Source organism: Pelodiscus sinensis, chromosome 4 (genome assembly GCF_049634645.1).
Source record: "Pelodiscus sinensis isolate JC-2024 chromosome 4, ASM4963464v1, whole genome shotgun sequence".
NCBI classification, from domain to species: Eukaryota; Metazoa; Chordata; order Testudines; family Trionychidae; genus Pelodiscus; species Pelodiscus sinensis.
In genome coordinates, this window is record NC_134714.1 from 35,848,432 (window position 1) to 36,102,712 (window position 254,281).

General features: G+C 39.6%; 1 protein-coding gene across 15 annotated transcripts; it reads right to left on the minus strand.

Annotated features, from left to right (window-relative positions):
- Nucleotides 1–74,094: 74,094 nt before the first annotated feature.
- FLRT2 (fibronectin leucine rich transmembrane protein 2) lies at nt 74,095–222,546 on the minus strand. Of its 15 annotated transcripts, XM_006112034.4 has the most exons (5): nt 217,993–218,815; nt 204,672–204,795; nt 202,330–202,442; nt 189,355–189,456; nt 151,003–155,674 (listed from the first exon to the last, which is right to left on the minus strand). In XM_006112034.4, exon 5 carries the CDS (start codon nt 155,248–155,250, stop codon nt 153,265–153,267), a length of 1,986 nt encoding a protein of 661 aa, XP_006112096.1. In that variant the 5' UTR covers nt 155,251–155,674; nt 189,355–189,456; nt 202,330–202,442; nt 204,672–204,795; nt 217,993–218,815; the 3' UTR covers nt 151,003–153,264. The 15 variants fall into 15 exon arrangements, 14 of the variants coding, with proteins under 14 accessions (XP_006112096.1, XP_006112098.1, XP_006112100.1 ...); XM_006112036.4 differs by lacking the exon at nt 204,672–204,795; XM_006112038.4 differs by lacking the exon at nt 202,330–202,442.
- Between the last annotated feature and the right edge of the window lie 31,735 nt (nt 222,547–254,281).

A 254,281-nucleotide genomic window follows, 5' to 3' on the forward strand; every position in this document is an offset into this window, starting at 1 on the left:
AGAAACTTAGCCACCTATTCCAAGAAGTTTTCAATGATTATTTAAAAAAGACAACCAAACATAAAGAGAAAACCCACAGCAACTTCCATCTTACATAGCTAAAACCAATTAGAGTTTATAGCAAGGTAATTTATGTAGGTGGAGCTGACATATCTTATATCGCATTTCTGTGCTGTCGACACAGCGGGAGGATGATGGCAGCAAACACTCCCATTGGTTTCCCTTACTCCACATGAGGAGGAGTACTGGAGCCGATGGGAGTTCAATCTAGCGGGTCTTGGAACAGCCTTCCAAGGGAAGTAGTGGGGGCAAAAGACCTATCTGGCTTCAAGATTAAGCTAGATGGCTGTGTCTACACTGGGCCACTTATTCCGGAAAATCAGCTGCTTTACCGGAATAAGCTGCAAGCTGTCTACACTGGCCCTTGAATTTCCGGAAAAGCAACGACGCTCTACTGTACAAAATCAGCTGCTATTCCAGAAAAGCTACGCTGCTCCCGCTCGGGCATAAGTCCTTATTCCGGAACACTGTTCCAGAAAAGGGCCAGTGTAGACAGCCCAGTAGTCTTTTCCAGCAAAAAGCCCCGATCACGAAAATGACGATCGGGGCTCTTTTCCGGAAAAGCGCGTCTACATTGCTGACAGATGCTTTTCCGGAAAAGGGCTTTTCCGGAAAAGCAGCCTGCCAATGTAGGCGCTCTTTTTCCGGAAATACTTATAACGAAAACTATTCTGTTTTAAGCATTTCTGGAAATTCATGCCAGTGTAGACACAGCCAATAAGTTTATGAAGGGGATGGTTTGATGAGATAACATGATCTTGGCAACTAAGTAACCTTTCACTATCGGTGGTAAATAGGCCAACTGTGGGATGATAGGAGTTACTATAGAGAACTTTTTCCTGGGTGTCTGGCTGGTGAGTCTTGCCCACATGCTCAGGGTTCAGCTGATTGCCATATTTGGAGTTGGGTAGGAATTTTCCTCCAGGGTAGATTGGCTGAGGCCCTGGAGCTTTTTTGCCTTCCTCTGTAGCAGCATGGGGCACAGATCACTTGCTGAAGGATTCTCTCCATCTTGGGGTCTTTAAACCATCATTTGAGGAGATATAGGTAAGAGGATTATTCCAGGATTGGGTGGGTGAGATTCTGTGGCCTGCATTGTACAGGTGGTCAGACTAGATGATCATAATGGTCCCTTCTGACCTTAACGTCTGAGTCTATGAGTCTGAGTCTATACTAGACCCACTAAATCAAACTCTGGAAGATTGACTGTGACAGCATCAATCTTCTGCATAGTGTAGATGGGCTCTCAGAGACTTACATGCAGTCACTGCAGATCTTGAGGATAGTGTATCATGCTCTGGATGCTGTACAAACCTCGTTGAAATGGATTTAAGACATAGGCTAAAGTAGCTTTCACTGCAGCAGTCTAATCTTATTAAAACAAGGCATTAATCATTGCAGTGATGTCTGTAAGTGAAAGTAAAGGTCAAAATTAGAGCTGCTCAGTTTTTTTCCAGGGAAATATTTTACATCAGTAAATATCCTTTTATTCAAAATTGACATTTTTTCACCCAATATTTTAATCTTTTTTCAATTTTCCTGTGTCCCCATATGCCCTACACTTTTCTCTCTTCCCCCATTTCCAGTGGCAACGTGGGAAAAAGAAAAAAGAGAAAGACGGAGGGAAAATGAGTTGAGGAGAGGTAAAGGAGAAAAATAGAGTAAAAATAAAGAAAAAGTTAACACCAAACACCAAAAGAAAATTAAAACCAAAATGTTTTTAACAAAATGTTATGCAAAAACTTTTAAATTACTGCAAGATCATTTCTTTTAAAAATATTTAGCATAAGACTGACTTTGAAATTTTCAAACATTTCCATGATTTTCTTTTCGAGTTTTCAAGCAATGCAGATGAAGATAAAAAGCCATCCTAATTGTTGCTGAGACTTAATGATGTATAAAGAAATGATGTTCTTCTAGCTCTGCCGGGCAACCAAATAATGACCTCCAGGGCCGTTTTCAGCAGGAATAATTAACATTCATCTAACAATTAATCCTCACCCCTAACAACATGGGAGCTCCACTAGTGCAAATCCAACGAGCTTTTCAGACCAAAAGGGATGCATAAGAATTTTTTTTAAATCAATATAGATATCCTTGCTGTCCTTGTCATGATTATAGGACCAACTACATCTTACCCCTTCCTGGTCTTTAATGGTACCCTCACATATCTTAGGCCTTATATTTTTACCTATCCTGGGGTGGAATTCTACAATTCTCACACTCCTAGAATGAGTCCTCAGCTTACTCTTATCCTGCACATAAACTATTTTTATCCTTCAGGTATTACTGAGCTTGGGTACCTCTGGTTCTTCCCTCCAGGAGCCTGTGACCAATAGTGTACCAACAGCAGCCTTCTTAAACCAAGGTGTAGTATGTTTTTAACAGTAAGAAGAAAGCATTTAGAGAAAAAGGATGCTTTTTCCTTTAACTCTCTATATGTATGTCTGTTTTAATTATAGCATTGTCACCACTGCTGGTAATCTTCTCTACTTCTCCAGTCATCTCCAGTAGAAAGCCTTGTGTCTCAGTCTGGTTCCCCAGAACAATTTCCTTCTTTATTGAAAGAGTGTTCCTGCCAAACTTCTGAGTGGGTTTGCTCATCTACCTTTTCCTGTCCTGTCTTAGATTTTTGCTAAGAAGTGGCTAATTTGGAGGCATTTTTTTCCCTTCCTGCTTCTTTTTTTTTTTCAATAGCTCCCAGTAAACTAAATCAACATATTTATGCAACAAACATCTCAGTTATCCATCACAATCCATTTCTCCCCATCCTCCTCCTGAGACTAGCCTCAAATGATAAGTGGACATATCCCCAATGCCATGGAATTCTCACCTACTGTTTTAATTCATGAGGCCTAACTCTATTCTCCATGACACCTGTGCTTTTATGGGTTTGTGTGGATGCCCTTGAGAAGAGAATCAGGGCCGTTATTTTTCATGAATGTAATCTATTAACACTTACAGGGCTAAATTCTTCTTTCATGTGCACCCTGTGAACTGCTCTGCTGGCAATGGAGTCCAAGAGTGTATAAGTCAGGGCAGAATTTAATGTTCACATTATACTGATGAACATTCCACATATGCATAACTGATCTGATCAACCTCATGTAAGCTCTTATTGGATTTAGAACAGAGCCGTGGAAACTCAGAGACCCACATCTACTAAGGAATTTAAGGCCGTGTCATTCACATTTAAGGACTGGCCCTTGTTTTAGTGCAAGTTCTGTGTGTGCTCCGCAGCTGCATGATTGAGCCTGTACTAAACAAACTGCCTGGAAGTAGAACTGCTTGGATCTGTGAGCTGTGATGATAACCATTTTGCCAACTTGTTTAATAAGTACCAAAGCATTAATATTTATTTTGTAGTAATATTAATCATGCTAATTCATTCTTATTCATTGCTCTTCTTTCAACTGAATCACTATAGTCTTTGCAATCCAACAAAATTAGAAATCATAGTACTGACCACCTATTTTATATTTTAAATGTGCAGATTATCTATATCTCTAGACAGCTGTAAATTATATAAAAAGCGTATAATTTGTATACTTTTTTTAAAAAGTGAAAATTGTGTGAAATGTACCATGGTTTTCAATTGCTTTCAATTATCATTAAACCTTTTTGAGAGCAATTTGCATAATGTTTCATAAACATGTAGGCAGATTAACCTTTTTTTAGTTAATTTATTCATTAGCAGTAAAAATTCAAAGCACCTCTTATGAGAAAATAATGTCTCGCTGTTAAATTACATGGAAACAAAGCAATCGGGGCACACTTGCCTAAGTTTGCCCTGTGTCAGAGTACAAAATAGTCGAGTGAATAAACTGCTGTCTGTTAGCAGAGTGTTGATTAAATTGTCTGTTTGTGAACAATTAGCAGAATTACGTGAAGATTAGATGAAGTATTAATTAGAGCAGGTACCTTCAAACATAGCAGGAGGGAGGAAATTCAAAAGGCCATGTGTGGACAGAAGGTTTTAGTCTTCGTTGCTGTGTGCCCTGTGTAGTAATTCACATCTGTGCAACATGAGTACAGAGTGTAAAAACTCTACCACTGATGAGAGCAAAAGACCTGATTTGGCAGCATCTCACATCCTCTTTGTGCTCACATTGCACTGATGTAAGAACCACATAGGGCAGAAAAGCAGATCTAGAGGCTTATTCTCTTTCATTTTAAGTCTGAATCAAAGGTGTGTGAGGTAGAATATCTTTTATTGGATCAACTTCTGTTGGTGAGAGAGAGACAAGCTTTTGAACTTGAACTGTCAATGGATTATTTAACTTTTTATGTCATGAACAATATGTGATAGTGTAACTTGAAGTTTGAAATCTGTGTACTATGATCCTTTACACAGATACCATATTAAAAGCAAGGATCTCAAAGCATTTCACAATTTTTAATGAATTAAACCTCCTCCCTGTGAAATAAGAAAAAATACATTTTAAGATTTTGAGACACAGACAAGTTTAGTGACTAGTGAAAGACTGCACAAAATTTTGTGACAGAAGCAAGGTCAAAGCCCAAGTAGTAGATCCTCAGTTAAGGTAAATTGTTATGACGCCAATGACTTTAATGGATAATTTGAGCAATCAAATAAATTGACAATTTACACCAGCAGTGGTTCCTTATATCTCCTTATTTAAAAAAAACCCCATCCAGTCTGCCCACACACTATTGCCACCACTGCTTAGAGTATACCCAGTCTCCCAGTGCAAACCTGTATATACCAATGTATAATCATGATGTAGCAAGGTGCTGTGATGTTAAGAGTTCTAGAGCCCACATTCAAAATTGTCACTTACAGGATGTTCACGTTAAGATTTTGATTCATGCTCAGATTTTTAAAAAGATTTTATGGTTGGGAGAAATGAACTGATAAAGCTTTCAAGGGAAAGGGAGTTTAGTTCCATAAGACCACAATGGCAAAGGCACATCTGCTTGCTTATCTGGGGTGCACTGATGAATAGGGTGGGATGAGAGTATAGAAACCAGTCATGCATGGACGAGAAGAAGGAAAGCTCAACTGTATGTTAACAATTATTATTCATCATAGTCTTCTGTCATGTGCTTCTAATAGAAAATGATTGCCTTCTTTGGTACAAGTACTAAGATGTTTCAAATCACTGTGATCTGCTGAAAATAGCTCAGGAAAATGAATAAGGTGTTTACTTACTTTTAAACCAGGTTAAATATTTAAATATGATTTTGTAGCTTTTAATTAAGTGTGGATGAATGATCCGGTCATAAATTTTAAAAAAAGCTGGAGAGCAGAGATAAATGTCTGCACTATCAGATTGCACAGAGATTGGAAGGCACTAAATCAATCTGTGAATTTGATTTGAAGGAATGAATGTGGCTTTACTTTGGTTTTGCTTCTAGTGCATTATCAACCATTTAATTTTTATTTTAGTTTCAGGTTCACATAAGCAAAAAATGAAGTGCAAGCCAAATGTTTGCCTCTGTTTGGGGATGAGTTTTGTTATGGAATTCTGACACTGCTCTAATAGGTGTGATGTGCATATCTGGAAAAGACATTTTAATCAATATTCCTTACAAATATCTCTAATCTTTTCTATTGTGTCCTGGGTGATTTTGCACCTCACATCGTGCTTTTCAGTGCAGAATTTACGATTATCTTATTGAAAGGCATGTTAAGCCATCATTTGCTTGCAGTGGGCCCATTTTATGTTTGTTTGGTATAAAAGTGGCCAAATTTGGAATGAAAATTTTATGTTGCATGGCCATTTTTTAAAAATTTTCTTCCTAGTGCATCACATTTTCTCTGTTTTAGACCCTATTCCTTTTATGAGCTGAGAGTGAGCTGACCTCTGTATTCCACATAGCCCCATGTAGGAATCCACATGGACTCAGAAGCCTGGTCATGGTCAGTGGGACTCCTCAAGAGTTCAAGCACTACATTCTTTGCAGGATCTCAGCCTGGCTGAATTTAGCCACATTAGAAACCACAAGTAGTCCCACATTAAGTCAACTTTCTAAAACTCAGCTCACAATACCAAGCCCATTCTGCTAATTTTAAGGTCTGTTAAAGTTGATTTTTGTACTCCTGCTTGTCAAGAGGAGTAATGGTAAATTCAACCTTGCATAATCAATTTTAGGATAATGCAGACTCAGCTCCAAGAAAGTCGATGTTCTTTTACTCTGGGAAGTGTTCCACAGTGTTCCAATGTGAGGCTGTGTCTAGACTACATGCCTCTGTCGTCAGAGGCATGTATATTAGACACATAGGCAAAGGCAAATGAAGCTGCGATTGAAATAATCGTGGCTTCATTTAAATTTACATGGCTGCTGCGCTGAGCCGACAAACAGCTGATCAGCTGTTTGTCCGTTCAGAGCGCTAGTCTGGACGCTCCCCTGCCGACATCAAAGCCCTTTGTCGGCAGCCCCATTATTCCTCGTGGATGAGGTTTACTGGGGCTGCCGACAAAGGGCTTTGATGTCGGCAGGGGAGCGTCCAGACTAGCGCGCTGAGCGGACAAACAGCTGATCAGCTGTTTGTCGGCTCAGCGCGGCAGCCATGTAAATTTAAATGAAGAAAAACTGATATCTATGTCAAGATTGCTCAGGGCATTGTGAAAAAAGGATAAGTCAAGGACACCCAGCAGTGCTTTGTGGAAATAAACGAGATGAAGCAGGTGTACTAGAAAAAAAAAGAAGGCAAACAGATGTTTTGGGTCAGTACTGCAAACATATTGCTTCTATGAGCAGCTGCATGGGATTCTAGTGGAGTCATAGAATCATAGAATACTAGAACTGGAAGGGACCTTGAGAGATCATCAAATTCAGACCCATGCCCTCAAAGCAGGACCAAGCTCCATCTAGGTCATCCCCAATAGATGTCTATCCAACCAAACAATTTATTCCAGTGTTTAACCACCCTGACAGTTAAGAAGGTTTTCCCTAATGTCCATCCTAACCCTCCCTTGCTGCAATTTAAACCCATTGCTTCTTGTTCTATCATCAGAAGCCAAGGAGAACAATTTTTCTCTCTCTTCCTTGTAATACCCTTTTAGATACTTGAAAACCTTTATCACATAGCCTCTCACTCTTCCCTTTTCTAAACTAAACAAGCCCAATTCTTTTAGTCTTCCCTCATAGGTCATGTTTTCTAGACCTTTAATCATTTTTGTTGCTCTTCTCTGAACCTTTTCCAATTTCTCCACCTCTTTCTTGAAATGTGGTGCCCAGGACTAGACACAATACTCCAGTTGAGGCCTACCCAATATGTATGCATACTGCAGAGGAGTAGGTAGATACATACTGCAGAGGAATAGGCACATTCCAGAAGGGAGGAGGATAATGAGCACTGAAGTAAGTGACCATCTTGTCCAAGAAGGTGTCAGACAGGCAAATACCATAGCAGGTTTAGATGTATGAATACATGGCACATCCAGAACTAATTGTCTCTTATCACTGTCTGACAAAGGTGGTGCCGATGTCAGTGAAGGACATTTCAGAGACTAACTAACAGCATCAGTTAACTTACTTAATAGATTGGCTATCAGTATTTGAAATGTGTTGTTATGCAAATCTAGATTGTTCATAATTAATATTGTTATGTTCGGCTGTGGGATGAAGATGTGAGGAGATTGTGCCTTGACAAAGTTCTGGCAAGAGCCAACTGGAGCCAGTTGTTATTCTATGCATGGCTGATCAGTTATAAGTCGGACACTGAAAGCAGCAGATCTTGGGCAGACTCCTTGGCTCTGAGCAATGACTGAATATTACAATACCCATGAATTTACTAAGCCACAGATGCTAAGCAAGTCTCTGATTGTCATTCCCTACATATATTGCTGTGTGATGATGGAAACTTCTACTGATTTCCTAGTCCTTTTCTTTTATCTTGACTTTTTGTTTTGTTTTATTCTTTCCTCAACCTCAGAAATTCCATCATTTGCAAGTAATATGTGTGGAATGCTAAGCTAACCAGACAAGTTATGGCAAGATTTGTAGCAGGATGCAAGTATGGACTGACATGATTAGTCATTAGATTAGTTCCTCTGAACTCTGATTACCTATCAAGGTGCAGATGATAATTGACTTGTACATCATTATCAAGGATAACATGTATTAAAGGTATGTGAAATATTAGCAAGGGTGAATATTTGAAAATTGATGTTTTCAGTTTCCCCTTTGAACTGAAATCAGACCTTGTTTCAATTATTAACAACTGTGTTTAGGATCCAACATTATGATAATCCCTGTCGAACAAAAATGTTGAGGCAATTAGTATCTTAGATCACTAATAATCTGAGGCCATGTCTACACAATGGGATTAGGTCAACTATAATAGGGTTGATTTTTTAGCACTTGATTTTGTAAAGTCAAAGGTGCATGTATGTAGTGTGCACACAAGTTTGATGTAGTGCATCCCCAGTAGATTGGCTACTATTGACTTTGACAGTGATACACTGTGGGTAGTTATTCCATGGTTCCTGCTGTCGCTTTGCATTCTGGGTCAGGCTCCCAGTGCCTGGGACAAAAACAGTGCAGTGGGTGGTTCTAGTAAGCCTCCAAAGCTGCACTTATCTCCCCCATCTTCCCCTTGCTTGAAAGCCATGGCACACAACCTTTTTGTGCCCTTTTTTCCCTGGTTATCCACTGTGACAGCTTTGGCCTTGCTTTGGGAGTCCTGTGCTTCTAGGTAGATAGTATTTTCCTCAGAGGATCACTGTGGCCCTCCATGTAGTGTCTTGCCCTTTATTGGAGGCAAGGGTCACTGCCTACTGAGCCATCCTCATCATAGGCCAGTCAAAACAGGTATGGGGTAAACTCCTCTTTAGTTCCAAACTCCCGCGTCAGGGTGAGCTCCAGAACAGTGCAGGGAGAGTTCGGGAGAATCTGGATCTGCTCTCTACTCTGGGTTCCAGCCTAAGGACCTAATGGCAGTGGCAGCAGGTAGTAATTCCTCCACCATCAGAGCTGCAGCTTTTCCTTGAGCCTCTTCCCCAATCAGTTCCTCTCAATAGCTTTCTCCTGGTACCTGAACAGCTCCTTCTGCTTTTCCTCAGCACACCTCTTCCTTCCCAATCCTTGGCCTGTCAGCCCTCCCCGAAGGGAAGCCTTTTAAACTAGTTCTAGAAGGTTCATAACAGGTCTGCAGGTGTTCTGATTAGCCTGATGCTTCTGGCAAGCTCTTAATTGGTACCAGACTCTTCCTGATTGTGTTGCTGCAATCCCTACCCTGGTTACTCAGAGAACAGAAAACTTTCTCTTCCCAAAGGAGCCTGCTGGAGAGAGGGAGAGCCCGGCATGGGAACTGGGCAGGGGCTCACATGATCACCATGGCTGTGTCTACATTGGCACACTTTTCCGTAAAAGGGATGCTAATGAGATCAGTCAGAATTGCAAATGCCGCGGGGGATTTAAATATCCCCCGTGGCATTTGCATGAACATGGCTGCCGCTTTTTTCTTGCTCAGGGTTTTGCTGGAGAAAAGTACCAGTCTAGACGGGATCTTGCAGAAAATAAACCCTTTTCCGGAAGATCCCTTATTCCTACTTTCAATGAGCACTAGACTGGCGCTTTTCTCCAGCAAAACCCTGGACCAGAAAAAAGCGGCAGCCATGTTCGTGCAAATGCCACGGGGCATATTTAAATCCCCCGTGGCATTTGCAATTCCGACTGGTCTCATTAGCATCCCTTTTACGGAAAAGGGTGCCAATGTAGACACAGCCCATGTGTTTGGCACTCCCCATTTGCCTGGAGAATACAAGTTTCCTTTTTCACAGGAGCCTGCTGAAGGAAACTGGCCATGGTGGCATGGGTTCATGCAGTCAGCAAACCATGCTTTGTTGGGGTTGAGCAAATGGAGATATACCGCCTCAGTGGTACCAATTACATTGCTTCTTCTGTTTCATTCTGGTTGTCATGCATGATATCAGTCTTCTCCGAATCACATAGAATGATAGGAGCAGATGCTGACTGAATGTGGCCAGAAACCTGGACCATATGCTTCAATGCTTTGTGCTCCAATGATGCCAGATCACTTACTGCAGGCTTGATGTGGAAAGTATCCTACCATGGAGGACAGACAGAGGCAGGCCTCTCCAGAAACCTTGTGAGAGGGATGAAAGAGTACCTTTTATGAGAGCTTTTCCCCACTCCATCTCCAGACACATTAAAAAACCGTTTCAGGGAGCCTTCGCTGTGTAGGCAGAGTGGCCAACACAGATAGGACTCAATTGCTTTACCCCACTTGTAGTGTGATTAAAAATGTGAAGTCACTAGAAATGCTCTTCCCACCATCAGGGTCTGGGAGCAATACATCCTGGGGATTGGCTCCAAAGTTAAAAAAAAGGTCCTGGCTGGCAGTGAGATTGGATGTTCCCCTTGCCTGCTAACCATTCTCCACCTCCTCCTCTTCTTCATCAGCTATGTCCTCCCCATTTTTGCCCAAGGATGTCTGAAAAGTCTATTGGGAGGTATCACAGACTCCTGTGGAATACTGGTCAGGGTCCATAAAAAGGGAAATAAGAAAAACCCAGGAAATTACAGATCAGTCAGTTTAACTTCTGTGACATGGAAGATAATGGAACAAGTAATTAAGGAATTTATCTGCAAACAGCTGGAAGACAATAAGGTGATAGGTAACAGCAAGCATGGATTTGTAAAGAACAAATGATATCACACCAATCTGATAGCTTTCTTGGATAGGATATCAAACCTTGTGGATAAGGGAGAAGCAGTGGATGTGGTATACTTAGACTTTAGTAGGGCATTTGACACAGTCTTACATCACCTTCTTATCAATAAATGAAGGGGCTATTGTGAGGTGGGTGTATAACTGGCTGGATAACCATTCTCAGAGAGTAGTTATTAACGGTTCACAATCATGGCGGAAGGGCATAACAAGTGGGATTCTGCAGGGGTCTGTTTTGAGACCAGTTCTATTTGATATTTTCATGAACGATTTATATGATGGAACAAAGAGCATGATTGTTAAGTTTACAGATGATACCAAGCTGGGAGGGGTTGCAAGTACTTTGGAGGGTAGGGTCAACATTCAAAATTATCTGGACAAACTAGAGATATGGTCTGAGGTAAGCAGGATAAAGTTTAATAAGGACAACTTCGAAGTACTCCACTTAGAAAGGAACAATCAGTTTCACACATACAGAATGGGAAGTGACTATGTAGAAAGGAGTACTGCAGAAAGGGATTTAGGGGTGGTAGTGGACCACAAGCTAAATATGAGTCAACAGTGTTGCAAAAAAACCCAAACATGATTCTGGGATGCATTAACAGGAGTTGTGTGACCAAGACACAAGAAGTCATTCTTCCTGTGACCAATCCTGTTCAACTTATTCATAAATGATCTGGAGAAAGGGGTAAGCAGTGAGGTGGTAAAGTTTGCGTATGATACTAAACTGTTTAAGATAGTCAAGACAGAAGCAAACTGTGAAGAACTTCAAAAAGATCTCACCAAACTGAGTGATTGGGCAACAAATGGTAAATGAAATTTAATGTGGATAAGTGTAAAGTAATGCACATTGGAAAAAATAACCCCAACTATACGTACAGTATGATGGGGGCTAATTTGGCTACGACAAATCAGGAAAGAGATGTTGGAGGTATCGTGGATAGTTCTCAGAAAACTTCTACATAGTGTGCAGTGGCAGTCAAAACGGCAAATAAGATGTTAGGAATTATTAAGAAGGGATAGAAAATAAGACACGGAATATCTTACTGCCCCAGTATAAAACTATGGTACGCCCATACTGTGAATACCGTGTACAGATGTGGTCTCCTCGTCTCCAAAAAGATATTTTGGCCTTAGAAAGGGTTCAGAAAAGGGCATCTAAAATGATTAGGGGTTTGGAATGGGTCCCATATGAAGAGAGGTTAAAGCGACTGGGGCTTTTCAGTTTAGAAAAGAGGAGAGTTAGGGGGGATATGAGAGAGGTATATAAAATCATGAGTAGTGTGGGGAGAGTGAATAAAGAAAAGGTGTTTATTAGTCCCCATAATAGAAGAACTAGAGGACACCAAATGAAATTAATCGGTAGCAGGTTTAAAACTAATAAAAGAAAGTTCTGCTTCATACAGCGTGTAATCAACCTGTGGAACTCCTTGCCAGAGGAGGCTGTGAAGGCTAGGACTGTAACAGAGTTTAAAGAGAAGCTAGATAATTTCATGGAGGTTAGGTCCACAAAAGGTTATTATCCAGGGGATAGAAATGGTGTCCCTGGCCTCTGTTTGTCAGAGGCTGGAGAAGGATCGCAGGAGACAAATCACTTGATCATTGTCTTTGGTCCACCCCCTCTGGGTGGACCGGCTACTGGGCTAGATGAACCTTTGGTCTGACCCAGTACAGCCGTTCTTATGTTCTTATGTTCTTCCACTCAACTCTGAACTGATTAGTAGTAGTAACTGCCTGAGACCCCACTGCTGATTGTGACCATTTTTCTTATAGAGACACCACTTCATTTTAATGATGCAGTGGCAGCTTCTGGGGCCTCAAACATATTGTTGTTTTTTGTTTGTTTGTTTCTTTGTTTGTTGTGCCATATTAGTCTCTTTATATGTCTGGCAGTTGCCAGCAGGTGAGCCAACAGACTCACTGGGCCCATGGGCTAGGTGGAGGTGGACTAGCTCTGTGCTCCTAGAAGGGACAGCATCATAGGGGTGCGCAGGGTGTGTGCTGGGTGTGCCCAGGCACACCCTAATGTCTCAAATAAAAGTGGCTTTGCGTTTTAATTTAATCGCATGATATGCTCTTTTACGTAAAGTTTAGTTGTTAATTAAAAAAACAATAAGTTTACTTAAGTTTTAGTTTCTTTAGTTTGTTTGATGAATAAAAATAATGTCCTTTATGATTGAGTTATTCAATAAATGTTCGCCTTAAAAAAGATTCCTTGGGTGCACACCCTAATGAAATGTGCTGCGCACGCCTATGGACAGCATCTCAGGCAGAAGGGGTAGGGGACAGGGCAGATGGACCTCAGTCTGCTTGGAACCCACCTCCTGCTCAGCACAGTCCAGAGTGATCTGCCAGGGGCTTTGCAGCATGCCACACAACCCTCTGGTGGTGATTTAAAGGGCCCAGGACACAGTAGTGGCGGCAGTAGCTGGAGCCCCAGGCTACTTTGAATCACTGGGCCCCAGTAAAGTTATCTCCTTTGCCCCCACCTCATCAGCAGGTCTGGTTGCCAGTGATTCCGATATCAGTTTCTACTAGTGCAGACATTCTTGGTTTTAAGTTTTGGCATTACGGGCTGGGAGTATGCTGTTCCAGCCACTGTGAGCCAATAGCCTTAATTAGTTTCTGAGAAGTAGCTCATGGAATCATAGTCTACATTTTGTTAGAGGCTGGACAGGGTTTTTTTTATTACTATTATAATTAGATTGATGTATATAATGTGTACTCTAGCCTTTGCTCCTCTGCACTTTTGTCAAATACTTTAGAAAGTGCCTGCAATGATCAAATCTCTTCCAGGTTTGTATTCAATTTGAAAATCATACAATTGGAACTGAAAAAATCATTTCTATATCCTTGGGAGAGTATCTGTCAGGCCCCTTTTGGCAATGTCAATAAGTGGTTTATGATCTCATAAATAAAGACATGAAACTTTCACTCTCATGGAGCAAGGCCAACATTTCCTTTTCCATTGTAGCACACTGAAGTTCAGATTGTGTTAGTACTCATGACACACAAGCTACTGGTTTCCTGTTCTGACCATACTGTTCTAAATGTACTGCACCAATGCACTCCTGCAAAGTATTTGTGGACAACTTAGACTTGTGCTTACTATCATAGCACCTTTGAACTTCAGGTTACTTTAATTAACTCCTTCAGTTGTTCAACTCTTTATTAAGGTTCACAATCCATGTCCTTTGGACATTTTTATAGATTAACGTTCTCACTGTGCAGGATCATGCCCTAATTTCTCTACTTAATTCACCATTCCAAGCAAATATGAGCTATGCAAGTTGCATATCCTATTTTGATGCTATTTCAAAATAGCTTATTTCATCATTTAGTGCTGTCTATACAGTGCCAAATTTCTAAATAAAGCACTATTCCGAAATGTCCCTTATTCCTTGTAGAATGAGGTTTACAGGGATGTCAGAATAGTGAGCTCAAAATAATGGGCTTGCTGTTAAGACAAGGGATAGCTATTTTGAGATACTCTGGTATCCCAAAATAGCATTGCAGTGTAGACATACCGTAAGAGACTAAACCCATGTCTACACTATGAGGAAGAGCGACGATATTGCAGTCAATCTTCCAGAGTTTGATATCGCAGGTCTAGTGAAAACCCACTAATTCAAACTGAGAGGTCAACCTTGTTGGTGCTGGTACTCCTCCTCCTCACAAGGAGTACCAGAACTGATGGGAGGGTTCGCTCCCATCGACCTCTCACCGTGTGGACGGGGTGATTTAAAATGCATCAATTCTAGCTACGTAATTAATATTGCTGGAATTGTGTATCTTAAGTTTACCTTTCCCTTTACTATAGACATGCCCTAACATATTTACTAGGTCATAAGCTTTCCTGGATAAAATCCACTTCATCAGGTGAATTGGAATGGAAGTTACAAAGGCAAGGGTATACATAAGAACAACAAAAGAAATAAGTGACTTGTGTTAATAAGGCTAATCAAGTCAGCGTGGATGTGGCTCATTTACCTCAGTTGATGTGGAAATATGACTGTAAAGAGAGGGGGAATTGCCTTTCTAGTGTGTTAATGAATTAAGATCCTTATTTAGTCCTACATTGAAAGTGTTGAATTTGCAAATGAATTCCAGTTCAGCTGTCTCCTTTTGTAATCAGGTTTTGAGATTCTTTTGTAGAAGGATAGCTAATTTCAAATTCTGAGTTACACCTGCTTAACTTCTATTGCTATGGATTTTCTTTCAGTGCTAATGCAACTATATCTGGCAACAAACTGGCTTGTGCATCTCTGCTCAATTTTTAATTAATAAAATGTCCCTTTTGCTTTCAGCTTGATAGTCTTTCCATCTTGCCCACAGTTTCTGTGAACAATTCTTCTGAGCAAGTTGGGCTGACAAAACCTTTTTGTCCACACTGTGCACACCCTGTTGGTGCTTTCAGTGTTATGTATTCTGTTGCAGCTCTTTCCACGTGCTGAGCATTTTCTTGGCTTATGTGGTTTGCCACAGTATGTGCAGGTCCATGGGTTATTTGTCGTCAACTTGGACTGCCACATTTCTTGCTCTTTTCTTTTAGTATTTTGGATTCTCTATCATATTCACACTGTCAGAACTTTCTTAGGCTGCCATCTAGACTGGTAACTTCCTTCGCTTGGCAAATTCTAATTGCTTTGTCAAGGGTTAATTCTGGGTTTTTCAGGAGTTGCTCTCCGAATACTCTGGCTCAGATCCCTGTCATGATCCAGTTTTGTTTGTCAGGTTAATCACATAGAGACAGAGGCAAATAGACACCACCAGCAACAACAACTTTATTGTACAAAGAGATGTGTACTGTCTCCAGCACTGTGTAAAAATGTGCTGCAGTATTCATCACACAGTACCATCTAGTGATCAAACATTATATTGCAATTTAAACTTTCCATCTCATCTCCCCTTTTATTGTTTAAACAATTTTAACACTATCAAACTATTTTTAAAGCTAACTTTAAGTCTCAACAGACATCCATATGTTATTCATTGCTAAATTGTACTGTTCTTAAATTATACTGCCAGAACAGGTAACTGATGACTGGCAGTCTTTTATTTGCTATGACTATGTCTGGATGGTCTGAAATAGGCAGGCCATCTTCTCCTAGGTCTGCATTTGTAATTTGTGGCATTTTTCTCATTATTGTTTTAGTTTTTTGAATGAGTTGAAAATGTCAACAATTTCTAATAAACATACCACTATCTGTCTCAGAAGCAGGCAATGCATTCTTTTTCTTTACAACAGCAGGAGTTCTTCATACATTGCCTTCATCCAGTTTGACACAAACATGGTCACCAGGTCCCATATTAGGCAATTCTCTAGTAGAGTGACATCAGTTATGAAAATTCTCATAAGCTGTCTTATTTTTATTTTTATTTTAGAGGAGGGGAATTGGAATACTCTGCAATCTGGGCACTTAGAGGTTAGATTATTTTCTAAGTGAGAACAGTAGTCCTGAGTTGCCTTCCCAGCAGGAGCTAGGCTGGGCTATAGCCAGTAGCTATCAATCGTGTTGACTGAAAATCAGAAGAGCAAGAAATGGATATTCCAGCTTCAATAGTCTCTTGGTTATTAGTACAGCCCCCCCAGCCTCTCCATTTGCCTGTGGGATATACAAGCTGCTAATGATGTGTACAGCATCCTATTTTGCTTGGAATGACAAATTCAGCTGTGGTGAAATGTGGTCCATTTTCTGTCAATAGGTTAAAATAACACATTATAACTAGGTAATGATATCCTCTGAATTCACATAAATCTGTTGCTAGCCTCTATCGGGGTCTGCTGGGTAGATGTGTTGTCATTAGAAGCTCTTTACACAGTCTTGGTCTATTAGTTCTGCAATGTGTGAATGAAGATACTTTATTCTTCATGTCATTGCTGATTCCAGGCTGCAACAATTACTGATTGGCCTGTTTACAGCATTTAGTTAGGCCTTAATATTCTTTATGGATGAGGGCTAGAATTTCTCCTCTCAGATCATTTGCAATGACAATGCTATCACCTTTAATCATTAGTAATCATTAGAGTATAGGATTTATTTAATTGGCTGCATATGGGAAAATAGTATCTTACCACAGCCATAATGTTCTTTACCTACCTGGGCCTTCCTGCTTGAATGTAATTAAAAACACCTTGAGGTCACTTATCTGTAAAGATTGTTCCTGTACCACGTATAGTTTCCTTCCTGATGCCACTCTGCAAGCTTCCACAGTAATCACATAAGCCTGTAGTGTACGGGTTTTTGAGTGTACTACTGGTCTATATTCAGCAACTGGGGTAAATCATAGTAGCCTAATCAAAAGATGCTGGCAAACTCTTGCACAAATTCAAGCAGCCAGTGTAGACAGCTGGCAAGTTTTTTCACAAAAGCAGCTGATTTTGTGGAAAAACTGGCCAGTCTAGACACAGCTTTTGTGTGTATCATGCTGCTGGCTCAGGAATTTTCTCATTATGCCATTCTTTGCAACTCAGTCTCTATTTTATGAAGTAACAGGATAGAAATTCTGTGGGACATATGTACCCTATAAGGTTCAGCATTGTCTCCCAAGATTGGTGATGTTGGACATTTTAAAGGAGATCCAGTAGAAACAAATAGTCTATCACCTTTGTGGCAAGGTCCTTGCCTAAGCCACTTGCCTTGGGACCACTTCTTGGGTCACAAACCAACCAGAGACACTTTCTGTTGTGGTCACCCATGCCTTTTATTGTCAGTGCCAATTTCCCACTACAGAATTCTATTTACAGAGCTTTGGTTTCCTAGTAGCAAACTCAGCCAGCCTCTCCTTCAGGTTTGGGAACCATACCAGACTCCCCTACCTGGGGAACCACACCCTGGCTCCTTCCTTTCACTTCCCTTCTGGCTGTTTTATCTATCCCTCTGGCTAATGAGGCTCACAGCTGCTTCCATTAGCCCTTCAGGCTTGGGCTTGCTCAGATGGCTGCAATTGACCTTTTAGCCAGGCTATAGGGGCAGAGCTCCAGCTTAGCCAGCAGTCTGTCAAACCTTTTTGTACCTTTCTTGCTAGACCCTTAATGGCAAACATGCTGCATCTAAGGAAATGCAGCCCTCTAATGACATACATGCAAATATTAAAGCTTTTGTCTTTGTATGTTGTTTCTGTTGAAAATTGTCCAGTGTAGTTCAAAATGCCTCTTGAGCTATATAGGATTATATCTGCTAGTTTAAGCTCTGAGTGGTATTGAGGGTAATTATAGTTGCCTTCTGATATGTCTGCACTCAAATCTATATTTAAATTAATAGTCTTTCCACAAATATTCCGCCTCTATGCCCTTATGAATGACTGTTCCCATGAAAAATGTCTCTTCACATACTGCCATTGTGTAACAAAATATTTGTTTGTTTGTTGGTTGGTTGGTTGCTTTGTGCATTTAAGTGGGCAATCACCTCTTGGAATGTGGTCTTTCCCCTATCTTCAGCATCTAGCCTAAAAAGTGTTGTACTCCACAGTTACCACATCACCTTTGAGGATCTATGATGATTGCTTTTTGAAGCTGTCCTATATTTCCAGTTGTGATTCTGTTTATAAGTCATTTCCTCTAGCTTTCATTCTGGCAGACACTGGTCTCAATTTTGATTTTTAATCATCTCTGATTTCTTGTTGTGAGTATTGCTGTGTGAAGGATTAAATTGCTCTTCTTTTGTGGTTTTTCTAGCCATCCCTTGTCTAAAGTGACAATCACTACTCTGTGTCTAATGTGCTCTTCCGTTTTGTCTGCAAAAATCACAATTTTCTGCCATGCCATACAAGCCTCTTATTAAAGATTCCACAGTCTCTTAGGTTTTTTGACATGCTGGTTTCAAACATACTCATAAACCACATTAAACTGAGGTATAACTGCTCATGTAACTTTAGTCAGCACCACAGAGTAGCTACTTTTGTGGCTTTCCCATCTCTTGTGGCAAAGGATTTAAAGATATATGGTCAGCTTTCCTACTCATGGCATAGACTAGGGAACTAACCTTCACCTCACAACATTCCTTGTGAAGTGTAGTTGTGATGTACAAACATACATACAGTTCCTTCCAACCAGGCCAGTCTTATGATCTGTTGAAACTGATGGTCGCTGGGTTGTAAAACTTTTGGGGAAATTTGCTATTTCTATTGGGGTTTTTTCTGAACATTATGTCTGGTTAGTTGCCCAGTCCATGTTTACATTGGGAAACTATTTCACATTTTTTTCCACATTTCCTTGTTTTCCACATTTCCAGAGAGTTTCAGCTCTGGTAGGCTACTTAACTGCACCATTCTTCCAATCACGTTTTTTTATTATTTGTTTTACTACTAGTATCATGTGATCATCAATGACTACTCACAGCCAAATGAATCTGACAGAGGTCTGTGTCATTCAGGCTATGTCTACACTAGGAAATTATTTCAAATTTACTGCAGGGAAGCATTAGTAGAAATTAGTCTGAGGTAGGCTTTGTTAATGTGGATGTGCTACCTTGGACTTAGAGCCCCAGAAAGCGCTCTTGGGAACTGCGGGAGGCCTCCCAGTTTGACTAAGCAGCACCAGCCAATAAGTTTGAATTAGCAGTTTTGAAGCATACACCGTTACATTATTTCAGACTTAAAAGTTCAGAGTTAGTATTATTTCTCATGAAAAGCAGGACTAGACAGTTTGAATTCCACAGCCACTTATTCTGGAATAGCAGGCTTGACAGGGCCCATCTACCCAGCAGGACTAAATTTGAAATACGCTATGCAACTTGAGCTACGTCAATTGCGTAGCTTAAGCTGAAATAGCTTATTTCAGCTTTTTGGTGCTCTCTACATAGCAGAAGATCCAAGTTAGTGCACTCTTCCTCTGACTTCCCTTACTCCTTGTAAAATGAGGGTTACAGAAGTGAGAGTAAGAAGTCCTCCAGCTCAACATTATTTCGACATTATGTAATAATCAAATTTTAACTGTGAGTCGGGGTAGGGAGGAGGGAGTTTCGCACTAAAGTCCTAGTGTAGACCAGGCTTCAGTGTCTGATCTTTAACTGATCAGCCTTGTATAAAATGAACCTCTGCACTGCAATACAACTAGTTCCAACTAGTTGGCTTTTGACAGATCCTCTTGCAAGAAAAGTTCCCCACAGATATATAAATCTGTCATGCTTAAACATTTGTTCTTCTGTACAAGTCTCTGAACTTTTCTTTTCTTTTTTCTTTTCTTTTCTTCACCAGTAGATTCACAGATTGAGAAATTGTGAGGCCAGAAGGAACAATTTTGATAATCTAGACTGGCCTCCTAAGTAGCACAGACTCTTCTCTGAATTTTCTCATATTTATCAATATCCTTCTTGAATTGTAGGCACCAGAATTGTACACGGTATTCCAAAAGCAATCATAGCATGTCAAATACAGAGGTAAAATAACCTCTCTACCCTATTTATGTGTTTTAAGATTGCATTCACATCTATGTATCTGGAAGGAGTTGTCATACAGTCCCTATAGTTTGAATGTCTGTGATATTCAGCTTATCCCCCCTATTGGGGGAGGTACTTCACAGCAGTATTCTGAAGAAATCCAACCAAACTCTGTTGTAATCTGCAGTGTTTGGAACCATTGTTATACATTTCTGTAGTATATTTTTATAAAGACTGCTCCAGGAAACATTGTTTGAAGTACAAGAACCAACTCTTGAAGCTAATAAAATATTGAGGCCTGCAGCAGACAGAGTCTGTCCCATACTTGATGACAAGATTCTGATTAAACATTATCAACAAAACACCCTGTGAAATGGGGGTCAGGGATACAAACTGAAAACAAAGGTTTAACCATTTCTAGACTATTAAAAGGGTTAATGAAATGTCAAGAAGGGAAATAATTACTCTAGAATAACCTGACAAATCTTCTGAATGTAAAGAGATTGTCCTGAACAATTGGGTACCCACCTTGCCAGGAAACTCTCCTCTTACTGTCTCCTGTTGAAATAGCTTCCATTAGTCAACTTCCATTAAAGATAAATTGTAGGAAATTAGACGTTTCAAGGGTCACAGGCTCATTTCCTTGTGATAGAAAGTACAGTGTGAAGTGTTTACATTTAATGTAAATCAGTGTCTATTTAACTCAAGAGTATTTTATAAGCATTCCAATGCATTTGTTTATTTCTACTCAGGGTTCCAATTACAAACTCCTCCCATTCCTGCAGAAAAGCACAGATGGGAATGTTGTCTTGGGCAGGAAATAGCAGGGGGAACCAGAGGCCTCATTACAAACTATGTTAAACATGATCAAAGTACAAGAAAAATGATGGCTTTCTGAAAGCACCGTACTGGGACTCAGGAGATGTAAATTCATTTCCCAACTGCAACAAAGACTCCTTGTGTGACTTTGTTCAAATAACTTCCCCTCTCTGTGCTTTATGTCTAACATGGAGGGTAAACAACATCCACTATCTCCCACCCATTATTTGTCTTTTCTGTTCAGACTGTAATTTTTTAGAGGTAGGAACTGCTTTACTGGGTGAATTTACAGTGCCTGCCACAACAAGACACTTATTTCGGCTGAGGCCTCTAGGTGCTACTATAATTACAAATAAATAATAAAACGATAGATTTCTTGTACTTCTGGAATCAGTTATCTGGGAAAAAGAATTACACCACTGAGGTCCGTGGTTCTACAATAGGTAGAAGACTACTGTCAGAAGAGCAAAATACAACTCTGCTTCAAAAGAGAGGAGGGAGGAGGGAAGAAAGGAGGGGTAAAATTTAGAGCTACCTATATAATACCAAAAGTTATTTACAACTACAATAATAAATAAAATAAGCCAGGGTTTTTTTGGAAAGCCATATTCTATTTTTATTTTCCATTATTTAGACCAATGAAGGTTATTTGTGTGAACATTGGAAAATCCACAAAGTTTAATGAATGTTATCGTAAATGATTATTCCAACTCAAACTGTATGCCATAATGTATCATTTGCTGATTTGAGCTCTGAAATTTTTACTTAATTGCATATTGAGAGGATATATTTTGGTCTTGGATTTCAAAATATGTCTTAAGGCATAGTCTAGAGTATATGGTGTATCATCGATACAGTGACTATACAACATTTACCATTTGCTTTTTGTATTAAGAGTGCCTAGGGTTTTGTTGTTGTTGTTGTTTTGACTAATTGATTCCATAAACAGGGGTTTGTTTATTTCATATTTTGAAATAACTCTGAGCAAATTCACCTCTCAGGATTTCTAAAGTCATTTACCAGCTCATATAACAACATATGTCAACACGAAAACTGATTTATTCTAAGGACTTGATTAGCTTCATACTCTATCCATCCTGTGGATACTACTTCTACTAACATACACCTATCCTGTTTATTTTAAGCTGAATAAACAAAATATTAAGAAATATATAAAGGACCCATTAATTTAAATTGTTAAATCAATTTAAAACTCAAATCAGACAATCTTCTACATTAAATGAAAGTTATTTGGCATAGTGCACAGCAGGTGAGGCCCAATTCACTCCACATTCCACTATCAATATCAGGGAAGTCAAATTTAGCATATGAGACATCGCACAACCACTGAAAAATAAATGCATGAAAAATAAATACTAAATTCTCTGTAAAGAAGAGTGGTTAATGTCATTCTTTTGACAGAGGTATAGTTGCATTACTATTGATAGGCCAAATTATGAATGCCTTCTAAACTGTGAATCAGTCTTTAGTCTTGTGTCTATACAAATGTGGGTTGGCAGCTTGTGAAAAATTGAACTTGACTCCCTTATTTCTTATTCTGCATTAAGGGGAAATATATCTATATTTTTCACACTAGCAGAAATGTCAGAAATGTCCAAAGACTCACCTTTCAGCATGAAAGCACTCAGAAACATAGAAGAAAAAATCTTGCACAGCATCAATGAAATATTCACAGCTCAATGAGGAACCAAATGGGAATGGTATTTTGCAAGTAGTTCTCAAAACAGTATGGGGGAGCATGCCCTACGTGATGACAAAGAGAATCAATAACATGCCAGTTTCTTGTTACATTTGAGGGCTGGACAGCATATGCCACTTCCTGTGAAATGTTTTATTTTGTGGGATGGGATGGGATGGACCAGAGGTTTCTTCCTTGTGCAGTGCTTCAGTTGCAGCACATCACCAGTGTCACTTTGCATCAGAGACACACAATATAGTTTTGCCTTTGCTTTGACTCCCAGCTTTAACTGACTAAAGTAGGAATTTGTCACATCGATGCTATGTATGCTACCTTCTTAGGCCCCCAGCACCAATGATCCAGAATTGATGGGACATCCTGCACTTTTATAATATACTTGCCTCTTTTGTGGTATGATGAATTTGGGCCTTTTCTAATGAGACCGAGCCAGATCCTCATCTCATATATATTGGCGTGACTCCATGTGCCAACATCATATCCCTCGCCGCACTGCAATGCAGGGCTGCTCTGCACATGCCCCTCCTTGCCCAAGGCAGTTGTTGCTCTACTTGCTGCAGCCAAAGCAAGCAGTTCCATGGCTCCAAGGCCAGGTGCTCACCCCTGCCGGCTCCAGCCCTGGGGAAGCTGATAACCCCCCTCTATACTCTCAGCTGGTACCAGTTCTAGACCTAGGGAAGCTAGAGGCAGCTGCCTGGCTGCTCCTGGGGCAGGACTCAACCCCACATCCTGGAGGCTGAAGCCTTATTCATTAGGCCACTAGAGGACCCAGCCCCGACTTCTCAAGTCTTCCAATGTATTCTCAAATGTTCTCTGTGACAGATGGCATGATGTACATCTCTCCTTTTGTAATAGTATAGATTGCTCTGATTTATGCTAGCTGAGGCTCTAGCCCATCATGTTTTATTTTGGCACACAAATAATACGCGAACTACCATTATTCATATCACTGAGGTAGGATAATATACTCTGTTGACTCAAGTTAGCAGATAGTGGAATCATGGAGGGAATTCTGCATTCTGCACCTGATCTTTATATTAGCCACATTTATATCTCCAGCATCAGCAACTGAACTAGTGTTTGATTGCACATTGGCTATAGACGAAGAAGGGTGGATGTTGAACACCCCGGAACATACATATTCAAGCACTTGTGACAGACAGAACAACCATGAACAGATTTTCCCATGCTGGAAACTACAGCTGTATGACTCTAAAGGACAAAACACTTTGAATTACTGAGAGTAGTGCCAAAGGATATTACGCTGGCTGCATGCCTGGTATGAAGTGTTTCCAGAGGATGCATATTCAAGGAGTTTTCCTGAAGGGAACGGCAAAGTCAGTTGGACAGTCTGGGTGGATCTTATATTTCAAGTAGAAATGATCTCCCAGGTTGTGTGAAATGAAGTTCTGAAAGACTTGGTTGCTCCTCCCAAAGAGGGAAAGCCAGATTCAATCATAGATGAAGACTGAGGCATAGTCTGTCTGATTCTCCAGGGAGAGGATGTAAACAAGAGAAACACATTGCATGGATTTATAATGTGTTTTCAATTCTGCTTCTGTTCTCACTGCAAAAGTTAGTTTAAATACAACAGTGTTCATTGAACAGTATAAATTATCAAATAGGATAATGGCAGTGGAGTGGAGGAAAGACAGTGAGAGGTGGCATCTCTGTTTTACTCATGATTCCTCCATGTTATAGAGAGATTCGGGAAATACCCCTAATGCTGGTAAATTTAAATAATAAAAATTAGAGTTAATTTGGTACTAGGATAAACTTAATTCCTTTCTCTCCCTTTTTCAATAAGATCTGCCACGCTCCATTGTACAGCTGGCTATCAGAGAACCCAGGAGAATGCTGCTCTAAGACTCTAAGGGATGCAAAACTCATTTACCTAAAGCTTCCGTTTCGAGCTAATTCAGAATTTTCTTTTCATACTGCTTTGTAGCTGAAGATTTTATACAGACATTAAAGAGTCACTGAGTCCTCATGGAAAACTTTGAAACACTTTAAGTCAATTCTGCTAATTAGATGTATGAGAGAGAGAGAGAATGAGAGAGGGAGAAATGCTAAAAAAGAATTCAGATGGAAAAATGCTGATTTATCACAGTCAAAATGTTCCACTGGACCATGTCAATTTTGACATTTTCTTTAGAAAACAATATTTATAATATAAAATCTTTTATGTCAAAATCAAAACAAAATTTGATTTGATTTTATAAAAATGAAGCATTTCATTGGATCTGAAACATGACCTTCCCCCCTCAAAAATTCATTCTGTGGGAAATTTCAAAATGTCTCTTTTTCCAGTCAAACAAAATTCAAAATCATACACTTTCCCACAAAATGAAAATTCCACTTTCTGACCAACACACTGTCTCTCTACAATGCTGTCATAGAAACACTATCTTTGTGACATGTAGTATACTAGATCCTGCTGCTTATTTTTAATTTTAAGTCACTAGAACCCTTTCCACAGTAGTTAATCATCTCATCTGACATCACAAGAAGAGGATTACATGACCGATTCTTCATTCTGACTGAGCTGCTCTTTGGTGCAAGAATTGGGGCTGGAGTCAAAGTTGTCTTTAACACCTCTTTGTGCTTTATATATGCTAGTCTCATTAGGCAGAACAGCCTCTAGTGGCCATTCCACAGCTGAGAATATCTGGAGTGCAATTTCTTCAGCCACACTCTTCCCTTCAGTGCCACCCCTGCAGATTCCTTACTCTAAAGGGAAGTGGGATGGAGCATTATGTTGGCTCTCCCAGGGGCTATTTTTGCTGGATTTTTGTCTCCTTTCATACCACTGGTGTGTCATAAGAAAAATGCTAAATTAGTGGAGGGAAAAAACAGCAGCAGGTCAGGTTTATTGCTATTTAATGAAGACTTTGCTTTCATGCAAATATATTCCCTATGACTAGAAAACAAGGGAAGAGAAATACAGAACACATAAGATATATGAGCATTCTTGTATTAATATAGAATATTTATCAAAGTTTCTGTCAATGCATATTTCAAAACTAATGCAGGAAGTTTAAGTCCTATCAGAGAGCACAATAGGGTTTGTCTTTTTTGAGAGACAAACACAGTCCTACATGCCTATCTCATTAAGCAATAGGGCAGGAACCAGGATAACATGAAGATTAATTAAACATTAGATAAATACAGGTGTGTAATTAACACAACTCTGTCGCTAATTAAGAACCAGCCATCATGTGATACCCTGCTCAACAGAGGATATGAAAACTCAGCTCTCAAGCCAGGCTGTTGGTGGCAGTGCAGGTCAGGGAGGAATTGGTACTGCAAAGATTAATAGAGAAAGAGAAAGAATTGGTTAATAGGGAAGGCCCTGTAACTGACCTGAGTTCAATTTCTGGCTAGGTCACAGACTTCCCCTTTAGGCAAATCATGTAGGGACAGATATTTAAAGGAATTTAGATGCCTAAAGATGCAAGTAGGTTCCCAACTGATATTTCCCAGAGCTGGAGTAAGGTACCTCAACATTTTTTTTAAAATTCTGCTGCCAAAAGCGTGGACATTGCACTATAAGTGATGAAAAACCTAAATTACATAACATTGGACTTATTTAGAGATCATGTTGCCTTCCCAATGCATTGCTCTTAAGTTGATAATAAATGTAACAATTTCAAACCTTAATATATTGTTCCTACTCTGATGTGTGAAGAGAGGAAGAAGACCTATACCCTCCATACCCCATGTCAGTCTAAATACCCACAAATGTAAACTAAGCCTGCTCTGTCTCATGTTTGAACTCACACCCCATTTCCATCCACACACAAATCAGCCTCACTTAGGTCAGCAGGCAGCTTGGACCCAGCTCCAAGAAATTGCTAGGGAAGTAGGTGAGACCCCAAGTCTCACAATCATTCTGTACTGTGGATATAGAGTACAGACTCAGATCAAAAGGTCCATATACTACAGTATGGATACATTAGAAGTACTGAGAGACCCAGGTTTGGCAACTATAATTTTACCCAGTTTTTTTTGAGGTAGTGGGAAAAGGTCAGAGTTTGGGGTCTCTCCATGTTTTTGTAATGTGTGTTGTCTTGGGGTTTCAGTCACTGAAATATATACATTATTGACAGTTATTATGCATTACTGACAGTTATTTGATAACATTTTTTATAAATTTATGGTTTGCTTTTCAACATTTAAAATCTGAAGTTCAAGGTGTATTACTTAGTTGTGATTAGTTACATAAGTCACATGATATTTCTTTTCTGAGTATAATTTTTTAAATCGAGTTTTATTTCACCAGAACTCTAAGGGTATGTCTAGACTACATGGCTCTGTCGATGGAGCCATGTAGATGAATTTACTAGACATAGGAAAATGAAGCGGTGATTTAAATAATCACCGCTTCATTTTCATCAAAATGGCCACTGCACTGTGCCAATCAGCTATTTGGCGGCACAGCGCGGTAGTCTGGATGCACCGCAGTCAACAAGGGAAGCCTTTGTTGACCACTCCGGTAAATTTCATTTCACGAGTCATAATGGAGCGGTCGACAAAGGCTTCCCTTGTCGACCATGGTGTGTCCAGACTACTGCGCTGTGCTGCCAAACAGCTGATTGACACAGTGTGGTGGCCATTTTGATGAAAATGAAGTGGCGATTATTTAAATCACCGCTTCATTTTCCTATGTCTAGTAAATTCATCTACATGGCTCCGTCGACAGAGCCATGTAGTCTAGACATACCCTTAGAGTCCTGGTGGAATAAAACTCAATTTTAAAAATTATACTCAGAAAAGAAATATCGTTATTTAAATCGCCACTTCATTTTCCTATGTCTAGTAAACTCATCTACATGGCTCCATTGACGGAGTCTAGACATACCCTAAGTGAGGCTCCTCCCCTGCTGGGTTCACTACACCTGCTCAGTATCTCTGGGGGAATCAGTTTTGCCACTAGTCCAGGGCCCAGACCTATGGTTGGGTTGAGCCAATAGTAAACAAACCAAGCCCTCCCACAGGACAGGTGAAAATAGTCCAGGGGATCAGGCCTATGATGAGGGCCAAGCCAATAGTTAATACATAGAGCCCTACTGTAGGGAAGGTGACAATAGTTCAGGGTCTTAAGCATATAGTTGGGCCAAGGCAACCATCTTTAGGCCCAGGCCCCGGTTCAGGGTAGGGCTACAAACAAACAACTGGGTCTCCTAGCTCTGGTGGAGAGCCAACAATCACAAGTACTTGAATTAGAATTGCAGAGGGAGGGAGAGACGTCCACCCGTGTCTTGGGTGGTGGGGGGAAGCAGGCCTACCAGTGCCACTGTGTCCTAGTCCAGGGTTCTAACAGTGCCAGATTTGTCTGCCACTGGATCAGCGGGAATCCTACCACAGCATGCTGACTCAGTCATGGGTTGTTATTCAGCCAGACTAGGGTCCGCCTGTTCCTGGGCTACTTCCAAACCAAGGGCGGAATTTTGAGAGGGGGGGGGCAGTAGCCATATTCTCTGGGATGCAGCTTACTTCACATCCCATTCTCAGACACTCAGGGAGTGAAGGGGAAAGCACTTACATTCCGTGCATGCCTCTCAGACCTGGCTGGTGAAGGGAGATCAGCAGCAGGTATGAAAGGCATGCATAGAATGCAAATAATTTCCCCTTCCCCTCCCTTAGCATCTGGAGAACAGGATGAAAAGCAAGCTGTGTCCCAAGAGCGCATGGCTGCTGCCCTCTCTACCCTCCAGAAATTCCACCCTGGTTCCAGACTCCTCCTTTGAGCATACCTGACTCCACTGAAGGTCCTCTGGAGGATTAGGGACAGGAATCTGTGACAGGGTCAAAAGTTCCTTTAGATCAAAGTCCATCTGTTGGCCTGGCAGTCCTGGCCAATCCTCAGCCTTTGCTAACTCCTTAGCCATCTTCCAGCTCGGGAGTGCGGGGCAGGCATCTGGCTCCTCTGGTGTCTGGGGCCTGAAGGGGCTCCTGAGATGGTCTTTTATAGCTCTAGCCCCACCTCTTGACTTCTGGGCAGGTGATGGGATGGGGCCATCTCCACCCACCAAAGCTCTAGGAGGGGCTCCTCCCCATCCAGGTCACTGGGTGATCACTCCATCTCACTACATAGGTTCATGGTATGAATTTGGTGGATAGTGATTTTAAAGTTTACTCCAGAAAAAAAAGAGCATTCACTGACAATGTTTCAGCCAATAACATTTTATTTAGTACATGTTTTGGGGAAACAAATTAATATTCCCCCAGTCTGGGGGGACACAACACTTACTTAGGACCTACATAACTTCATGTTCTACGACATGCAGACATCTCTTAGCTAGAATGCTGCAGTTGTTGAACACTGTTCAGGAAAACCATGCTGAGTACTGTTTAGATCAGGAAGTGAAGGTGAAGAATATATCCACATGAATTTAGCTAGGCTGACTGTTATAATTTTGGAGAAAACATGTCTAAGCAGTACAATAGAGCAGTTCTGCCTAAAAGGGCCCTGGAAAGGTGAACAATGGCTGAAATTATCTCTCTGGTTTCCCAAGAGCTATGAGGTAAACTTTGCAAAGACACTTACACCGCAAAATAATGAAACATAATAGTATAATCAATCAAATGATCAAATTATTTAGAACATTCCCTGCTTCCATGCTTGCTTTAAAATCCTCATACAGTCCTGTGCAGGTTGATTTGACTATAAGAAGACTTATCAAAGAGACAAGGAAAGTGAGGTAATATTTTTATTGAACCAAGTTGGCAGAATTCAATTTTCATATTTTATAGGTTAAGTAGGTAATATTGATGTTAATTTTTAAGGCTTTTTAATTTTTCTAATCAATTAATTTTTTTATGGTTGAATACAATTATGGGTGGAGGGAAAAGATCAGATAATAATTATTTAATGACAGTAGACCCTGAGATTCAAAGAGTTAACGCTTTATTAATGCTTATAATAAACTTCATCTGCACCTCCAGCTCTGCTAACTTCCAGGTCAGCGCTTTTAGCACTGGTAAATACATTCTTCATATGGCATCCATTACAACATGTTTTACACACATTTAAGGTGAGATTCCACTAAGTTTTTAAGCAGCATTTTTCATAATAAGTCTAGCTTTAAATTTAAATTATTATCAATAGAAACATTTTTGTCAGTTTGTTTGTGTGTGGTGAAATTGATGTTTATACATATTTATCAATACAAATCCAATTATTCCAAACCTAAATATAATTGTCTGGAACTGTTTAAAGACAGGATGATAAGTTTACGGTGGCACTACAATATGCAAGAGGAATAATGATAAATTTGGTCTTCTAAGATGTGATTGAAACCCAAAAGTCATTGTATTGTTTTGTCTTTCTTACCGGTTTTCTTTGTTTTACAGATGACAGAGGTATATGTCACATGTTTCTTATATATCATATGATTTCAGTCATATGGTGCAAGAACAAGCAAGCAGAGTCCTTGTTATAATTACACTTTTTCTCCTTTTGTTTCATTGGCCCAGAAATTTAGTCCAAATTTTGTCTTGTCTGCACTGTATTTTGGAATGACTATTTTTTTTTACAATAAAAATGATGGACATGTAACCAATAGCAAGTGGTTGTTTGCTAAATAATTAATTGAATTTCCTGGGGAAAGTAGATGTGCAATAATTTAATAAGGTCTATGATAAAAGTAAGCCTATCTTTTTGTTTGTTATTATTTTGTCTAGAATTGTAATCACCAGTATCAGAGAAGCAGATCAGAGTAAGCTAAATCACTAGAGTCCTGGCACCTGAGTACTGGGGATGGTTATAGACCAGATTAGCAGCAAGAAGGTATATTTATTATTTGTGTAAGTGAAAATGCTGTAGATGATAGTGGGATAACATTCAGAGCTTGACTGCTTTGTACAAAATAACTATGTTAGACATGATTCCTTCTCAACAGATATTTCCAAAATAGTAATTTAGACAGGATACAGCAGATGGTAATTGAATTTGCTTAATAATTAAACATTAATAGACCTAACTCAGCTCTAAAACAGAGAGCATGAGAGAGAAAAAGAGCACCAGTCTGCTCATTTCTTCTCAAACCAAACACATCCCTCCTTACACTTCCCATTGAAAAGTTTTCTCATAGACTTAAAGGCCAGAAGGGACCATTATGATCATCTAGTCTGACCCCCTGCACAATGCAGGCCACAGAATCTCACCCACGCACTCCTGGAATAATCCTCTCACCTATATCTCAGATATTGAAGCCTTCAAATAGTTTAAAGACCCCAAGATGCAGAGAATCCTCCAGCTGTGATCTGTGCCCCAGGCTACAGAGGAAGGCAAAAAAGCTCCAGGGCCTCTGCCAATCTACCTTGAGGAAAATTCCTTCCCGACCCCAAATATGGCGATCTGCTGAACCCTGAGCATGTGGGCAAGACTCACCAGTCAGACACCCAGGAAAAGTTCTCTATAGTAACTCCTATCATCTCTCCATTGTCCTATTTACCACTGCTAATGAAAGGTCAATTAGATACCAAGATCATGTTATCTCAACAAACCATCCCCTTCATAAACCCATCTAGCTTAATCTTGAAGCTAGGTCCCCACTACTTCCCTTGGAAGGCTGATCCAGAACTTTACTCCTTTAGTGGTTAGGAACCTTTATCTAATTTCAAGTCTAAACTTCCTACTAGCCATCTTATATCCATTTGTTCTTGTGTCCACATTGGTATTAAGCTTAAATAATTCCTCTCCCTCCCTGGTATTTATCCCTCTAATATATTTAAAGAGAGCAATCATGTCTCCCCTCAGCCTTCTTTTGGTTAAGGTAAACAAGCCAACCTCCTTGAGTCTCCTTTCATAAGACAGGTTTTCCATTACTCAGATCATCCTAGTGGCCCTTCTTTGTACCTGTTCCAGTTTGAATTCATCCTTCTTAAACATGGGAGACCAGAACTGCACACAGTATTCCAAATGAAGTCTCACCAATGCCTTGTATAACGGCACTAACACCTACTTATCCCTACAGGAAATACCTTGCCTAATGCATCCCAAGACTGTATTAGCCTTTTTTACAGCCATGTCACAATGGTGGCTCATGGTCATCCTATAATCAACCAGGACTCCGAGGTCCTTCTCCTCCTCCGTTACTTCCAACTGATGTGTCCCAGCTTATAACTAAAATTCTTGTTATTAATTCCTAAATGCATAACCTTATACTTCTTACTATTAAATTTCATCCTATTGCTATCACTCTAATTTACAAGGTAATCCAGATCTTCCTGTATGATATCCCGATCCTTTTCTGAATTGGCAATACCTCCCAACTTTGTGTCATCCACAAATTTTATCAGGACACTCCCACTTTTGGTTCCAAGGTCAGCAATAAAAAGATTAAATAAAATTGGCCCCAAAACTGATCCCTGAGGAACTCCACTAGTAACCTTTCTCCAGCCTGACAGTTCACCTTTCAGTATGACCCGCTGTAGTCTTCCCTTTAACCAATTGCTTATCCACCTCTCAATTTTTATATTGATCCCCATCTTTTCCAATTTAACCAATAATTCCCCATGTGGTACTGTATCAAATGCCTTACTAAAATCGACGTAGATTAGATTCACTGCATTTCCTTTATCTAAAAAATCTGTTACTTTCTCAAAAAACGAGATCAGGTTGGTTTGGCCTAATCTACCTTTTGTAAAACCATGTTGTAATTTGTTCCCATTGTCATTAACCTCAATGTCCCTAACTACTTTCTCCTTCAACATTTTTTCCAAGATCTTGCATACTACAGATATCAAACTAACAGGCCTATAGTTACCCGGGTCACTTTTTCCCCCTTTCTTAAAAATAGGATCTATATTAGCAATTCTCCAGTTAAATGGTATAACCTCTGAGTTTAGAGATTTATTAAAAAATTTTGCTAATGGACTTGCAATTTCATGTGCCAGTTCCTTTAATATTCTTGGATGAAGATTATCTGGGCCCCACGATTTACTACCATTAAGCTGTTCAAGTTTGGCTTTTACCTTGGATATGGTAATATCTACTTCCATATCCTTATGGGATTGTTATGTTACCCTTATCCCTAAGCTCTCCATTAGCCTCATTAAAGACTGAAGCAAAGTATTTGTTTAGATATTGGGCCATTCCTAGATTATCCTTAACCTCCACTCCATCCTCAGTGATTAGTGGTCCTACTTCTTATTTTTTTGTTTTTTTCCTATTTATATGGCTATAAAACCTTTTACTATTGGTTTTAATTCCCTTTGCAAGGTCCAACTCTACATGACTTTTAGCCTTTCTCACTTTGTCCCTACATGCTCTAACCTCAATAAGGTAGCTTTGTTTCCTGGTCCCTCCCATCTTCCACTCCTTATATGCTTTCTGCTTTTTTTTAATCACCTCTCTGAGATGCTTGTTCATCCAGCGTGGTCTAAAACACCTGCCTATAAATTTTTTCCCCTTTCTTGGGATACAGGCTTCTGATATTTTCTGCAATTGTAACTTAAAATAATCCCAGGCCTCCTCCGCCTTTAGAGCCATACATTCTTTAGTCCAATCCACTTCCCTAACTAATTTCCTTAATTTATTAAAGTTAGCCCTTTTGAAATAAAAACCCTAGTCTCAGATTTATTTTTGTTTATCCTTCCATTTAATTTGAACTGAATTAGCTCATGATTGCTTGAGCCAAGGTTGTCCCTTACAACCATTTCATCTATGAGGTCCTCACTACTCACCAAAACCAAATCTAAAATGGCATCCCCCCTCGTTGGTTCAGCAACTACTTGATGAAGGAATTCATCAGCTATCACGTCTAGGAAAAACTGAGCCCTTTTATTATTACTAGCATTTCTTCTCCAGTCTATATCTGGAAAGTTGAAGTCTCCCATGATTACGCAGTTTCCATGAATATTTACTTCATTAAAAACATTTAAGAGGTCTCTATCCATATCCAAATTAGAACCTGGTCTATAACACACCCCAAGCACATCCCCAATGTGATTTTTGCCCATACAGACTCTGTCTTCTCCATTCCATTACTTTTTATTTCTTTACAATCTACCTAATCTTTGATATACAATGCTACTCCACCACCTTTACCCTTATTTCTGTCTTTCCTAAACAGCACAAACCCTTCAATACCTGTACTCCAGTCATTCCTTGTATTCCACCATTTTTCTGTTATTCCTATAATATCTGATTTCACTTCCTGGACCAATAGCTCTAGTTTCTCCATTGTTACCTAGGCTCCTTGCATTGGTGTACAAACATCTTAATTTTTGCTGTTTGGCCTCACTCACATTCTTTACCCAATTTGGCATGGACGTTGTACCTCCAATATGACCTATTAGACTCGTATCCACTCTACCCTTCCTCATGTCCATTCTCCTACCCCCAGCTATATACTTTCTTACTTCATTTTCGTCCCTCTCAATGCTAAAATCCGGTGTAGAGATTACCTGGACATCTCCCAACCGTCTCCCCCAAATTCCTAGTTTAATGCTCTCTTAATCAGTTGTGCCAGCTTCCATCCTAGAAGTCTGTTTCCCTCCCTACTTAGGTGAAGTACATCCCGAGAGAACAGTCCTCTGTCCATGAATGCCTCCCAGTGGCCATACATTCCAAAGCCCTCCTTATAGCACCACTGCTTGAGCCATTTATTGAGCATCATAATCCTGTCACATCTTAGTTGCCCTTCTCTAGGAACAGGCAGAATCCCACTAAAGATCACCTGAGCCTCGATTTCCTTAAGCGTCTTCCCCAGCTTGGCATAGTCTCCATTGATTCGTTTCAGCGAGAATCTAGCCTTATCATTTGTTCCTACATGAAGGATGATCAATGGATTCTTTCCCACTGCCTTTACGATCCTCTTCAACCTCAGTTCCACATCCTGTATCTTAGCACCTGGCAGACAGCACAACCTTCTATTCTCTGGATCAGCTCTGGTTAAAGGCCTATCTATTCTTCTCAATAAGGAGTCCCCAGTCACGTAGACCTGCCTTTTCCTGGCAATAGTGTGATTCTCTGGTCTATCTCTTGCTTCCTCTGGCTAAAAGTCCTTTCCATTCCTGTTTTCCCTTGTAATCCTCTTCAACCCATCCTGTATCCTCCTGTTGCTCATTATTGGTGTTGTCTCCATTGACTCTTCCCCTTTATCTGTGGGACTAGCCACTCTTCTCTTCTTCCTTACCCTTCCATCTTTATTGTCCACCTGCTGTACCTCTTCTTCATTCTCCAACTCCTCATATCTGTTCTTGACCTCTATTTCTCCTTCACTGACCCATCTTTTCCTCTGCTTGGTTCTCTTAGTCACAGGCTTCCACTGTCCATTTTCTTCACCCAGTAGTCCCCCCTCCGAGGCCCTTGATCCTGCTTCCATCTGCATATCTAAGCTTTCCCCTTCAGCCACGTCATGCCATTGCTCCATCATCTGCTCAACCCCCCTTTTAAACTCGACCAGAGTTTTCACCTGCATCTCCTATCCTCGGATCATTTCTTCCATCAGCTCTATCAGGCGGCTCTTCATGCAAACAAAACTCCTTTCAGGTACCCCCTCCAGAATCATGTACATCCCGCAGCTGCCACATCCAATCATCCTCCTTGTGTTCTCTTCTACTTGGGCCATGGTCACTACTGCCTCTGTGTTTTATCTGCTTTCTCACCAAAATCCTAGTAGTCCAGGGAACACAAAAACAAAACAACCCCCCCCCCCCCCACGGCAAAAACAAATCCGAAACAAGTCCCAATATCCAAACTCCCTTTACAAACTCCCACTCAAACTCCCCTGTTTTCAGCTCTGTTTGCTAGCTCTTGTGCCGCTGCAGCTATCTGGCAAATATCTAAAGGCAAAATTACCATATACCCTTCCTCTACACACAGGGAAACAAAAGGACTCAGGATTCCCTTTACTACCCTATTTGGGCCATGAATCTAACAGGATTCAGCATGATGAGGTGAGCATCATAGGGTGCTCTCTTGTGATTGCAATGTGAGCAGGAAGAGGCAAGAGTGGGAGGAGACTTGGTTTTGTTCCTCCCTCTCAACATGTTCAAAATATTCTTCCAAAATTACAGTGCTGTCTACACAGCATTTCTGTTATTTCAAAATAAATTCGAAATAACCAACGGCTTATTCTGACTTCTTCATTCCACAAGGAATAACGCTTATTCTGAAATAGCTATTTCAGAATAGCAGTAGTGTGGATGCTCCACTGATGCTATTTCAAAATAGATCCTCCCCAGGGTCATTCAAAGTAATTACTCCCCAGTGCCTGCTGGAGCTCTAAATCGAGGTAGCACAACCACATTAGGGAAGCCTGCCTCGGACTAATTTTGAGGCTTCCATGTAGTGTAAATATGCTATTATGAAATGAACTATTTTGGAGTATTTCTTTCAGAATAGCTTATATTGAAATAAGCAGGCAGTTTAGATGTACCCTTTGGCCGTGTCTAGACTGGCATGATTTTGCGCAAATACTTTTAACGGAAAAGCTTTTCCATTAAAAGTATTTGTGCAAGAGAGTGTCTATACTGGCATGTGTCTTTGCGCAAAAGATTTGCTTTTGCGCAAAAGCATCAGTGCCAGTGTAGATGCTCTCTTGCGCAAGAAAGCTCCGATGGCCATTTTAGCCATTGGGCTTTCTTGTGCAAGAAATTAACTTGGCTGTCTACACTGTCCCTCTTGTGCAAAAATACTTGCACAAGAGGGCTTATCCCTGAGAAGGAGCGTCAGAGTATTTGCGCAAGAACCACTGATTTTGTACAGTACAAAGTCAGTGTTCTTGTGCAAATACTCACGGCCTGTATAGACAGGCGGCAAGATTTTGTGCAAAAGCAGTTGCTTTTGCGCAAAATCTTGCCAGTCTGGATGCACCCTAAGAGAATCACAGTCTGGTGTCTCATGGGGCAGCACAACATGCTCTACCCATACTAAAGTTATAATTCAGGTCTAAATTAGCTGCAGTTCAAAAAGAGACCCAACCTACAAAATGAAGATCCAAAATAGGATTCTTTGTGCTTCTACAGAATGATCTAAAAGCCAACTGTCTCTCAACTAATGCTGTAGAGCAGACTTATCAGTTTGCTGTAGAGCACTTATCAGTGGTCTCAGTGCCTCTGGGTTACACGTGGTCTGAGGGTCTTCAGATGTTTTTGGTTTGGCTCATTACAAAAAAAGAGTCTAGCTGACAAGTTCTGTGACAGTCTAGACTCATCTTTTAAACACTCACAAAGTGCAGAAGTTTTAGCTCAGGTTCATTTCTGATTTCAACATAAGAATAACTGCAGAGCCTGATAAAATTTGATGAACATTAATGAATGGTAAATGGAATTTTCGTTTTGTTCTAATTTAAAGATGTTTGGTATGAAAGTGTCATGAGGCTCCAGAGGTATGTACATTTAGATTTGTCTCACATAAGGAACCCCAAATATCTGCATGCTAATTTAATATAATTGGGTCTTCAAAATGGGTTTGAAAAGCTGGCAAGAAGAGTTGGTGCATGGGAACACTTCAGAAAGATATTCCTCAGGCCTAGGAAACTTGGGGACATGTTCAATTTTTTTCTCCTACTTTCAAAAAAGGCTACTCTACTTGGCTATGCACCTAAATCCCAGATTTGAAAAAGGCAGTATCTGATGTAAAAGTCCTTCTGCAATGAATACTCACAAGTATGTAAAAAAACGCTTATTCGTGTACAATTATCCATGTTCTCATAAATATAATCCGATCATGCTACAAACCAGATTTAGCAGATATGTTTTCAAATACATGATTGGCAGCTGCAGTGCTTAAACTGGCCATGCTGCTCATATCCATTCCATATGGTAGGGTCCCATAACTTTTGGAATTAGAAGTACAATAAGGCTTTCTATATCTGTTTTACTGTGGAAAAGCCTGAATCAATATTTATATTGAGCATTGTTCTTCGAACATTATTTCTAAAGCTCAGCACTCTCTGTATACATACATTTGACCAACTGTATCTCTGGTAAAAAATATTTTTCAGCCCTCGAAGGGAAGTGAGTCATTAGCTGTAATGTGCACTGCTTACCTTTGTCAGAAACAATTTAAACAATTTTTAAATGTCCGCTAGTGAGTGAAATGAGGAGTAACGGTAATTCAGACTAGGAAGCCTAGTCCGAACTACCTAGTCCGTGCCGCGTGTAGCCGTGTGGCACGGAGTCCGCACTAGCGGACATTTAAAAATGGTGGCGCCCGGCTTTATGCAAATGAAGCCTGGGAAATTCAAATCCCAGGCTTCATTTGCAACTCCGGTTGCCTACATTACCATCCTAGTTCGAACTAGGGTGGTAGTGTAGACATACCCCTTGTTATGGCCATCCTATACTGACTGTCCTTTTGGTAAGTAGTTGTAAAGAATGGGTACCAAATACCTCAAGCATAGACCACATCTGCCATGATTTATAAAAATATAATCCTCTGTCATATGGCAAGTGATGGGTCCATTAACATAACAAATCACTCTTCGAGTTAATAAATGCTCCCTTTAATGTATTTCCTTCCAGCTCACATCTATGCACAGTTAAAGACCACAGAAAGACACTCAGTGATTAAGCAATTCCTTGGCAGACTTCACCTCAGTCAATTGACAGGCAGATGGTGAATCAAATCATTTTAAGGGGACACTGTCAAAATTGTTAAGACCTAAAATTGACTTACTTTGACAATTCATCCTTCTGGTCTGCCTTATTATCTGGGGACCTTTCCTCGAGATCTTTTACTATCTGATTGTTATAAACACAATTTAAGCTATGTGGATTTATTTTAAAATAGTAGAGCAACATACAATGAACTCCCCATGAGCCAAATAGTGTTCATTCCTATCAGAATATTCATGTTTTAGTATGCTAATATAAGGTGTCTCTTTTTCTACTCAGTTATGGGAGGAATGATGAAAAATATTATAGATGACAGCATTTTAGGATATTTTAGATGATAATGGTAAAGGGACATTGGAAATGCCCAAGGGAAGCCAAACCATGTAGGTAAGATTTAGTGCCAAAGTAGGTTAACTTTCAAATTTACCATTCATTAGAGTATTCCATTAAGGGCATGTGTTAATTACTTTTAAATATATTTTCAGCTAATGTAAATCAAGAAAGATCCATTGATTTCAATAGTGCTATAATGATTTATGTTACCTGAGTGTCTAGGCTAGGACTGTCAGATTGAAATTTCACAAGCTGAAAGTCAGTTCAGATCAGATGGCACTTCCACTTGCTACAAGTACTTGGCATAGGATTTCTCAGTTAACTATAGTAAGGAGGCTGTTCAGCTGTAGTATGAATAGATTACTGCTCAGGATAGACACTAGTCTTGCTCAGCTAAGGTTCTGTTCCACTTTGGAAAAGTCCTGAATCCCCTTGTGCATCATGAAATCTATAATAATGATTATATTTAACAATCCTGAGAAGAGAGAAGATTTTTCCTTATTTCCAATTTTATGGGACAATAGCAATTTCTTGCTCTATATTCACAAAAATTCTGCAATCTTAAGGAATGTTCCAATTTGCAATTAGAAGAGCTTGCTTTGATTTCTGAGCTGAGTTGGTTGAAAATATTCTACTGAAACTTTTTTGTTGGACAATTCAATTTTTTTTTTTGTAGATGAAAAACTTCACCAAAAGTTCCCGCTTAGGCTATGTCTACACTGCAGGGATACCAGCAATATACCAGAAAAACCCCACCATGTCCAGGGAATGTGTTCGTTCTTCCACTTTTTTTCATGGAAGAGCAAACGTATTCTTTCAGGGAGCCCTGTATTCCTCATTTAGAGGAATAAAGGCTCCTCTAAAAGCCTCTTCTGAAAAAAAAAAAAGCGGAAAAAGCTATGCAAAATGTGGAGTGCATTTGTGTAGCTTTTTACGCAAAAATGTTGTAGTCTAGATATAACTTACTTAGAAAATAGTTTGCTGTTTTTCATCAGAAATGTAGGGAAAATGTAATTTTCAGCCAATTTTTTGTTTGTTTTATTTTTTGTTTTAGGGAGTTATCCCCTGATTTTTGACAGTTTTTCAATAAAATGTCAATATTTTCTAACCAGGTTTTTCCCTCGCTCTGCAGTAGACTTCCTCCTAGACAAATTATTTAATCTCTTATTACTTCAGCTTGCCACTTGTGAAATGGGATAACAATAGTTTCTTCACTCCCTGTCTAGCTTGTCTGTTTAAAGTATAAGCTCTTCAGGGGGGAAAAAATCGTTGCTATGTGTATGTGTACTTCCTTAGCACAATGGGTCCCTCACCTTAGTAGAGGCCTCTAGACACTTCTACTGCAAACAAAAAATAAGAAGAAAGATTTCCTAGTCTAATGGGAAAATGTTACAGCTCTTACTTATTCAGTACTCCTGTACTTAAAGTTTTGATGGAAGATTTGTAGATTGAAAATATATATATATTTATTGAGTAATTCTACTTGGAAGTTACAAAATACATATGTGGCTCACAGGTGGGAAGAGAAGAGACCAAAAAGTGTTATTTGATAGCTATCAGAATCTTCAGTCTTTAAAATAGTAAAATTTCCCTTCAGGTACTTGTGAATTCACTTTACTAATAAGTTCATTTTACTTTTCCCAGTCAAAGAACTGTGAAGCAATACATCTGTGTCTGCTGTTTATGCAGATATAGAAGAAGAGTAGAATAAATGGACAAGATATTTTAGCTTGAATATTAATCTGTCACGTTAATGGTTCCACATTGTGTGCCCTAATAGAGAAGGTCATGCTTTAATATATCACCTTGAATTAATTCTTTTTTTCTCCATCAGCCATTCCTTGGTGTAATATTTGAAGGTAACATTGTCATAGCCCACCATAGATGTCAATAGAAAAAACTAGTCCATCTGTATAGTTTCTTCAAACCCTGTGATTCCTTAGACAATTGTAGTGGTTAAGTATGGGTTTTTTTTTTCATAAAACCTGTTTCTTCATCTGCATACTTTAATTTGAATCTGCTGCATTTTCCCATTAGCTATTAATTCGTACCTGCAGCTTTCTTCTTTTTTTCTTCAGGTCAATAGAAATTTACAGATACTGTACTTTTGGTGGAAAAATAATATTTAGTGTTCAGATAGCTCAGAATGTAGATGCATGACTTCTATTTGCTGTGTAGCAATTACCACTTTATTGTAAGAATAGACATTGAAGAAACATTGCTAGGGAAATATCAACTACCTATCAGTCTATAGAAACCTATGAGATATATATACCAACATAGGCCTAAGCCAAAGCCCAGTGAAATCATTGATCATCACTCTATTAATATCAAGGACTTTGGACTAAACAGACACTGCACGCAAGCCACCATGGGAAATCAGACCTTGACTCACCACTAAATAAAAGGGACAACTGTCAGGGAATAAAAGGGCATTTGTGAATGCAAAATTATACAAGTGTGCAAAATCTTCATGGTGGAGTCAGCACCTTTGATTTCTAAAATATTCTGAACATTTACACTATTACACAATTTACAAATTATAGAAGTGCAACTACATTGCATATGCTATTACCACAGTTGCACCTGCAGTCATAATAAAAGAGCATATGTAATTCCCTGGCTGAATATATATGATTGTGTCTCCCATTAGTGACTGGTCCACCACAAAGACTAAAAAGATAGTTTATTAGATGATGAGCTTTTGTGGGGCAGACTGAAAGCTCATCACCTAGCAGCTATCTTGTTAGTCGTTAAAGTGCTACATATTTTTTCCCTTTTGTTTTATCAAGATCAGATTAACATGGCTACCTCTCTATTACTGGTCCACATAGGTGACTGAGTTTAAGAACCTGCTACTTAGCCTTAGCTAATGGAGTGATGACTTTAAATGGCAGTTCATTTTGGATCAGAACATATTTGGTTTAATCTCCAGAAATAGTCATGATGTTTGTATTTATGTAGCCACAGAATGATTATACATTCAAATTACCTGTTGGATTTGTAAATGTGTTTATGCAGTTGCCATGATTCTGTACACAATCATGGTAACTGTACACACATTAGGGTCACAGTTGTGTATGAAGTTTTGCATATGAAAGCACTCCTGCATTTTTTCTGTAAAATTTGACCCATAGCTACATTTAATTATTATCCTGTTCTTCTTCCTAAAATGCTTTACAAAGTTTTCTACAAAAATGTCTGCAAAGGATAAAGATCTACAGAAATCTACTAAAAATAGGATGTGAGAATGAATATGTAACATACTGTCTAGTTAGAAGGAAGATGTATTTTATCCACATTCAGTGGATGTGACTAAAAGATTCCATTGCAAAGCACCTCTAGCTGAGGATACCCAGTTCTGAAGGATGTGTAGCACTTTAACACTAGGTGAATGTATAGAAAATTTGCTGTAAATTTTGTGAACCCTTTGAACAGAAGCAGGAGGTTGTAAATATCCACACATGCTCATGCACACAGAAAGCAGTTCACTAATAGTGTCTGCATACTCAGAAATCCTCTGAAATAATTATATTTAATTTGACATATTTAGCTTACTTTTCAATATTATTTGCATAAAACCCTTATACAAAAGGGAAGGTTTTTTTTCCTTGCAGTTAGACTTTTTGCCAAGTAGTAATAAGTTTACTCAACACACGTGCAGTGGGAACATTTCCTCACCCACCACTGAAATGCAGCCGTTTCTGGGGTTTAGTTTGTCAGCTATCTTAACAGCAGGCAGCAAAATTATTCAACAATTTCAAGCAAGAAGTCAAGATGAATATCATTGGTGTGTTAGAAGAATCTACACTAAATACAATCTAGTAGTATCTAGTTGAAACTGAAAGGAAACTTTCAAGAAGTGGAATGCACAAAATCAAAATGGAGTTTGACAAATATCTAGAACTATCCTCTGTTAAGAGGATTCACCACAGGGTCATTTTTAAACTAGAAATTAAACTGCTATTGATTAGTGAAATTTCAGAGTCATATTTTTTTTAGAATTGAAATCCTGAAGTAGTTGCTGAAACAAATCTTGTGGGGTTGACTCTTCTGTGCCTGCCAATGGTGAGAATAATATAGAAACACTTGAAATAACACATTTTTCATTTGATAGAATATCTGCTTTCCCATGGATGGCAGTGAATATCTGCTTTTTTGGGGATACCAGCATCTGAAAATCTTACTTATATGTGCCTAACAGTTAGTTTTCTTATTCTTACACTCCATTTTTCTATCTCTGTTCTACAAAGCAGCCTTAACACCATGCTTAAAGTTGGCATAGGGTGTACAGCCAATGAGCAAAATGTTAAACTGTGGATAAAACTAAATTTGCTAAGGGAGGACAAAGTCAAAAAGCAAATCAATAAAAAAAGAAAGGCATTGATATCACATTAAAAGTCAGTCAGTGTATCACAACACACACAACAAATTGTTATTCCTGAAATTGAAGAAAAAACTCTCAGAGGGTCCTGTCCCACAATGAAATTACTAAAATACTAAGTGGTAAATATTTAAATTCTATTAATTGACAAATAAGAAACCCATGGATATTTGATTGGAAGAGAGGATGGTGTAATATTCATATCTATCTATCTATCTATCTATCTATCTATCTATCTATCTATCTATCTATCTATCTATCTATCTATCTATTTTTGCATTACAAGGTAAGCCAGCTAGCCAGACTGTTGACCTGAAAGTGAAATATAATGATGAAAACCAACAAAAACATAATTACAACAATTGGCCTCTGAACTTGGCCAGTGCTGAACCAGAGAATTTGCAGGACCACATGTTGTCAATACCAACAACATTACCAATACTTTCACTCCTTACTGAGTTGTGATAAGACATTTAGGGGTAAATTAGAGCTAAATAACAGCACAGAACACTGAGAGCCAGGACTTCATGGGATTGCGGGAAACTTGGCCATACCCATTATAAATGAACATCTGTCTAACTAGGCGGACATCTGACCACAGCTGTTGCCAGGCAAGGCCCGTGAACATGATCCCTGGTCTCCCTCCCCGCACCCCCCTCCAGGAATGGGACAGTGATGGCACTTACATGGTGTAGCCTCCCCAGATAACCTTGGTGACTCCACTGCTGGGACAGCTCAGGGGTCCAGCCGGCATGGCACTCTCCGTGGCGGCTCCTCCTCTGCACCCTGGTCAGGGCCCTCCGGTCTCAGATCACTGCCCCCTGGGATGACACAGACCATCCCGCCCCCCATGATGCGATCCAGGGCGTCGAAGTAGGGGCAGGTGTTTTCCCCTGCTGAGGAGCTGCCCTGAGTGGCCCTGGCGTACTCCTGCCGCAGCTCCTTGATCTTCATGTGCATCTGTTCTTGTGTGCGCATGTGGCCTTTGGTGGCCATGGTGCCAGCTATGTGTCCATAGACGGCAGAATTCCTCCATCTAGTGCGGAGATCATGGACATTGGAGGCCTCCCCCCAAACCTCAATGAGGTCCATGATCTCTGCACTAGTCCAGGAGGGCACCCATCATCTCCAGCCCCTGGCTGGCTCCTGGGAGCTAGGGGACTGGGTGGGGGACAGCTGGCTGGCACTGGCTGCCCAGCTCATTCTCTGGCCCCTGGGTGAGGGGTAGCGACTGCTGGCAGGCCTGGCTCTGGCATACAGTGTGGCCAGAGTCTACCCCTTTAAGGGCTCCAGGCCTGGGGGAGAGGAGAAGTGTTCCTGGTTTGGCCCAGAGTGGCCACCAGGGGAAACTGGGAAGGGCTGGAGGCCCCCTATTTCAGAATAAGTGTCAACACAGTACTTATTTCAAATGAGCTATTTCGAATTTGGCATTATTCCTCATAGAATGAGGTTTACCAAATTCAAAATAAGTACCCCACTATTTTGATTTTATTTCAAAATAGCGGTTTGCCTGTGTAGATGCTATTAAAGTTAATTCGAAATAACGGCTGTTATTTTGAATTAACTTTGATGTGTAGACATACCATAAGGCTACGTCTACACTGGCCCCTTCTTCGGAAGGGTCATGCTAATTTTGAAAGTGGGAATAGGGAAATCCGCGGGGGATATTTAAATCCCCTGCGGGATTTAAATAAACATGGCCGCCGCTTTTTTTCCGGCTTTGGGAAAAGCCGGAAAAAAGCATCTAGACTGGCCCGATCCTCCGGAATAAAGCCCTATTCCGGAGGATCTCTTATTCCTACTTCAAAGTGATGGCAGTGAATATCTGCTTTTTTGGGGATACCAGCATCTGAAAATCTTACTTATATGTGCCTAACAGTTAGTTTTCTTATTCTTACACTCCATTTTTCTATCTCTGTTCTGCTTAAAGTTGGCATGGGGTGTACAGCCTATGAGCAAAATGTTAAACTGTGGATAAAACTAAATTTGCTAAGGGAGGACAAAGTCAAAAAGCAAATCAATAAAAAAAGAAAGGCATTGATATCACATTAAAAGTCAGTCAGTGTATCACAACACACACAACAAATTGTTATTCCTGAAATTGAAGAAAAAACTCTCAGAGGGTCCTGTCCCACAATGAAATTACTAAAATACTAAGTGGTAAATATTTAAATTCTATTAATTGACAAATAAGAAACCCAAAGTAGGAATAAGAGATCCTCCGGAATAGGGCTTTATTCCGGAGGATCGGGCCAGTCTAGACGCTTTTTTCCGGCTTTTCCCAAAGCCGGAAAAAAAGCGGCGGCCATGTTTATTTAAATCCCGTGGGGGATATTTAAATCTCCCGTGGATTTCCCTATTCCCACTTTCAAAATTAGCATGCCCCTTCCGAAGAAGGGGCCAGTGTAGACGTAGCCTAACAGACTAACTCAGCTATCCCTGGAAGCTCACTGACTTAGGATATTATTGAGAACAAAAACATTTTCAAAAAGAGATTGGGGGGGGGGAGTCATTTTTAAAAGCATATACAATGGTTTAGGAACCTTGATTTCATTTTCTAAAATGATTTGGGCACTTAGTAGCCATTTAGTGAGATATAGGCTCCAAAAGGTCAGATCTGGAACATAACTCCCATTAAAATCAGGACCTTCTATAATCTGGGTTTAAGTGCCTAAATCACATCTGAATAGGAGGCTGAGGAACCCATATCACTTCAGGTGCTTCTGAAATGTTTATCTTACAACTTTATAATGCAGATCCACCTTCAGCTATACTATTTACAAATGATCTGACGTCATAATTCAGTCTTTTACTATCTATACTACAGATAAGATTGAAGCAGACACAGTCTAGGGTTCAAATTAGAGGATCTAGTGAAGACACGTTAATTCGAATTGAGAGGGCCCTCCCATTGATGCCGATAGTTCTGCTTCTATGAGGAATAAGGAAAGTTGAAGGGAGAATGTGCTCTCTTTGACTTCCCACACTGTGGTTGTTGCCAGAATTTGAATTAAGATTCTTCGAGTTAAGCTATGCAATTAAAGTAGCTGAAGCTATGTATCTTAATTCGAACTTATCCCCTTGTGTAGATCAGGGGTAATAAAATGAATAGGATTTGTAGTTAAACTAAGTAGCATAACAATAATACCATTCATTTGTATAGCATCCTTCATATAACAGAAATAAACAGGAGGTATTGAACTGTGGAAAAAAAATAGCAGCGAAATATTAGGTAGGAAGTGCCATATGCTAAATAAACAGGTTGGGCCTAATTCATCTTAGGTGAAAATTTGTTTATTTCACTGACCTTATACCAGGAATTAACTGGATTCCATGAGCTCAAACAAGAAACAAAATCTTCAGAGGGAAGGTATCATTAAAAATGAAGCAGGAGTGAAATCTGTGCCTAAGCATTTATAGAAATGATTTAGGGTATGTCTACACTACCACCCTAGTTAGAACTAGGGTGATTAATGTAGGCAACCGGAGTTGCAAATGAAGCCCGGGATTTGAATTTAGGGAGTAACGGTAGTTCGGAATAGGAGGCCTAATCCGAACTACCTAGTTCGTGCTGCGTGTAGCCGCGGGCACGGAGTCCGAACTAGCAGACATTTAAAAATGGCGGCGCCCGGCAATATGCAAATGAAGTCCGGGAAATTCAAATCCCGGGCTTCATTTGCAACTCCGGTTGCCTACATTAACCACCCTAGTTCGAACTAGGGTGGTAGTGTAGTCATAACCTTATAGTCTTAAAAGCAGAATTATATAAGTTCACTGACAAAATCAAGCACTCTTCTAGCTGTGGTGATCTGTGAGGGTATGGTACATTTTGCAATCTTCAGAGGTTGTCTGAAATTTTCCCCATTGTATTATTAATTATTATTATTATTGTAGTACCTAGTGGACACAGACAAAATTAATACTCCATGTAGCAGGCAATGAACAAACAGTCCCTCACTCACTGAGGCTACATCTAGACTACAAGCCTCTTTCAAAAGAGGTTTTAGAAAATTAGAGTTTAGTTGGCCATTGCAATAAATATCCTGAACAAAGTTAAACTTACCTGGTTTATTTCAAAAAAGCTTCTTTCAAAAGAGATCGTCTAGACAGCAACCAGTATTTTTGAAAAAGCACTGTTTGTGTTCAATAATGCCTTTTTTTTTGAAAGAGCGCTTTCAAAAAAAGGCATTATTCCTCGTAAAATGAGGTTTTCTGTGGTCGAAAAAACTCCCGCGTTCTTTCAATTTAATTTTGAAAGAACGTGGCAGCAGTCTAGACTCAGGTGAAGTTTTTTTGAAAAAAGGCCACTTTTTTTTTAAACCCCTGGGCTACGTCTAGACTGGCATGATTTTCCGCAAATGCTTTTAATGGAAAAAGTTTCTGTTAAAAGCGTTTGCAGAAAAGAGCATAAAGATTGGCACAGACGCTTTTCCGCAAAAGCGCTTTTGCTCAAAAGCATCCGTGGCCAATCTAGACGCACTTTTGCGCAAAAAGAGCCCCGATCGCCATTTTTGCGATTGGGGCTTTTTGCACAAAACAAATCTGAGCTGTCTACACTAGCCCTTTTGCACAAAAGGAATTTTGCCCGAACGGGAGCAGCATAGTATTTCTGCAAGAAGCACTTATTTCTTACATGAGATCGTCAGGTTTCTTGAGGTGATTCAATTGGCCAGTGTAGACAGCTGGCAAGTTTTTCCGCAAAAGCAGCTGCTTTTGTGGAAAAACTTGCCAGTCTAGACACAGCCCTGTAGTCTAGAAAGAGACAAGGTCCAAGGTCCAGTAAGGGTAGTACCCAGTGCCACTGCAATGGGGTTTAGTATTTTCACAGGCTTTTCCACATGGCTTCCACCTGCTTTTGTTTTTGAAACCGCTAGTGTTGAACAAAACTAGCATTTCTAAGCAAAACTAAGCTGAAACCAACCTTAAGCCAAAAAAAAAAAAACCCCGCAAAATGAAACCACAAGGCTACGTCTACACTGGCCCCTTTTCCGGAAGGGGCATGTTAATTTCAGCTATCGTAGTAAGGAAATCCGCGGGGGATTTAAATATCCCCCGCGGCATTTAAATAAAAATGTCCGCCGCTTTTTTCCAACTTTTAGAAAAGCCGGAAAAGAGCATCTACACTGGCCCCGATCCTCCGGAAAAAGCGCCCTTTTCCGGAGACTCTTAACCCTACTTTGAAGTAGGAATAAGAGCCTCTGGAAAAGGGCGCTTTTTCCGGAGGATCGGGGCCAGTGTAGACGCTCTTTTCCGGCTTTTCTAAAAGCCGGAAAAAAGCGGCGGACATTTTTATTTAAATGCCGCGGGGGATATTTAAATCCCCCGCGGATTTCCCTACTACGATAGCTGAAATTAACATGCCCCTTCCGGAAAAGGGGCCAGTGTAGACGAGCCCCAACTGATTTCAGCTGAAAAGCCTACATATTTCCAGCTGTCCTAAAAGTCTTGTGAATGCAGCAAACCTTTGACAAAGACAGTCTGTAGTTGAAAAGAAACCAGGTAAGTTTCACTTTGTTCAGGATTTTTATTGCAATGGCCAACTAAACTCTAATTTTCAGTATATTGAACATCCGAGGGGTTAAACCATAACATTCATAGTTTTAATCATGAAAAACCTTGAGACCTTTTTCAAAAGGTTGACCTAGCTAGTGTTGCTGTTGCTATGGATAACAGTGGGAGGCAGGCTGATTTTAATCTATGTGAAAACAAAAATTTTGCATTCTGGGAAGCAGTACATTTGTGAGTCTCCCAGGTAAACTCTGAAAGCCAAGAAGTAAGAGCATTGATCACAGCTAACAATAAGGATAATTGTGTGTATAACTCCATGCATAGTGCACTGAGGATTTATGTTTAACACCGGAGCAGTTGCTGGCCAAATTCACCTCACTTTCATATTAACCTTTCATTACTGTCTGGGTACTAAACTGGGGCCTAGAAACCTTGAGAATTAATATCCTTTTCAAATCTCCCTTTCCTCAGAAAAACCACTTTCACGGTCAGGATTCAGACGAGGCCAAGGAACATAGAGAGCTCTGGTAGAATTGCAAGGTGATCTCTTTATAGACAGAGTAGAAACTTCAAGATTTCTGATGTTCATTTTTTTAGCAGTCTTAGACACAGAGGATTGTAAATTCCTAATAATAGAAATAATAGAAATGTAGGACTTGGAAGGGACCTTAATACGTCTTCTACTACAGCCCTCTGAATGGCAGGAGGACAAAATATACTATTCCTAGTATTTTGTCTAACTTGTTCTAAAAAACTGTTGGTGAAAGAGATTTAACAGTTCCCTATATAATTTTTAGCAGTGCTTACCTACCCTTACACTTAGAAAGTATTTCTTCATGTTTAACCTACATCTCTCTTGCTGCAGTTTAAATCCATTGCTTCTTCTCCTATCCGCAATTAAGGAGCATTATTTAGCCCTTACCTTTTACATACTTGATGGCTGTTCTGATATCCTCTATTAGCCTTTTCTTCTCTAGACTAAACGGTTTTTTCAATCTTTCTTCCTGGGTCAAGTTTTCTCGACTTTTAATCCTTTTTTGTCACTCTCTTCTGGAATTTCTACAGTTTATCCACATTTTTCCTGAGCTGTGAGGTTTAGAATTTGATTCAGTACTCCAACTGATGCTCGGTGCTGAGCAGAATGGAATAATCACTTCTCATGTTTTGTTTACAACATTGCTGTATTCCAGAATGATGCTTGGGGTTATTTGCCACAGTATTAAATTGTTGACTCGTATTTACTTTGTGATCCACTGTAACTCACACTTACTTTTCTGTAATATTCCTTCCGAGGCAGTCATTTACCATTTTGTATTTGTGCAATTGATTGTTCCTTCTTAAGTTAGTACAGGTTGAACCTCTGTAATCAGGAACTCCCTGGTCTGGTAACATCTGTTGTCCAGCAGGAACACTGATGTTCCAGGACCAGAGAGCCCCAGTGGGGGGCTGGCAGCTGGGTTCCCCACTGGTGCGCTGTATTTGGGTGCACAGGCGCAACCCAGCAGGGCTGCCTGCAGGGCCAGGAACCCAATGCATGGTAGCAAGGCTTCCTGGTGGGACCAGGAGCTCTGTGCACTACAGCGGGACTGCCCGGAGGGTGAGGGGAGGCAGGAACCCAGCACTCAGGAAGCTGGGCTGGAGCTTGGCTGCCCTGCATAGCAGGGAAGGAGTTAGGGGAGCAGCAGGACAGCGAAGCCCGTGGAAAGGGGGAATCGGCCAGGAGGCCAGGGGCTAATCCAGGGTTGTGGGGAGCTGGCAGAAGGGGAACCAGAAATGACCTCCCCTGATCTGGCAAAATCCCTCACTTGGACCAGTCAGGTCCCAAGGTTTCTTGGCCACGGAGGTCCAACCTATAGTTTACATTTGCCTTTTTTGAATTTTATCTTATCTATTTCAGACCATTTCTCCAGTTTGCCAATGTCATTTTAAATTCTAAGTGTGTCCTCCACAGCTTTTGCAACATCTCACAGACTGTATCATCCATTATCTTTATAAGTATCCTCACTGTGCCATTTTCAAAATCATTTAGGAAGATACTGAATAGAAGCAGACCCAGGATGGATCTCTGTGGGACACTACTTGATATGTCCTTCCTGCTTAACTGTGAACCTTTAATAGCTATTCTCTTAATACACTTTTCCAACCAACTGTGCCCTCACTTTACATTAGGTTAATCTAGACTATATTTCCCTGGTTTTTTTATGAGACAATCATGTGAGGTAGTATCAAGATCTTAATTAAAGAAGAGACATATCACATCTAGTGTTCCCTCATCCACAAAACTTGCTACCCACCCTGTCAAAGGAGGATATTTAGGTTGGTTTGACATAATTTGGTCTTGACAAATCAATGTTCATTGTTACTTATTATCAGCAATCCTAGTTTTCCATGCTAAAGAAATCCAAATTCTCCATTTCAAGTACCATAGAAATCAACATATTTTTTGTGTTTAAAAATGAAACACTGAACTGATATAAGTTGAACACAATGTGTGAATTATCCAAAGTCTATCATCAATGCAAAAACAAAGAGGAATCCTGTGACACCTTAAAGGCAAAGAGGCTTCCTTTCCACCTCCATAGGGTACACCCCACATCTATATAGCCCATGTGCACAGGAATCTTCATAGTAGGAAAAGGACTCCAAGCTCCAGATATAATCAACCTCCATAAGTACAGAACTCAGTGAATATGGCAACAATGTCTTTGTGAATGTCCTTGGGAACATTCCTAGAAAAATTGGCCTTAGTGATATTAGTGACCATTTATATTACTTTAGAACAAATTTTGTCACTAACCTCGGTGCATTCCAACAGGATTGTAGGAGAAGGCAAGGCATATCCTCATATCCTCAGATCTCTGTGTAGGCACAGAACAAGGGAGAGGAAAACCTCTGCTGCGATGATACTCCCCCTTGCATGTAAATGTGTATGACTGGCAAAATAGAGTTGAGGAATGGGTGGAACTTTAGCTCTAGGTCTTCAATACCCAACCATAGTTTATCTGGCATGGAGGGGAAAATATATAAGAACATAAGAATAGTCATACTGGGTCAGACCAAAGGTCCATCTAACCAGTAGCCTGTCCTCCAATAGTGATCAATGCCAGGTGCCACAGAGGGAATGAACAGAACAGGTAATCATCAGTTGATCCCTCCCCTGTCTCCCATTCACAGCGTCTGATAAACAGAGGTAAGGGACACTTTTCCTCCTCATCCTGGCCTATCTGCCAGGAATTTTTCTAGCTCTTTTTTGAACCCTGTTGAAGTTTTGGTCTTCACAACATCCTCTGGCAAGGAGTTCCACAAGCTGACCACGAACTGTGTGAAGAAAAACTTCCTTTTGTTTGTTTTAAACTTGCTACCTATTAATTTTATTTGGTGATCCCTAGTTCTTATGCTATGAGAACAAGTAAGTAACTTTTCCTGATTCACTTTTTCCATACCAGACATGTTTTATAGACCTTTATCATATCCCACTTAGTTTCCTTTTTCTAAGATGAAATGTCCCAGTCCTATTAATCTCTCCTCATTTGGCAGCTGTTCCAAACCCCTAATCATTTTAGGTGCCCTTTTCTGAACCTTTTCCAATGCAATATATCTTTTCTGAGATGAGGTGACCACATCTGTATGCAGGATTCAAGATGTGTACCTTGGATTTATATAGAGGCATTAAGATATGCGCTGTCTTATGCTCTATACCTTTAAAAATTATTCCTAATATTATACTTGTTTTTGTTTGGGTTTTTGTTTTTTGGGGTTTTTTTGACTGCTGCTGCACATTGAGTGGATGTTTTCTGGGAACTATCCACAATTCTTTCAAAATCTCTCTCTGGATTGGTAACAGCTAATTTAGTTCCCATCATTTTGTAAGGATATGGGAACTAAGTTGGGATTATATTTTCCAATGTGCAGTACTTTGCATTCATCAACATTAAAATTCATTTGTCATTTTTGCCCAGTCACCTAGTTTTGTGAGATCCTTTTACAGCTCTTCACAGTCTGCTTTGGACTTCACTTGAGCAGTTTAGTATCATTTGCACATTTTGCTACCTCACCATTTACTCCTTTCTCCAGATCATTTATGAATACGTTGAATAGGATTGGTCCTAGTTATGGACCCCTGCAGGACACCACTAGTTACCTCACCCCATTCTAAAAACCAGTATCAGCTCATTTCCCTCTTGCAATAATGGCAAATTGCCTCCCTGGTCTAATCTTTGGGCAGAGTGGCTGGGTGTGGCCCTTTATTATGAGCTAAAACAAATTTCTCAAGATAGCCCTTTTTCAGGCACATTCATATGGCAGTGTTTTGTATTCACAAGAAAATTTACAGAAAGGAAAAACATCACTGACTGTAATGCAAATAAATATCCAAGACAATGTCTTCATGGAAGGAGTCCTGCAAAAAGCTCCTGTTAATATTTTGCACTGTCGAATTGTCAAACAATTAAAACTGTCAGTATGTAATGTATGTGGAGACTCTTCTTGACTGGACTATCCCAGCAGCGAACATAAATGATACTATGTGATTTCAGAAATCAATGATAGGGCACGAAGAGTGAAGCTAACCAGTTTGCAAACAAATTTAATGTCCTTTTATATACAAGAGGTAAGATTAAATTGCCTAATGTTCTCTTCTGGCCTTTAATTCTCTGAAATCTCCGAAAATGATTTAAAAGGGGCTTGTACATTGTATTCTGATGAGCTCTATTGCTCACTTTGTCATGTTATTGTGAATGATGTATTTCTGAAAGCACTAACTTCTGGAGTCATGTGAGTATATGAGACTCTCAGCTTTCATTAAAAAAAGTTTCTACACCTTGTGGTTGCAAAGAACATGAAAGCATGACACAAGTGCACCCTAAAGGCTCAGAAGTCAGAAGGCAAATAACAAGAATCTCTCTCTATATATCTTAAACATTTTAAGTTGATTTTGGTGGGCCAGACTTATGATTTTTGAAAGTTGTTGGTTGATAACACTGAGGCTGTGTCTAGACTCACAAGTTTTTCCACAAAAGCAGCTGCTTTTGCGGAAAAACTTGCCAGCTGTCTACACTGGCTGTTTGATTTTGCACAAAAGCACTGACGTTCTGCTGTCCGAAATCGGTGTTTCTTGCGCAAATGCTTTGACGTTCCCATTCTGGCAAAAGCCCTTTTTCAGAAATGTTTTTGCACAAGAGGGCCAGTGTAGACAGCTAAAAACTGTTTTGTGCAAGAAAGCCCCGATGACGAAAATGGCGATCAGGGCTTTCTTGTGCAAAACCGCGTCTAGATTGGCACGGACGCTTTTCCACAAAAAGTGCTTTCGCGGTAAAGCGTCCATGCCAATATAGACGCTCTTTTCCGCAAATGCTTTTAACGGAAAAACTTTTCCGTTAAAAGCATTTGCGGAAAAACATGCCAGTCTAAATGTAGCCTGAATGTTTAGTAAAAAAAATCAGTAAAAATCGGGATATATTCAATTACAATTTACAAAGAGAATAAAAGACAAAACATAAAGAATTTGCAACAAAGCAGTCAAACAATTCTAATGATGTGTACTAATTTGCATCATGTCCACTTACTTAATTGCACCCAATGTCATCCTAAAATCAAATTATTTTATTGTGCCTCTTTCATGGTTTTTGAGTGGTGAGTTATTTTATTGCCAAAAAATATAGTTTATTTATTGCTAGACTGACAGTCCAAAACACTAGTTTTATATTCATTCAGAAGCCAGAGGACAGGTTTTCTCATGCAGCCCTTCAATGTACCTTGTTTAGGGTAGGGTCCATCTCTTGTGTAATTAAGTCTCCATGCTACATTCAATCCTTGATTCCTCATATGAGTCTGCTGCTAAGAATGGCACTTAGTGTCAATTATAATGCTGTGTGTTGTGACTTGGATGCAGTCCCTTTGGGAACTGAACTTCAATCAACACATTACACATAGACAATTGAGCTGAGCAGATTAGATGGTAGTGAAATTTTATCCATGAAGCATGACTTTAGCTAGGGCTGAACTGTTGACTCAGATGTGAATGGCTCTATATTTCCACTGCAAGTATTCTAGCTAGTTTAAATCATACTTTTTTTTTTGAAGGGTGGTGTTTTTATACACAAGTGGTGTTTTTCTAGCCATTGTAGTTCTATTAATCTAACAAGGCAAACAGAGCGTGTTCTGGGATCAAACAGGCAAACAAACTACAAAGATTTAAAAGGTCATAAATTTTAAAATATATTCCATCTTGGTTTCATCCAAAATATTTTTATTCCAATCACTTTATCTATGCACATTTTTGCATGATCTGTTGCAGAATTATCACTGGATTCTGTTCGTTAGCCAGAATTGCATTTTAGATACCACATAAGCCATACATTAGCCATACATACTGAAAAAATGAGGAACAAGAGGGGGTTTTTTCGTGCAAAAAGAAGCTGTCTACACAGCTCCTTTTTACGCAAAAGCTTCTTGCACAAAAACGTTCCCTAATTAATTATGCAAATGAAGTGTGGACATATTCCATGCCATGCTTTATTTGCATAACCTTTTCTGGAAGAAGGCTACAGTGTAGCCATAGCCCAAGTGTGTGAGTCTACAATTGATCCCATTCTCCTGATGCCTGCCCCTTTGCACACAGTGCTGCTGTCCCAGCTATAGTGATAACTTTGGAGCACACCACCAGCTCCTGGTCTTCCTCTGGGTAAAGGCTGGGAAGAAGGGATAACCCAGGTATGTGTTCTTTGTCTTGTGGCAGGATCAGTTTTCCCTCCTTTCCAGCTTGGTTTTCCTGGTCTCTGAGAAAGCCAGGGAAACTATTGGTTTCCAACAATCATCAGTGTATCCTTTTTTTTCTGTGCCATCACTCTAGCCCAAACTGTGAGCTAGAGATGAAAAGAGTTCAGTCTTCAGCGGCTACTACTGGATTGTACCACAGCTTCACATCAAGGTGTCCTAGCTCTGACCCATTTTTTGAACAGTGAGTAAGAAACATGCTCTTTATTCATGACTGGATATACATGTAAGCAGGGGATGAATCAATGCTTCCATTACAGCCAGCTGGAATGGGAAAGGAATCCTGGGTGTGGTTATGTCCACTCTGTTGCCTAAACCTGGTAGGTATTCAACTGTTGTTATGTAAGTATAGTTCACACTGGAATAGGAAAGAAATCCTGTATGTGAGTATGTAAATACAGTTCACTCAGTTGTTTAGGCCTGCTAGATATTCAGTTGTTACAATGGTGTTTTGCCTACTGTAACCAATTTGGCAGTGGTGGGGTCACAAATGACGTTAACCCTAAATGCAGGAATTGTAAAATATGACGACCAATGCTTGCAATTACTGGGAATGCAGAAAAGCAGACTGTGTTTAACTCAGTTCAAAGGAGAGACACTGCCATTGTATAGATTCTTGGTTGGACAAAGCTTTCTCTTCCAAACTCTGTGAAATCAAATGGGGAGGGGTGGCAGAGCTCTGAACCAGCAGACTACATGCCCTCCAGGTGTGAGCTGTAAGACTGGTTCAACCTGTTCCCATACCTTCTAAGGATAAAATTAAAACAGACTCCATAAGGAGTCTCTTTTATTATTTTAAAGTATTATTCCAGTGGATGCTGGAATCTATTGGCTGGACTGTGCAGAAATCACTGAGAAGCTGAAATCACAGAGAGCTGAAATCATTAGGATTGGCCCAGAGCCAAATCCATCACAAAGCCAACAGCACTAGTGGCTTGCAAGGTGGCCAGTGGGAGTAGTGGCAAGCAGCTGCAAGGAGCAGCACATAGATGGCATTGCATTGCCACATGCTCAATGAAGGGAGATGTTATGATGATGTACCTATGGACTCTGGGTCTGCACTGACTGGACAAAGCCATGAGTAGGGTGTTTGAAGTAGAGGGAAAACACACTATATGAATTGAGGGTTGAACTATTGATCTTTAAGCAAAAGACTCTGCCCTGCAGATTCTGGGGATGGTATCTTGCTTACGGGTTTTCTTTTTATGTTATGGGTTTTCGTTGTTTATACGTGTTCCTGTAGGATGATGCTAGATTACTGATATTAAAAGTTTCTTCTCTACACTCAAACTCTGTGCTTGCGAGTGGGGAAGCATTGCTTCACAGAGGCACCCAGAGGTGTTGGGTGAATTTCCCAGATTACTGGGTGGGGGCCTGAGACAGTTCTGTGTTGGATGGATGAAAAGGAACCCTTAGATATTGAACCTGGCCCTGGCTGCTGCCAGTGCTACCTGGCAGAAGGGTTACATATATATTCATATGAAGAAGAGCCACCCTCCAAATATTGTTGTGAATAAATTATTCTTTTGTGTCCATTTTTATAAATATAGAATTTGAACAAATGCTCTTTTGTAGTGCTCATGTAACCTACACACCTTCTCAGTGTGTTGTGCTGTCCCATCCAGTGGCACCGAGACCATTTACAGAGAGAATAACAAATCTGCTCTATAGCCTTAGCTGAGAGCCAGCTGGCTTTTAGCTCATACACTAAACTGCAGAGGTCCCAGGTTCAGTTCCACCTGTCAGTGTTGCACTCAGCCAGCTCTAGACGCAACTCAGGACTGACTTAATTAAAACACTTTTACAACACTTTTAAAGTAACCTTTTTTAAAACTAAATTACTTTAACTGAGAACTTGTAAGGCCTAAATCTGCTCTCAGTTACATTTTGTAGGACAACTCACATTTTTGTGAAAGTGAGAAATGTGTACACATGTCCAATTTTGTCTAGAGATTCCCTTCTGTACTCTGCCTAAAAACATGTGCAAACAAACTAACAGCATTTTTCCTAAATGCTCGCTATCTCTAACCAAATAAAAATCTAAGATAATATTTGCAATTTTTAATAAAAAAAAAACATAAAAGCAAGTGCATAAAATTGTTTAATAGGAAAATCCCTGTGGCTTTTTTATCTGAACTTGCTGGGAGAGGTTTGTAGTGGTATGTTATGTTTAATGGACATTTGAGAATAAGGTTGTTTTAATGGCATGTTTAGCAGCTGTTGAAAGAGTTGAGAGAGACATGCAAGGAAAGTGTTGTGTGCAGCAACTTGTGTCAATCCTGACCAGTCTTCTAGTTAGTTTAAGAGAGGAAATGTTTGTTTCTGGCTCTGAGGAGGGAGAGCCAGACATACTGGTACCTCTGAGAAAGGAGGTTGCAAGTAGCTGAGATTTGTGCAACAGATACTGGCATATCGAGTGTCTGATATAGAGATGAGGTTTTTCAGTTTCAAGGAAGCACCCCATAAATAAAAGGAAAGCAAAGGGGAGAGCACCCTATTGTACTTTTAGAGATTCTAATATTGTTACCAGTGACCTGTGGTGAGCACAGGAAACACAAAGCAGTGTCTAGCCCAGATGGAGAAGAAATATTAAATTCTTCACATTAAGAGTGTGGTGTGGAATACATTAAGTTCCTCTTGAGGAAACTGTCTTAAGTATATTCATGTAACAGAGACTGAAAACATTAATGTTTTATTCCTGGATTCTAGTTCACCTCTGGTTTGGTTTGGTTTGTTTCCCCCTCCTCTAAAAGAAAGATAGAATCATAGGAGAATTTTGTCCACAGTCAGTTGCTCTTTCTTTCTTACACATACACAGCACTAAGGAGCTGGGAACTCTACCAATGGAAATATCCAAGAACTCCTTTAGCTGAAAATAGAAGTAGGCCCCTTATCAAACTCTCTTTGAATAGCCATAAGTCAGAAATGTTGCTCACACATTTGTAAACATGACAACATACTACAGCACAATTCATAGCCAAGGGGCTAAAAGCAGGTGTGAGAAAATGCTGGAAGCGATAGGATCAGTAATAATAAAAACTGTCATGAGGAAATGGCTGACAGACCACTGTGCTCTAGACAACATACAGAAGTGGAGTTTGTATAGTAGTTCCTTACCTTTCATTTAGCAGATGCGCTCTCCTTAGCTTCCAAGGGGAATAAGATCAAGTCTGTCAAGAAACTACAGTCTTCCCCCAGTGCAGGGAGCTAGTGGGAAGTCATGGAGAGGAAGAAGGTTTCTGTATAGAATGGCAATGTATTTTATGCTGTTTTCCCACTGGTTGATATGGAACCACAAAACCTTTCTCTGCATCTAAATGGATTCTATGGAATGGTGTGTGAAGTGTGTTGGCACAGCTTTATTTTTCATACATCTCCAGTCAGCTGCACCTCTGGCGTAAGAAAAGGTATCAAAACCCTTTCCAAGGCAATATCTTGCTCAGTGTCATTCTTAAAAGCAGAGCAAGGATTTGAAACTGGCCTCAAAGAGGGTCTTAAGCCAATGTCTTAATCATCAGGATCTCTCTGGTTGGCACAAATAATACTTAATGATTTATACAAAAGGGAAAAAAATCCAGAAGTGACTGAAAAATACAGCGAGACTGACACAACCCTAGGCTCTTTGTAGGCACTATAAAAATCACCTCTTAACCTTATATAAAATTAGTTTTTTAATATCTCAACATTACGCATATTTCCAGAGGTTGAATTATTTCTAATCCTTCTCTTTATCGTCTCCCATCCAACACATGCCCTATGATGGCAAAAATCAAGAGCAAGATGGATTTGTGTACCCAGTTTGTCTGGTCATTGTTTTCAGAGAGAGACAGAGTAAAACAAGTAACTTAGGTCAATAATGTACACACTAAAGGGGAAGGTTGACATTAGATACACAACTTCAGCTATGTTAATTAGATAATTGGAGTCGATGTATCTTAAATTGTGTTTTCACCCATTCCACACCGTAAGGGAGTTGACAGGAGCAAATGTTCCCGTCGACTTCATTTACTCCTCATGAGAAGCAGGACTACCAGCATTGATAAATGCGAATTAGTGGGTCTTCACTAGACCTGATAATTGAACCCCAGAAGATTGACTGCAGCAACATTGATCTTTCACATAGTGTTGACATGGCTTCAGTGTCCTAACAACATCACTTCCAGATTACTGACTAGGGTTGGGGCACAAGCAGAATAAAAACTGACTCTGGGGCGGTCAGGGTTCTGAGAGTTTAAACGGTGTCTGTGAACTCTAATGTAAGCTCTTTGGGGCAGTGCCCATCTTTTTTACTGTTTTTGTATAACACCAGGTGTTATTCTTTGACAGGTTTTCCTAGGCACATTATGAACGATTATTATTAATTTTACAGGGAAAACATTGTTATCCGGCATTCATGGGAAATAGGAGTTACCAATTGATTGAAGGTATTGGATAAAAAAGCTTATTGCTGACCCCGTCCCTTACCAGCAGATCCAGCTTCCAGAACCTTGAGCCAGACTTAGGAGGAAGGAGGCACCAGCTGATGACATCAGCTGGCAATGCCAGCTGTCAGAAGCCTTGTAACTGCCAGTTATACAGGTGGGAGTCAGGTGTGCATACTTGATGATGCCGTGGTATTATGACTGGGTGCAATGCTGGTTAACAAAGCTTTTCGGTTAACGGAGTGCCGGATAACAAAGCTTTCACTGTAATTAAAAAATATAGACTTTAATAAAGCTCACTATGGCTACATCTACACTGGCATGAATTTCCGAAAATGCTTTTAATGGAAAAGTTTTCCGTTAAAAGCATTTTCGGAAAAGCGCATCTAGATTGGCAGGATGCTTTTCCGCAAAAGCACTTTTTGCGGAAAAGCGTCCGTGGCCAATCTAGACATGGTTTTCCACAAAAAAGCCCCGATCGCCTTTTTCACAATCGGGGCTTTTTTGCAGAAAACAGTACTATGCTGTCTACACTGGCCCTTTTGCGCAAAAGTCTTTCGGAAAAAGACTTTTGCCCAAACGGGAGCAGCATATTTTTTCCGGAAAAGCACTGATGATTTTACATGAGATCGTCAGTGCTTTTCCAGTGTAGACAGCTTACAAGTTTTTCCAGAATAGCAGATGATTTTCCGGAAAAAATTGCCAGTCTAGACACAGCCTATATGTATTGCTTCTTCCCAATAAAGTGGATGATTGGGGGGGGTATAGAACATAAGGAAAAAATCAACATTTAAGGAAAAAAACATCTTTCAACTGAGTTTATTTTGGTGACTAATCAGATATGGTATGATTTTTGTAAGCAACAATGTGGCAATTATACACCACAAGGAAATGTAATGCCTTGGATGGATACAGAGGGTTATGTAATGCTTTTGTGCCTCAGTAGGAGATATAAGAATAGATGCATGGCTGTTAGAACAGAGTTAGGGAAAGCTACTCCCTTTTGCTGATTTTATTGAATTACATTTTTTATTAATTGAATGTTCTTTAAGTACTTTAAAAGGGACACTGTCAAACACTTGTGTACAATATTTATATGCTTATGCTTTACATTGTTGGTAATGGGCTTTTAAATACCTTCTGTCCTTCCCAATTTTGCCCCATTTCATTAAAAAAATATTGCTAAGTTTTCCTTCTGCAATGGATCCTCATGGAGCACAAGCCAACATGGCTTATTTAAATTTCACCAACTTCTTTGCTTACACATCAGAGGCATTAGTGATACTCCTTTGAATTACTGATGACACAATTTACAGTGGGCCAAACAATGGCCCATCCAGTGAGCCTGCATAAGGAATTAAGGACTGTAACTCCAAATACTCATCCGATAGGTAGCACTGTAAGGAGAGGAAGAGCTCCCATAGGGACTGCTCTGTTTCCTCTGGTTCATGCTGTGTAAGGACTGGGCATAAAGGCTCTGCCATACTCATGCCCCCAGAGAGCTGCACTAATGTACCAGGGAAACTTGGAAAGAGGATTTCAGATTCTAGGAGGGAAAATTTTGGAGGCGGCATCAGAAATCTGTGAGCAAGTAGCAAGAATATTAGCTTCAGTTGCAGTTTTAGAAATATGGAGTCCTTGTGTTATTATCCTCCACATATTACATGAATCAATTTGCTGCTACAGCAGTGCAGCTGTGCTCCTAAATGGAGCTTCTAACTAAGCCATACCACACCTGACTCTTCTCAGTATTAAAATAGTGCCTAATATACTAGGACTGGGTTTCCACTGTATTAAGTTCTACACCGATAGTATTCCCTTCCTTGAGAAGCTAAGAGTCTAATTTAGGATAATGTACAACAGTGAGAAAATCTGTAACAAATCCAGGCCATTCAAGATTTTATTTTTGTCCCCAAACCGCACATTACAGCTGCTGTCAGCTTCCTGAAAGCAACTGGGATAAACTCCAGAGCCTGCGGCTCCTAAACCACAGTCCCAACAGCTTGAGCTAATATTGGAGAATCATTATTATCGGTTATACATATAGAACGTATGACACATAGCTGAACAGTTCTGATTCCCTTTAGCAGGAGGCAGCAGAACATATATATATTTACTCATTCATTACAATATACTTGGATTTAATGAATTAGGCATGATTTTAATATATATTAAACACTAAATATATTGCTTACTCAAGAAGAGAGCTTGAGATCAGAAATTATTACTTAGCATTGAATTGTGGTAAAAGTTCCTGCCCCTCATCTTTTCAGCTCCAACTCAAGAATGATCCAAGAGCTTTTAAGGACAAAGAATCATTTTGTTCTACTTTCTCAATTAATGAAAGCTGGAAATCAGCAGACGGGAGAGGAGAGGTTATACCCCAGATCATGTAAGTTTTGACAGCCATGTCACTGGGATAATAAACAACAGTTAATGCTGCCTGATTTTATGAATGGCCCAAAATGTTTCCCACTGCCTGTTTTTGCCATTTCACATACTTTTCTACTTAAAGCACAAGTCAAAATGGACAGGGGGCTAATTAGATTCCCATATTAACTATTGATCTTTTACAAGGAAATCAAATCATTTGTCATGTGTTGAACTTGGAAGGATTATCTTTATTCTTTAAACCCGAGTGCTCCGGTTTGAAACTGCAGTCACTTGTGAATGTAGAGGTTATGTGTTGTAGGGAGGTGAGGTCATTATTTAGATCACTAAAAGTTTAAGTGGGAGGTAACAAAAGGGATTTCTGCCATTCTCTCTTTCTGTCACATGTTTATTCTTTTCAGCTCTTGTCCATTAGAATGAACCTGCACTAGCCTACTGGCTTACACTAGACATTATGTTATTACTTTTATAATCACTTGAATTTGTAAAGTAACTTCTAACTTGTAAGAGTGATGCTATAATTCCTTTTGTTTTTTTCTTTTAATGAACATTGAGTTTTACTTGCAGTAGCATTTTTGGAAAGCAAAATTCAGAGCATCTATATGTATTCAGTGATATTGATGGTAGAAATGCATTAGTACTCAGCCATGTGCATTTGTGCAAACACTACCTTCCTCTCTAATTTCTTCTCTTAGTTGTGTCTGAGGGACCATTCTTCAAATCTTGTGGTCTCTGTACAGTATGAATTCTCATGCTCCAATCCAGCAGTGTCTATTATAACTGGCACCGCATGTTCCTAATGTATTAGCACAAGCCCTTAAATCCAATACACAAATATGTTTGTCATGGGAGTGGATTCTGGGTAAAATTGGGAGGATCCAGCCTTGGAAGCTTTTTACTCATGACACTTAATAAAATCTAGTTCTGTGTTTTGAGACACCCCAGGAAGATGTTGTAGAAATGTAGAAGAGAAGAAAATGAAGCAAGTAATTGGAAACCTTGTTTTGTCTTTTCTGGGAACCAGTCGCTGTTGGTTCTCAAGGAAGCTGAAGATAAATGCCTAGATTTCTGGTGAAGCTGCAGCATGCATGCCCAGAGGCAGGAAGATCAGTACCTAGATAATTTATACTGAAACAGGACGTTGGAATAGTGAGTCTGAAATAAAAGGCTTGCTGTGAAGATGGGGGATAGCTGTTTTGGGATACTCTTGTATCGAGGGGTATGTCTACACTGCAAAGCTGTTTTGGGATACAGTGTAGACATACCCCTAGTTCCTTATTTCCCCACGTGTAAAATGGTAATAATAGCATTTTACTTTCTTAGCATCTTTTTTGAGGGTGAATATGCTAAAGATTCTGAGATGCCCAGTTTTTGCACTAAAAGGGGGTATTTAAGTACCTTACAAAGAGATTTCAATACTGGACAGAATCTGAACTTCTCAAATATTTAGCAAATTGAGATTCTCCTTTAGTTTTAATGTCTGGGGAGTAATGTTCATAAATCAGACTTCTATCTATGCCCAAAAGTCCTGAAACTCTAGTGAGCAGAATGATCAAATTGTGACTTCCTAGATGGAAGCCACTCATGTTACAATATTTAATTACTCTATCTCACTAGAGTATTGTTCAGTTTATGAATATTTGTGAAATACTTTAAAATCCTTAGAAAAAAATGTCTACATTTTCAAAGCTGTGAAGGAGAAATCAGTTGTAATGCAATAATAGTATATCAGAGACATGTGTCAAAATCATAGGGCATACTTTTAAAATCCATGGCAGGGATTTTAAAATTGTGACCCTCCAACGCTACCCACCAAAATCGGCTATACTCAGTTTATGACCTGAAAGACTAGGACTATAAATTCCATAGTTCTAAGCCCTAAAGTACACTGATTTGTTCTCTTTTTCCCTCTGCTTCCTTGACCCTATTTCCTCTAATCTTATTATCCTAACAACCACATTAAGTACATCTTTAGTAATGAAAAATAGCTAAGAGCAAGATTATGACCCATCTTTATAGCAGGACATAGGAAACAGATGTAAAACATCTTCTTTTGCAGGCGGGGTGACCAACTTTCATAACTGAATTGTGAGTCTTGTAACATTTGCTGTTTTTCACAAAGGACCAGTTTCTGGAATCAAGTGATTACATGCACATCTCAGCTTTCTTTTTTTAAAAAAGTTTCTCCCCAAGATTGTGGAGAAAAGTTTGAGAATGTGAAAAGTAAAAAGCTCCAACCCAGAAAGAGAAACATTGATTTATAATATCTCAGAATGGTTGATGCCAATCTCATGATTCTGCAGCAGCTGACTCTTGGTTTTTGTAAGTCTGGAGTTAGCAATATTATTCAGGTTGCAGTGAGATGGAGAGCCTCTCTAGGATTACTACTCCCTACCAGAAAGAAGAAGGGAATGGGTGAAATCTTGGCTCATTTCCCACAACATGTGGGCTAACAAAGCTGAGATGGTGAAGTAAGGCACAAATTTACCTTTGCTGAAATGCACCTGTGGCAGCAAAGCAACATGCTGCCCTGTTAGAATAATCCAGCGCTAAAATCCTCTACCAGGTGGGTTCATTTGGCCTTGATTTAGAGCAACCTACTCTAATCAGTAGACATATGGAGCCTCAAAGAGTTTTGCTGAGCACATGCATGCATGAGAGCCTTAATGAAACAAGAAGGTAGGAATGAAGGCTAATTCAGAAACCTGTACATTTATTGAAAGCAAACTGATTTTTATTTAAAAGGAAAATGATTATATTTAAACAATTACATATTTGTCTACTTAATAATGACCAGAGTTGAAGGCTAAAGATGCTTTTTGAAGTTCAATTGATAAATTGTCTCCAGACTCTGGAAAATGATCATAATACAGCTGGCTGGCTGTATATTTAAATTCAATTTAAGACAGTAAGAAAATTGTAGCCATCTGCAGACTTCTGCATCTTGTTTTGTTTGTATGTGTGTGTGCATGTGTACACACTCCCTAAGCTAAGAGCCTGAAAAGATGAATGTCCTACTGCAGGTTTATATGATATGAGAACAATTCAGACTCTGAGCAGTACAAACTCAAGTGCTGATCCCTGGTATGTTACCCACACATTGTCAAGATATAAGATCTGTCCCCAGTGCAGACTGATTATTATGCTATCCTTACATTCATCTGCATGGAATATATTAGACTGCCATGAGATTCATTGGTTAGATTGTGTCAAGAAGGTTTTGAGATTTTTTTTAAAAAGGCTATGTTTCTGTTTATATTATCAGGTCTTTTTTTCTTAAATGAAAACAGCATGTATTGAAAGCCTGTACTGTACTTCAAATATGCTTTGGCTGGTACAAGTTAATGCAGCTGCTGAGAACTGCCTAGCACTATACACATGGGCATTGTCATGGGTTTTTAAATTCATTTTGTGGTGAGGTCTCTTTCTCTTCTGAACAATGCAATCACTGTCTGTTGCTGCACAATGAAATATATGGTCAGTTTTTCACCTTTCAGGACACATTTTTGTCTTCCTTGTTCAAAGTGAAAATGTACTCCTCGGGTAAAATTGGAAAGCACATAACATCAGGAATAATTTAGGGACCATAATTCACTACCCACCAGTTTAGTCTCCAGTAGGCAACAGCTGCCTCAGTATAGATGATCTGTAGGCCATGTCTGGGCTGTGAGACAAGTTGCACAAAGCAGGAAATGCAACAGTGAATTTGTATGGTAAAATTAAGTAGGTGGCTTGTGTTGGGGGAATTGTGTCTGCAGACAGTCTCTCTCTAAAGAAACAATCTGCCTTTTCCTGCCTATGCCTTCTGGTAGTCACACAATATTGTAAAGGCAGTGCTTTTTTTTTTTTTCCTTGAATGCATTTTATACAGAAAGCAGCAACCCTGTACCTCAGAAATTACTCAGAAAGGTTCAGGCAGGAACAATCTTTACTGTGTAACGTAACAGTTTCCTAAAAGAACATCACAACTAAGAGCAGTTTCTTGATCTACCTACCTATATATTGATTAGGGACCGCTAGAAACACTACCTCCAAAAGCTCAATTTGGTAACGTCTCATAATACTATCACAGATATCTCTATCACATCAGAATATCTGAGAGACAAATCTTTAGTCTCAATCACAGAAATGGCTATTATAATAGCAGCAATACTTTGCACCAGCCTACATACCTTCTTTTCCCTAATAATTCCCATTGTGACTACCAGGAATGGATGATCTCATGCTAGTCAATCCTTTATCTTCCTATCTGCCAAAAAATGAAGCAAAATCTTTTTGCATGTCAGGGATTTTTGCATTAGGATCTCAGATTACTCAGCTAATTGTCATGCTGTAGAAGAATCATGCAGAATTCCAACCCTCCCTACTCTGCCACAAAATCCTAGCCTCAAAGCTAATACTTCTTATACAAAAATATTACCAAATCTCTCAAAAATCACCCAAGAGAAAAACCCAACAGCATGAGAAGGAAACATTTTTTAAAGTGTTGTAGCACCAAATGGATTTGTAGGAACCTCTCTCTCCTTTTCTCCCCATGGGTGCATCTAGACAGTGGGGCTATTTTGGGATACTTCTGGTATTCTGAAAAAAAGTGGTTTTTTTGCATCTTGATAGCACACCTGTTATTTCAAAATAGCTTTCAAAATATCAGGCGCACTGTTCTGATGTCCCAGTAAACCTTGTTCCACAAGGATAAAGAACATTTTGGGACAGCACTCTATTTCAAAATTTGGAGCTATGTAAACGCCAAAGCTATAAGCTATTTCGAAAGACATTTGAAATAAGTTATGCAATTCACACCCCATGAATAATCAACAAGATTTCATTAGACAGCTTCTGCATCACAGTATAAACCACTGCTACTTGCCCTACAAATGAAATTATATTCTCTGGGAGCAATAGTAATCCTAGTAAACCAGACAAGACTATTGTGACAGCATGATGTACATTCTAATACTGAGAATTACACAAAGCTGTTACTTGGTAGTTAGAATGGTCACCTTTAAAAGTATAGTGACTGTGTTGGTACATAATATGGTGACTAGGTCTCAAGAGAACCCATAATATTTCCTAGTATGGTATTTTCTAAGCAACATCTGAAGCAATTGTACCTTGAATGAATAAAGTAACAATGGAAAATTCTTAAATTCCTTTGAATGTGAATTTAATCCGATTTCTGACCTAGCATACACTTACTCTCTTCAATTATTACCTGAAAATCTAGCTCCCCCATGTCCTTTCCTTTTACACCTTAAGCATCCACGATGGGTCTGATTCAGCTCTCATTGAAGTCAATTGGACGACTCCCAATGAGTGACCTAAAATGTGTTGGAATAATTTCCATGAATGGAATGTTAAAATCAGTTTTTATAACCTATTTAGAAAAGATCAAAAGGGGAGGGTGAAGTAGCACTCTGTATAAAAGATGAAATTGCCTAATAATTGGAAGAAAATGATGTTGAATGCTTATGGATCGATTTCCTAACAGTTGGGAATCTCTGACATATTGGCCAGATTTAGTTTACTGGAGTTAGCACTGGCAAGTTGCCAGGTACTTTGTGTACCTGTTTCTGGCTAATAGGAGCTATAAGAAATAGCATAGATCAGACCACCACTTCCCACAGCTCCCCTTGGCAAGGAACAATGAACCATGGTCACTAAGAGCTGCAAGTGCTTGTGCCTGTGAACATGCAGGTAAACAAAAATTATGGTGGGCCACCAGTGTCTAACCTTGATGAATCATGTGTGGCCCACAAGATGGAAGTTCCCCCACCCTATCCTAACAGTTTAGAAGTTTGAGGTATTAATGAGAATCTGCAGACTACTAAATCACACTTGGGAACAGGATTACCAGCTACTTATGCCCTTATCTATAATGAGTAGGTACAAAAGCTCTTTCATAATGGGTGGTTTTGGTTTGAGTGATATATGTTGGAGGCCTCAGGCTGCCAACATTAAAATCTCCTTGGAATTTCTAAATATTAAAAATGAGAGTTTCCTAACTCAAAAGAAGTGTTGACCTGCCACTGATCCACTATTTTATTTTCTCAGCTTTGGAGGAATCCCTTTTATATGCCAGGCCCCCAATGGACTACAATCATCCTTCAGAGCAGGCCCACCAATGGGGGTGAGCAGGAAAAGGGGAAACTACCCTGGGGCCTGGAAATTCAAAATCACCTTTAAATCATAGTTTGTTCAACAGATTAACGTGGCTACCTCTGAAACATGCCTTATAAAAATAGACTCAAAGAGCTTCATCTTTTGACAGTGATGGTAACTAACGATTAGGACAATTTACCAAAGGCTGTGGTGGATTCTCCATCACTGACAATTTTTAAATTAAGAGTGGATGTTTTTGAAAAGGCCTGTTCTTTGAATTATTTTGGGGGAAGTTGTATGGTCTGTGTTAAATTAAAGAGGTCAGATTAGCTTATCAGCATGGTCCTTTCTGGGGTGTGAATCTATAGTTAAGTGGCACAGGATCAAGCTTTATATTAGGAAATTTGTCCATGATTGACAACAGATGTCAGCCACGGGTTAATCCCTTGTGGCTACACTTAAGAAACAAACCAAAAAAGCAATTTAGCACTTAATAACTGACTCTTTCTTTCTATCCCTGCAATTGTATAAGATATTGTATATAAATCTATAAATACATTTATTACAAGGTTCAGAGTTTCTTTTAATGAATGATGAAGTCTAAATAAATGCTTACCTAAAACCTACCTGGGAAAAATGTCGTCTTGCTGAATATTTGAAATTTTACATTCACATAGTAAACCTTTAGACATCCAGGGCAAAATAATATATCATTAAAAAAACAGAACAAAAAATAAACTAACCTTATATATCATTTATGATCTGACTTATCTAAGAATATGCCTGTTAAATAAATTTAGAACATGAACAACAGTGTATGCCAAGGCTCTACATATGGTCAAACTTTAAACAAATACTTACTAGAATAATAACCCTCAAAGGAGTTAAATATCCTGACTATAGATTTTTTTTTTCTTTACCCAAACCACTAAAGTTCATATCTCTTCCCTTTTCCCCCACCTCAGGGCATGTTTTTTGCTAATGGATTTAACACCACCATTTGATTTAAGTTCCTGGTGTCTGCTCCAATCAGAGCACAAATCACTACACAAGGAAACACATGAAGGTTCTTCTCTTTCATTCTGGGGTGCTCAAGGAGACAAAGTGTTATTTCTTTGCCTTTGAAAGGCCATGTTTAGAGATGGGCAAAAACGCAGCCAAAGTGAAGAGTAAGACTAAACTTTGGTGAGTCTTGAAACCTTCTCCTGGAGAGCGAAGCCCAGAACCAGTGAGACAAAGCAAAAACCATCACAGACCACAGAAACACATATTAGCTCTCCTCTGTGCCCTGTTTATGTAAAACTTGGATATTATGTAATTAATTCATTTATGGCATTTGAGAACTTTTTTTAATCCACTTCCTTTGGCCTTTACTTTTAATCTGCAATAGACTCAATTACCAGAAGGGGCCTGAATTATCCCCTTTTAAGTGGTATTTTTCTCAGGGGCATCTCCTGCTTTCTTTGTCTCTGTTGCCTTTTAGTGGAGTCTCCCCTTATGAATGGGGAACTGAGCACTTTGCATACCTCATCTAGCAACCAACTTTATGGAAAAGCAATCAAAGTTCCCCAACCTCGTAAGTTTCACCTTCACACTCCCATCTCTTCCTGTCATGACAAGCATTTAGATTTATAACCATGAGTTAGGCATGCATGCTGGAACAGTCCATCTGCTCTGTTAACCTGTAGAAGTATTGCTAATTGGTGGTACTCGACATAAAACACAAATAAGGTGCCTAATTGTGTTAAAATTAATAGTCCATTCGGGGATTTTTTTTCCCTGATTACAACTGTTGGTCATTTTATGACCTAAAGAATGAGGACTGATTAATAATCCACATCCTTTTTGTAGCTGATGCATCTGAAGATGCTTATCCTGTTCATATGTGTTTAATTATACTTTAAATATATTTGACTCAATAATTTCCTTTGTCTGAGAGTTCCATGATTTTATGGGTTTTTGTTTTATGCAAGTCCTTTTACTTTAAATGTGATGCTTTTATTTTTAATTTTTTAAGCACACCTTCATTTTTTTTTAATTATAAGGAATAATAAATAAAAACACCACTGTATATGATTGAATTAATTACATATTCAGTATGATTGAATTAATTACATATTCAGTAAAATTAAAACTATTCACAAGGTCCATTTGTTTATATTCTTTGATTTCTGAAATACTTCCTGTGTTCTCTCTACTGTTCTGAGCTGTGTGTGTGTGGAGGGTGGGGGACCTTATTCTCTTCTGCTCTGGTTCATTAGAATGGACCTGCCCTAAATTATTGGTCTACACAAGCCATTATTCTACTGTTTTAATAGTCACTCATATTTTTAAAGTAATTTGCAACAATGATGCTCTAATTCCTTTCATTTTCACTTTTAATGAACATTGAGTTTTACTTGTAGTAACATTTCTGGAAAGCAAATTTCAGATTATTCATATAAGTATTGTACAAGTATTCATCAGCAATAAATACTGATAGTAGAAATGTTTTAGTACTCAGCCTGTGACAGAAACAATACCATATGACTTATCTGACCAATCACAATTAACCAAAACAAAAGAGTGCTATCAGTGATTATGGGGAATACATTATTTTAATATCAAAAATATTTGAATACTGAATATATTAAAGAAAATTTTGTGGTAGTCCTGGCTACCAAAAAAACTTGGCAAAATCCACAGAATAAATATTTGCATATTATTCATTCAATTCTGGTATCTATCTGATATTCTAAATACAGTTGGTGTTTTTAGTGATTTCTGGCTTGAATTTCAAATTTAAATTATAAATGTGCATAATTTCCAATGCCAAGGAGCCTACTTATTTTTATATATCAAAACTGCATCCGAAGTTATCTTGACATATGATTTCTAAGTAGATATATATTTACAAAGGTACGTTTTATTCAAAGAAAGTCCTGCTGTTTTCATTGTACAATATATGACAGATAATATTAATCAAGGGAATGCAGAAGAAAATAGCATCTGAATTTGTTACCTTTCATTAGCTCTCTACGCATTTGAAAGAATTTTAATTGCGTTAAAAATATATCTTATATTAATGACTGTTTTGCAAACATATAATCAGGATTTCTATTTATTATTGAAGTCTGAAGTAAGCAAGTCATGTTTTGATTAGACAGAACCAGCTAGAGATCTTGCCACATGTTCCCCATTCATCCAAACAGAGGATTAATTTGCATGTTATAGAGAAGCTTCTAAAATTTTCTTTAGACAGTGCCAAAACTGGTCATTTCTATTTAATAAAACACTTCATTTTCTCATAATAATGCTTAGCACTGACAATGGAGTCAAAATGTTCCAAGTGATGTTCCCCTCAAAAAAAGTAGGTAGCTAAAAATTTAACCTCATTTGAGGGGAAAACTGAGAAAGTGATTTGCCAAAGGTCATGCACCGAATCAGTAGCATAGTTTGTATTAGGATTCAGGGTCCCGATTCCATTCTCATTTCTTCAGACCATGCTGTATTTCTGGAATAATAATACCTTAACTTCAAAAGTGTTTTATAGACGTAAATATAGATGTGTAGCTGTAAAGAGGAATTTTACTGGGGTATAAGGGACTGACAACAAACTATTAAGCGTTTACTGCTATGTCACTAGCTTAAGTCTGGCCCAGACTGATAGACAGTGAAAGTCATTATCATCCAAGGGATTTTCGACAGTCTGTTGAAAATGAGGTTATGATCTCACTATAGTTCCTTGTTTTACAAATTAGGTGAAACCTTGTTACAGGTTGAGTTGAAACATCATTCAGGCTAATGTGTGAATGCACCTTTTTCTTAAGTAGTTGTGAGAAACTCTCCACACCTAAAAGACCTAAAAGAGTCTGCCCAGAAACTAGTACAGTAAACTTCCGATAATACGGCACCTTTAGGACCCAGGGGGTGCCAGATTATCAGATATGCCGGACTATCAGAAGGGGGGGCTATGAGGGGTCTGAAAGTCTATTTCTTGAAAGTAGGAATAAGAGATCCTCCGGAAAAGGGCTTTATTCTGGAGGATCACGCCAGTCTAGAAGCATTTTTCCGGCTTTTCCCCAAGCCGGAAAAAAAGCAGCGGACATGTTTATTTAAATCCACGGGGGATATTTAAATCCCCCGCGGATTTCCCTATTCTGATTTACCTGCTTTGCATGACTTTTCCGGAATTTGGGGCCAGTGTAGACGTAGCCCATGGGTTTAACAAACTATAAATATTGAAGCCCCTTGTTACAGTTAGACATGGTCCTTTCTGGTCAAGGCTGAGGTATGGTCATGTTGGTGCTGAAATGGTAGTACTACAGCTGATGATAATCGACATACTCTGTGGGAAAAAACATGAATTCTGATTTTTCTGAGCTGTAAACAACACAGTAGTTTTCACATTCATTCAGTTCAGATAAAGACAAATAATTCTTAGACAGACATACCACTGTTTTACCATCTCCATAGTTGTGAGTAGTGTTGGCTTTTTTTTTTCAAATCCCTGACATGGGATTTACCCATGTGTGTCCATGGAGAAGTAAAGAGACAAGAAGTGACGATGTCCACTACTCTTATATTCTCTCTCCCATGATTTTTTCTAATTGTAGACATTTCTGTAAAACAATTGTGATCATCTATGCTCTCTTGCTTGATACAACTGAGCCATATTTCATGCATCTTAACACTATGGCTACGTCTAGACTGCAGTGCTGTTCCAGCATACTCGTGGTATCCCAGAAAAGCAATGCTGCGTCTAAGGAATGCATCCGCTTTCTGAAAAAAAATTCGGAAAAGTGGACACATTCTTTCACCATCCCTGTAAACCTTGTTTTCTGAGGAAAAAGGGATGGCTCGAAAGAGGAGGTTTTTCCGAAATTTGTCACTTCAATTTTCCAAATTTTGGAAAAGCCTCTTTCAAAAGAAAAGTGGAAAAAGATACACAAATTGTGGTTTGCAATTTGCGTACAGTTTTTCATACTTTGCGTTGTAGTCTAGACATAGCCTTTGTTACAAATTTGTTTATCATTCTGAATTAGTCAGCTAGTTTGAAAACAAATCAGAGCCGTCATTTTGCTCATAAACTACTAATTTGAATATTCTCTGTTGGTAATTTACTATTTATGAGTGGTCACCTCTGGCATGTTTTGTCTGCCTTCTGATTGAATGACTTTCAAATACACATAAAGCTGGAAACTCTGTTGGATGAGCACTTTAAGAATAAATACGTGTGCAAATATTTTGTATGCATGAGGACGTATATCTTTGCAAATTTATTCTGGTTACTTTTCTTTTCTATTAGCATTTTTTTCACACACAATTTTGCTGGGACAAAAATTGGTTAAAAGGAAAAGTAAAGAGATTGTAAATAGCAGAAGATAATCCAACTTTTATTCAAAGAAAGATTTGTGGTTTATTTAATTCAGCATTTGCTCACATCTAGATTTAACCTACTTTCAGATTACAGCTTTTTAAGTGATTATTCTCTTTATTATAAAAGAGACACTTTTTAAATGTTGTCTATTGATTTCCCCTCCTTTGTAATTAGATGTAGTGATTGAAATATCTTTTATATTGCACTGCAGCTTTCTTTTAATTAGGGTTGAAATCTGAATCTAGATAACCACGAAATTGCAAACAGCAATGAAAATAAGAGTGGAAAGAAAATGTTTAATATCAATATCCCTATGGACCAAAGTAAAAGAGTCACTTTAAACAGATTGGTATCTTTCCATATGCTTATATAGGAAAGAAATTAGATTAAAGATGTACATGTGAGCAATGGCTATATATTCATGGTTTACAGACAGGCAGTGAACCCTTCATAAAAAGGTTCTCCCTTCCCTGCTGCTCAGCCTTGTCTTCAGGGAGTAGATCATTTGCTTCGATTACTTCTTCCTGTTTTTACAGAAAGTTCAAATGCCAGAGGATATTGCTCAGCTCAGAGAAGATGGTAGAAGTCACACTGATGTGTAAGGTATTGGTCATGGAGATGGCATTGTTTTGGAAACATTATGCTTTTATATGAGTCATTCTCACACACACGCAATTCATTTTCATCTATCAGCGTTCCTCGTTTTTTAACCTAAAGGTCAAAGACATTGCTTTTTGTTTGTGTTACAAAAGAATTTCTCCTCTCCTCTCCTCTACTTATTTAATAAATAACATAATAATTGGGGATGGTGGGGGTGGAGATTGCAATTATAAGTCTTGCAGCAACAACATCAACAAAAGAACAGACACATGAAAATCTTGATGGCTGAAGAACTGGAAGGCCCAGGAGCTTGGGAATAGAGTGTGAAGACTTATTCATTAGTTTGCAGCTTTGAATCAAATTGGCTAATGCATAAACAGTCTTTATTACTAATTAGCACTCTTGTTAGCAAGAGTGCTACTAGGAATGCAAATATCACATGACTATAGAGGATGAATTTTCTTCTCAAAGCCACAGGTGATCTCTGTGAGAGTTGATGGGACAGACTAAAGGCAATTTACATTGTCACTGTGTGCTTTGTTCAGTAGCTAGAAGGCTGGGGCTGTAAATCCCATTTCTTTTCACCAACACTTCAAACTGTTAGAGTCCTTTAATAGAACACCATGAAAAATAAGAACAAGACAATGTAAAGAGGCATAATTTCCAAAATGCTTCCAAAAACTTTAAAGTGACAGGAGGTATGATAGTACCTTGTATTGGACCAGCTTTCTGTTGGTGAGAAAGTCAAACTTTGTTCTCCTCGGTGCTTTTCTTCAGGTCTGGGAAAGATACTCAGAAGGTCATGGCTAAATACAAATGAAAAAGATAGTTTAGATGGAGTAGTTAGTAGGTATTCTAAGGCACTATTCAAAATGAAATACCCTATTAACATCATCAGACACTCTTGATATTACTTCATGCACTTTGTCTCTCTAATATCTTGGGACAGAAGTGGCTACAACAACAGTACATCACTGCCTACACCAAGAATATTGTAATCAGCAGTGTCTAAAAACAGGGTTATTTGTTTTGAATAATTAATTAGTCTTCTTTCTAAATGGAACTGTATCAATTTACATATCTAGCTAATCTAATGTATTTTAAAGGCATCTATCTTTTTGGTGTCTAAGCTCCAAGCAAAATGAGGAAAGATAAGAGTCCATATGTAATTTAAATCCTTGTTTTCTTAAGCAATTAAATCTGTGAGGGTAAAGTAAGAGCAAGGACTAAAAATACATGAGTTATCAGGTTAGTAACCTCCCATCTCCCACTGCTCCCATAAAAAAGAGTTGTGAGTCAACTATTTAATAACTGAACATATTAACCCAAAATAACTGTCTGGCATTGGACCAACTATTGTCTCATCAAGCATTAATGCAAATATCTTTTAAAACCAAAAGTCAAGAGGAGATTAAAAGAAAGCAGTATGTAATGAAAACACGTCTGCTTAACCACAGTGTCAGATCTCTTTGCCACTCCAGGGTACTTCTCCCCTCTTATACTCTGTCAGCCAGAGGGCATGGGAAAGTCCTATCAGAGCGGGGGCCAAGAAGGCTATTTGGACCAGGCCTCAGGATGCAAAGGGGCCTCAAATTTTGACATTTTTCTACCAAGTCATTTCCATTTATTATACACCCTTCAGTTATAACAGAGACAACAAAAGATGCTATATATATATACACACACCTGCAAAAAATTATTTAAATCATTGTGGGACCTCGGGCCTTCACCAATTTTTTAGTCACATCCACGTTTTCATCTGTGTGACTGGCGATTGGAGTAGCTTCTGTGCTTAGTGATTCTACATTATAAAATGTTGCTTACAGTTTTTGCAAAGTTTAGAGGTTTTAAAAGTCGTCTTTAATTCTGTTACTATAAAGTGATTTTGCTTGGTCTGAGGGTGAGTTTAACTTTTAAATTAGATGTTTATCTCTGCATAGGAGATTTTTGTATTCCTCTTTATTCTTATATATCTTCGTATACAATAACCATATCAGGCTCACCTATAAGTAACCTCTTCATCTAGTTTTAGATTCACCTTTAATGGCTTTTTTTGTGATATAAACTTTTAATTTTAGTTTTTTAATAAACTTTATATCTAACCTGGCAATTACCCCATGTTAATATTCATAACAACACACCGGTTATTAGAGGAATTCAATAACGGAAACATGTTAGCAGATGAAATTTCAAGACTTTGAAATAAGGCTATAAGGACCATAAGAAACAACACTCTCACACTGTTGTTATATAATATTCATTGTGAGGTATATACAAATAAAATGTTGTATTACCAATAGCCTTTAATGAATTAATTCATTTGTGTTACTGTGTTTTAAAAGAACCCCTTTATAAAAATGAAACAATGATTTGAAAGTGGTGCAAGTAAGAGACAGTGAAAGCAATAGAGTGAAGCAGCAGTTAAGATTTTAAAGCCCACATCATTTCTCTTAGAAAAGACACCTCAGCCACAAGATGGAAACCATAGTGATAGTGACACTTCTAGTTCTGATGATGAAAACTTTGTACCCACAAATGACATTTCAATGTCATTGCCTCAAAATGAGGTCATTAATCAAGACTAAGAAATGCCAACAGTAGAGAGAGATGCAGAATCTCTGCTCGATTTAGAGACTGTGCAGGCAGAAAATGAGAACCTTGGAAATGCTGCACAGCAAGAACAAGAACTTATGATTAGCACAGGACACAGTGTAACAACAGTGGCATCAGAACCTGACACTGGACTTCTTGATAAGAACAATATTACTCAAATGCAGTCATTTCTCAAAGTTAGCTGTTTTCAGATTCCATGCTTTTCTCATTGGTCTGCTGACAAAAACTCTTCAAATGAAGAGAGCTACTAGAGCATGGAAAAGCAGGCTCTGTACTGTGTATCCTGTTTCATTTTTAACAGTAATACTTCAAATGCATCAGTACTGTCTGATCCATTTGGCTGAAGCATCAGCAGACGTTGGAGGAAGTTGAAAGATCGAATACCTCCACATGAAACTTCAGTATCGCATAAAGATAACCATGTTACATGGAAATCAGCTAGTAGAGCAGCAGTAGCTGACAGTTCAACTGAAAACCTACTCTTGAGTGAAATAAACACAGAAACTGATAACTGGGGGAAAAAGTCCTTCAGTGCATATTGAATGTCATTTTTAAATTTCTGAATGGGGATTGGCTTTATTTGCTTCCAGACAACATATCAGTGACCCTACAAACAGAAACTTTCTTGGCATACTTGAGCTTCTTAGCAAGTATGACCGACTTTTATCTGGTGATGTTAAGCATGTTTGTAAATCGTAAGAGGGAAGAAAACACATGCAAGTCCATTATTTGTCTACCCAGAATACAAAACAAGTTTATTGAGCTGTGTGGGACATATGTGCAAAGAACAATTCTTGAAGAGATACGAGATGCAAAGTACTTTTCAATTATTATTGATGCAACTCCAGACTGTTCTTAGAAAGAACAGATGACCTTGGTTGTTTGAAATGTTAAAATTGCACGAAGTTCAAAGATTTCAATTGAAGAATGACTCATTTTGTTTGATAATTTCACTAAAAAAACTTGAAAAGAAATTGCCACTAGTGTATTAGACATTCTAGAAGTCTTCAAATTAAATCTTCAAATCTGCATTGGCCAAGCCTATGACAATGGATCCAATATGGCTGGGAACTGCAACGGAATATAAGCAGTCCTTCCTGAGCAAAGTCCAAACTGTATTTACTCCAGTTGTAGCAACCACACACTAAATCTTGTCAGTACTGATGGTGCTGAATCATGCAAGGAAGCAATCACATACTTTGGAAAAATCAAGCAATTGTATAACCTCTTCAGTAGCAGTCCTAGAAAATGAGAAATTCTGAAGCAGCATCTGCCTGTTTCCATTCACGGCATGTCGACAAGATGGACAGCATGAATTGATGGCATTAAACCAGTTGCACAGCATCTGGACTCTGTGAGAGGCTTTAAGTGAGCTTGAATCTCTTACTCTCAAATCAGAGGCTCACACTGAGCTTAAGTCAATTCAGAAGTATACATCCAAATTTGAATGCATTTTAATGTCATCCATTTGGCTGAAGCTGCTAAAAATGATCCACAAAATTAATCTTGTAATTGAAGCACACAGTGCTACATTAATTGTTGAGAGGGAAAACATTGAATGACTTCTTAAAAATATTCAAAAGATTTGTGATCAATGGGATGCAATCCTTTCTGAGTCCAAATCAGTAGCCCAGGGTATTGATATTTCGTCTGCCTAACATTACAAACTAATTCAGAAAGGTACTATCATGTCAATTTTTGTTATTAATGACTACATCAAATCTTGTCTTACACGTTGATTTGAGTCACTGTGACAAATTTGTACTCTTTTTAGATTCCTTTGGTAGTTCAGAGAACTAAGTGATGAAGGTCTATATTCAGCAGCTAAACAGTTTCAACAAAAGTACAACAATGACATTTCAAGAGATCTCTATGATGAAATTGTCTTCCTGAAACCTATACATTCCACCAACTTTACATTGGACTGCAAGCCAAAATAATTGCTTCAAGAAATATTTGATCTCGGCCTGTCACAAAGATCACAATTATATTAAGCATTTTTGTCAGTCTCCCTACATCAGTGGCTTCAGGTGAATACACATTAATTACGTTAAAACAAGTAAAGAACTATCGTGGTTCTATAATGGGACAAAAACATTTGAATAGGCTTGCAGTGCTTAACATTAACAGTATTGTTGCATGTAAATTAGATTTTTCTTCAATAATAAACAAATTTGCAAACAACAAAGCCAGAAAAGCATTCCTAAAATGAAGGGTTTTGCTCGCAGTGGAAACTCACAATTAAAGTTACATTTTTAATATACATACTATTGTCATCATGTCCTTATTTATTTTATAATAAATGTGAAGCATTCATTTTCATATTTCTTTTGGTTTTACTATAACCCTATTGTTGAGCAGTTAGATACATTGAGGGCTCGGGGCTGGGGTTGGGCTGAGGTCTGTAAACTCTAAGTGGCCCAGGCCTCTATCATTCTCTGAGAGGGCCTGGGCATGGGCTTTGTTCTGAAGATGGTGCTGCTAAGGCACACACGAGGCTGAGTATACCTGGATAGAGATTGTTCTTTGACCAGCTATTTTGTGATTTTAGTGAGATTTTGAGAACTTAAGATCTTTCCCCCAGTTTTCAGTATTTCAATGACCATTAAAATGACTTTTATCATGATCTCACATTCATCCTGTTTAATGTTAAATTTCATGACAACAGGTTGTGAGATTCCAGTCCCATCAGATCCAAATCCTAATCCTGATTCAGCCTCAAACTGAAATTCTTTACTTAGCCTAAATGTCAGCTGTATCTGAACAACACTTCCACATCCCATCAGAATTTAAAATGTCACCACAAATATAACCAGGAAAACAAAACAGAGGAAGATGATGATGTGGTAGATCCAGCAAGCATTTACAACCCTCCTTCCCAATCTCCCCCCCCCCCCCAAAAAAAAACAAAACCCTTGCCTACTAGGGTATCGGAATACAGCAGAAAGGGATCTAGGGGTCATAGTGGACCACAAGCTAAATATGAGTCAACAGTATGACACTTTTGCAAAAAAAGCAAGCATGATTCTGGAATTCATAAGCAGGAGTGTTATAAACAAGACATGAGAAATCATTCTTCTGCTCTACTGTGCACTGATTAGGCCACAGTTGGAATATTGTGTTCAGTTCTGCACACCACATTTCAAGAAAGATGTGGAGAAATTGGAGAAGGTCCAGAGAAGAACAACAAAAATGAAGAGAGGTCGAGAAAACTTGTCTTTGAGGGAAGACTGAAAGATTTGTGCTTGTTTAGTTTAGAAAAGAGAAGACTGAGAGAGGCAAGGTGGATTCTGGAGTGGCATCGGGGTTAGGACATCGGCCTGGGGACACCAGGATTGGAGGTCTGATCCCTACCCACCCAGGGAGCATCATCATAGCCAGCACCAGCTACCCCATTAGGAAGGCTGGCTAAAGGACAGCCTGAAGGTTGGGAGGTGAATCGCTGTTTTCAAGTATCTAACAAAGTGTTACAAGGAGGAGGGTGAAAAATTCTCCTTGGCTACTGATGACAGGAGAAGAAGCAATGGGCATAAAGTGCAGTAAGGAGGTTTGAGTTGGACATTAGGAAAAACTTCCTAGCTGTCAGGGTGGTTAAACACTGCAACAAATTGTCTAGGGTAGAATTGTAGAATCTCTATCATTGGAGATATTTAAGAGTAGGTTGGGTAGACCTCTATCAGGCATGATCTAGATGATGGTTGGTACTGCCGTGAGGGCAGGGTACTGGACTTGATGACTTCTCAAGGTCCCTTCCAGTTCTAGTATTCTATGATTCTGTGAATGCCTTAAATGAAAATGGTACTACATTCGGACATGCATTCACATCTTCTATGGTCCTAAGTATCAAACCCATAAGAACAATGAAAGTAACATGAATGTGATAAAACATAGATGAGTACCAACGTGAATTTGGAACAAATGCTAACACTTGGGAACATAGAGAGAGGCATTTAAATACAGAATGCACTGTCTAACTATGGGTCCGTGATTCTGAAAATCTCAATTTTCAGTCTTTCTAAAGAACAAATGTTGAGGCTTGATGGATTAGTTATGAAAGTGCCAGACTTCAGCAATCCTTTTCCTGAGTTTAGAACTTGTACCTTCTAAATTCCGGATGCAGAGACTGGAATCTGATATATACAGAACAAAGAATGCTAGATTGGTATACTTTGCAAACTGGCATAACTAGCTAAAAATCCATTAGCGGAAACATGTTGTTTCATTTACATGGGAAATAGTGTTCTTCAATCTTTCCCCCCTCCCACCTTAGATTGGCACCAAATTAAAACCATGAATGAATCACAAAAGAAATTACCCTTGGTAGCTAGTAAGTAGTATTTATAGTTAGGTGTTTTTTTTTTTCTATAGTTGTAAATGTGCAGTGTGTTCTAATGTACTGGTAGTGATGAATTTCCCTGACGGATACATACTTGGTCAGTTTGGATCGGGGAAATAAGCTCCTTTGGATCGAGGTTTGTGTGGAGTTGTAATAGTATGTGTGCATTGACCCCAAGTTGAAAAAATGTTTCATTTCAATAGTTTGAAGTGGAAACTGATAAGTCTCTGCTGTTTTCATAGCTCAAGCAGTGCAGCCATGAGAAGGTTTTTGTTTTAAAGTAACTCAGGAGAGGCCCTGTTGCTTTGCAGGGGATAAGATCTAGAGTAAAAAAGAAAATATGGAGCTTTATCGCATATAGCATTTTTCACAAAAAGTGCTTCCCAAAATGCTTGACAAGGTTAAATAAGATAAATTCATGTCCAGATCTAGGCCAAGTTTTACACCAACTTCTCCCAGCATTCAAACCAAAATTAAGGGACCTTATGTGGTAAATTAATCACTAGGGCGGGTTGCAGAAGAACAAGAAACTACAACTGTTCCTTCACCCCAAAAGTAGTCAGTGGGGGCCATTAAAGGCATGACCAAGGAAATGTAGGGTAATTCTGATATAGCAGTTCACACCTTTTGAATGAAATAATAACAGATCAAGTGGCATTAAAATGCATAAATAAAGGAGGCAAGATACATTTTCAAACAAGATTTGAAAAGAGGTTACAGCTGTAGTATTTGGTAAAGTACCCAGAAGCCAGGTGGACAGGGACTAAGTCAAGAACCCTCAAGCATTCAGGTCAGTATGAGTTTGCTCAGGTTTTTGAAAATATCCAGTTCCCCTTTTGCTGATAGAAAAGTGTAGCCTATTTATCTTCATAGTGACTCTTACATATTTTTCCTGTTTATTAAGCATCTGCACCAAGAATATCACTTTTATTAGAAGATTTATTGCTCATAATAATTGCATAAAGGTTCCTCTTTGAATGCTAAATATACATGATTTGCAATTCAAACTATACCACTGGCTAATTAGCTGATTGGATGACTTAAACTTCATAAAGAAGTCTGGGAACAAAACAAGGCATGGAAGAAGAACCTTCAAGATGTAAAAACAATGAAGAGTCCTGTGGCACCCTATAGACTAACAGATTTATTGGAGCTTACGCTTTCGTGGGCAAAGACCCACTTCATCAGATGCATGTACTGGAAATTGCAGAGGCAGGTAAAAATATGCAGGCATAAGAGAAGAGTACCAAGTAAGAGTAAGGCTAGAGATAACGAGGTCAATTCAGTCAGGGAGGTTGAGGCCCACTTCTAGCAGCTGATGTGGAGGTGTGAACACCAAGAGAGGAGAAACTGCTTTTGTAGTTGGCTAGCCATTCGCAGTCTTTGTTTAATCCTAAAATGATGGTATCAAATTTGCAGATGAACTGTAGCTCAGCAGTTTCTCTTTGAAGTCTGTTCTTGAAGTTTTTTTGTTGCAGGATGGCTACCTTTAAATCTGCTACTGTGCGTCCAGGGTTATTGAAATGTTCTCCTACAGGTTTTTGTATATAACCATTCCTGATATCTGATTTGTGTCCATTTATTCTTTGACATAGGGACTGTCCAGTTTGGCCGATGTATATAGCAGAGGGGCATTGCCGGCACATGATGGCATATATTACATTGGTAGATGTGCAGGTGAATGAACCCGTGATGGTGTGGCTGATCTGGTTAGGTCCTGTGATGGTGTCACTGGTGTACATATGTGGGCAGAGTTTCCAGGGATTGGTTCCTGTTTTAGAGCTACTGTGGTGAGGTGTATAGTTGCTGGTGAGAATTTGCTTCAGGTTGGCGGGTTGTCTGTGAGCAAGGACTGGCCTGCCTCCCAGCGTCTGTGAAAGTGAGGGATCATTGTCCAGGATAGGTGGTAGATCACTGATGATGCATTACAGAGATTTTAGCTGAGGATTGTAGGTGATGGCCATAGTGTTCTATTGGTTTCTTTCTGTTGGACTAACACGACTACACCTCTGATATTCAAGATGTATAGTTCTACCTAGACAGATAAAGGTTAGGATAGAGAACTGAAATGAAGAATAATATGTACTTTGATGACTATACCCTTTGTACTATCTGCATGCCATTATAAAATGTCCCCTGAGAAATTGTGAGTGAGCATGAACGCAGGCGTTAGTTGAAAGTATTATAAGACATGCATGATAATCTTGCCTAGCCTAGCCTACTCACCTAATTAAATCCTGGTTTCTACGCTGACAATTTAATCTTCAAGCAGTAGCACAGTTTGATATTTTCTCTTTTATTGAGATTTTGAATGCTGAAACTCTCATCTCATAGGGAAGCTAGATTTCATGGTGGTGGGTGCCAAAAAAATGCTGCTATTAGTTGTGCAACACTTTATTTTAATAAAAGTTAAATCAAGGCTAATTTTGTTTCAGTGAGCCCAGGATGCCAAATGCTGTTGGCACATTGAGCTCCAAAAGACCTTTCATTTTAGATTTCTTCCACACACAGCAGTTGGTGGTGATACAATCTCCAGGATCAGACCTCTGTTTGAAACCTCGCTTTGATCTTTGGAGTTTAAAGAGAGGCAAGATGGCATATTAGACAAATCCCAGATTGCACAAACCTTGTGTCAGTGTTCCTCTGAGTTAAAATAGTTAGGGAGTGACAGGATGCCTTGGGCGATTAATAGCAGGACGTGAAGTCTTTCACCTCTAGCATACTAAATCAAATTCTGCCTAGCTTGGTACTAGATAATCAAATGTATTTATTATCTGATGGCAGTTTGGTGGCCTGTGTAAAATGAATTGGTAACTCCAATTTATTTCCTAAAGGTGTGGGACCATGTAAATAAAATAGCATCATCAGTTCAAACTCTTTACTATCAGTTCATGAGAAGAGGCTGTGTACAAATGAGGATTAGAACTGAAATATCCCTGTTGTCCATAGAATGTTACCTTCCAATCAAGTTTTTATGGGTGGGGATGTTTGAAACATTTTGTTAGTCTATAAAGTGCTACCAGACCATTTTTTTTCTGTACAGACTTACTTGGCTCCCCCCTGAAGCTACATTATTAGTTCAGCAGTTATTCTGTGGATAAAAGTAGTATTTCACTTTGGGCTGTCAATTCAGCACATTTCAGGAACTATGGATGCTGTCTTTCCTTCTACATTTCTTGGTGCTTAGCATGCACAGGAAAAAAAATGCTGGGACGTTTTTTGTTCATATGCCTCCTTTTTAAAATCTTCTGATACTTCTGACAAAGTATTAGAAAGTCACACACAGTACTTCGTATGATCACTCTTGGTTAGAATTTGACTCCTATCGGTCTTATCTTTCATACTCAGGGTATTAGAGATGGGACCCAAAAACCCCTCTTGGTTCTGAACAACTTTGTATTCTGGGAAAGTTCAAATTTAAATGTGTGTTTTGTGGCCAGACTTTATTTCTTAAATAAGCTGATTCAAACTACATCTGAACACCATGAAACCTGGGGAAAATCTGTTTTTTACAGAATAGGTTGGTCCACTTCATAAAATTACAAGTCAAATTCAGCAGAGTTACCATGTGGATAAATGGAACAGCTTTATACCCTCAAAAACAGCACACTGTGTGCCAGTATTATGGGGGGAAATTGTGAGTATTCTTGCTAATCTGAATATAAACTTTGGTTCAATCATTTTCATAATCTTTTTCCCAATAATGTTTTTAATGATCAAGCTTCAGCAATGCAAATGGTTAACAGAACTAAATTTTTAGTCCGAATGCTCAAACACTCACCCAAAAATGAATTTTGAGATGAACAGTAACATATTTTTAATTTATGCTGCCTTGGTTTCTTCTGTAAATCAATCGATCCAAGAATAGAGTTTGGAAATCTGAAATATGGAAATTCTTAGTGGACTTTCTTCTGTCTCCAGTTATAGAGGAAAAACTATTACAGAGAAAAAAATCCTGAATAATTTTGAATAATTAATAAATTAGAGAATTTCTGTTTGCAAGTGAGGGCAGAAAGTCATTGAGTCAATTGTCTGTTGAATTATTTGCTGACATTATTTGTTGAATTGTTTTATTGAGAAAGAGGATAGTAGACAAGACACAGGCTTTAATTTATTCAAATCTTTTCAATGTGAAATGAGTTCTTTGCATTGTGAGCAAAAACTCTGCTGTACATCTTCTCCTAAGGACAACATTTCTAGCAGTACAAGCAAACTCCTGCTACTGTAGTGCTGTATGCTTCACGGGTACCAACACAAATCCTGTTGTGAAGCAGTGTACCTCTGGCCCACAGGCACGGTTGCAATCTAATGAAGCATCATGACTTCTGCCTAATTGTGGTCCCACCACCTCTTGGTACTTTTAAACAAGACATTTCCATTATATTCAGAATTTTGCTCTGAATTCTTCAAAGGGATAAGAGCAAGACAATTTTTCATTTAAAAAAGTAATGCTAATTGCTGAATTTTTACAGTGACCAACATAAAAAAGGAAGAAGCTATTTGCATATATAGATAAGTCACTATTTAATATTTATGTTGTGAAGGATTTCCATAAAATTAGAACTAAAATAATTATAACTCAAAATGCCAGTTTTGCAGCATTTTACTTCAAGTTCAGTGGAGTTATTTTTGATTTACTTTGGTGCAGGAGAGAAAAGAATAAGCCCACACTCTTACCTCATCAAACAATGTCATGTTGTTCTTGCGATGGATTGACATTTTTGATGTTCATTCAGTGTCATGTGTCCTGGCATAAGCTTAGGGTTGCCAGCTTTTATCATTTTACTATGAAACGCACAATACTTGGTATTTTTCTTAAAAGCCTCAGCTTCTTGATTCATTTGGTTAGTTTGGAATAGCAGCTTACTATTTTTCATGATAATTTCTAGTCCTGAGAGTGGAAGAGAAAGTTTGATAATGAGAACTGGCAGAACAATAAAGGCTCAAGAAATATATTATATTAGCTATACATCACATGATGTTTTAGAATTAGCTTGGTTACTTGCAGGAACCAATCCTTAAGCTGCATATTGTGTCTGTGCATTCTCCACACTCAACCAATGCTTTCTCTCACCTCTAGATTCCAAATGTGTCTTGTCCATTGTTAATAAATGATTTTCTGGGTATTCTTATCTTAGCAGGCTCAGGCATTCTGTCTTTTTAGCCTACTGACCTATTTAATTGTCTTATTTAGTACAAATATTCTGTTTTCAGTCTAATGATCTCTTTACCTCCCTAATTCTGTTCTTCAAGACATGAGACCTCCCTCTATGTGTTAATTACTCATATCAAGCCAGGTCTTAGTTACAAAGAGTTTTAGGACAGAGCTGCTTGTCCCCAACTAGAAGACAGAAACCAGCTCCTGGAAGGAAAAAGAGTTACATGTGAGTTTTCTTCAAACTTCTCTTTTAGCTCCAGAAAAATTCCATTTCACGCTAAACCTATTAGAAATATTTTCAAGAGCCAGGGGAGTCCCAATTCCTCTTTACAACTTTAAAAAGACTGAAGTTTAGCTATGTTTGCTAATTCCATTCACAAGTATGGATCTTTAAAAACAGGTTTTTTTGGTTTTTCAGGCACTTTTAGCAGTAAATTATTTAAGCACCCTTCTGATGGTCAATACATTAAAAATGTTTTTGTCAGACCCCCAAACGTCTGAGAGCAATCAAATATTTAAATTAATTAATTAAATACTCCAGAATCCATGTTTAAAATAGTATCTAGTTTTTAGAAAATATTTAAAATCCCTCAGAAATTTGGATTTGATCAAGGCCTTTTGTTTGCTGAAGCTTTCAGACTTTTGTCCAAAACAAAACATTAGGGCTCAGTACCACAAGAAGCAAGCTTTCCATATGGTCCTTGATCTTTTGCCAGATCTGCACACTCAGATTTACCATTCCATCTGTCATCCAATTACACAAACTCTGGTGTTTCCTGCACTACAAAGCATTTTCATAAGCCCAGTGTGCAGGCAAAGAAATATTGAAGGGCAAATCAGGAGGTGGCAGACATGGTTATATTGAACATTGCCTCTTTTACATTAGAGCTGGTCACATAATTTGCAGTGAAACATTTTTCCATCAGAAGATTCTAATTTGCTGAATTTCTCACAACATGGAAAATCCCATTCCATTAAATGTCTAGAGGCAATGTTCTGCTTAAGCCAGACTAGGAGGTCAGAGGAATGTGAGGCTAGGCAGTGGCTGTATTTGGAAAGGTGGAAAAAAATCATATTACTTCCTTCTTCTTAGCCTATGCACAATTTGCTTCATACAGCACAGAACCAGCATTCATCAACCTAATTTGGTCCTCTGGATGAATCTTTAGTTTCCCCAGCTTGGGCCAGATATTTACATGTACTATGGCTATGTCTACATTGGCACCCTTTTCCATAAAAGAGATGCTAATGAGACACTTCGGAATTGCAAATGCCGCGAGGGATTTAAATATCCCCCGCGGCATTTGCATGAACATGGCTGCCGTTTTTTTCCGGCTTGGGGTTTTGCCGGAGAAAAGCGCCAGTCTAGATGAGATGTTGCGGAAAATAAACCCTTTTCCGGAAGATCCCTTATTCCTACTTGAAAGTACTTGAAAGTAGGAGTAAGGGATCTTGCGGGAAAGGATTTATTTTCCCCAAGATCCCGTCTAGACTGGCGCTTTTCTCCAGCAAAATCCCGAGCCGGAAAAAAGCGGCAGCCATGTTCATGCAAATGCCACGGGGGATATTTAAATCCCCCGCGGCATTTGCAATTCCGAAGTGTCTCATTAGCATCCCTTTTACGGAAAAGGGTGCCAATGTAGACACAGCCGTAGTGTAATATGAGTGCTGATCCATGACCACCACAAGTTACCCAGGGAATTCTGGACACCGTGACCTCTCTTCTTCCCTCTCCTGTATCCCACTCTGCTTTAAATTTTAAAAGACCCAGAAGAAAACTAATCTACATTTATGCATCCTAACCAGTGTCAAATCAGGGATGTTAGATATCAATTAATTTAATAATTGTGTAACCACATCGAAACTTAGCGGTTATACAATTATTTGATAGTCTCTGGGGGCGGGGCTGGCAGCCAATGCTCTCTGGTCCCACGCCCCAGGGAGCCCCTGCCACCTGGCACCACTGCCTCCTGTCACACACTGCCCCTTCTAGGAGTCCTGTGGTTGCAAGGCTTTGGGACCCTGTAACAATGTGGAATCCAGGTGAGAATCACATCATACTTTGGTTGTATGGTTCTCCCGCCTCCGGGCACTGGTTTTGTTCCACTCACCTGTCCTCTCTCTCATATTCATTCTTACCCCTGCAGTGTACAAAAGCTGCTAAAAGAGAATAGCTGCTGCTCAGAGAAGAAATAATGTATATGCTAAATGCACTGTAAGTGCAAGTGGAGTTCAAAGAAAATGACTTTATTAAGCAGCTAGACTTCTGATTTCTCTACCCTTATGCTGGATGCATTCTACTTACAAGACATGTTGGATAAAAATACTACAGGTATAAAGAATCTCCTTTCACACAGTTACAATTCTCCACTGTGCACAACTGCCATATATTGTCTCAACACCTTTTGACGGCAGAATGTGTGATATGGCTTTCTTTCTGTGGTTGTAATCCACATGGCACTCAAGAGGACTCTCTCTCAGGGAGGGCTGTATTCCCTGGCTGAAGCATTCCAAACCATCTCTCTGATATATTTGGTACTCTTTTGAGGGATGCTCTGGTTTATGATGCATCTTGCTACTACCTGCTCTTTGCATAAGGATGTGATTATCATTGGTAAAATCCCAACCTCCACTGGCCCTGGACAACACAAACAATTCCCTCCAAACATTGCCCTACTGACACTCTACAGCAGGGTTTCTCAAACGGTTTTAAGATTACTACCTGGGTGGGGTGCATTATGAGCTGGCAATTTGCACCCCAAATCCTGCTTTGCCTCCTACATTTATAATGCTATTAAATACATTAAAATGTTTTTAGTTTATAATGGGGATCATACTCAGAGTCTTGCTATGTTAACGGGGTTTTCTGTACAAAAGTTTGAGAACTATTGTGTGTTCCTTTGTATTAAAAAATATACAGGAATGGGACACCCACCCTCTCCCCCATCCTGCTGTGAGTTTCATCCTGAGTAGATGTTCACTACCGTAGCTTTATCAATTTCTTATTTAGCTTCTTCTCTATTACGAATAGTTATACGATACAAAGTACAGAAATGATCATTTCAGGCCAGTACCTACTGCCTGAAAAGAAATTTCTGAGGCATGTTGCCTCCTGTTGGCCTACCTCATCTCCAAGATCTTAAGAAGATAATTTTCAGTATAGATACATAACTCATTAAATATTATCTTTGTATAAATTTGTCTGAGTATGATGACCACTGATAGCTTCTGGCTCTCAATAGAGACTTCAAATGTAACATTCACACATAAGAAAAAACATTCTGTATTGTAACAGTATTAAAAACACTATTTGTAAAGCCTTAAAATATTCCAATATTGACAACATAGATAGCTAACCCAAAACATTTGTCTGAACATATGTAGACTCTCACAATTCTTTGCAAAATGACCAGAAGAGTTAATTATCATCTGTCTTACTGTCACTACCTGGCATCTCCCAAGAGATACATCTCCCAATGCATACAAGTCTAGATACACTTTTATAGTGTGTTACATTGATTCTACTATGCCTAATGCATATGCAGTTGGAGTTTCATCCCCTTTACCTTATTGTATTCTGTATAATCATATGTCCAGTGAGCCCTACCATTTGACAATATTATCTGCAGTTAAGTGAAAAGCTGGTAGCCCACTTGTCAGAGTAAGTCAACAGGCACTTATTGAGTATATTCAACACAACCTGAAGTTGACTGCATTGACATCCCCGGTCATTAGAAAAATCTCATTTGAAGAGATTGGCTGCACAATTGCACTGTCCTGTTCAAAATCAGCTCATGGATGACCACGGGCCTTGTCAGGTAAAATCTGTTGAGCAGATAGTTGGGTGAGAGTGTGATTAACTACTGTGATTGCTGACCACTCATTATGCCAAGCAGATTCTGCTGTCATGGCCTATGGTGACACAAGTGGGCCTAAGAGTTTATCCGAAAAATTGTTTTAAATGATAATTAGCGATATGAATTGTGTATTTTGAATTAGTAAGAAGAAATAATTTTTAAACTAGCCTGAAGGAATGGTTTTAATATTTGCTTGGTAAGAAACCTGTGCTTTGCAAGAAGTTTGTGTGAGTGAAGCAGCGCATGATATGCTAACAGATAAAAGATAGTAAGCACCAGTTGGATCCAAGGGGGAGCAAAGGTTCAAGAGGCTCTGACCAAATAGTCTGGATCACTTGGAAGGCTGGAGAAGTGCAGATTGACAATCCTAAAGCAAGGCATACCTCCCCCAAGAGAATATAAAAGTGGAACTGGAGAGACAAGATAAGAACTGTACTGCAAAAACTCCCAGAAACTACCCAAAACAATGCTGATTAGGGCAACTGTGAGTACATGGTGCCATCATGATACCCTGCATGAATTCTAAAAGAGAGGTGTATTGCCATGGAACTTTGCATTCATTCTGCATAAATACTGGAGCTTCAAACACATTTGACAGAGGCCCCAACTTTCCTTCCCTTGTGTGCAGCTTCAGCAACACTGAGTACTGATAATTATAAGATCCAGCTGCAGAACCTCATGATCAGACATCTGATGTTCCTAATTTAAAATATTGTAAGCTGGTTATAAAATAGCATTGTGTGCTTTACTGTCAGCAGTTTTGTCATTACAGCATTCCATCTTGTAATAACTTATTATTCAGGTTTACTCCTGGCTAGCTACATATGCTAACACTTCTGGTCCATGTGCTTTATTTAGCTAATATATTCTTGTAGCCTCATTGCTTTACTGTGTTAATTTATGCTTATGCTTCATCTAGAAAATACCTATACTTACATGTGGCTGTGTCTAGACTGGCATGAATTTGCGGAAATACTTTTAATGGAAAAGTTTTTCCATTAAAAGTATTTCCGCAAAAGCATGTCTAGATTGGCAAGGATGCTTTTGCACAAAAAGTGCTTTTGCGCAAAAGCATCCGTGGCCAGTCTAGACATGATTTTGCGCAAGAAAGCCCCAATCACCATTTTAGCCATCAGGGCTTTTTTGCGCAAAACAGTTCTTCCCTGTCTACCCTGGCCCTCTTGAGCAAGTATTCTTGTGCAGGAGGGCTTTTTCCTGAGTGGGAGTGGGAAAATATTTGCGCAAGAAGCACTCATTTTGTAAATTACAAAGTCAGTGTTCTTGTGCAAATTCAAGCGGCCAGTGTAGACAGCTGGCAAGTTTTTGCGCAAAAGCATCTAGACATACCCACAGACTACACCTTTGTTCTGCCTTCTTAGCACCGTAGGGTTCCTAGGTCCCAATGCTGCACAATGATGTGAATTCCCAAAACAATTGTAGTGGGCAATTTTCTCACTATGTGATTATTAATTATGTTGGCCAAGGTAGAGACACTACCACATTCATATCACATAGGAAATGTATAACAGGAACATTCAGAGATCAAGTAGAACGCCTCTTCCATTGCCTGTGAATATGTTCACAGAGCTTCATAATAGCTATCAAGAAGGTGCTGTTGGTCTAGGAGTGAGCACAGAGGAAATGTCATTTACACTCCTGGGTTCTGTTCCTCGCTCAGCCATTGGCTGGAAGTGTTATCTTGAGCAATTCACTGAACTCTTCCGAGTTATTCTTTTTATCCAACTTTGCTAGAAATATGCCAGATTAGCAAGCCTATGTCCATATTTTGAGCAGCCAACAGTTCAGCATGTTTGAATCTAGGGGCTTGGTTTATCATTGCTCTTTCTGAAGAACATCAGCATTTGCAAAGACCAGATCCAAATTTTGAATGCCCCCCATATTAAAGTATACTTACATCTCTGGGTTTGATTCAGGCTCATCTATAATTTTACAGGAGTATCATAATATCAGAGCATCACAAAAACCACCAGCCTCATAAAATCAGCAGACCTCATTACCTTCCAGTGATTTTAGTAACATGATGTCTCCTATTTTAAACACAGGACCATGTGCCTACTGCATGTGCCTTGTATGGTGAATGCTGACTTCTTGATTGTCACTTACTATAATTATCAAAGAGGTTGTGGAGTCTAAAAACTTTTAGTAAAGTGCTTCAAGTTCTCAGTTGAAAGGCGTTAAGTAATTACAAAGCAGCGGTATTGTTTTCATAGAGTTTCTTTATCAAAAATATGATGAGAAAAAAGTTCCTTTGAGTGGAAAACATGTATATAAGGTGTAATTTTCAAAAGCACTTGACATTGGCCTTATTTTACTCCCAGTGAAGTCAATGGCTAAACTTTCCTTACCTCCAATGAGGTCAGTAGCAGAGTGAGAATCAAAGAAACATAAAATACTAATGACATTTCATCTATTCATGGTTTCCCTCAGGCTGCCCCTACAAAGAGAGATGTGTATATCTATCTTATAAAATACCAAATTCTCCTACCTGCAGTTAGTTGTGTGCTGCTCCTCACTGGTATAATCAGAATTATCACTGAATAGACAATTGAACTCTTAAAAACTTCAGGCACTTTGTAATAAATAACCGCCCTACTCAGAGAATGTTACATTAATGAAATGTTTATGATTGTTTTAAACTTTCTTTGAAAATTCTTTTAGGGTAAAGGTTGGATCTTTCATGAGAGAAGCATTCAGTTTTTCCCAACAAAGATAGTCACAGGACACTTATTTATCCCTCACAACAACAACAAAAAGAATGGAATTTGCCAATGTCCAGCAACTTAATGCTTGGTACAGCTTTCACATATGCAAAAGTTAAGCAATATGGAAAGAAGAGTGGTGCTAGCACTGACTGGACCGAAGGGAGTAATCCTCTAAAGTGCAGAGCATCCATCATTCAGCACCCCAGTACTGGCATCATATTCAGCTTAACAGGAGTGGTCTCATAAAGCCTTATTTTGCCTTCAGTTATATACTATGAAACCCTTTCAAATATGAGAGGCTCATAAATAATATTAATAATATATTTTTCATAGCATACACAAAGTGATAGGTGTACCTTGTGAGTGTGGACAAAGCCTCAAAATATTCACTTAGTGTTCATGTATTGTGCTGTGCTATGATGCTGCCAGACTTCATATAGCTAAATAGGCTTGAATTAGGATACAATGTGCCTGGGAAGCAGCCCAGGAATTAGGAGATATGTTTCAGAAAGCAATAGTGATGGTACAGGTGGTGTCACTTTTTCCAGCAGAAACACAAATTTGATGCAAGAAGGGGTATGTCTACAATACAAAGTTAATTCAAAATAACAGCAGTTATTTTAAATTAACTTTAATAGCGTCTACACATGCAAACTGCTATTTCGAAATAAATTCGAAATAGTGGAGCCCTTATTTTGAATTTGGTAAACCTCATTCTACAAGGAGTAACACCAAATTCAAAATAGCTGTTTTGAATTAAGTGCTGTGTAGACACTTAATTCAAAATAGGAGTCCTCCAGACCTTCCCAGGGATCCCTTGTGGCCATCCTGGGCACAACCAGGAAAACTTACTCTCCTCTCCCCTGACCCTGGAGCCATTAAAGGGGTAGACCCTGGCGACAGTGCCTGTGCTAGCTCCAAGCCTGCCAGCCCAGAACCAGCAGTGGCCACTGGGGCCCCTGACCCAGTGGCCCCAAAACATGAGCCAGCAAGCCACTAGCAGCCAGCCTTCCACCGCTCCCCAGGAGCAGTCTGCCAGCTTCCAGGAGCCTGATGGGCTGGAGAAGGTGGGTGCCTTCCTGCTCCAGGGTGGAGATCATGGACCTTATTCAGGTTTGGGGGGGATGCCCCCAATGCCCATGATTTCCACTCTGGATGGAGGAATGCGGCTGTCTATGGCAGGATAACTGCCAGCCTGTCCACCAAAGGCCACATGCAAACCCAGGAGTAGGTTAGCATGAAAGTCGTATTGGTCTGGTGAGACCCCCAACCCTGAGCCCTGAGTTTCCCCTGCCCCTTCTTCCCCTTGCTTCCCCCTTCCAGCTTCCTTGTCCCAGGTTTCCCCCTCCCCTCTTCAACCCTCCCTCTTCCCCTCTCCCACCTCCTTTTCCCAGCCTCCCAAGAGGTTTACCCCCCCCCCCAGTTTTGTTCAATAAATCCAGTTTCTATTTTTGAACATATGTGTCTTTTGTTTGACATCAGGAAGTGGGGCTAGGGAAGGGTAAGTGGAAGGATGTGAGGGAGGAATGGGGCATGAGCTCCCGGTGGGGAGGACCGGGGAGGCTCTGAGGGCACTAAGGGGTGGACGCTCTCCCTCAGGGCCTCCTGGATACTGACAGCCCCCCCGATGGACCTCCTGGATGACAGCCTGCAGCACGTGCAACTGGGCTGATGGTAATGACCCCAAGAGATACACTGGTGTGCCCAGGGGCAGCTCTGGCTCCATGTGGCCGAGTGCTGTGGTGTCCCGAGTTCAGGCACTCAGAGCCCTCCAAGACAGGACTGCTTTACTGTCCCTCATCGAGATACACAAGCAAGTGGGGAACCCTGAGAACTGTCTGTCTGGGGTGGGGGTAGGGTCCCTTTAATCACGGAGCTCAGTTAGCCTCAGGAGACAGCCCCACACACTAAGTCCTAACCTGATGCCCTGCCGGCACTGGTTCTGGCCAGCCTTAACTTTGGTTCAGGGTCCACTCAGTGTGGATGTGATTTTTTGAAATAGCAAAATACTATTTCGAAATAGTTTTTGTGTATACATGCGTTATTTTGATTTAGCTTAATTCGAATTAACTATTAAGTTAATTCGAAATAGCACTGTAGTATAGACATACCCAAGGTGATATATATTCTATTTTAGGCATTTGCATAAGAAACTTTCATTATATAGAGTTAAGTAATCTTGTACTAGAATAATACATGTTTTCATTTGAGAAGCAGACAAGAAACAGTATGAATTAGAAGTAGCACAAACTGCTGTATCTTGAGTTTATGAACATGGAAGATGGAACATACAACCAATCACATCTTAGTCAGAGAAAATAGCAGTCACAAATAATCATACATTCAGTACTCCACATACAGGAAATGTTCAGCTCTGAGACAATGTCAATAAACCAATTGAGCTTGAACAAAAATAGAGTGAAATTTTCTGTGTAAAAATGCAGCCAGAAAATCTCTGAGATATTAAATGTGAGAGTGAATCTGATTGAACACCACATAACAAATATAAAACAGATGACATATCAAATAAAACAATTCTCTGAAATTACTCCCTGATAGGGAGTCCTGAGGCCAATCAAAGGGAGACCAATAACAAAGTCCAAGACTATTTAAATGGGGAAGAAAACAGTAAACGGAAATAGAAATCACCAAACTGGACTAGATCCAAGATCCATCTAGTCCAGTATTCTGTTTTGAAAATGGCCAGTGCCAGATGTTTCAGAACAAGTTTTTAAAACCCCACAATAGGCCCCTCACATGCATGTCATTCTGATCTTTAGGCATTCAAAATAATTGTAAACCATGATGTATGACATTTAATATCCTTCCTAATATTTTATTATAATAAAATAACTACACATTCTTATTATTTATATAAATAACCAATTCCTTTTTGAATCTTGTTAAATTCTTGGCCTCAACAATGTTCTATGGTAGTGAGTTCCAGATCTCAACCACACATTGTGTGATAAAGCAGTTCCTTTTATTGGTTTTGGTTTCCCATCATTTAATTTTATTGAATGTCCCCTTGTTCTTGTATTATGGGACAGGAAAAAGAAGAATTCCTGACAAATTTCCAGAGAGCATTTGATAGTTTATATAAATTTATCATGGCCACATTCATTTATCTCAATGCTAAAATAAACAATCACAAGCCCTTCCATTGCTCTTCTTGTAGGAGAGTTTTTCTATGTCCTTGATTATTTCTTTATTTGTCTCTGAACCGCTCCAGTTCTGCAACTTCCTTCTTGTGATGAGGTGACCAGAACAGCACACAGTATTCTAGGTGAAGTTCACAACACTGATTTAATAAAAAGATATTGTATTATTATTATTCACCAGACCATTCTTATATACAGGCAGTCCCCGGGTTACATGGATCCGACTTACATCAGATCCCTACTTACAAACGGGGTGAGGCAACCCCGCACTAGCTGCTTCCCCCCAGCAGACTAGGGAGACGCGAAGCTAGCGCCCCACCCCCCAGCAGACCAGGGAGACGTGGAGCGGCTTTTCTCAGCAGACACCTCAGCTTGAGAATAAAGGACTGAGGGAAGTGAGGTGTGGGAGAATAAAACTGAGCTCTGGAGAAATGTTTGGCTAGAGTTTCCCCTACAATATGTACCAGTTCCGACTTACATACAAATTCAACTTAAGAACAAACCTACAGTCCCTATCTTGTACGTAACCCGGGGACTGCCTGTATCCTAATATCTTATTAATTACCCTATGCATCAAAACATCTGGATATAAGACTGCTTTTAGTAAAGTGGTCTTGCTATGGAAAAAAGCTAGTGAGTCCTCCAATTTACCTGGTAGAATCATTTCAGAACAAGGGAACTGCCAATGAAGTTTTAAAATACTATAGATTTAGAACAGGTTGGTCCATAAGGATCCTGTTGTGTTTGCCAAATATTATATGGTATGTTCCAGAATCACATGAAGCATCAATCAACTATATCAAGTTCGGGCATGCAATATGGAAACCATTTAACAGAGCATAGGAGCACCACATGTTATTTCATGCCTACATCTGGACCCAGTTAGAAGCCTCCATAGATAGATGTCCTGTTCAGGCACAGAATGAAGGTAATTACCACATCTGTGACACTGCCACACCATCTGCTGCTGACAGAAATCTCTCTGTGCGGTTCAAGGCTGTAATAGCAGAAGAGGCAAAGCCTGGGGAAAGTTAGCAGAACGTTGGTGTATGGTTGGCTTAACAAAACCTCGTCTGGGCCTGTGGACCCTTTCCAGGCCATGTAATGCCCTCTATAAGGGAAATACCCAGAGCAGTCACACCTATACCAAACTCCAGGAAGGTGTTTCCAATTGAGACTTTGCTGCCAAGAACCAGCATGAGCATGACTGGCACCCACGGGATGAGAGGGCTCAGGATTCTGGTGTCTATGCTGACCTCATAAGACTAAAGGATTTGTAGGGATTTCCCTTAATTAATTGTAATTGAATGAAAACCAGGTGGAAAGAGCCTTGTCCCTCCTGACAGAACAATGAGTGTGGTCCTTTCTGGTTTCCCTTTCCTTAATCTTCTTCCTACTGTAGGTGTTTAGGTTCCCGATGGGTTAATTCAGTTGCTTTTGAATTTGCCAGTATGGCCCATTGTCCAAAGCAAAGGAATGCTTCATGGATTAACTAGGTTTTTGAGAGAAGTTTTTGGTCCTTTACCATGCTTACTCTGTAGATCACAAAAAACTGACACAAGTTACTTTCATTTAACCCTTTAAACGAAGCTGAAAATGAAACAAAATGCAAACTTGTAATATAACATGGATGTCATTGCTCCATGTCTTATTGCTCTGGGTTTTGTTAAGGAGATATTTGTTACTATTGTTTTGTCAGATTTCATAAATTAGTTAGAGTGGGTTTGGGACAATAGTTGGATGTGAGACCAAATAGTGCAAAAAGTGCTGAAGGTAATACAGAAAACACTGGTGATGGTTGTCCCTATGCTGTGAGATCTGGCACACAATGGACATCATGTTCCCTTCTAAAATTATTTCCAGGAGAGGAATTTTTTTGTAAGAATAGAATTTAGCCAAAATATCAAAACTAGGGGGTATATTCCTCATGTCTTGGCCAAATTCCTAACTGTATCAATACAGTCTGTCTCATAAATTCTCCCTATTATAACAGGAAAGAGATATTGTTTGCATCCTGCCCTAAAATAATTTGGAGTCCCTGTTTGCCATTATACAGTTGCTGTATTTCATTGACGGATGAAGTAATTCCTGTTTATCAGTTTGTGAAATGTTTTGAGAGGAAAAGTAAAGAATAAATATAATATCATTATCATTATTTTGAAAGGCTGAGCAACACTACATCACTGAATCATAGAATTCAGAGATGAAAACATACTAGGTCATCTTCTTCAGGCTACTTACAAATTGATTCAAATGAGTTTTACATTATTTCTATTGTGTTCCCTGGGACATTATTCTGCAATCTTGTTGATCTCACTTATAAAGACTATTTCCTGATAGTCAACAAAACTTTCCTTTACTCATGTTCAAGTTATTACTCCTAGTTATGTCACTGAGGTTACCCCAAATAATATATTCCCTTCTTTGCTAAATAAATCCTTCATTATTATTATTTTGTTATTTCATTCCTGTATGACCTATGTAGGTTCATAACTTCCAAAGAGGAAGACATGCCTCTTACCACAATGAGCTCACAATCTAATTTGAAATTACCCAATAAGTGAATGTGACATACAAGAGGCAGGAGGGAAGTAAACAAAACTAAAATAATAGCATTACAATTAAGTTATTGCTTATTTCTAGTTATTTCAAATAATCTGAAAGTCATGTACATTTTTTTTTAAAATCAGTGCTACCCAACTGCCCTTTAGCTCAGGTATCACTGGCTCACTAATTTGGGGTAGACCATGGACAAGGATTTGAAGGATGATGGGAAAAATCCTCAGTCAACATTTGGCCAGGCCACACATAATCATTTTATTTTTACCACACCTGTGTATAAATTGATCAGTCAATCTCATCACTCAGCATAGTATACAGATACTCTTCTATAGCTATATTTCTGCAATGTAGATGCCCAAGAGATCATAAAAATAGGTCATGTTATTAGTTTATCTTCTGTAAAAGCAACAAGGAGTCCTGTGGCACTATAAAGACTAACAGCTTTATTGGGGCATACTCTTTTGTGGGTAAAAAACATGCAAGTATCTGCTGAAGTGGTTTTTACTCACAAAAGTGTATACCCAAATAAATATGATAGTCTTTATAGTGCCACGGGACTCCTTAGCTACATCTAGACTACATCCCTTTTTCGGAAAAGGGATGTAAATTAGATGTATCGCAATTGCTAATGAAGCGGGGATTTAAATCTCCTGCACTTCATTAGCATAAAATGGCTGCCTCTTTTTTTCGGCACAGAGCTTTGTCGGAGAAAAGCGCCAGTCTAGACGCTGATCTTTTGAAAAATAAAGCCTTTTTCGAAAGATCCCTTATCCCTTATTTCAAGAGGGATAAGGGATCTTTCTGAAAAGGCTTTATTTTTCGAAAGATCAGCATCTAGACTGGCTCTTTTCTCTGACAAAGCTCCATGCCGAAAAAAAGCGGCAGCCATTTTATGCTAATGAAGTGCAGGAGATTTAAATCCCCGCTTCATTAGCAATTGCGATACGTCTAATTTACATCCCTTTTCCGAAAAAGGGATGTAGTCTAGACGTAGCCCTTCTGTTTTAGTGTTATAGAGAGGAGCTATGACCCTATAGTCTAAGACATGTTGTTTCTCTATACACAGTCCAAAATTACCTTGTTTTGCCATTGTATGACATTGTAAGTTAATTTCCATTGTGCAGTCCTCCTTCATTGTTCCCAGCTCTTGACTGCTTGCAGGTTTTCTCTCTTTCATTGAGCATGTGTGTTATGAATTTTCCCCCAAAATTTATTAACTTATATTTTTCCAGGCTGACTCTAATTGTATGCCTGATTCTGCAAGCTTACCTTACAATAAGCAGGACTTACAGGCTTTGTCTACACTGCAGGATTTTTGTGCAAGAAGCTATATGCGGAAGAGATCTTCTGCAAAAACTTCTTGCGGAAAAGCATGTCTACACCTCAAAAACGCATCACAAAAGCAATGTGCTTTTGCACAAGAGAGTATCCACACTGCATGGACACTCTTGAGAAGAAAGCTCTGATGGCCATTCACAGAAGGGCGTGCTTGTGCTTGTGCGTGCGTGTGTGTGTGTATGTGCAAATATTTATGCAAATATATGCAAATAGTCTCTTTCATACTGACGGGCATGAATACAAAGATTAAGGCAAGACTATACAACACACAAGCCCCATTTAAGTCAGTCCTGCTGATATTAATAAAATTCAATGTTTACCCAATTTCCCCCCATATTTGAGGGGATGCTCCATCGCCTCTTGCAGTCTCTTGCTACCCCCTGCTTCCCACTGGCAGCACCTCCTGCTCATGTGCAGGCGCGGCTTCTGGGGATGCTCCACCGCCTCTTGCTGCCCCACCCCCCACCAGCCAGTAACAATCAGGCAGGCAGGTGGCCTGGAAGGTAACTCAAAGTGCCATGAACTGTATGGAAAGGGGCCGCATGTTGAGTAGCCCTGTATTAGGTCATCTTCTCCAGGCTAGTTACAAATTGATTCAAATGAGTTTTATATTATTTCTATAGTGTTATTCAGAATTAATCTTGAACTTTGTGTTCCTGTGTTGTTTTTCATACCCCTCTTTTCCAAATATTCAATGAAGACATTAAACAAAACTCAACCTAGCACTGAGGCTGGAGCATTCTTAATACCTCTCCCTAACTTGAATCGTTGACATTTATTAATAATTTATTATAGAGCTTTCAAGCTCTCTCCACAGGCTCTGCAGTGCTGAAAGCCCTGTAAGAGACCTCACAAGGAAGAAACCAGAAGGGAACACCATCTACTGGAAAGCATGGGATGCATAGTCCTATGGATGGGGGCTCCGCGGCCACCACGCCCAAAAGGAAACGACGAGTGGTGGTGGTCGGGGACTCCCTTCTAAGAGGGACTGAGCCATCCCTCCGCTGTCCAGACCTGGAATCTCGAGAGGTGTGCTGCTTACTGGGAGCTCGCATTCAGGATGTCATTGAGAGGCTAACAAGCTGATCAAACCTTCGGATCGCTACCCCTTCCTGCTTCTCCACGTGGGAACTAATGATACGGCCAAGAATGATCTTGAGCGTGTTACTGCAGATTATGTAGAGCTAGGAAGAAGGATCCAAGAATTTGGAGCGCAAGTGGTATTCTCCTCCATCCTCCCTGTTGAAGGGAAAGGACTGGGCAGGGATCGTCGAATTGAGGACGTAAATGCGTGGTTGCGCAGATGGTGTCGCAGAGAGGGCTTTGGTTTCTTCGACCATGGGACTCTGTTCCGGGCGCAAGGATTGTTAGGAAGAGATGGGATCCACCTAACGAAGAGAGGAATGAGCATCTTCGCGGGCAGGCTTGCAAACCTAGTGAAGAGGGCTTTAAACTAGGTTCGTCGGGGGACGGTGACCAAAACCCTGAGGGGAGTGGGAAAGTCAGATACTGGGAATAAATGCAGAGAAGAAGGGGCAAGAAAGGAGGACCCATGTTTCAAATGGAGAAGATAGGACGATCAACTGGTTACCTGAAGTGTTTGTACACTAATGCGAGAAGCCTGGGCAACAAACAGGAAGAACTGGAGGCCCTGGCCCAGACTAAGAAATATGATTTAATTGGGATAACAGAGACTTGGTGGGATGACTCGCATGACTGGAGCGCTGTCATGGAAGGGTATAGACTGTTCAGGAACAACAGGCAGGGGAGAAAAGGAGGAGGAGTTGCACTATATGTAAGAGAGCACTACGATTGCTCTGAACTCCAGTATAAAGAGGGAGAAAAATCTGTTGAGAGTCTATGGGTTAAGTTTAAAGGAGCAAACAACAGCATTGATGTTGTGGTTGGTGTTTGCTACAGGCCACCGAATCAGGTGGATGAGGTAGATGAGGCTTTCTTCGGACAACTGAGCAAAGCTTCCAGATTGCAGGCCCTGGTTCTCGTGGGGGACTTTAATCACCCTGACATCTGCTGGGAAACCTATACAGCAGTACACAGGCAATCCAGGAAGTTTTTGGAGAACGTTGGGGATAACTTCTTGACACAGGTGCTGAAGGATCTGACCAGGGGCCATGCACAGCTTGACCTTCTGCTCACAAACAGGAAGGAACTAATAGGGGAAGTGGAGGTGGGTGACAACCTGGGAAGCAGTGATCATGAGATGGTAGATTTCAGGATCCTGACCAAAGGAAGAAAAGAGAGTAGTAAAATACACACCTTGGACTTCAGAAAAGCAGATTTTGACTCCCTCCGAGATCTGATGTGCAGAATCTCCTGGGATGTTAACAGGAAGGGGAAAGGAGTCCAGGACAGCTGACAGTATTTTAAAGAAGCCTTATTGAAGGCACAGAAAGAAACCATCCCGATGTGTAGCAAGAGAGGCAAACATGGTAGGAGACCGGACTGGCTTACAGGGGAAATCCTTGGTGAACTTAAGCACAAAAAGGAAGCTTACAAAGAGTGGAAACTTGGACAAATGACCAGGGAGGAGTTTAAAAGTATAGCTCGAGAATGCCGGAGGGTTATCAGGAAGGCAAAAGCGCAAATGGAATTGCGACTGGCTAAGGATGTGAAAGATAACAAGAAAGGTTTCTACAGGCATGTTAACAAGAAGAAGGTGATCAGAGAGGGTGTGCGGCCCCTAATGGATGAAGGAGGTAACCTAGTGACAGATGATGTGGGGAAAGCTGAAGTACTCAATGCTTTCTTTGCCTCTGTATTCACAGACAAGGTCGGCTCCTGGACTTCTGCACCAAGTGACGCAAGATGGGATGAAGATGGACAGCCCGTGGTGGGTAAAGAACATGTTAGGAACTATTTAGAAAAGCTAAACGTACATAAATCCATGGGTCCGGACTTAGTGCATCCGAGGGTGCTGAGGGAGTTGGCAAATGTCATTGTGGAGCCTTTGGCTATTATCTTTGAAAAGTCATGGAGATTGGGAGAAATCCCGGATGACTGGAAAAAGGCAAATGTAGTGCCCATCTTCAAAAAAGGGAAGAAGGATGATCCAGGGAACTATAGGCTGGTCAGTCTTTCCTTGGTTCCTTGAAAAATCATGGAAGGGATCCTTAAGGAATCCATATTGAGGCACTTGGATGAGAGGAAAGTGATTAGGAGTAGTCAGCATGGATTCACAAAGGGCAAGTCATGCCTGACCAATCTGATTAGCTTCTATGATGAGGTAACTGGCTCGGTGGACATGGGGAAGTCAGTGGATTTTATATACCTTGACTTTAGCAAGGCTTTTGATACAGTCTCCCACAATATTCTTGCCAGCAAGTTAAGGGATTGTGGATTGGATAAATGGACGGTAAGATGGATAGAAAGATGGCTAGAAGGCCGGGCCCAGCGGGTAGTGATCAATGGCTCGATGTCAGGATGGCGGTCAGTTTCTAGTGGAGTGCCCCAAGGTTCGGTTCTAGGACCGGTTTTATTCAATATCTTTATTAATGATCTGGATGAGGGGATGGATTGCACCCTCAGCAAATTTGCGAAGCTAGATATGAGTCAACAGTGTGCCCTTGTAGCCAAGAAGGCTAATGGCATATTAGGTTGCATTAAGAGGAGCATTGCCAGCAGATCCAGAGATGTCATCATTCTCTTTATTTGGCTTTGGTGAGGCCGCATCTGGAGTATTGTGTCCAGTCTGGGGCCCCCACTACAAAAAGGATGTGGACACATTGGAGAGGGTCCAGCGGAGGGCAACCAAAATGATTAGGGGGCTGGAGCATATGACTTATGAGGAGAGGCTGAGGGACTTGGGTCTGTTTAGTCTTCAGAAGCGAAGAGTGAGGGGGGATTTGATAGCAGCCTTCAACTTTCTGAAGGGAGGTTCCAAAGAGGATGGAGAGAGGCTGTTCTCAGTAGTGATAGATGGTAGAACAAGGAGCAATGGTCTCAAGTTGTGGTGGGAGTGGTCCAGGTTGGATATTAGGAAAAACTATTTCACTAGGAGGGTGGTGAAGAACTGGAATGGGTTACCTAGGAAAGTAGTGGAGTCTCCATCCCTAGAGGTGTTTAAGTCTCGGCTTGACAAAGCCCTGGCCGGGTTGATTTAGTTGGAATTGGTCCTGCCTAGAGCAGGGGGCTGGACTTGATGACCTTCTGAGGTCTCTTTCAGTTCTATAATTCTATGATTCTATGATAATAGTGCTAAAGCCTGTGTTTAGTCCATGGCCAGAGCTGCTACCCAAGCCAATTTGGCTGCAAGTCCTTTTTAACTTAAGCCATTCTAATGCCAGCTGGTACCATAGTTTCCTAAATATCCTGGTCTCTGTTCAATGCCCAACATGTCTTAAATTGGTAATTGGTACCAATCACTGAAATGGAAGTACTGAAAGCTATTAAGAAGACAGAATCCATCCCAGCTGCACCTGCCTCCTAATGATATTATTTCATATCAAATAAATGAATTTGATAAGATGAATCCAGACACAGTCAAATCTCATTTGATACACATGGTTTCATACAAAATAATTGAAAAAAGTAATGATGGCTAAATATGGTTCAGAGGATTAAAATAGACATTTTTCTGAGTCTAAAGAAGAAGTGCACTTAGAAGGATGTAAAATGCTAGTGACCATTCACTGTGAGCTTTGTGCTGTGCTATCAGCACACCAGGACATACAAGAAGAAATGAAGCTACTTAATGCACGGCATGGAGGGTTTATGAGTGGTGTACAAGAAAAAATAATTGCTACGACAACAGCATTGCTCATCATCAGATCATGTGGATGTAGCTGCATCTAGTTCTGCCCTGCCTGTGCCAAATATTATGCATTTGAGTCACAAAGGGCCACTGCACAGGTGTGACCCTGTGGTGCAACTCTTGAAACAAACACCATTGCATAGCCAACTGCTTCCCTGAGGCTGAATCAAAAAATATCCTGTGATCCTCACGCTCATCCTTAGAGTGTGGAGACCATGTTCTGGCAACTCATCACTGGAGCACTGGGGACAAAAGAGGGCTGGATATATTGGAAAACAGCCAGGCCAGAATAATGTACGCCTCGTGGACAGCTAGTTCGGATTACGAAGTCTAATCCGAACTAGCTAGTTCGTGCCACGTGTAGCCGCGCGGCACGGAGTCCGAACTAGCCGGCATTTAAAAATGGCGCCGGCCGGCTTCATGCAAATGAAGCCCAGGAAATTCAAATCCCGGGCTTCATTTGCAAGTGTGGATGACTACATTACCCCCGCTAGTTCGAACTAGCGGGGTAGTGTAGACATACCCTGGGTAATATTGTCCACATTGTCCATATGGGGAAATTGCAGTGAAGCTGGGAACTGAAGCTCAGTGTTTGGCTCAACAACTTACCATAAGTTAGTGAATCTTAATTTAGGAGTGCCTGGCTCCCAGATCCATACTCAGTTCAGTAGATCTTGATGTTGCTGAAATCAGCATACAATGTTTTGTCTGCCAATTGAAGTTTTTCCTCAGCCTGGTAAACATGAAACCAAGATGAGATCACCAAATCAGAGTTTGTAACAGGCAAAATGCAGATGACAGTAGCATTCAGTTTATGATGTCACATGATGACAGGATTCAATGTCTCAATGGGGAAAGGTATTACTCTGTTTTATAATCCAATGAGCACTTAAAGAGTTAACCAAAAACAAAGTAAATAATCCTGCAAAGATTGATACATACCAATATATTATAATGCACTTTTATAGTTAAATGTTTTTATTTTCCTTCCTAACAGAAGCAATTTCATTTTGACAGGACTGTCAAGAATATGAAGAAGAATAGGTGTTGAAAGGAGCCAATGGAGGCAATGACACTTTATTATTCACCCACCTCATCTTACTCACATTGTTTTCCAATGCAAGATTAGTCTGTGTCATTTAGCAGGGCTCAAAGTCTTGCACATTTTGTGTGGTGACTTTGAACACAAGGACCCTCTAGTGGTTACATTTTCAATATAGAATTTGCATCCTTTGCTTCTTAGAATGGAGTATTTAAGCACTAAAAAGATGAAGCGAGCGTTTGCTTCTTTTCCCCCTTTCCCTCTCCCCATCAGCAAAGGGATATAACCTTGGCTTTCTCTGATCTCTGACAAGTTAATTGCATTCCTTTTCTTATCATTTCAAGTAGAACACTGGGAGGCTTTCTAGTCTCTTGGCCCTCTTCTGGGCAGATGTGACAAAATTCAGCCTTCTGAAATAGATGTGTGGTCGCCTTTTGACCTGCTTTCTACAAAGCATTTTTTCTTGCATTTTCCTAGATGTCAATTCAGAGTGGATGGGATATAAATTATTGTACAGACAGTGATATCTAGCAGTTTAGGCAGAGGACTGCCTCTTGGAAAACTGCATTCTGTTTCTAGCTGGATCACTGAATTATTGTGTAACCTTTGATAAGTAAATTAACTATTTCATGCCACAGTTTGATATAGATATAATAATGCTTATCTTCTTTCCAGGAGTATTGTGAGCCTCAGAGCTCCACTACCTGTTATGCAGAGGCCTGAGTATGGAGAAGCACCGCTTCACCCCATCAGTCTACAGAGGCATGGCATGATGGAGAGCATGGGGGATTGGCTCACATCCCTTCTGCCCCTTTTCAGACTTTATAAATTGCTGTGACTATGAGAGGGCCTAATTCTTCTCTGTGCAAGTGTAGAGTCTAAAACAAGGGAAGGTGACTTGGCCTCCCTACCACGGGGTTGTAAGGTGCCTCCCTTATCATTCCACAGTTATGAAGGCAGAAACAAAGCTCTTTGATAAACATTCAGCAACCCCATATCTGCAGTGAAGGACTGAGAAAGCTAGCCACTCCTATCCCCTGAATCCTCTTGGACCCTGAACTAGACTTTCTCTCTCTCTCTCTCTCTCTCTCCTCCTCCTCCCTCCTCATTGGGGGTTCTAGGATCCAGATGATGCATCTTTCTACCTCGCAACAAAAGAGTAGGGCCCGTAAGGAAACCTGAAGAGAGGAGCCAGTAAAAGATTGTGGTGATAGGAGCAGCCAAAGCAGGTGTATCTCACATTCCAACTGTAGATTGTCTTCTTAGACTTTCTCTGTCCTATTGCCTGTTTTGATGGTTGTTTGTACCATCAGATGGTGGGTGGCATCTTTAAGCTCTTGTTCTTTCATAGGAGCAAAATAATGAATAGCATAAATCCAGGTCCCGTTCCCTCCCTCCCTCCCCCCCCCCCCCCCCACCCCGGGTCACTTTAGCAGAAAGAATCAGATAAAGAGATCTTGTGGTTAAAGTAAAGAGCGGAAAGTCAGGGTTTCTGAGTTCTAATTCTGACCCTATCATTAATATATTCCCTTGATTCTGAGCATGCAACAGTCTCTTTTTGCCTGGGTTTGCTATTCAGTGAAATGGACATATCATTTCATGGCAGGGGCTATATAAGTGCAAGATATAGCTTCCCTTAAGTGGTCAAATCCTACTCTATTTAAAGTATTGCTTTCTAACTATTATTATCTGATTGCATAGACATAAAAAAATCAGTTACCAACTAGGACTCAAGGAGCTGATAGAGGAGGTATCTGAGCCTTTAGCTATGATCTTTGAAAAATCATGGCAGACAGGGGAGATTCCAGAAGACTGGAAAAGGGCAAATATTGTGCCCATCTATAAAAAGGGGAATAAAAACAACCCAGGAAACTACAGACCGGTCAGTTTAACGTCTGTCCCAGGGAAGATAATGGAGCAGGTAATTAAGGAAATCATATGCAAACACTTGGAAGGTAATAAAGTGATAGGGAATAGCCAGCATGGGTTTGTGAAGAACAAGTCATGCCAAACTAATCTGATAGCTTTCTTTGATAAGATAACGAACCTTGTGGATAAGGGAGAAGCAGTGGATGTCATATACCTAGACTTTAGTAAGGCATTTGATACGGTCTCGCATGATATTCTTATTGATAAACTAGGCAAATATAACTTAGATAGGGCCACGATAAGGTGGGTGCATAATTGGCTGGATAATCGTAGTCAGAGAGTTGTTGTTAACGGTTCTAAATCCTGCTGGAAAGGGATAACAAGTGGAGTTCCGCAAGGGTCTGTTCTGGGACCCGTACTGTTCAATATCTTCATCAATGATGTAGATATTGGGATAGAGAGTACGCTTATTAAGTTTGCAGATGATACCAAACTGGGTGGGGTTGCAACTTCTTTGGAGGATAGGGACATAATTCAAAATGACCTTAGCAAGTTAAAGAAATGGTCAGAGGTAAACAGGATGAGGTTTAATAAAGAGAAATGCAAAGTGCTCCACTTAGGAAGGAACAATCAGTTCCATACATACAAGATGGGAAGCGACTGTCTAGGAAGGAGCATGGCAGAAAGGGATCTAGGGGTCATAGTGGACCACAAGTTGAATATGAGTCAACAGTGTGATGCTGTTGCAAAGAAAGCAAATATGATTCTAGGTTGTATCAACAGGTGTGTTGTAAGCAAAACTCGTGAAGTCATTCTGACGCTCTACTCTGCACTAGTTAGGCCTCAGCTGGAGTACTGTGTCCAGTTCTGGGCGCCACATTTCAAGAAAGATGTGGAGAAATTGGAAAGGGTACAGAGAAGAGCGACAAGAATGATTAAAGGTCTAGAGAACATGACCTATGAAGCCAGGCTTCATGAACTGGGCTTGTTTAGTTTGGAAAAAAGAAGATTAAGAGGGGACATGATAGCGTTTTTCAAATATCTAAAAGGGTGTCACAAGGAGGAAGGAGAAAATTTGTTCCTCTTGGTTTCTGAGGACAGGACAAGGAGTAATGGGCTTAAAGTGCAGCAGGGGAGGTTTAGATTGGATATTAGGAAAAAATTCCTAACTGTCAGGGTGGTCAAATATTGGAATAAATTGCCAAGGGAGGTGGTGGAATCTCCCTCTCTGGAGATATTTAAGAACAGGTTAGATAGACATCTGTCAGGGATAGTGTAGGTGGAGCTTGGTCCTGCCTTGAGGGCGGGGGGCTGGACTCGATGACCTCTTGAGGTCCCTTCCAGTCCTCTTATTCTATGATTCTATGATTCTATGATATGTTTATTCCACAGAGTATCCCACTGAACCCACAATACTTCTGCAGGTTGTACATATTTCACACAGAACTGTGCTCAGGATATAAACATGCAAGGTTTGCATTGGAGATGTAGGAGAAAAGATATGCTTGTGCTGAGTTCTTCCTATGTGTTCTGCAAATTTTTGAATTGTAGAAGGTAAAGCCACTCTACAATAAATATAATTACTCTATATTTGATCAGCTTCACCTCTATTCACGTTAATTTCTATTAGGTCAGTTTACTGATGAACAATAATAGGGTGAAAGTTGTATCTACAGAAGCAAACCTGCTATGAGAAAACTATTCCATTTAAAAAGATCCTTTGGTACAGTAATTCTGCAATGCAAGGTTGTTTTTTTTTAAAAAAAATGTTTATATCAGTAAGAAACTGAACATCTGTAATATCATACAAGCATACACATATATTCTGACTTTTTTTCTTGTATTTTTGTGCTTATCCCTAGGCCACTGTTCTGAGACTGTTGACCATGATAGCAAATCTGAGGCTACGTCTAGACTGCAGTCTTCTTGTGCAAGAAGTTTCCGCAAAAACTTATTGCGCAAGAGTGCGTCTACAGTGCAAAAGCACATCGGAAAAGAGATATGCTTTTGAGCAAGAGAGTGTCCAGACTGCATAGACGCTCTTTCAAAAGAAAGCTCTGATTGCCATTAACAGAATGTCCACCAGGGTACCTGTGCTTCTTCTGATAGGCTGTTTTTGTGCAAAAAAACCCATTCACACATACCTTTTTGCACAAGACTTTGTAGAAAGAGGAATACCTATACCACAAAAAGCCCTCTATTCTGTCAATTCACTGTAAATTTACTTGTTCAAAAAAGTGCTTGAGGTGTGGACGCTCTGGGTTTTTGTGCAAAAACCCTGTAGCGTAGACATAGACTGAGAGAGACAGCTGTCCCCTAAGGCTACGTCTACATTGCCCAGTTATTTTGGATTAAGCTATTCCGGACATTTATACAGCAGAGAAGCCTCAAAATTAGACGAAGGCCCTAATGTAGACATGCCATCTCAATTTAGAGACCCAGGAGGAATAACTTAGAATGGTCCTTGTGAGGGGCTATTTTGAAATAGCAGAAGTGGAACATCTACAAATGCCTTATTTCGAAATAGCTATTTCAAAATAGGTATTATTCTTCATAGAATGAGGTTTGCAGAAGTCAGAATAAGCCATCCGTCATTTAGAAATTATTTTGAAATAACAGAATTTCTGTGTAGATGCTTGCATAGTTATTTCAGAATAATAATAGTTATTCCAAAATAACTTTGCTGTGTAGACACTCTAAATGCAAGGTCTAGCAGATCATCCAGTTCATTTCACATAAACCACTGTGCAACCAGCAGCTAATAATCAGTTAAATTACAGCCATTGCAACCCACGGATAAGATGCAAAAGTGTGACTTTACAGGTGAAAGGCTTATTACCTATTCCCAGTCACCTAATCTTCCACCAATTCTTTAATGTATTCTGACCTAAACTCTGGCATTATTTTGTGCTACATTTCACCATTTCCCTTTTCCCCCCTTTCTTTTTTCTTTTTAATAGAAGAGCAATACATTTTATTTTACACGATAGTCATTCAAAACTTTTGACAAAATTGTCCTTTGCGAAAAGTGAATATATTCTTACACTAAGCCTTTTAAAAATGATTCATTTAACAATTGCTGTATTAAGGCTTTGATCTGGTAGTTTAGTGTTGCTGTTGCATGGGAAACATACTCACTTATTTTACTACCGAGACGTGCCTGGAAAAGAAAACTTTATAAAAATGTAATTAATTACACACTTTAAAGGTCACCATTAATAAAAGTGAATGTGTGGATTATGAAGCCCATGGAGAAAATCATTAGTGATACATTCGGGTGTTGTTAAAGCAAAATACTCTAAAATGCAAGTATAATGCATTATGTCTGAAGGGTACAGCAGATTCCTTGTCCCTTGTCATACAGGAAAGACCTTCATAACTTATTGTGGCTACATCACTATATGAGTTATGAGGTCTTTGAGAAAAGTTTCGCCATAAATTTTAGTCTTCGGAGTTGCTCATAATGTATCCTTCAGTGCTTTATCAGGGTAATCCATTTTATCCAGGGTTATTGTGATGCTGCTTTTCTTCCTAGATAGAATTATGAGGTTTGGAAAATTCTTCAGCTCTTGCCATTTCTCTTTTTCCCACTAATCACCATAAAAGTGTCACTGGAAGACATTAATATAGCAAGTAACAGAAAAGACATTATTAATAATCCAACTTGCCCCATTAGGAAGGAATTTAGAATCACTGATTATTCACAATCAAAAAACTTTGTTGAAAATAATCCAGAGAGTTTCCCGCTGTCATGAAAGCTTTAACTGATCACTACACCTAGTTTAGACCACTCATCCAAACTTTTCTGGAAATAATTTGTTTGATGTTAATTGTTGTTTTCATTTGTACTTGTTCAGGTTTAGATTCTGATATACTTACCCATGTGAGCTGGCTCTTTACTTCATGAGAAGACCCAGAAAAGACAAAACATGAGGCCCAACATATGCAGTAAAGATTTCCAAACAAATAGAATCCCAAAATACTTTGGCACTGATTTTTACTCACATAAGGCCCCATTTATATGACTCTGGTAGTGGGAAGGAACTTAATGATCACATATATATGGTTGGGTTTTTTTTGCCCAGTTTCAGGATTCTGTAATGCCAGCAGGATTATGTAAATGAGAAGCAGGCCTATTATAACTGAATCCTGCATTTTATATATATTTTTAAATCTTTCAATTGTTGCGTTGTACAGATATACAAAAAACTCTTTGCATCTGCTACACTCATCCTTCTCAAAACACTAAGAGGCACATACGAAGGCCAAGAAAATAAATCTGGAGTTTGCAGCCAAGCCAAAAAGAAGCCAAAATGAAAACAAAAGTTAAGAATTTTTTTAAACAAAAAGAAAAAGGGACATTTTGAAACACCATTACTTTCTTAATAGTTATCCACTATGCTAAGAAATTAAAATGGTGCATGTTAAATACTTGGGAATAGGTTTTATTTGGGAGTGATTTCTAAGTTTACAGGATTGGTGAAAAGCTAGTTTGTAATGGGAAATGATAGTCTTAACTACAGAGTGGTTATGGTCATGGTGTTATGAGAAATGGAAATTATTGCATGAATTTCTCAAGTACAAACCCAAGTGATTCATAGAAATGTATAAGGATGTCTTGTCTTTTGTGTTGGACAGGATGTTCTGTGAAAACACAAATGTTTAAACACCTTTTTGGTTTAGATCTGCTCTAACAGGTCAGTGGGGGGGGGGTGGATTTGTGAGAGGAGCAACTAAAGGGAACTGAACGCAATATGGAGTCTCTCTGTTGTGTCTGAAAGGAGACAATAAGAGAAACCTTTAAATCTTTATTTGCTTAAGACCCAAACCCTGAGCATCAGTGTTATTCTGTGCAGTTTGCTGCACTGAGAGAAGGAATGGTTCACCAAACTTCCTCTTAACAGAAGATCCTTTGGCCATGTCCTTGTCAGCAAATCTTTCTTACATGCTTGTGTGTTAATGTTCTGATGGACTCCTGCCTACCTTTGTAAAAGCATATTGTTTCCTCTGCCAAATAAGACAGCAATAATAGAGACGGGATCAGGATTAATCCCTATAATGAGAAGCTTCTTTCTGAATCAGTATTTTTTCTATGAAGTTAGAGTCTATGATATTTTCAAACTCTTCCACTCCTATTGAATAGCTGAAGGGAGACTGCATCTCACAGTATTGGATTCTTACCCCGTTTTTACATGTAAGGCCAGACTAATCTCTTTATCAGAGTGGGCACTGGCTTGGAGACATGGATGCACACTTATTTGCTGCCTTCATGTGAGTCCCTGGTGCAATGACAACTATGGACTGCTACCAGGATTCAGCTCTACTTTGTCTAGTCTTTCTCTGTCATTCAAATACCACTTTTCTTCCCCCCCCCCCTCCCCAACCTACACTCTTGACTTGTACTAAAATTATCCCCTGGGTTTAGTACTCCTGCAGAGTTCATGGAGATGGCTCTGCATTAAGCAAAGAGAGTCCTTTGCTGGATTCAATGACGTAAAGAACCCATGTTATCCATTCAGACGCTGTAGTAGACTATTTAGTTCCTTATATTCAAGTCATTATAATGAAAGTGAGTAGTTAAGCTGGTTAGTGATGGTGTTTTGTGTTTGAGAGTGTGATCAACAAAGCTGAAGGCAAAACTTTGGTTCTTATTCCCACTATACACAACAAAATGCCTTGTGACGTTTTTTCTAAGGGTTTTGAGGAAATAGATTTGCTCTAAAGGTCTCATAGCAGTGAGTGAAAAATAGACCCTGCCTGCCATCATGAAAAGAGTGTGGAAAGTTTTTCTCAAAATACAGATGATTTTGATCCTCCTGCACAGAGACTCAAGGGGGGAAAAAGTTGAAATGTCTTGGAGGAAATCCAAATGACAGTCTGGTATTGAGGAGAATGACAAATAGGCACACCAAGAATAAAATATTCAGACATAGTTATAAAAACCAGGTAGCTTTATGTGTACATGTAAATCAGGATGATCCAAACTGTAGAAGAGTCTTGCAGTATCGCATGGAGACTTTACTACTCTTTTTCTCATAGGAGTTTGTCTATTTTTCTCTCTCTTTGATCTTTTACCAATACAATTTTTTTGTTTGCTCATTTTTATTGTAATTACATTTTAAATGCTTGGACAAGATGAATATCATTAATGTTTATTAATTTAAAAAACAACAAATAGTCTAGTAGCACCTTAAGGACTAACAAAACACGTAGATAGTATCATGAGTTTTCGTGGGCAAAACCTGCTTCTTCAGAGTATACTCCAGTCATCTGAAGAAGTATGTTTTGTCCACGAAAGCTCATGATACCATCTACATGTTTTGTTAGTCTTCAAGGTGCTACTAGACTATTTGTTGTTTTTTTAAGTTTTTCTTGGTACAGATTAACTTGGATACCACTCTGAAATTAATGGTTATTGCCAGCTTTTAGCGTCTGAGATCAGCATGTACACACAGTCTGGGATAAAGTTAATTATTTATTACGGGCTTGATTTTGCACCCATGAAGTAAGGGGAGTGTCACTATTCATATCAATGGCAGAAGGATCAAACTCTTTGTGACCAGTTACACTTGTAAGGCATTTACTTCGCAGAGTGAAAAGTCACTGATTTTTCTGTATTTAAGACTCTTGTAAAAGATGTGCACAAAATATTTAAAAAGTTAGGTATACAATATTATAAATACTTACATCAGTTTTAGTTATGACTATAGAGACCAGAAATATTTATAATGTGAACAAATCCTGTCACATTTTAAACACTAGACCCAACATAGTCCACATTGAAAATGATTACTACCTGGCACATGCTGGGTATCCTTCATTAAATTAATTAGTGAGTCTCAGCCTAGTTCCTATTAGACAAGTGTCAATAACAGACAAGCAGTTATTAAAATTCACACCATGTTGAGGAGTCTGAGTAGAGGTTAATACCTAAATGGGCTGAGAAGACTTGAACCATTTAATGAACATGAATCAGATATAGGTATAAAGGAAAGGTATAAACCTGTAGGGGAACATTTTAACCTCCCTGGATATTCAGTAATGGATTTGAAAGTAGACATTCTTCCACAAAAGAATTTCAAAACCTGTTTACAAAGGGATACAGTTGAACTGGAATTCATTTGAAAATACAATACAATCAACTTAGGTCTGAATAAGGACCTTAACTGGTTAAAACACTACAGAGGTAATTTCCCCTCTCTTGATATTCACATCTCCACATTAGCTGCTATGAATGAGCCACTTCCATCCTGACATGAGTAAGCTTATAAATACAATGTATATATTCCAGACTCTATAACTTCCACTCTCATAGAATCATAGAATCCTAAGGCTGGAAGAGACCTCAGGAGATCGAGTCCAGCCCCCTGCCCAAAGCAGAAACAATCCCAACTAAATCATCCCAGCCAGGGCTTTGTCAAGCCAAGACTTAAAAACTTCTAGGGATGGAAATTCCACCACCTCCCTAGATAACCCATTCCAGTACTTTACCACCCTCCTAGTGAAATAGTTTTTCCTAATATCCATCCTAGACCTCCCCCACTGTACCTTGATATAATTGTTCCTTGTTCTGCCATCCGTCACTACTGAGAACCGTCTCTCTCCATCCTCTTTGGAACCTCCCTACAAGAAGTTGAAGGTTGCTATCAAATCCCCTCTCATTCTTCTCTTCTGCAGACTAAATAAGCCCAAATCCCTCAGTCTCTCTTTGTAAGTCATGTGCTCCAGCCCCCCTAATCATTTTGGTTGCCCTCCACTGGACCCTCTCAGATGCATCCACATCCTTTCTATGGCGGGGCCCCAGAATGGGACACAATACTCCAGATGTGGCCTCACTGGTGCCGAATAAAGAGGAATAATAATTTCTCTAGATCTGCTGGAAATGCTTCTCATTCATCTGATTATGTGGGTTTTACCCACAAAAGCTTATGCCCTAATAAATCTGTTAGTCTCTAAGTGTATGTCTACACTAGCCCTCTAGTTCGAACTAGGGAAGCTAATGTGGGCATTTGAAGTTGCAAATGAAGCCTGGGATTTAAATATCCTATGCTTGATTTGCATCTTCCCGTCCGGTCACCATTTTTAAATGCCACTAGTCCAGACTAACTGCCCACAGCTACACGCAGCAGGGAACCAGTAGTTCGAATTAAAGCCCTAATTCGAACTACCTGTTATTCCTCCTGCAAGGAGGTTTAACGGTAGTTTGAATTAAGAGCTTTAATTCGAACTACTGGTTCCCTGCCGCGTGTAGCTGCGGGCAGTTAGTCCGGACTAGTAGCATTTAAAAATGGTGACCAGATGGGAAGATGCAAATCAAGCCCAGGATATTTAAATCCCGAGCTTGATTTGCAACTTTGAATGCCTACATTAGCCTCCCTAGTTCGAACTAGGGGGCTAGTGTAGACATACCCTAAGATGCTACAGTACTTCTCTTTGTTTTTGCAGGGAGATACAAGTGTCTCTTCCTTCCTTTCTACTTGTGTATCACCTCTTCATGACTTGCTTTAAGTCCTATTATTTAACACCATTTTCAACAGATACACAATTCCTTAAACATTACTGTACATACAATTTGCAATGATTGTGATGACCAATGAGCTCTTGCCAGAGACCTCACAGGCAACTTTTTGGTAAATTCAATACATACATCTGACCCAAGAGATCCCTGTAAATCTCTAAGAACCCACTGTGTCCTCTGCCAATTGGCACCCAGATGTTCCTGAGTCACAGAAATTATTAGTCTTAGTGAGCTCATCTTTGCCATTGGAAGGATTTTAATGCAGGACCTACAGAGCTAAAGGCCATTACAGTTTGAGCTAAAATAAGGATCTGATCCAAGGCCCACTAACGTTGATAGAAAGACTTCAGTAGTCTCTGAGTTAGCCCTCTAGGTGCCAAATGTAGCAGACACACATATATATTTTCTTCAGGTCATGCACAGAGAGGGATTCTCAACACACACTGACGAAAGGTTACGTTTGCACTGTGGAACCTCTATCCTTGCAGTTCATGTGGCAGAAGAAAAACTAGTCTCATGGATAAGTGAGCAGACCAAAGAAAATTCACTTGTTTGGGATTCTGTGCTTTAGACATGAAAAGATGGCGAGAATGCTGAGTGCAGGAGCACAGTTCTAAACTTTGGGCTCAATTCTCTAAAGGGAGAAGATCAACCTTTTAGTGGATGATCTGCATTGTTAGTGTTCCCTTTGATATGGAAGGACTATAAACCCTTTTCAGAAGGGTTCATGCAGGGTTCAGAAGGGATCCAGACCTTTTGGCTGTGTCTAGATTGGCATGATTTTCCAGAAATGCTTTTAACGGAAAAGTTTTCCATTAAAAGCATTTTCGGAACAGAGCGTCTAGATTGGCACGGATGCTTTTCTGCAAAAGCACTTTTTGCAGAAAAGTGTCCGTGCCAATCTAGACGCGCTTTTCCTCAAAAAAGCCCCTATCACCATTTTTGCGATCGGGGCTTTTTTGCGGAAAACAAATCTGAGCTGTCCACACTGGCCCTTTTGCGCAAAAGCTTTGCGCAAAAGGGACTTTTGCCTGAACGGGAGCAGAATAGTATTTCTGCAAGAAGCACTGATTTCTTACTGTAGGAAGCTTTTGTGGAAATTCAAGCCGCCAGTGTAGACAGCTGGCAAGTTTTTCCAGAAAAGCGGCTGATTTTCCGGAAAAACTGGCCAGTCTAGACACAGCCTTTGTGACTATGAGTAGAACCAATATCCCTACATTTCCTCTAATTCATGAATTAGCTCTGGGGCCTAATTCCCCTTGTAAAGAGCACATCCCATGATCCTGAATGAATCACTTCATGTATTCTAATAATTCTCTGCGCTTCCCTCCCCATCACTATATTCCAGGTGTAGGTGTTCACCTGAGTCAATATACCTACCAACATATATGGAATCATCTACAAACATGGAACAACTGCTTTTTGAAAAATGCTGTTACGACACAGTCCTTTCCCTCACCCCCACTCAAATTTTCACCTGCACATTTAAATGTACACACACATACTCATCAAACACAACTGCGCAGCCATTCTTTGCATCATTTATTCTACTTTAAACTGCCTGTCAAAACAGCTATTTAATTAGGTTAAGCTGTCTGGCTTTGTGTAATGATTTTACTGTTCTCTGTTGTCTTTGCAACAAAATTAATAGTTTGACTAAATTCTAAGGGAGATTTTTTTTTCACATCTGAAAGTCAAATTAAAACCACCTTTGCCAAGCAGGATTTTAATAAAAGGGATTCTCCATGTCTGAAACTTTGAAAGCAGAACTTCATTTATTATCATCTTTTTCTAGTGCCAAAGTACAAATTATATAGAGGGGTAAAACTGAGCTGCTGGGAAGCCAGGATTATAAAGTGTACAACATTCAATCCCTGCAACTGGTAGGACAGTTGGGAGATAATAAGCCAATCAGAATGCTTGAACTGCCCACTGCAAAGCCTAGTTACTAACAAAGGTTCTGAAAACTCACAGGATCATAGATTTTGCAACACTGAAGGAATATTGAGAAGTCATCTACTCCATTCAGTTGTGCTGATGCAAAATCAAATACATCTAGACCATTTCGGACAGTTGTGTGTCTAACATGTTCTTAAAAACCGCCAGTGATGGAGAGTCCATATCTTCCTTTATAATCTATTTCATCACTTAAATATCCTAATATCCTAAAAAAATCTTGTTAACTAACTTAAATCTCCCATTCATCAGATTAAACTGATTACTTCTTGTCCTACCTTCAATAGCATGGAGAGCACTTGATCATCATCCTTTTTATAATAGTTATTAAAATATCAGAAGACTATTATCAAGTCCCTCTTCAGTCTTTCTTTCTCAAGACTAAACATGTCTTGTTTTTTTACCTTTTCCCACAGATCATTTTTTTAAAACTTAAGCCATTTTTGTTGCTCTCCTCTGGACTCTTTCCAGTTTCTCTCCATCATTTAAATAGTGATGCATCCCAAACTGGACACAATATTCCAGCTGAGGCCTTACCAGTGCTGCGTAAAGCAGAGCAATTACTTCCCATGTCTTACACATGACAATTCTGTTATGATACCCTAGAATATTAGTTCTGCTTTGCAACTTAATCACTTTGTTGGGTCATATTCAATTTGTGAGTCACAAAAATCTCTAGACCCTTTTCTGTAGTGCTGCTTCCTAGCCACTTATGTCCCATTTTCTAGTTTTGGATTTGTTTTTTCCTTCCTCTGTGTAGTACCTGCACCTGTCTTAATTAAACTTCATTTTGCTGATTTCAGACCAATTATGCAATATATTGAGATCATTTTGAATTCTATCCCTGTCCTCCAGCATTCTTGTAACCTCTCCCAGATTGGAATCATCCATAATTTTTATATGCGTACTCTCCACTCCATTATCCAAGTCATTAATCTAAATACTGAATAGTACAAAGCCTAGGACAGACCTCTGAGGGACCCCGCTAGATACAGCCTCCCAGTTTAACAGTGAATCACCAATTACTCTTTGAATACAATTAGGCTCACCGGGCGGGGGGCGGGGGACCAGAGGGGAGCGCACTGGTGATTCAAAAGGGCTAGGGGCACCTAGCCATTACAGCTGTGGCTGCAGCAGTAGACAGAGCTCCAGACCCCTTAAATCACCACCAGATCCCTGCTTGTCACACTTCAGAACACCAGTCAGCATGCTCTGGGTGGTATGAGGTGGGGGCACAGCACAGTTGGGGTGGCATGAAGCCTGGCTTCTCCCAAAACCACCCTTTATGCCCAGGGCCATGTCCCTTTTGGGAACATGGACTCCCTCCCCCACCACACACACACACACCTTGCCCAGAGCCCTGGCGAGTCTGTCAGATCTCCTGAATATAATTTTACAAATTATGCAGATGCAGAATGTTGGATTCTGATCCCACTTGTACCAGGGTAAATCACAGGTCCAAAACTTTAAGCCCTCAAGGTTACCTGCCATTCATCTTTAGGCTCAGAATTCCCTACAGCCATCTTATTTTGTGATTATATAGAGAATTCTTTGATGGAATTAGACCACCACAGTGATTTCTCTGCCAACCCTGCTGCCTCAAACATAATGTGGATGTCTGGGGAAAAGGTATAAAGGTCAGGTTGTGGCTACATGCCGGCATTTTCTGAGGCATATGTATAAATCATTTTGCTGGCAGAAGAAATCACAGGATTCCAAAATATTACTGACTTTATTTTGGTCTTCCTGAAACCTGCTTTACATCAATGAGTATCTGGACTAGAGTCATATGAGAAAAGGAAATTTTCATTGATTATTATAAACTTAGTACTGATGTTATTGTTTAATAGTTTTATTATAATAATGACTGAGGAACCAGTCAAGATCTGGGCTTCATTGTACTAGGCAGTCATAGACAATTTTAATATAAGCTTTTCAAAATTCTGATGGCACCTCCAATAGCAGAGAGGTGGGAACCCTAAGAAGAAGGGTACCGCTTATTGAATCACCAACATCTCACCATTTTGTTCATTACTCTGATTTTTCCTTAAAGAGATCTCCTTTTCACTAGGATTTATCTTGCTTAATTTATAAGAATTGATGAGATCCTAGCTCAAGTTGGAATTGCAGGCTGCCATTTGATTTCCCTTGCACAGATATGAGCCTTCGAATGGTGTCCTGTTCTCCCAAGCAGTCACTGATACGGGCCTTAGCCTTACCTCACTGTCAACAAAAAATCCTACATAAGTTCACTCAAGATCTTGTTCTGACTGTTTTCTTACATTTGATGCTGCTAAGCATTTTATTTTCCACTGACTTGTGGTCTGATTTTTAATGCATTTTCATCATGAAAAGTTGAATGGATGTATTAAAAAATCCCATATTATTAAAAGGGGTTAATTGGACACAGTGATCTCTCCATATCGCCCAACTGGTTGCAAATTCAGTGATCTCTATCTCTGTCTCTCATGCATAGAGAGGCTTCCCACTCAAAAGCCCAAGTCATTATATCGCACACATAGCACTCTAACAGACATATTGTACTATGCTATTATTATTGCCATGCAGATGTTTTGACAACAATGCTTTTTTTAATCTGTAGAATTCTTAATTCATTTTGACAATATTCCTTTTTAAAACCCAGTGCAAGAGAGAGGGAGAGAGAACCTGTTCATCTCAATATAAACTCTTTGATTCTAAGAGCATATGACAGGTAGTTCTGTAATTTAGCAATTTCAACCCAGAAAAAAATTACCTCTGTGTGTGAATGTATCTATGTGTGTGTGCATCAGTTTGAGTGTGTATGAGAGAGAGTGCTTATGAATTGGTTGGTTGATCTGCAAATCCTTTTGTCTGACTGTCTATCACACTTCATCAATCTCATTTTCACTTTATAGCTTCATAGGAAAAGAATGATCAGTGCTTGAAAATGATAAGACACCTGACAAGCATTTGGCACAATGCTGTATTGATGCGGGTAACTGCTGGCGGATGAAAGGTTTGACTGAGCATTGCATCTGTAAGAAGCTTCTGTGACCTGAACATAGTCAGATGCTCTCCTTTAAAATTACTACTTTAAAATTGGTGACAAAGGGACAGATGCTGACTCCAGCTTTATATAATGCCTTATTCCTAAGCAGTCCCATTGACATCAATGGAATTTTGATACCACTCGTGGAGTCAGGAGTAACTACAAAAATCAAGCTAAGACCTTCAACATAGGAGAAGACCAGAAGAAAATAGATATATTATGCTGTGATATTTAGGGGATTGGTGGGACTTTGTGCAATGTCAATCTGGCTTTAGGAATACTAAATTTAACAGAGAAACAACTCTTGTACTGTCAGTGGTCATATGAAAAGGATCTCTTTTATTAAGCTTCTAAACAATGTTACATACACAGTAAGAAGTGAAGAACAATGCTGCAGGGCCAGCAGAAGCGGCCCAAGGCGGGCTGCGGCAGCTGGTGCCCCAGACGGAACACGCGATCGGTGCCCCCGCCTGCACAGCCGTCAACGGAGTGACGTCATCATTGGGTGCCCCGGGCGCCCCGTTGAAGGCGGTGCCCTAGGCGACAGCCAAGTCGGCCTAAAGTCACAGGCCTCCCCATACACTGCTTCTGGGGGCCCAAAATTCTTTACACATACTAGTTAGGAAATGAACCCTTTTTGTCCTCACACATTCATTTTTCCACCTGCCAGCTGACCAGATGAAGAGAATTCAAATTCCCTCCACAAAAAGTGAGAATAAAATACAAATCACATGCAGCTCAGCTCCTTTCCAGGCAGTGAATGCAAGTCTAAAGCATGCTCAGGAAGGCAGGACAATAACTGGAAAAAAAAACATGTCAGGAACATTGTCATCTTAATGGAAGCCTTGCCCTCAATTAAGGAAAATTGCACCAGTGTAACTACATTAGTACAAACTTCTATTGGTGAAGTGCTGCTAAGGTTTCGCTGGGCTAGCAGATCAAGCTGCTCTAAATGTAAGCACACACTTACTGCCAATACATTATTGGGGAATTTGTAACATTGTAACCAAATCAACATAGTTATACTGATTAAAATTATATTATTTATATAAGGTGTAAAAGCTTAACACATAAAATCAAGGGATAAAAGAGACTGGTGTTCTAGCCTTAAAAAGGTAAAGTATTTTGGAATGGGAAAGCATGGCACCTATAAATTGTATATATGTGGGTATATGTCAATTATACGAAGCTTTCTGTAGGAAACAAATAATAAAATATTTTACATACAATTTGCAATTTGTGTTAGTAGGAGTTAGTACATACATCAGTGATGTTATGGAAACCATAATAGCAATCAATAGCACATGTATCCCTTATCACAGCCAAAAATCCGGATGTGTGGGGGGAGATTGCTCATCAAGTGGGTTATTAGCCGAACAACTGTAATGTGAAAGCATGGATAGGATTTGCTGAATCTGGGGCATTGGTGGAAGTTTGAAAGTGCTGCTGAGCCCAGCCTGCTCAGGCATATGCTATTCCATTGCAGTGCCCATGGTGTGGCAGCTTGGAAGATCTGTTTGAGCCAACCCGCTGCATCCAAAGACATAGTTGGGGTCCACTTGGGAGTGCTGATTAATCTGGTCTCCTCAGTCGTACTCTGTTAACATGTGTGTGAACATTTGTCTGATTCTAGGGTGGGAAGAACCCAGCACTAGGGAACCTAGGTCCTGCAGAATGGCTTAACTGGGGGTGAACTTGCAGAAGGGAAAAGTAAAGCTCTGTATGAGAACACAAGTAACACAAGCAGCACATTGATTCCCAAAACTTCCCTCTCCCCAGCAGTGTAGCCCCAATAAATGAGCATACTCCAAAGTAATAAGCAAATCTGGCACACCTGGCATTTTCATCACAGGACACTATGTTTAATTAAAGACAGATCTTTTATTGGAGACTTGAGGACAATCCCGGAGAGCTGTCAACCTTTATGAGAGTATAGGTGTGGGTACTAGACTAAGCACTCGGTTTGATCCTCCACACAAAGCAGTACAGGCTGCACTTCCTTAAATCAGGACTTTCTTGACCAGAAACATCCATGGTATGATAGAACCATGGATGTTGCCGAAGGAGGGAGCCCCAGGGCAAGAGAGCCAGCTGCTGAGTGTCCAATACATGGCCAGGCTAATGGTAGCAGGGCAAGGGCCTCAGCAGCAGGAGTATGGTAGCAGGTCCAAGGCAGCCACGCAACTCAGCTGGGACCGGGGCAGCCTGTGCGGGCTTGCCCAGCAGCTGGGTTGTGCCATTGTAGCCCAAGAGGGGCTATGTGCCAGTCTGGCAGTGGGGACAGAGCCCCGGCAGCCTTGCTGACTGTAAGGCTGGACCATGGCTGTCTAATGGGGAAGCCCAGCTGTGGCTATCGCAGCAGAGCTAGGGCCATGGCAACCTAGCTGGGGCCACGGCAGGTCGGCAGCCCAATCAGGGCCACATGCTGGCTGGCAGCAGAGCTGGGGCTGCTTGCCTCCTTCATGACAATGGGGCTGGAGCAGCAGCTATGGCAGCAGTGCTGGGGCAGCTGTGTCATCCTGCCGGCAGCAGGGCTGAAGGAGCCTGTAGCAGGGAGGGCAGCAGGCTGAGGAGGCTGGTGGCAGAGGACCTTCCCTGGTCCAGCAAATTCCCTCAAATTCGGGACCACTCAGGTCCCGACAGTGCTGGACCAGTGAGGTTCAACCTGTACTATGTCTCAAGCCCCCTGGGAATACACTCTCAAGAGACCAAGATTAAATGGGGCAGAGTGAATGAGGATTATGTGTGTATCTAAAGAGACGTGGGCTATAGTCGTACTAATAAGGTGCTTTGCTCTTTAAGATGTATTCCTATTACTGGAGTAACCTGGTATTGAGGCAGCAGTGCTTTCTCTAATGCATGAGCAGTTTCTCATGTTTCTCAGTTTGCACTTTGCACTCTGATCTCTACTTTTGACTGCATTTATACAGGTAGCGCCCTGCACTTGTGCTGGGCAGGACCAATCTCACAATGCTCAAATGACCTTGCTATCCTAGAATGCTATAGCTCATGACCCAATAATATTCCTCCTCTGAGTAAAATGTGAGCATCTCCCTTTGTGTCTATGTGAGCCCTACTTTCAGCAACCAATGCAATAATACCATAGAGTGACATTTGAAGAAACTTTGCTGTGCTGGCTTGTACCCTGAGTGGTCCGAGATGAGGCTTTCTGTCATTTGTGCATTCTGAGTCACTTTTGTCTGCCTTTGAAACCACTGTCCATAAAATGAAAGATTAATGAGATCATCTGCAGCCATCCTTCACGCAAATAACATTCATCCCCTCATCACTCTGTCTCTGCAGCCATGACATTTAGCCTGCTTCACACAATGCTGTCGGATATTACAAATCGTGCAGGGTCATTTCCTCTAGCATCCCACTTCTAAAACAAAAAAATAAGAAGAGTGAAATTTTGAACCAGCAGGGATTTTTGAAAATTCATTTCCCTGAACACTGTGCTCAGCCCTAATGCTCAGAGGGATGAGTTTTGAAAGACAAAACAATCCATTCTGCTAATTCTTAGAGGGATAAGTTTTGAAAGACAAAACAATAAACTCTGCCAAGGCTCTGCCTCTTTGAAAGAGTTAAATTCTTCTAGCCCAGTAACACACCTTTTTAAACTACATTTGACTAGCTATCTTAGTATAACATAACAAAGTAATGAATTTAAGCAGACTAGTTTTGCAGGATTATTCACTGAATCTTTCTCCTCCCACTCTGTTTTTTGCTGGAAATTGAGACTCAAAATAACTTCTAAACATGGCATTAAGGAAGGTTTTTTTTGTAGCAAAAAGGAAAGAAAGAGAAAACAGGAAATGACCACAGTAAATAAGTGCATATATAATACATTTTTTAATATACAGTAACTGTAGGTTCCTACCATCTCATTAAACTCTTGTGCAAAGTGATTTTATCAAAGGTAAAGTTGCATTTGGCACTGTATCCACATGGACCACTTATTTTGAGTAAGGAAGGCACTACAAATCTGCAATTTACCTTTTTTTTAAAAAATAGCCATTTAGCTCAAAATTGGCTGGTTACCTGCCATGTAAAATGAACACAATTTTTCAGTTGTTCATTGAAAATCCATTGGAGTTTTGATCTTCAACCCCTCTCCAAAAAGGTGGTAATTAATCCTTGATCTACAGCCCCTTTGTGTCAAGTCCTCCCTTAGGGAATCTAGTGCTAGAGGCTCTGTGTGGTACCTGCAGAGCTGGTTTAATTCCTCCAATTTCTTTGTGGGAAGCCTCAGTCTAGGGAACATTTTAAGGTAGGACACAGGTAAGCAGGAGATGAATTAGAGGATGTGGATGAAATATTCTTAGATTACCGTGAATCTGTGCCCCTACAAATCACGTAAGGCTCAGAGTAACTCATAGTTTATTTTATCCTAACAACAGCCCAGCAAGGAAGAGAAATGCAATCCCCAGTTTAGAGATGAGGCAAAGGGCAGACTAAGTGATTTTTCCCAAGATTTCACAAGATGTCCGTTGCTGACGTGGAAATTAAATGCAAGTGTTTTGATTCCAAATCCAGTGTCCTAACCACTATACTGCTCTTTCTTCTTAAATGGTGGAGCATTTGTCCATATTCTTTGCAGAATACAGGGACTAAATATTCAGCCAATTTGGCAGGGCTGTAGCTCAGCCTCTGTTTTCCTTCTTTCTCATTTATGCTCTTTTGCTCCATATTGCTCATTGCGCTTTTGTAACAGTATCAGATATAAAACCCTTAAGAGTCTCATTTGAAGGAAGCAGCTTTGACATGCTAAATTAAATGAAGCGCAATAGACAGCCATTCTGGGCAAAGAAGATAAATAAGAGAAACAACAACACAACATCCAAAACCAAACAAACAAACAAACAAAAAAAGCCTAAAGCTGAGTACATTGGATTTGAAGCCTTATTTCTCCCTCTCTGTGTATTTAACAGACAATAAAGCAAATGTAAAGTCACATGGAAAGCAGTGAGAAAATAGGCTGAAAATGTGAACGTCATTGGCTGAATGTTGGAGAAATGGAATGCAGTGATAACGCAATGGGCAGGGACTGTATCATCATTAGGGACAATCTCATTTTTCTTTCATTTCAATCCCAGTTATAAAGTCCAAAGAAATGGATCTTGGTAATTGCAATGTTGATCACTGAATAGGGTTGGGGAAAATGAATACTGTTATTACTGCTGCGTGCTCTCTTGCCTTTTTGCTCACTCATTAAATCCACTGAAGGGATTCAAGGAAAGCTTTTCGCTGTAAGCATGTGATTGATTAATTGATTGATTTATTCATTCATTCATTTTCACTGGCACTTGAAGTCCCATGGCCATTGGCACAGGGCAATTCTCTCCTTAAAGTGCTAGCATTTGCAAATGATACAACAGGAACTGCAAATCTGGTTCTCTCAATACAACAAAACAGTTACCCTAACCCCAAGCTTCTAGTGGAAAAGGAAAAGCTTTGAGAGGAAAAGGGTGAGACTTGGTGGCCTGGGAGACTGGAAATTGGCATGTATAGGATTTGTGTCATATACTATTAAATGATTTAGTGGTCCTCACTGCCTCCCTAGTGGTCCTCGTTGCCTCACTGTTTCAGAAGCCACCAGAACCCTGCTAGCACACTGGCATATTATATGAGGCTCTGCCTTGAATGGTCTGAAAGCATTTGTTTGAATCCCACTGTGCCTAGTGAGGTTTTTTTATATTATGTTTGTGTGAAGAGCAGCAGACATAACAATGCAATACAACATCTATCTGCAGGTTTCTAGCTCAAACCCAGCCCATGTTGCTAGAAATGGAAAGTCATTTCCATTTGATGACTCTGTTTGATTTTGATTATTTCAGCCTGCTTAATAGACACATAATCACACTGCAAATGACCACATGTTTGACACCCTTATTGGCAGGGTTAGTATATTAAGGGTTGATTCTGCCATCCTTCCTTATGCTATGCATTGATTGCTTGGTGAGCACTCTATGAGATTATATGTGCAGTAAGGTATTCATTGGCAAAGTGGACTAATGAAAACTTGTCCCATTATTCTAGCTGCTCATGCTAGAATAATTGTGCTTCCAAAACAATTATAGCTATTAATAGGTTTAGTTTCATGGCTCTTGTAAAGTAGGCATTATCACCCCTTTTTACAGATTGGGAAACTGAAACAGAGTATGTTGTATAAGTCATTATAGAGCTATCCTATAGCAGGGGTCAATATCCACTATGCCAGAGCTTACTGTTATAGAGAAAGCACATTCAAAGTCTATATCACTATCAGGACAAGATCCCGGAGTTCCTGGTTTTTGGACCTGCATCCCCACAAGTCTTCACCATTCTAATGGGGAAAAAATATAAGGCATAATTCTCAAGGGCTGTCAATATGTCTTTCACCAATATTGATTAACTTTTAAAAATGAGCGGAGTTTGGTGCATGAGTATGGGGCCAGACTAAAATACCAATCAGAAAACCTATGTGAATTTGCTTTTCTGACATTTATGAGCCGGAGTAATTTCCAAATCCATCAGTATTTTCAAAATCAGAAATCACAGTTGGAGAACTAACAAACCAACCCCACACCCAAGATTCCTCCCAGCCATTAAAAGGAGTCTCCAAACTGTCAGCTGCTGAATTAGACTAGATGGTTTTCAGCTTTGAGGGATGTTAGCTTTGATTTACCTTTTTATGATTTACTAATTTGGAGGAGTCACTGAATTCTGATACCAAGGGAGGGTAGGTTGATTTTGGGTCGATACAGCTTGGGCTGAGCAGATGGTGAGCACTGTGCCTAGGAAGAAGAGGTTGATATTTTATGTTAGTTATGTTTGCATTATGGATTGCAATTAAATAAATGGAGTAAGAATGCATGCCCTGATTTTTTTAAAGAAAGAGCACATTCTTCACCTGCTTGTGAGAGATAAGCTATAATGTATTTTTAATGTACACTTTTTATCTCTGCTCAGCTATAAAGTTGGTTTACAAATGATATCTCAGCCATAAGGTAAAAAAAGATAATAGGTCTGATTTGCAGGTAGCATATGGGTCCATGGATTCATCTATTTCCTTCTTCTGTTTGCCTAAAGCTTCTTTTCTGTTTATTTGGGAGTTATTTCAAAAATGAATCTTAAAAACTCTTCTTTAGACTGTGCATTTCTTGTATTATTAACAAGGTGTAATTCACACAGCTGTTAAAAAGCCTCTTACTATATAGTCTTAACAAGGACAAATCTAACCAATTATTGCTAATTTTACAATGTGGAATTTTTGCACCTGTCAAATAGAAATGTTACAAATGGAAAAATCAAGTTATTTAAAACTAGCTCCTGAAATTCAGTTAGGGATGTAGAGAGAAGCACATGTGTGTGTGTATATATATATATAAAAATGTCAAGTATCTTTTATACTATTCCTTTTGCATCACTTGCATGGAGAAAAATAGCACTGTGTTTGTTTAGGATTCTTTTTAAAGACAAGAGAATTAAATTAACCTGGCAAACATGAAGTCTATCTTGTCTAAGCCTAAAACACCAGGCCTTCCTGTTGAAATTCTAGCTTCACAGAAGTTCATGGCAAAACTTTGATTGACTTCAATTAGTCCAGAATCTGATCCCATGTTTCTACAATATCAAATTGTATTACAAGAATGCAGGTTACTATTTTCACCTCTGTCTTCAATGCAAAATAAAACTGTTCACTTTCCCTATCTTGAGCTTGAAATTCTGCCAGCAATTTATACAGAGGGCACAAGCTATGATTTGCATTCCTTACCTATGTATAAGCCAAGGATTCCAAATGCTGAGATTTATTTTCAGAGCATCAGCTCTTGCATGTTGAAATACAAGATAGACCTCTCTCCCAGAACTCTATCAGAATCATCAGTCAGTTCTTCTTAATCGCATGCAGCAGGAATGGGTTCTGCATTGTATACCTTGCCCTACTGGAGAGGGTTTAAATTTGCATTTTTAGGTTCCAGATGATTGAGTGAAATAAACACCAGAGTTGGTCTCTATAGGAAATGTAATCTATGCTCAGACGCTTTGAAATTTCACTGATTCTACTGTTGGAAAAGCAGTAACTTGAACAATATATCTTCATCTCACATTTCCTCTAGTGATAAATGCTATGGTAAAGCCAGGTTATGCTAACTCCTTAAGAGTTAACCTAAAAGGATTTGGGGGAAATCACCAAAGGCACAAAGAGTAATTAGGCACACAGCTCCCACTTGTGCACTTGAAAAAAACTCTATCACCAATCATAATTATACCTTCTGAGTGTGGATTTCCTCTCAGAAAATGATGATGAAGAGGCCGTGTTGGTGACTCAGGATGTGGTGCATTTTGGGTCAGTTATAGATTATTATTTGTTAAGGGACTCTGCACTGTTGAAAGTCCTTTCATCATGAGACATCAAACTGAAGTTCTGGTAATTACTCATTGTAAAGATCACATGATGATTTCGCTGCTGTTTGTTTTTATTTTTTTGCAAAAGTCTGGAGTTTAATTTTTGTTTCCTAGCAAAATTTCCATTTTATGAAATTCCATTTTGCTCAGCTAAGCTTCCTTTGCTGCTCAGTTTAGTTCAGCTGGAAATGATTTTCACTAGAAAATGTCAGTACAGAAAAAATAAAATGTTTTATAGGGATGCAAAAATTGAATGCACAGAACCAAAATGGAGAATAACTGGCTAGGCAGCAGCGTTTCTGAAAAATGAGGGGAGGAGCTATACTAGATCACACATTGGATATGAGCCAGCAGTGCATTATATTTGTGAAAAAAGGTTAATATCATTCTGGAATATATTAATGGGTACATGGGAGGTAATAGGCAATGATGTGGCCTCACATCGCGTACCGTGTCCTAGGCCTGCTAACAGGAGGAGAAGAGGGGGCAACTGCCCCAGAGCCCTACAACTGAAAGGGGCCTGGGACTCCTGGCCACCATAGCAGCCAGAGCCCTGGGACATTTAAATCGCCACTGGTCAGCGTGCTCCAGGCAATGCAGAAGGGCAGGTGAGGGTGCAGGCTACCAGCTAGTCCCCGGCCCTTTTCCTTCTACCTGAGGCCCAGCCCTTTCCAGGAGCATGAAGGCACTCTGGCCCCCATCTTGCCCAGGGTCCCAGCATTTCTGTTGCTGCCTCCTGCTGTGTCCAGTTCTGGATGCTACACTTCAGAGAAAGATGTTGACAATGTGGAGCGAGTCCAGAAGACAGCAACAAAAATAATCCAGGTCTAAAAACAGATAAGGAAAGGTTTAAAAACCTGGGCATGTTTAGCCTTGAGAAAAAGAAGACTGTGATGGGGTTGGGGTACCTGGTAATAGTCTTTGGTATATTAGGGTATGAAGTGGATGGCAATCTGCTGTTCTCTATGTCCATTGAAAGTAGGACAAGAAATCACAGAATTAATTTGTAACAAGGGAGATTTAGGTTAGATGTTAGGAAAATCTTTCTGACCATAAGGATAGTTAAGAACTGGAATACATGGCCAAAGGATGATGTGGCATTCCCATCACCGGAGGTTTTGAAGAACAGGTTAGGCCAGTGGTGGGCAAGTCAGCCTCTGCAGGTTGGATCCAGCCTGCCAAGACAGTGGAGCAGGCCCACAATTGCCCTGCCATTCCCCTGCTCTCAGGCCAATCGAGGACTTAGGGCCTGGGGAACGTGCAAAGTCTCCTCCCACTGCTAGGTGTGCACGGTGCCTAGTGAGAACCGCCAGCTGTTTAAAACAGCTGGCGATTCGCTCTAGGTGCCGTATGCCCTTTGCAGAGTGGAAGCAAGGGTCAAAGACTTCATGCGCACCTCTACCCCCGGGTCCTGGGGACAGAGGGAGCATGCAAAGTTGCCTCTCACCACCAGGGACACGTAGTGCCTAGAGGGAAGCATCAGCTTCAAAAGAGCCAGGGGGCAGAGAGTAAAGATTTCACATGCTCCCCCACCCGTCAGCCAATCAGGCCCCTCCCCTGCTACCCAAGACTCCTGCCCTTATCAGGTCAGAATTTTGTGAAGTGGCCCTCCAAGAATTATTGTCTACCTCTAGGTTAGACAAATACCTGTCAGTAATGGTCTCACTCTACTTGGCCCTACTGTAATACAAATAGCTGAACCAGATGACCTCTCACAATGTCTTCCAGATAGAAGATGTATGAATCTATTATTTTTTTCCTCCTCTGTTTTTCCTCCAATTTTTTTTTAATGGATAGATGGGAGCTTGCACACTTTTACACACTTTTAGGGGTCCATCATGCCATGGTGTATTCATGTGATGAAATTCTGGTCAACAAAATACATTAAGAAATTTGAGGTCCTTCAGCAGAAAACAGATGATGAAATAAAGCTGTATGTTATTGTAAGGTCACCAGATTGTAACGAAACTGCATTTTCTGCTAGATAAAAAGACATCTTTTGTATCATCTTTGGAACTGGAAAGAAGTCACATTCAGGTGATCAGAAGCAAAACCTAGAGCATATTCATGTATTTGTTTTTGCTGTGCTAAATTCCGTTTGGTAAACAAGTTCAAATATTTCATTTGATGCTAGAATGGAGAAAACTCCCACTCACAGAAAAAGCCCTTAGAATTTGACAGAAAATCCTTTTAAAATCCAGCTTGTGGAATTTTACAGCAGGGATATAATTATGTATTACATTTCTATCAGTTGGTTTAGAAATTCTACATGAAGGAGCTCATTCTTTATTAAATTCTAAAGGCTGCTTAAAGTGATTTTTATAGAAGCCTATTTGTTTCATCATTATTAACTTCAGTGGGTTTTTTTCACATTAAGGCAGAAAATCTTTAGTTATTATTAAAGGTAATAATAGTCCTGAGGATCCTTTATTCTGAAGCTGTGGGTTTTTCATCTTTGCACATCACTATGGGGGGGGTTTCCTTGTTGTTCACCACGAGCCTACTGAGTGACCCAAAGCAAGTCACATCCTTTTCTTGTACCTCAATTCCACTCCCACTCATCCCCTGTGAAATAGAGATAAAAGTATTGACTTCCATGTGTAAAGTGTAGCTATGTGATATACAAAAACTGGGTTTTTTTTCTGATATGTCTACCAAAACCATGAAATATAGAGAGACTGTCTTTGAAAAGGAGAGCTTCAAAATTAGAGTCTTTGAGAATGTTCTTGATTTAAAGATTGGTCTCTTGAGTCCCAGTCCAGTGCTTTACCCAGTAGGAAATACTGCTCATCAGGATCTACCCAGGATTTGAACAAGAGCTCATAACTGCTCTAACTGTATAAGTAATGTATTCTTTAAAAAAATCCAAGAAAAACATCAGAAGGATTAGAATGTCTCAGAAAAACCCAGGTTATAATTAGCTGATCGAGACAACCTTTTTTTAAAAGTTGAATTTCTCAGGTAGAGCTCTGTCCAAACCGCAATAAAGTAAATAGAAAAACTGCCATTGACATCAATGTTTTTGGAACTAGCCCTTGATCTTTTGAACTCCCATGTGAGTTGTAGATTTGATAGCACTTTTAAATAATGAAATCTCAATCGTCACTGATAAATACAAATACTCTTCAAGAGCTTGGATTTGTCTTTAAAAAAGTCTAGAATATTCAAAGCAAGGTTCAAACCCTCTTATATGCTATAAATGCTTTTGCTTTCATGAGTTTAAGTTAGGCTCTTAACATAATTTGAACAACACCATTTGTGGTTAATGAATTAAAAGTGGAATATATGGGCACAGACCCTAAAACCTATTCAGAGTCCCTTTGAATCAGTCAGATTGTATAAAGTGGATGACATTTCATTGCAAATAACCAGCAGAAGATTCTCAAATTGTAGAACTGCCTGCTGGTTCCTCAGTGCCAGTTCCCAGACTGGGTGTGAGAAGGAATGTGCCAAAGGGGTTGTGTTGGGGAATATCAGAGGAGAGAAAGGGGGGTGAAGGACTGAAGAGCTTTTGACACATCTCTACTTCACTACTTTAGTCTTCCACAGAACCCCATATTTGTAGCATAATGTAGATTGGACTGGCAAATTGAGTGGAACCTGGGGAAGCAACCAGTACTAGCTTACATTCTCCCCTTTCTGCCTTGAGGAGAGTTGTGGCATATGGCAAAAAGTGGCTAACTCTGTAAGCTGCTTCATCAACACGAGGAAAACTGCAATAATAAAAATTAATAATAATGTATAAATAATTAATAAAGCAATTAAAACAATAAAGCAAGATGAAAGAAAGTTTGAAAAGAGAAGAGAAAATCAGCATGACTGATATATTTTCTGAAGTATATAAAGATAGAAAAATGTATGTTGTGCTCCTTAAATAATTAAGGTATTTATCCATTAATAAAATTGCAAGGGCCACTATATTCATTAGATAATGTAGTTGTCCAGAAAAGTATCACATTCTAACATAAGAGAAACTCAGTTATTTCTGATATATAAAGAAACTGCAAAAGCAAGACTATAATATATTTTGCTCATAATTTTTTATCTCTTATGGTCATTTCAATCACATGCTTTAGCGTTTGTCAAAAGCTAAATCCAGTCATGTGCATGCAGTATGTAAGAATCAATGGAGTTAAGGGCCTCATTTGACAATACATTTCTGCACAATTTCAAATTAAGTTAGGCCTTTGAAACTCACAGAACCATCTTATCCCCCCTTCAAACTCCGTTTTCTGGGTTATTGGTGCATGCGGTAATTTTTCTCCACAGGACAAATCTTCTATGTAAGGGAAGAACAATTCCTGCTGTATGGATTATCTATTTAATTCTTTATTTATTTTTACCTGAATGAGCCTAGTTTTCCAAATTTGCTATACAGTACACTCATTTAAAATGTTACCAAGAAGAGGAAACATATTTTCTGAAAAAAATGAAAAATGTACTTGTGATGAAGAAAAATAAAAATAAACACTTGCCAAATGTAAGTATAAAGTATTAGATCATTTCTTTAATTCCATCTAGATAACACAGCAGTGGGTTTGATAGAAACATCTAGATAGGGACATAGGTTGTTATTTGTTTTATTTCACTACTGAACAAGTATATTTTCTAGTACCTGGAAAACTAGAACAATGGCGTTTACTAAAAATTGTTGAGGGTCATATGAATGTTATGTGCTAGAAGGTTTATACTTCTTCAGTTAACACATATGGTATATCCAGCAGCATATACACAGTATTGTGTACAGAATACCTGTTTTAAAAAACAGTTTTTAGTTTGCAAAGTTAATCATTCAAAAGGGATTAAATGGTCTATTTACTGTTACCTGTACAACTTTAATTATTCCCTATTGTTCTTCCAATCTGTACACTGAATGAGAAAAGGCTCCTAAGGGGAAAAATAGTAGATGATCGTATAATTAATGGCAGTATAATAATGCCTGTGCACAAGGGAGATGAACCAAGGGTTCCTGGGAAATAATTCATCTGGAATTTTCTAACTTAGAATGCTCGACTTTACAATTTTCAAAATTTTTTAATGTAATTCCTAGTTTTAGTTTTACAGAGAAAATAATTTATATTACATAGAACTGCAATGCTCAGTGGAACTCTAATGCATCAACAGCACAATTTGCTCCTGAACTTTTATCATGGCAGTACCCACTATTTTACCGCTTCAACTGCTAGGCTAATATCATTAGCTGGCAGTGGCAGAAAGCCACAGGAAGGATGGACTAGTGGGACCAGAGTATAGTTGGCAGTGGTGAGGGGAGGCAGCCTGGCTCTCTTCTTCCCTACCAACAGTTAGAAGAGCTCTGGTACCATCTGGTGCCTCCAAAGAGGAAAAAGATGGGTTGCTGAAAACAAGTGCTGTATTTTGGAAGGTTTGCTGGGGATGAGTTTCACCTGTTTTTTGCTCTTTGCAGTGCCCCCAGATGGGAACATAAGTCACTGAAAAAGTATGTGCCAAGTCAATGAAACCTGGTTTTTATCCTTGCTGTGTTCCGCTTTGACTTTAGTACAACTGCTCTGGCTGTTCCCGACCCCAGTACAACGTGTGCTGCTACCTTGGGTTCAATATGAGCATGGACTTAGATCAGTGTTTCTCAAAGTAATCCATGGGACTGCCCAGGTAATCTGCTGGCAGGCCTGTGCTACTTTATTTATCTAGAGTGTCCACACCCATGGAGCCTCGCAGTGTCCATTGGCTGTGGTTCACCATTTCCAAGCAAGGAGAGCTGCGGGAAGTGGCGTGGCCTGGGCAGCCATTTCCCTGAGCTCATCTTGGCTGGAAGTGGTGAACCTTAGCCAGTGAGAGCTGCAATGTTCCATGGGTGTGGACACTTTAGACACATAAAGTGATCCAGGCCCACCAGTGGTTTACCCGGGTGGACCTGCAGCCCACTTTGACAAACACTGCTGTAGATTGTTTGTGTTCAATTATTCTGGCATGCTGACAAAATTCTCCCCTGAGCAATGGTAAGAAAAAGGAAATCAACAGCAAGCAAATGGTCTGGTAGCACTTTATAGACTAACAAAACATGTAGGTGGTGTCATGAGCTTTCCTGGGCACAGCCCACTTCTACAGATGACCAGAGTTATGATTAGAGGATAAGGAAACTCAAAATAAATAGGAGAAGGGAAGGCAGGGAAGGGGGGCGCCCATCCCCCTACCTCTATTCATAAAGTAGCTGGAGAAAGGGTGCTAAACCTGAGTAGATAAAGATCAAAGTCAGTGGATGGATAAGGCAGGAAGGATACCAGTCAGAAAGTAGTTAGTACCTTCATTGATAAAGGTTCCACCACCCCATATCTTGAGTAAGTCCATAATTAATTGAATTGAATTTGCATATGTATTGTATTTCCAAGCTTTCCTGGTGGATTTGGCTTGAGGAACTGGCCTGTGACAAGACCGCCACCTTCAGATCTGTGAGATTATAGTTAGGTAAACAGAAATGTTCTGCCACTGGCTTCTGAGTATTTTCTTTACGTATATCCGATTTGTGTCCATTGATTCTTTCACGTAGAGAACATCCAGTTTGACCAATATATATAGTAGAGGAACACTGTTGGCATTTGATGGCATAGATCAAATTACTAGATTATCAGAAAAACTACCCTTTGATTTTGTGGCTTGTGTTGTTTGCTCCAGTGATGAATTCATCAGTGTAGATATGTGGGCAGAGTTGGCATCTTTTTTGGTTGCAGAGCCGGGTTCCTGGAGACTTGTAATGTGGAGCTGTGTGTAGACTGGCAAAATTTTCCACAAAATCATCTGCTTTTGCAGAAAAACTTGCCAGCTGTCTACACTTGCCACTTGAATTTCCGCAAAAGCACTGATGATCTCATGTAAGATTGTCAGTGCTTTTGCAGAAATACTATGCTGCTCCTGTTCGGGCAAAAGTATTTTTTCGAAAAACTTTTGTGCAAAAGGGCCAGTGTAGACAGCAGAGATTTGTTTTCCGCAAAAAAGCCCCGATTGCGAAAATGGCGATCGGGGCTTTTTTGCGGAAAAGAGTGTCTAGATTGGCCACAGATGCTTTTCCGCAAAAAGTGCTTTTGCAGAAAAGCGTCCATGCCAATCTAGACACGCTTTTCCAAAAATGCTTTTAACGGAAAACTTTTCCGGAAAATCATGCCAGTGTAGACATAGCCTGGTTGTGTGGTATGGTTATCAGAAAGAATACATTTCAGGTTAGGGGGTTGTCTGTAAGCAAGAATAGGTTTTTCTTCCAAGGCCTCTCAGAGTGAGGGATCATCTTCCAGGATGGGTTGTAGATTGTGTATGATATGTTGGAGGGGTCTGAGTTATGGACTGTAAGTAACAACAAGAGGAGTTCTGTTATTTTCTCTTTTGGGTCTGTCTTGAAGTAGTTCATGTCTGGGTATTTTTTTGGCTCTGTCAATTTGTTTTTTCACTTCCTGAGGTGGGTATCTTGTGAGAATTCTTCATAAATGGAAGTGATTAGGCAACTATAAGTTATGATAACTATCTACTCCCTATATAATAATTTACAATTTGTTTATCCATCTTACTCCATCCCTGTTTACTGTTATTTCTATCAATATTCAAATAAATTGAGGAGGAAATGGGGTAGCAGTAGGTTCAAACACTGAAAGAGGGACTGATTGGCTATGTCTACACTTGCAGCTTCTTGTGTGAGAAATATGCAAATGAGGCTAAGCTTGGAGTATCATTGAGCCTGATTTGCATACCTAATGAGCCGCCATTTTGCAGAAGAGGCTCTTGTGCCATAAGGAGCTGTCTACACTGCCTTTCTTTCACAAGAAAGACCCATTTGTGCAATGCTGCTACGCCGATTATTTTCCTTCAGGCACAAGAGCCTCTTCTGCATAAATGGCGGCTCATTAGGTATGCAAATGAGGCTCGGCAATATTCCATGCTTAGCCTCATTTGCATATATCTCACGCAAGAATCTGAATGTGTAGACATAGCCATTGGATCTAACTGTACTGCAAGAAGCAATTGAGCTGTAGAAATGCAGCATGAGTGAGGGATGACTGAATTCTGGTACCGCAGAATCACTTATAAAGGTTCAGCTCTGTATAAGCAGAAACATAGGGAGAAGAAAAAGAAGGAAGAAAAGAGAAAGATAAGAGAAAAAAGTGGAAAAAGGGAGGAGAGAGGAATTATGTAGGAAAGGAGAAAATGGGACTAAAGAGTTTCCTTTGATGACACAATTATCCTCTGAATTTCCCCATTATTGGTTTTGTGCTTATAGTTTATAGCTTGTGAATTAACACTACCAAAACCAAAAATCTTTTCAAGCATGGAAAAAATAAAAGTAACTCTTAAAAACACCTTTTGAATTGGCTGCATCTAAATGGTACATAAATCATGTGTAACGGTAGTTCGAACTAGGAAGCCTAGTTCGAACTACCTAGTTCATGCCCCGTGTAGCCGCACTGCATGGGGTTCGAACCAGCGGGGTTTTAAAAATGGCGGCTCCCCTCTTATGCAAATGAAGCCCAGGAAATTCAAATCCCGGGCTTCATTTGCAAGTGTGGTATGCCTACATTACCCTCCTAGTTCGAACTAGGAGGGTAGTGTAGACATACCCAGAATGATTAAAGGTCTAGAGAATATGACCTATGAGGGAAGGCTGAAGGAATTAGGTTTGTTTAGTTTAGAAAAGAGAAGATTGAGGGGGGACATGATAGCAGTTTTCAGATATCTAAAAGGATGTCATAAGGAGGAGGGAGAAAACTTGTTCATCTTGGCCTCTGGAGATAGAACAAAAAGCAATGGGCTTAAACTGCAGCAAGGGAGGTTTAGGTTGGACATTAGGAAAAGTTCCTAACTGTCAGGGTAGATAAACACTGGAATAAATTGCCCAGGGAGATTGTGGAATCTCCATCTGTGGAGATATTTAAGGGTAGGTTAGATAAATATCTATCAGGGATGGTCTAGACAGTATTTGGTCCTGCCATGAGGGCAGGACACTGGCCTCAATGACCTCTTCAGGTCCCTTCCAGTCCTAGTATTCTATGATTCTATGCCTTTGATATAAAAAATGTCTTGACTCTGAACTGAGGTCAGAATAGGGCTATGTCCAGTAAATGCATCTGCTCTTCTTCTTTTTTTTTTTTTTTTTTTTTTTTTTTTTTTTGAGGATCAGATGTGCACTTTCAGAAGCCCTGTCTTCCTCCTCCCATGAGGAAGAAGGGCTCTTCCAAAAGAGGAGGCTTTCCCAAAATTTGGGCCAGTGTAGATGGGCCAAAATCTGGAAAAGCCTCTTCTGAAAAAACTATTGGAAAAAGTATGAAAATTACCTTTTTCTGATAGATCTGTGTAGTGTAGACATAGCCTAGCAGACCACTACTCTGTGACCAATGTTTAAATTCATTGAGGGAATCTAGTTTAGCTTTGCTGACTGCTATGTGCAGGGTCCCTGGGTATTTGCTTTCAGAGTGCTTATCCCTTGCATTGTGACTGTAATTGGTATTAAGTATATTGCCAAAAACAGCTTTAGAATCAAACCACAGAGTGGAGGAAATAAGAAAGCTTGGCAGGTATATATTTAAGGCCTGATATAAAGCCTACTTTGATTTACAACTACTTAGACATGGAGAGAGAGAGAGAGAGAAGGGGAGTGAGGTAATATTTTTTTTATTAGATCAAATTCTGTTGGTGAGAGAGAGGCTATCAAGCTATTCAGAGCTCTTCCTCGGGTCTGCGAAAGATACTCAGCGTTTCACAGCTAAATACAAGGTTGAAGGCATAGTTTAGAATAAATAGTTAGCAGTTATAAGAGACCATTTAAGGCGGTGTGACTGATAAACACTTCTAACTTTTAAAATTTTATCAAAAAAAGAAGACAGGGATCTACACTTTTCCATACATATGCAGAATACTTGTATGTGGACCAAGGTATGTGCAAATGTGCACCACAAGTAAAAACAAAAATCCTAGCTGTGGATGCACTGCTAATCAGCTGGTCAGCATTTGAATCTCTCCTGAGAAGTTGCACAGGCTCATAGTTTATAGGGAACCCTGACTGAAACACTTAAATATTTCCCCTGAATTCTATCAAATTAACAAATCTATTCTTCTATGCTACCATTTTCCAGGCACAATTCTGCAGTTAAGTCAATGTGGTTTTATCCCTGAAATCTACTGGAAAATCCAAATGAGATTCCCTCACCCCCTTTGAATTTTCCTTTGTATTGCATTAGTTGTATTAATCATGTTAATTTCATTAATCTTTCATATATTTTCCCTTGTCAAATATTTATTTCATGGAATATTGTAATGGCAGAAAATGAATACATAATCCCACTACTAATGACATCTGAAACTTTTTCAGATAGAAGAACTGTGCAATCTGGGAGATTTTTCACTATTTTCAAGGACCATTTACCGCAGCACTTCACTCTTTGGGAATGTCTACACAGCAACATTATTTCAAAATAACTAATGTTTTTTCAAAATAACTTAGTCTGCATCTACACAGCAGGCAGTTATTTTGAAATAATGTCGAAATACAGTCAAGCTGGAGAACTTCTTACTCCAACTCCTGTAACCCTCAATTTACAAGGAGTAAGGGAAGTCAGAGGAAGAGTGCTCTATTTTGAAATAAATGTTGTGTAGATTGCACCAAATGATGAAATAAGCTATTTTGAAATAGCATCAAAATAAAATATGCAATTTGCGTAGCTCAGATTGTGGAACTTATTTGGAGTTACGGCACACTGTAGACACATCCTTTGTGAGCAATTCAGTTAGACTTTGAGACTCAGTTTCTTGAGCAACAGTGCAGCATTGTGGTGTTTAGAATTCTTTCACTCCAGAAAAATATGTCAATATTAAAGACAGTTCCCACACCCAAAAAAGCAAAAAAACAAAAACAAAGAAAACAAATTATAACACAGACAAAAAGCAATCCCCTCCCCTCCCAAAAGCTAAATAAAATGAACAAAAACCTCCCTCTTCTACTTCTATAAAGCTGGGTTATCTCTTTGACACATCTTTTGTAGGTGGAAGGGCTTATGTATATCACCCAGAGAGGAGCAACAGGAAGGCTACATCTAGACTGGTATGATTTTCCGCAAATACTTTTAACGGAAAAGTTTTTCTGTTAAAAGCATTTGCAGAAAAGAGCATCTAGATTGGCACGGACGCTTTTGCGCAAAAGCACTTTGCGTAGCTCAGATTGTGGAACTTATTTGGAGTTTTTGCGCAAGAAAGCCCTGATCTCCATTTTTGCCATCGGGGCTTTTTTGCGCAAAACACTTTTTAGCTGTCTACACTGGCCCTCTTGCGCAAATACATTTGCGCAAGAGGGCTTTTTCCTGAATGGGAGCAGCATAGTATTTGTGCAAGAACACGGACTATCTTACATTAGATCGTCAGTTTTCTTGCACAAATTCAAGTGGCCAATATAGACAGCTGGCAAGTTTTTCCGCAAAAGCGGCCAGTCTAGACGCAGCCGAAGTGTTGAGGCTCAGCCTCTGCCAACACAAAGTTCCAATTTTGCACAGTAGGGAGATGGTAACTTCCTACATCTTTTTTTTTTGTCTGCAGTTTGCTGTCCCCCCATCTCCACCCTTTGCGCCTCCAACACACATCTGTTAACCACACTTCTTGGCTCATAGGGGTGGAGCTATGATCCAGCTGCGGTTCTCCAGAACACCTCACTAAAGGTAAGGAATCATTTATCCCACCCTTTTCTTTGTGTGCTTGTGCTATAACTAGTAACACCCTCATCTAGAAAGGTACAGGCTCTGGCTCTGCAGGCCCATATTCACCCACAATAATAGTTCACTGCAAACATTTCCACTCTTCTCAAGTGTTAACATACACAGAACTTAAATTGGGTAGAAAGGGCTTTCTTGCCATTCTCATCTTTTTTAATACATTTTTGGTTGCCGCATTCATGAGAAACATATTTCGGACCATTCCTATTTCTTTAACCAGTGCAGGTTTAAATTGCCTCTACTGACTCCATTCTATGTTCTTTATATTGTTTTTAATGCTAATTGAGAAAGGATACAGACATAACAAAAAAAGAAATAATAATAATAATAATAAAAAGAATGAAACACCACAAATACAAATCTGTCAAGGAGGTGAGTGAACACATTATAAAATAACTTCTCTCTCATAGGGCTCCTGGATAATCATGTAAATATTGACTGAGTAACTTTCGAATGCATATCGTTATCCGCTTGGCAGACATGAAGCACCATGGACATAATGCTACCCTCTTCACTCAGTCCTAAATACCATCGACTTCAGGATTGGGCCTACAATATGAAAAGAGGAGAATAAACAAACTTATATGTGCCTAGATACAATTTTTGTGAAATGAATGTAGTTAGAATGTATGTTGAGTAGCATTCTTTCAATATCCAATGCTTCAGCACTTCTGTGGGATTTTTTTAAACACCCAAAGTCTTCAGTACATAATATTAGATTCACTCAGTGTGTCTCCTTCAGATTTCCATTTCTTTTCGTCTTTTGCCAGTCCAGACAAGTGTAAATAGAATATGCATTGTACATCCTACTTCTCTAAGTACCTATGGTGGACTGGAGAGCACCTTTGAATGGTATAGGTAGCTAATAACTTCTACAATGTTAGAGAGGCAACATAAGTTGTCAGTAAGAGGTACACTACACTACATCCCTATTTACTATCAGACACAGTATCAAGTGTGGTATTCATAAAAGTAGCTGTTTTTAAAATGCACATAGTTACATTGACTTGCTCTTGAAATCTTTACCCAAGCGAGCTACTCTTAAGTATCACTAAAATACATGGGAATGCCTGTATTACATATGTTGCAGAACTGGACATTATGTCAGCTCACCCCCACTTCCCAATTATTTACTGCAATAGCAGTCAAAAACACTAAACAAATATTAGGAACCATTGGGAGAGGGATAGATAATTAGACAAAAAATCATAATGCTACTATACAAGTACATGGTATGCCCACTTTTTGAAAACTGAATGCAATTCTATACCCTCTCTCTAAAAATATATTAGAATTGGAAAAACTATGGAAAAGGGCAGCAAATATGATAAAGGATATGGAACAACTTCTGTATAGGGAGAGATTAAGAAGATTGGGACATTTTATCTCGGAAAAGGAAAGACTAATTGGGGATTTGACAGAGGTTTATAAAATCATGACTTTTGTGCAGACAATGAATAAGGAATTTTACCTACTCCTTCGCATAACACAAAAATTGAGGGAGCATTGCCAGCAGATCTAGGGAAGTGATTATTCACCAGCTACAATTGGAATATTGCATCCAATCGTGGGCCCCTTGCTACAGAAAGGATATGGATGCAAGAGTCCAGGAGATGACAAAAAAATGATTAGGGGAGCACATTACTAACGAGGAGAGGATTTGGGCTTATTTAGTTTACAGGGGAAAAAAAGAGTAAGGGGATATATGATAGCAACCTTCAAGTACCTGAAGGAAGGTGCCAAAGAGTATGGAAAAAGGCCATTCTTAGTGGTGACTGATGACAGAAAGAGGAGCAAAAGTTTCAAGTTACAGCGGGGGAGGTCTAAGTTGGTAATTAGGAAAAACTCTTTCACTAGGAGGGTGCTGGAATCACCGTCTCTAGAGGTTTGAGAAAGCCCTGTCTGGGATGATTTAGCTGAGGTTGGTCCTGCTTTTAGAAGGGGGTGACTTCCTGAAGGCTCTTCCAATCTTCTGATTCTATGATTCTACTGTGATTCTATATCACAAAATGAAATAAACAAGCAGCAAGAAATAAAAAGAAGTATTTCTTTACATCGTGCACAGTTAACTTGTAGACCTCATTACCAGAAGATGCTATACAGGCTAAAATGATATCTGGGTTTAAAAAATAACATGTACATGGAGAATAAGTTCATTGATAGTTCTTATCGAAGGTGGGTAGGGATGCAGTCCCACGATTAGAGTGTTCCTAGTCTCTGATTTCCACAAGCTGGGAGTGGATGATAGGGAACGGATAATTCAGTGATGACCTGCTCTGTTCATTTCCTCTGAAGTACCTGGGATTGACTTCTAGGCTAGATGAGCCATTGATCTAATCCAGTATGGCCTGTCTTATGTAATTGCTTGCTATAATGGAAAAAAATTCAAAGCAGAGAGAACTATATTGTATATCACTCCTTGCATTGTCAATAAATTTCCCTCTAGAATTTTGATTAACAAGTGAAACTGTAGCTGTATAAGGCAGTTTATATTGATGATACTAGGTCAAGAATGAATATGGAATGAAGAGGTTTCCATTTTTACAGTTGCTTTTTAAAAAATTTGCTACAAGTATTTGAGAAAGCACTATGCATTATTGGAGACCATTTTATCACTTCTTTCCCGAGGTGTAGTCACTGAAATGAGGAATAACCATTTCTATCTCAGAGGGAAGCAATTAATTTTAATTGTTCCTATGAAAACTTCATATGTATATGAAGGGTGGGCATGTTCATGTATATTCTTTTTGATTTGTATATTGATGCAATAAAAATGCACCATGGACTCTGCTCATGATAACTGTATTTCATCTTCATGGTAAAATATACTTGTCATTTTTTTTACTGAGATCACATCATTCACAGTACGTGATTCATAACACTATTTCTTTGGAGACATTCTTCTGTTCCCATTACAAATAATGTTGTTTTACAGAGCCACCTCATGTGATCATTGGCTCATTATCTAGTGATGTGGACTTATTTATATTATACAAGAAATATGCCTTTTTGAGAGAATCATTTGGACAAATGTCCATTTCAACCAGATTTGTGTCTAATTCAGCACCGTGACTGGTATATATCATTCAGAATCTAACACAAGCACTAAGCTTGTCAGCATTGTAAACGCATAAGCACAGTTTGGTTGAAACTTCTTTTAGATTCTACACTGTGTTAATTCTTCAAGACACTCCATGTTTATGGCATAGAAAACAAGGGGTGGTGAGCTTAATTTTTGTTTTTCAATGGCTACAGGAATCATGTCAATCACAATGTTCTCAACAATTTGGCAAATAAAATGAGTATATCATTTTGGCTTCTGAATTCTTTCCCTACGGAGTGTGGAAAAAAAAGATCCCTTGAGGCACATAATTAAATCCTGTTCCCCATTTTCATGGTGAGAAGCCCAAAAGTAATACACAAGCCTTGGATGAGTAATTCAAACAGAATGTGGCCTGTAAAATACACATGCCAGCAGTGCCACTGATGGGAGGGAGTCAAAGAGCAAAGTTGTCTGAGGGTCCGTGACTCCGGACTCTTTAAATCATGGCCAGAGCCCCACACAACATGGTTGGATGGCACTTAGAGCTGGCTGCCCCTAGTTCTGTCCCTTCTGCCCAAGACCTTCCAGGGATTCCAGGGCCAAGCCCCACCCTCCCTTGCCTAGGCCCTGGTAAAGTCTATCATCAGTCCTGCACACCAGCTTCTAACATTTATCTGAGTAGTATTCAGAAAACATGGGTGGATCCATGCAACTAGAGAATATTGGATCAAGTTATAAAAATACAAGCCAACAATGTGCTTTTTGTGTATTCATAAAACTACATCTTTTGTGCACTCCTTGTCTGTTTCCACTCACATGTGCTTCCATTTTATGTGTGCAGATTTACATTTCAAAATGTGGTCCACGGGGCTTGGGCGGGTTTCTGTATACTTTTTTTCTGTTGCATGTAGCTCTTCTTGCAACCCAAGGAAGATAACCAAAAATACCAAAAATTTACCTATGATTTCAGAGGTATTCCCATATTATCTATGATTTATTTGGAGTTGTTTCATACCTGTTTGAATGCAGTCTCCACATTTGTCATAATTCTTTCTAGGAGATCTGAACTTTTATGCACTCTTCAAAGTCACGCATTCACTAATTTTTGCTGTGGAAATATTGAGAAATGCTGCCTATACTAAAATTTTCCCTCTAGTTAGGTAACCACAGTTGTCATAAATTAGAAACACTACACACAGGTAGATCTACATATCACATTCTGATAACATGTCAAATACCAGCCACTTTTGAAATATTTAAACATTTAAAGAACTGTTTCTCTTAATCAGATTAATAGGTTTTGGCAGATTAATAGGTTTGGTCCTTTGGGCAGAAAACATAAAGAAACTTAAAATGTTCATATTTTATTTCTAATTTTTAACATGTCTAATCTGCTGTCTGACTCATTTCTCCGCCTTGTCATATACCCATGGTGAGGCAGGTTGCTTAGAAAGAAAGGTTGGAGTTACTTCTATGGGAGAGACAGACTGTGGGAAATCATGGTGGGTAAGCAGATATGTGTCAAGTTTTACACATCTTTAAACTATTACTTCAACTGTGTCGGGCTTACACAGAGAAAAAGAACTCATCAGTGAAGTGAAAGACTCTTGAAAATGAACGATTTCTGGACATAAAAAATGACACAACTATACGTTAGATATAGCAGGCCAGAAGTGACTACTGTGTATATCACCTGAAGTTGGGAATCATCTCAAATGTCTAAAGTTCTTGTCTGCAGTGTCAGTGTTAGGTTATTAAAAGACAAGGTGGGAGACGTAATGTCTTTCATTGGACCAACTTCGGTAGGTGAGAGAAACAATCTTTTGCGACTCACAGAGCTTTTCTTCAGGTCTGGGGCAGATAATCCCAGCATGAAAGCAAAATGGAAGGTGGAACATATTGTTTAGTATCAGTAATTAGCACATATTGTAACAGACCATTCAAGACTCACACAAGAAAATCTCACGGTGATCACTTTTTATCTCACCTCTCCTTCTATATCCTCAAAGGAAACTTTCACAACAATTTCAAAAGACAAGGCTGGGATCTTAAATATATTATTGTTAGACTCTAAAAAGCATCAGCGAAACAGAGACGCTGGGCTTATGGTTTATTACATCAATCTGTAACACATTAACCTTCTATTTTTGACCTATGACTGCAGACGTATTAATGGGTCTATCCACCTTGAATGATTCCTTACAATAAGTGCTAACTATTTATTCTAAACAATCTGTTCCACCTTATATTTTGCTGTGATGCTGGGAGTAATTTCCCAAACCCGAGGAAAAACTGTGTGACTCAAAAGTTTGTCTCTCTCTCTCAGCCAAAGGTTGATCTAAGAAAAGATATGATTTCACCCTCTTGTCTCTCTAAAGCTTCTGTATATACTTATACTATGTACTAGGCATAGGCGTCAACATTTCACCTTTTGAGGGGATGCTCAAGCTCCCCTTTTCTCCATGCACCACTTCCACTCAACCCCTTCTCCCAAGCCTTGTACCCACCCTGTCTCTTCCTGCCCCTGCTTCACCCCTGCTCTACCTCTTCCTTGTGTGCACCATCCCTGCTCCTCCCTCTCCTTCCCACTGCAAATCAGCTGTTTGCAGTGTTCCAGAAGTTCTGGGAGGGAGGCAGAGGAGTTGGTAAGCTTGATGCTGCCAGCTTGCAGGAGGCATGAGAAGTGGGAGACAAAGGAAGGAGCTTGGTGCCAGTGAGTTCATTTTTCCCTTTGGATGCTCCAGCGTTGGAGCACCCATGGAGTGAGAACCAATTATACTACATATATAAGTGTCGCTGACTATCCACTAGCTGAATGTTGTTCTTCTTGAGTCTCAACCAGCAGTGCTTTTTGGGGGAAGAGGAATATTTCATTCATGGAAAATAGAGTAATGGATAAAAGGCAGTTAGGGACCAAAAGAATGATACATGCATTTATCCCATGGCTCTGTAATTTCTCACAAGGTGGTATGTCTAGACTACATGCCTCTGTCGCCAGAGGCATGTAAATGAGACTACCTGACATAGTCAATGAAGCCAGGATTTAAATATCCCTGGCTTCATTAAAATTAAAATGGCCACCACGCTGTGCTGGCTCAGCTGATCGTCGGCACAGCGTGGCAGTTGAGATGCGGATCGGTCGACGGGAACACCTTTGTCAACTGCTCCTGCAAACCTCATTTAATGAGGCATAAGGGAGTAGTCGACAAACGCGTTCCCTGTCGTCCGATACATATCTTGACTGCCGCACTGTGCCGACGATCAGCTGAGCGGGCACAGCATGGTGGCCATTTTTATTTTAATGAAGCCAGGGATATTTAAATCCTGGCTTCATTGTTTATGTCGGGTAGTCTAATTTACATGCCTCTGATGACAGAGGCATGTAGTCTAGACATACCCATGGATTGGATATCACCTTCACATACACACATAGGGTCTATGTATTTACACATACACTCACACACACATTATATGCAAACATTATGTTATATTGTTGTCTTTTTGAACAGTGATTCCCTATATTCATATCAAGATAAGAATGTGTCTATAGCAAAGATAATTATCTAGAAAATGACACCAAAAAGTAATTTTTATAGGGGCATAACTGTTTTGAACAGAAAGAAATAAAACAAGCAAGTCTCTAGGATTTAAAGAGAGAGCAGATGTATAGCAAAACATTTTTTTAAAATATACACAATTAAAATGTGGAATACTGATTTTTTTCAACTCCATTCCCTTTTAGATCAGAGATTAATGTCTGAATTTTAATGCATGTACTTATATAAACACAGCAGGATTTTATGTGTGTGTGTGTTTTTTAAATAAGTCTTTACTAAATAAGCCAACAAGGTAGTGTAGAATGGAGTTTTGAAGATAAACATGGCAGGTCTATGAAGATGGAAAATGAAGGCTTCAAAACACATGTATTCTCTTGTTAAAGATAAAATATATCAAACACAAAGAAGAATCAAATTTGCACATCTCAGTTAATAACAATGTTTTATAATTATTTTTCAATTAATATATTTGGTGTCACTATATCTGGGACCCAGTATTCATAACATTTTTCTGTGCCTTGTCTATAATTCAAGAGGATTAAACTCTAATGGGATGTGTTTCTTTACAGTCCCCAGTATAGTCAGTACTTGCTGCATCCCCTTTGTGCTAGGCTGCTGGGTGTGCTACTAGAAAGAACTGTCCTATTGAAGAGAAAACACAGTACCATGCTTGTGCAAAAACTTCACAAATAAATCTTTTACAAGCATTGCCTAACGTCTTCTGTGATGCAAACTGACCTATCCTGTAGATCTTAGGGAAGGATGTCAGTTTCAGCTTCCTAGAATTATCCTTTGTGTAAAAAAGGAGAACATCAGACAGGATTTGATAAAGCTCAGAGCTAGTTACTTTTGTTTTTGGCACTAATTTCTGTTTTGCTGTTTCATGCAGCTGGAAAATAAGTCATGAGTAAAACCATTATTCTCATATTCTGAAGTAAAATTTTAATGCCTCTGTTATAAGTTAGAGCAAAGAAATGCTAAAAACAAAGGTCTAGATGGAAATTAACCACTTCACTGTCAATAGCTGAGCCTGAAACTGCTATTTAGTGTCACTAATAAAGTGCCTTATTTAGTCCCCTGAAGGCTACACCAATTAAACATTAAATTTGGATTTCTTTGCTTTCAATATTAGGAGGGATTGTTTTCTCAGACAGAGGAACTTTCTCACTCTAATAAAAACTTAAAATGATTGGAAAAAAATAAAATAAAAAGTGAGCTGGTCCAGTAGCAAATGGAACTGTAGCATTAGCTACTTCATTGTCACATTTAATATCAGCTTCATTTCATGTATTTATTGTCCCACATGGAAAACTCCTAATTTATTGTCATCCAGGGGGAGCGCAGACCATAAATATTCTTACAAAGGAGTCATTTGACGGACTTCTCCATGAAAACCATGCTGTCAGTGATGTGTGACCACCAGGTGTTTCTGCTTTTATTCTGCTGCTACATGCTGTGAAGGTTTGTTACGTTGGCAGAGTATATGAAAATTTGGACTATTTTGAAAAAAAAAAGTCTTTGGAAAACAAACACAGTGAGTACAAATAACAGTTGTTGTGATGTTTTCATGATATTTAATTTACATCATTTCATTTCAACCCTTTTTTATTCCCTACAGTGATCTGTTCTATATAGTCACATATAGTGGATGACTCTATTGTAAACAATGGGTCAGCTTTTCATTCATGTGCAAGTTCAACTCCTGAGCACATAGACTCTAATGAATGTGTGCAACCCAGATCTATCTAAATAAGGAACAGCAAATTCACATTTCAGAGGTTCTGTTTGGGTTTTGTATGCACAGATTTGACCTTTTCTCCATGACGTATACTAGCTAATATAAATATGCACATTTTACACTAATTGAGGCACATCCTATAATAAGAAGCATTAATCTGTTTGGAATATACTCTGGACAAGATGAGAGCTTGTGATAGTAATTTAATATTAATTGTCCAATCACAAAAATAGCCTTGTCAACAATTATTTTTAGCTAATAGGTTTCCAGTCTTTTCAGGCACCTTACCAGATTCAGACATCAGTTAGTGTCTATCACCTGCTTAGAATCATAGATTCAAAAGGATCGCAAGAGTTATCTAGTCTAATCCAATGTCAAGATTCAGGATTTGTGGTATCTAAACCATCCAGGAAAGATGGCTATCCAGCCTCCTTTTGAAAACCTCTTAACAAAAATAATCTTATTCAACTATATGCTAAAATGGAACTTCAGCTGTTTGTATGACTGTGGAATCTAATTTGAAATAATCCAGACTCCATTGTGTTGAAGTGTGTTCAGCTTGATGAGAAATGGGTAAGAGAGTTGACAAAAATACTTCCAAAACACGTATCTAAACATTTGTTTGAATAAAATAGTGGGTTTGTGTAGCTAATACTCACACTTCTTTAAATTTGTCAGGGAAATTTAGTTCAAGTGGGGTTTATTTCAACATAATGTTCATGGAAAAGGAGTCCAATTAACACTCCATGCCAATACATTTGTACAAAGGTTCACTACCAGAAGCCCAAACTCTGTCATCTTTGAAATGTCTTGGATTCCCTCCTACTGTGTATAAAAGTTCCCCTCAACAGTCAGGGAACAGAATTAATGACATGTGACTTAGTTGGTCCAATCATGAACCATGAATAGTCCAAGATGTAGTCAAACTTAACAGTTTGCGAACAACTCCCAATCTGTATCACATTCATATGAGTATTCATTAAACAATTTTGAATTGCAAGAACAATAAAATCAACCATTCTGTGCATAGATAATTCAAAATTGGAAATAATGTGCTAAAGTCACTGAAGAAGCAATTGGGTGTGAATAATTCACCTAGCTCTAGTAACAATGATGTTTTGAGACCTAGAACAGCTGATTATAATTAAGGTAGAGAAAAGTTCTTGCGGTATTAGACATTGAACCATGAAATACCAGTACTGGTACACATACCAAGGACTGGGAACCACTATTAACTATATGAGATGGCTTTTCCAAACCAGACATAAAACTAGCTATGTCAGTGAAATTAAATATTACATCCACACCCAGAATGAATTCACTAACTCTACTTAATCTAAAATAAACTCTCATGTATATTGCATGCCACAGGTGTGTGCACATGCACATGTCTTGCTGCTCGTCATGTGGGCCCTTGGCAGCTAAAACATATGAAACAACAAAAAATATATAGTCTTCTCTCCATTATCTTGAGTAAATAGATCACATACTAGAAAAAAACACTTTGCATAGACGTTTCTACCTAAAATTACACAATTTGAGATCATATGGCAGCCTTTTATTCAGCAAAATTTCAGTGACTTTACTATTACAGTAGCCACACAGGTTGCCTAAAATACTGGTCATAGCCAGAGAAAATAGCAAATATACAGAATATAGAATGGAATTCCAAACTGGGATTATAAAACGCATGGGTGGGGACGGTTGTTCCTTAGATAATGATTGTACTCTGCTATCTATAACTAAAGATTGGATTAATCTCTGCAGTGCAGAAGAGAAATGTTTTCATGCCATTTTATAAGCTGCACACTTAGACTGCTGGGGTTCAGGGATGGGCATCATGAAATTGACAGAGGAAAGGACCACAGCTCTCTCCCCCAACATAAGAAACCATCATCATATAACCCCGAGTTTTTCAGAGTGATTTTGTTCAATCTTTAATTAAAAGATCACTTTTACTGTGACACCAACTTTTGCTGAACCTTTCTGTGGTCACCATAGCATGCATTCCCTCCTTCCATGGACAAATTTTAGAAAAACAAGCCCCGAGAGCTGTTTGCATAAGGGTTTTACTGATATCTGTGTGGTCTTCTTCCTCATTTTTGTGAACTTGTGCATGTTTCCTAGGCTCAGGAAAAAGAGTAAGCCAAAATAAGAGAGAGAGAGAGAGAGAGAGAGAAAGAAAGAAAGAAAGAAAGAAAGAAAGAAAGAAAGAAAGAAAGAAAGAAAGAAAGAAAGAAAGAAAGAAAGAAAGAAAGAAAGAAATCCACCACTGAGTTGGCGAGAGAACCCAAGCTTTTTGGCAAGCACAGGAGTCAGTGGAGTTGCTGGAACTTTATGTAACTTTCAGAGCAACTTCATGATTTTAGTAGGAGCAGGATGTTCCATAAAGTGTGTGTCAAACCCAGAGATACAGATTTGATTCCAACTGAGGAGCTGAATGCAGCATAAAGCAAAACCTATGCCCAAATACTACTTTTAAAGCACAGATCTTTGATGAAAAAAAGAGGGCAAAAGACTGAAGGGAGAATAAAAGGGAGAATAAAAGGGGCAATATGGACTAGTATCCATGCAAATCCCTTGAATCACCAAATGTTTAGTTAGTGCCCCTATGCATTTATTTAAAACAATAGGACATTGACGTGATTATTCCACTGAAATGAATTAAATTCATAGCTGGGCTTTCAAAAAACCCCCACCTTTTCTTGCTTGTCAGATAGTTTCTTCATACTCCTCTGTCCCAAACTTTATTCATACCTTTAAATCAATCTGGGTCTAATCCAAAATCCACAGCAATCATTGGAAGTTTTGCAATGGAATTTTGTATGAGGATTTCAATGATTTGGATGGGTACATTGCCATGAAGACATGGTAAATCCAATAAGATGTGGACATTCAATGGGTGTTCAGGACACACAGCATCTCACAGATTCAGGCCTTATCTAAACATGCTAGCTCTACAAAAATTGCTCTCTCTGGAAATGATGTGATCTGAGGAAAGCCACCTGGTAGGTTGTAAGTACCCTAATTTTCCATTAAAGTTGGTCAGAAAATGTTTCAGCCTTCTTAATTTTTAATGAAAAATACATAATCATGTATCTGATATTCTGGGACATTTTCTGACCAGATCTTGTGAAAAGGGAACACAGGGGACTCTGCATCTTGCAGAAAGGGTTTTCTTCTTTTTATGTCCATTTGCATTAGAAAAAAAAAACCTGAAACAGCCTCTGTGGTAGCACTTCAGAACTCCCACTTCTAGGTGGAACCAAGAAATACAGAAGCAGGTGAAAAAGATAGATGGGGAACAGAGTTACTCCAGCTTGTTTGAACTTCAGAAGTTCATTATGAGTTTGAGTGAGAGGGTTATATCTATTTTATCAGAACTGGCTTAGCCCATCCCTAGTGACCCTGTTTTAATGAACATTTATGTCCTGTACTACAGGACTGCTTAGGGACCCACATCCTGCAGACAGCTTCGACAGCAAAGTGGTTAATGTTTGAAGAATGAGTCTTTCTTTCCTTTGCCATGGCATTGGGTTCTTATTGTACAACCCTGTACAGTACTTTAGCAATTTTTTTTAAAGATTTAAAAAGCAAAGAGTTACAAAACCATTTGCAATTAACTTGAAATAGAAAAGATAGCACTTTTTTTAAATCCCATTATATAGTACACCGTATAAATTACAGAGTATTCAAATGCACAAATGCATCTGTGTAACATTTATCAAATGTAATTTTTGTGTGTGTGGATTTTTTTTCCAGAGTTTTTGCTCATAGTTCTATGCATCTCACTTTCCCCTAACTATCACGTATGACAGTGCTCCAGATCTGAAACACTGCTATTGCAGTATCGCATGTTGTTGGGGATGTGGCAATCTGTATAGTTAATGCCCCCATTTGGGGTATAAATGGGCTGCAGTCTGAAATCTCCTTTAAGGAGCTGATCGTTATTTAAGGAGACAATCTGGAAGCTGGTTTCCGTCATCTCCAGGATGGAGTTGTCCTTCTTGGTCCCTGCCTCACAGTAGTCATCTTTCCGCCGGCCCCGGTTGTATTTCCACTTCTGGGAGGTGTAGCGCCCCTTTTTATGCATGTGCCAGCAAAAGATGCTGAGCAGGACTACAAGCACAAATATCACTGCACCCCCAATCAAACCTGCCAGCAAAAAAGGGGAGCCCATATTCTGAGTAGTCGTCTGCTCATGGCTGGAGGCTGTGTTGCTGCCATTGTTTAAGTGGGAAGCCTTGGTTGTGGCTTCTGAGCAGACAGTGTCTTCTCCAGCTCGGTAATTATTAAAAGCATCCAGGGGAACCAAACAAATCCGATAGGTGGATTTGGGTTCAAGATTCAACAAGCTTAAGTGTTGTTTCTCACCGCTTACTATCCGTTCCTGAACAATTCCCCCTATCAGGCTGTGGCCCATTTTAACCCATGTGAGTTTGTATGCCATCACAGTAAAAAGGGACAGCCAGTGGACTTGGATGCAAGTGTCATTCACAAAATGAATGGAGAGTTGGATCCTTTCGGAAATGGGAGGTGTCACCCTTTCTCCACCCTCCTTGTCAGGCACAGTGGGGAGTGTGGATGTAGTGGGTGGGAAAGGACTATGTTTATCAGTTGGATTTGGAACTGATGAAGTGGGAGCCAGTGTGGTTGGCAAGGTGGTAGCAGGGGCTGGGGTGATAATTGGCAGACCAGGTGTAGTGGTAGGGCATGACAACATATTCATATTGAGCTCCCTTACAGCCATACCTCGGACCTGTTCTGGTCCCTGGCACATAAAGCCCCGAACATTGATGGAGGAGGGAATAAATTTGAGCCATTCAGTGACCCATTTAATACTGCAGTCACATAACCAGGGATTATTCCGCGCAGTAAGCTGCTTTAAGTTGTGAAGGTTATCAAAGACCCCTTTCACCAGCATCCGGAGCTGATTGTTGGAAATATCAAGCCGCTCCAGCTTGTGGAGGTTTGAAAAGGCTGAAAGTGGTATGTGGGTTATCTGGTTGTCCTGTAGGTAGAGCCTCAGCAGATGTGTACCTGGAAGATCAGGAGGAGGGTAGGATAGTGAATTCCGTACTATTGAGAATTCCTTGAGCTTGGTTAGGTGGCCAAAGGTACCCTCAGCTATACCTTTGTTGGTAAGGAGATTGCCATCCACAATAAGACGTTCCAAGCTCGTGAGATTCTGGAAGGCCATGTCTGAAATTATGGCAATTCGGTTTTCATCGACTCGTAATTCTTGTAAGTCCACTGGAAGGCCAACTGGTACACTGCTCAAGTGATTCTTAGATAAGAATAGAAGCTTGAGGCTGACAGCTTCCCGAAATGCTCCATCCTCAACCCCTACAGTAGAGATGGAGTTGTCATCTAAGTGCAGCTCTTCCAGTTTCAAGAGCTGAGCCAGGGCAGCCCGGGAAATGGTTTGAATGTTATTTTCCTGCAAATGGAGAACCCTGACATTCTTGGGCAGGTTCATGGGAAACTCATCCAATTGGTTGCCATACAGGTAAACCGTGTGCACAGACTGGACATTGTGCAGCTCTGCAGGGAATCCAGCATTATTAATTTGGTTATTGTGGAGGTAGAGTACGGTTACACCCTCCGGTATCCCAAGAGGCACTGAGGTCAAGCTTCGCTCATTACAGTAGACAAAGTTTCGGTCACATCGGCACACATTTGGGCAGGCCAGAGTTTTGGAGACCTGCATGAGGAGCCCCAGGGAAATTATAAGCCAGGAATTCAGGAAGGCAGCCCAGTCTTTGAACCACATTCTCGTCCACAGGCCCATTTTCAATGTGAAGAAATTAAATACCAAAGAAAGAGAAATAAAAACAATGAAAAAGCACACCTAGTGAAAACTCAGATTGTTGGAATCTGCTTGTATTTGTGTCCACTGATCAGATCAGAGGTCAAGTCCTGGAGGCTAACTGTGAAATAATCCTTTTATGATTGGCCGGCCTCCTGCTCTTCATAGGTAAGCCACAGTCTTATTAGCCAGGGTTACACACATTGCTGCCTTCTTCCATGTGTGCTGAAAGAAGCAATAGTTGTGTCTTTGAATGTTGGCAACAGGCAATTTAAAGCTACCAAGAATAGTCAGGGGAAAAGTTGGCTGGACCAGTAGTTCATTTCTCAGAAGCAAGGTAGTGGTGCACTTTGCTTTCTTTAGTCCCCAAAGTTTTCATTTTAGCTTGATGATGGCTCTGAGAAGCCTGTTGAAGAAAAGAAAGAAAGGAAACTGAATAACATGATATATTTAGTTGAGAACATCAGTGGAAAAATATTCTGTTCAAATATCATATTGCAGTATTTTGGAAATAGCTAATATTACCACAGACATATTCTAATAATAGATTCGATCCAAATCCCTTTCAGGTGTTGGAAGCTCTATGAAAATTAACCACTTCACTGTCAAAAGTTGACAATGAAACTGCTATGTCACTAATAAAGTGCATTATTCAGTCCCCTGAAGGTGACATTAATAACACATAGGCTGTGTCTACACTGGGCCACTTATTCCGGAAAATCAGCCGCTTTTCCGGAATAAGTTGCGAGCTGTCTACGCTGGTCCTTGAATTTCCGGAAAAGCAATGACGCTCTACTGTACAAAATCAGCCGCTATTCCGGAAAAACTATTCTGCTCCTGCTTGGGCATAAGTCCTTATTCCAGAACACTGTTCCAGAAAAGGGCCAGTGTAGACAGCCCAGTAGTGTTTTCCGGAAAAAAGCCCCGATCGCGAAAATGGCGATCGGGGCTCTTTTCCGGAAAAGTGTGTCTACATTGGCCACAGACGCTTTTCCAGAAAAAGGGCTTTTCCGGAAAAGCAGCCTGCCAATGTAGACACTCCTTTTCCGGAAAAACTGAAAACGGAATAGTATTCCGTTTTAAGCAGTTCCGGAAATTCATGCCAGTGTAGACACAGCCATTAAGAATTGGATTTCTTTGCTTATAGTATTAGGAGGGATTCTTTCCTCAGACAGAGGACTTTTCTCACTGAAAAACTGAGCTGATCCAATAGCAAATGGAACTGTAGTATTAGCTACTTCATTATTATATTTTATATCAGATTTGTTTTATCCCACAAAGTATTTGTTTATTGTCCCACAAAGAAAACGAATGTATTTTCAGCTGGGGGGGGGGGAAGTGGGGAGCACAGGACATGAATATTTTTATGAAGGAGTTATGGGTGGCCTCTTCAGTGCAAACCATACAGTTTAAAGATGCATGACCACCAGATATTTGTTTCTGCTTTTAAGCTACATGTTGTGAATGTTTGTTGCATTGACAGAATATATGCAAATAAGGACTAGTTTGCGAAGAAAAAAAGACTTTGAAAAACCAATGAAGTGACTACAAATAACAGTTGCCAAAATGCTTTAATGATATTTAATTTACATTGTTTCATTTCAACTTCTTTTTATTCTCTACAGTGATCTATTCGATATATTTACATGAGGCAAAAGGGTCTATTGTAAAAAAATGGATTAGACTTTCATTCATGTGCAAGTCCAAATCCCGAGCACACACACCCTAATTAATATGTGCAATCCATGCTTTCAGTGAGGTTTGGATCAGTTCCTAATATTTGCATATTACATTCTCAGATTATTGTCTTACCGTGTCTATTTAACATATTAAAACTCAAACTTTTTATTTTAAAAGGGTTAAGCATTTTATCCCTTTGAAAATAAATCTGAAATTAACTCTCCCCTTTGAATGAATAAGAATTATGTCATTGACATAAATGAGAAAGAGATCAACCTCTACTTACCAAATCACACTATATGCTTTTTTTCTTTTTCTTTTCTGATCTGTTCTGTTCCAATCTCTCCATATTTACATACACTTCCTTCTCTGCCCACTATCTTTTCACCTTAATGGATTATCAGCAGATCGTCTGAGTATTTTTACTAAAACTATCATCAGTGAAATTGTTAATAATATGGCACTCACACTGACACCATTAGATTTAAGAACTAATATTCCATTGACAGGAATAAGAGTTTACACCTATCAAAGTTATTATTTTCTGATATCAGCACAGAATCCGAAATGCAACATTATAGCAGTTCATATTTGAAGGGTTTTCTTTGCAACCATGAAAGTTAGACATTTGTTTTATTTAAAACAGAGGTTAGATTCTGCTATGTAGGTGTCTGACAGTGGGTAAATTCTAGTGCAAATTCCTTAGCTCCTGAATACATGAGATATTGAACATATGCTTTTATTCCCTGCTTGTTCCTCTTAATTTCTCTCTCCTTCTGGTATTATTTATTATTCAACTTTATTACTAAATTATTTAACTCTGTAAAGCAATTTGGAATAGAGTAGATATGAAAGATATTTCATGAGTACGGCCTTTCATTTTCTGTTTTTATTTTATTTTTACCAGGAATGTATCAATGTTTAATAACACCATAACAAAAACAGGTGAAAATCAATGCAAAAATATTAGGCTGTAGAGGAGCTCCAAAGGACATCCCCCTCCCCCGCAACAAGCTGCAGGATGGAAGAGGCCACTGGAGACTGTGGTAAGCCCCAAAAGCCCCGGTTCCCCCAGACCAGCTACAGGGCAGGGGGCAGTTAGAGGCCACAGAGTACCGCACAGCCCAACGGTCTGCAGGATGGAGAGTAAGGACCACTGCCCCAAGCAAGGACACCCTGGAGCAACTGCAAACTGGGGGGGGGGGGGGCAGCAGCAGGTTGCGGGGGAGGGTAAATGATAAAAAGTAGTATGAAAATCAGGGGGGGAAATAATACTTTTTGTAAAACCTGGTAGTTTTTCAGTAAAAATCAGTTAAAACTTAAAATGAAGGGCCTTATACACGAGGTAGAGTTGCCTCATTAAAACTGCAGTGTCCCTAAAAGTTAAGCCTCAGTACAGATGCCTTAAATCAGGGGTTGGGAATCTAAGTCTTGGGGGGGTGGATCCAGCCTGCAGAGAGACTCAGGGCTTTCAATCACAAGTGGGATGAGTTATTACTGGTCCTTCAGTCTCACAGCAAGTCTCTGAGCCTCAGTGCCTCCCTTCACCTGCAGGACTGGAGCATTACCATAGGTTCTTCCAACTGCCAGGGAAAATCTTGACCCTCAGCACCCCACTGTGGGGCTGGACTGTCAGTGCTGGCTTGCCACACTATGGAGGTTGGAGGGTGGTAAGACTCTAACCTCAGGGCCTTGCAGGGCTAGAGAATGAATGCCAGCTCGCCCCACTTTGGGGGGAAGTCCCAAGCTTGTAGGGAGCAAGTCAGTGAGTTGAGGGGTGGTGAGAGGGTGTGTTGTTTTTGGTTTTTTTGTTCGGTGCCAAGTCATTGAGGGTTTGGGGGTCAGAATGCTTCTCATTTGTGTGCGATCCCCGATTGATTTTTCTGTGGGTCAGTGGCTCCTGACTGAAAAGAGTTTCCCCACCCGTCTTAAATAATTTCATTACCTTACCGAACGTTGCTTAATGCAGTCTGAAATTCATGAAATGAATGCAAAACCTGAGGTGTCCTTGGTATTTTTCAGGATTTGTCCCAAAATACAATTGTTGGAAGAATGTCTCCTCAAAAAGAAAGATGAGCAATTACAATAGGCACTCAGATACTGAGGGGCACAGGAAAACCTAGCAGGATAAGGATAGCCTCTTTAAAAACCATAGTCACTTTTTAAATAGAACAGTAGCATCCATCTCTAAATGTAGTACAAAGAAAATTAATTCAGGAGCAAAAAGCATCTTACAGCTTAGACCTATGCTATCGCCATACAATGTACTGTATGCCCCAAATGCTGCCTTTGGAAACATTACAGCTTGGGAGTTTAGTAAATGTGTTTAGGAGCTGAGATATTATAGCCTTACAACAGGAAACTTTGTATTTGAAGATTATTGTGGTTATTTAGAAGGCTCATCAGGTACCAGCCCCTAGGCTAACACAGTCAGAGCTAAAAAGCAAATGCCAAATAGTCTCATAGCTTATTATTATGCATCCAAACGATAAATTTACCACATGTCTCTAGAGTATGCCATGTTCCTGGAGAAACAGAAAGATTAGCTAACCTGCTGCTCAAGGCTTTGCTCTCTTGCAGGCCTATTTAAGAAAAGAGTGGTTTCTTTTCACTTAGGCAAGATGACATGATGCTGTAGAGAAATTCTTAACAGGATTACATTTTAACATGAGTCTGAGTGTGACAATTTATCCTTCTTTAATATGGACAGCTTCTCATCTAGCTCAGGCTGTTCTGATCAATCAGGGCAATTTCTACATAAAACGATGAAGGCTCACAGAGCTTTTTCCAAAAGCTTCAGAGGGGTAGCCAAGTTAGTCTGTAACAGGAAAAACTTAAAAAACAACAAGTAGTCTAGTAGCACCTTAAAGGCTAACAAAACATGTAGATGGTATCATGAGCTTTGATGGGCACAACCCACTTCTTCAGAGGTATGTGTGAGATTATTGAGACCACACAGAGTGACAATGGCTCCCGCACTCCTATTCTGTGGTTGAAAGTAACCTGTGTGTGTCTAAAGGAGAGACCACAAAGGAGAGACCACAAAGTTACTAACAAGATTGGTCTTAATTCAGACCTGATATATGTTAGAGAGCTCATCTGAAGAGGGATTACCAGACAATCAGAGCTTCTGCCTCTGCAAGAGCCCAAAAGGGATCAAGGTCACACTGAAACTAAGTGTAACTGATATATAAGCCTTGTATTGGCCCGGAGCAAGTGGATGAATTTCAACCTCACTGAGGAAGCACACGAAGAAAGAGATTATAATTCCTACCTCCCTAACAAATGCAACATACACAATGCTGCTTATTAGATAATACACTTAGAAGATGTTCAATTGACTGGTTACTTAAGAATACCAGCACTGGCTGCACTCACAAAAAACTGGTGCTCTTGGGTTCATCTTTTTTTGTGGTTACACAGGTTTTGCCTTCATAAATCTTTTAAAAGTTTCCTGCAACATGTTTTCTTTGCTTTCAAATACTGTGGAAGTGACTCTGATTAATTCCAGGATCCTAAACTCCAGGGAGTGGTGGTTAATAAACTGAGACTATAAAACTCATAGTACAGAGGATAGGTATTGTCACTCAGTCAGTAACTACCACTGATTGAAGCAACAGCACAAGGATAAATTTAATCAGATATTTATGACTTCAGTGTGGACTATGATGTGATAGAAGAAAAGAATAGGAGAAAAGGTACAAATGAAAGTGTTTAAGGAAGGGAATTATTTTATCTCAGCGTCATGCTGCAGTTTTTATTAGTGCTAGATATGTATTTTGCAGCAGAACTCAGAGAATCCAATCCAAAGGGAAGTCCCATTATACTAGGAGCTGTACGATAGGTTTCTAACATGAATCTGAGAGTGACAATTTATCCTTCTTTAATATGGACAGTTTCCCATCTAGATCAGGCTGTCCTGATCAGTCAGGGCAATGATGAAAGGCTCACAGAATTTTTTCCAAGATTCTTGAGACCACACAGAGTGACAACAGATCTTGTATTCCTATTCTGTGACTGGAAATAACCTGTGTGTGTCAGGTTACATTGCTGAAAATGGTTAAAAAATAGGCAATCTGCTCGATTAAACAAAATAAGACTGAAGGGAATACAGTCATAGTTCACTACATGCAAAAGTGAACTCTAAGGCATTGGAAAAATTGAAGCATTTATTCTGTGGCTAATTTTCAAAACTGAAGGCTGGTAAACTACTAACAGATATGCACATGTTCTCCCATTTCTGTACTTTGGCCAGCAAGCAACCGTTGTCTCCGCATTCAGATCCTCTTATCCCAGCCAGATCCAAAGACCTTCTTTCATGATGCCTACAAGAAAATAGCTTACCATCTACTAGTAAACTGCTATGTATGGAGGTCAAATGTTGGCAGGGAGGGAAATCAAGAGATTCTTCACTGCTAAAGTTCAGCATTTTATTATAGCCAATTTCATACTTGGGGGGAAATGATTCATGAATTGCTAATGCTTGGGATTTGCAAAACTCACGGGCTGGAACTACATCTGAGGTTTGTTGTTGGAGAGAACTGTAGAGTAAGGGTGGGGAGAGGAGAATTGTGTATATTTAACTTAAAACAGAACCACAAGCAATAAAATAAATACATATGCCCATCATCTCCCTAATCACTGATGCATCCTTTTTCCCAGCTCCACAGTGTTCATCTTTCATGACACAGACTGTGTCTTATACCCTGGAAAGTGCTCAGCACGTCAGAGCCTAGTGCAGTAGAAATAATAAATGCTTAGAGGATATCCCTCAAAGCTACCTTATTGTCCTCTTTCAAACTTTTCTTAAAAATCTGTCTTGCTAAGATACTACAAAAAATTGATAACAGTTAGACACCTTGTGTGCAGAGAACAGAGTCTCACAGTCTGTCATGCTGCCCGATATTGTTTCATTGTTTCCTTGAGTTTCCCCATCTATCTGCATCTATCTGTTATCTCTCATCTTTACTTAGCTCTCATCTCAAAGAGACAGCCCTTGCACCAAAGAGCTTACAAGCTATCACAATACTACATTCAGGACTACTATTTCAGTGGTACAGGATTAGACCCCAAAGGACTTACCCACTCCGGCAAGAAACCAGTTACCCAGAACCAATTTGTACGGAGATGCTTATATTTTCCTAAACCAGTCCTGATTGCATCTGTACCTTGCACATTATAAGTGAAAATGCAAGCAACAACCAAAAAGTTAAGAGATAAATCCACCCGTGTTTAGAACTATTAGCAGAGAATCTATTCTATTCTGTATATATCTATTCTGAATTCATCTGTCATATCCTAGAGTACAATAAGGTCATAATCAAGCCATGATCTCACCTCATATCTTTATCATGTACAGTAAATACAAGACTATTATGTACAGAACTGAATAACAGCAAGAAAAAAATCTAATTACATTCCTTTGGAGCCTACAATAGTCTGCATTACAGCAACTTGGACCTGTTTTTATATCAGCTGATAACAAAAGATAATTATGGAATAATACAGGTTACAACCCTCTGTCTATATAAATCCTGTATATGCTCATTCTCAATGCACATCTACAAATAAATGGACATTATGCTCTCCTAAATTGATTAAGAGTCTAAGATGATGATTTATTGCGTCTTTTGATATAAGTTATTTGGTTTTGAAACTGGAATTGGAAAATTCATGGCATAAGACCTATGCATTAAAGGCATTGATCGGAATATAAATGGAAACATTATTACAGAACCAGTGTACTTTGGTAATAAGCCTTATCCCATGTACCCATAGACAGTCTCTCTCTCTCTCTCTCTTTCTCTCTCTCCCTAAGTGTATGTGAGAGGAGAAGAAAGGTAAGAATGAAAAGAGTCCCATCCTTGATCTCTCCTTATCCTAAAGGAAATATCCCTTTCTAGATTTCATGACAATCTGCTGGGGACAGGAAAACATAAGGTATCTCCTTACAGATGCTGTAGACATAGTGAAGTCCATGGAGGCAGATTTTCTGCAAGCAAGGTAACAGTCCCACAGCAGTACTGAGACTATTATCAAAATGAATCAGCAGATTTAAGTAGATACTTCTGTCCCCAAATATCCCTTGTTTCACTCTTGTTTAATTGATTGGGACATTTTTGCTTCTACTTGCCAAGAAGCATTGACAATTTTTTCTCGTAAACACTTATAGAGCCTCCTGCTGGAGGAAATTTAAACTGGCATTGGGCTGGCACTGCAGCGGACACACTAGCATATTGTTAGAGCCATCTTAAGAACTGTTACTAATGATAAAATGTACTTAAGGAGACTTTAGACAGCACTTAAGGAGACTTTAGACTGCCAGTTAAGGGTTGGGTTTTTTGTTTTTATTGGGGGAGGGCGAGGGCTTTTTTTTTTTTTTTGCCTTCCCTCAATTATTTTTTTCTCCATTGAACTTACAAATTGCCACACAAATTATTTTTTTAAGAAATTTCTCAGAAAGACACAAGCTTCAGAATCCCTTCATTCAGAATAAAACAAAACAAAATATGATATTATCATTGACAGATGCTTTATCTTTTAAAATTCTGGCCATATTGATTCCCTGAAGTTGTCATCTGACAGCTGCCACTAGAGGGACCTATTCCAGCAGCAAACTTTTTTTCCCCACTGAAACAAAATAAAACAAATCTCACCCCAAAACTCTTTGGGAAAGGGGAATCCTATACAGAAAGGATGGGCTCTACCGCAACCGGATCCAGATTGTTAAAATTAAAAAGGTCATTAAACAAAGGGATGGGAGAAAGCCAACAGGTGAGGAAGAACACATGGTTCAGACAAACAGAGACTTCCCTTGGGTGAGGGTCTTTTAATAGAGAGTCTCTATGTTATAGTAATGAGGTAAGGATGGAAGATGGTAAAGTACTGGTAGGATCTGATGAAAAACAGTCAAATGAAAAAGCGTCCCATATGATGTAATTGCAGACAGCTAAAAAGTGACAAGCTTTTAAAGTGCACATGCTTGAAGTCTAAATAATAAGATGGGTGAATTTGATTGCCTTATATTAAATGAGGATATTAATATAATTGGCATCACAAAAACTTGGTGGAATGAGTATAATCAATTAGATACAGTGATACCTGGAGACAAAATATATCACAAGGACACAACAGGTTGTGCTGGTGGGGGATTGATACAAGACATGAATAGAGTTGCCAGATGGTTTCAACAAAAATACTGGACACACTTGACATTACATCACAATCTACATTACATCTTATTTAGAAAATACCGGACATTTATACTTTCTCAATTTGTTTCCTGAACAGAAAGCTCAAATACTGAACTGTCCAGTTCAAAACTGGACATCTGGCAACCCTACATGTGAAAGAAAGTGTAGGATCAAATGAAGTAAAAATTTTAAATAAACCAAATCATACTATAGAATCTCCATGGAAAATAATTCCATGCTCTCATAATAAGAAAATAGCAGTAGGGATATATTACCGATCACCTGACCAGGTTGGTGATAGTGACTGAAATACTCAGGGGAATTAGAGAGGTTATAAAAATACAAAACTCAGTTAAAGTGGCAGATTTCAGCTACTGAGCAGGTACATATTACCTCAGGACATGACACCGTAAGTGGCTGCTTTTTGGAGCAGCTAGTCCTGGAACTCAAAAAGGAAAAGCAATCTTGGTTTAGACCTAAGTGGAGAACAGGATCTGGTCCAAGAGGTGAATATAGCTAGGTCGCTTAGTAATAGTGACAATAATAAAATTAAATTTAATATCCCATGGTGGAGAAAACACCTATACCACCACCACCACCACTGTAATATTTCATTTCAGAAAGGGGAACTGCACAAAAATGAAGAGATTAGGTAGACAGTAATAAAAAGGTACAGTGTGAAAAGTGAAATCCCTGAAAGATGTCTGATCCCTGCAAGATGCCATAATTGAAGCTAAATTTAAATATATCCCTCAAATTAAAAAAAACCACATAATACAAGAACCATAAGAGTTTCACCATGGCTAAACAAAGTAAAAGGAGAATGAGAAACAAAGATACATCCAATTTAAATCCTAATGTGGAAAATAGAAAGAAGAATACACTCCGGCAAATGAAGTGCAAAAATATAATTTGAAGAACAGCTGATCAAAGACTCAAAAAATATGAGTCAAAAAAATTAAGTACATCAGAAACAGGATGGCTACTATACAACCAGAGAGGCCCTGAGATGATCAAGATGTAAAAGGAGCATTTATGGACCATAAGGCCATTGAAAAGAAAAGACATGAATTAGTTGCATTGGTCTTCACAGCTAAGGATGTGAGGGAGATTCCCAAACCTGTCCCAGACTGAGCGGACATAAGAGATTTTGGAACAAACTGATTAATTAAACAGTAATAAGTCACAAGAAACAGATGGTATTCACTCAAGAGCTCTGAAGGAACTTAAATGTGAAATTGCAGAACTACTAACTGTACTTTGTAATGTATCATTTGAATTAGCTACCGTACTACGTGACTGGAGAATAGCTAATGTGATGCCAATTTTTAAAAAGAGTTCCTGACAATTACAATTACAGACTAGCAAATCTGCCTTTGTTACCAGGTAAACTAGTTGAAATTATAGTACAGAACAAAGTTGTCAGACACTTAGATAAACATATTTTTTTTGTGGAAGCATCAACATAGTTTTTGTTAAGGGAACTCATTCTTCACCAATTTCTAGAATTCATTGAGAGGGTCAACAAGTATGTGGACAAGGGGGATCCATTGGATATAGTGTACTTAGATTTTCAGAAAGTCATTGATATGATCTTTCACCAAAGACTCATGCAAAGTATGCTGTAATGGGATAAGAGAGATGGATCTATCATAGATTGGCAACTGGTTTAAAAATAGGAAACAAAGGGTAGGAAAAAATGACCAGTTTTCAGAATGGAGGGAGGTAAATAGCGGTGTCCCCCAGGAGCATGTATTGGGACCAATCCTATTGAACATATTCATAAATGATCCGGAAAAAAAGGTGTAAACAATGAGGTGGCAAAATTTGCAGATGATTCAAAACTATTCAGGATATTTAAGTCTCAAGTATAGGTTGAAGAGCTACAACAGATTGTGACAAAATTGGGAAACTGAGGAACAAAATGGCAGATGAAATTCAATGTTGATTAGTGCAAAGTAACACACATTGTAAAAACATAATCCCAAATAGCCATATAAAATCATGGGGTATGAATTAGCTGTTACCACTCAAGAAAGATCTTCAAATCATTGTGGATAGTTCTCTGAAATCATTCTCTCAAGGAGCAGCAGCAGTTAAAAATAACAGAATGTTGGGAATCATTATGAAAGGGACAGATAATAAGACAGAAAATATCATATTGTCTCTATGTAAATCCATGCTATGCCCACACCTTGAATAATAAATTCAGATATGCTCTCCCAATCTCAAGAAAACATATACTGAAATGTGAAACGTTTCAGAAAAGGACAAGAAAAATGATCAGGAGTATGGGATGGATTCCATATGGAGTGAGATTAATAAAACTGGGACCTTTTAGCTTGGAAAAGAGATGAATAATGAAGAATTTGAAAGAAGTCTAGAAAATCATGACATATGAGAAAGTAAATGAGGATGTGTTATTTACTCTTTATAACACAAGTTCTAGGGGTCACCAAGGGTATGGCTACACAGCAGTATTATTTCAGAATAACTGATGTTATTCCAAAATAATATGGCGCGCATCTACACTACAAGCAATTATTTCGACATAATGTTAAAATAATGTTGAGCTAGAGGACTTCTTACTCTGACTCCTGTAACCCTCATTTTATGAGGAGTAAGGGAAGTCAGAGTAAGAGTGCTCGCTCAGACTTCCTGCTATATAGATAGCGCCGAAAGCCAAAATAAGCTATTTTGACTTAAGCTATGCAATTGATGTAGCTCAAGTTACATAGCTTATTTTGGCCTTAGCCCTGCTGTGTAGACATACCCCAACTGAATTAATAGGCAGCAGACTGAAAATAATCAAAAGAAAGTATTTTTTCATACAATGCATAGTCAATCTATGGAACTCCTTGCCAGAGGATGTGAAAGGCCAAGACTATAACAGCATTAAAAACAAAACTAGATAAATTCATGGAGGATAGGTCCATTAATGGCAATTAGTCAGGATGGGCAGGCCTGGTGTCCTTAACCTCAGTACCAGAATCTAGAAAAAGGCAACACAGGACAGACCTGATGATTTGTTCTGAGATGCCTGACATTGGCCACTGATGAAAGATACTGGACTAGATGGACCATTGGTCTGAGCCATTATGTTCTTATGTACATCTGTGAATTTTTTACTTCCTATTCCCTCTTGTTTCTTCCCTCTCCCAGCCTACTTACTGACTGTTAGCCAAAATGTCTAGAAATGTTAACTTTGAGGAATTGTTCCAGATCAGGCAATCAGGTATAATCTACGTGATGGACTATTAGAACTATTCAGAAAAAAATGTTAAAACAGTTTTCCATTGTAAAATGATGTTTCAATAAAACCTTTCTGCATGAAATGGGACTGATTTCAATGAACATTTGTTTGGAAAAAAAATGGAAAACAAGTGCCAAAAATGTCAAAACATCTTGTTTTGATTTTTCATTTTGAAAGAACTTTATTTGAACTGGATACAATTTTGTATTTTTAAAAATAAAAAGATTGGTGCAGGGGTTTACTGATATGAAACATTTGGACCCAAAACAATATGGTTTTTCATTTCTATTTTGCATTGTTTTGATGAAAGATATATTTTCGTTGATGGGAGATAATTTTCACGATACAGAAAATTCATTTTCTGACCAGTTTTATAGATAACCCATTTGACCAATAAAATGATTTTTAATATTGTAAATACATACTAAGTACAATTTTGTTTTTATTCATTTATCTTTTTCCAGCCTCTATGCCCAGGAGAGCATTTTCTGTAGAAAAAAATATAGTTTCACTATGTATGTTTTCCTGTCTGTGTGCTTGGGTTGTGTCTGTGTGTGTTTGAGGGGAGTAGGAATATGATAGATTTGGGGACCTTTGAACAATTTGTTTCCCTAGGGAGATTGTGGAATCTCCATCACTGGAGATATTTAAGAGCAAGTTAAATAGACATCTATCAGGGAGATAGTGCTTGGTTCTGCCAGGAGAACAAGGGGACTGGACTTGATGATCTCTTGAGGTCCCTTCCAATTCTAGTATTCTATGATTCTATGATTCAGTTTGCATTCCTGATGGAGATGCGGTACATCAGCATTTCTCCTTTTTCCCAAGTGGTAGGAAATTATGACAATCCAACAGAGAGGACCAGTGAGTCCATAGCTGTGTGCTGAAGCAGGAGCAGGAGCTAAGCTAGAAAGGGGTAAGATGAAAGAGAAAGTTCAAAGTGGACCCAAATCCTCCAGACACTATGCAGTGACACATTTCCAATTCTCTCTCTTTCTCAAGCACATACACAGATTCTTTGAATTTTGGAAATTTTCATTGGACCATCCCTGAACACCTTTACATAGTGAAAAATATCATTAAATATTGAAGACAAGGCATATGGCCTACAATGAGCAGCATTAATGGGCATTGACCTAATGTCCAGCCCAATTTCTTTTAAATCTCCTTCAAATCTTATTCACTCTCAAATAAATTCCTATGTATACAAACAAACCTTACATCATACCTTAAAGATCAACAGCCTGAAGTCCTAGAAGAGACATAAGGGGAGTGAGTTCTAAATCTGAAAAATCCTGTACCAAGAAATTCCTGCCTGCAGTCTCTTGAGTTCAAATCTAGAGACTGTCAACAGGTGCTAGCTACCTCAGCAGATCTCAATTGTCAAAGCAGAGAGAAATGCAGTGAGGACATAGTCCATGCATCACTTTTCACATTAAAACTACTTAGAAGCCCATATGAAGTCAATGTAGCATATCAAGCACAGCTGTAATGTCGTTGATACTGCTAAGTAATGGGCTACCTTGTTTTGCACTAGTTGCAGCTTGGGCATCGTCTTCAGTGGCAGTCCCAAGTCTGTGATGGCTCAGGCAGCCTTTTATGTGGAAATGTCTATATTTTCAGTATAATACTTCTGGGTGCAGCTCCCTTTGCTGGCCTTTCTCCAGATTTTCCTTTTTTTATATATATAATCTATATTTTTGTTAATTTCTAAGGTGCTGCAGGACCATTAAGTGTTTTTTAAGTTTCTTCAGATTGTCACCTCCATGTTATCTTCACTCAGCATGCAGAGAGGAACAGATGATCACCTCCAGGACATATATTAAATGTAGATCCACTTTTTGTAGGATAATACTATTTAACAGACCAGTTGGTATCTCTATTAAGCTTTCCCCAAGGCCAGGTTTTTCAGACTCTTCCTCACTTTAACCCTGTACACTTTGTGTGTGTTGAAGAGATTAACTTGGTGATTTATGTGACACAAATATTTCACCTCAGAAGATTTGATTTTGTATCTGGATTCCATCATAAATTTAATAGTTTTGATAGGCCTCACCTTAGCTTCTTGCCTGGCAGTTTCCACACAGCTGAAATTTAAAATTAGGCTATCGGGAGGGAGGGAGAGGATGATGATGGATCTCTGGAATGAGAATGTGTGCAAGTGGGAGTTGGAGAAAAAATGAAGTTCACACACAGAACTGGTTAATATTTTCTGTGAAATGTATTTTCATTGAAATACACTGTTAACTCAAACTGAATTGTTTCACAGAAACATACCTATTTTAATAAAGTTTTGAGTGGATGTTGATCCAGGAATTTCTGGTCACTTCTGACCACACAGAGACAGAAATAAAAGACATGTCCTTTTTTGTTTGAAAATCAGCATTTTGATACAAGTTCATGTCATGGAAATGTTCAAAAGGTTTTGATTTCATTCCAATATTGAACAACAAATTTAAAAATTCAAAAGTTGTTGCAAAATGCAGCTGTCACCTTCTAGCCAGCTCTATTTGAATGGCAAGAGAATAAAAGTGAGTCCCTTTGTTTGCTTTCTTGATCCTTCTCCAGAGAGCTTAGATCTTTCTATGACAAAAACTTGGCATGCCTGTTTGGTAAAACTAATAACACCAAATTAATTAAAAGAATCCCCCTCTCTGAACATAGACACACTGTACTGCATTTAGCATAATTAATTTTGTACTGAGAAAAAGGAAGGCAACCTGATGTTTCTTTGCAAGCAAATTGGTCTCTACCTATAAATTATTCTACACAGGGAAGTAACAAGTTTGCTTTTATCTAGAGATATGTGGACAGCCTGTCCAAAAAAAAAAAGAAAAAAAAATCAGTGGATAATTTTGAAAAAGCTGCTTTTAATTCCCTAAGGATGCATCTACACAGCAGGGCTTAACTTGAAATAAGCCACACAAATTGAGCTACGCAAATTGCATAGTTTATTTTGAAATTGAAATTGGGAGTATCTACACAACACTTATTTTGAAATAGAGCACTCTTCCTCCAACTTCCCTTACTCCTCGTACAATGAGGGTTACATGAGTCGGAGTAAGAAGTCTTCCAGCTTGACAGTATTTTGACGCTATTTTAAAATAACTGCATGCTGTATAGATGCAGACTAAGTTACTTTGAAATAATGCGAATTATTTTGAAATAATGTTACTGTGTAGAAATACCCCAAGTGACTAAACATTGCTTTTGTGGGAGCAATATCTTGTCACATTTTAAATGTGTGGTATGGTGTGCTACATCATTGGTGAGTTTCTGTGTTGTGTCATATTAGCATGGTTTATCATCATTCTTTCTTATCTTCCTTATGACAAAGTGTATAATCTGACCACACTACAACCTCTATGACAGTGTGTCTCAATCACTGTTTCCTGAATTCTTGACACTGTTTAAGAAGGCAGCAAGCCAATCTCTGGTATCAAAAAGTTTGAGAAACACTGGACTAGAACACCTTTATATGAATAAAGATGTAAGCATCAACTACACATGTACACTACCATCCCAGTCAAATGCAGCCCACCACTTCTCCTTTCCATATTTGAAACACAGCTCCCTCCCAGCTTTCTGCACCACTCCATAAAAACTGCTGAGGAGTAATTAAGAAAAAATAGTATTTCCTGCACCCTAACTGAGAGGAGCCCATCATCACTGATGCTCTAAATATTTATGGGCTCACTGAAGGGAAGGTGTTCCCCAGGTAATGCCTGGATCTTACTGCATGTTACACAGGCAACTGTGAATTTCTTGAAAGAAAGACATTGATGAGTTTTTTTAAATCATTATAATGAGATAATCTGTTAGCAAAAAGGGGGGAGGTCTTAAAAAGATGGATGAAGAATGTATAATTAAGTCTTTGCAATCCCTACTAACCTCTGAGTAACTGAATTATTCATCAGCTGTACAATAGCTCAGCACCAACGGAGGCTAGAAAAGATTTGGCTTTGTAATGTTTTCCTAGTGACTCTGAAATAATTCTTCAAATCCTCAGGGTGAAAAGTGCAATACTTGCATTGTTCTAGGAACAAACAAACAATGCCAAGCACAATGAAGTCCTGTTCCACAACTGGGGCTTCTAGGCACTCTCACATCACTAATCATAAATAACAAACCACATTTCCAATCCCAGTTTACAGACTCAAGAGTGCCTCACACATTCAGTAGCATTCTCATACAACCTACTTTGTTTGTGGACTCTCCTTGCAGCTATAACATTCACTAGAATATCTGTGGTAAGGAACCACCAAAGAGATAGTTGATGTGAATCACTTTAATCATTTTGATTAATATTCACTGTTTAAAGAGGATACTTGTAGCTTGTCTGAAAACTTATTAACTTTTTTTAAACTTCCAGTTAATTTAGTCGGTTTAGTATTTTTCCCCATATTTTCATCTGTCTCAGCATTTTCCCATTTTAGTTAAGTCCCAAATGCTTTGAGAAGGATTAAATTTACTCTGTATGTTGTTACCTATTTATGACAATGGGTGTCTCCTACATCCTTCTTTCAGGATTCGTGGCCAAATCCATGCCCTCCCTCCAATATGTAGATTAAAAGTAATGATATAGAATCAAATAAAACTGAAGTGAAGACTTGTCCTTACATCACTTGCTCAGTGTACTGAGCTAACTAAAGACCTTTACAAATTTGTTCTGTGATTTACTCAGTCACAAAGAAAATCTTCCTGGGAATAATAGGAACTGAACCAAAGACTCCTGACTCCCATTGGTTTGTATGGACATTAGGTGCCTAAATACCTTCACAGATCTGGTCATTAATCTTGCTATGCCTCAGTTCCCCATTGGTCAAAGGGGCTAATTACACTTCATTTCTCTCAACTTTTGCTTTGACTTGTCTATGCAAATGGTAAGATCTTTGGGTAGGAACTGCGTCTTCCTATGTGTATGTACAGTGCTTAGCACAGTGGGGCCCAGATCTCAGCTATAAGTACAAATAATAGCAGTACACACAATAAACCCAAAGAAGAAGAAAGTACAAGAAGGCCAGTATAAGTTTGTTCCCTACAGTACATTCTCCAGGCCTGCTGAGAGGGGAGGAAAAGGGAGCGGTTGCCTCTAGGCCCTGTGATTCAAAATGGCCTCGGACTCCTAGTCGCTGCTGCTGACGCAGCTTCCGGAAGAGTGGTAGGCCAGTTATATTGCCGTCAGAGCACATTGTGAAACACTTTGAGTGGTCTGCGGGTTTCGTGTGGAGGGGCAGCATGGCACATTCCAGACAGCACTGGGGCTGGCTGCTCCAGCCCCACTCTTTCTGCCTGAGGCCCCACCCCTTTTGGGAGAATGGAGCCAGCCTCCCCAGGATCTGCCAAGTCTGTTAGCCTCACTAATATTCTCCATTATTTTGCCAAATCTAGTTTATAATTTTGTAAATGGTATGGCAAGATGCATTTCTGGACATTATAGCAGAGTGTATATGATAACAGCAATAACTATGAAATTATCCAATTCTTGTGGGTATATCTACACTGCCATTGGTGATGTGATTGCAGTACATGTAGACATCCCCAAGATAGCTCTATTTTAGCTAGCTCAGGTACCATTAGCATTGAATTGTGCCAGTTTTCATCATGGGCTAGCTGCCTGAGTACATATCTAGGGTACAGCAGTGTACAGTTGCTGCATGGTCATTTCTATTGGTACCCAAGCTAGCTAAATGAAAGCTAGTGCACGTATATCTGCATATGCCTCATTCCCCTCCAAACATCCCGACACATTCTATAAGGCTGCCAGCTGCATTCAGTGATGGGAAGGTCACTGCTGTCCATACAGATTTCCATATAGGCATCTAACAGCAAAATTAGTCTTTGCTATTCAATTGCAAACTTTTAATCTATCCTTATGTTTCTCCAATAACAATTCTGAAATTGCTTGCCCCACCAGGTACATCTCATTTCCAAAGCCTCACAGTCTGCTCACTGAATGAATCCTGACAGAGACAGAAAATGCAGAAAGCAATTCAACTTTGTTTTTCCACTCCTCTCCTTGCCAGCTACATTTGGTTGTATTAGTGAGATCAAAATTGCCTTTGGTCCCACAAATGGCACCATAGATTAGCAAAGTGCTGCAAGAAGCACTCAGGGGACTGCTCAGCAACAAGTGCTGCACAATGGAGATCTGTACACCATTTACACTCTCTTTTACATGGGAGCTAAGTGATTCATAGGGCTTATATTGGCCTTGGGCTCAAGAGTCAATTCCTGCCTGCATGTACTAAAGCATTCCAGGAAAATGTCTCACTGGTTTTATCCACATTCTTAGGTTCTAACTGATTTCCATGTCTGGTGCTGGGAGGGAATTTTCCCCCAGATCAGATAGGCAAAAACCCTGAGAGGCTTTTGCCTTGTTCTGAAATATGGGGTATGAAGAATTTGCAGGATTCAATTAACACAAATTGGGGAATCTCTGTAGCTTGAACTCTTTAAATCAAAACTTAAAGACTTCAGCAACTTAGCTTCAGGTTATGGGACTATAGCAGGAATGAGTGGATGAGGTTATGTGGCTCGAAATATGCAGGAGATCAAACTGATTGTGATGGTCCTTTTTGACCCTAAAGCCTATAAGTACAAAAACTACACAGAAAGAACAAATACTGGGGAAAATATTACCTGAATGTGCTCTCTCTCTCTCTCTCTCTCTGGGTGTGTCTAGACTATACCTCTCTGTCGACAGAGAGATGTAGATTAGGCACATTGAAATTGCTAATGAAGCAGAGATATAAATATCTCATGCCTCATTAGCATAAACATAGCCACCGCTTTTTTTCAAAATGGAGGTTTTTTTGAAAAAACAGAAGTCTAAACATAGATCTGTTGAAAATAAAGCTTTTTTCGACAGATCCTGTAAACCTCATTTTTTGACAAATACAGGATCTGTCAAAAAAGGCTTTATTTCAACAGATCTGTGTCTAGACTGCTGGGTTGTTTTTTTTTTTTTTAAAAAGTGGTGGCCATGTTTATGGTAATGAGGCACGGGATATTTAAATCCCTGCTTCATTAGCAATTTCAATGTGCTTGATTTGCATCCCTCTGTCGACAGAGGGATGCTGTCTAGACGTAGCCACTCTCTCTTTCTCTCTCTCTTTGTCCATGTCTATCACACACACACACACAACTCTTCAGTTTGGACTTGTTTCAAATTTGGGTAAGAAGTTCCATTTCTGTTTTATCTTATCTGTAGCTGCATTCAGCTCAGAAGGTAGCAGTACAATAACAAAGGACAAAAAGTAAATAATTGCAATAGTTCAACAGAGTAAAAAAAATATATCCTGGCTCCAAAGAACTTGAATTGGCCCTATCCAGTGCAATGGTGTTTGTTTATGTACAGTATTATTATAAAAATCCTTTCCTTGCTTGCTGAATCAAAATGAACCATATTTCCTAATTCTATGCTTCCTGAGAGATACTGCCAAATCCAAACACAAGCTAAAACTGACCCACCCCTGCAGCAGTTATCTTCAAGGCTTTCAAATCTCTGGGGAGATGTTGCCCTCGTATGTGCCACTGAAGCAGAAAACCTTCTTGTATCCAAGAGGGGGAAAAAAATCTGTTTTCATATTCAATGCAAATATTTTAAACTTTTTTTTTAAATCCATTTTACTCAAATCCTCTGCTGAGTGATTACAGTGGGGAGGAATATTTCTCTCTCTCTCTCTCTCTCTCTCTCTAGATGTAGGTACATACTGAAAAATACTTTCAGGGAATAATCACTGTGTCTCAGTGAATTCCTTTGCTTGGGCTAATCCTTTTTTAGAATCCCTTTCTATGAACATTTGATTGATAGACTTATGCTGCCATGACGAACAATAATTTTAGAGTGGCTTGCAAAGTGAATTTTAAATTCACAAAGTGCACATGAGATGAGCATGCTGCTATTTTGATCAACACCAAAAAATGAACATGGGATAACATTCTATAGCTCTAGTTAATGAAGCAGGCCGTGTAGTAGGGGCTGTAACAGATCCATATCCTCTGTGAATTGGGCAACGTAACATTCATTGACCAATGGCTTACTCTTCTTCCAGTCAAGGACAAGATACTACAGCATGTGGCTTATCTGATGAATCACAGCTAGCTGGCACCACTTGTATTCTGAATAGTTTTGGGTTTCAAGTAACTCTTAATGAACACAGACACAAAAAAATTAAACCAAAAATTGTTCAAATGAAGAATAAACGTAAGGTGATGGTGAGGGGGAAGGTCACCAATAAGGGTACGTCTAGACTACCGGGTTTTGTCGACAGAAGTTTTGTCAACAGTATCTGTCGACAAAACTTCTGTCGACAAAGAGCGTCCAGACACATTGAGTTCTGTCGACAAAGCAAGCTGCTTTGTCGACAGAACCCTGTAGTCTAGACGCAACCCTACAGGCAATAACACCTTCTGTCAACAGAGTTCTGTCGACAGAAGGTGTTATGCCTCGTAAAATGAGGTATACCAGCGTCGACAAAACTGCTGAGTTCTGTCGACGTTATGTCGACAGAACTCAGCGGTAGTGTAGACGCTGGTATAGTTTTGTCGACAAAAGTCCACTTTTGTCGACAAAACTCAGTAGTCTAGACACACCCTAAAAGAGAGGTTACAGTTTCTGAGGCCACGTGTTTCTGATGAAAAAATAAAATTATGAAGCAAAAATGTTACGGAAGCTTACTAGTGCTACTTTGAGTTCTGAGTCCATAAATAGCTACTTCGTAATTTAGCTTTGGTGGATTGAAAACAGTGTAGAATGAAGCACTGCCCATGGGGAGAATTGTAACTTATTATCATTATCTGAAGTCATGTCTTTAATGGCTCTCTTAGTAAAAAAGAACCCAAGCTATGAAGCTTAAGTATGGATCAGAATTCTCTTGAAATTAAGAAGTCTTTGAATTTGGAGTTTGGGTTTGAACACATTTATAATTTTCAGTCTCTGAAATCTTTCCTGAAACAACATGAAACTCTTTTTTCACCCCCTAATTCACTTTCCTTTTCCTTCAGTTTCCTTTCCAAACTTTGGAGAGAGTAAAATCACTCACTCTGTCAATGAATACAGCTTCTGCCCATGAATAGGTTAGTTTATGTGTTTCATTTTTCAACTAGATGGAAGATTCTCACAGGCTGGAGATAGTTCATCTGTAAGCACTACTACTTTCTTATTTCCCCGGAGCTTAGACTTCTTAAAGGAACCTCATTTCTGACTGAAGCGTGGGGTTTTCAACTATTGTCCTTGCACACAACTTGTTGCTCAGAGGAAGGCCAGAAAAAAGGTTCTTTCCAACTTTGATTATTTTGCCAACCAAAATTCAGAGGAATCGGAAGGACTATAAAACAAAACAAAACAAAACAAAACAAAAAACAGATGATACACTGCCTTGCATCTGCTGATCCAATATTCAATTTCATGTCATTATTTCTAGTCATATCCCATGGATCACTCTAATAATTCTTCTCCTTCCTCGGTGACTAAAGCCTTCACATTTTAATACATTCTTTGCCATATTTTAGCCAAGCTGTAACTTCTTCATTCTTTTATGTCTCTCTTGACAGATCAATTGCATCAGCCCCTTAAATCTATTTTGTCACTCTTCTCTGAAATACTTCTAATTAATCACTAGCTTTCTTCTGTACAGGTCACCAGAACCTCAGGCTTTGCTAGGCAATAAATAGAGAGCAAAAATGCTTATTAGTATCCTCCCTCCACACACATACACACCCCGCAAAAAGAAAAATGTATGTGGTCAGAAATGAGGATTCCCCTCTCTTCTACTTCAAATTCCTTAAGAACAAAACCACAAGTTTCTTTTTAGTGACTGCAATACACTTCAAAGATGATCCAATTGATAATGGTAACTAAATCACAATGCCTTACAAACTGTCTCGTCACTAAAAAAATAAGTGCATTTGGGGTAATAGTAAGGGTAATAGTAATAGGCCATTGTTTTTCCTCTAGATCACCTTTTTAAACCTAGTCAGGATCAGTCATATCCAATTGGAAGTCATTAGAAATGGTAATTTGGGGCCTGTATAAAATGAGCTAGTGGTTTCAGTCTGTTTATGGCTTAAAAGTAGGACACTGGGTAAGGCATGGGACTGAGACTTTGAAGATATGAGTTACATTCTTGCCACTGCCTGGCTGGGTATCCTTGAGTGAGTCTCTGTGTTTCAGTTTTCTGACTTGTAAAATGCATATAATTATATGGACATTCTTGGTGAAGAATGGTGAGCTCTCTTGATGAAACACACTCCATAAAAGGGACAGTTTTGTTTTAATGAGAAGACTGAGAATAAAAATATCAGACTTCTCATGCTTGTTCTACCACTGGCTATAGTACTGAGCAAGTAACTTTGGGATCATTTGTGGTTGTCCCCCAGTGTAGCTGCACAAAGTGGGGATGGGCAGGCAGGGGACACTTGCCCCTTTAACACGCCTCTGAGTGTTAAAGACACAATTCATCCTCCAGATTCTGTTGAGAGCACTGATGGCTTTCCTCTGACAACTCCTAAGGTGGAAGTGGGCTCAAACAGAGGAAGGAGATGACCTCAAAGAAAAAGCACATCCTGCTAAGAAGCGATGTAAGGAGCATATTCCCCCTAATCACTAGGAACCCCTAAGTGATATTTTCTTATCTAAATATTCATTTTGCTTTCTGAGGGGCAATCTTCCCAGGTGGATAGAGACCTGAGTTTTGTTTATATTATTACTAGCTCTTCAGGGAGGGCAGCAGAACGTTTCTTACTATGTTAAACACAATGTGATCCAATCTTAGTTGGAGTCTCTAGCTACTGTCATACAAATAGTAATATAAGACCAATTTTATAGCTTTCCACTGCAACCATGAAAGTTATATTTTAATTAAAAACACAGAAAGCTGAATAGTTCCTCTATTCACATGACTCCGTGAACTGGAGCTTTTATAAAAGTGTCAAATATCACCAGATTCACAATAAAATCATGGGACTGGCAACAATGCAAGAAAGAAATTGCAATCAGCCATAAAACCAGTGATGTCTCCTAAGCTCAATGTGAACATTAAGTAAATGTAACCGATCAATCCAATTATCCCTCTTGTCTCCTCACTGGAATATTTATGAAAACTCTATCCCCCTAAGCATAATGAAAGGTGAAATGAAGCCAAGCACCTAAAAACATCCCCTATTAAGCTACATGGGTAGTCTATCCCAGATATTTCACTACAAGGGTGATGAAACAAGATACAATATCCTTTGCTGGCTGGTATTCAGAAAGGGAAAGCCCACATTTAAAAAGATGATGCTTATATCAGTATCATGATCCAAACACAGCCCTTTCATTTCTGGGTGAATTTCTTCGTGTTTTTTCTCCCTTCTTGGGGATGAAGAAAGGTTAAAATCAGGACCCTAAGTTTCACCACCTAAAACTTGCACAAGCATCACACTGCACAGGCATTCACAGGAAATGGTTTGAGATTTAACATAAAGTTGACAGATTTACCTAAGTAAGTGCCCACTGCTATGTACACGGTCAGGATTGATGGGCTCAGTATTTGGAGTTTCAATACAAATAATACACCTCTATAGTGTTTATAGCTAGATGGCTATCACCAGAGGACTGACAAAGTATCTTAGTTGTGGGGAACCATTAAAGGGTGTCATATCAGTGGGTACGTCTAAACTACATGGCTCCGTCGATGGAGCCATGTAGATTTGTTGTTTTGGCAAAGGCAAATGAAGCTGCGATTTAAATGATCGCGGCTTCATTTACATTTACATGCTGCCGAGCTGAGCCGACAAACAGCTGATCAGCTGTTTGTCCACTCAGCGCGCTAGTCTGGACGCTCCCCTGCCGACATCAAAGCCATTTGTCGGCAGCCCCGGTAAACCTCATCCCACGAGGAATAATGGGGCTGCCGACAAAGGGTTTTGATGTCGGCAGGGGAGCGTCCAGACTAGCGCGCTGAGCGGACAAACAGCTGATCAGCTGTTTGTCGGCTCAGCGCAGCAGCCATGTAAATGTAAATGAAGCCGTGATCATTTAAATCGCAGCTTCATTTGCCTTTTCCTATGTGTCTAATCTACATGCCTCTGACAACAGAGGCATGTAGTCTAGACACAGCCAGTGTGATGACGAGTGACACATTTTTCCTGCAGTGAATCCCACATGGAACTTTGGCTGTATCTAGATTACACCTCTTTGTCAACAGAGAGATGTAGATTAGGCACATCAAAATTTCTAATGAAGCAGGGATTTAAATATCCCATGCTTCATTAGCATAAACATGGCCGCTGCTTTTTTCGAAATGGAACTTTTTTAAAAAAAACCCGGCAGTCTAGACATGGATCTGTTGAAAATAAACCCTTTTTTGACAGATCCTGTGATGCTCATTTTTAGAGGAATGCAGGATCTGTCGAAAAAGTGTTTACTTTCGACAGATCCGCGTCTAGACTGCCATTTTTTCCAAAAAAGCTCCATTTCGAAAAAAAGCAACCATGTTTATGCTAATGAGGCACAGGATATTTAAATCCCTGCTTCATTAGCAATTTCGGCGTGCCTAATCTACATCTCTCTGTTGACAGAGAGGTGTAGTTTAGACGTACCCTTACATTTTTTTGCTGAGGACAAAGGCCCATGCTTCAGTGGGATTTTTGTTCTAACATTTAACTATTTCTTACAACACCACAGTGAGATATTGTTAGCTTCATTTTTCAAGAGAGAGAAGCTGATTGTGTGGTTGTGGATTAGGATCCAAATACAACCACCATACAAAGCATACAGGAGCTGTAGAATCCCCAAAGCATGCCCAGGGAGAATTGTAAGACAGCTTTAGCTACTGTACAAGCTCCTTTTGTTCCCTAGGATATAGGTTATACTGTGTGTGGAGCCATGGGTTATAGGGCGATAATGATGCTGTTTTGAGTAGGGCTGTCCATAGGCCACTTAAATTGGGCTGTCTCCACACACAAAGCATTTTCAACCCCTGGAGCAGCCCATAATCAGGAGGGCTCAAAAAGGGGTGTAATCCACCTTTGCTTCTATAAAGTTGGTTCTGTGCTTCTCAGAAACAGCCCAAAAGCTGTCCCACATCATTAAAGGGACTTGCTCAAAGTCTCAAAATGAGTCACTAGCAGAACCAGGATTAAAAGGCACGAGTTCCCATCCTCAAACCCTATGTTAAATCAACTAAACCGCATTTCCTCTCTGCTTAATCATCTCCTTTTGAAAACTTGGTTCTTAATGGCCTAAGCTGTGAGTACTTCAGATTTGTAGCTTTTCTTCCTTCAGTCTCTGGTGCCAACCACAGAGAGAGTCATTCAATGCAAGTGTAAGACAGAGGCTTGGAGTCACAGCAGGAAATTCAACTCAGTGAAAGTGCTTGCAGAAATTCTTCTGTTTATTGGAAGTGTGAAAATGGACTGTGTGATTTACAAAGTTACAGTGAAATGAATGCACTACTTCCTTTGAGCTGTGATTATGATAGCCTGGAAATTACAGTATTGTGTCATGGAACAATGCATGCACACACACCTCTAAGAGTCAGTGTCTGTCTGACATTTTTGTTTTAAGTACCTGTTATTGGAGTTTTCATACTGCTTTCACCTTGTTGTCTCTGAAAGTGTGTGACAAAAACACATTGAAAATTTGCACCTGTCACTTCTCTGGTATGCAGGGAGAATCTGTATTTGTGGGATTTTGAGTGGAATTGTGAAACCAAAGCCAAAAAGAACTTCCTGATTCCATGACAAAAATGGGCAGTGATTGGAAAGTCTTGGATGTTGAGTTCACAGGGTATGTCAATACTACAAAGAAGATCAAAGCTGCTGCTGTCAATCTTCCAGGGTTCAAATTAGTGGATGTAGTGAAGATAGCTAATTAGAACTGAGAGGGGCACTCCAGTCAACACCGAAAGTTCTGCTATCACAAAGAGTAAGGGTAGTTGTGGAAGTAAAGAAGTTTACAATCTTTACTACACCCAGTCTGTAAGTGCAGTCAGAAATTGGAGATATTGTAACATGTATCAGTAGACAACATGCAGACATTTTTCTATAGTAACAATATGTCTTGTGCGCACTGTAAATAATACCAGGATGCTAGAACTTCAGTTTAGTTCAGGTACCTTTCCAAATTTTGCTCAGATCTCTTAAATCTAAAAGAATGTGGCTGGAAAACTTGTGTCTAGAATACATTTTGTTTTAAGAGCTCTGATTCCAATATGGCCAGAAATATGAAAACAACAGTCTTCCTTAACATCAAAACTGAACAAATATACTCTAATAGCTTGTGGAAAATTTTCTCTTCTTCTTCTGTTCATGGAATGCTTATGATTCAATATATGATTTTTTTAAGAGTTATTCCATTACATCTTCTGTGAATTACTTATCACTATATATCTGATTATACTAAACTCTGTTGCTTACTTGTGATTCATCATGGTAGTTATGTGGAAAAGTTCTGTTCCCTTATTCAATCTCTATAATTCCTATATCAAATTTCTGGTGCAAATGTTCATAGAAAGAAAATTTAAAATCAGCTTTGCATTAAACCTTGAAAATCATTTCCACAAGGTTTTATAAAACTAAGTCACACAAACATGCACAGAGATCAAGAAGAAAAGAGGTGTGAATGCATCCAAAGAGTGAAAATTCAAACAAATATCCCTTGTAATTTTTGGCAGTTTTCATATACCTATGTCCACAGAGCCAAATTCCCAGTTGGTGTAAAATACAATTCTATGTGAACTCATTAACACCAGCCTAGAACTTGGCCCTCAGTGTCTCATAATTTGCATTTAAAATTGTGTCCAGATTGAGAAAATAAAGAAATAGCTCAAAAAGGGGAAAAAATAGGGAAAAGACATTATTTTTAGAACCTTCCAAAAACTGATTGCAGGCTCATCCCTAAAACTGTCTAACATTCATGGCAAAGTATTTGCTATTCTTTCTGACGCTTTTGGCATAATTCTGGTTCATCTGAAAACAAAGTAAGAAATTCTGTTCTCAGGTACAGTGGTATATGGTAACTTCTGAATAATTTAGCTTAGAATCCTAGTCCTAAATCTTTCCTGAACCTAATTGTTATTAGTAGAGAGTGAAGCAAATGCTTATTTAATTGTTGTTCATGGTAGTTATTTTAATTTTTTATCTTTTAAAAGATATGTATTTATATTATTAATTAATATATTATTTATTTTGTGTTGTTTTTACTTCTACTGGTCTTTGAAAAATTTCTGCTGCATCTCAAGTACTTAAGAAGATGTGTGGAGTAGGTAGAGAGAGGCACTTTATATATAAAATTATTATTGTGTGCTGATATAAGTTGGTAGTCATGGATTCTTTCCCTTATGCCAGTTTGAAGCTCTAGGTGCTAGGCTGATCCCACTGAAGTCAATGGAAAAAAATCCTATCAATTTCAGTTGGAGGAAAGTGCCCTGTTTGTTTTATTTTTAAAATATCTTATTGAGTCCCTTACAAGTTGGCATGCAAATATTGCATCAGAGCCACCTAAGGCTTATTCTTGAAAGAATCTTGACACACATGAGTAGACCCACTAAAGACACTGAGACTATTTGCATTAGTAAGGATTACTCATGTTAGTCAGGACTGCAGCATTAGATCTCAGATTCCCACTCAATGTTATTATATTCTGTTAACTGCATGGTAAGCCAGTCACATCACTTGATTTCCCTAGCCCATTTTATAATTCAAAGTATATAATCCATCAGTCTATGCTGTACATATATTGTAAACTGGCAGTTCTTGAAAACACAGTTAATAAACGTTGTCCCCTCCCATAAAATGGAAAGAAGATACAACTATTACAGAGCACTTTTGATACATTAGAAACTAAACAAAAAGACAATTTTCCCCAACTTTCTGGGACAGATCTGAATGATGTTAGGCATAATGGGTTTAAGAACAATATTTTGAAGAAAACTTCTAAAACTTCGATTCCATAAACTCAGTTGATTCTGGCAGGCAGTTACTGCTGCATCAAGGGAATCTTTAAAGACGTGTATAATAAAACAAGATAATGGGCTCCGTCAGTTATTCAGGATACTTAAGTGTTTAATTTGCTGTTCAAAATGAAATTTTTGCCTGAAGTTTCAGTGAGTGATGCAGTACACCATTACATACTTTATGAAATCTAACAGTGATGGTTTGTTTTAGTTTGAAGAGAGGATAAAACAGAGTTACATGTTAAAGTGACTTTCTCAGTGTCCATCAGCCCAAATTTTAACTTGCTTTTGGGTTTTTATTCTTGTTTTGTCCTTGAATCTTTTTTCAAAGTCAATGTCATTTTTTAAATATGTAGTCGGTTCCATTGTCTAAACAAAGAACTTGAATGTTCTTTTCTTCTCCAAAAGAATAAATCATTGACAATGGCAAAGCAGCTAGGAAGACCCCAACAGTCACAGAAATAAATGAAACAAACAAACAAACAAACAACAGTAAGCAAATGGTCTGGTAGCACTTTATAGACTAACAAAACATAGTGGTATCATGAGCTTTTGTGGGCACCGCCTACTTCTTCAGATGACCAGAGTTATGACTAGAGGATAAGAAAACTCTAAATAAATAGGAGAAGGGAAGCAGGAGGGAAGATGCTCTGTCACCCACACCCCTACCTCTGTACATAAAGTATCAGGAGAAAGGGTGCTAAACCTGAGGAGATAAAGATCAAAGCCAGTGGGTGGATTGCTGAGGCAGGAAGGATACCATTCTGAAAGCTGTTAGCACCTTTAGTGATAAAGGCTCCACCACCTAGGGTTGCCAGATGGCTGAAACAAAAATACAGACCCCCCCCATCAAAAACAAACAAACAAACAAACACTGGGAACAAATTTTGTTGAAGGAAAAAAAAGGGAGGGACCAAAGTTGTTGAGCAAAAAATAAAAAAACTCCAAGTACCTGGATCACTGCTAGGGGTTACCAGGTAGTCATTTAAAAACAAACAAAAACCCAGACACGTTTCGTGGTCGGGGGGGGGGGGGAGAGAGACCAGCCAGGAAGGGAGGGGCCTGGAAACAGCTAATGGGGGTGGAAGGGGCGGGCAACAGGGCTGGCCAGGGAAGATGGGAGGGCCAATGGGAACCAGGGCTGGTCATGGTGTGGGGGGATGTTGGGCGGAATAGGGCTGGCCACGGGATATTGAGGGGGGACTGGCTGGGATGGGGCAGGGCTGGCCTGGAGTAAGGGGGGGCGGGAAGCACAGCTGGGGGGGATCAGGGGCCGCAAGGGTGGCTGGGAGGAAGGGGGGTGAGAAGCAGAGTTGGCGGGGGGGGGGGGTGCAGCAGCACTGGCCAGGGAGATCAGAAAGAGGAATGGGTCAGCTGGAAGCAGAGCTGGGGGGTGGGTTCAGGGACCGTGGGGCTGGCCGAGAGGAAGGGGGAGCGGGAAGCACAGCTGGTGAGGGGGGGTGCAGTAGCGCTGGCCGGGAGGAAGGGGAGGGCCAGGAGGAGAGAAGCAAAGCTGGAGGGAGCGGGGAGAGGTGCAGCAGCGCTGGCCGGGGAGATCAGGAAGAGGAACGGGCCAGCAGGAAGCAAAGCTGGGGCAGAGTGCAGGGAGGCTGGCCAGAGAAGATCAGGAGGAGAAGTGGGGGAGAACTGGCCGGCCGGGAATAGGGAGGGAGCAAATTGGCCGGCGGAGAGCGGGACTGACCTGGGCACTTGCTGCCTGTCCTGTGCAGGCTCCTGGTGACACACGAGTGAGGAGGAGGCTTCCCCAACTCCTCACACTCAACCGACTGAGGGCTCCTTGCGGCAATTGCAGCTCTGCCTCCCAGCTGGGACTCTCAGCCACTCCCCCTACCCCTGCCAGGCTTCCGTCCAGTGCACAGCCAGGAAAAACAGAAAATACCAGACATTGCACATGTCCGGTATTTTCTGATTTTTTTTACCGGACAAAGCAAGCAAATACTGGACTGTCTGGTACAATACCGGACATCTGGCAACCCTACTACCACCCCATATTTTGATTAAGTCCATAAGTAATTGAATTGAATTTGCATATGTATTATACTTCCAAGCTTTCCCTGTGGATTTGGCTTGAGGAGCTGGCCTGTGACAAGACCACCACCTTCAGATCTGTGAGATTATGGTTAGATAAACAGAAATGTTCTCCCACTGGCTTCTGAGTATTTTCTTTATGTATATCTGACTTGTGTCCATTGATTCTTTCACGTAGAGAACGTCCAGTTTGACCAATATATATCGTAGAGGGGCACTGTTGGCATTTGATGGCATAGATCAAATTACTACATAAGCAGTCAAATGACCCTTTGATTTTGTGGCTTGTGTTGTTTGCTCCAGTGATGAATTTGTCAGTGTAGATATGTGGACAGAGTTGGCATAATAAATTATGCTCTCTCTGAATGATTCCTTGTCCCCAGTGCATGTTCCTGTGTCTCCCAAATGAAACCCAGACTTTTTTTTCACATTCCCTCCTCTTCCTTCCCTCACATTTCCCAACCTGTTCCCCCCTTTTCTCTTTCCATCCCTTTACAGAAAGCCAAATACAGTTCATATAAAGAATCTTACTTATTTCAAAGGGAAATGGTCACTACTATTTTTCCTCCTTGTGACTGGTACAAATCAAAGTGATACTCTGTTTCTCTGATAGAATAATCATTCTATGTGCCTAGCAATGGGATACTTCTTTGATTTACAATGGTTCAAAATAGCACTTCTAAGTCTTTTGCTTCTTTTGAACATTAAAGAGACTGAGAGACTCCATTAGCTTTCACTAAGCTCCCCTTAGGCTTGTGAACTGTTTTCTTAAGTCTGTAGATATTTTTCTAAGATGGCAGGCTAAGAGCATAGAAAAGATCTCCCATCTCCCTAAAACAGATACTCTGGACTAAATAAATGGCTGTAAGGATAACCACACTCTCCTTATCACGGATAATAACAATACTTAGCCCTTAATGATAATTGTACAGGGCTTTCCATCTTTTGAGCATTGTGTAACTAAACAAACTATAGTTCAATAGGAAAACAAGAAAAGGAAAAATAAGACAACAATAAAAATTAGAAAAAACCTATCCAAACCCAGGTGTGTGAGTAAGCCAGTTCATTAAATTCAGGCTAACTCTGAACTATAATTTCCAGCAGACAACCACCTGCCGGGAACTGAATGTGCATGGGATCTCTTGACCTGCTACTGATTTTAATCAAATGCTTGTTTAAAATGTTCCTTTTTAAATGTTCTAATGTGTATTCTCAGCATCCCAGGCTCCAGAGTGAAATAAGCTGAAGAGAGTGATGATGAGAGTTATGCAACATCAGTCATTGATAATATGTTGGCAAAAGGGTATGAGAGGGAAGTTGTGGAGCCAAGGAATGAAAGATCCTCACAAGACTAAAAAACTAAGGGGAAGAGTATACAATTAAAATAGCCAAAATGGTAAAAGATTAAATGTATGCAAATAGATTTCCCCCTATGACAAAAAGTAACAGACCACCACAAAAATACAAAAAACAGAAAAAGGGAAAATGTGCCTAGTAAAAGAAATATATCAAAGAAAGGAAGAGAGAAGACCAGTTTAGGAAGGCTTTACGGCTGTCATGAGCTTCAAGGGTGATGGCTCAGATTTAGTGCTTAGTCTTCCCTTGGAGTACTAGGAATCCACACAGGAGCTGGTTTCAGCCTCCTGATTCTCATGCTGGTGCTATCGATTCCCCTGCACCATTTTTTTAAAGGCAGTGAAAGTTAAAGCACAGTTTGGAACCACTGACTTCAAGTGGCCATATATCATCCGAGACAACTGGTAACAACCTCCAAGTGTCCATCTACCACCGGAGATTAGCTGAAGCACGGTAGCCCTGTGGCCCAGCTGCCCTCAGTGATCCTCAGCATGCTCCACTATTGTGTGGTGATGGAGAAATTATCAGTTTAGAAGAGCCAACTGATTTTCAGCCTATTTGTGCTTTCAGAGTAAGCACAGATTATAAAAGAGAGCCTGACCTTGTTCCTCTATTATACCTATTCAATTCCATACAAAAACCTGTGAAAAGTACATTATTTATGTTGTAAAGTTAAGCACTCAAAAATTGGGAAATGTGGTTGGTTGCCCATGCAGTTTTTTGTGTCCAGTCTGTGCACTGAACAAGGGTGGTCAGCAGAATCCTGACCTGGCTTTCTCTTTCCTCACTCCAAGTGGTGGAGGGTTTACTCCCATCTGATGCTCCCTGGCCATTTTGTGGTGAGCCTGGTTCAGCTCTCTTTCCCCAACTCTGGAGATGAAAGAGCTCTTGCACCACTTGAGTCCTCGTGGCAAAGGAAAGGAAGGGTGGGAAGTTGGGTCATATTCCAAGTCACATTTTTCTTGGGGAACACAAGTGAGAGAAGGGGAATGCTAATTTGAATATTTTACAACTCAACTAAATCTGAGAGGAATTTCATGGAACACAGAAAAGGCACTTTGGATAGGGCTCTCTTCCCTACTAAATATCAAGGCCTTCTAAAAAAATTGAGGTGAGAGAGCTTCTGAAAGAAAAGGTCACAATATTTTTTTTTTTTATCATGGAAATTGTTAGACAACCTAAATATAAGGCTTAGGACTACCAGCTCCCCCTCTAATCACTGTATCGATACCAAGAGTAGAATTCTGCAGATGGGAAAAGCAAAATCCTTAGTTCTAATAACAGAGGCAAGTAACAATGAGCCTGTATCCCAAAGGAAGGTGTCTGAAGATTTTAATAAAGTTCCTAGTTTTCAGTCTTATAATTATAACAATGCTAATGCCTTAGCACTTTCTAAATGCCAAATCATTATTTCTGCCATTTAGAAATTGTGACTGTGTTAGAAAAACAGGATGAATGCCAAAACTAATGAAAATTAGAGCTACAGCAATCAGACCTTGAGTGAGGTCAGAAGGCTTTTTAGGCTCTCAGCTGTTCAAAAACATATATATTATAACAAGACTGAGATTTATGTAGCATTTTATACCATAAAGCATGTTATCACTAACTAGTCATCGAAAATCTTATTAGCCAGTGAAGTGTTATCATTGTCTTTTGGGTATAGGCAAATTGAGACAGCAAAACGAGGCTCATATTTTTAGAGGTGCTGAGAACTCAAAGATTCCAATAACTTCTACTGGAATTTTGGGTGCTCAATACTGCCACTGATCAGAAATTTGCCCTTTGAAAAACACTGGTTTGTCAAAACTCAAATTTTGGGGGGGGGGGTTGTCAAAAAATATAGGGCATTCTCATAGTGTAGTAATAAGAATAATTAATTCTTGATTCATTTTTAGATTCATTTTATAACTGTCTAGAATGGAGCTTTTGATCTGATAAAAGCATAGAATGTAGCCGTGACATTAGAATAATAAAATTGTGAGGGAATAGCTGACTAAATGGTTTGAGAATAGGATTAAGGTTCCTTTAACCTTTGGTTTATTGGTTCCAATGCAGTTCAACTTAATACTAACTATCCTAATGTCATTACAATCTGATGGCATTTCAATGCCCTGTATGAAATGAGTAGGTGAATCTCAGCACTCATTCCTAAAAATGGGTCAAAGTTGAGACACATGGTGGACCAGGATGTGAATGTGGTGGGATTTACCTCCTCTATGGATAAATAAAAGGTTTTATTTTTTCCAGGGCAGTCATTCTGGCTCCTTTTCCCAACACTATAATCACTATATACTCTAAAGAAGCAAATAAAATAAATCTTTCCTATTCAGAAAGGTGAAATATAAACTCCAATGCAAGCACCTCAAAAACATTTCTTCATCTTTACTAGACTATGAATCTATTTACCTTTATTTTTTCTTAATAAGTTTTCAAAAATGTATGATTCTTCACAAAAAAACATAAAAACATGGAGCAAGATTTCCTGTTGCACAGGAATTTAGCTTCTATTAGTAATAGATGTCATGTGTCTACAACTTTATTCCCCCTATAATTTAGATAAGAATTGTGAAGATGGTGCCAGTCCGTAACAATACATCAGAAGCAATATAGTTACCAGAATTGTGATCAAGAGACAGATTCAGTGCCAATGAAAATCCACTGGTTTGCAAATGAAGAACATTCTTCTGAGGCTCCAAAAGCACATGAACCTTGACTCCTACCAATAAATAAATAAAAATTCTATGTAAAAGAGAGCTTCTAATAGTGACACATAGAGAGACTTTAGCAGCCTGGCAAGCTGACCCTTCTCTGTCTCCAAAGTAGTTTCAGAGCCCTTCTATAATGGTACAGAGTGGAGGAACTGGTGGTATTTCCCTGGGGCCAACTGAGGTGATAACCTTACATTTGCACTCTGTGTTACACCAATGCCTAATTGCCTATTTGGAATGCAATTTATCCATCCCTGTTTGAGCAAAGGGAATATGAAACACACTTGTGCATGCACACACACTTGCATCAAGAATCTGGAGTTTTTTTCTGGCAAATACCATGAAAAATAAAATTGTGGAAGACAAGATCTAATTACAGCTGACTGTACATTAAATACAGTTCAACTCTAGAACAGTCATTCAATATTTTTACATTTCCTTTATTCCTGTTAACACCAGCTGAATTCCATTCTCCACTATAAATGGGCTTTGCAAGAAAATGAGATAAATTCAGGGGAACATAAAAATGAGTCTTAGCAGTCTAAACTGATGTTTTACATCATCTTTTTCCTCCCCACCTCCAATCCAACATCTTGTAAACTATGCCAACTCAGATCCTTTACATACTAGAAGAGTTTTAGGGAGATTAAGCCAGGGATCAATTTTGCCTAAATTGATTATAATGGAAATCTATATGGGAAACGAGGGGCAGATAATCTAATTTATAACAGTTTAAACATAATCATATTTAAATTTAGCTAAAGCCAAAGTTAATTTACAGGACTATAGCAGGAAACACAACTATCTGAAAGGTGTGGGTAAATGCAGGTTAAAGCAGTCCATCCCTATTGTGGGCATGAATTTCTCAGTCTGACTAGAAACTTTATGATGTAGTATTCCCAACTTTTTATGTGCCCGTGACAGAATGTGAGGGCTGTGACATGTCTCTGGCAACTGAGGTTCACACAGGTACTCCAAGGAAAGAGCATAAAAGCATCTGGTCTAGGAGAAGCAAGGAAGACCCTGTTTGGGAAACTGTTGTTCTCTGAACCCAGAGTGTTGTGCCTATGCCAAACAATCCAGAGATAGGGAATATGTCTGTGCTGCATTTTGATAGTTATCTGATTTTCTGTGACCAGTGGATGAGTTGTTACTAGAAAACAGAGATCCTGAGTGGGTAGTCCTGTTTTGCTTTCTTTCCCTACCTTTTTATTATTATTAATTATTATTATTATTATTATTTTGGCTTGCTTTACTAGTTTTCCACTCCTCGTTTAGCCATATCACAAACTTCTATAATGAGACTTGGTTACCTCTTCTTAGCTTGCTCTTCTTATAAACTATCATTGTGGCTCCACTTTAACCCTCTTCATGTGTTGCAGTTAATCATATGTACATGTAGGTATTTTATTTTATAACTCAAGGGTCAGTAGAGGGTTTTTTTTTTGCCTGAGGGCGATGAAGAAAAGCTTCATTGTATACCATAGTAGTGAATTACATATAAGAACATTAGATAGAAAGAAAAAAATGAAATGTAAAGACACCATTGAAAAGGGCATTGCGTTAGTCGAGGTGGGAGAAGTTTGCCCTAAAGCAGTTGAACAGTGTATTAACTGATACTCTCTGCTCTGGATTAGGTGGTGCTTGAAAGTTCATCTGTTATGGAAGGAAATACTAATTATGAGCTGCGTAACTGGCAAGTAGTGAAGAAGGAAAATATTTTTAAATGCATGGTGTCTGATTCTCCTTTCACTTATCTCAATGTAGGTAAAGCATAATTATATTCATAAGCACCTTTAACATGGACACAAATTTAGCCAGTGCTCCATCACAAAAGGAATTAAAGACATAATGCTTCTACCACAGCACATCCATCAACAATTTATGAAGGCACTGGAACCCAGTGTGAAATCTATGGCACAGAAGAGACAGTTGTTATAATGTCATGATTCTGTTTGAAAGCCTGTCACCTTGTGTTCTTGAACCTCTACTAATGTGTTCTTGAACCACAAGCACAATGTGTCCAGACAGGAAAAAAACTGTTTTTCAACTGTTATGTAATGGCTAGTAATGCAAATACTCTACTATCAAACAGTAAAAACACTGCTACTGCTTACCCTTGATTGCCATAGAAATAAGAATCTTTTGTGATACTTTTGTTTCTATGGGACTAAATCCTGCAATTCTTACTCAGGCAAAAACCTCACTGAACTAATTCAACGGGAGTTCCCCTGATAATAATAAGTCCTTGTGAATATTCTAGCGTCACACCTCACTAGTAACATTGGGCGTAGAGCATTGAACCCTTTGGACTGACCTTGATCTCATACTAGTTTTATGTTCTTGTAGCTCCTTTGACATCACTGGAGTTAATCCTTATTGGCATCATTGCAAGGGAAAGCAGAATCCATCACACATGTTTGATAGTGGAAAAATGATGATTAACACTTTTACTCTTATCAGGGATGGCTCTGGGACAGCATAGAGTGAGTGGATATGGGACTTGGCATCTCTCTAACCCAGCATCACCAACACTCCCTTCTCTTCCTCCCAACTAGTTCCACAATTCATCCATCAGTATCAATTGTTCTCCCAAAGAGTTGTCTCTATTTCTATTCAATTGCATGCAAACATGAGACAGAATCATGTTGTATATTGGGTTGTAGATATTGATCTTGTTGTTATGGTAGCCTGAAAAACCATGGCAACGTATTCATGTTGATTTTGCTGGCCCATTTGAAGGTAACATGTTTTTGGTGGTGGTAGATGCTCATTCCAAATGGCCAGAAGTCTGTATAATGCCTTCCACTACTGCTGAGAGTACTATCCAAAAATTATGGGGAATCTTCTGTCATTTGGGTGTTCCTGAACAACTTGTGAGTGACAACAGTCTGTTGTATCTCAGGAGTTTGGAAATTTTCTGAAAGCAAACGGGATCCATCACATCACTTCAGCACCGTATCACCCGGCCACAAATGGATTGGCTGAAAGGTTTGTCCAGACAATGAAACAAGCTTTGAAATCGGTTAGAGAACATTCACATGTACAAAAGAGTCTGGACACCTTCTTACTATCCTACAGAAACACTCCTCATGCTACAACCAAAGTGTCCCCGGCTTTTCTAATGATGGGACGTCAGCTACGCACGTGCTTTGATTTGCTGAAACCTTCAGAACCACGACAAATTGTGCAACGTCAGCAGGAAGGTCAAGTTATCAGGCGTGCATCCAGAGCAAAAGACCGAACCTTTAGTCCAGGACAGACAGTTTTGGCTCGGAACTATGTTCCTGGAGCTAAATGGGTCCTTGCCACTATTATTGCTCAAACAGGACCTGTTTCCTATACTGTCCGGACTGCGAAAGATCTCATCTGGCGGCGGCATGTAGATCAGTTATTGACAGGTTATTCCTGCCCCCGAGGCACATCTCCAGTTGAGTTGCCCGTCCTTCCCACTGCTGGTGAGCTACCATGTCAAGAATCACCTGCTCCTGACTCTCCTCCTCCATCACCACCAGCAGCGAACAATAACCTCCTCCCTGAGCAGGCTGATCCAACAGCCTCACCTGTTCACACTTCAAGTTCCCAGCCCAGTGTCAGGCCTGCACCCATAACATCTTCGGGTGCGAGAACGCCGGATGTCCGCCGTAATCCACCTAGAGAAAGGAGGCCTCCTCAACGGCTGGACCTTTAGTTGAGATTAACTCACAGATGAGGCAAAATAATCCCCAGGGTTAGCTGGGAACTTGAGGCGTACTACCCTCATTTCATAGTTAGTTTTTGTTTTCTTAAAGGGACGTTTTTATTAAGGGGGGAGGAATATGTTGTATATTGGGTTGTAGATATAGATCTTGTTGTTATGGTAACTGAGTAGGTCACTGGGGTCAGCCCAGCTAGTCTGGGCTTGTTCTGGTGAATTCTGTGCTATGCAATAAAATGGACACTTGCACCTACTCCAGCTCTCTGCCTTTCCACTGATTTCTTCCTATACTCTGAAACTCCACACGACATAACAAATCACATTAAAAAAGTGTTTTAAAGTGGTGAAGAGGGATTTGGGACTGGCTTTTCCCAGGTGCATGCCCTGCTGCACATAGTGCTATTATGATTGGTGACCTCTGACACAGTGTCCAGCAAAGGAATCTCCAGGTTACTATTGTGTATAAATCAGTGACAGTGAATGTGTTGCTCTGCTAGAAGAAAATCTGCAGAGCCCTCTGGATAGCATTATTGTTGTTGTTGTTTTTATATAGCTGAAGTTGGAGTAAAAAGTTATCTACACTGCTCTGGGGGCAGTCTGAACCTGAAAGGAGACACATAAGAGTTTGTACTCTAGAACTCATGAAGCCCATGTTTTCATTAGGGAACCCTCTGTTTTGCCTAGAACATGTGAGCCAACTCAGAGTAAACATGCTCAACAGGGTCATTACCCTCTCTGTTCTATCCCCTTAAAGGAAAGTCTCCCTAACTGCATCAGATCTGGAACCAAGAACTGAGGAGAGAGTAGATAGTATTGAGTGGATTGTTGGCAGAAAATAACCAACTAATCACAGAAACGTGTCTTGCTGTGTAGTCTATTGGTCAGAGCACAGATCTGAGAGTCATCGGTGCCTGAAATTTAATCCTGGTTCTGACACTGACTTCTTCAGCCTGGAAATAAGATGCATTTTTTAAAAGAGAGGATAATTATCCACTGGAACAATTTATCCAGTGTTGTGTAGGATTCTCCATCACTGATCATTGTTAAATCAAGACTGAAAGTTTGTCTACAAGGTTTTTTTTCCTACTTCAAACAGGAATTAATCCTATGGGACCTGTGTTCTACCAGAATTCAGACTAGATGATGAAAATGGTTCCCTCTGGCCCTTTAATGTACGAATTTATGATATAACTTGGCAAACCTCACACAACCTTTCTGTTTTTCATTTTCCCCATAAGTAAAACTGGAATTTGTGTAATTACCCACTCACAATGGTGTTATGAGTTTTAATTTATTCATTTTTATGTCATGTTTTGAACATGAAAAAACAAGAATGGCATCATTTTATAAGTGATGTAGCAGCATTATAAACCTAACATAATCCCTACTCTCAGACTCAGGGTTTGTCAGGGACTTTGTAGGGTGCAATGCCTGTTACTAATTTAGACATTTAATAGGTATAAGAATAGCTGGTAACACTATGGTACTTTTTTCTACTGTATATCCCTATAAAATATCCTGATGTTATGTGAATCAGTAACTGGTGCCATAGTGGTAGAAATTACTATAATTTTGATACCATTGTTTCATAATTGTTAGAAAAAAGTGAAAAGGAGAGAACACTATAATATTGGCACAACTTTGGTCAAAATTCAAACATGAAGGAACTAGTTTATATAGCAATCTATATCTATATCTACAAACATCTCTGCAAGAGATACCTGTATGTAATACAAAGCAGCAGCAGAAAAAAAGGAGCTTTAATCAATGCTAAATCTGATAAGTAGACATGGGAAAAGACTACATGGTATTAGACTGAATTTGAGGATTAGTGCTAAAAATATATGAAAAAGAAGCTAATATAAAGTTTTAAATAATTCAGTTGCCAAGTTTCAGTACTTAGTAACAAAAATCTAATATTTAGTATCAGAAATATATGAAGTAATGCTGGGTTTTGGAACCAAAAATTGTCAGTAAATAGGTCTATCTAGTCCAGTATATTGTCACTGCATTGTGGTAGATGAAAGAAATCTTTAATGGAATATTAGGTATATAAGCTCTCCATAGGGGAAATTTCTTCTTAACTCTTGAGCAGTTAATTGTTCATGAGAATGTACTCTACATGTATGACTTTCTGTTCAATCCCCTGAAACTCTGATCTACAAGGAAAGCTTATCTTCCTTCTTCAAGTAGCTGCTGAGCTGTGTAGGTTCCCCTTTATCATAACTTTTTCACTCTTGGTTTTCCTTTTTTTTTAAAACTTGTTTTTATAACAAATATCAACCACAAGCTCCAAACATCCAGGCTCCTCTTCACAATATTTTAGAACCACATATATAAATCGGTCACCTAGATGTTGATTCCTTGACACTTCTAACATTTTTACGTTAGTAACAATGATATTTTTCTAACTAGACACCTTTGCTATTATAGCATTTCCACAGAGTTGCTCTTCTTTCCTCCAAATACCCTACAAGTGTTTCTATCTGTGAGAGTGGTTTTTTTTAATTTTACATGTATATTTTTAAATTGATAATGCAAGAGTTGGTGATACAGACAGGTATATCTTCTCTTTCCATTTTTAACATCACCACTGACATTAAATCTAGACAACTACAATGCTTATATTACTAAGATAATGTTATGGCTATTAATAGTTTTAAAGAACTGTTGGGTTTGAAGGCACTGCAGAAAGTCATAGATGGCTATATAAAGGTCATTACTTTTATAGATAGAACATTAAAAAGAACTTGAAACTCCACATATATGACCTTATACTACTGTGAGTTTACCTTCAAAGGGCCAGAAATAAATTTGACAGGAAGAATACTTGTAAGAAATATAATACTATATAAATGACACAATTGTGCAAGTTAAGTTTATGACTATATAAATATTAATGCTATTAATACCACCTAGAGTATGCAAGTACAAAATGCACCACCACGAATAGTATGTAGTGTAGCTATTTAAGTCAGTGAGGCATTACTTCTGCTGAAATAAAATTTGTTTTAAAATTATTTATTGCTTTTTAAATTCTATGAGAGAGAAAAAGAGAGTGAGAAAGGTGTGTATATGGAGAAAGATTGTATGTATGCACAACTTGATAACAAAAAAGACCACTACACTTTCCCATAAGTTTATTGCTACCCTGTTCTGCATGGTACTTGAGTAATGTTGGATTTGGCATATCTACAACAGGAGCACCATCAAACCATCACTTGCATGTGCCCAGCCCTTTAAAGTGAATGGGAGCTTGTGTGAATATAAATGATAGGGTGTTTGGATTCAGTGTGATTGGATCTGAAATATGTACACAACAGATCACTTGAACTTGAATTTGGAGAAGAACTCTGTCAGAGGAAATTATCTCCTCTGTGTCATTATTCTCTCACTTACTCATATATATAGCTCTCATTGAAAACAAAGCCGCTGAACTTTGGGCATGACTCTTTGAAGCAGGAGATCCTAATCCTGTGAAAATATTCTGTCCTGCATAGGGCTGGCCCACAACATTTTGGCACCTGAGGCAGGGAGCTCAAATGACGCCCCCATGCCTCCTTGCTGCACCAGCAGCAGACACAATTTTCCACACTCTGAGTCCTAGTGGCGCCCCCCCCACAATCTGGCAGCTGAGGCATCCGCCTCAGTTCGCCTCATGGTATGGCCAGCGCTGGTCCTGCAGACTTCATTAGTGCTATGCCAAATGACCAATATAGATTTAATATTTTTATCATAAAATCATAGAAATTCGAGTTGGTTTGCCATTTAAATCAGCCTCTGACATTCCAAGCTTGTTTCCAACAGTGTAAATAATGTACACCTTGTTAAATGGCTTCTGGAAAGTTGCATAAAGTGTTCATGAAATGCAGCAAAAGTCTAAAATCCAAGTGGCAGCACTGTTTGAACACTTTATTTTAGTAGCCATTTTTTATGAAGGCTAAGATGTTGAGTTCTTTACATTTTTCTCTTTTGCCAAAAAAGTATTCGTCTGAATAAAATCTGACTGCTTTGTAAATATAAGATTGTAAGTCCACTGTAACTTTCCAGAAGCCATCTAACAAGATGGCTACATTATTTACTCTTTGATACCTGTTACATTCATAGTATTTGTATATATGCTGAAATAAGAACATATAGCAAATTCAGAATTAAAAAAAAATCCAAAGTACATGATCAGCATACAACTTTTCAAGAGGGTTCATGCTGGATTTTTCTAAGCAATTGTCAACATACTGTAAGTTGCAATAACGTGGTGCATAAATTATCTTGGCTAAGGTTATGTCTACACTGCAACACTATTTCGAAATAACTAGTGCTATTCTGAAATAACTTAATCTGTGTCTACACAGCAGGCAGTTATTTCAAAATAGTGTCAAAATACTGTCAAGCTGGAGGACTTCTTACTCCATCTCTGGTAACCCTCATTCTATGAGGATTAAGGGAAGTCGGAGGAAGAGTGCTCTATTTTGAAATAAGTGCTGTGTAGACGCTCCTTATTTAGAAATAAACTATTTCAAAATAAGATACGCAATTGACGTAGCTCAATCTGTGTAGCTTATTTCGAGTTAAGCCCTGCAGTATAGATGGACCCTAAGAGTGTCACAAACATTCTAAATGTAGGTTCCTAAGCACATATTTCTCCATAGATAATCACCTGAAAGGTGATAAGGTTACAGTTAAAATTGGGAGAATAATAGAGTAATAGGAGTTTTACAGTTTTCACAGCTGAAAGGACAAGGTAAAAGTGCTTCTTATTTTATAATCCCCTATAGAAGTCATAGCCAGCCATCCCACACACAGGATAAGAACTCAGGTTGTGAAATCCTGACTCCATTGAGATCCCAGGGTGTTGTTCCATTGACCTTGTTTTCATACCCCACAGCAATGAATCTTCCAGTCAGGATAGATAAACTCAGGCTTCCAGTGCTCATACTAGCTTACTGACAATAACTGTGTAGATAGTGTTTTGAAGTGGAAGCTCCCAGCTTGAGCTCTGAAGCTTAGGAGGGGAAATGGTCATCAAAGCCTGAACTTCAACTTAATGCCCTGTCAATACTGCTATTTTTAGAATATCAGCATGAGCCCACTAGCTCAAGTCTGTTGATATGGGCTGGAAGGCTCAATTTGTGGTCTGTATAGACATACCGACTGGGGCTATTCTTTCACCTGGGGTCTTTGATGCCAGAAACAGAGATTATTGTCATTTATGTTAAACAATAAATGTAAAGTTTACACTTGTACTTTATAGGTCGGGCAGTTGTAAATTGCCCAGAGAGACAGTAATATCATTTCACAGGAAATTCTGCAATTTTGAAATTTGTTTTAATTCTAAATCAGATCAAAACCAAATAATTTTGGAATTTTTCATGAAATCCAAATATTTTTATTGTCTTGAGACTTAAAATGAAAAAGAAAAGAAATATTAAATGAAAACTCATTTCAAAATGAAAAATACAAATTTTCCATTCTGGAATTGTCCTTGTCAAAGCACTTTTTCATTTTTTGTTTCAAAATAAAATGTAATCAAAATTGATACATTCCTATGGAATGTTTTGGTTTTGACAAAATGGCATTTTCCAATAGAAAAACTGTTCTTTCTCAAGTTTTTCATCTAGCTTTTCATTCATGATGCTAATGTCATAGGTCAAATTGATCATTGAAACATAGGGCTGGAAGAGACCTCAGGAGGTCATCGTGTCCAGCCCCCTTGATGACCTTATGGTAACTCGAAGGCTTCTCTGTGCTGGCATGCTAATCAGCACTACTGCAATTGATTGCAGCAGTGTCGATTTAGCAGGTCTGATGGAGATGCAATAAGTCAGTCATATAACCCTCTCCCATTGACCTTAGAATTTCATCTCCTAGAGCAGTGTTTCTCAAAGTGCTCTGCGGACCCGCTCTGAGAAACCTCCTAAATGGCCTCTATGGTTTGCTTTTTTACTGGCTCCTCAGCTATAGAGTCTTGTGGTTCCTATTGGTTCTGGTTTGCCATTTGCATCCAAGGGAATCTGCAGGAAGCTAATTTGGCAGAAAAGTGTTTCCTTAAGTAGCAACATAGACCAGGCCTAAGAGAAATAACCAGCTACTGATACATGCTTTTCTTTCTTACCCCCTAATAATCAAGGAGACCGTTTCAGCGGACTAGTCATACATGCATAGGGCCAGACATCAGCATAGCTCCAAAAAGCTACCAAAAGTATACTTCAGCTAAGGATCTGACCTAACGTGTATAAATTGCTTAGTGTATATACTAATATCAGATTAGTTGGGAGTGGGTATCGGAACATCCACTTCTCCGAATGCACTCAGGCATATTCTAATTACTTAATTTACCAAGGGATAAATCAGTAACTGGCTGATATATTTTATGCCACTCCTGAAATTACTGTCTCAATAATGCAGTGGCAGATACTGCAATGAAATCTCTTATAGGTATTACTTTCAGAGATAGGATAGCCAACACTGATATCTTCAAGAGAATGCGCCGGTGGATAGGATTTGAGGTGCATCAGATGGCAAAAGTCCTCAGAGACACTTCAATATTCATTTGGGAAATTGTGTCAGGCCCTTTTCTTGTCTGGTGACTTGGTTTCATGCTGAAAGCTTTAGGCTAGGAAAGGGTAGCACTGATTTATGAATCAAACAAAAAAAACCAAGGAGCTTGTAGGAACATAGAAAGGCTTATCCTTTGAAAATATATTTCAATTCCTCTCATGTTTCTGCAGGAAAACATTTGGTAGTCTATATTTTACCACTGTTTTATTTAATAATGCAGATCAACACTCATCCAGGGAGATCAGTCTGTGCTTTAATTCACATTGTATATCTGCCAGCCTGCTGTCTCTTCTTATGACTCTTATTGTTTGTCAGTTATTTTGTGGATTGTGCCAGTAATGCCACTACAATTAGTGAGTGAATTGGCATTTTCATTAGAAACTTGGATTTTTAGTGAGGGAGGTTTTCTCCCCATTTCAAACATGCTTAGATTTACATCTTAGCATATACTGAATGAATACTAGGTCTATTTCAGAGAGAATCTGACAGCATTATGTATAATGTTACCTTTTGCACATGATAAAGACATCTGCATATATTCTGCTTGCACTTTAAAATACATGATCCTGTGAGCTGTTTAACATGTTTGAAACCTCTTGATTTTAGCTAGAGTTGAAGATGCTCAGCACCATGCAGGATTGGGACTCAGTTGTACACAGAGGATTGTTTCCTCTGGTGCCTCTGAAAAATGAGTATAGATGAACCATTCTCAAGGCTTATGGGAAATAAATTTAGTCTCTGGTGTAAGCAAACTCAGTTCACGCTTATGGACAATAAATTCAGTCCCTGACATGAGCAATCTCAGTTCATCTGTATTAAATTCTTACATACAGCAGTCTACATACACTGCAATCGATGGAATTACTCTATACAACTAACAGAACCTAGCCTTGAGAAAATAGCAGTGGCAACTCATTCTAGCTCCACTAATTAGTTTATGCTGACAAAGAACTCTCACAATGCAAAACACTATGTAAGTGTTAAGGTGGTAGAAATGTAGCTGTGTTAGTCTGGTGCAGCTGAAACAAAAAACAGGACTGTTTTTATTCCTCTTCTAAGGTTTTCCCCCATTCTTTGGTCTGGCTGATGGTCTGTTACATAAAGTCTTGCTCCCATATGTCACCAGCAATCTTTTTGCTTGTGCACTGCAAACTCCAAGGCAGTGAAGCAGCAGTTTCCCAGACATAGATTCTTCCTGAGGAAGAGTAGTTCTGTTAAATTACCAGCTGTGAATGGTGCCAGAACTGAGATAGATTTATTTTGGTTTTATTTTTTCATTTTCCCAAATGAGGCAAAGCCTAGCAAGCTCCAATGACAAACCGCCCACATATTAGCCCTTTTGAAAACTGAGCCTAGCATTGAGCTGAAATGAGCCAAGAGGATTACCCCAATTGATATGATAATTAGTGTTGCTCACCAATCAATTAATCAATTAGTAAATGTCTGCTAATTATTCTTAAAAGGTAAATATAGAAAAAATGCCGGCATTTTTTTCTTTTTAAATTAAAATTCAACTATTGAAAAAAATCAGTTTTCAAAAATCTGGTTTGGGTAAAAAAAAAAAGTTTTTGATAAAAAAATGTATCAGAAACGTTTTGAGTTTCATTTTTCATTTTAAATTTCAAGTGTGATGTCAGTGTCCATGAAAATAATGTTCTTGGGGTTGTAAAGCCATTTTATATATATGTGCATACCAAAGCAGTTTGTCCTGATCTAGCAATAATGTTAAAAACAGAAATCACGCATGTGTAGCTAAATAAGTCTACTGATGCAGAGCCTGATCCTGGAAGACATCTATGTATAACAATTCCCAGGAGCTCAGTGAGAATTCTGTACATAGAGGTATTCAGTATCTGCTTCCATTGTACAATAGGAATATCACCTATTAATATGTTTTGAGTCTTTCAAATTTTCAGCCTCTAACTCAAACCACAGGGATCCATAGTGTATGTGCTGTGATATCTAGGCCCTATACATAGCTTAATGTGTATGCTATGGTGTATCTCTGCTGGTTTGTGTCTTAGCTTTAGCATTATTTTAAATTAGTTTTGTTGAACTGAATATTCTGGGTGAGCTTGTTTCTTTAAGATGCTGCCTTGTGCTAGCTGCTGGTGGTACTGAGCCACTTTGCCTCAAGGAGAGCTCATGAAAATATTATGCTGTAGGGCAGAATTGAATGTAGTCTGCTTATTGCAAGTTTGTGCATCTTGCTCAGTGCCCCATTGCATCAGAGGGGAAGAGGATGGGATAAAGAAGATAGGTCCTTGCTTCTTCTTTAGCCCCCATTGCAGTGCAAGTAGGGAGCAGTTCCTCTTTTCTTCTCTGAGCACAAGGACTTCTGTTGCCCAGGCAAGGGAAGGATCTTTTTTGCCTTATGTCCCCTATGCACCCATGTAAGATCCCAATTATGATACGATCCATTATTAGCGAATGTGCACTTGATTACACCTCTTCATTTTAAAATATTGGCCACTGAATTTTAAACATTACTTCTGAATAAGCAAATAAAACAAAATTAAGTGTATGTCCTATATATAAATAAAGCTTGCAAGTGACCAATGCACTGCATGCTCACACAACTTCTGCAAGCACCTTCATTAATTCAATATATGGAGAATATAAGTACCTCTCTTTATTCCTCACAGTATTTCCATCAGCACCTGTGATTCCAGTTCAAGGCTTTCACATCACTCTGCCACTGAACTGCAGTCCTGATATTCCCTGAGTGCTGAATATTCCCTGGAGACAGATTGCAAATTTTTCTGTATTATACAATACTTTCCTGGTGTAGATACATATCCACTATCAATGGGGATAACATCCCTAAGTTCCTTTTTATCTGTTCTTTAAGTAAAGATTTCAAAGTAGGGGCTAGAGACTTCCCTCAGTTATATCTGTGTGAATCTGAAGTAATTGCACAGGCTTTGCTGGAGTTAATCTAAATTTACCTTATAAATAAGAGAAGATTTTGAATATAGTTCCCAGTAGCAAAACTCTAGTTTTCACTCATCTACTTTTATGTCTACCCCTATTGGCCTTTTTGCCCTTATCATGTTAATTTAAATCTCAAATGATTTAAATTACATTGAGAGAATGATTCTCAGCTGTATCAGGCAGATATTATGAGGTAATAAGAAAAATACCATTGCATTCTCTGCGTTACAGCATGTCTGAAAAAAGGGTGTTCCTTCATCAAGTAAATGCACACACATGAACACAAAACTCACACACTGAAGCAAAAGCATCGTTGTGGAAATAACCTGCAAAGCAAGGAATCTGATTATTAGAGATAAGAAAAAATAGTTTCCTCTTGCTAGATCAACCCAGAACTCTTTCTAATAATACGTTATGTCAGCTTTGTCTATACATCTAAAAGTGATCTTGGATACTCCTTCCGGGTGCAGCTCTCACACATGAGAAATATTGGGATAGATATAGTCACAGGTGCATGGAAGTAGGTCTCTTGTACGTTGTCAGGAAGACCAGTGTATTTATGGCTATAAATGCAGTGATTTATTCAGGAGGTGCTGTGCATTTGGAGGAGTGGTGGGAGCTACTATACATTCTACTTTAAAAATGCCTAGCAGCAGGGATTCCCTACCATACATTTGGAACACTAATAATTACAGATGTAATTTGATATCTAACTAATCTCTCTATTATTAGGTCACTAGGAGTCTGATTATTATCTATTTCTCCCACAAATAATAGTGGGCACTAAATTGCATTCCAAATTGCAAGTGCAAGGAAGGAGTTCTTGACCTTAAAACTCTGCCTTTGTCAATAGGTTTCCCACTGCATATATTGGTGTTTCCCTGGATTTTAAAAAATCCTTTCAGTTCATTAAAAAATGCTACATTCTTTAACTCTGATGGTCCATGCATTTCAGTTTTACAAAGTAATATCAGGACACAATGACGGTGAATATGCTCTAAGAATCTCTATATAGGACTAGACTAGACCAGAGCTGACTAGCCTCACCTAAGATAGAATAGAATAGAATAGAATAGAATAGAATAGAATAGAATAGAATAGAATAGAATAGAATAGAATAGAATGTGCTAATTTGGCTACAATGATTTTAGCTCCCTGTAACAAAACAAAACTAACAAAACATTTATATATGTAATATTGAATACAAATGTACTAATATTCACTCTCCAAGATTAAGTACACCTTGCATATAATTTGAGTCTGTAATGTCTATGGCTAACTAGCTTTTATGTACTAAGCCCTAGCCCCAGCTAGCAATTAGCAAAACCATTCATACTTTGCTTCCCACTGCTGTTTCATGACTGTGTTGCAAACTCATGCCCTTAAATCTAAGGTCAAACGTTCTCCCACAAAGTAGCAGCATTGCTTTTGTGTGACGAATGGATTATCTTTTGCATTGCAACAAGTTGCTCGCATGGCTAATATCTCATTTAGACAACACCAGTATCAGAATACAGACATCTCTAGTCTTACATTGAACTAAAATGTAGCAAATGAGTAGAGGACACATGCTATCTTTCCTCCCTCCCAGCAATGTTCCTATGGCAAGAGAAAGTATTTAGTTCACTAAAACCGATCAGTTAAAATGTAATACAAATGCCAAATGTCTAGAGCTGCATTGATAAAACCTGCAGTCTTCTCACACAATGGCTACATCTCAACTGCACTGTTAAATCGGAAAAAGACGCACAAGTTGTGGTATGCAAATTGCATATCGTTTTCCAATTTACTTTCGAAAGAGGCTCTGTCAAAATTTGGTGCGTCTACACGGTTCCAAATTGTGAAAAAAGTGCTCTTTCAAGCCATCACTTATTCCTCATAGAACAAGATTTACAGGGATTCTGAAAAAGCGGACGCATTCCTTGGATGAGGGTGTTGCTTTTCCAGGATACTGGAGGTATCTTGATAAAGTAATGAGGTATAGACATACCCAAAAAAATGGAGGCTAGGCCAGAAAATTTTTCAAGGACTTACTATATGCTTATGTTGATCAGATGCACATGAGAAGTAACACTTCATAGACACAGCAATGGAGGAGAGCCTAAAAAATGTCACAGATCATACATGAATTGCTATGGATCTAGAATTTGATGTAAAACTGAAATGAGAAACATAAATTAAAGGATACATAATTCCTTCAGTAAATTAAAAAACTAAATTCTATATTGCTTTCTGAAGCCTGCAAGCTATCTAGAGCAAATGATTAGGAAAATGCTATAAAATTGTTCTTAAATTATACCTAGTTCAAAAGTCCTAGCGCCTACATGAGATCATGGCCTTTAGGAAAGGAATTAGATTTAAGCATTCACAAAACAGACAAATAATATTATTTTGCCGTTGTGTTTAGTGTGAAAGAAAGACAGAGTCCTGAAGCATGGGGCATGACTACACAGCAGGGGTAAAGCTGAAATAAGCTTCGCAACTTGAGCTACGTCAATTGCGTAGATTAAGACAAAATAGCTTATTTGGGCTTTTGGCGTAGTCTACACAATAGGGAGTCCAAGAAAGAGCACCTTTCCTCTGACTTCCCTTACTCCTTGTAAAATGAGGGTTACAGGAGTCAGAGTAAGAAGTCTTAGCTCAATATTATTTCGACATTATGTCAAAATAACTGCTTGTAGTGTAGATGCAGACTATGTTATTTTGACATAATGTCAGTTATTCTGAAATAACATTGCTGTGTAGATGTACCCCTAAGGTCCTCTGTTTATTTAAAGGACAAAGAAGGTAGAAATCAGTGCTGTAGAATCTTCCAGAGTATGTTTCCTTCCCCTACCCCTGAGTGGGGAAGAGGGATGATTTTGTGATTAAGGCAGAGACGGGCAATCTAGGTTAGTCAGTGGCCTGCATAAGTGGTCCTCTTTAAACTCAGGGGCCAAAAAAATTCTGTAACCAAGACAGACTCCTGTGACAGGGTACATTTGCAAACTGCACTTAAGTACCTAGAATTTGTGAGGTGTGCTGATTGACTCTCACAGTCAATGGGCATCTGATGAAATGAGTTATAGTTCATGAAAGCTTATGCTTCAATACCCTAATAAACTTGTTAGTCTTTAAAGTGCCAGCAGACTCCTTGTTTTTACAGTCAATGTTGTATACAATGAGGATGCACCTCACTTTATGCATGTGTCACTTTAGAAATACTGCTAGGAAAAACGGCAGACAAAAAACCCAACAGATTTTGGCAACACCGCTCATGAGTAATGGTAAACAAAATGTCTCCTGGGCCACACATGGAACCCTGATGGGTTGCATGTGGGTTAAGGCACATCATACCATTCTTGAATTAAAGAAAAACACATGAACAAAAATGTATAGAAAAACTATAATGTTCTGGTGTTTACTCATGTCTGGTACATGTCAATACATGCATCTGAAAATCTGCCAGAATGTAGGTTTCTTATACACCAATGAAAATATTTGTTAAAACTTTTCTAGGTTGAAGGTTAGTGCTTTGCAAATGGAAGACAAATAATATTGAATTAGGTATCATATCGTCAGGAACACAAGTATCCTGAGGCATTGTCAATGCAACTCAGTGACACACCTGTCTTGAAACTATTCAGTGGTTCTAATTTGTGAAATGCTTTCCCCTTGTAGGAAAATACCCAATACAGGCTTAGCTGAGATGAGTCAAATTAATTTATTTTTTTATTTATATCATACTGGAATAGGAATCTCATAGTATGAAGGGCTAGTGTATTAACTCACACAGTGCCACCTTTTCATTGGCCTTCCCCCCTCCCACCACCACCACCTCTTTATGGCTGCAAGATTGCCTAGCACAAAGTATACATAGTTACATACTGTCATAGCAACTACTGACAGTCCCTGGAGAACACACTAATCATACAAGTGACATAGCCTCATACTCACTCCATAAATAGGATATCCTTACTCCTGGGCAGTCTGTTCCTTTCTCCTTGTGAATCCATAACTGGCATTGACATAAAAGGGAATTTGGACTGCATAGAGAAAGAGATCCCTATAGACAATGGAGATTTAATCCATTGTATTCACCACTTTTCATTGATTCATCATATTTAAAATGCTACATCAGGCTCTATTTCACCTTCAACTGAAAGGGTGGGAAGAGAGCTCAGAACATTGTTGTAAAATTTGATCAACATATGACCTACCAGGGATGTGATCAATGCCACAACATGAAACAGGAGGTGGCACAAGAATGCTCTGTGTTTAAGTGCATGGTGATAACTTTCTTTAGCAATTTACTGACAAAAGAAGAGTCAATAGCTGTGAAATTCAACATCATCTTTGTCATTTAGGGCTCCGTTATACTATCTTCATCTTTCTTCTGATTTAAATTGAACTGTTTTTCAATGTCAAATGAGAGGTTTAATGCCAATGGAAATCTACCTGGCTCTAGGAAAGTAGGAGACATATATCCCAAATTGGTAGGATCCTGAAAATAATTTATAAAAAATGGAGACAAGATATAAAAGTTATATATTAAATAACATATTTCTAAAACTAATATGATCTATATTATGCCTCTTTGATCCACATCTGTGGGGCAGACTTTCTGCACACAGCTCTCCCACCTTTGCAAAGAAAGGTTGGGCTCAGCTGTTTCTTTGCCATTATTTCCCCTCCCCCCATCTCTCAGAAATACAAAGAGCTTTCAAGTAAGCATGGGCAGGAAGACAGGAGGAGGTGTGGAGCATAGTTAGGGGTGGAAGCACAGAATAACCCATGCACATATGGTAAGGAGTCACTTCTGAAGATAATAGAACCTGATACTGTGAGTTCTTTACTGGAGAGTATGATCTGAGGGAATCTTACAGATTTTCCTCCTCTCTTGACTCCATCTTTTTTTTTTTTTTTTTTCTGGGGGAAGGGACGAGTGAGTTATTAGTAACACTTTACATGATTTAAATTAACCATGATTTAAACTAACATGATGAAACTTGGTTGTACTTTGAACATTCGCTGTTTACCTCTGCATTTCACCCTTGTTGTCCGTCATCACAGATTACTCACTTTTATCCTGTTTTCCCTGGTCATTTTCTAGGGTATATCTACACTGCAGAGGTTTTTTTTCAGAAAAATGGCCATTTTTCTGAAAAAAAAAACAACCCTTTACTTATGTCCATACTGCAATTACATTCTTTAAAACAAAACCTAAAAGAACAGAGGGGTTTTCCTGACATTGGTAACCTTTAGGAAAAAGGCATATGTGGACGGGGAGAGGGAGTTCTTTCAAAAGAAGAGGAAAGAGGAAAAAGCACAGGTGTCCTGGTGGCCATTCTATCCATAGTATTCACAGCTTAAATATGAGATAGTGTTCATTCAGTGTGGATGCTATCTTTCAAAAAAGCAGATCACTTTTTCAATGCACTTTTGCTGTGTAGACGCCTTCTTTCTGAAGAAGTTTTTTCAGAAGATCTCTTCCAGAAAAGCTTCTTCCAAAAGAAGCCTGCACTTTACACGTAGCCTTAGTCACTTTTCTCTGCTGTCTCTCATTTTATACAGACACAGTGCTGAAGTGTTTTGAGTTACAAACACAATATAGGCAATATTTAATCCAAATAAAAAGATTGTGTCTTTGGAATTCTAAATGAAAAGTGAAATATTTGTTTTTAAGCTTAGCTTTTGAAATAAAAACCTTTAGTTTTACAAAACCAAATTGCGGGCTCTATTTAGGCTAAAGAACTGACAACCTTATTCACCAGATCCTTTCAGATTGGAGTGTTTTTATACAGCTAACTAAATACCTCCAAAGTCCTGTCTCAGAGTATGTTGTGTAAAATGAGTCTTACTATCTAAATACAAACATTTGGCAATAAATTCACCCCCATTTGATGCACAGGGAAGTAAATTAAACTCCTTTAACATTGATAACTACTAAGCCTCAAATTTATTCACTTCCAGGGCACAAATTTATTCACTTCTGCCTGGCATGAGATGGGTTAACAAAGGCATGCTCCTGTCAATCATGGTCATCATTCAAACCAAATCACTACAGAGATTAGATTTGCACTGTTCCTTAAAATCCCTGATTATTTGCTCACCAGATATAACACAACATAGCATATGAATTGAGACTGATCCTTTATGTAATTCTGCTATGTTTATTCTCTTATTAAATATTTGGGGAGTAGGATAGGCTGTGGGATAGCTTCTCTTGGTCGATACATGTATAACCAAACCATCGCCTTGCAAATTGTAAAATATGATTGCATTTGAGATATCGATAGCCTAAGGGAAGTTCTGGATAATAGAGAGTCATAATTAGAATTCCCATGTATTTGATCTGATATCATTTCCATCAATGTCACAGAAATATGAGTGGTTGTGAATTTCAGCGTCATCATTGCCCCTACAAACTGATTTATACACTTCTAACTTTGGACACATGAAGGGCAAAGAATTCATGCCAAAAAATTCCAATCAGACAGCTCCTTATCCTAAGGGAGGGATGCTGAAATTTATAGTAGTTCAAGATTTAACAGTTTCGGTTGGTAGCACATGACCTACTTATGTTTATGCCCAATCCATCTACTTTTAATCAAACTGCTCCTTTATCTGTAAATCCCTAATCACAACATGTAGGATGTGTGGATCCGTTCAGAAGAAATTTTTGCAGGAAAAGAGAATCTGGACAGATAACGGTTTTATTGCTAGTGCGCCTGGCAGTAGCTCTAACACCTCATTTATTCCAGATTTATATAGGTCCACTGTGTAGCTATGTGGGGAGAGATGAGCATATAACAGCTATATTAACAGAATGTGTAACCACAAACTGTATTTGATGCTCAATATCAAGTTAAAAGGATATTGATCAAACTATCCCAATTTGGAATGAAAACAATTATCTTGCTGGCATTTAGTTTTCCATGGGGCCTGATTCTTCGCTCTGTTACACTGGCTTTACATCTGTGTAATGGAATGCAATTTCAATATGACACTGGTATAATAGGGAGATGACTCAACCCATAGTCTTCCAAAGAAAATGGTAGTAACCCAGCTGTACGGTTAATTTAAAGCTTTAATGGACAAAATACTACTACTGGGACCACTCCTGTATTGGCTATTCCAGCAAAATAGGGCAAAAAAGACAATAAATAAAACTGAATATGTCTTTTCCATCTCTAAATGTTGTGATAACATTAATTTCTATGTAAACTAGTCCGATAAACAGTTGTGTGGAATATACAAACTAATTAGTCCCCAATATCAGAAGGAAATGGACTTACCAAATGGACGTTGTAATTCAAATTCTCTTAAAAGGTTTTCTTTCTGCCCTAAATATAATTCTGCATACACAGTATATGCATGCAAAAGTTTGTTAAAATAGCTCATGGAAAAGAGGAATTAAAGCAATAGTAAGTTAGTCTGCTACAGAGATTTTGAAAAGTATGTGTTGTTAGTAATGGGAGGTCCAACCCTGTTTAAGGCATTCTGAGTACCAATTTGACAGAGAGATATTCCTTGTGTTCTTTTATTGCCTATTTTAAAAGTTATAATAGTATATACTTTTCTCTCTGAGTAAAGACTGTTATTGTGTTATATACCACTGCTAAAACAAGAGGTTCTGAAATTAATTTTGTCAAAAGGTGAAAGTAATTTCTCAAATAAAAAAATTCTTCTACGGGAAGGATGCATTTTACAGTTTTCTACTGAACTGCTGACCAACTTAACAACAATAACAAAGCAAAACAAAAGCCTCTTCATTAAGCACTGTGGCACAGAGCCAGAGGCAGACATTTCAAAGGTCACTGTTGGGCATATACCAATCTGATACAAATAGTTAAATTATATGGTTTGAAAGGGCTTTTATTTATTCTTTTATTCATATAGGTGTGATCCAACATTCATGCAGTTTTCACTCTATAGCCATCTGCATAATTAGATAACTTTGTTTTTAAACTTGCCTTTTTCATTTCATTTTAAAGGAACTGAAATGTGGGCTGGACAATAACCCTTTTGAAATGCATAATTGTATATAAATGAAAAAAGTGAAATTCATTTTCTATGGTCACTTGGGAGGAGAAAATGTCTCAGGTGACATTTGAAACATTTAAAACAAGACTGGGTGATTTACAGAGGACAATCCTGAGCTAGATAGGATGACCTAGAAGGTCTTCTCCACCTCTCTCTTGTATAATTCAGTTAATATGGGGCTAAATCAGTAAAGAGAGATACAATATGTATATGGAACATTACTATATTTGGTTGGAGTTTTCTATGTGATCCAGATCAAACATTGGATGTACTGATTTGACACAGCCTTAGGCATTTTTCTATGCTTATTATTTATCATAAAGCAATCATTAACTTTTTCAACTGATATGACTCAAGAAAGAAAATTTCATCTTATGGAGCTTGTAAATAGCCTTGAAGCCTAGTTAAGATCAAGGGGATAAGACCAAAAGCTATCACAGGCAAAAATCCAGCTCAGCCATTTCTTTCAAGGGGCTGGCTCATGAAAATAAGGCAAACTGTCCCTAAGTAACTATCTCCTCTGAAATTCTGTCACAGACACTGGTGTAAAGTAGCACTACTGAAACCTTTCATTAGGGTTGCAAGTGTTGCTCACACTCAGGAATGCCTCCACTCCCAATGCCAAAAACAAAATTAGAATAAAATGCTAAAATACTGCTGACAAAAATTTCTACTTTCATAAACACTCCCTCTCTTCAACTAACATTATTTCATATACAAAATAGGTCACTAACATTCAGATTGCCAATGAAAAAATAACCCAGGCAGCTTTGTAAACCTAAGGCCTTGTCTACGTACAACTTTTGTACAGCTGTTGGTTGGGGGTTGGTATTACACTGAAATATTTGTAGAACCCCAAGGGTGTGTCTAGACTACAGGGTTTTTTGAAAAAAAAAATAGCCGTTTTTCAAAAAAACTTCACCTGCATCTAGATTGCAGCCACGTTCTTTCAAAAATAAATCGAAAGAATGCGGCAGGTTTTTTTGGTCACGGTAAACCTCATTTTATGAGGAATAACGCCTTTTTTCGTAAGTACTCTTTCGAAAAAAAGGTGCTATTGAATGCAAACTGTGCTTTTTCAAAAGAGAGCATCTATACTCTCTTTTGAAAAAGCATCTCACTTTTTCTAAAAATCTGCTTGTAGTCTAGATGCTTTCTTTCGAAGGAGGCTTTTTCTATTCTTTTGAAAAAGCTTCTTTCAAAAGAAGCTTGTAGTCTAGATGTCGCCCAGGTGTGGACACAGTAATATCAGTATAAATATGCCTAGGCCCAGTATAAGTTGCTCCCCTGCTTGTCTGGGCACATGTATGTTAGTATAACTGCAGTCACACTAGGGAAACTGTGGTGCTTTAACTATACTAGTATAAAATCAACTTGCCTATGTCTGGGTAGCAAGATTGAAACAACAGTCCAAAAAAATTGCGACATCGTTTTTCATCTATAGAGTTTTTCTTAGCAAGTCTATGTATCATTTTCTAGAGTGTCTACTAAATCAATCATCAAAAGTAAGGCACAAAATCCAGATGGTATGTTTGTAATGCTGACCTAAGGCACAGTTCGACTAATATTTATGAGAGTGGAGGTATACATAGAAGACTTGGGTCTGTGGTCTAGAAACTTACAGTAAAGAAACAAATATACATATTTTGTGTAGGGGTTGTGTTTTTACTGATAATATCTGTTTCTGATTTTTTTTAACAGTCAATAACTTTAGCATGAGAGGTTTTGTCGAATGATTCATGGAGACATGCTCGAAACATATATTTATATAATACCTTTCCTGTAGATCTGTTTTAATTGTTACTGCAGTTGCTTTTCTTCTGTGTGAAGAAAGTACAGATGAGCTAAAGTGAGGGAAATGTTTGTAATTTTTAACCATTTTACCCTATGATCGCTAAATTGTAGTCAAGCTGCAGTCTATAACCCTGGGTATTGGTATCTTTCTACCTGTATCATGCATATCTATATCAAATACTAGAGCACATTCAATCAGTTCTGCATCCCACCCAAGTAACTCTTATGCATGCAATGATTCCAGTTTACTTCTATGAAATACCCAAATATCTAATAACTATTGGTGTGACTACATGTTGTAAGACTGTGCCTTTGATTAAGAAGTGTAACATTTTCCTTGCTCTGATTTAAAGCTTTCCATATTTTTTTTTGATTAATCAGTGATATCAGCTGCCAACTTCAGTACAGAAAGACATCATCTTACAATGTGAGTCTGTTTCAGTCCTCATAAGGTGCTGATAATGCTTTCCATACAGGGATCTGACCTTTCCTGGCTTTAATGGATCATGTAATATTTGTGTACAGTTTATAATAGCTGCTGTGGGAGAAGTACCTAGCACTGGCTTGCACAGGCATTGCTGCAGGCAGAAGTCATTGCAAATAGAGGCCCAATGACTTTATGAAGAATTTTTTTAATGTCAGGGTGTGGCATTTTTTAAATCACATGGCCTAACCCTGCACTTCTCGCTCAAATTTATTGAAGTTAATGGGAATCTGGCTTGAGCAAAAAGCACAGAAAAAGGCTGTTGGCTTATTTCATTATGTCAAGAAAGGCAATTGATTGGATGTCTGTCAGTCTGGGAGTTGTTTTATTTTTATAGAATCCCAATTAAATTATCCAAAATACTCAGTTAAAATAAAGAGCCTTTTGCACAGAGGAGAAATCATCTCCGTCTCACCTCCTCTCCCCCTTTTCTGGCCACCTCAATCCAAATAATTTTAATATGATACTATGTTGGGAAGAACAGTGATAAAAGGAACCTCTCCTGCTTCCTCTTACTCAGGATTGGGCCCCACATGAGTATGGATTTGCAGGATCAGATCCTAGATTATAATGAGTATTTAAAGGTTCTCACCCCAGATATCTTTCAAAATAATGCTTTTTGTTTTAATATCTGTGACTGTGGTCTTTAACCAATAACTGTCAGAGAGAATTACTATATTAATTTATCAGTTGAATAGCTGGCCAGTCATTAATAATTATGAAGGTGGCCTTTTGACTTCAAAGACATGGCAGAATATTTTCTGTGACCTTTCAGTACTTGTGCTCTGCAGGGCCAGATCCTGCAATGTGACAGTCAGCTCTTGTGAAATGCAGAGCACCTTCGCCTTGCATGAACTTCAGTGGTGTGCTGTACTGTGCTCAGCACCTTGCAGAATTTAACTGCCCAAATGGGCCTGATCCTGCATCCTTTGAAGTTTATGAGTTATCCCTAAGCAAGTTTTGATGGATCAGTTTCAATTGCAATGTTCACTTGAATGAACCACAATGTCTGCACAATTATATAAACACATCCTCATATTAAACTAAGTTAAAGAAGGTTTCTATTAAAATACATTAATAACATGGTACCAATTTGAGGTAAAATATAGCTAAGACCTTTAAGCAGCAGAACTACAAGCATAGGATTTCTTTCTTCTTTTTTAAAAATATTGTTTACAGAACTCTTTATGCATCATTAAGTTTTCTGGAGTCCTGACCATAGCATGATGGATTTGTTTTAATAGGTTGCTGGTGTTTAGTTTTGATTCACTTCAAAGAGGCATGTCAGAAGGAGGAAAATAAAGGCAGTTAGTTACAAAAATCACAAGTAAAAAATTAGAGAGAATATGAAGGTTCCTCCAGCTTTGCCAGCAATTGAAAATAACAATGTTTATTGTATTTATACAAAATTGAAGTGTTTGATGTAACTAGAATATATTTGGTTTAAGAGATCATATATTTTATTTAAAATATTTGTCATGGGCTTAATGATGGTGAGTTTTTTTAACCTGATTGTTTTAATAAAACAGTTCTAAAAAGGAGTAGGGTTTAATAATTGTGCGTAGCGGTCATTTTTCTTTGTCAGTTAATTGAAAGGATTAGGTCAAACATTGCTAAAGGGGAAATAAACCTAGTGTCTTCAATGTATGCTAATTTAGCCTTCTTTAAAATACTAACTTTACTTCTGTATCTTTCTGCTCTCTCTAAATAAGGAACACAAATATTTCCCATAAGCAAATGCAAATCTATATACAGTATTTCTAGCATAAATATGAGCTCTTTTAATTTCTTTAGTACATAAATTAAAAGGAAAAACATGGCAAAGCTCCTGATTAAAGACTTCTCAAGGGGAGGGACAAGGGGGAAAAACACCTAAAACCACCATATTAGCAAGCAATAATGCACCAAATATAATCTGGAACATGCCAAACAATGGCATCCACCCACCTAAGAAATGTACTAACATAAATCCTCAATTGCTGTTAACAGTAATTAACTAAAACATGAAATATGAATGTGGATACAAGCAAGAGACAAATTAGTATAGAGAAGCTGTGTTTAATAATCCCCTAAAAGAGACCATCTGTTTATAAAGACCCCTTTTTCCTTGATCTCTGACATGTACTCATAATATAGACACAGCTGGATTTTTTTTCTTTTTGAAAATACCCTGGTACTATAAACTCCTACCTACAGTATATCTGGTCTGAGTGTTTGTCTCAAGTTTCATTTATTATGTAAGCACTCTGGGGCAATAAAATTTCACTTACAATCAGCAGACTTTGGAGAATGTATTAAACCATCGGATTGGCTGCACTGCTTTCTTTATTGGCATTGGACAGTACTTGATTGATTGATTGATTTTTTAATACTGAATATATTCTCAATGCTATCTTAAACAGCTGTCTTGATGCCTTTTATTCTCTAAATTACTAGTACTTATTTGGAACTGGATTGGTTTTGTTTGTTTATTTGTTTAAAAAGTTGTAAAAATACATTACCAATAGAGGACACTACTTTGGGAAGATTTCAAAAAAGTTGGGTGACTTCGGCATATCAAAAAACAAAGCAGTTCATATGTTCTGTTTTCAATCAACTTTAGAGAAGAAGAGAGGAAAAAACACACACCATTGATCCTACACTTCTCACAGATAGAGGTCACTAATGGACTGAATTTGAATCAGTGTGGTAGAAACCACAAAGTTATATGAAAGAAATACAGTGAAAAATGAACTCATTTTGAGATTAAAGAAGTAACAGACATGATTAAGAGGAAAAGCCCTCACCTTCACACAAACAATATTCCTCTAAAGGTACCCTATTTTCAGTTTGTTCCACAAAAAGTGCAGTAATGGAAAAACCCTGATATTGTGCATATTTGAACTCACGCTTGTTTTTCAGTTTGTAAACCACAGTTTTCCTTTTTCTTCTGTTAAGAGGTATGGAAAAATCAAACCTGATAAGATACTACACTTTGAAGATCTGCTATTTTAAACAATTCAAAGCTAGTTCATTCTTGACTCTGGACTGAAACCATAGCCCATGTAATGCAGATTCCAACTGAGAGGGTATTTGGTTGCTTTAGGGAGATATGTGCTTAAATCCTAAATCAAGCTATCCAATAGGCCAGGATATTAATGTGACTTGTAACAGTGGCTCAGATTAGATCCAGACAGAGGCAAACCCAGATAAAATAGCATCATAAGAAATATAGTATGTGGGGGGGGGGGATCTTTTTTAGAATACCATGTACATTCCAACTCAAGTCATCTTTGTAACAGCCTGGGACTTTTGAAAACTGTGAGGAGTGTTCTTCTGAGCACAGACAATTTTACAAGCACTACTTTAACAAAGGGATTGGAATTGCTTCATTCGCACAGTTTGTGGCCTACATGATGTTCTTTTACTTTCCTTGCTCCCCAGTCAGGAGGGAGAATAGCAATTTAGTAGGTAAATCTACAAATGGAGAAGGTGTGTATGTAATGTCCCCTCATAGCCCTGTAGCAGGGGCTAGTTGCATAGATATTTTTGCAATGTTTCATTGTGGGTTCTTTTTATTATCATTTTCAAGAGTTACATCAGCCTGGAATAATTCAGTATTGTATTTTTAATACTATACACTTTTCAAACAAAAAAAGGGGGGGAGGTGTTGGTGCACTACCTTTCAATTACTTTGGGAAAATGTCAGAAAGCTAACCCCTTCCGCCCCCCCCTCCCCCCACACACACACTTTCATTTCCATATATAGAGCCCTCTCAAGTGACTTTCCTCTAAATCCATGACTAAATAAAAAATGCCTTTGGGTAAAAATCGTATCAGTCAATAAAGCCATGAATGAGGTGCATGAGAGATTTGTGGGGATTTATTTCTAGGTAAACACTGTAGGATTTGGCTCCATATATTAGATCAAGCTTAAAATCTATTAGATTCCATTAGTCTGAAAGCTCACAGAAGTTAGATTCAGTAAATAAACGCATGTGTGTGTGAGAGCGAGAGAGAGACTGGGTTTGGTGTCTATCCCGCTTCCTAGAAAAATACAGACAGCCTCTTTTCTGTATAGCGGCGGTTCTGCATGACCAAAAGCAGCATCTGAAGAAATCTAATCAGCACCTTCCACACACTGCCCAGGCAGTTAGTCGGATATGTGCCTTTGCCTTTATTAGCTTAGTGTAAGCCTTAAAATATGGTTGCTCCATTACAATTAATCAAAAGCTTCTGTTGACGGATTCCCACTCGGAAGAGAAAGTAGATAGCTTCTCCCTTACTTTGCAGCTGGTGTTTTGTTTTTAGCCTCACATAGTGGAGAGGTGTGTTTTTTTAATCATCATGGTTTGGCGATTTACATTAGAGGCTGCTGTCTGTTTGGAAGATTCGATGCAATTGTTTCTCTCTTGCTCTCACTCATCCACCCACCCCTGTTCGTGTCGCTATAAATAGGAATCCTATGGATTTGGATGCTTATACAGTGGGTTCCCTTTCCCACTCTGTTCATTTGGATTTCTTAATGCTGGTCGGCAGTGAGGGATCTGCCACTTCTTCCGAGTTTGGCTCATCTGTTCAAGTTCCAGATGCCAAAAGTCCCCCCCCCCTTAAATAAAACTCCCACTCCTAACGATTATAACTTCAAACGTTCGTCTCTACAAATCTTCAAGGTGTTTCCTTGAAATCTCTATATCATGGAGAGGTTAGGGCGCATAAAGGAGCGGTTGGGAGGGAGGCTGTCTTTTGTATGGATGCTCAAATGGTAGTGGACAACCTATAATCATTAAAATTATTTGCGACCCGGAGGGGGAACGCTTTGAGATCCACTAAAAATACACTCCGACCGAAACACACCAACGCCATGGAACTTGCACTGAAATTCACGAACCGGTGTAAAATAACCGAGCAAGCCTCCTGACACTTGTCACATACCATTCATAAATGTGGTGGTGGTGGTGGGGGGGGGGGGTGTCGTCTCTCTCTCTCACACACACACACACACACACGGTCTCTGAGATGGATGATGATATTTCGAGCACAGAACCCGATCCTGGATCATTAACTTCTTACCTTCTTTTACTGAGCTCGGGGCTGGGGTAGCTGACAACTGCTGGGGAAGCGGACTTAGCAGAGAGCAACGAAATCCCATCTGTACCTGGCAGGGCTGGGAGTCCTTCTCCGGCACCGATCATAATCCGCCTCTGCGCCTTTCGCCCCCCACGCCAAAACTTTGGCTGCAGCTGACGGTGCTTCTCCTTGCGGGTGGCCGGGCCGCTCGCCTTTTGCGGTATCCAAAGTGGTGCGGGCGAAAAGCTGCCGGAGCCCGAGCCCAAGCCCGCCCTGCAGGCTGCTGGTCCCCGCAGGCTGGCGCTTGCCTGTGCCTTCTCGGAGCGCTCCCTTCCCCTTCTCTCGCCTTCCTCCCCTAGGAGGCAGCGGCACCATCCTCCCCCTTTCTCCTCCACCTCCTCCTCCAGCGCGCTGCCCAGGGCACTGGCATCCCCGGCGCACTTTCTCCCCTCGCGTCTCCCCCTGCCTGCCCTCCCGCTGGCCGAGACTCAGGAAGGAAGGAAGGGCGGGAGAAGCCGAAGGAACCCGACCAAGCCCGGTAGTTTTCTCCGCTGGAGACGAGGAGAGGCTCACAGGAGGAGGAGGCGCAGAGACCCAGGACTGTGTGAAGTCTCAGGGGAGACCGCAGGGACACGTCTGTGTGAGTATCTGCCTGTCTCTCCAGCTCTCCTCGCCCCGCGCTTGCTCTCAGCTCGGGCTGCGGGTTGATCTCAGCAGTAATGATGCCTCAGATCTGACTATTCCCTGCTAATGTAAGTCGTGCTTCCCCCCTCGCTCTCCCCCTCCCTGCCTGACACCCCAGGGAGATGTTTACAGTAATGAATTCAGTTGATAGCCACCCCCCCACCCCTCCCAGAGTCCCTCCCACATTTCTAGTTTAAAGAATGCTTGGAAGGCAGCGCAGGGCTGCAACCTAAAGCTTTCCAAGAGGCAAAGTCAGCCGCTGGGGCTTTTTTTTTAACCCATTCCCCACCAAACGTCGTTTAGCGAGCCGGGTCTGCTACTCCAGCAGAACGCGCTCCATGGCGCTGGCCTTGCGAAGGGATGCGGGCCGCTGTGTGGGGTTAGTTGTTTTAATCGCCAAGAGGGGCTGTCCTTGCCGCCCTCTCGCCAGATCGCTGTGCAAAGGAGGTAGCGCTGGCAACACAGCCACGGAGGCTATTCTTGCATAATGTGTTCCTGCTTCTCACCCCCTAGTTAGGAATAAGGGCAGCGTATGATCCTTTTCCTATCTGAGGGCTGTAGGATAATATCAGCGGGGGATATTTGAAGTAAAAGAAACTACCGGGGCAAGAGATCCAAATGTAAAAGTGTCCAAATTATAATAACCCTCTACACCAACATGGCGTTATTTCACGTGCATACAAGCATTTACGATTTCTCTCTTTGTCCTTCTCTGCGAACTTTTGTCTAGGAAATAACAACAAAGGACAATATCTTATCCTTTGGGAAAGAAAGGGATCTTTTTTAAAATACCTTGCTCGATTGCCGTCATCGGTCACCCAAGGCTTGAAAACTGCTGAAGAAATCTGAGGATGTATTTTATGGCCAACTATGTCTGGCCATACATATCAGATAAACCTCTTGCTGACGTTGTGTACGGAGCTAAGAATCTATTTAGAGATTTTTGCACATGTTCTGGATGGTCTGCATTACTTTCAGTGGGGAAGAAAATACAAGAAAATGCCTGCCTAGTTCATTAATAAGTGCTTGCTATGTTCTTAGAAGCTATGCTATTTAATTTTGAAGAACAAGTTACATTATAGACTTTCCTGAGGAGGGGGCGCAACCTGGAAAGTTTAGGACACAGGCTGTTTTAAGTTCTTGTAAGGGTAGGGAGAGCGGAAGGGGGGAGGAGGAGAGATAGGTGAATTTGATCAATGCCATGTGTCTTTTAGCCAGGAGAGGCAACTGAAGTTTCTCAGGCTTTATTTGTTCATTGCCTTTGGCTGCATTATCAACTTGACATTTCTGGTCATCGGTAGTTGAAAGCAAAGCCATTTGGCATGGGTTCTAAATCTTATCCTAAATTTACGTGGGGGTCTAAATTATTCCCCTAATTTCAAGGGCATATCTCATCCTCTTGTCACTTGATGGAGATGCTCTATCAGATGCAATAGAGATGGCCAGTGTTTAGAGACTGGATTTGTGTGTATAGCTGTGTCTCTCTCTTCACCTCCATCCCCTCCACACACACCACCAGCGGAACTTAGACTGTTCCTTCCGCGCGCCAACCTTTTCCCCACGCTGTAGCGCCCTTAAAGGTGTATCAAGACAACCTACAACCATAGCGCACTGAAACAGCCCGCAGCCGAGGCAAGTTGTGTTGCAGAAATGCGCTGAAAAGCGTGCCAAGGGGCAAATGAGGGGCGAAGGGCAGCCAGCCGGTACCATCTTGCCAGGCACTTTCCTCAGCGGATACAACATCAAAGCTCGCTGCTCACTGCCCAGTCCCGTAGGAGCTATTTTTCCGATCACAGTAGAAGCCGCCTGTGACCGCCACCACCCTGACCTTGATCTTGCTTCCAGATGACACATTTATCTGCACAGGTGCAGTGCAGCGACTGGGGGCTGAGGGGGGATGTGGGAAGACTGTAGCACGATGGGGAGGCTAGAATATCCTACCCCTCTGTAGAGACCGGGGGGAGGAGGAGGAGTTGTCTGCGTGATGGCAAACACCCCTAGCGGCTTGTTACCTTTTCAGCACAGGGGTGGTAGGTGTCTTGTCCAGGGTCCCCCAGGGATCAGTAGGATTCTGCTCACGAAGCGTGGTGGCCAGGGCTCAGAAGGGAGCCCTGTGCAAATCAGGGAAAACTGAAGCGCTGGGTTCAAGGCAGGGTGGAAATAATCACTGCTAACCACCGAAGAGAAGAGCTACTGCCATCAAACCTACTCCCTGCGTACAGCTTCACCTCGAGGAATCAAGGCAGCGCCAGCCCTAAGGGGTTAAATCGGACCTAAACATTCCAGAGCATGAACAGAGTCTTTCAAAGCTGGATCCTGAGGTTTTTTTAAGGGCCAGGAGCCCTGGGGGTGGGAGGGGGCTTTTAAAGGTAATTATTTTAAAGTTCGTTTTTCTGAAGCTGCCTCGTACAAGGTGAGAGACATTTTCTCCTTGTGAACCCTACAAAAAGCTTTATTAAAAAGCTGTCAGTGGGACCGATTGCAAGGGAAGTTTGCCGTACTGTCTCCCCTACCCCAATCCTTGACAGAGCCGCTCCCACAAATGCCCGACTATAGGTGCTGGAAGTCGGGGTGCTGCAGCACCCCCCGACTTGAAGTAGTCTCCGTTATCTAGGGGGGTTACAGTTTGGCTCAAGGGCTCTCAGCAGCCCCACTTATAAACATTGTTGAGCCTGACTTGCCGAGATTTGCTTTGCAGAGCAATGTTCGAGCTTGCTGCTCTGACAATTCCCTAGTAGCCCTAAGGCTGGCTCCTCCGTCCCACGTTAAGGTCAAAGGGAGGTGCCGACTACACAGATCTCAGCTTCAGTTCATCCCATCCCAGAAGGAAAGATGCAACTGCCCCAGACTCCCAGCTGTTACCTGTTGAGGCGGAGGTTCCTCCCAGAGAGCTCATCCAAATCCTGCTGGGTCCGGCAGGTGGAAAGGAGAGACGCTTGCAGAAGCGCTAGCCTCCTGCATGGTACTGTTTGAGGGATCACCACCCAGGTCTCCTTTTTTCCATAGCTGGCAAAGGTCACCATCGCCCCAGCTTCCTCTCCATGAAAGGGGCTTTCGGAGCTGCTGTCCAGCTGGTCACTGACCTCTGGCTGGCATTGACCAGCCCACGGCTGAAGTGGTTAACCCGTCCCCCCTTCCCCGAGCGCTTCCAGCTCAACAAGGCTGAGCGATCTTATCGACGTGTGATCATTACTCACTGGTGACAGGCGGAGCTGCGGCGCTCCTAAGTGAGTGTGACAGCTCCCAGCGTGTGGCTGCCGCGCACCCAGCAGCCTCAGACTTCTTCTTCCTCAAACTGGGTCTCGCAAGCAAGTCTGCGGCTTAACCCTTCGCGGCCTCCCCGAGGAGCAGTCGCAGAGGTCACTGGGAAACCCCAACCCAGCAGGGCTTGCCCCTTGGAGGTCATCAGCAAAGTTGCTTGGCTTGCGTCTTGTTGTAGCCGGTCAGTGTCTGTTCTTAGTTTACTTTCCAGGAACAGCGGGCGTAGTAACTCCGGGGGCCGGGTTTAGCCTGGAAGCCAAACATTTCTTCTTTGGGTTGAGGGACTTGCTGGGTCCTCTAGGCAAAGCAGACCCCTGTGGGGCCATATCTTTTGTCCCGGGCTTGGGAAAGGTCGCAATTCTAGCGTGCAACCCTTCAGACAAGTCGTCCCCTTCCCGCACTCCCTTTGCTGTTTCGTCCTGTGTCCTCCTTCTGGCACGTTCCCCATTGAGGGGTGTGCTGGAGTCGATGGAAATACTGCTCCATTCAAAGTGCTGGCTTCGCCTTTTGGAGGGTTATTTATAATAGTTTCAACAGGGACAAGTCAAAGTACCCGCAAGAGAAAAGGGAAAGTCTCTCCCGGAGGCACTGCCAGTGACCAAAGAAAAGCCTTTACCACCATTAAACTTGAACATGTGAGAACATGTGTCCTTCACGGGGCGGGGGAGAGGGGGGAGGGAGAAGACAAGGTCATTTGGAAACGAGAAATAAGTCTTGGGTAAGTCGCAAATGCAATCGAGGGTGCGTGTTTGTGGGCTTTCAAAACTTGATTCCACCAGGCTCCAAGATCCTCCGGAACACTTCCACTGCTTTGCGAAGTTTTTAGACACCGAGAAAAGATAGAGAGAAAGGAATCCAGAGGCAGACGCATTATCAACACTCCGCCGATTTGTAATGTGCATTTTAAAACTTTCCAATAGACGATCTTGGCGCCCTCCAAAGAACTAACATCAGCAGAAGGAAACCCATCAACTAAAAGTGGTCAAGATTCTGTAAGAAAATGTTTTCCTTAACTCCAGATACTCTGGTCAATACATCTAATCTGTTTTTTCTTTTCATTAAGCCTTTAAAACTAGACAAGACAAAACACAGAAGGGAATCATGCTGTATTTGCCAAGGAAGGGATCAAATATATCCCCCTCCCCTGCCCCCATCTCTTTAACTTCTTTGATTTAAACAACCCTCCTTGAAAGACCTTATAATGTGCAGGAAATATTCTTGATACAGTTATATGGTTTTTTTTTAAAGATGGTATAAGTAGTGTGATTATGCCGGAATGAGTGAAGTCTTACAATCATGATTATCATTTCCATCATCCCTCTTATGTACAAATAGGAAGCTTTCTAAACTGGAAAAATCAGACATCAATTCCCAGAGAAGCATTAAAAAGCAAGACAAGCACTACTCTGTAGTGGAATTGCTTGTAAGTCTCTCTGTTTTGCCAAGGTGGCAGCAAAACACAGGGTTAGGCAGATTGGAGGAACGCAAGAAACTTCAACATTTAAGAACACATTGTGGGTTAGCTAAGGAGTTAGTAACCTACCAGCTTTTAAAACCTCCCCCCACCGTAGCTTAGTGGGATTTATTTATTTATTTCCCTCCTTTGAATTATTAATCTTAGCTATAGCCTGATTGCTTGGACCTTAAACAGTGTCTTTTTCTAAAATTGATGAAGCTTTTTAAAATACAAACTGCTGTGTATGGTTGTAAAGGAAATCAACTGAAAGGGGGACACAGAAGTATACTCCTCTTAAGTTAACTGTGATTGTAAGTGGGGTTAGCCAAGTGATCCATACTAAAGGCCCGCTGATGCAATAAGAAAGAATGAAAAACTATAACAAAAAAACCAAATCAAAACAGCTTGTTTTGCAGATATGGCTATGTTATTTGCACAATATAAGTAGAAGAAACAGTAAAGGGAGTTAGCCTATTACAGAATGCCTTCCCTCACCTGGATTTTTTTATATAAACATTCTTACATAAGCACATAACATAAGAAGATAAGAAGATACTGGATCAGACCAAAGGTCCATCTAGCCCAGTAGCCTGTCTGCCGTCAGTGGCCAGCACCAGGTGCCCCGGAGGGGGTGGACTGAAGACAATGATCAAGTGATTTGTCTCCTGCCATCCGTCTCCAGCCTCTGACAAACAGAGGCCAGGGACACCATTCCTATCCACTAGCTAATAGTCTTTTATGGACCTAACCTCCATGAATTTATCTAGCTTCTCTTTAAACTCTGTTATAGTTCTAGCCTTCACAGCCTCCTCTGGCAAGGAGTTCCACAGGTTGACCATGTGCTGTGTGAAGAAGAACATTTGCTTATTAGTTTTAAACCTGCTACCCATTAATTTCATTTGGTGTTCTCTAGTTCTTATATTATGGGAACTAATGAATAACTTTTCTTTATTCACCCTCTCCACACCACTCATGATTTTATATACCTATATCATATCCTCCCTCAGTCTCCTCTTTTCACACATTCTTAGTAAGTTCCTCACAATGTACTTCATTTACAATAGCTCATGTGACTTCATGTCCCAGCTCCACAAGGCTTTTGTCAAGCACAGAGTAAAAGACTGGGGAAAGATCTCACCACTCTGAGATTTTGGGCTTCTTTGCCCTTCCTTCCAACTTGCCTTCTAAGTGGCAACTGGATCTATTTAATCTATGGGATCCCAAGCCCTTGTTAACTGAAGCAGATCCCTCTCCAGGACAGGCATAAGGATCTTGTGCAAAACAGGGGGGTTGTGCAAAAAAAAAGTCCACAGGTTTTTTTTTGCACAAAAACCCCTTATGCAAAAATAAAAGGCAGAAAATATGACAATCATGTCACAACTCATGCTAATGAGTCCCTTGTAATGTAGACGAGCCTGAGTTAAGTACCCCACCCTTAATAAAAGTATCTCCTCAATTTGGCTCCTGCCAGTGGAAGCTTGCAGCGTATTCAGCTTACTCTCATTCTGTCATAGAGCCTGATCAAAAAATCAATTGAAATGCACTCATTTACTTAAATGGGCTTTGGTTCCTGAATTTACAGGTGATCGAAAGGGAAATTGGAATTATAGCCAATTTATCACTAATTTCTGACAAATAAAACATGTGCTTTTTACTTAGCTGGGCAAAGCCATCCTAAGAGCAAAGTCTCCTGCAAATACTTGATATTTTTTGTTGATTGATTGAGTAATTGACTGACTGACTGATAGATAGCTGTGAACACCTGTAAACACCTTGCCAAAAACAGTTGAGGCTTTATTCACTAGATAGTATGTGAATAAAGATATGTTAGAAATCATACAGGTATCCAATCAAGCAGATATATTTAGATTCCAATAGAAAACATCATTATGTGTAAAAGCAGACTGGGTAGCCATAGGTCTTAGATGATTAGACACAACAAATTCTGCATTCTGGTAGGGTGTTAAATTGCATGATCCTTGTGGTAACCCTACGATTCTATGTTTGAGAAGAGGACCTTACCCAATATTGGGTGACATAATTTGTGCCTATAGTAGTTTAGGACAAAATAGTGGTCAGCTTCATGTCAACTAATAGTAACTCAAAGAGCCTGTAGTGAATACAAATCCATAAAAATGCTAGTAATTGGTTTCCACTTCTGTACAAGGTGTAGTGTATTCAAATAATCACAAGTTCAGATTTGGCCAATAATTTTCACTTGAAATTCAGGTCTCTCTCTTCTCTCTCTCTGTATACAGGCTGTTCCCAACTTGCGACGTGATGGGTTCCAGGAACAGCATTGCAATTCGGGGGCATCATAACTTGACCCACATTTACGACAGGCGTCATATGCCATCGTAAATGAGGGGCCGAGGGCATAAGTTGGGAGATTTCAGGCCCTTCTGCACTTACAGAAAAGGTCATAAGTGCGGAGGGTTATAAATTGGGCCATTGTAAAGTAGAGGCCTCCGGTATATATTTATGCATCTGTCTGTGAATCCATCTGTGTGTCTGTCTGTGAGTCCATTTGTTCAAGAACTCCTTTTAAATGGTAGGTCTTAAGACCACAGCATTTGGTATGCAGCTTCCTCTTATCCTAAATTAAAGCAAGGTCAGAATGTGGTTATGTTAGGAAAACAGTATGTAACTAGAATTCAATTGTTTTCAATAACATGAAAGGGAGGGGACAGAAAGAGGAGGGGCCTGATACTCTCAGTCACCACTAGAGGAAGTAAGCGTGGGAGACAGCTAACCATGCAGAGTGATCACTGGGTGCAGCCACACCATCAAAGCAGTGGGCTACTGGGGAAGGGGCTCGCCATCTTACCTGGCTCCCTCACTTAAACCCTTCCCCTGGGGGAGGAAGCCCTGCTGACCCCACTGTCACACCATCCCTGGTGTACACCGAAGGTGCTGGGTAGTGCAGCCCTGCCCTCTCCCACCCAGGACTGACCATCAGGCCACCCAATGTGGCCATAGCCAGCTAGCCTGTGTGGCCTCCCCCTGGTCTGGGTCTGGGAAGCGCCAGCAGGGAAGGATGGTGCTGTTACAGCCCCCCATTATTGGGCCAGGCCCCCTCAATCTCCAGTCCCAGGTTGACCCTCCTTTTTCAACACCACCCCCAAACTCCTGGCCCTGTGCTGGCCCTTTTCCACTTACGCCATGCTGCCCCCTAAATCCTTGGCCAGGCCTTCCTACCACCCCGGGCCCACTCCATCCTTGGGCCAACCTGCCAGCCCTCCCCCAGCCAAAAGGCCAGGCCCTCCTCCCATCCTGGGCTCCCTTCTGGGCCAGGCCTCCCCTTACTCTGGCCACCAACTCACCCGGGGAGTACCAGAAAGAGGCTAGGGTGGCCTCCCTTCCCACCCAGGCAATGCTGAGTAGTTATCTAAATAACTAGCTTGTGGGGATAAGAAACTGGCTAAAAATCAATAGGCATATGAATTGTTCCTGCAGTTGTTTATGTGCCCAAAATCTCAGGTTAAAAATGGAAGACCAATTACTTGAGATGAGAGAGCTTTTCTGTTACTTGCTTCTGTTACTTTGTTTCTTCACTACCTAGCATGGTGGAAGCTGGAACTGCAGGAAAAGCCTTTCTCCAAGGTGAAAATGGCCATTATGGGTTGTTGCTAAAACAGGTTCTCAATAAAAGAATAGAAACTCTTTTTTGTATTAAAGCCATTGAACTGAGCCATTGAACTGAGTAGGGAAGTTGTCCATCTCTGGACACAAAGCCATCTAGCACACGTCTATCAGAGACACACTCTGATGCATGTATATAGAACTGAAAAAGTGAACTACAATAAAAGTCACTCCGCCAAATTCATTATATTGTCTCCAGGGCCTCCATCTCTTCTCTTTCACTTTTAGTGGAGAAGGGCTAGAAGACAAACAATCAATATAGATCTAGAAACAACATCAGCTTCTGATCAACAAGTCCATCTCTCTTACTTCTCAAATGATCTCAAAAGCCTATTGATTCTATTTTTTATTAAAAAAACAGATTAATTTTTACTTGCATATTCAAGATTGAAGAAGCAGTAATCCTTCTCTTCTCATTAAGGCTGTTTTCAGCAGGCTTCAATGACCTTTAGTATTTTTTAAGGAGACCATTCTTATGAAAGGGATATTCCAAATGGTTTAACAGGACCCAGTATACTTTCAGCTCAATAAACAAACAAAAGAGAAAAGTTCAATGCCTTTTTGAAATTAGGGTTGCCAAATGGTTTCAACAAAAATACTTAACACACTTGACATTACATTACAATCTATGTTACATCTTATTTAGAAAATACCGGACATTTATATATTCTCATTTATATTTTTCAATTTGTTTCCCGAACTAAAAGCTTAAATACTGGACTGTCTGGTTCAAAACCGGACACCTGGCAACCCTATTTAAAGTACATATAGCTCTGATTTTGAGTCAAATGTTATAACTGTAATACAAGCATTGTTAAATCTGTACTGCTAGATTTTGATATTGATTCCTCTGTGATGTTGGAAAAAATAACATGACACTCTGAACTTTTTAAGGATGTGTCCACGCTGCAACATTATTTTGAGATAACTAGCTTTATTTTTAAATAACAATGTGAGCATCTACTGACGTCTTATTCCAGAATCTGTCAACCTCATTCTACAAGGAATAATGCCTATTCTGAAATAGCTATTTGAAAATAAGGTGTATGTAGATGCTCCACTGCTGCTATTTTGAAATAGCCCCTCACTGGGGCCATTCTAAGTTGTTCTTCCGCAGTGCCTCCTGGGGCTCTAAATCAAGATAACATGTCTACATTATGGAAGCCTGCCTAAGACTTATTTGGAAGCTATATTGAAATAAGCAATTTCAGAATAACTATTCTGAAATAGAAGCTTCAGGGGTAGCCGAGTTAGTCTGTTACAGAAAAAAACAACAAATGGTCTGGTAGCACTTTATAGACTAACAAAACATGTAGATGGTATCATGAGCTTTTGTGAGCACAGCCCACCTCTTCAGATGACCGGAAAGCTGTGCCCATGAAAGCTCATGATAGCTACATGTTTTGTTAGTCTATAGAGTGCTATGAGACCATTTGTTGTTTTATTCTGGAATAGCTTATTGCTAAATAGCTGCACAGTATAGACATACCTTTAGTGGCTTAGAGTATTTTGAATGTTCATTGTTCTTTGAAATATTTTCAACAAGTGTGACTCAGATAGCACTTTCTGAAGACTCAGCTAATACAATGAAGGTAATGGTTAGGATTATCAGGGGAGCTAGGCACTCAAATCCCATTGTGCACCTAACTCTCAGGCTCCTCTGAAAACTCCAGCCAATAATTCTAGAGGAGTTCCATAATGACATTAAAATCCTGAAATAACGAAGAAACTAATACTATCCCTTAACATCAGAACACCTCAAGCATAATGGATTGTCTGACGAGAAATGACTGTTGATCAACCACAGGGATTCTAATGAAAACTCTTACTTTCGCCTATTTTACACTCCATTGACATCACTAGAGTAATGTATAATTTGCTCTAGTGTAAGCAAAAGGAAAAGGCCTTATATGTACATTAAAGGATTAATCCCCATCTTCTCCCTGGGAAGCTGAAGGGGAGATTACTCTACATGAGCTGGGAGACTGAGACAGGAAGAAATATATTTGTCTTGAGAATGTCAGAAAGAGACCCCATTTTGAGTTCAGAACAGAGGTTGCAGGAGATCACAATAGACAAAAGGGCTATGGGTTCCACAAAAATAATTCACATTTTAAAATTGTAAATGTTTTAAATAATAATTCTTTTCCATTTTGAAACTAGGAAATTAGAATAGATTTCTTAAGTCTATTAGATTCTGTGTTGTTAAATGTTTAGCTTAATTCCCCACCAAAAAACAACCAAACAAAAACAAAAACAAAACCCAAACTCCAAATCCAAAATTCCCACTGAACTGTGCTTTTAATGGTAAGTAGATTAAAAAAGAGAATTTTGAAAGTGTCTGCTGAAGTTAATTTAGTCAGGGCAAGGCATGTCTAAGACTCTACAGGTATGTCTACACTAGAGTGTTATTTTGAAATAGCTTATTTCAAAATAACACGTCTACACACAAAATGCATTTCAAAATAGCATTTTGCTATTTTGAAAGAGCGTGTCCACACTGAGTGGACACTGAATCGCAATTAAGGCTGGCTGTGACCAGTTCCTGCAGAGCATCAGGTCAGGACTTACTGTGTGGGGCTGCTGCCTGAGGCTATCTGAGGTCTGTGCTTAAAGGGACCCCTCCTCCCCCAGACAGCCAGTTCTCAGGTTTCCCTGCTTGTTTGTCTACCTTGATGAGGGACAGCAAGGCATTTTGTCTCTGTGTGCTCTGGTTGTCATCACTCGGGACACTACAGCACTCTGCAACATGGAGCCAGAGCTGCCCCTGGGCACTCTGATGTTTCTCTTGGATGCGTTGCTGCAAGCCCGGCTGCACTTTCTGCAGGCTGCTATCCTGGAGGTTCATCAGGGGGCTGTCAGTATCCAGGAGTCCCGGCGGGAGGGCTTCCACCCTGAGGAGCACTAAGAGCCTCCCTGGTCTGCCCCACTGGGGGCTTGTGCCTAATTCCTCCCTCTCATCCTTCCACTTATTCCACGCTAACCCCTTCTTGATGTCAAATAAAATACATGTATTTTCATGAACACAAACTCTCTTTATTTAACAAAACTGGGGGAGGGGGTAATGAAACTCTGGTGAGACTGGGGAAAGGCGGCGGGAGAGGGGAGAAGAGAGGGAAGAAGAGGGGAGGGGGGAAACTGGGAGGAGGGAGCTGGAAGGGGGAAGCGAGGGGAAGAAGTGGGAGGGGAAGCTCAGGGCTCAGGGTTGGGGGTCTCGCCGGACCAACTTGATTGTCATGCATACCTGCTCCTGGGTTCGCATGTGGCCTTTGGTGGCCAGGCTGGCAGCCATCCTGCCATAGATGGCCACGTTCCTCCATCTAGTGCGGAGATCATGGACGTTGATGGCATCCCCTCCAAACCTGAATAAGGTCCATGATCTCCACCCTGGACCAGGAAGATGCTGGCCTTCTCCGGGCCCTGGCAGGCTCCTGGAAACTGGCAGACTGCTCCTGGGGAGCAGTGGAGGGCTGGCTGCCAGTGGCTTGCTGACTCATGTTTTGGGGCCACTGGGTCAGGGGCAGTGACTGCTGGCTCTGGGACTGTGGCCAGAGTCAACCCCTTTAAGGGCTCTGGGGAGGGGGGGAGGGAGAGAAGTGTTCTTGGTTGAGGCTGGAGTGGCCACCAGGGCACCCTGGGAAGACTGGAGGCCCCCTATTTTGAAATAATGTCTACACAGCACTTATTTCAAAATAGCTATTTCGAATTTGGCGTTATTCCTCGTAGAATGAGGTTTATCAAATTCGAAATAAGCACGCCACTATTTCGAATTTATTTTGAAATAATGGTTTGGCTGATAAGACACTAGGAAAGTTATTTTGAAATAAGAGCTGTTATTTCAAAATAACTTTGCTGTGTAGACATACCCTACCACTCCTTTCACATGGCCAGAGGTAGGTAACATTGTGGAATGAGGTGTAACAGTTAACTCGAACTAAGGAGTTAGTTCGAGTTAACGTTTGACTGCCGCGTGTAGTCGCGGGCAGTTAGTTCGGACTAAGAGGATTTAAAAATGGCGCCTGGATGGGAAGATGCAAATAAAGCCCGGGATATTTAAATCCCAGGCTTCATTTGCAACGTCGAATGCCTACATTAGCCTCCTAGTTCGAACTAGGGGTATGTCTACACTACCCCGCTAGTTCGAACTAGCGGGGTAATGTAGGCATACTGCACTTGCAAATGAAGCCCGGGATTTGAATTTCCCGGGCTTCATTTGCATAAGCCGGGCGCCGCCATTTTTAAATCCCGGCTAGTTCAAACCCCGTGCCGCGCGGCTACACGCGGCTCAGAGTAGCTAGTTCAGATTAGGCTTCCTAATCCGAACTAGCTGTACTCCTCATTTCACGAGGAGTACAGCTAGTTTGGATTAGAAGCCTAATCCGAATTAGCTACTCCGTGCCACGTGTAGCCACGCGGCACGGGGTTCGAACTAGCCGGGATTTAAAAATGGCGGCGCCCAGTTTATGCAAATGAAGCCCAGGAAATTCAAATCCCGGGCTTCATTTGCAAGTGCGGTATGCCTACATTACCCTCCTAGTTCGAATTAGGAGGGTAGTGTAGACATACCCTAAGGGACTAGTATAGACATACCCTTATGTATCAATGACTGAAAAGATGTTGAAATCCATTTAGAAGTCTTTTCTGGGACATTGCCTATTTATGACTGAATACAAATGACATTTTATGAAGGTGGGGGATGTTTTATATTTATGCTTTTTTAAAGAAAAATGTTACTGCAAAACGAATGGATGAAAAAGAAAATCAGAAACAATACAAGTTCTGTTAAGAAGAAAGCAGAAAGAAAACAACCTGACCATCAGAGGACACAGTCCAAGAATCTTACTCTCTGAGGTGATGCCTCTAAACAGTAGAGCACAGAGATAAATAAGTTAGAATCACATTATGCTTCTTCTCCAACAGGTCTCTGTTCCAAAGTCTATTAATGTAATGTCTATTACTTGAGGGTGGGAAAGCATGTCTTTCTGCTGCAGACTGATCACCTGAAAGAAAAGCTAAAAAGCAAGCAGAATTACCAAACAGATGGTATCTATTTGGCATCCTGATAAACTGACACTAAATTTCAAGTCTTTGAGAGGATTCTGAGGTAATGAAAATGTCTTGTGAAACAATTTGTTTAGTTCTTCAGCTGTACAAAGCACCCATGTTACAGATTTGTAGACAGTGAGTTATAGAAAGGTAGCCAGAGTAGTCAACACCTTTTCAATCTGAGTTAAAACAAAGGACCTGGTTGATGCACTGGTTTCATTTCTCTCAATCGCAAGCTCCTTTTCAAGCTCTGGTAAAAGAGAGTTTATGCCACTTTAATGGTTTCTTTATAGCCAGGAAGATTTTGCATCTTAGACTTAGGGAAACTGTTGATAGAATGAAGGAGGGGTTAGAACTCTGGCTAGTTCTACTGAACCAGTGAAACATTCATCACCCATTCAAAAAATATTCCCTTATGGCTGAAAGATGGAAGGGATGTAGTTTAATGAGGTGTGAGTACTATATGAAAGTGGAAATACACTGCTGAAAGTTATGAGGCTACTTGTGTTGACATTATGAATATCTTGATGATTATGACATAATATTTTGTCATTGGCATGAATCACATTTTTCATAATGTCATTCCCATTCTTTAGAAGGGACTGGGAAAGATGCTGTATTTTATTTGGCTTTTGGGATACTGAGAAAATCTGTCTGGTGAGCAAAACTCATTTACAAAAGCTTACTAGGAATGAAAGCTTAGAGTGAGCTTCATTAAGCTTAGGGAAGGCATTAGCAAAAGATAATTTTGTCTCTCTTGTTTTTCTCAGCCTCTGCAGTTCTCAAACCCACAAGTCTCTGGAGAACAACCTGTTCCAGCTTGACATGTTATACATTGGTTCAACAAGTAATAGAGAGATAATCATTATATTTAAAGAAACCATTTCTATATGGAGGTAGTTTGCATGGATCACACATTTCTCATATGTATTTTTCCTTATTGCCTTGACCAATGAAACACTACTTATTTTAATCTACTTTTTTCCTTGAACTCAAAATGCACCTTCCTCTAATTACTGTGAGTTTTTGTTTTGTCTCAAGTTAGTGTGACTTCTTTTGTGGCTATGAATGTCACTAGGACTGAGTTATAGGCTCATTTAGTCACACATGCTACATACACGCACTGTTGCAGAGTACTTGTTAGGAACAGTCAAGAGCATATCCTCAGGATAAGTTGAGCCTCTCATTTGAATCATGAAAAGTCTTTCCTTTCTTTGTCTCAAGCAGAAAGAGTACTAAGAACTTACAACTGTCTTTTTTTTAAGGAGGCAATGAAGTCCTTTCTGAAGACACCTGAGCAACTTGAGAATTTGATAGTTTACTGGAGGCTTTGTATGAGGCAAAATGGTGAGAAGGAGGAAAGGAGGGAAAGGTTTACTGATGTTATCAGAAATCCTTATCTGATGATATTCAATGTTCATGCTAAAGTCATAATTTCTGGGGTCAGTTGATTATATGAGAATCCCAGCTCTCATTTTAAAGAAGTAAGTTTCTAGACCTCACTGTTGCTCAGAAAAACTTGGAAATGTGAATGCTAGACGGTCAAAACTTGGATGGCAAGTAAAAGGCAATATTATTTTTAAAATCTCAGAATTTTAAAGCCCGTCTCATGATTTATGGAGATATGAGTTGTAAATGCTTGGGTTTGGCAGTCCTTCTGTTATCTATACCCCAGGTATTTCTTAATTATCCATTACTGTGGTATGTAATCTGTCCCTAATTCTCAATTATTTTTCAGTAGCCAGACAATGCACAGATCCATGTATTCTGCTTCACTATTATCTTCAGAACTTTCTATCCCTTTACACACAATGAGAACAGTCACCTTGTCTTTTTTTAATGCAGATGCCCCAAGATGAAAATCTTCTCATTAGAAATCAAATTTATCTGCAACTATTTCATCAGTAAACATTTTGGTATAATGATCAAACCTGATGATGCTGTTATGTTTCAAGTAACAGAGGAACTTACTTCAAGGCACTGAGGATAAAAAAATGAGATGCATAAACTGTAGACTGCTTAAATCATGACTTTGCTAAGTGAGTGTTCCCATAGCACTGCCTGAACTCTGGTGGTCTAGTTTTTGCTCTTCTAGTTTTTACACTGATAGAACTCCCCTGATTTTTACTTTATTTACTCTTCATTGTGGTAGATGATTATTAAATTGGGGCCTCAAAATCCTGTCCCAGTAGACACTGCAATGGATTCTGTGGGAAAGCTTCTTCTTTAATTATTCCAAAATTCTAATCAGAAGTCTAGTGGGAATGTTCTTAGTTGTCTCCTGTCAACTAAGTAATGACCATCCATATGGAATTATGGGAGAAATTCCTCTATTGATGTAAGTAGGTGAAACTCTAAGTCAAAGGAACTGTGCCCATTTATATCAGCAGAGAACATAGCTTTTGTTTTAATGGATCAGGCCTCTAGCACACTTAGGGCATCCTCCTCCTACTTCTGACATTGGCCAGTATGTGATGTTTAAGAGGAATGTGCACAAAATCTGTGTAAGATCCTGGCTATTTGTACAAGCTACAGCTCTTGATTAAAATAAAATAATAAAAAAGCTAAGGATGAAGAAACAGAAGTCAAAGAAATTGATGATGTGATTCTAGCTGAGTAGCCAGCAAGGAACCTTGAATTTAATGGCACATGGAGTTCTTTTTGTTTTGCACTATTTTTCTAAATGCTTTGTGAAGCATGCATGCACACGCACATGAACAAACACATTTGGGCTATTAAGACTCATTAGAGGCATTGATTTGTCTTTTTTCTTTCTTTTTCTCATAATTCATTAAATGATACACAATGACTTGCCTCCCCACATTTTTTTAAAATCTATTTTTTTACTCCTCATGCTTTATTATGAACAAAAAGCAGTCTTGTGCCACGAAGGCTCATCAAAGTCATAATTACATTTCTTTTGTCTGCATTGAACTGTCTGTCATCTGTTAGCATTTGAATGTGCTATATGTCGATCTGCATTTGTCTGCATTCTTCCTCGTTATTTACTGTTCCTCCGTCATCCACTACTGATTGCTAACTGCTTTCTACTTTCTCTACCTTTAATTTTCTTGGCTTGTTATCAATGCTGTTTTAAATCTTTTAGCTGCTCCAAACCAGAAATGCCGGTGATGCTTTTTTTATATTTTAAATTTGCAAATTTATTAAAATACATGGTTTGCACTAATACCACTGATGTTTCTATACACAATCGATCTACTAACACAATTTGCCAAAAAAGGGGAAGAAGTTTTATGAAGCAACACAGTTTAGAAGCAGGGGATCCTGGATCACACAAATGCCTTCACAGTTTTTCCCCCATGCTGCTCTTTGTGTATAGAGCACTCTCTCTGAAGTACAGTAATAGGCAAAGTTAAAATCTCTTTCAAATCCTTCCTCAAAACTCATATCTAATGCGATGCCCATGATAAATTGTCAACTGATAATGGCTAGAGAGGTGGCCAGTAAGAACTAAGGACTTCTGGTATATTTTTTTATTCTGTTTTATTTTTAGCATTTATAATTTTGGTTGATTATAGTTAACTATAAATATTTCAATTTGAAATTAAATTGTCACCAAGCTGGTAAATGTGACCAAGTGTTCATAGCAATGTTATATTTGTCTTTACTCCTCCAACTGTCTGTTAAAGAACTTGCTGTGACTTCTCTTAATTCAGATGGCAAATGTTGTGAGACATAGGGTTTTTTAATATATGTTTGAACAGTAGTTACATAATGGAGCCTTTGAAATCTCCTGTAGCACAAATAGTAGAAACAAACATCCTGTTCCCACTGAAGTCAATGTGGATTTTGCCATTTACTAATCTGAGAGCAGGCCCTTCAACTTTGAGGTCATCTCTGTAAAATGGGAATAATGATACTTACTTATTTCATTGGGGGTATTCTGGAACTTTTTAGAAAGCAGCTTGAGATAATCAGAGGCAATTTACAAAAAGGGGTGGGAAATATTCTGAATTGTTGCCCAGAATCTTAGAGGGTATAAATTGGAATTAGTGGACCTCTGCTGATGTACACATACTGAGGATATCTTGAATCTTGCTTGTCTTATTTTAACACAGATTTAGGCAAATTTGGCATAAGTTATTCAGGATGACTTCAAAAACCTTGGAATTTCACTTTAATTGATAATAACGATACCTAGCTCTTATAAAGCATTTTAATTCAGTAGATATCAAAAGTGTTTTAAAAGGAAGAAAACATCATTGGGATCAGCAGAATACCACAATATTTTCTAGCTAGAAAGTTCCTAACCTCTTGGGTATGAAATATTCAGGTAGAAATCTGATCAGGACAAGTTTCCTTTTACATTCAAATGCTATTTATTTTTTTCTTGTATTGCTATATGGGATTGAGCTTTCTTATGGTATTTGGAGCACTTCAACCTGGCATCAAGGAGAGCAGAGGCAATCATAAAAGTGAACTAATGTTTATCAGCTTAGCTGAACATTTTTCATACTTTCCAAAAGCTTTGGTTTCAGTCTCTTTTGACTTGTTAACAAATATTTGTATTGGTTTTCCTTTTACCCAAACAAGTGTTCTAGATTTTATTTCCAGAAAGAGAATATTATCATATAATTTGCTCTGCAGCATAACTCAGGTGATACAATATCAACCAGTTATATTTGCATTAAACTCAATAAAATATGGTTGAGCTACAAAATATCTCTTGGAAAGATATCTGCTCCTTTGAGAAGCTGCTCCAATAGTTAATTTATCCCAGGTGTTAAAAAAATGTGCCTTATTTCCAGTTTACATTAGTTTAACTTCAAATTTTGAGCCATTAGAACCTGTCATGTCTTTTTTTCCTAGAATAAAGAGCCTTCTAGTATCTTTCCCCCTGTGTAGCTACTTATACACTGTGATCAAGTGATATTTTAATCTTCTCTTCAAAAAGCAAAGAAGACTGAAATCTTTCATTGTTTTACCCATCTGTATCATGTAATTTAATAAAACACACCACATTATTTTCTCTCTCTCTCCCTGTTCTATCCTTTCTCAAATTTTATTGGCCACCAGTTCTCCGTCAACTAGTACTTCACTTATCCACACTCCCAACCTGCCACTGGTTTTCATTTTCCATCCAAACAAGCAGAATACTTCACCTGTTATCAGTGCTGCCATTCTTTCCTTTGTGCTGTGTCATCCCTGAACTATAATCTCATCAAACTACAAACCAGAAGCTGGCTTGGTGACTCTGAGAGCAGGTGTATAATCCTCAGAGGACAAACAGCAGTTTGGTCTGCTCATTATTGCTTCATGGTCTGGAACTCTCTGCTACTTGGTAGTGGATATGGACTCCTTACCCAACTCCAGTCTTGTCCCTAACCCTTCTGCAGCCCTGCTCTTGCAGCAGCCTTGTTCTACCCCTACTTTTACCCTGATTTTTATGCCTGATTCAGGCTCTGACCATTGGCCTGACTTCCACTAGTCCAACTACCCACCAGCTGCGTGCCCTCCTTTCATGTAACTAATGTAATAGAACAGGGTTACCTGCCCAGACAACATGCAGATATATATTACAAAGTAAACAATAAAGGGAGAGAACAAGGCACCCAGTTCTCTTCTCCACCTTCTGTCATCATTGACAGAAATGCAAAGTGACTGGAAAATTCTGCTTCATCAGATTGTATATCTATGTTGCTTTCACCTGGCCGGGGGCGTGGGGTAGATTTTAGCCCAAGGTGCAGCACCAGGAAGAACCTGTGAAGTACATGCAAAGGTTTGGTGTTGCTCTGTATATCATATTAATAAGGTAAATATTTGCAGGGAAAAGAAAAGATGCAAATGAAAATGATTCACACTTCTGTAAGAGGAAATATAAGGAAAGGAACTTGCAAGGAAACACAAAAGTATGAAAGCCATAACATACGATGGGAGGAAGACAAATTGTTGCATGTTCGCTTTGTATCTGGGCATGTTTTATCAGCAGCCTGTTGTTGTTCTTCAAAAAGCACTTATTAAATGATGCAAGAACTGGACAAACTCATTACTTTTTTCAGAGTTAAATGTAAGCTGAGGTTGTTATATCACTTCCTTTTGTAAAGCACAAGTTCATGAAAATAATCTTTCATTCTTGCACTCCAGCACAGACACTCACCAGCATGCGCATTAAGGCCAGGCACACTGAACACACTTTTGAAATCTTAATATATACTGCCAGCTTCCACACACATAAATAATATGGTTCCTTTTCCATTCTAATGAAACTGGAGTGAGCAAGACCTGTAGCATTAGGCGCTGGCTTATGAAAGGTCAGTTAGTCTCCTGCACTCCAAATCCCAGGAGGAGTGAAGAAATCCCTGAACAGTGGATTTGGGCAGTTACACTGGTTAGGGGCACAAAAGAAATGGGAGCTGACTGCCTGGCATTTTCCTCCCCTTTTCCCCACACCGACCCAGGAGAAGGCAATCCATGAGTGCTCACCGGAGATTGTGCTCCATGGAGGAGTCCACTTGCTGTAGCACTGGCTCCCATTCAATCTATGTTAGCACTTACCATTTGCAGTGTTAATTTAAGGTAATTCTTCTGTTACTGAATAAACTGCCTTCTCCTAACCTCTGCGTGCTGGAAGGTGGGATAGCACTGGTGCTGTCATGGAGGAGAGCAGGAGCCTGAAGATGGTGTAGGCACCAAGTCCAGCCCTAGGAGATCTACATGCTCAGTGGACAGAAACCCTGTCATCCTCAAGAAGGAAATACCTTTCTTCTCTGACCTGCCCACATGGAAATGATTAGTTGAAAACTCTGAAAATACTCAGGAAGCTTGTTAATCTTCCTGTGTGGAAATAACCCACATTGATCTGGTATCTCTCAAGCCACTTGGGCTAGCAATAAAGGCCTCTCTACATTGAAACACTGAAGACCTCAGGCTTCGCGGCAAGATCTGAGCTATCAGGTCATAAAATTTCATCACTCCAATGACCAGCTCAGGTTTTGTCCTGTGTTTGTTTTTTGATAGTATTATAATAGCCAGTTTCTTAACAGTGATGTCAGCCACTTGAAACCTGGAATCGCCAGTTTACACATAAGGTAATAAAACTTTGGTTTCTCAGCAGAGCTGGTCAAAGCTGTGGTGTTTGTTTGTTTGTTTGTTTGTTTGTTTTTTTTAATTGTGCAGCTCAGGCTGCTTGAATTATAAGATCCATTTTATCCACAGTCCCAGCAACACCTAATATAGAAAGTGAGTGGGAGGTATCCCCATTCACCCAGAAAAAAGTTTTATAGTTGATTATTTTTCTGATTCTCATATAAAGTGAGCTTAGGATGGTGAAGCCATTAGTGCTGTAATGCACAAAGTTATGTTTTGAATTAGTCACTGGTGTGTAAATATAGTATCCTCAGCTGACCTAACTGTGGTCTGCTTAATTGTGTCAGTGCTGAATGGCTTATATGCTTTCCATGGGGATTGCAGTAAGATACATAGTAAACATTATTTGTCATACAAACAGTGAATTTCATCTGAGGAATGTATAGAATTTTAAAATATAAGGGTATGAAATGTATAGATAATGGAAAGAATAAGAGTACTATGTTACTAGATATATATTTACACAATGAAGAGTAATATCCCATTGGGTAAATAAGATAAATTTTCTGAATTGCATAAACAACTCCTTGCTCTGTTAGCAGGGAAAATGGGCTAATTATTACTAAGGTTGCTTAAATGAGTTTCCTGTGCATATTTACCTGAGAGACTCATAGAGTTTCATAGGAGATTACAGCAATTACTATTTGACCTCTTCATACAATGTCCCCTTTAGTTTCGAACAAGAAGAAAGAGAAGAATTGGAAACCAATATGCAAGACTTTACCTTCATTTAATTTGTTTTTTTTAAATTGCAGATAAACTGTCACTTAATACCGTTCACACTTAAAGACAATGCAGCAAGTCCAAATGGTAAGAGATCCTGTGAACTGAAACCCACTCAGATTGAGTGAAACTCAAAGTATGTAGAAGCAAAATGCCAGCTTTGTCAATGTGTCAATGCACAACACAGTTCTGCTTCAAGTGAACTTCTGTTTCTGCAGAAGCTGCTTGAGCTTCAGGGGAACTTTCCTGTGAGAGGGCTGAAGGAACACAATGAAGAGAAACTACAGAGAATTGTGTCTCCTGCTCTAGCACACACAGGTAGAAGTCTGGGTTCACTGCACATCCCTTTCCATGGCATAACATGGCTTTCCCGTGTGTGATTATGTGCTCTCCATGGGTGACTATTACAAACTGACTCTATGAGCCAGTGGAAGAGCCTGAGCCCTGTCTCCTTACTAACAATCTCGGACTCCTGTGGGTTAATTTGCATGCTGGGATGCTAGGAAAGATAAATCTTTCTCCTGGTGGAAGTATCCTTATTGTGCCACTCCTTTGTTCAGGTGGAGCAGAAAACAGACTTTTTTTGCACTCTCTTCTACTTCCTGTGTGAACCAGCAATTGAATTCTGCACATTTTATTCTCTGACATGTTATGCAGGAGGTCAGACTAGATTATCATAATGGTCTTTTCTGGCCTTTAAAATGTATTACTCTATCTGGCCCAGTTTATATTAAACAAGGTAAGAGGATCTTCAGTGGTGTTAATATGACTATCATCTCCACAGTCCCATTCCTACCAGTGAGTGTTCTTTCTACACAGGGATCAAAGCTAGTATGTAGCTTTTATAGATAAAATATGATTCACTGTCAATTATACAATGGAATATGTATTTAAGGAAAATGTTGATGGCTAGTAGCAAACCCATCCAATCCATGTTTCAAAGAAACAGGTAGCATATTCTACTTCTTTGGGGCTAAAATCCCCAAAACCTGCCTCTCAAGGCAATCTTTAACATTATTGGATATTAATGGACATTATTAGACTGGTTTGAAAAAGGAAAAGGAATTGATTTTACTTGATTAGAAGTTTTGCCTGAGTAAGAACAGGAGAAACTGTCCCAGTATATGGTTCATAACATCAGGCAGGGTTTCAGTACAATTGTAAGACAACCTTTGGTTCAGCAAAAGCAAGGATTTGATGTTGCCAAGGCAAGCACTGAGGTTCTGCCTGGGTACATTTGGTACATAACTTTAATTTCCAAGAATGAATTACATTAAAACTGAAACAAAATCCCTGCAAGAAATATGGGCTTTAAAATGTAAATTTCACATGCTAGGGGTTGTTATTATTTAAGCCCTTTCTAAAGACATGAAATAAATGTTTTTCAAGACATGAACAGAGTCCATTCAGATGACAAATTCCTTTGTTTGGTAAATGTCCCTTTGAATTGTTTGGATTCAGTATTTAGCACTTGACGCCTAATTAAGTAATTATCAGGGATGGAGTCACAGAGTGATGTCCCTCCCCTTTCTCCAGAGGATTAGAATCTGATGCTAAAATTGTAGGGCACATTCCTGTTAAATGACAGATTTATATAATTAAAAACTTGGGACCCTGTTTTAATACCAATCTCATATTATTCTTAAAAAAAAATCACAATCAAAATACAGACCCTACTTTTCTATGCTTAAAAACAATCTTTCAATTTTATTTCCACTCTCATAAATCTATTTCTCAGTTTGTTTTAAAATTAGTGGAGATAATATTTTAGGGGAAAATGGACAAGGAAGTTTGTGTATCTTCTAAAAGCAGGACTTTTAAGGAATAATTCAATTTCAGCTAGAATGATGGCAAAGCAGTTCTGTCGTTCACCTTCTCCGCGTATAGAGCAAGCACATTTTTTTCCTCACTCAGTGGATTCATGAAATTTACATTGCCTTTTAATTAAATGTTTGCAACAATAATTGACCTTAGGAGTAAGTCATCTGGTAATAAATAGATTCCATTGTTTCTAAATAGCTGTTTACTGGCTCTGAGGAGCTATTTATAATCTGGTAGGTTCACTACTACCCAACCACATTTTCCTTAAATACATATTCCATTGTATAATTGACAGTGAATCAGAATATAGATTAGCCAAAGTTTCAATATATGCCACATCAAAAGATAATGTAGGGTTATATATTTTTAAGTCCTTTTGTTTTGCTTTTCAGATGACAATCACACAGGACAGAGACAGGTTTTTTCAATCACACTGCATTTTTCTGGTTTTTTGAGCTGCTCCACTGCCAAAAAAATTACATTTACATCACCATTTTAGTTTAGTATTTCAAGTCAACAAGCAAAAGAATTTTGTTTGGTTGGTTTGATGCTGAGTATGTTAGTCTAAGAGTATTTAACTGATGGAATACAGCAATAATGACACTTGGTGATAAAAAAACGATATGGATACAAAAAGTCAGTAAACACGTAATAAATACATCACCTAGTGACATTTCTAAACTATCAAAAGTCTCTAGTGTAGATCAACAAATGAAAGCTGTACTTTACACATACTAAGGCCGTGTCCAGACTCAGGGGTTTTTTCGGGAAAAGTAGCCTTTTCCCGAAAAAACTTCCCCTGCGTCCAGACTCAAGCCGCGTTCTTTCGAAATTATTTCGAAAGAACGCGGCTTTTCTTTCGATGGCGGTAAACCTCGTTTCACGAGGAAGAACGCCTTCTTTCGAAAGTTCCTCTTTCGAAAGAAGGCGTTCTTCAATGTAAATAGGGCTTCTTCAAAAGAGAGCATTCAGACTCGCTGGGTGCTCTCTTTCGAAAAAGCGGATTGCTCTTTCGAAAGATCCGCCTGCAGTCTAGACACGATCTTTGGAAAGAGGCTCTTTCGAAAGATGCTTTCGAAAGAGCCTCTTTCGAAAGAAGCCTGCAGTCTAGACATAGCCTAAGATGGTTGAACAACGCCTATGGAGGAGTATAGCCTTTTCTGAACCATGTACAGCATGCTTTGTCCCAACTAGAGTTTTAGAAAGTGTTAACTAGACTGAGATAAAAAACATGTTCTAACAACAAACCCTTAAATCCTAGTCTATATCAAATCTTTGGCCTTGTTAACATAGGAAAGGGCTGTTTGGAGGTGGGGTGGGGGGAGATGTGTTGGTATAACCTAATGATAGGAATTAAACCAATATAGTTCTAAAGTATCAAACATGGAAAGAAACAGCAATGGACATATTTAAGACATGCTTTAAGGATGCCTCCAACATGACTTCAGTGTCAAGTGATAATTTAGACACCCCTCAGAAAAAGGAGTGTGACCTACAGAAACATTACACAGAACAACAGTGAGAGAAGCCATATACTGTACATCAGAAACCTGAGCAGTCCCCACAAGACTGAAAAAAATTACAAGAAACTGAGGGACCCGTATGCACCTGAGAGCATGGGGAAAGAAAGGAAGAAAGGGAGGAAGAAAGAAATGATAGTGATTTGTAGGCCCATTGACAGGGAGGAGGGTACAAAGGGGGCAACTGCCCAAGGGCCTGGTGATTCAAAAGGGCCTGGGACTCCTGGGTGTTACCACAGTGGCAGCAGCTGGATCTCTCGTCCCTTTAAACCATCTCTGGAGCCCCAGTCAGTGAGCTCTGAGCAGCAGTATGGGAGGGGTGGGGAGGGAGAAGAGACACAACACAGTTTGGGCAGCACCAAGGGCTGGCTGCCCCCACCCCTACCCCTTCTGCCCAAGGCCGTGCTCCTTTTGGGAATGCAGAGCTGTTCCCTCCTACCTTGCCCAGGTTCCCAGCAATTCTGTTGCCTCCCCCTGCTCCTGGTGATATAACTATGTTCACGCTAGAGAGGAGGAGCTGTACTTCTTTAGCTATACCAGTACAATGAAACAGTATATGGCTTGTGTATAAAGAAGGATGCTTTATGGATTCAAGTTTCAGCTCCACTATAGACTTTCTGAGTGATTATGAGCAAGTTACTTAGCCTCTCTGTGCCTCAGTTTCCCATCTATACAATTGACCTGGAAGTGAGGTTTCTGGCAATCTAGCTACTGAAACTAGATACTATTGGCCCTACCTGCAATAGAAAAGATGATGAAGATCTTGCATATAGATTAAGCCTTAGCATTTTAACATGGCTGTGTAGTCAGAGCACCAGCACTGGGAATGAGCACTCCTAACACTGTAAAAACCCACTTCCATAAGGGAAGTAATTAACAGCATGGGAGTGGGGTTTCTAGTGCTGAAGCACTATTTACACTGGTACTTTACAGTGCTGAAACTTGCTGCACTCAGGAGGGTGATTTTTCACACTTGCATGAGAAAGTTTCGGTGCATTAAAGTGGCAGTGTAGACATAGCCTTAGACTTATACTGATCCACTTAGTTCTTAGACTCACCCTTATGCAACTTTCCAGGTTGCTTCTTGCACATCACTATGCATTTGGCATTGTGAATCTAGCAATGTGTAAGGGAGTCTAAAGAGGTGTACATTGATGTAAACATTCTCTGAATACCCAGAGCAAGAAAAGCAACTAGATATTAGGAAGCAGACATTAAAGAACATTATCCCCTTCTTTACCCAATATATTTCTTATATTTTCTCAGCTCCACATCATACAAACTATACCAAGTGTGTAAGATGATCTAAGAGTATTTCACTGATCATAAAGAAATCTGAATTACATTGCTTTACATATCACCTCTGAATTTGGCTCTTAGGTTTTAAACAAAATCAGAGTATAGAATGATCTTTTGTTGGGGAGAGGGATATGAAATATGTGTGCCAGCTTGTTATATCCATATTGGTTTTGCACCGCAAAGTGCCATTATTACTGTACTCCATCAAACCAACCAAACAAAACTCTTTTGCTTGTTGATTTGAAATACTGAACTAAAATGTACATGCAATTTTTTGGCTGTTGGGCAGCTCAAAAAGCCAGAAAAATGCAATGTGATTGAAAAAAAATCGGTATCTATCCCGTCTGATATCTAAGAATCAAAACAAAAGGACTTAAAAATATAACCCTACATTATCTTCTGATAATGATACTTGAACCTGAAGTGAAAATGGGTATTTATTGTTTTGGGGACATATTGGGGTATTTATCATACTGGGGATTTTTCATTTGGCTTGAGAATAGAAGAAAAGAAAACATTCCCCAATCAGTGCTATCTGCCTCACACCCAAAACCAGCTCAAGCCTAAAAGGATAAATTGCTGATTTCATGTGAATGAAAACTCCTTAATTTCAAATGAATTTGACTCAGCAAAACACAGAGTTCTGTCATATGCCAGTGAGGTAGTATTCTATGAAGTAAACAAGGCATCAGAAAACCCTCGACACTGTGCAGCTAAGGATTCAGAGAGAACCATCCCCCATAGGAGCTATTTCCTCATCTGTGATAGGAGAGACATTGGCTGTTGCAACACTGGGAAGATCCACTGCAGTGGCATCTCAAGATACCCACTGCTGGATCCAATGAAACAGAACTTTGCCCCTGTGCTTAGAAGTGATGATTTATTGGCATCATGTCGAAAAACGAAAGTCCAAGGTAAACCCCATTGTCTTTCATAATAAAAACCCATAATTATCTGTATATGTATTCATGCAACACCACGTAGGGTATGTCTAGACTACACACATTTTTCGAAAGAGGCTTTCTATCGAAAATGAGCATCTAGATTGCATGAAACAGATTGAAAAAAACAATCCACTTTTTCGAAAAAGAGCGTCCAGATTGTGGGATGCTCTTTCGGAAAAAAAAGGCACCTGGAAGTGCTTCTGGCAGGGAATGGGGTCAACGTTTATTTCCAGATGCTGCTTCATGCCCTTCGCAGAGACACGTGCTTAAAGGGATCCCTCTGGACAGCGGTTGCTCTACTCTTGATTCCGGCTTGCTTACCTCTGGGAGCAGTGGTTCTCAACTCATTTCAGTCCACGGAACACCAGGCCAATCAAAAAATTTTCGTGGACCATCTCCTTTTTGAGACATGATAAAAAAGCCACCGCTCAGCATGATGGCAGCAGCTACACTGATGATCAGAGCCTCAGACGGAAGTTACTGGCAACACAATGCGGTTGCGTCCTAGGTGACTCTATGGATGACGCGCTGCGTGCTTGTGAACACGGCGTAAAACAGCCTAACAGCAGCACCTGCTCACACCGTGTGACTTTGGACAATGTTCCTGTGGACCACTGAAGAAATCACCATGGACCACCAGTGGTCCATGGACCACCAGTTGAGAACCAAAGTCCTGGAGGGAAAGCAAAGCTCTGCAGTGCTTGCTCTGGTTGCCCTGCTTCCTCGGACACCACAGCAGTTTATTTTCAGGGTTTTTTTCTGCTTTTCACTCTGTTTTTGTCCATGGAGCCTGAGCTGCTCCTGGGCAGGCTATGGCCCCACACTGTGATGCTGGAAGTTCTGCTGTATCTTCATGAGACCATCATGATGTTTGTGGCAGAGCTGGATTCAGAGCCCAGCTTTGAGCCCCTAACTTGGGCTGCAGCCCCACTGCCCTTGCCATCAAAATTATTCCTGCAGAGGCGAGTTTGGAGGCTGGACACCAGTTCAGACTGGTGGGACCAGCTTGTTATGGAGCAGTGGAACGATGAGGCTTGGCTCCGAAACTTCTGTATGCGGAAGTCCACCTTCCAGGAGCTATGTGCCTCTCTCATGGGACATCGTGCACTAGGAGCAGCTTCCTCAGCCCCACAACTTCACTTCATTTATTGTTCTTTCCCACTTGATCACTTTGCTTTGGATACTGTGGAATAAATTCTCAGAAACAACTTTTAACTTTATGTGCTTTCATTTCCATATGTCCATCTTGTGACAGCTAGCAGTTAAGGTGAGGCAATCAGGAGTAGAGCTCACTTATGACGATTTGGGAAGGAATCCCTCCGGTAACCACCTGCATTTTCACCAAAATTTATAAATATTGATGTGGCTGTCGGTGTGAGTCTGGAGGCAGATGTGTACAACTGTTTTTAATTGTTACCAGCTCCATGACATTTTTAAAAAGGCATTTTTACAGTGTACTAATTTTTCTCCTTGTAGAAAAGCCTCTGCACAGATAAATTCGGTGTGTGCTTCTTCCTTTTCCCTATATCCACACAGCTCCCATACACTAATCACTGGTAAAAATTTCCTCTTTGTGGAAGTATAGTGTATAAAGTGCATAGTCAAATCCCCAATGCAAGTTTACTGAAACTATACTATAGATGTATTTGTCTATGGTTATCAAATCTGAATGATTTCCTTATTGTATGTCCTGTGAAGACTTCACCTGGGACCAGATTGTTAATGGTAGTAAGGTAACTAAAGATGCAGATAAGCATCAAGTTGGATTTTCAAAAGCAGCTAAACTCTTTAAGCACTTTAGCATCTTTAGGCACCTATGTATTTTTTGAAAATCTGATGTGTACACATTGACTTAACCTAACCCTTTTATCTTTCAAAATACAAAGCAAAATGTATGCCTGTCATTTTATGGAAAGGCTTCATGACTTTAGGGTGAAGAAAAATATATGATGCAGCTTAAGTCTACAAAGCCAAAATCTTTAATGCAGCTGTAAACCTATAAATATCTCTGCTGAAGTCTGCAGAGTTACTCCAGATTTGCAGCAGTGTAAAAGGAAAACAGAATCTGTCCTTAGCATGTATTAGTTTAAACTTGTCCCAAAATCTAAACAGATCCATGTCTATATTTGTCTTTGGAAGCATATGACATTTGAGAGAGTGGTTCTCTCTGCCAACAAGAATTAAAAATAGCACATAAAGGTATTTAATGCAGAGTGAAATCAGATATAAATGGTGTATGAGTGCATCAGCAAACAACTCAGGCTGCAGTCTCTTTGACAGATTCATGAATAGCTGATCTCCTCCCCCTATTTTCTGCATTAAGAAAAGTTATTCTTAATTTTATGATGCTACTCAGATTGCTGGCTACTGATGGGTCTCTGATGAGAGATTCATTTGATTGTGTTTTTTACTTTTCAAGGAAACAAATACTCTCGTTACAAAATGTGAATAAATAAGCAGCAAGAATAATACATTTTGCACTTTTATTATATTTGTCATCCACACATCTCAGGGAACTCTAGAAACTTGACTATTTAATATTTCCATAGGTAAGCTGAAGAGAGAGATACATGACTTGCTCAAGATCAAAGCAATCCAGTGGTAGTAGTGTCAGGAACCAAGTTTATTTCCTGAATCCCAGCCCCCAGATTTAATCATGAGGGTGTGGATTACCACCTGGTCTGAGAAAACCTATAGAATTTGCTCAGAGGAGGATATCATAAGCTTTCCCTCACAGGGATTCCCTCACATTGTCCCGTTGGGTTCATAGGGTCTGCCTTCAATGAAACTGAAATATTCTACAGATTGGTAGTGCTAAGTACCCCTCCTTGCTCCTTCTATCTGTTAGGTTCTAAGGGTATAATGAAGCATTGGTCCCAGGTTACTCCAAATTAAGTGAGTCTGAAGATTCATGGGCTGTTCTCATGAAGCTTTGTGCCCCAATGTCTTCCACTTTGTGACAGCATGACTTCACCTGTAGAAACTGTTAGAAACTGGTGGTAAGAACAAGGAACTAGACCCTTTTGCAATAGTCAGCAATGCTGAGCCAGAATGGGGGAAAAACCCTCTGTATCTAGTAAATAATGCCAGAAGAGTCCACTGCTATGCACCCCTCCTCCACCCACATCTAATAAGCTATATGGCTGTGTCTAGACTGGCATGATTTTCCAGAAATGCTTTTAACGGAAAAGTTTTCCGTTAAAAGCATTTTCGGAACAGAGCGTCTAGATTGGAATGGACGCTTTTCTGCAAAAGCACTTTTTGCGGAAAAGCATCTTTGCCAATCTAGACGCGCTTTTCCGCAAAAAAGCCCTGATCGCCATTTTCGCGATCGGGGCTTTTTTGCAGAAAACAAATCTGAGCTGTCTACACTGGCCCTTTTGCACAAAAGTTTTGTGCAAAAGGACTTTTGCCCGAATGAGAGCAGCATAGTATTTCCGCAAGAACGCTGACAATCTTACATGAGATCATCAGTGTTTTTGTGGAAATTCAAGAGGCCAGTGTAGACAGCTGGCAAGTTTTTCCAGAAAAGCGGCTGATTTTCCAGAAAAACTGGCCAATCTAGACACAGCCTATGGGTTTACAAGCCAGAATATGTTCCTTAGGAAAGACACATGCCACACATGTTACTGAGCTGGCTCAGATCCTTGGGGAAGCCTCATCTCTTATACAGTAGCAATTTTTCATAGCTTAATACCTCCTATGCGCCTCTTTAAATGCAAAATGTCACAGACAATCGAGCCCTAGTGCAGTTTTTTGGCAATGGACCACAGACATAAAATCAACAATTTCTCTTCCCAGATCAGTCACTTGTTTCTAATAAGATCCAGTACACTGGGTTAATGACAAGCAGAGTATGATGCTGGATTATGATTCTCTCAGGATTAAGAGCCTTTAGCTAAAGCGGCATTTCCCAGAGATCAGCCTTAATTTAGGCCTAGATTATGCCCTTGAAACCAATGGGTGGACCTTTTCCCATTCCCAGAAAAGTTAGCAACGTCCGCAGCAACATCCTTCAGTTGACCCACAAAGGTCATTCAATAGATCTGGAAATCCCTATGAGGTTTCTGCGTCAGTCAGAAGAGGAGGAGGCAGGGCTGAAAGAGGAACACATAGAAGCTATAATCAATTTCCACTGGAATTCAGCTTCTGTGGTGAAACTTAGAGGGAATCTTCAGGGTAGCAACAGCTATTGGAGTTTCTGGCATTGGATAAAAGCCATAGAAATCCAGACCACAGGGTAAACACAGAGCCTCTGTGTACATGGCCCGGCAAAGCCTCAAGATCCAGGTGGGATCTACATATTTTGGGGGGCCAGTGATTGCCTTTTCTTCATGGCAGATGAATCCTATGTCCTGAAACAAGAATTGAGAGGAAATACTGCAGCCTACTCTATTGCGTAGATTGTTTGTGTGCCAGGTGAGTATATCCTTGCTATGCTTTTTAGGGAGTGCTACATACTCTTTGCTGCACAGCTGACCTTCTAATCATCCTTCCTTGCTCCCGTGGCAGTGCCTGCACTCTGGAGGAAGGAAGAGGGGACTTTAACAGGAAATGCATAGGCTAAAATCTACTGGCAACTGGGCATAGTCATGAAGAGGAGGAAAGATCATTGTACAATCCCCTTCCTTTGTACAACCTGTCGGGGTCCCGTCATAATGTGGCCTGAAAAGAAAGTGGAGGGAGAAATTTAACTTTTGCACAATGTCCCCTTTTGGGCTGGCTCGAAAGGACCATAGAGCAAATGAAAGCTTTCCCTCCCAGAGATGACCCTGGCAAAAGGAACCCCAGGAGAGGACAACCTTGCTATTCAGGGGCAGAATGGAAGAGGAGCAGTGGAAAGAAGAGTGATAAGAGAGGTTCTACACACCTTCAATGGATCTCAGCAGTGATGTAAGTTATGTATGCCACCTGCATCCAACATGCAAGAGAAGGAAAAGATAATCATTGCCGGGAGCAGTTGAAGGTTTGTCTATAATTAAGATGACCTTTTTTTCCTATGTCAGAAAGTATTGTTTTGGTTTCCTCATTGGAGATGACCTAGCCTTATTCCCAAATTACTGTATTTCTGAGGGTATGTCTACACTACCCCGCTAGTTCGAACTAGCGGGGTAATGTAGGCATACCACACTTGCAAATGAAGCCCGGGATTTGAATTTCCCGGGCTTCATTTGCATAAGTGTAGAGCCGCCATTTTTAAAACCCCGCTGGTTCGAACCCCGCGCAGCACAGCTACACGGGGCACGAACTAGGTAGTTCGAACTAGGCTTCCTAGTTCGAACTACCGTTACTCCTCGTGAAACGTTCTTTGTCTCAGAGCTGAGCTCTTGGGAACTTTCCCTTCTCAGCTTATGAACCTCCTCACTTGTCAAGCTCTTAAAATGAAGCATGAGCATTAAAAAGAAGAAATCAGTTGGAAATTTCACTGTGGCAAAAGCAATATTTAGAAGATTGTTCTGTACTTTTGGGCCAATAGGAGAGCCGATGGTGTTACTGTCTCTTACCAAACTCAGAAAACTGGAGTAATCGCTGAAATTCCTTCTTTGGAAGGGAAAGATTTTCATATGTGAGTGTGTGTGTGTGTGTGTGTGTGTGTGTGTGAACAGCCAGAGTTTGTACAGCACTTTTAAATTAAGACAAGTTAGGAATCAATCTTACTTTTCCAGGTACCCCGGCTATCGCCTTCCAGGCAGAACAGAAAACTAATGCCCCGATTTTGTTCTTATTCTGCAAAGTACCACCTTCTGAAGTGCTCAGATACTACAGAGTTGTGTTTGATATAAAGGTCAGATAGACTAGGCAGACAGATAGGAAGTACAAATCTATTTAGGGACCTGATCAGAAAGAGACATTCATCACAGAATGGGCAAAGGGGGCAGTTTTCCAATCCATCTCTGATAGTAGTCCATTTATACAACTTGTTCAGGTCATTTCACCTCTGCTTCAGTTTCCCCATTTTTATAAATGGGTGCAATTATTTTTATCTGTTTCAAAGGGCATTCTGAAGGTCAGGACTATGTGAATCATGAAGATTAAAGCTACTAAACTGTATTATAATTTGAGTTTCATCCAGGTGGTTAGTAATTGAAAAGTCATTGCCATTCACAGCTGAGTCAAGTTCTAATAGAATTTTCTTAAATGTTTTTCTCTTGTGTCTTCCAACCCAGATTTCTTCTTTTTAAATTTTATGGCTGTTAAACTAACCCATGTTTTATGTGCCAAAGGCTTGATTCTAATCTCAAAATAGGTGTAAAACAAGATTAACTCCATGTCTTGAGTTACAACTTGTGTAAAACTGGTGTGAGATGCAGCCCAAAGCATTTTACCTTATGCTTCTGCACAACTGTGGAAAGAACTGTCTTTTGTGAACAAGAAGTGGCCGTGTGATCAGAAAGATTGTAAAATGGTAGTTACTGAATGATGTTCAATGAGAGATCTCCTTTCATAGGTTGAGGATTCAGGTATCCTGTCCTTCATTCTAGGGTTTGTCTGTTGATTGGTGGTATTAAGTTGACTGCATTGTGTTGACTGCATTGCTGATATAATTTTGTTTGGTTGATTGCTTTAAACAAAGAGAGAAAAGGAAGATTACAGTCATTGGACACAGGGGCTACTAACACCTGCTGCTTGACCTTGGTATTAATCTTGTATCAGATTGACCCATGCACAGTGACTGGAGCCAGGAAATAAAAACCAGTGTCTTATCATCACTTCTGCATTTCATATCTTTGTTCCCTGTAATAGTGGGACACATAGACTATCTACATTCACTTACATGTCTCAGTCACACTGATGTCTCTGCAGAGAAGTGTGTTTCTAGCCTTTTACCCAAAGGCTGCAAGAGCAGGGCCATGCACTTAATATCTCTTCAAGGGAAAACACCTTTATTCTTATTATATCTTCAAGGAAGTGTTTGCTCATTCCTCTTTATATTTACCTTTGTCCTGTTGAATATTGCAGCAATGCTGAAAAAAATATCCTCTGTTGAATCAGACTTGGTGAACAGAGGGGGAGAGAGAATTTCTGTGACATGCCTTATGGTCGTGCCTTTGGTGACAGAAGTTTTAACAGTTGGGTGCACTGGGCCCATGAAATTGAAACAAGTCATCCCATTGATTATTAATGAGACTACCAGACTGAATTTTCATCGATCCTTCAATCTTAGGGCCCCGCTGATACCGTAAAATAAGGCACCAAGGCTACACTTTTAGAGTTTGCAGTAGAACTTTTCTAACGATTTACAGCCTTGTAATCTGCAGGGTGCTGTATATCTTTCTATAAGCAATGTAAAATATGTTTAGTTAAACAGAAAAGTGTGAAACATTCCACTGTGGTGTTTCAGTTACCCTTGCTTCCTGTTTTCAACTTTCAGATTTACAGCAGTTTCCTGACAGAGTTGTCAAGGTTCTTTTCTCTGCAGAAGACTACATTATACCTATCAGGGTGAAAATTAAAAATTATATCACACTGATATTATGCTTAGCTATGACTGAGCCTGGCTGTTCTCTCATGCTATTGTGATGCTAGTGTAACTCCATTGACTTTGTTGGAGTTAGTGCTGATTTACCCTGGTGTCAATAAAAAAATAATCAATCCTGTAATGCTTTTGATTTTTATGAGCATTCTCACAATGTCCTGTGTTGTAGTTTATCTATTGGGTGAGGGGAGGGAAATACATGTGGGAGTTTTGCTGTGACTGAAGTACTTATCACTTCCCCCTGTGTGAAGAGGGCCTCTGCTACTACAAATACATCACACCAATTGGTCACAGATTGAAACATATGACTAGTGGTTGCTGTTTCACTTTTGGTAAATCAGATGCAGAAATGTTATGTAGTCATATTTAATAATTTTCACTAAGCCTTAATTTCACTGGGGCTTTTGATAAATTGATTTCATGTGTCTTTGTTATTTATTATTATTATTATTATTATTATTATTATTATTACTGTAGTACCTTGAAACACTAGCCCTGGACTAACATCCCATTGTGCCAGTCAGGGCTGCCAAGGCAGGGGATGAGACAACTTCCCCAGGGCTGGTAATACAAAAGATCCCAGAGTTCCCAGATGCCTCTGCTGCTACTGTGGCAACAGTGTGTGGTGTATGAAGGCACAGACTCCGGCCGGTGCAAGCACGAAATCATTTTATTGCAAGATTACAACTATCTTTATACCCTCTCAACTTCCCAAAAGTCCACATCCTGCTTTTTCACAAACTGTGCTTTTTCACAGCCCCAACACAGCATTCTCGAAGGTCGTTGACTCGGGCAGATGTTGTTATTGTTGGCTCAGGACTCTTGCTTGGTTTCGTCCTTGGGATGCTCTGTCACGCGGCCAAAGCACTATACTTGTTGATTCTCTACAACAGTGGATGCCTTGGGCTCTTTAAATTTCTTCTGGAGCACCACATTGTGCTCTGGGCAGCATTGAGGGTTGCTTGGGAAAGGCAAGGTGCTCTTCAAGTGGCACTGAAGATAGCCTAGTCCTAGCCCCACCCCTTCCACCCAAGGCCCTACTTCTTCTGGGGGCATGGAGTAGATGCATCCCCTCCCCCCGCCCCACCTCCTAGTCTTGCCCAGTGGCCCAGTGAGGCTGTTGGCCCTGCTGGTTCTAGGTGCTGCACACACACGGAACAAAGAGACAGTCCTGACTAAGGAGCTTACAACCTACGTATAAGACAATAGAAAACAAATGGCTAAAGATAGATGGGAAAGTACAAGGAAATAATGTGATAATATTGACCAGGAAATAGTCTCAGCACACCAATAGTAGTATGGGTCATCAAAC

What these genes read in the sequence shown, in the direction of transcription:
- FLRT2 (XM_006112041.4), bottom strand. Translation starts at nt 155,250, where the DNA reads ATGGGCCTGTGGACGAGAATGTGGTTCAAAGACTGGGCTGCCTTCCTG.